Source organism: Ptychodera flava, chromosome 6, assembly GCF_041260155.1.
Source record: "Ptychodera flava strain L36383 chromosome 6, AS_Pfla_20210202, whole genome shotgun sequence".
NCBI lineage: Eukaryota > Metazoa > Hemichordata > Enteropneusta > Ptychoderidae > Ptychodera > Ptychodera flava.
Genome location: NC_091933.1, coordinates 5,366,926 through 5,615,000, shown reverse-complemented (window position 1 = coordinate 5,615,000; position 248,075 = coordinate 5,366,926). Strand labels below are relative to the sequence as shown.

Here is a 248,075-nt window from a genome sequence, read left to right as displayed (position 1 = left end):
GAACACTGAAGTCATTTGTCGAATGGGAATGGCGCGCTAATTTTTATGCGTTGATTATCACGAAAATTGTTCAACACACGTCATGCACTTGTCATGTAGAGTGCATCTGCAGGAAACTAGCTGAGAGAGAAAGAGAGAGAGAAAGAGACAGACAGATAGACAGACGGACGGACAGAGACAGAGATAGACAGAGACAGAGAGGGGAAGAGAGACAAAATGAAACATGCATCGGGAGAGAGAGAGCGACACTGCAGCAACCCAAACAGACACAAACAGAGCCTGTAAGTCAATCAAATTAGAGATGTCCTTTTCTCTATCGCCTGCCTTCAAACATCGCTATCCTGTTTGGTATACTGTTTCTGTTTTATGGCACAAACTTGGTCCACAGGAGATGACGTCAGCTCATCAATATTTCACACAGAGGTCGCGAATTCTTTATCAAACATACCAACACTTCTTACAGTCACTCTGATCCAGGCTTTCACGCAGCGATTTCACAACGAAAACATTTCAGTGACTTTGTGATGTACATAGGAATTTATATCAATCTGTACGTATTTGGCGACGATGGCCAACACTTGATTAAAAATTGTTTCGCTTCTAATCTACATATTTTTATGACTGTAATCTTCAAAATCCCTGTCAATCTTATAATTCTGTATCATGAATGCATCGACATTATCATGATGTTATTTTATCGATCAATATTAATTCGGTTCTTTCAGAAAAATCGCCGCTCTAACAGACTTCACACATATTTTGTCAGTGGCTTTAATGTGCATTTCAAAGCGGGATATCCGTCAATGAGAATGTCATGAGACAATAATCGCCACAACACTATTGTTTAAACGTCTAATCTTTTTTATTGCCCTCCCTCGACATTAGCAGTCGCACATCAACATTATGATTTTCTTCAAAAGTGTTAAAGTGCCCGTGTAACCTGGGGTAGCGTAACTGGATACACACTACAATCTCTTAAAGTTTTACGATGCGTAATGTCATCATCTATTGTGCATACCAAGTAACCGTTATGGTTACTGCTGCGGCCAGTAGTCAAGAGCAGCGTATCCGTGAACGCTAATCGAGCGGTGACGTCATAAAATAGATTGGATTCGTTTTGAGATGATACCATGTACTTTTAATCTAAGATTACAATCGATATGTTTACTCTATCGTCCGATTAAACGGGGAGGGGGAGGGGAGGCACAGTACTGCATCTCCATGAAGCACCGAGACTTCAACAATAGACAGTAGTTCCCCACTCTATTGTCTATGCTTCAACGAAATCACATCTTTCCTGAAAGTTTAAGTTTATGTCCATGCGTGGATGGGCTATTAATATGCTGCTTATTCCTTATCACTTTTTTCCAGGGTCGGCTTTTACGTAGTTTCATATAACACATACTGGAGCCATATTGCCTCGAAGTGTAAAAGTGTAATGCCGTCTGACATCATCGTCGTTTTCACCTACACTGATTTATTGTGAAATAAGAAGACGACAGAATCTACAAGTTTTGAAGATACTTGCACTGAACGAGGTCCTTGAAGAAAGGTTAACTTGTTCTACCAACGACGCTGTGACGGCCAGTTTGTAGGCAACGGCTCTGAAAGGTATTGAGGTACGTATCACATACTAAGGGTTTTACAGGAATTCCTAATGTAGGAAAATATCATAAAATAAGTCACTTTATCATAAGGGGGACACAGGCGTTCTTGCCTACAAGGCAACGCCTCATATGATCAGTGACTGCGTGTCTCATAAAAAAACAAAGCCTCAGACAACTTACGTTTAAAAGCTTGAGAGCACTTACGTTCGTTTAATATTGTTGCAAAAGTTATCAGTGTAGTGTAAAATGTTCAGTGTCGTTTAAAACTTTTAGTCATCATTTTCGCGTGATCACGGACTAAGCTCTTTCATTGATTCTGTTAGGAAAACCAAATTTTTCATCGTGAGCGATATTGACGAGATGATGACTCTGCGTATCATATGACATGATAAGAAATTATAAATCATCATGGACAATGCACGGCCGCACGTCAAATCGTCAACATGCCCTAAAATCGAAACGTGTAAATGCCGTCAGATCATAACATGAATAAGAGTCTCAAAGATGTCGAAGCAGAACATATCAATCATGGAATGTTAAATAGTACAAGATCTAGGATGAAAAGTCTTAAGCTTTCACCGAATCAGCATCCCTGTTATGATGTAAATAATGAGCTACACTGTGACACCCCCGTGTGACGACTCGGCAATTAAAGCAGATTCAGCTTAACACCGTTGACAGACTCAGATGCTCCGCCAGACTATATCGGCTCCAGACTATCGGCAAAGATGAGGCAGCACGCGATCATTGCACAAATCATCGGTTGCGTTCTAGCTTTCAGTGTTGCGGTGGTCGCCCAAAGAAATAGAATTTCCTTGTTGAACAACGAGTATAGCGGGATTCTTGTAGCAATCCATGAGAGCATACCAGAAGATGCCTATCTTATAGAGAGGATTCAGGTAAGTCTGAGGATACTTATCCTTCATTACCTTTCGCATTTTCCACTCTTAAGAAGCATGGTGCAACCTCCATCTATAGTCAAGAATAATTGGAACGCAATGTAACATATCTTCAGTTAACACTGTATCAAAATCTTCAATAATGCAGTATGTCTGGAGAGCGAAGGAAGAGTTCGAAATCAAACGATTTGGGCGAGAGAAGTACGACGTTTGTTGCCTATATATAGGGGTAATCTTATTTTTTTCACTTGTAATGAAAGTTTTCAAATGATTACGATGGTAAACCTAGGTAACAGACTTACAGGAAATCGCAACCTTGGTTCTATACAGACACCCGGACCATTGCATTTTACACACCTGTGGGCTGTCACTATCTGACGTGGTTCACCTTTAAATTTGATAGTCGACTGATAGTTACCTTGATTAAAAAGGCTCGATAACATCAGTGATCCACTTAGCGTGATTATCAATCGATATTTGAATCCTTGAGATGGATTATCACGCTAAGTTTTTTAAAAAAATGTCATTTGTTCATAATCGTTGCATTTTGTAAGTAGCAGTGAGTAGACAAAAAGTACGAAAAGAACAACTGTTAGTCCCATTTTACATTTTGAGATACAATTTCGTGCCCTTTATGTAGCGTGCATAATCTTGCGACAAAGTACAGCACACAAACGTGCAGTGATCTGATCGAAGCTGAAGTCAGCATGTTTTCGCAGTTTATTTGTAAAGAAGGAGAAAGAAATTGCCATATACTGGTGTCTTGAAAACTAGGATGATGGCATTATTCTTTTAATACACTTTTCCAGAGTGGCTACTCATTCTGCGTCTTTGAGAAGATTTGAAGAAAATCGTGATTATATTTCAATGACAAATTCTTGCGTTTCCATATGCAAGTCATTGGAATTCGCTAACACTGTATTACCACTGGGTAGTCCCCCGGACTATATAAGTGAGAAATTGTTCCTGGGAGAACGTGCCGAACTCAAGTTTTGATCTGTCGACCCTTGTGTTTTTATCATCGGCGATAGAACAACGAGAGAACAACGATTTCAATTTCGCAACGGACAGCTTAAATACACCCTAGATTGAGCCAAAGTATTCATGTGCAGATTTTTGTACACAATTATGCGGCATCATTTTTTTATTCCCTTGAAATTATTTGTCCGGGTTTTTTTCTTCATCGACGACAAAAATGACATCCAATGCAGTCTCCATTGAACTGCAACACTAACCATAGTGAAAATATTGTGGAGTCGCTTTTTTGAAATTCTTTGAACTCTCGAGACAACGACATCAAAGCTTGCAATGATTCGCGGATTATCTACGAGTGCCTGCCTTTAAGAAAGACTGATCGCTAATTTCTGACTTTGAGAGCTTTAACTTAGAATTTTTGTCTGAAAATTCGAAAAGATACGTACCTATATCGGTGCTTTGCGTTATATCAGACTGATCTATTAAAATTTCAAGAGGTATATCATAGCACTCGTATCTTGTAGTAGAAACACAGTAAAGTTTACTGTTGTGGTAGTCTAAAGTTTACTTAATGATAGCGGAATATATTTGCCGCATGATTGATATCATGTACTTACGCAATGAGATCAAACTAGATTCGAATCGGCTGACTCTTCGAAGCAGCCCGGGGACGAGACATTATCAATGGTAAGAACGGTATTTCACATATCTGGTAATAGTGGAGCAATGTCAGATAACTAGAGCTCTAACAATGTCGTGTTAGCAATATTCCCGATTCCCCACGTGTAGCGGATATAGCCCCTACAGGCAGAGATACAGATATATGTATGCGTACGTCAACTCTCGGATGCTCGGATGAACGCCACCAAGCTACCAATCCGTGGCGCCTCTGGGACGCTGACGAGCTTAACAAGTTGACAACGGTGGTCGTATTTTTCAAGTGTTGATCTCGTAAATAAGTATGATTTGAGGGTTTTATTTGAGAGGTTTAATTGATTTGGCCAAGTGAAGTAGAACTGCAAAGAGATGACAGGGTTGGCAAAAGGTGACAAATTAGCAGTCACATCGACATTTTCATCCAATGTTTTGCCATTTGTTCCGGGTACGATAGCTTCATAGAAATCAGAGAAATTACGTCTCATGACTTTGTTATACTGCTAATACCATACATTCTCACTCTAAGATAGGGAATTTTCGCGACAAAAATCACGAAACTACAAAAGTAAATTCCGGTTCCGCAATGCTCTCGGCCATTAAAAAATAGAACTGAACCATAGACAGCAGAAACACGACTACTGTCAATGTCTGCACTGTCACTTCTTAAACTTCTCGATCACAACTCAAGCAGTGTTTCACTTTTAGAAGTTTTTTCTTCGTCATTTAATTCAGTGAATCTTACGATCCCCTTCCCCACACCATCTGATAAACAACTGCGAGCATATGCTAGAAGACCCGATTCGGCTTCAACCGTCGCCCACGAACAGGTTCTTTGGACTCGTTGCACATCACCATATTGTCATAGACTGAATCTCATGACGTTGCGAAATGTTTGACGCAGCAATGAGCGACCTATACCTACGTTGGTGATTATCTATCATGGGTTTTAATGAAGGTAGTTTACAATAGCCAATCGAAAACAACCACACAGTTTGAGTGGATGCACCATAAACTCGCTCCTACAGTTCAATCATATTACTATTTTTCCCTTTCTTTCACATTTTCTGTTTCAGATTATCCATTTATACATTTTTCACTCACTTTGCTTATTTACAGTTTACACATGGCATTTCACGTTCATGCTTGATATATTTGGTATTAAATTTTGTTTCGTGAATAAATTTCACCTTTCCTCTACGTCACCAAGTTTTAGGTGCTTCTACCCCCCCCCCCCCCCCCCTTGCAGGTGTAGTCGTAACGTAGAGGTTTTGTTCTTGAAGTGTAGTTTACCATTATTGGCCGGTTTCCCGTCATTGTGACAGTCGTAGAGATGGCGCTATAACGCATGTGTCGGGGACTAAACACAAGAACGGAAAGATCTGTTCATCGCGGTCTAAAACGGTCAACCTGAAATGTCGGGACACCTCTGTATTTGCTTATTCGGTCTTACGAGCTGAGCACACAAAGTGACGTGCACCATGACGTCATCAAAGAGCCGTTACATTTTGTGACTATTTGTTTCGACGCCAACTGTTGACGACACTGTAATTTACAACTGCGCTCTTGAACAATCAAGCGGCTCTGATATTGCAGCCTTTACATGCATGCCAACCATGGCTGAATGAGATGCTTACAGAATTGTTGCATGAGACTGATGCAGCAGTGGAAACCTGAGTACCAAGTGATTCAGTTAAAGTGAAGAAGTCGTCCATTTGTCATGAATTTTGTTTGATTTCGTTTATCGTGTCTAAAACCGCAGTGCGAATATATGCATGGTCACCCATTCATTCAGTATCATTCAACATGTCAAACAACATAAGTAGTATCTCGTATAAAAAAATTCATGAAAATGGACGGCTTTGTCCCTTTAAGACAGAAATTATCAACATGATATATAAGAGTTTCTCTAACGAGTATGTCTGTTTGTTTCTATCTATTCCCCCACCTCTCTTAATCGCTCTCCATCCTCCCACTCACACAAATGTCTTGTGTATTTCGACTAGAAAGTTTTTGAAATATATCTGTTAACTCCCCTCTCTTAAACCTCCCTAACCTCCCCCTCTCTCACTCACACAAAAATTTTGTTTATTTCGTAGTTTTTTTTAAAAGTTTTTCTATTAACATAGATTTATAAATGCATGAATTTGTATTTACATAGAATATCTATCTGTGAGAAATTACCCATCATCTGTTGTCTCAATTTGGAGAATTCGAAGCAAGAGTAACACGTTAATAATTGTTCTGTGTTTGATAATGATGATACTTCATCCTTTCTAAAATACAAACACGTAATTCTCATAAAGTGGTTCAAAACAATTTGATACATAATGCAAAAACACAAGGTCAGCATCTATAAGTCCCGGAATCTGTTATTATAAATAATATATAGATTCGCTTTGAATTCTGCAACAAATGATGGTAGCATGCGTACCACAAATAAAAACTGGAAACTATATATCTTATCTCATCATTGGCAGGAAGTGTTCTCAAGCGCATCGTCATACCTGTACGAGGCGTCAGAGAAACGTGTGTACTTCAAAGATGTGACAATTCTTATTCCGCGGACATGGAGCGACAGCTTGGCCGACGAAGCTGCCACTTACGAAAAGTTCTGCATCGCCAACGTCGTGGTTGACCAACCCAACCCTGAATACGGTGACAATCCGTACGTCAAGCAGATCCAGCCCTGTGGTCAACCTGGCGAGTACATGCATCTGACGTCACAGTGGCTGACTGACGTAGCCTACTCCGAATACTACTGGGGAGAATCAGGTACGATGGTAAAAAAGAATGTCTTGCAAATACAGTGTTTATATGTTTAGTGCAGTAACTGTCGGTCGAACATTTCTGTATTGTATCACAGGGCATGAGTGTACGCTTTACCCGCAAAAATATGCGAAAACAACACGAAAAACTCACCCACTTTTCTTCACTCATCTGTTTATGTTCTTAAGCGTTTCTTGGGAATAGTTTACTACATACAGAAATGTTTTCCACAATTTTGATTAAGAAACGCTATTCGTCAAGAGCAAATTTGTATACGTACTATACCATTGAATAATACTTATAGACAAGACCATCAAATTACTCATATTTTATATGTACACATTACAGTGAGTACGGCTGACTCCTCACCACTTCCCTCCATTTTGCTCATACTTTAGGTAAAGTAGTGGTCCATGAGTGGGGCCACTTGCGTTGGGGTCTCTTCGATGAGTACGCAATCGACGACAACGAACACTTTTACTTCGACGAAATCGGTCGAGTGGAGCCGACCAGGTGTTCGGCAGACATCAGTGGCCAATCGTATGATATCTACAAAAACTACAGAAGGTGCAACACAGATCCAGAGTCGGGTGTAATGCCCGGAACGGGTTGTAGATTCTTCCCAGATCTCTATGGCAACGATGGAACATCATCCTTCTTGTATGCAAACTACTTGGACTCGGTGAGTGCTTTCATTAAATCTAGCAAATAACGCAAATACCGTTATATGTATTATTTTCTTATTACAACGAAAAGCATGGGGACTTTTTCCTTAGATGTCTGATCTTTCCATTCTCGCATCCCATAATGCACGGCTGGTTTCAGAAATAACATAAAATGACTAAATATTTCAGACGCATTTATTTTCGAGTCGTTCATAGATGCATCAATTTTCCACACCACACTCTTTCAAAAACTGTATGACAACATCGCCAAAAATGAAAATGTTTCTCATCCTCGTGTGTGTCGTCATGTACGAAACGTGTGACTTTCTTTGCATGATCACTTGAAAAATTTGTGCATGAGACAATGACGGTGTGTTACGCTCTTCAGAAAATCTTTTATTTGTTACAAATATCATATGCACACATTACCATTCTGAATAGTGAAGTCATCGCTGTCATAATGCCGGATGTCAGAATTATCATCGCAGGTTAAAATATCAATTTTTCCAGCAGTTTGGTCATTCGGCCTTAAACAAGACAAAAAATGAAAACGACATAAAAACGGCTTCGCCATGTCGTTTTTTTAAACAGTCCGCCCACCTTGTAGTTCTTTCCCATGTCTTCCGACGAGCTCCCTAATCCATCACTCAGAAAGAGATCAACATCTGTTACATCATAAACAAGAAATTAGAAGATTGCAACAATCTGCTTATCACACGGTAGATATCGATTTGATATAAAGGCGGTTCCTAATTAATCGTCGTGTAATATTGCATAGAGGAAATACAACGGAAATTAAAACCATTGTTCTGGTTCTGTGGCACGGCCGCAAGGGCTTATGGGTGTCCATCTTGTTTTAAAGTATTCTGCACGGATTTTGGATATTAGTTTTAGTATCTCTCATGCTCTTTGTTATAGTCACTGATTAAATTTAAATTATTTATGTTTTTAAATGTATTTTTACATCGTACTTCTATGGAACCGATGTATACGAAATACCAATGCACTTGAAGGCGTTGGTGAAATCGTTCTAATCAGCGAACGTACCGATTAAGCTTATGCACTGTTCTTAAAGAAAGGAATTTTAGAATTTGAATGTACAACAGACGATTTTCAGCCTCATCAAATGTCAAATCTATCACAAGGTAAATCGATCGTCCCATCTGAAAGGTAACAGTGGTAATTGTTTGTTCCGCCGATAGGTTGTTCATTTTTGTCACAGCGATCCTGAAAAAGACCAGCTTTCAAAGCACAACAGGATTGCCACAAACAGGCAGAACAAGCTGTGCGAACACAGGAGTTCCTGGGATGTCATGCTGACCACGCCGGATTTCCTCAACGGCAACAACTCTGCCCGGGAGGTCGGCAGTACAGTGCCCTCTTTCCGCGTCGTTCAGGACGTCGATGAGAGGATTGTGTTGGTGCTTGACGTGTCAGGCAGCATGGAACAAGTGAGTTAAATCCTAATTATTAGCAGGATACCATTGAGAGACAAATTGACAAGGCATGCATATATTAATTTTACATACACAACTTGATAAATTTGCAAACTCAAAGAGATGTGATCGCTATCATCCCTTTGACTGTCATCATTAAAACGGGTTGGTAACATAGTTAGAATCTTGTTCTACTGTCAAAGGAAATCTGAAAATGGGTTAATTTAGCTTCATTCGCACCTGAAAATTTTCTAATTTTGTACATGCCTGTAGTCTTTCTAATTGTATCGATGGATGACCTAAGCCTATAGTAAGCATAAATTTTCCCTACTACTTCAAGCATAAACGCGGGATTGGGCAACAAACGGACGAAGACAAGGCGACTGTGAGATCCACATGTAAATTTTTAGAGATGAGCCTACTTATTTATCGACTATCCATAAAATTAAAGAAGGAAATGAAGGGAGTTCTATAGCAATAGTCTTGCAAAACTATCTGTTTTCAACTTTTCCACTTTCTCGATGGACAAAACTCGATGTTCTTTCCAAAATAATTAACATTTGGTGTGCTCATCGGACATAAATTTGCAGACTAACCAAATAATGCACTAGGTGATATGGAAAATCGATCTTTCAGAACAATCGATTCAATCTGATGATCCAAGCAAGCACGAAATATCTACGTTACACAGTACCCAACAACACATACGTCGGAATAGTGGAGTTTTCCACAAGCGCCTACAAGTTATCAAGTCTTGTTTTCATCGACGGGCCTGCAGCCAGAGAGCTTCTCGTCAGTTCTCTGCCAACAGTCGCAGTGGGTGCAACGTGTATTGGATGCGGCCTACAGAAAGGTATTGAGGTATGGTGTCCTGATCAAAGATTATCCATTGCTCGATGCAGGTTTGTGCACAGGGACTTGAGTAATCAAGATTACTCAATTCCTGTGGTTTGTGCAGGTTTCTGAAACACAGATAACAAAACCAGGGACTGACAAAGTATCTTCAACCTCGCGTTCTCGCACTTGACACGAAAATGATGTACATCGTATATAGTATCTAATACCTATTCCAACAAACTGTAAGCCTTATGCGGTATATGAGGTTTAATTTTACAAACATGGTATCTATGATCAAATAAGCTAAGTTCTCGCACGTGGGTAGAAGGACTGTGGTTCACGGCTACTTTGTGCAGGCATTTCACTAATACACAGAAACACAGAATATCTACTCTGATCTTATCGTTGACGGTATGTTGTCAAACAAAGTTCCCACACGCCTCTCATTTTGCCCTAAAAACCAATTTGGACACATGCAGGACGAACAAATACGATGAATGCCTATTGTTATGAAGTAATTCTAAAATTCAGCCTTTCTTTTCTGTTATGGTGTACGACAAGGTCCTTGAGGCAGGACCAGGCCTGACAGCTTCAGGCGGTATACTATTTCTAATCAGTGACGGCGAAGAAAACCAGATTCCTAATATTGCTGACGTCAAGGATGAACTGATATCTAAAGGAGTGATCGTCGATACCTTGGCATTCAGTGAAGCAGCTGACGATCAGTTGACCAAGTTATCCGAGGACACCAACGGTTTATCTTTTTATTACTCGGAGAGCAGCGAATCTACCGCCTTGCACGATGCCTTCGCCGCAACCGTCACAACCAGGACCTGCGGTGATAATATAGCAGCAGTACAGGTAACAATTACGGATTTTACTTCTGATCCTTTATGTTTGGTGAAAGTTATGCGAATTTCGTTTTCAACTTTTTTACCATTCTAGTTTGGTGTTAGTTTAAGACAATTATTTGTTGTTCTTTTTCAGAATGCAAAACACACAGACTCTTCAGTTTATGGAATTTAATTGGTATGAATGGAACATAGATACATAGATAGATACATACATAGGCATAGATATATACATACATACATACATACATACATACATGCATACAGTTTGTTTTATTTTACTTTTACGATATTGCGAATCCTTTTGGTTGTATGTTAGCTGTATGCTTCGCAAAACTGTTGTTAGGGTTTTTTGACCGCACAAAAGGAATTTTAAAACATATTTTTCGAAGCGATGCGAACGATTATAAGAAACAAGTCTAAGTTTGTTTTGGCCAATGAGGATCGATCATGGTACAGATCATTCATATGTTCACCAAATCACTGACAATTCTCGATTTCTGGACCACAGTATTCCGAATGGCTGAGGGGGCGCTCTACGAAACTCGTTGAGTGTATTTTGCATCTGAATTAATTTGTAATCAGGGCTCGAAATTAGCGGTAGTCCCACGTCAACAGACTACCAACTTTTCCCTGGGGCTACTAAAGTCAATGAAATGGTAGCCCAGACGGACTACCAAAGCCTGGCACATGAAACTCAGTCAGTACTAGGCATGCCATGACTGGACCATCTCTTTGGGATGAGCTAAATGCGGTCACACGGAAACTATGCCTCCTCCCAACTACAGAAAGCCCATGGTCTGTTTTTAGCCCTGCTACAGTCGTGCTTAGAGAATCGTGGTCGTTATGACGGCTATCAAAATTTGTATACAACTCTGAGAATGAAACGGGTTGTCAATACAATGATAATTCACCAAACTTTTGAGTGTCACTGTTGTCAATTATACCAGTTTCCTTTTGGGTATTAAAGGTGTGTATTTACATCAGATGACTAACACATTCTCTTCATGGGCAGAATCTTGAAAAATAGCTTTCTCTTGTCTGGTTAATGAAAAAAATCCCAAACTAAAATATGCGTGGGCTACCAGCCATTGTCACTGGGCTACCAACTTCAGAAAATGGTAGCCCAAGTGGACTACCAGGGAAAAAGTTACTTTCGAGCCCTGTGTAATGAATATGCGAAATTGAAAAGCCGACATGTTTTTTCTTAAAACAATAATAATTAGGCTACTTCACGTGTTGGTCCCTTTTCGAGTTGTAAAACAACCTCTTTATTCTTCTTTTTGCACCATCATACAATGTTTCCAAAATAATTCAAATCGTGTTCCATGATTGCATTACTCCACCGGGACACACTTGGCCTGAACTTTCAAATTGCACTCAGTGTATGATATAATACTCGGCGGTAATAAGCAAATACAGTAAGCAAAAGGTACCCGTAACAGACATTTTCTAACCCATCAGCAAGAATGCACTGTTGGATTTTTTCTCATGTTCCTCTTTGTCATCTGTTCATTTTCACAGCTTGTCAGTTACAAAGCTAATGTCACTGCCAATGGAGAGATCACAGGTCAAGTTCCCATCGACTCTTCCATCGGAAAGAACACAGCCTTCTTTTTCTTCTGGCAGACAAGTGAAGTGGACGTACAATTGACCTCCCCTTCTGGTCTGGTCATCTCTAAGGGAATGGAGGGATACATTGTGGACAACTTCACCAACACAGTTGTCGTTGAAGTGCCGGGACAAGCAGAGGTTTGTAGAATTCGAGCGTACTATATAGATTTACGACATCACGCTTATATACCCATGATTAGGAAAGGTTAAGTTATGTATGTGTACGTAACTTCATGCATAAATGTATGGTATTACATACGTACAAACATGCATGCATACACACATTCATACACACACACACACACACACACACACACACACACACACACATACATACATACATACATACATGCATGCATGCATGCATACATACATACATACATACATACATACATACATACATACATACATACATACATACATACATACATACATACATACATACATACATACATACATACATACATATGTATGTACAGGATTTGCATGCGTGCATGAAAGTCGATTAATGAGATGAAACAACATCACCGTTGTGGTTTCTTCCGGCTCTAGATTGGGACTTGGAGTTACATTGTTAACAATTCTGACGCAGTCCATCAAATCATTGAAGTTTCAGTGGAGTCAAAACCATCTGACGAGAGTGCGTCTCCGATTCGTCTGACGTCAACACTGAGTGGTTATACAATAACACAATCTCCACCAACAGCGATCGTCTACGCTGAATTGAGTCGTGGCTTCGTTCCCGTGACTGGAGCTACTGTCTTCGCGGTTGTTGATCGTCCAGAACCGCAAACAAATCCGCCGGTGGAGTTGCAGCTCTTCGACAATGGTGTAGGTAAGTATAGTGTCTCCGAAAACGTCGAATAATTCAACTTTTTCATCGTACCCGACAACAATCTGTGACTTCATAGATGAAATCATAGAAATCAGCGCAACGTAATTTTTCTGTCATCTCATTGAATGGATGAGATTCTATAAGGAGATTCGACGCTTGATCCATCTTTTTATACGGCAGTAGTATGGTAGTTAAAATTAAAACCATTAAATCGAAGAACTCTCACTCAACTCATTCAATCTCGACTCAAATCTACCGATATATTGGAAAGAAAGTAAACTATATCTGGAAAACATTTAAATTCTGATATCGCACACAGAGACAAAGACACAACAAGTACAAACAAACAAACAACAAACGAGCAAACAAGCAAACACGTCACAAAATACCCACGGACCCTTAAGATACCCTAAACGCAACACGCCAAAAACAACTCTGAGATACCGCTATGACATTTTAGGCCCAATCAATGTCCATATAAGCTATTTGGATCTTTTAAAGCACTCTGTTAAACCTGTTCCCACAAAAAAGGCTCGTTTGGCGATTTAAATTTCAGGTCGGTCGGGCAGGCAACTCTTTTCCGCATCAGCGAGCAAGGCAATTTTATTCTGCAGCTCAGAGGGTAACTTGAAAAAAGGCTCAATCGGCGGACAGTGAGTCTTTATACTGTGACGTGGCAAAGGCATGTCAGTTCGAACATTAGTCGGGGGAGAAGACAGCGGGGGCTTTTAGGAGGAGGGGAAGCGGGGAGATTTCCTTCACCGGGCATTGGGGAGAAGGTAAAACTCAAATGCGGGAGGGGAACTTTTTCCAGTCGTAACTAAGTGCAGTATTATGTCCCTTCAAAATTTTAATTTTGTTCAACATACGTTAGAATATAGTCCATTTACATGTGAAAACACCTATGGTTACAATTTCTCAGATCTGGCTGCTGTGGCTGTCATAAGCAACGTTCACCTGGCGAAATTATGATTTTTGCATCATGTAAAATGTAACAGGGAAGACTGACCTTTGACTCATTTGCGAAACGTGGGAATGCTGTCACTACTCTCGAATGTTTGACGCTCGCCCAACCACCGTTAGCCACCAGTTTGATGGTAGCGCGGACATTCGTAACGTTTCAAATCTAGTACCCGTAAGTCGTTTTGGTAACATAACCAGCGTCCCAGTGTGAAAACAGTCAAAACATGACTTTGACGGTATAAACGCGAGGGGGTAGGTCAACTGAAAAAGGTAATATCACCAGTAATATTTCAGAAATTTGTACCGAACAAAACACATTACTAAAACAATATGTTATGATTTTTCTTCAGGGGCAGATATTACTAAAGACGATGGCGTGTACTCCGCTTATTTCGTTGACTTTATCGAGGCCACCTGTCCCACGTCTTGCCGTTACAGCGTCCAGGTAACAGCAAGCGATCAAGACGGCAATGCAGTTGTCAGCGCCAACGGGCGAATGGGGGCGTTGCCTAAAGATCTCTGTGAGTAGCTTTCAAAAAAGAAAACAACTTTCCGTAATTTATTCGTCATCGATTTGAGAAATACTCGGTGTTTTAATGAATAATCACGTAGTTTTACCGCTTAATCCATATACTTTCAACTTCCACTTTGACATGATTGGGTTTCTTTTCCATATTTTAACTTTAACTCCATATGCAGGCTTATTAAGGGTTATTCCTCAGACTTGCTCCGGGTCTTTGGGTATACATATATCTAAACAGAGCAAACTGAAGGAATAAATCCAAGCAGACTGTTACATATGGTGATATTATCGTGAAGCAATACACTTTGGCAGATTGTCGCGTTGATGCCAGGGCGAACACGAAATACACAGCAAGAAACTATACCGCGTGCGACCGAGAAAAGCCGAGTGACTCACAGGCTTGTCTGGTAATTTCTTTCCACTGCATTGCATTCTACACTAATGCATGGCATGTATTTCCATATTATGGTATGGGTTGATCTCCACTGTTGATTTGGCTAACAGCTCAGCTATTAGTTACCTATTCGCATTGGTCTTAAAACGATTATCCTATTTTCAGCCATTATTCCTGAGCCGGGTGAACCGAGTCCTGTTGGCGACTTCAGCAGAATTGCTTCAGGCGGCGTCATACAGGTTGCAGACGGTGTCACGTATGTTCAACCGGGCACAGATCTCCTCCCACCGGCAAGAATTAACGATCTCAGTGTTTTGTCCACTTCGTATGACGATCAGACGATTGTGCTTCAGTGGACAGCCACTGGAAACGATATGGATCAAGGCACAGGTGAGGAAAATGTGCATTTATTTTGGTTAAAGCCCCAGTAGCTGTAACTCTTGAAATTTGTTGACCTGAAAATATCTTCCCATTCTCTCCTGGTTTTCTCCGAATTCTACCCTCTGAAGGGATAAAGGCTTTTACCGCATTAGAAAACCATTCCTTTGTGAAACATTTGTCAAGTAAATTCAAATTTTAACAGTCATTTTGATTTCCCGTCATTTTCAAAAATTGGTAATATTACAAAAGAAACAGAACATACAATGTCACAGTTGAAAACATTCACCCCATGCATTACATAGGACTACTCTGTGCAGTTTTTCACATGGGCAAACATTTAATCACAGTGTAATTTTTGTCTTGTTCAAAATTGCACACACCTAAATTGGTACATTCTCACAAACTTACTTTAGTTTGAAAGATCATAAAAATGATGCTAAAGGATACAACTAGTCGGGCTTTAAGGCTTTGAAAATTGAGTGCTGAATCTACCGGTCAGTTAACATGTGTGTCGGTACATGCATGTGTCTATGTATGTATGTATGTATGTATGTATGTATGTATGTATGTATGTATGTATGTATGTATGTATGTATGTATGTATGTATGTATGTATGTATGTATGTATGTATGTATGTATGTATGTATGTATGTATGTATGTATGTATGTATGTATGTATGTATGTATCTATCTATCTATCTATCTATCTATCTATCTATCTATCTATCTATCTATCTATCTATCTATCTGTATGTAGGTAGGTACGTAAGTTGTTTGTTTGTATCAATCAATTAGGATACTAGTAGTTGATGTAGTGTCAATATAGTTCGAAAAAGGTACACTTCACTGTAAGCTTTGGTAAACATGATTTTCTTTTGAAAGCTTCCAAGCTTGTATACTCGGTAATGTGTCTTTAACATATGTATCGAATGAAAGAGACGCATATCACCAAGATCGCTGTTGCAATCAAAAACCTTTCTGTCTTTTTGTTCACACAGCCGACCATTATGACATGCGAATTGCTTCAAATTTTTCCTCCCTTGTCGATGATTTTCTATCAGCAACGCCCATTGAGGAGGAGTACGTCCTGGTTGGCAATCTGACGAGTCCTCTTCCATCCGGGTCCCTGGAAATGCTCACAATCGCCATGCCGTCAAGAGGTGCTGGTTCCTCTTTCTATTTCGCTCTCCGGGCTGTTGATGCGGCCGGAAACGAGGGCGCTGTTTCCAACATCGCTCAGTCAACCCTCGTCGTGCAACCGCAGCCTGAACAGGGCCTTGAAGCATGGGAAATCGCTCTGATTGCTGTTGGTTGTTTCACTGGAGTGGCACTGGTCGTTGCCGTCTCTGCCGCCCTGGTGGTGAGCTGCAAGAAAGGAAAACGTAAAAACAAGATCGTAGATATCGATGGCGAAAAACAAACAGAAGAATACGTTAATGAAGTTGTTCAGGAAATCTAAATATCCCAATCTAACATTAGAATCTATCCACATGGGTATCGTGGCGGGAATGGTATATTTAGACTATCATATGGCATGTAATACAAATGTATATTGGTACCTATGTATATATGCGGAATTTCTGTAATTCATGACGATATATTTTGTATTGACATTGTATCATTACTAATTTGACTGAGGTTCGAACATTGGAATGAATGACACATGGAACATCGTTGAATTAGTTCTCCGGTTCATACAAATACAATCAGTGGATGCGTAGGTATGGTTGCGTTTCGGTCTAAAGCAGAGCTTATGTTTGCTCGAACATTTTGCAAAATTTATAGTAAAAAAATCACTAAAATGACAATCTCCCTGATCAATAAAGATCATTCTGCTTAAAATCTACTAAAAAAAGATTTAGGCTCGAGCCTGAGGGCATCGATCGCTGAACACTGTAGAAATGAACGCCATCAATCGGCATGACAGTGCTTATGCTACCCTCCCCACCTCCATTGTTGTGTAGAAAGAAACAATAATTTCATGGCGACACCAAATAGATAATTTTACACACAATGTATTGTCACAGGAAAATTAACCGACGCATGTCCGCAACGCTCACCCTTGAATTTCTTTTGAATCGGAAACAGCATTTTAACCAGCATAATCTTTCAAGATTTGAATAATTGAGAATTTCGATGAATTAAATTGTCCTGAATTTGTTTTACGTTTTTGTTTTGATTTCTGATGAAGCACAGTATTTCATCTCAGTCTGGAGAGCATGATATATGATAACTTTTGCAAGAAAATTGTAAGTCCCGTATCGTCCAATCCGTCCCATGCTAGGATGTCTGTAGCATTATATTTCACTGTACATAATATTTCAGACGTGATCGTTTGAGCAAATGGGAAGAAGACAAAATGGTAGAAATTGATTCTTCTGTAAATCGTTCGGTTTTTTACTGCAGCGTTGTTACATGTATAGTAAACTGTTAAAACATCTTGTATAGAAAGCTGTATATGATTATTCTTTAAATTGCTCATGTAAATATTAAGAGTGAAAACGTGGTGTAACGTTACACACAAATTTTGTACAAAAGTGCCGATTAAATATTCAATGTATTTTAATCAACTTCATTCCTCAAGAATTTTTGCCTAGTTACTCTTTTATTTAAGCATATTCCCTCTTAAGAGAGTTTATGTTACCTTAACGGTGATGACAAATATATGTCCGATTTTAGACTGGATTTTCCGCTGAGTACCACATACACTTCCCAAGCTCGAGTTATGAAAACATGAACTTTGGGGGCAATCACTTCTCTGCAGCACAGTTTATGTTAAAAATCAACCGGAGCTGGGGGTGTCGATGAGCTAGAGAATAGGTTAACACTCGATGTAAATCTTTCTTTCTCATTACTCCCTCCTAATAAAGATGATCGCCGGTATTGACGCTGACTGCTTACCATACACAAAGGTTTTGTCTTCAAGCAAGAAAAAACATAGCTGCTTCTATATTGTCTTCATAAAATTTAAATTTTATGCTTTGTGTGTGTTAAGTACTCGGAGTGATTTCAAAGGCGTGGCAAGGACGGTGATTATAGGTTCATGGTTTGTCGCAACCTCTGCTAGCTGTCCCTGCCTCAAAACTCGTTCGCCTAGAAAAGTGGCGCCTAATTTGGAGCTATAGATGATAAAAACTTGTAGTATGCGTGGTTCGCTTACATGGGATCAATTAATTGTTCATCATAGCATAGCACTTCGTGTGTTTCATGAAGCAACTGACATATAAACGCGACGATGCGAGGAAAGAGATTCAATATTGCGCCATCAGTTCCAATGTTCACACGTTTGCTGTGGGTACTTTCCGTCGCACGGGACATTTGTACAGCATTGCACAGAATTGACCAGAGGAGGCGCGATATCACATCAACTCGCTTGTAGACAATTTAAGGTGCAATTACTGAAAAGACCGCAGTAGACACCCAACATCGCTGAGGATCATGGCCATTTCGAATGTCATTCATTCCTGAAATTTGGTATATCTTGCTCCTTCAATGCCTCAATTTGCACGGTAACCTCTTTCCTGGATTATGAAAGTCTTAGAGAATAAAGTTGTCTTGAGCGCTGAGTACTAAGGTAGCATGCGCCTCGAAATTGAAAGACTTAAATTTATACCCAAACATTTCTCAAGAAATTCCATGGAGAACACAAAATTTTCGATTTCACATAAGTCGGTGAAAACTTAATTTACTCAAAACAGTTTCAAAATGAGTGGTTACAAAGGATAGACTTAAAAGGTATTGTGCATGTTTATTGGTAAGAATATTTGTCCACGAGTTTCATTTTTTCTTTAAAAAGTACAAATCGAGACGCATACCACCCTAATTTCAATCGGTCTTCTCACTAGGGATGCGTCGTTTGTTACTTGGAGTGGGGTAGTCAGAATTCCGACATGCTTTTTTTGCGTTCAAAGATTTGGTGAAATTCCTAATCCCCCCCCCCCCCCCCTTTTTATTTAGTCAGCATTCATGTGAATATTTTTTTAAAGAAGGAAGGTTGCAAAATATTTTGAGGAAGTTTTACTCTGTGGATATTTATTTCCATTTTGATACCCACCTCCCCGCGATGCAGTGGCAGATACCGATATAAATGTCACAGTTGCCGGCAGCTGTCAATCATATAATCAGAAAACTCTGTTATATCTGTTATATGTCAACATATCAACAAATACTTCAGTCTTGATAAGCAACTTTGCTGCGTGACTCCTGAATCAGATAACACTAGATGGGTGTTGGCCTTCGACCCTGGCACAACACTCGATGTTTATTGAAGTATTGTCAGCTGTCATCGAGAACTGGTGTGGTAGCGGTGGGTGTATGTATATTTCTGAAAGTGTTTGCCGCCAAAGTAAAGGGTGATGTGACAATATTTCACAAAATATGGGAATATCTCTCAGGTGTCATTTTTGAAAATCTAACCGTTGTCGAGAGGAGAATTATTCAAAAACTGTATAACTTGCAAGAACTTGTACCTCAAAGTCGCTGGCGTGATCCCATGGGACAATATCTCGTGACTTTATGGTGGTATAAGAATGTCAAGCATTTCGTGTATGAAAAGAACTTTACGCCAGCTAGGGATAACTACTGATCAGAAGTTGCGCCAAAAGCTTTGCTATTTTCATTTTCTTTATTGTAAGAATGATATAAATCAACTCGAATTTGTACTAATCTCCTACTGGAGAGAACTTCTGAACAGAGAGTATTGAGTGTTTAATTAGAAATAATTTCCTGATTGCCGTAAATCACACGGTTTCAGTAATGCGAACACAGAGCTGTTATTTTGATAAACCAAGGGGCAACACTTCAAGAAAGCACATAAGGCATGTTACAAGAACCACGCCTGAAATGCAAACAGAGATAGAAGTATGAACTCTGTATAATATCGGTGATGTCCCCGGTGCTTATGAACCGTCGGCAGAGACATACTATCGTTGTGACAAAAGTCAAGCCCCACAAAACGCCGCAACGGATGTAAATTTATCCACAATGAGCGGACTTTCAAAAATGCCCTTCACTTCTTACGACTCCGCATGTATTCTTTGACCCGGCCCGACATCTACTTTAAAAAGTGTACTCCATACCTTGGTACCAGTGGCGGCTACCATGACACGGCACGCTATCTAGTTCTGTTTTGAGTCGCTTCCAAAATTCCCTGGAGCTCTAGAAAGAAGTTTTTGTTCAGAAAATATATCAGCAGCGTCTGACGTCACACACGTACCTGCAAACTGTAACTTTGCCGTAGGAATATTCTTCATTTGATGCATTTGATAAATTGCACAAAACTTCTCTCGTACTCTTTCTTGAGACAAATATATTTGTGTATGTTCGTTATTCTTTTACTAATTTTCGTGACAATAGCCAGCAAATAAGAAGGCTGGGTGAGCCTTTTAATAAAACTGCCATCTTTTGCAAGATATTGAAAAACGGGATATCAATTGCGAAAGTTTTTGTCTCTAATTACCGATAACGCATGACTGATGACAAACAAAGCTTAAAGAGAACCAAGTCGAGTCCTTCTGGTTTGCAGGATGGAGTGTCCCAAAACATAATGGCGATGCTATGAATTTCGCCATTCCGCAGGCGTTGTCAAAAACAACATCTCAACGAGAACAAGGAACTAAAAGGGATTAAGGCTAAAGTATGCTAAATCAAGCCTGACCGACTTACTCTCAATTAGCTCTCGAAAAGTTGACTCCACCCTTATGAATTATGTTGTCAAGGACCGTCCCCAAACGACCTTTTTTCACTGAGAAGAAAGAGCTGTTCACATTTTGTCGTTTGTATATTTCCATTATACTCCATCGTGCGATATAATCGTGCTGTTCATACGTTCATACGTGTCCGTGACTTGGTTTTACTATACGTCCTAAGGATACATTTGAACCCGCCTTCACACATTCACTGATTAGCTAGTGACGTCATTCTACCTAACGGATCAAAAGTTCAAAACTTTATACTGCAATTTACAATCTTAACCATTCCAATAGCTCGCAAGGCCTTCCGCCTTACAGAGTGCACTCACAGATTGGCGCTAAAATATCAACTTTGGTCAATACTTAGAAAGGAATTCGATAGAAAGGAAAAGGTACTCTTCTGCGTTTGGATTAAAATTTATTGAAATGATTTTTGTCACGACCAGTATGCTCCAATTGAACCGGCAGAGCTCTAGACCTTACAGAACTTTCGAAGGTTAGACATAGACAGTGCCTTCGCGCCACTGAAAAGCAATTAATCGAGCGTGCGTATCAATGGAAGTGGCTTGCGAGTTGTTTTCGTGTTGCCACATACCGGACTCGATAAGTAGAGTAAGTAGGACTTTATCGATGGGTTGTAAGAGATAGTTTAGGAAATAGCTGTAAACCACGGCATTTTTACATGACATTTCTTACCAACATATATGTTTTACATGGCATTTTTTACCAACACATATGAACATCATTGTCACTTATTTAATGCAGAACAGTATTTGTTCAACACCGTATGTAAATGTAGGAAAGCATTTCGTCATACACCTTCACCTCACGTACGACCGACCTCATACCAGCCACCTGTATCCTGTGAGCCACCATTTACAGGGCAGGCAGAGGCTTTGCTTCGCCAAGATTCGGAAAACCTTAAAGTCTACCAAGCCTGTTATGAAACTGAATGTCACGGAAAAGCTTTGCACTGAAGCAGATGTATTTCAGATTCTAACGGTAGGAAGTAATTTGAACTTGGCAACAGAAATAAGGTTGCGGAATTCTGAAGGCTAACCCCGCGGAACAATGGTACGTTCTATTTGTATTGTGGCGTTTACTTTGGTTTACCATGGTAAGGTGACAGTCCAATAAATTCTACGATGTGGACATTAATAGTAACCAAATGACGGCTTCGAACGGCTCCTGATTGAAGAGCGAGTAATATAATTGTGCCACACATCTAGAAACGGGGACTGATTCAATGTATAACACATCTTAAGTCTACGCAATGCTAGGACAATTCAGTCATAAAATGTTGAACTTCCTGGTGTAGTAACGTCATCTGACCTACCTCAAAAGGAGATCGGCACACTGCGTGAGACCATATTAGCTTTCCAGTTGGGTGGAATTGTTCACACAGCGACCGACGCCAAGCCTATACCGTACTGATATTTCTGAATTCTGCTGTTCCGAACAATGGCGCTATGGCAGTGCCTGCTCGTGTTACTGGCCATAGCACGGTATTCTGGTCAACAAACTGAACCAACCGTTGGCATTACACTACGGGACAACGGCTACGAGGGAATCGTGGTCGCTATACACAGGGACATTGAAGAAAACGCAGCGCTTCTTGAAAGGATAAAGGTAACACACCGTACCCCACTGTCCGTGTTTGCAATGACGAACGTATGCTTCGTTAACTGTTGAGTTTTCAACGACGATATCGAGGGACATGTCAATCTGTGGTCTCAGAGGAATAGGCGGTTTTAAACACTTGACTTGCATGTACCGTTTTAAGGACACGAGTTTCTTGGCAGAGTTCAATCAAGATTGGGAATGTTAGGTGAATGTAACAGATGTTAAGTCGCAAAGGAAATAAAGGAAATGGGGTAATATCTTGACATGAAATTCCTTACCACAGGAATTTGAAAAAAAAATAAACAAAATTATTAATCTTGCGTGTTTTTTACGGTTTTTTTTTTTACAGCAGTCGCCATTAAATTTATGAAAAACACGGTTAGGACTGATTTGGGATAATTGGATCTTTTAATTTTTCAAATCTATCAAAAGTAATAGGTACTATACAGCTGAAAGTAGAGATATTAGAAATTACTCATCAAAACAAGTAAACTGCAAAAAAAGAAAATTATTTGAGCTCAACTTTGCCGATCGTGTTAAAAGTTTTAATTCAGCGTCAGTGGGTACACGTTGACTTTGAAGAACGTACTATCCATTATTTAAGACATGGTACTTCGGACAATGTCATAATGTTCCATACGTAGAAAAAGTACACTTAGTGGCAATCGCGAAGGCTGCGTTTTATTCACTAAATATATACTATTTCGAAGAGATCATTGCTTTCATTTTTAATCTAAACAAATAAAATATACCAGAGAAATGGTCACGGTTTAACTATGCAACCGTGTCAAAAATGTCATATCCATTATTACCTAAGTAAATTTCAAATTTGTGACTAAATAGAAAAATAAGTAACCACAAACATTAGTTATTTTATGTAAATCAACACACTTTAAAGGGCATGTAATGCTAACTTTTGTTAATTTTTTGATGATGTAAATTGCAGGCTCTTACTCTACTCCTAAAAGAATGTTGAAATACCTACTATCTAGCTTTTCAACGAAGCGTCTGTAGGTGTAAGATGCATTTTTATTGTTAAAATTTGAATTCCAGTCCAGACCATAATTCACTTGTCAACAATGCAGTCTGTACATATACGGGCTGAGTTGACAAGCTGAATATTGTGTATTTCAACATATTTTGGCAGGTAGAAAAAGAAATTATGGTTGACATTAGAAAGCAAAAATGTGAAAAAAAATCATCAAAAATTTGCATTACTGGCCAACCTAATCGAATGGCAGTGTTACCAAGCACAATGAGTGAAAAACATCAGCTGCTGCTAAACACTTTTCACCGAAGTACTTTAATTCATTCCATTGAAGTTATAGTTGCCACAGTTTCCATTTTCAGTCAGTTTAAGCTTATATGATACCACGATTTATTCCGATGTGAAGTACTTGGCAAAATAAAAAACCAACAAAAACCAGATTCCACAATAATGTTACTATAATCAACAATAAAAGATGGGATGTTATTTTCTAGTTTTGCACTGAAATGCTACTCAGGATGATATTCACCCAATTCAAGGATGAGTTTCGAAAAAATTAAACATTTCACGGACTCTGACACGATATACTCAAAACGTTTCCAGGAGAGATACCCCTGGATATTTATCCACAGAACTCTTACCCTTGTCCCTAACCCTAGTCCAAAGCCAAGGACCAGGAACGTCTGAGTATGAGACGTCAAAGAGGCAGTCGTCCTAATGCCGCATAAAAAGTGTACATTTATTTCGATTTTATTATTCCATCGAAGACATAAACATGTCTATAGTTCACTCCAGTAGCAGGAAATTAACACTGTACTTGTGTCCATTTGAAGAGTCGATTATTTATTGGATTTTCACAACTCCGTACGGCATTTTATAACACAAAACATGTTTCATATATTCAGGTATTAACTAATGATTTATACCGGGTATTTATATTTTATTATTTATTCACTGCTTGTATCTTGGGATTTTACAGCATGTGATATATTTTGCAATGTTAAAACTCTGCAGGATCTTATTTGTACATTTTAACTGGCGTTGTCGCAACTTAACCCGTTTCACCGACCACCTGTTGATCTTGCAGGCTGTGTTCACAGAAGCGTCGGAAACCTTGTACAGGGCGACAAACAACCGCGCGTTTTACCGTAACATAACAATACTGGTGCCGTCAAGTTGGAGTGACGACGATTCCAAGTATGAGGTAGCGACTACAGAGATGTTCGATTCTGCTAAAGTCCAAATCGCACCGCCCCACCCACTACACGGTGACGTACCGTACGTACAGCAGGTTGCGACATGCGGGGAACCTGGTAACAGCATTCATCTGACGGACAAATTCTTCCTTGATCCAAACATAGAGACCGTCCAGGGACCTAGACGTAAGACGCATTTTCATTTAACTAAAATCTAAGGGGTAACTAAATATAGCTGTCAGCCTGTCTGCACATTGCATCCTGTATACTTTGCAACGTTATTGTCGAAGAACAAGATGCTATTCCTGGCTGTAATTCAGTTGTGAGCGGTAAAATAGGACATAAAACACACAGTCTGTGTTAGCAATTCGAAAACTAGACACTCGACATGATTTAGGAGTAGATGAAGAAACTTCGTTTTACAAACAGAAAAAATACAATGAAAAATTTACTTTTAGCAGATTTTAAAGTGTCACGATCTGCATGCATGTATTATAGATTGATATAAGATTCAAGTTGTCATATTGGAATAACTTTGTATGATTCTGAATAATTAGCCTGAAAGTAGACCCGATGGTATGTTTTATCATCAACTATAGAAAACGTAGTTTCCTTTCGGCCTATGACATTTTTGTGTATCCATGATAGTTGGTGACACGAATAAATTAACGTAATGCTTTTGACATATACAACAACTACCACAGACAAGGAACACCATTTATATCGATCCTGAACCGAGCTCCTCGAAGAACGGTAATTTTGTCTCGAGTGCAATTCCAATATGTTATCACGCTTCAAGCTTTTAGATTTACGCCTGCAACTTTGAACCGGGATGGAAACGCGTCGCCATTGAAAGTCAGCGTGTTATCAAAGTTCATCTAAGGTGACTTGTTATGATGTTTTTGTTCTCCCAGTTACAATTTTAATTGCTTCTCTGTCGCAGGAAAGGTCATCGTGCACGAATGGGGTCATCTAAGATGGGGATTGTTCGATGAATACGTCGTTGATGACGGCGAGTATCAATTCTACCGGGACGGGGGAGTCATTCGGCCGGTAGGATGCGTCAAATCGATATCGTCAGGAGAAGTGTATGGCGTCGACGCAGATTATTGCAAGTTTTTGATTGAGAATCGTAAGCCACCACCTCCTTCTCTAGACTGTACATTCATACCAGCACAGATACAGGACGAAAATGTGCATGCTTCCTTTATGTACGCCCAGTGGATTGAATCGGTGAGTAGGGATGGGGGTCGAACAACACAAACGCAATGCATTCATATGAAAGAATGGAGCTACATAGTTTCGCGTGCATATCTAGTTGCGCTGCCCTGGTCGGGGGCAGTTTACCGTCGGTATTGATATCAAGGCGGTATATGTACTTATGTAAACTTTTAAAGTGTTTTTGCGGTGCTGTAAATTTATATCTTGCCTTTGACAGTACAACAGGCTACCTATAGGTATTTCTACAAGATTACTCAATTTGGACCCGAATATCAACCCATCAACCAGACTATCTCGTTTAGTATGGTGGTATCCGTAACCTCCGACTGGTCAAACCGAACAGATTATACATAATGTGAATTTCGTTACTAATGCTGTAACATTTTGTCAGACTGTACAGTACGTTGATACATTTGAATGGGATGTCCTGCTATGGTTCGTTGTTTGAAGCGTTCGAAGTAGAATGCTCCTTGGGGACAGAAATTCGGGCTTTCAAAATTTTATCAATTCTCTACTGAACGACCACTTGTTGAGGCTCATTTTAAAGCTCTTGGTGAAAGAAAATTCAACCGTCTTAGTTTTTCGAAAATCGAAAATTTTATTTTTCCCCATAGTGTTAACACAAGGATGACGGCCATTTTGAATTTCAAATATCGGGAAATCTCAAGTAATTGGTCTCTCTAGTACCAAAGTTTGCACGGTGACCCCTTGATTTTATTCTTGCTTTGGTAAGAGAATGCATGGTCGAAAGTTTAATTGAGAAAAGTTTGAGCAAAAGTTTAAGTCTTTCACTTTCGAGGCGCATACTACCTTAAATGTATTTTATATCATTTCAGGTTGACAGTTTCTGTAACAGCGACAGAAAAGACACAGCCCATTTCCACGCCCGCAAAGCACCGAATCGACAAAATCGCTTCTGTAACGGAAAGAGTGCATGGGAAGTCATGAAGGATCATACGGATTTCAAAGATGATGTGAACTCCCCAGCTGACATCCCGAATACCGAACCGACGTTCAAGGTGGTCAGGAGTTTTGGCGCAAGGAGAGTTGTCCTTATACTAGATACATCGGGTAGCATGAGAGTAAGTGAACGTATTAGGCCTACTATTATCAAAAGGAACAACGCGTACTTTTAAGGTTTTTAAGACAGAAGATTGACATTTATACAGAGAGCAAATGAAAAACTATGAGTACAGTCGTGAAAAACTATCTCCCCTTGAAGTGAAACATTTTGAAACCCCAACCGTAACTCATGCATGAGTCAGGTCAACCTTTCAAGAAAACAGTTTGTCGTTTTTTACGCTTTTATATTACCGAAATGTCTACAAGCCAAGACATTTTCACGTTTCCACAGAGCGTATAATGGAAAAAGTCTACATGTGTTTTGTAATCTTGTCAAGTATAAGACTGTTTGTACATGTAAAGCATGAGTTGGAAAGTCTTATTTAATATTCAAGAGACTTAAAGTTGATTGTGCATCTGGTGAATTGTATGTCCGAAATTCCCAACATACCGTTGACTATTTTCCTAAACAGGGCACCCGCATACTTATTCAGCATCAAGTAGCCGTCTATTTTATCGAGAATACAATAGAAGATGGAAGTTTTGTAGGTATTGTACGATTTTCTGACAGTGCGACCGTACTCGCTGAATTAACCGAAATAAAGAGCAACGCAGAGCGGCAAGAGCTTGTAGCCAAGGTACCAAAGTCAGCAAACGGCGCGACAAGCATCGGTGCTGGACTCGAGAAAGGCCTGGAGGTAGGCAGATACTTTTAAATTATATTCAATTTTACTAAAATACTGTTGATATGGCTCTGAAGTCTCATACCCGACATCAGTCACACAAATAAGACTTTATCATTGCTGTTTGTCTGTCTCTTTCAATAAATTTTTGAGAGTATTCGTGTTTGGAATCTTCCTGTCTTTTTTCTGCCAGTCAATGGTCTCTTTGGCAGGATTCCGAATAAACTTAAACTGCAATGAAAATCAGGCATTTTCAGAAAGATCCATCGCGATATCAGAGGACCAGTTGCTAAAATATATGTACTTGGGCAATTATATTTTAGGTTTTTCAAAATGCAAATGTGTCATCGAGGGGTTCCTCTTTTCTGTTGGTGACTGACGGCCAGGAAAACCATAACCCTTACATAGCTGACGTTATCGACAAAATCGACGAGGCAGGTGTCCTTGTCGACACCGTTTCGTACACGTCTGAGGCCAAAGCACCGCTTAGAGAATTGTCTGACCGAACTGGTGGGCGCTACTTCTACGTTTCGCAAGAAAATGATGTAACGGGATTTCTTGACAGTTTCGCTGCGACAATTACCGAGAGACCACTCGATAATTATGAAAACATTCCAATCACGGTGAGTAAAGGTATGAGAGAGAGAGAGAGAGAGAGAGAGAGAGAGAGAGAGAGAGAGAGAGAGAGAGAGAGAGAGAGAGAGAGAGAGAGAGAGACAGACAGACAGACAGACAGAGAGAGAGAGAGAGAGACAGACAGACAGACAGACAGACAGACAGACAGGCAGAGTCAGAGAGCAGGGCATTGCCTGTTGTCATTTCAGCTCATTCCCGTAAGCCTTCTGGCCGTTGACTTATACAGAATAATAGAACCCTGGGATCGACAGCATGCATTAAAATTGCACGGAAAAAATAATCTTTTCAGAACTAAGTCGAATCACATCCGTAAATATATATATATATATATATATATATATATATATATACACACACACATACATACACACATACATACATACATACATACATACATACATACATACATACATACATACATACATACATACATACATACATACATACATACATACATACAACAAGTGCGTGCGCGCGCACGCACACACACACACACACACACACACACACACACACACACACACACACATATGAATCTATTGAGATAAATGGCTAACTTTCTGGATACCATGATACCGAAACTTAAAAAAATATGGACCAAAATAGCATGGTCATAATCCCCATACAGGGAGATGCGAAACTTTCCTCTGATAATATGAATGAGATTGTAAAAGCTCATAGGCTTTTAATGTGTATTTGGTTTATTTCTCCATAACTATGGTGACCAGTCGGCCAAATTACAAAGAGGTACATTTCTGAAAGGTCTTATAAATATAAAGATAATGTAATTTGAAGAGTTTGGCGAAAAAGGTTAAATGCAACAGACAAGATGACTCATTGGGACAGACGAAAGATTGTGATACAAATACATAACAACAACAGCACCAATAAGTACGCATAAAAATCCCATTCAACCGCTCTCAAATTGCAGCAAACATGCTGAATTATTAGTAGATGCTTCTTTCATTACAGCTTGAAAGTAACCTTGTGTCGCTACAAAGCGGGATGGAATTCAGAGATGTGATATACGTAGATTCTGCTGTTGGCAACAATACAGTGTTTACATTTTTGTTTTCGGAGTCACCAGTCGACGTGTCTGTCGCCTCACCGAGTGGCGTGGTGTACAACGACTCATATCCCGGGTATAAGAAGGACATTGACTTGAAACGTGTCGAGATTAAGGTCAAGGGCGTCGCCGAGGTAGGTAAACTTGGTCCTCCAAATACTTGGCTCCGTACGAAACATGTGATCAAAAGTCAGGACCAGTTTGAGGTCGATACATTTTTGGTAATGAATGATTTAATGTTTTTGATGCCGCCTGCAGGGCCCCTATGCCACCAAACGCCAAGTGCTGTAAGTCCATAGGGCACGTGAAAGATCTACAGGTGTGTTTGCGGGAGTACCTTACGCTTGTGCACACCCTTGAGAGTACCTTCTCGAACAAGTATAGGAGCCAAGGCGACACTACATTTAAAAAATGTCGATAATTGACGTCGGAAAAAAAACGAAAGAGAATTCCGAAATACATGGAATAGATGTTAAAACTTGGTGGTTGTATTTCTAGGATTTCATTGAACAACGATAATGGAGATTGAGTGACTGACTCCCTTTATGATTTATCTATAACTACTCTTTTATATTAAAAAAACAAATGATGTATTTCAAAGCAGGCTACTTCACACCTTAAATGTTCAGAGTGTAGTTTCAAGGGTATACTTGCATGGAACTGATGAAACAACCTATATATATTATATAGACATCACCTATTTCACCACTCTGTGTCATTCGCGTGTCAACAAGTTGAAAACGATCTCTGTAAGCCTATAGGCATGACATCAGTAAAATGAGCCGAATGACTTGTTCACTTATGAACAAGAGTTTTCCTGGTTTTGCTATGGAAAGGGTACTTGTGATAAAAAGATTCCATGCAAAACTTTGAAACGTGTTCCCTTAACAATTTAAGGCAGTCAGGTTGAAAAGCTCTCTCTCTCTCTCTCTCTCTCTCTCTCTCTCTCTCTCTCTCTCTCTCTCTCTCTCTCTCTCTCTCTCTCTCTCTCTCTCTCTCTCTCTCTCTCTCTCGCCTTGAAGTTAATCCTCGAATATATAGCATGGAATGTAATTTGTTCCTTTCTATTTTGAACACTGTCTCTTATATGAACAACGTCGAGTTATTTTTGATCGAATATGGGGGCAATGCAAATGACTCTGACATTTTCTTTTGAATTACAGGCTGGCGAATGGACGTACACAATCAACACTGATGCCACATCTCAGGACGTAACTGTTGTGTTGGAGTCTAAGATGAAGACACCTGGCGATGAACCAATCAGAAGCAAGGGTTATCTCGGAAAGAATAACGTTAATTTCACTGATAACCCGACATTGGTTATCATCGCTGAAGTTCGTAAAGGGTATCTACCGGTCCTCAAAGCCAATGTCGCGGCCATTGTAGACAGACCGAGGGGCGAGACAGTCACGGTTGTGTTACGAGATAACGGCGCAGGTGAATAAAACGCTAACGAGCTGTCAGTGAAATTCTTGGGAAATGACAGCGAGACATACGAGCAAGTACATTCAGACGTTGCCTGCCCGGTGAAAAATCAACTATATTAACGGCAAATTAAAGGGACAAAGTCGGTCATTTTTTCATGAATTTTATTTGATACGAGATACTACTTATATTGTTTGACATGTTGAAAGATAATGAATATGACCATGCATATATTCGACCCCGGTTTTAGACAAATTAAAGGAAACCATGGCGAAAATGAATTAATGGTCATGACTATAAATTCATTTTCGCGATGGTTTCATGTATCGTGTCTAAAACCTGGGTCAAATACACACAGGGTCACCCATTCATTCAGTATCTTCCAACATGTCAAACAATATAAGTAGTATCTCGTATCAAACAAAATTCATGAGAAATGACCCACTTTATCCCCTTAACGTTTTTGGAAACTGTTGAGAAACCTCATGCTCAGTCATTGAGCACAATAACCTCCTATACCAACATTATCATTTTAGCACCGATTCATATATGTTAGGATAGGTACAACTAAATTCTAAAGTCATGGAACTGTTTATAATAGGTGCCGATATATCAAAGGATGATGGCATCTACTCTGCGTACTTTTTGGATTACATTGACTGTCGTGCTGATGTATGTAAGTATGGAGTGAAGATTAAAGTTACAAATACCGATGGAAGTGCAACAGTGAAGTCATACACTCCAAGCTCAAGCCCAGCGTTGGTCATCAATCCAGGTTAGGACACATGCCCCGTCCCTCCGCTCTCTGTCTGTCTGTCTGTTTGTCTGTCTGTCAGTATGTCCGTCTGTGCCTGTCTCTGTCTTTCTCTCTCATTCTCTCTCTCTCTCTCTCTCTCTCTCTCTCTCTCTCTCTCTCTCTCTCTCTCTCTCTCTCTCTCTCTCTCTCTCTCTTTTAACTTCAGAGTTCGGCCCATTGTATTAAGAATTACGTCACCCTAAAACATAGCTGTATGTATAAAACAAGCAGCTAAACAATTCTTGTACGGTTTTTTAAATTGTTGAATAAAAATCTACACAAAACATTATTACCGCCCCGTAATGATTGGTATTGCATTTTATGGTAGAGAAAATATAATTTTTGCATTCAAAGTAACGCTTTTACTATACCTTGTTTTCTTGCAGGATACACCCAGCCAGTCAACGTCACAGAAATTGAAGCCGACCTTTTTTCCCGCTCCGCATCGGCCGGAGCATTTGATGTTGTAGGCGTAACTTCTGAGACCGAACAAGATGACGTGTTTCCACCTTCACGTATACATGACCTGAACGTAGAGCAAACGTCATATGAGAACAACACTGTTATTTTGGCTTGGACTGCACCGGGAAATAATTACGACAGTGGGACAGGTGAGGCTGGTCAAGACAGTTTTATGTGTCTGCTTCTTTTTGAGTGTTAAGGGAGCGTTCAATTATTATAGCCAGCAAATTCTTCTTTTAGTGTCGTATGCCTCCCCTTGAAAGATTATATTAAATTCATGACCCGCCCCTTTCCCCGTTATTTGAAGAGCAATTTTGATTTTCAATATGTATGCTCTGTGTATAATCCTGAGTAAATCTAACTTTTGACTATTTTCTGCGGTTTTTCGATTCGTGTATCAACCACAGTTTCTTTAGCTACTGCCTACAGCATTTCGAAACACAGTATTCGGTCTGTCAACACTGCGTGTCAGTGAGTTGCGTGCACTGCCACTGTTGACAGTTGAATTCAAGTCCGGACCTGAATTCGATCGTCAACTCTATAACAATGCTGGACAAGCACATACGGCCAATATTGACATGCTGATTACGGGTATTTCAACACGCTACTAGAAAACCTGTCAAGTATTATAATCACCTGACGTATTTTACTCCTATGTTGCAGTAGGCAGTATATGATTTATAATCAGTCTGCACACAACCATATTCATACAATATTTTTGTCCACTGAAACAAAGGTTTTGACTGATTGGACATTTCTGAAAGTGAAGTTACACCTTCCGTGCTGTGCTGCAAAAAGCGTAACCTCCCCGGGATTTGCCGGCACAGCACTATGTCATATACAAACGAACGCTCGGCCCTGAAACCACCGCATTTGGCGTTTAATGTTGCCACTTTTCTTTTTTTCTTTTTTTCCCGCCGATTTTTACTCTTACGTGCCGTTCTTATTCGTCTACTAAATACTAGTGTACCTCTCTTCTCAGTATATTTATAGTAGGCACGTTTGTTGGTAGATAGGTCTGTTGGTTGGCTGTATAGAGGTAGATAAATACCTACCTATACCTATCTGTACCTACACACATACATTCATAGATATATATATACATAGATACATACATAGATACATACATAGATACATAGAGATAGATAGATAGATAGATAGATATATAGATAGATAGATAGATACATACATACATACATACATACATACATACATACATACATACATACATACATACATACATACATAGATAGATAGATACATACATACATACATACATACATACATACATACATACATACATACATACATACATACATACATACATACATACATACATACATACATACATACATACATACATACATACATACATACATACATACATACATACATACATACATACATACATAAAAACAGCATTCCCAAACGCTCACTGGATATACTTTTCACATTTCAGCTCGTGAATATGACCTTCGTGTGTCAGATAACATAGATGAGTTGTACGACAATATTGACAATGCTACGCAGCTCACTAATGACGACCTTTTGTGGGGCAACCTCTCGTCCCCGCAAATTGCTGGTTCTCGCGAGAGAGTAGCGGTTACCTTCGATGATACAAACAGCAACAAGACTTACGCCTTCTCCGTTCGTGCCAGAGATGAGTCTGACAACCAAGGGGACAAATCGAACGTTGTATTTACGACTTTCATTTACATTCCTCCTCGGCCATCTAGCACCACTCCGGCGACAACTAAAGCCGTCACGACGACGTCGAGTAGCCTCGACGAAGACGAAAACGAGAAGTTCACGACGGCGATAATCATCTTTCTCGGTGGCCTCTGCGGGGCCGCTTTCCTTACAATTGTCATTATCGTAATCGTTGGCATGGCAAAGTGTCTAGCGCACGGTAAGAGGAAAAAGGAATACCGTGAAAGTGATCTGAGAATGGATGATATATACGATAGACGTCTTCCGCACATTAGTTACGACCGAAGAAATACTTACGCCAACAGAGTCGACGGCGCGACGACCGATCTGACGGATGTCTACGTACCCGACGACCGCACAGAGTCTGACGGGACACATACACACTCTGATAGTTCCTCGTATGAAGACCCCATCACAGCGATGATTTTAGAATACCCGGATTATGACTTACCGCCAGATGAACCTACCGAGCCAGCTCAGATACCGAATAGATTGAGCTACATTTCAAACTACTATTCGCACATAGATGGCAGTTCAAACGGGACGTACGTGAACAGTGCGTACATCGGCGATGACGGGTATTTTTAGTCTCCGTGATTTCCCGAAATGTTTTCACATTTCCCGAGTAACTTCACACTGTGCCGCTACAAAGTTGTATCTACCTTTCAAATTGAAAGAAGGCAGCTTTTCGGGGATTGGAGGAACCATACGAAATTTTCCCCGTATTTGATAGAAGTGGTCTCAGGGACCTCGTATGCAGAAAAGTAGATACTTCGATAGCAAACTGTATGTGGCACGATTGTGGAAAATCTCTTTCATTTAACTTTTAGTCGATGTCCAAGTGGACGCTAATCTCCTCTTATTTATCCTTTATTTCCATGAAATATTTGTATAACAATAAATTTATCCATTTTCATGGTTACTTCCAAGGGCAAACAAAAACCAAATGTTGCGGACGCTGCAGTTGCGAACGTTCAGCTCTGTAGTCAACAGTGAATGCTCATTACTGTGGACAGCAATATTCGTGTAAACACATTTTGTAAGCTTTAGGAGGTAAAATGAGTAAGATACAAGAGTGAAACACGACATATATTTACATTGATATGTGATTGTTTGTAAACTTTGTTCATAACATTATTTTGTACTGTGTCGTTACCTTCAAAGTCCATACCCAGATTGACTATAAAAATGACGTAAACCTAATTTTTGAGATCATCAATTATGCAGCTGACCGAAGAGTTGCGATATTGTTTAAATGTTTGAAAAAAGTCAGAGGCTTTACACGTGTTTTGTGATGTTGTTAAACATAAAATTAATTTATTTGTAAACAGAAATGAGAGTACTTTTCATGACTTGTATATTTGTAAATATTTGTAAATAAAATCAACATGAAAGTTAGATTAAAATATAAAGAAGTAATTGTTAGTTAATTCAAATACAAACTAGAGAAATATGGCAGAACGTAGAAGTACTGTTACTTTCTTATGGAAATGTCAGACTGGTGACAAAACATTCTGTGTTATTTATAGATTGAAAACATGTTTATCGGTGGATCCTTGAAGCGTGCTGAAAGACGGTTGAAAACACACACAGGTTTTTCAAGACATGCACGACCGGCCCTGCCCTGCAAGCTTTTGGCCTCTGTTGCACTCGGAATGTATAATTATATTTTCTTTGGGGCAGGGGGAAACTTAGGGATAAGTTTTCTACATTGAACTTTTGACGTGCCCCCTAACTTCATTGAGACACAGTCCCTCCACCCACGTGGGTGGAGGGACTGTGATTGAGATCTCTATCGACAGAAAAAAAAAGTGTATTATATATTCATGCTACCATGCGCCATTCTGATTGGACGAGAGCTCATTCCACGATGCTAAAATACTGTTTTAGCACTGCTAACAGTGCTAAAACGGGCCCCTAAACCAGCATTTTCGAAAAACTGCCCGGTCGGTGCATTTGAACGTACGTACCTATCTAAACCATAGACCCTCGAGAAAGACCGAAACAGTCCACTTTGTTTCAAAGACCGAAGACCGAATTTTGATACACAGATAAAGTTTGGGTCTGTAACTCACCTCTTGGTGTAAATAAGTTGGGATCGATGATGAAAGACATCTCTGAAGCAGCACGTTTGGGGTATGATGCACACAAATATTAGGGCGACAGCGCACCGTGCACTTTGCTTGATATTGCGGGAGTCGAGACGCGATATATCCCAGTACCGCTCTTTAAAATGAAGATAGTATTCGTTCATACACAAATAAATTGACACTTCCTCACAGTAACGGTATGTCAGATATTATTTACCAAAGTTTGGGCTAAAACAGATCGGGATGTCCTAACGATGTAGACCAAGAAGTTCAAAATAACAATGGGATGACTCCTGGCGACTGCGACGATATTTGACATCAAATGCAACGAGCAGCGTCAGCGTCCAGCTCTCCCTGCATCGGGCAACACACTCAGAATCTGCACAACTGTTCATCACAGTTGCAGTCATCGCAAGTCTGGATTATTTTAAAACTGCTTGTTTTCTGGTACAATTAACGTTCAAATTATCCATCAAATATAGATCCTGTAACTTCACTGTGTCACCACTGAATGTCGCGACGGTATGCGGTACAGAATGAGACAAATCTATTTTAGTATGCCAAAAAATAGTTACTTTTTACTTTTGATTTGAACTCTTGACCCATTTTCTGTGTGAGTGCAGCAGGTATTTTGACAAGTATAGTGTTCGTGTTGCATGCGAATAAAATGCAATGTCGATATGGACGTAATGCGTATTTATCGTAGGATACTGTGTGCCTGTACGGAATCCCAACTTATAAAAATGCTCGGTCTCGGGCGCAGAATTTCCGACGTTCGATCTCTCAGACGTTCGTTTTCTGCATTTGGCGCTTTGAGTGATGAAAATACCCAAGTAAGACAACAAATACACGGAAGTTGATATAATATAATAGCAATAACCCCTTCGCAGTCGGATATACACTCGATTTTGGTACAATTCGCTCCATATAGCACTCGCCTATCGGCTCGTGCTATATGTCGCGCATTGTACCAAATCTCGTGTATACCCTCCTGCGACGGGGTTATTGCTTAATTCGCTGTTCTTTCAACCATTACCATCGACAATCTGCCCTTGTATGAAGCAGCATCACAATCTACAACCTGTATCTTAAAGTTTACAAACTGGCAGTTTGTGTGTTGATTTAGTTTCCTGAGAGGAAAGAAAACAAATCATACGAAGGGTGTTGTTCAACACGTTGGATGCAAAAATTCCTTACTGGGAACGAGAGTAATAAATATTTTTGAAGGTGTTATGTAAAACACATTTCCTGATAATATAGACCGACTCTCTCACTGTATATTGAGATATATGAACAAACCGCACGTGCTCTGGAACTGTGTACAGACTCGAGCCATACGGGTATTAACTTGGCAGTTATGGCAAAGCAAATGTATGTGCCTACAGTACTGAATAAATATGATGAACCATGAACTCAAGAAGCAGTTGCCGAAATTTTACTCGAAGTTTGTTAAGGTTATCAACTATATAAAATTTATAAAAAAAACTCCTACGTCCAATATTGATGATCAAAATGAATTTACTTGGATGTCTTCCGATGGTGACTTAGAAATGAAATTTCAAACATTTGATAAACTGATAGTAACTTTTCAGCTATAGACTGCTTTAAATTTCTGACAGCGACGTTTAGTTGTACTCACTACTGTGTTAAATTAGCCATAATTGATCAGCAAAACAATTTAGAATTCAGTTCATTGATATTCTTGATATGATGTCGTAGTGGCATCTGCATAATCCGTTTCACCGTGAAACAAGTCTTGGTTTTGAAGATCGGGAAGATGGCGATCATAAATGGCATCACTTGTCATTGTCGGATTGTCAATGCCCATCTGCGTGCTCTGCTGTGGGTTCAAGTGAGCGACATCATCCTCGCTCTGCTGCCACGCCTCTGACAAGGTCTGCTGCGGAATAATATCCCTGTACGGGTTTGAAACCCTAGGAACGAAGCCGTCGATGCTTTCGTGCCTGGTGTCGTCGACTTGTGTTTCCGACCCAGACTCTTTCGGTCGGCGTCTTTTAACGCATGATACGTATATGGAGAGGAAGACAATGATGGTGGTGATGACTGCTCCCCATACTGCCATAGTTATGATTATCTTGGTGGAGAGAGCAGGCTCCGTTGTCGTGGTGTCCTCATCCTCGTCATTGTCTGTTGTCAACGATATCGTGAATACCTGTTTTAATAAAATAAACAGTTGATGCATCAACAGACAGACGGAGGAACGATTTTTAAGATTTTACGCGCCAAGGATTTGAAGTGTTATCGTTCCCTCGGCTTGAAATTGCTAGACTTAAAGAATTGCCTTTCCAAATCAAGAATAAAGACAAGACAAAATTTGGTAATAGAGATTCAAATAAACTAATATTTACCAACACTTTAAATGAAATGGCCGCAAGCCCCGGGCACGTAAAGTCTTTTTAAGAAAATGAAATTTCGGTTTGCACAAAACAGTGACTGTGAAAACTTTTTTTACTCTTTAACCTTTAAAATGAATCCATACATTAGGTAGAACAGAAAGGCATTGTCAAAATATCAGAGTCCAAATGACCTCGAGTTGCAATCTACCTTTCAAATAAAATGAGAATTCGAATACTATATTTTACTATTATTGTTGAAAAGAAGCTTTATACGAGTCAGACTTTGTCGGTTGGTATCGGTCACTCTGGACTTCGATTTTTCTTACACGATGACAGGAAATATGTAAAATTTTGAAATCACGGTTGCACAGTTTATTATGTTTTGAACAATATCTGGGAATTCGAACTAGGAATCATTTAACCAAGTTAGACTATAGACCACTTTCCATGATTAAACCACAAAACTGACACGTTGCTTCGATGCATACGAATGTTTTGGTATTTCTGACCTTGTTAATAGCAATACTATAGCAGAGGTAATATTTTACCAAATTTATTGTTTGAGTGAACTTTAAATGTACAAAAATTTGCGAGTTCAGATTTCACAATTTTGCGAATGCACTGGGTATCTCATAAAAGGAATGTCACCTGGAGGTAACAACTGTAAATGATAAATTTAAACGTTAGTTTTGTCACGATTGATTTCAATGCTGCCACCACTAGGATCAGAGATCTCCACTCTAATTTTGTTACTCTTTTTTCCACCAAAGCGTTTACTGCGCGAAATGAAATACGGCCTAAAACCCAGCCGTTGCAACAGAGTATGTGCAGTGAACATCTGTCCGAGAAGGAACGCGGAAATTTCTGACAGGGTGAAATTACAGAATGATTGGTCTACGCGGGAGGTGATGTATTCTTACATTCTGCCCTGCCTTAGGGTAGACCTCTTGACCGCTTGAATGATTTCAAATCGACGTAAACAAGCTTTCTACTTCTTCCGTAACTTTATCCGTGAGCGTAAAAATGTTGATTCCCCCACCGTTCAACAAATTGTTCTAGGGATAAACGGCACAGAGACGGCATATTTTAGCTTTCGTCGATAGATTTTAAAGTTAATGACTCATGGGTGAATCGGCGATATTTCATTGGCATTGCTTTGGACCGCATATTTCGATGTGGACAGAGAGTAAGGCATGTATAAAATAAACTCCACAGCTGTACGTGTTGAAATTCTTTTCGACTTGCACTCGTCAAGAAAACATGGCCTGTCTGTGTGTAATATTGTCTGAATACGGACGAGAATTCTTTTCGTAAACAGTAACATAGCATCTTGTACATCATGCGTTATGTAATACAATGCTGGTAATTTATATTTGGAGAAGAATATAAAAATTTAAAGTTTAACATGGTTTCAAAGTTATAGTTACCATTCCTTGAGCCGATCTGCTGTCCAAACGTAACCTTCCAATAACAAAGTCATCTATATTATCTATATTATCCTCGCAAGCGATGGTAAGTTTTAACATAAGGATTACATGACTTCCCCTGGTCACTCGCGAATTTTGATCCGGATGAAAGAAGTGACGAATCGTTGTCTTATCTTCTTGTGACAATCTAGGCTGGTCTTATACTTTTAACAATTTTGTGAATAAATAAATACCGACCCGAAAGACCCGGCAGAGCATCAGCCCCCAACAATGTCGAATAAACACATATACATATCCCTGGTGGGTGGCTAGCGTCAAGGTAAGGGAATTAGGGGGCACACATATCTTTGTCATCTCTCGGAATTCTGTGATCTCTCAGTTTAAATGGACATTTGAACTCATGTCTTGTTTCGTCTCTGCAGGACTCTTAATGCAATACATCAAGTAAAAGGGGTTCGTGAATTCATTTCCGTTTCCGTATCGTCCACAAACTCTAGAGGGTTTTACAAAGGAATTTGCTATGACACCACATCATTTAAATTAATTACGTTGGAGTTACCATCTGTGGCATGGGAAATACTAAAAAAGCTACTTGTGCAGAATTTAAAACATCCATAGATATGCCATAAAGGAAAATTGTATCTTGTAGACTTCAACTTCACGAAGTCAAATTTTCAAGTGTTTTTTTCTGTGTTTATTTGCAAGTTTGCTTCGATTTTCTTTGCCCGTGAACTTTGAAAGTTACTACAGTTTTGCACTTTTTCGAAAATCGATGCATTTTCGTGTCTGAAATAGTTGTTTACACCTGTTTACAGTTATTAAAGTATTGCTTCAACAGATCAGACACTGTTGTGTTGTTTCAGTAAATATCGACAGAACGATGTCCATACCTGTGTATCCATGTCATCGGTGTTCGTCATCAATGTCGTACCGGTCGCGACGTCTGACTGTTCTGTCACATTGTTTGTTGTAGCGTTCATAGCGTCTGTAATGTTCACAGTGTCGTGATTACTTCTTGGTACGCGCCTTTTGAAGTAACCCACCATGTCGTCTTCACATACGACAGTCGTCGCACAGGCAATCAGGATGCACTGGAGCCACCCCATTGCCGACATCGCAGAAGGCGAAAAGGGAGTTTGCGCTAGTAGTCAAGACTCTGCAACGAATACTGGAACGGCGATGTATATATCGCGTATCCAAAAATGACCCAAGATTTTGCAACTCGACTCGAAAACAATTAAGTCGTCTCGGCTATACGACCATTTCTTTGGAAAACTTTACATCCGGGTCAATTTTAATCTGAGGTCACAAAAGTTCATGTAATGTGTACGTCTTCACTGCGTGTACTCAATGCATGGGCGATGACTACTGACATTTTTGGTCAGGAATGGGGATAAATTTTCCGGCGGGATTTTCCCTTTTTGTTTCCCTCTTCCGAGTAACATATTCGCTTGACAATATGTTTTGATCTAATGTGTACAAGTTATATTTAGACTCACAAACTTCTAAACCAGATTTTTGGTGAGCTTTGTTCATTTTCTTTGTTCGCTGGTACAATTGACTCTTCTCAACCCCCAACCAATCGTGACGATAGTATTGGCTAGCTACACCTTAACGAGCCTTTCAAGTTAGACTTCAAACGAATTTTTTTCCGCTGCCGATAGGTCGCGCGCTTTAGTCTCGCGAAATTGCTCAAACTCAACTGAATTTGACAATAAATGTTTCAAGAACAAGAGTCAGTGATCGTAATTCACTTGAAAGAAATCAGAAACAGCAAACAGCAGGGTAAATGGATACCGACAGAATAACTCTTGCCCGATGAAAGAGGAGTCATACAGCAGGGGTTGATGATCAAATTCGCTTGGCGGTCAGTGCACATCGAGCATAAGTCAAGTGGGGACTTTGAAGAGATGTATTGACTGTCACTGCAACGCTTGCATTGACGAAGAGTCTTGAACCTTAAAAGACACAAGAACAAAGAGTAGGATAAATCTACCGTCTACCGTATTTCTTGTTTCTAGGCTACCCCAGTCATTTATTTTGTACATGCATCGTGTTCGTCTCATACACTGGGTCGTCGTAACAAATTGAAACACACTGTAAGTTCCCCTTCAACGTCGTAAAAACTTTTACCTAAAGATAGATTTGAGTCTCTCTATGTTCGGTAGAATTCATTTATCCCTCGTTAATATGATACTATACCTGTCGTATACCTGTATTTTTTTGCCAATGACGACACGTTAACATTTGGCAACGACGCGCATGCATGCCAATGACTAGCAACTATTCGATGCAAAGATACTGTTTTGTTGTCCCGCGACCTAAATCTAATTATAGCAACAATGCACACAATGGCTTTAATGGATGACTGTTATTATAACTGACCAGTCTCATAAAGCGATGTTACCCCACACGACGAAGCAGCTAATGGACAACGAAACTGTTACAGGGGTGTCTTGTCTTATTTATAGAGAGTCGCGCGCATTTCAATCCATTGTGCAAGTCCACACGTACTTTTAAACAAATGGCTAATGTTAGCATTGCAGATAATAATAGGCAAGCAAGACTTTACATTCATCGAACCTTGCAGGGTACCTTGTTGCTGCGGATCCGTAGCCCTACCCCTCCCTATGCTGGTTGTGTCCACTCCCCCAACACAACCAGCAAAGGGAGTGGTAGGGCTATGGATCCGCAGCAAGGTACCTTACAAAAATCATATCTGCGCCACTTTGTAAGTGATCTGTGAAAGGGAAATCTACAGAATAAAATGTGAAGAAACATTACTGATAAGTAGGTGAAGGGGTCGATGTCACACAAAAAAACGCTTTTGTGATTATAGTAAAACAACTTACTGGTCTACTGTTGACGTTTGTTTATTCCACGTTAAAGTTTAATGATAAATCACGCCATACCTTTGTGAGTGAAACTTTCTTATTCTACTCCAAATATCACAAGGAATCTCCTAGTGTTTAACTTTTCAACGTTACCCTCATGTGCTTTATGTCCCGTGTTATTAATGACACTGGGTATTGTATTGCACACAATGCGTTGTGATGCGCTAAGACTGATAGGATGAAGACGAAAAAGTACATGATTTCTAGAACAAAAACAGTGGAAATATAAAATTTTCAACTGTCTCCTACAAAGACGATTGGAACTAATTTGGGCTAATTGGATAGTGAAGTAATGTCGGTTTAATCAGCAAATGTAAGCTCATCTGCTTTTGATTTATAAGTTACACACTTTTTTCATGAGTAATTTGTAATATTGCAACATTCAGCTATAGGCACCTTTAGTTCCAATCGTATTTACACTGTTTTAAACACGCTATAAACAACAACAATACAACCTTATTGCGCGATAACATACTTCGGTAAGCCCAGTCGAGTAATTTCTAAAAAATATAGAAATATTACGTAACCATACTTCTTTAGAGGGTTCCTTTGCATTGCCACGATTCTTGTCTCGAAGTTGTTTCACTGGAAGATTTCTTTGTCAAGGTCACTCATATGTATTAAGTTTCGAATAGTAATACAATACAATACTGCTTTAAGATCTGAGCACAAAAGAAGCCCTGTTAGCAAATAACACACAATCGATACAAAGGAATGAAATTGCGTGCTTCGAACATCATTTAACTATAAACTTGGTCTTCATTTACAAAATTATCGGTTTGGCGGTCGATTTTTCCATATTTTTCATTGAATTGGAAAAATTACCATAAATTCCAGAACATTTTAATTTCCTTTGGAATCCGAAACCCCGGAAATATACAACAAGTTCAATCTAGGTGATAAAAGAGCATTAAACCTAAATATTCTTTTGTTCAAAGTTACAGTTTTCTTTTAACGATGCTTGGTAATAGCAGATTGCAAATATGTGATAATCAGTGGTCCTTCACTTAAGGTAGAACGCACCTCGGGGACAGACATTCGGACTCTCAAACTTTTACAGTTCTCTTCTAATATACCACATGTTGGGGTTCATTTTAAAGCTCTTGGTGAAAGAAAACTTTTCACCGGCTCAGGTTTTTGAAATTCGAAAATTTTTATTTTTCTCCATAGAGTTTACACAGGGATAGCGGCCATTTTGAATTTCTAATATCGGTAAATCTTTGGTAATTTGTTTCTCTAGTACCAAAATTTGCACGGTGACCCCTTATTTTTATTCTTGATTTTGAAAGAGAATGATTGAAAGATTCCTTGAGGAAAGTTAGAGCAAAAGTTTAAGTCTTTCACTTTCGAGGTGCATATTACCTTAAGGCAGTACACGCCTCAAAATTGTCAATAAACCTGAATCGCTACCTGAACAAACTTTCCTCGAGGTAACTTTTGACCAATGTCTTTCAAAATCAAGAATTTCAATCGAGTCACCCTGCAAATGTTGGTAACTATGGAAACAAATTACTTTATATCAACCGATATTTGAAATTCAAAATGGCCTCTTTTCCTGTGTTACCTCCCAGGCGGAAAATTAAAATTTTCGATTTTCACAAAAATAAGCCTGTAAAAACTATTTACTCCTTGAGCTTCAAAACGAGTTCGAAAAGTTGTTGACCAAAACGGTATTGTATAAGTTTGGAGGTCCGAGGCGCATTCTTGATACCTTAACTCTAAAACCAGAACAAACCGTTGGCTATAGGCCTACTCCTATTAGTCTTCCCATTTCAAATGTACAAGTTAAAGGTCATACAAAAGATAATTTTCTGTAGAAGTGCTGTTTGTCATTTAATACATGTCAACAACATCAACAACTTCAACTTTGATTAGAAAATCTTCTGTCTTTAAAATGCAATTCATCTAGAGGAGTTGCGGCTATTTTCGAAAAACTGAGGACCACGACTCATAAACAGCAATTGTATTCGATTAAAATTGTTTGAAACAACCATTTTTCCTAAATTTACCATCCAACCAACCGCTACTGGTGATGAAATTCTGGGAAAAATTCTGACATCATTGCATGGACTTCGTTCCACTGACACGGGGACTCTTGTCTGTCGCCACCAACGACCGTATTATACTATTTCTTGCTGGCCTCCGCATCGGCCTCAGCATCAGGAGCGGTACCCTCACACCACATACAGTAGGCCTGTACTACCATGACTACTGAATGTTACTGATATTTGAATGAATCGCATCTCGGGTTTTCTTTGTAAATGTCTTTGGGGAAGTGGTGAGCATTCCAGGGCAGATTAAACTATCATGTAGCTTTTTTCCCAATATCAGGGGCAGTACGTCCCACAGGTGCCTGCAATTGCCAGTGTGGTATACGCAGTGAATGTCTTTGTATATACCTCACTGGCAACTCACCTGTGTATCAAATCAACGCTGCCAGCACCTGTGATCTGTTAAAGTGCGCCGCTGGCGGTAGAGATAGACATACGGCCCTGGAGGAGCAAAGCTACAAGGTCTGGAGAGCGAGACTCGACTATCGACTTGGGCGGTCCCACACAAAAGAATCGCGAAGGGTCGTGTCGTAACGGTGCCACCAGGTGACCTCGATTACCCCTACCCTACTCCAACTGTTAAAAATAGAGTGACCACCCCCAACAAGTCACAGGCACTGCCGTAGTTGACAGCGCTCCGCCGGGCATGCCGGGGATACTGGAACACACATCATCGTACGCGCAGGGCTACGCGGTTCCTGCGCACCAAGAGGTGACAAACGGCGAAAAATTTACATAGACTGTATTGTACATCAATCAGTATATAAGTATGACTTATAGTGGTTGATGTACAATACAGTCTGTGTAAAAACCATATACTTGTTGTTGGAGATAGAGGGATACTACATGACGTTACACATAAACATATGCACAGGACGCAACTTGCAAGGACGCTGTACGCTGGCACTTTCATCCGGGCCACCTGAGCGCGGCGGCGAATCATATACTAAAGCAATACAGGAAGGTCATATGCAAATCACTCAGAACCAGAGGGGCACATTTCCGTTGCATTCCGGAGATGTTTAAAATTGTTTGTTTCTTGTTGAATAGATTGGACACACCCACGCCCATGGCGGAATACCATGAATACGTTGATGATTAAAGGTTAATGGCGAATGATGACTTTACTTGGATCTCAGTGCACAGGGTCAGAACGCACTATTAGTCAAAATGAACGTGTAGAATTGTTTATTAATAAATTTTATAATTTAATACGAGCATCGTTGATAGAAAGTATTTTTGTAATTATATTCTATATGTACGTATCCGACTGCACTGTATTCCTGCGTGATGTTCAGAGTTTGTGCCAACCACATGTGCTAACTTCACATGGTTGTCGCAAAGACCCTTGGCATTGCACAGTAATAATGTACAGAGTATTGTCTTTGCAGTCTTTCAAATAGTAAATGAAAGGCCTATTCTTCACCATTGAGCAGCAGTTAGGTACTTATGTAAGAGTAGAATAATGAAACTTTTGGTGGAACCAACTGAACCAGAGCAGGAATTCAGTGACCCATGGATGTGACCCAAGTCCAAACTTCTGGAGTCACAAAGACTATACATTGTATTAACAACTTAATCTGATTGAAATTGGGTGAAAATGGCGACATTTCCACATGAAATCTGGTACTGTTTTTCATCATCCCTGAAGCCAAACTTTGATCATATTGTGATTGACAGCATTAAATGAGAAAACCATCCTTAGTATTTCTTGTGTTGGTTGCGAGATTGTGAGCCCACATATGCGTAGCCTAAGATCCTATTTCTTTGCGTTGGCTCCCATGGTCTGAGGTACAAGCAAGGAAATAGGGTCTAGGCTAACATAGGCCATAATCTCAAATAAAAAAGTGGACAACACTGACAGATGTTCATGTACTCATTTTTATTCAGAGATGACAAATTGTGTTGTCTGGATACAAAATGACATTGCAAGCTGATCTTTTGACAGAAGTGAATTTCAAGTATGACAAAACTGACAATGTCTTGACAATGTGGTACTAGCTAGTGTATACCAAAATCATCCTAGACTGATAGTCATTATTCTAGTTGCATTGATTGCTCATTATCATCATAATGCGTCAACAAATTTCAAATATGTGCAAAATAACTACCTTGAACATGTCAAACAAAAATAACACTTCAACAGTTCTGGCACTGTGGCCAAATTACAAACAAGAAAAATGAAAAAATAGCTTGGGGGAGTATCGATTGCAGAAAACCTGTTTAAGACTATGTTTCTTTAATATAATATAAATACAACCCATTATAAATATGGGTACATTTTTCAATATATGTCAAAGTATACACTTGAGAAAGATCTTTGGAAACAGATTAAATATTCTTAGCATCACGAAAACGAAGAGTAGGAACTCCTTAATATGTACACGTTTGCTTCATTTCACCACCAAAATGACAAAACTTGTCAAAGCTGGCCGTGCAAATCACAAAACTTGTAATTTTGAACATCCAACATTGACAAATTTTCTTATTTTGGTTGTAATATATAAATATTGATCAGATAAATTTGCACTATAGCAATGCCATCTTACTAGTAACATCAAAGGAAAGACAACCTAATTTTGAAATATTTGTTGTACAGAAAGAGCTTTGGAAGTTTTTTATTCTGGTCCTTACAGGGGAATGTTTTGCTACCATTATTTCTGGATGTCATTTGGTTCTGGTAAACAGAGTCATGCAATCAACTGAATGCCGAAGTTTGTGATACCATCAATTTCCCTTTCTTTGAAATTAGCTTAATTAGGGAAACTGTTTAATCTTGCTTTTTTGACCTGCTGAAGTTGAGATTGGCTCATTCTGCGAGAATGTTAATGTCCTGAAATTTACTTCAACAGGGTTTTGAAACACCAGTTGTATGGTGCCTATGATTGCAAATAACACAGTTGATTGCATACACTGATTGCATATACATCTGTAATATCTTGTTCCTAAAATCACATCCTGAAATGTTTTAGCTTCAACTTAAATACAATCATCAGTATTTCTGGCCTAAACAAGTAAACAAGTGTTGAAAATGTGGTGTTTTTTTGCCTAAACTATGCTCCATCTTACGTACTGCGTGGCAACTGACCCTCAGTTGCGGTTGTTAAACCGACGTTCAACCGAGTATCGCCACCTCATTTTTCAGCCATTGTCTGTTGATGTAAAAGACGCTGCCAGTAAAGCAGAGTCTGAATGAATTCCAAGGAGGAAAATACCTGGCAAATAATATCCCATCCTCTGCACCTCCTCATACCAGCACTTGCACGCCTATGTCCCCTTACAGACTGACAGTCTAAAATGACAATTTTCTTTAGCTACAAGTAAGGACAGGGGCATATATTTCTTAGTAATAATGGGAAAAATATACAGAATAAGAGCTTTGCCTTACATGGGAGGATCAAAATGTATCTTGATACACCACCTATGGAATTTTACATCTCATTTTACTATTTAACATGTGAACAGTTGTTACTTTGTCACCTTGCCAATATAATAGCCAAAATAATGGCCTGCAGTACTTCAAGTATCATAAAAACTAATACCTGTAAAAATATTACGTACTATACGAATGTATAACAAAATAAATTGATCTAGCTGTACCTAAAAACCCTGGTATCAATCTGACCACAGGATTGCGATCCGATAAGTTTTAATTTTTCAGAGAGTGCTGAAAGACTAAAATATTGTGTTGAACTTGCAGATTCATGGGTAGGGTAGGGGTGTTGTTATTTTGAACCTCTTGAATAAAGGTCTATTTGCCCTGCATTGATTGGGTGTAGCTAAGTGAAATTGCTCTTCCAAATACCTCCCTGGGTCCATTCTGTTGCAAGATAATGTCCTTAATCATGGCTGTCCGATATCCTTAATGCCAACGTCTGAATTTTGGAACACAGAAATTATGCAATTCAGTTATGAACCAGATATTTTGTAGTTACAACTGGGTGAAATGATGTTATTGAAAAGTGTTTGGCGTCATTTAAATTCTCAAGAACTGCAGTCCATTACCAGTGAGAAGTTGAATAGCGTATCACATGTGGAGTCTATAATATTATGCCCAGAGACTGGCCACGATGTCATTCTCTGTACAGTTCCACTGGTATGAACAAGTTCCAGCTGGGTAAATTTGAGATATGTTGAGAGCCTGTTAGTAAGCTTTCATACCTCTCCCTCCAAATTCCTCTGCAAGTTACAACACTTTGTTCCAATTAACTCAACGTCTTCAAGCAACTCACAAGTACAATCTAGAAAATCTTGATACATAACATTCAATAGTGAACATCTGAAAAAAATATCTTTTAATCAACAAAAATCAAGTTCAGAATTGTAAATGGTAATTTTTCAGAGTAACCAACTGAAATTCATGATATTATCGATATTAAAATAAAGGGTTTTCTTATAAATTTCAATTTTTTTATCACATCTCTATTTAATGGGCCTGTGAGATTTTTGGACTTCAAAATGCAACTATAAATGGGTGGATGGCAATTTCTCAGCTTTGTAGATACTGAAAAGGTTTACTTCAGTATAAGTTAATCATTAATTACTTCCTCTCAAGAACAAAAAATGCCTATGTTTCAGTTTGATTGCATTGTAATATTACTATGCTATGCTGTTGACTTGGTGCAATGCAAATTAATTCGTATGCAAGTCAGTAACCCCAACTACAGTGATAATTTTCCTTTTCAAAAGTTAACAATGTTAAACACTACAAGACTACGGACTACCTCGACACACTCAATGCAGTATCTACCTCCTTTTACCTAGGAACAAACCCACCCAAACAAAAACAAAAGCTCAAACAAGAGTACATAACTGCTATTCATGTTCTTGATATATACTGCTAAAACTCGTGGGAAATTGGAAATTCACATGATGGCCCATAATATTCCATGACAGAATTAAACCCTACAGCATCTGGAACATGTTCAAATCATTTGAAATCTAGGGTATTTCATGCAAAACAAGGGGTTTGCTGGAAGACAAGTCCACGCAAAATTACACAGTTGTCACCAGCTGACTGGACTTGAGTTTGCCCTATACGATTTCAGAGAAACCATGGCAACATGGTCTCCTGCTTCTGATCATTGGTTATAAAAGAAAACACATCATTGTAAAGAGATAAATAACATGATAGTATAACTTGTTGCAGCTACCTGTAAGGAGCAATTAGTAATGAACACAAAGAAAACTTTTGCCACCTATAAGATGTCTATTATTATAAACAGTTTCTCTCAAAAAGAGAAGTTAATTCCACCACTCTGACCACACACCCTGACAAAAATCCGTGAGAAAAAGGCTGCAGAATTATTCTGTCAACTTTGTGCCAACGATATTTAGTGCAGGTCAAATGTAGTGCTCAGAGTGTTATGTAGTATGTATGTACGTAGAGTATTTGTAATGATGTTATCGGCCTAAGTTACCATTTTGTTAATCGTGCATGTTTGAAAGCCATGTGACCAAATTAATTCTCATTCTAATGACTTCAGATATGGATAGTATTATATTTCATGACTGAACAGGTCTGGAACTTGTAAATTTTTGTAAGCCAGGCAATAATTGCAATATCAATCTATGATGAAGGGTTTTATGGCTTTATATGTGAGCAAGCAAGGACTTGTTCACTGCAGAGACAGACAATACCAAATTTTTTCATGTACTCATTGATGGCATGTCAATAAAATGTAATCTCAACAGACTAAACATTTTGTAATAAATTTGGGGGATGTATGCATACTCTTTACTTTTCAAGTACTGAGGTTTAGTATGCACATTTGACAAAGAACTTTAATTCCATAACAAACGGCCAATTTTTTTATATTTTCAATATTTTGATTGAACATTAAAAACAAATTTTTGTTTCTGTCAAAAAGTCTAAGATTTATGTGCCTCAAAAAACGTTATCCCTTCTATGGAATGACTCAACTAAGTTATGAAACATTTTCCAACAATATTCCTTCATGAGCTACACCAACTGGGGCAGTGAGGGTGCTCATCTTCAATGAAATCACTTTGGAGGAGGAACCCTCTTGGCTCCCCGCAGACATCAGAAATAATATTTTTTTTTTATCTCAACCCATGGGGGGAAAAGAACCAAGATCATCACCATAAGTGAAAAGCAGACGGGAAGAGCGATGGAATTACACTACATAGCAGAAGCACTGCCTTGATCAGAAAATCTTGGAAAACTACACATGTACGCGTTCTTCATACTTTGGCATCTACGTAAGCAGCACCATTTGAATGTACATGATAACCATTACTTTCTGCCTTGCTCTCCATGGGAATCGGGGAGAATTTAGGTTCGTTGAGTGGCCTGTATCTACCAGTACGGTACTGATCCAACGCTGGGCCCCAGTCTTCAGTTGGTCTCATGATCGACTTGACACGCTGAAATGAAAAGTTGAGAGAGTGTTGTCTAACTATCGGAGATCTCTTCCATAATTGTAACAATCAGGCAAATCTATCAACCGGATATATGTTCTCATGTTACTCTTTCATAAAATTGGTCAAAAGGCATTGAAGTGAGAATTTCTTTTCAAGACAAAAGATGAGATGAAAAGTACGGCTCCATATCATATGAGGACACTGAGGTATCAATCTCTGCACCAAAGACAAATATGAACCTCACAATCCGTCATGGCCGAGTGAAGGCCACTTCACAAAAAAAAATTCAAAGTAAAAAAAATTCTTTACAGAAATTAGAAGGTTTGCAAATTAAGAATTTTTTTGCTTCTGAAGTCTTCCACAGAAATAATAAACAGTGAGCAATTTATGACTTACTTCTACGAATCCATCGCCTGTACTGTGTGTCAGGAATTCTAAGATCATCCAGAGTGGGATCATCACTAGTGAGGCAGATGCAGACAGCCAACCGATGATCTCACCAGCTGGAGGATACACGTAGTCACCGTAGTACACTGGGACGTAGTCAATGTATGTCATCAAGATAATGAACTGTTTTGTTGGATAGGAGAAAAACACAAAAATTAAAGGTTAGATTCTTGACAAGTTTCCATGCACACAATACACTGTATAGGCTAGCTGGGGTGTTCACTTCCAATATTGCCTGCTCCCTTGCTGGCACTTTCACAAAATGCAGCAATGAGGCTCCCCAGCTCAATGTTATAAACTATCAGAAACCAAAACATTACTTGGTACAAAAATGTATATTTAACTGGCCAGGACCAGGCATTTTCAGTGAGAAATTACTACAAAAAGCAGCATCCTTTAAATTCCTTTTCAATGAGATGACTGTATGTGGATGAGATAAAACCAGTCCAATTAACTGCATCAACAACATGTCCAGTGTCAATTGCACTGATGTCTGATAAACTGCTACAAACATCAAATCTGATCAGAGAATTAAGCAGTTGAAGGTTACACAATTGACTGAATGCATTAATTTACGGCAACTTTTAAAGTACTGCTTGTAAAACTTACGAATATTGAGAATGGAGTGATGAATAACCAACAGATCTTCCAGTACAGACTTGGCGTCTTTTTCAGCATCATCTCAATATCGTCGTAGAAGTTTCCAACACCTGGCAGCACAAGCAGATTGGTATAAGCCATTTTGTTTGAAATTGCAGCGATTTTCCCAGAGAGTGAAAATTCCAATCAAGAAAAACAAATCATTTTTTCTCCCATTGATAACATTTATACTCTATTTCTACAGGGTCGATATACACTCAAACTCTCTTCAAATTCAATAACTGTAACGGGAATTTTTTCTACATTCAATGACTTTTCAATGTTTAAAAAGCAACATTTTCCAGGTTTTTTTAACATATTTTACATATTATTTAACATATCACTTTCACAATATCATGACTTATTATTTCCTCATGTGCTGCATTTCATTCAACACTCCCCTTAATTCAAGAGTAAAATGCACTTAAAATGCTCTTCAAAGATGAAGTTTCTTGAAACATCTAAAGACGTACCGTAAATCCAGGAGATTACAACACACTCACACAGAGCGACCACGAACAGAGAAATAGTACCAGTATACCAGTCCAGCACTGTGAATAAGTAAATTCCACCCTGCAATCAATTGAAAACCGTGTACCATAAACGATTAAAACCCGAAAACAGATGTAACTTCTAGTTTGATCTTTGAGGTTGAGATACACACAAATGAAATTGATGCAATATGGCACTCCCTCATCAGTTTTATCAAGAAATGATATTGATGCAATTGAACTCCCTCAAGATCAACATTGAAATTAACATTTGATTTACAAAATGCTCTCCTTTCTCACATTCACATGTAAAATGTTCCTCTGTTGAATGAAATAACGGTCGTTCTATACAATACACTTTCTACCAGAAGACGAAATCCTGACAGATGACTTATTCCTACAAGGTTTACTGATTTTGACATTCCATCACTCTTCAATGGGTACTCACATTTGTAATCATGGGCAATCCAAGAAGGAATTCAGCGATGCTGAGTCCCAGGATGAACCAAGTCTTTCTCTTTCTCAGCAGACCAGGGAAGGTATCGATGAATGCACTGCACACACCCTCGACCATACCGAACTAAATAGGAAATACGGAGGGACAAGGCAGTTGGAAATTTGCACACAGCTTGTCAATGGAATCTAAACAAAGGAAATCTTCCCCTCTGAATACATACCCTCTGGGATATCTGCGCTGGATAGTCCTCCTCTCCTTAGCATTGACCTCCCCCTAGTTCCCCCCCGCCCCCTCTTCCCAAATATGCTGCCTGCCCACCTGTCACAAAAACCCCAAAAACTACCCATCCCCCCAACCCACATCGACGATGATTAACCGCGTCACGACGAGCCGTCACCTGGGAATACCACTGCTCTGCTGCTTCACCAAACCTAGTCACGACAGTTGGGGGTTGGAAATTTATGACTAACATCATTCAGGTTAAGTCTACTCATGTAATTTCACAAACTACTCCACAAACATACGTCTCATGACATGGATATAAAATGATAAGGAAAAATCTTCTTGCGACTGCGCCCGACTGAAAATGCAACGTTATGACGATGAATTAGTCAAATACTGGCAAACGTCTCCCACTTCAATCTTTCACACGTACAGCACAAGATATTGACACCCTGACTGTCTTAAAGTAGTAAAATTCCTCTACTACACCTTACACAACTTGATTCCTCGTTTGCGACTCAATGGTCCAGATTTTCATTACTTGTTTTTTCATATCATGGTTACACATAGTGTCACGAAGCGAAAGCGCTGTGTCTATAGGCTTCATTTATCAGCTGGTCACGAGTTGCTTTATTTAAGAATGAAAACTATGTGACTTTACAGGCTTACAGCTCCTGCAAAGTGATTACTTTGATATGGTGTTAGGAAAGGAAAGTGGACGCCAGGACCTGAAAACCCAAGGTTAGGAAAGTAAAAAGAGAAAAAAATACAGTGCAACCAGTATAATTTACTGACAACCCTGATTACCTGGCTATCAAGTCCTAACGTAAATAACATAAAGAAGAAAAGAATTGACCAGAATGGCGCTAAGGGTATGCGAGCCAATGCCTCTGGGTATGCAACGAATGCAAGTCCGGGTCCTGTAGAGAAAAAGAGTGTAATTAATGAAACAAATATCGTGCAACTGCAACAAAACTACTGCAGTTACCGAGAGAAAAAAAAATCGACTTCAAAAACAGTGGTTTCATGATGTTGGTAACACATTCAAACAAAGCATGACATGTAAAAAGTTCTGATGTGTAAAAAACCTCGCGACGCGTCTTCTTGATTCCTGTAAGCTGCGCTCAGAAATGAAACACATGAACACTTTCACTTGAAAGGGCAATTTAAACATGAAAAAACTTCACTGGCAATGGACAGAAATTCCAAAACTAAATAAAATCAAAAGCACAAGAAACATTGGTCTTACCTGATTTGACAACGTCTGAAATCGGCACACCAAGATCCTCCGACATGAAGCCCACCACAGAGAAGATAGCTAAGCCACCAAAGATGCTGGTTCCAGAGTTCACCAGTGGAACGATGATGGAATCACTGCCAGGATGCCAGGTAAAAAAAATTCACGTATCAATATTATGCAGTCAGTGATGATGATTTAGTATTGAATTGATGACAAAATCACAAAGAATAGTATAATCCTGTACTCAGATTGAATACAAAGAAACATTTCAGATCTGATCTCCACTGAAGTGTTGCTCAAATTTATCATGGACACCGCAGCTACATGTAAGCTGCAAGAAGTGGCTGCTGCAACCGATTTCCTTTCAGATGATCTACAGAAATGAGAATTCAATATATACTCACAGCAAAGCATTGTGGTGGAAGCGGTTGTAGCTGGCCATTGTCAGCAGTCCACCCCAGGCCGGTCCCAAGGAATAGAAGATCTGACTGAATGCATCACCCCAGACCTTAGAGATGAAAAACAGATGTGGCATCATGTTACACACAGCGATTCTTTAAGAGCATGGGGATGAGGTCAGTTTTGCAAAACATGGACAGTATACAAGTAGAGACCCTTTGTGATCATAACACTGCCAATGACAATTCACAAGCTGTTAGTTCACTCTGCACTTTCACAAACATCAGTACAATGAGGTGAAAACTGACCTTCATATTTCCTGTGTTTAATTTTACATTCATATTGCTGTCAAACTCCAAATATTGTGAAATGGTGAAAAACTCTGTATAACTGTATTTCCGCCATCAATTTTTAATGGCCTATAATAATACTGAACTCTTGACAGGCATGTCTCATGCCCTTGAGATGAAAATGAATAGCTATTACTCTCATTATATAATCATATCATCGTGATGCTGCTGTTTGGATAATGGATGAATTTGCAACAAGAACAGGCAAATGCGAGCATGGCTGAAAAAGCGGCTTAATATTTTTGTTTGCTCCTTTCATATTTTGGGTTATTTACGGTGCATCAGGTATAAAAGGCCCATTGCAGGCCGATGTTATTCACAACACAACACACAATAGTTCCCTGGAAGTAGTGGCTGGTTGCGCCTCTATCGAGTAATGTGAAATTCACTAATTTGAAAGGAGTATAATATCAGTGAAGTTTGACATGAAGCACAGAACACATTTTGGTACATATTTACATACTATGAATGATAATGATCCTTTGCCTCCAAAATTATTGAATATTAAAAACCGTGAGAATAGCAGTTTCAGTGCACATGAGAGAACCCTGCATGTGTTATGTAAGAGCCATCATATACACCAGGGTGAATAAATCACACTTCAATACAGGTTGGTTCAATAAATCAGCTCTTATATAACCTGAGAATAGTCTGTTGTGAAACACTTGCAGAAAACGCTGTGAAAAAATAAGATTGCTTTTGTCATGATTCAATGATAAAAATAATTGCAATAAGTCTGATTGTATATAGTTACAATGGGAACAACTAACCTTTGGCTTCAATAAGAGATCCCATTGGGGAATCAGGAAAAACTTTAATCCTTTCCCAGCACCGGGAAGAGTGACACCACGAATCATGAGGATGAACAGGATCACATATGGGAAAGTGGCGGTGAAGTAAACGACCTGAAAGACAATAAAAGAAAAGAATTTAAGTTAGATATGATGGTTGATGTGAGAAATTAGGTTTATTGTTAAGGTATAGTATGCGCCTCGAAAGTGAAAGACTTCAACTTTTGCTCAAACTTTCCGCAAGAAATATTTCAACCATTGTCTTTCAAAATCAAGAATAAAAATTATGAGTCAGCTGCAAATTTTTGTACAAGAGAAACAAATAACCCAAAAATAATTGATTATTTGAATTTCAAAATGGCTGTCATCCTTGTGTTAACTCGACGGAGAAAAATAAAATTTTCAATTTTCAAAAAACTAAGATGGTGAAAAGTTTTCTTACATCAAGAGCTTTAAAATAAACCCAAACAAGTGGTAGATCAGAAAAGAATTGTAAAAGTTTTAGCGTCAGAATATCTGTCCCTGAGGCGCATTCTACCTTTAAGCCATTATTTTGTATCTGTTGTGATATCTTTCACCGCTATAGTTCAGCCTAAACCCATTGTTATCGACGGGAATTTTGGATCTTTCCAGAGGGAATCATGGATGAAAAGGTTGAAGCTCATTATTAAACTCTGGCAAAATTAAATTTAATACAGTTAGAATTTGAGGTTCAATACTATACTTGGTCACACTGCAGTGCAAAGACTCATTCTATCCATATGTGATTCATTCCATGTGAATTACAGGAATTTACGGAACATGAGTTGCTCCGTTCACCTTTCAGGAATCCAGGTCATAGTAAGATGTTCAATGAACTTGGACTTTGAAAAGCAAAAATAAAATGCAGGGACATCCTTATTCAAAAGACTTGTGCTAGCAGCTGGCAACTCACCCTTCCGGATGACTTCACTCCTTTCATAAGACATAAAAATACCACAACCCAGGAAAACAGAAGACACAGGGCCAACTTCCATTGAATTGTTCCCATATTTTCCATACCATCACTCATATTCAGTACATAGTTCCTGAAACAAAAGCACACACAAAATCAAACAAAGAGTAGACACTAAAATCAAGAGTAAAAATCTGATCATATTTTGATCTCAAATACTGTCCACATGTTTCTGTGTTTATTCAATTTGATGGTTTATCAGTGTCTCTGACAAATACACTTATGAAACATATGGAACAGATCAAGCAAAGTAACACAGAACACAAGCAACTGAGAAAATTTTGCTGACTCTGGTAAAATTACATTTTGATGCGGATATTTCTGCTGAAATATCGTTATCAGTCAAAATACAAAATTGGCATAACTTTTCCTGATTAACCGTATGTTTGAAAGTTTTCCTTTGTTGAGCAACTGCTTCGCATTCTTGCAATGGAGAATTTAAACTCACTTACGTGAAGTATTCTTCGGCAGGACTGACCCTGGCTGGTTCAGTAATATTCAAATCATACATCATTGTCCTGTTGATCCATGTACCATTGATGACAGTGCCGTTATAATTGCTGCTGCACAACGGCGTATTCCATGGATTGTTGCAGTCTGCCCAAGGAACAGTTGAACCAAACGACGCAAAGAAATAGAACGCTGTGTAGGCGATGATGATGTTGTAGTAGATGGTTGTGATGAAGGAAATTACAACCATGGCATATCCAGCACCTTGACATCAGAATGACACCATATTTTAATATTTCCATGCTTTTGTAATTTTTGAAATAATGACTGTTAATGGTACATGATTCTAATCTAACCATTGTAAAATCATTCCATGAATTATGTCCAATAATAAAATAGTAAGTAGTATTATTACACAGGGCAGAGCATATCAATGCTCCACCTTTATGATGCATCTTTTCGGTTTTTTTATTTCAACTCTCATCAATATAAGTATCAGTACCATTTGTGACAGTGAAAAAAAACCCATTTAAATTCATTTTACATCAAACCATATGTCACATCACTGGCAAAATTTTCACAATGTGGTAAAATGAAATTGCTTCAAGGATTAATACTCTGTTATATTTTACATTCACATAGTAGGTATGGTGACTGCCATCTTCTGATAAAAAGCAACACCTAGTACTTAACTACATGGTTTCTAATTTTACACAATTTGACAGAGACTTAATGAATTTGACAATGCTCACCAAAAAGAAACTGTAAATGTGCTTTTTTGGGGGGTTTGCAAAAATACGGAAGTTGTACCAGAGTTCCTGTTACCTTTAAAAGCTGGACACAGTTTCCATGCTGTGATCGGTCCTTGACTGCAGAACTGGCCCCATGCTACTTCCATGAAGAAAAGGGTCATTCCACAGATAATCATGGCTAACAGATACGGAATGAGGAAGGCCCCTGTAAACAACATAACAACAGTAAACTGTCAGAATCTTCATATTTTGATAAAATAAAATGAATAATAGGATCAAATGCTTCTCTTCCTTAGTCTTTTGAAGTCCATGTACATGGCAACAACCCAGTTTTTGCTATGTAGGGACCAAAGTCAACTGGACTTGGGCCCCTTTCGTTTTCTCTGTTCTGTTTTTTTTGCTAACCAGATTCAACAATGGAGGAGGGAAATACTTCTTACATCACAAACAAGGAGAAATTCCTTGTCTATGCTTACACAGGGTTTGAAATTTATTTTTTTATTTGGTGGTCAAGTTTGACCACCAGATTCGAATTTTGGTGGTCAAAAAAAATTGTCATTATCAGAGTGTAATTCTTGTGGAGGTCTGGGTCCATAGGGTGAAATAGTGGGCTGACATCTTGTTCTGGAACCATTCCACTATGCTGCTACTCATGTTACGTTGGTTTATGTTGGATGCCCAGTAAAATCCACTAGAAAATTTTCAGTATTTTCACAACTTGACTGCTGCATGAGTGACTGACTGACTGTAAGTTTTGACAGAATTACAAACTGAGTAATCAAGAAATGACAATTACTGCTGATAACATGGCAATTATTGCATTTTTTGGACTTATAAAGTTTTGTCACAGTTTTGTACCTTGATCTGTGTCACTTTAATGACTAGACGAAATTTGCAATAAGATGTTCTGCAACATTTGCAGACTTAATCACAATAATCATAGCAGTAAAAAGTAAAACAAAGAGAGACATTGTCTATCCAAAGGAACGCCTCACTTGGGTAGATTGGAGTGGGGTTCAGGACTGACATTGAACCACAGTAGAGGGACAGTGATTGAACAGACACGACGTGTACTACATAACTGCTAAAATATCTATCTCTGAGGATAATATATTGTTTCTGGATACTCCTAGCGATAAACTGTGAGAGGCATGTAAGACTTACAGCTCTGCAGTGCACTAGTGTGACCTCCGAAAATTTGGTGGTCAACAATGACCACCCACAACAGAATCTGGTGGTCCAAATGAGATAATTGGTGGTCTTTTGACGCATGACCACTGGGTATTTCAAACCCTGTTACATCATAAACACATTTACATAAGCACTTCCTAAACACACTGTTGGTGTTGGGAAGTAGTACCTCTACAATGACAACCTTACAGGATGACACACCCACTCAGTTAATGCTAATTAACATGTTCAGCAGCATGAGGCATCAAGACTTGAATGAACATAAACTATAATTCACTGTTGATACTCCCACACACACAGTGACAGTCAGCGTGTTCATTTTTAGCCGGATGCCGGCCAAATTGACCGGCTACTTTCGTATTTTGGCCGGCTACTTTTCAGCACTGTTTCGCTCTCTGGCCCGGAAATTCTAGTTTTGATAACAATATTTTGATTTTTTTGGTGGTCTTGCAAGCCGGAGATAATATTTCAGAAGTGCCGATGTGGCTATATCATGTAGTCTAGCAATTTACGCGGTGAACTTGTTGCTATCACTGTAATACCGCGATCAGCGAACGTGTTGTACTCATACTGGGCTGCTTTCGAGGTCAACCTTGCTTGCCCGATCGCAGGCCGAATTATTCGACGTTCACATCGGGTATAGCCGAAAATTGGACTAACATACAATTACGTTATGCCCGCGAATAGCCGACCATTTCCGAATGAAGCCGACTTTTGTTTCTCAAACGCGGAAGAGAAAGTCGACGCTTGAGAGCTTGGGGTTTCTGCGTAAGAGTAGGGCCTTGTCTGATGGGCTTGGTAGGTTTTTGATCAAATCTAAAGCGACCAAAAGTTGCTGAGTCTCATTTTTCATACTTGAAACGCCATGTCAATCCATCCATGGTCAATCACGATGCCAATATTCAAGTCGATCGCGTTTTGTGGAGGGGCCGTGGTGGTGTGCATCGCGGAAGAGAAAGTCGACGCTTGAAAACTTTGATAATCTGCGTAAGAGTAGGACTTTGTCTGTTGGTTTTGGGAGGTTTAGATCAAATCTAAATAAACAAAAAATTACTTGGTCTCACTTTTCGTACTTTTGAAACGCTATGTAGATCACAGTGTCAAATTTCAGGTCGACCGATATCGAGTTGTGTGTAGTGTGTTACAATTGACTGCCGGTGCTTTGTACACACACGGTGTTGTACAGGCTGGCGTTCGGTGTCGTTAGTTTGAGGTTTTATCAAACATGAACACTGAAATTTAGCTCTCTTTTTCGATTATATTGAACATCACCAAAAAATCAATAATCAGCTCGCAGATTCGTTTTATTAGAAATTAGTACAGTGAATTAAAATCACTGAAAATTGTGTTCCTATAATTCATTGAATTGAATAAACTGTTTGATTTTACTGTATAATCAAGTTTATTTAAGTCAGTAAAAAGCTTTGTACAGCCAGGCTGGTCAGGATTCTAGCGGATCGTTTTCTGGGTTGTGAAAACCTCTATTCTATGATGTATTTCAAAATGTTTGTTGAAGTCATGAGCTAAACATAATTCTACACAACAGTGTGGTGAAATTTTGCTATTTTCCTTGTCAACTGAATGCAGTTGACAAGCCCGAGTGATCAAATTAATTTTTCTGACGTATGTTCAAAACTTTATCCCTTGAAAACATGTAATTGACAATGGTAATGATTATTCTGTATGCTGAAATGGTCTTTAATACAGTACAAGAATGCATAAAATTACTCCAAAATGTCTTCAAAATTTAAAAATTTCTTGCCTACAGAGACGGGGACCCCGTCCCTGAAACCCTCTCCTGTGAATGCATGAAATTGCTCAGAAATGTCTCCAATTTAAAAAAAATACTTAACCCCCCCCCCCCCCCCCCCCCCCCCCCCCCCCCCCCCCCCCCCCCCCCCCCCCCCCCCCCCCCCCCCCCCCCCACCCCCCCCCCCCCCCCCCCCCCGCCCAGGGAACCTGGTTGCATACAGAAGCTAACCGCCTACTTTTCTGAATTTTCCGCCTACTTCAAAAATTTTTGAGAACCCTGGACAGTTATATTAATTATCCGCCAGCAGTTTTGTATCTCAGATGTATCAACCAAAGAACATTACCAATCACTGCAATTGGGATAAGATTATGAAACCAACAAACTGCTGTTTACCGTAGCTTGTTTATCATATTCAAAAACCTGGAGTCACCCATATATGCATGTTTAGTTCCGACTATCATCATGCACACAAACTCTTTCCCCCATAATTTGTGTGATCATTCATTCAAAATCTACCACGATAGCTTGCAGTGTGTTATGATTCTATTTATTTTGTGAGGGGGAATCATAACCACAAACACTGAATTCAATCTTTGACCTACAATTCCTTGAAATCATAATTGACATCCCCTAACGAAATAATGCTTCTAAGGCCTGATCTACACACTATCGTCTGGCAGCAAATTTGGAGGATATGAATATCAAGAACATCAACAACACTTTGAGAAAAGATGACATGATGATAATTGTTGGTCGTCTGTGTAAAAGCTCTGCAGATTGTATTCGAAATTTGATGAGCATTATATCTGTATATCAGTGAAACAATTCCTAGTCATGAAAGCTCTATTCATTTCTCGAGGTGCTGAGATATAAAGTAATAGACCATTTATATTCAGTACTTTGTGGTACAGAACTGATTGGGAAATGTATTTTGCGGATCAGTCATCTTCTTGAGATCAGGCACATTATAATCCCCCTTCCTAAATAAGCTAGAGATAAGCAACATTCCAGGTAGCGGAAACAGATGCTCCCACATGATAACCAGAGATAACACAGCACAGGACTGTCAGGAGCAACTCAGCAAATGACAAGCAAGGTAATAAACAAACAGGATACTGTCCATTTTGTTTTTCCATTACATTATTAAAAGAGGTCACGTAAATTAATGCTGGCCACACAGTTGAAAGATAGTCATAATCGAACTTCAATTACTGTCGAAATTCCAAATTTGCTAGGCACACAGCTGAAAACGAGCATATTCTAACTCTAGTGAAGTCACAAATTCCAACGCCTTGCGCCCTCTATCAAAGAACGCACCATTTAGCCAGTGAAGATATTCCCGCCGTCCAACATGCACATGCGTGTATCGACTTTTATAATACTATGGTTCTCATTGTTTCCCACCGTATGCTAACTTCTCGAAACCACATTCCCTACGCCTAAACTCATAGAAATATATGTACAGTACACGTGTTCAGAGTCGCTTGCCTGTGAAGCTCTGTTTCTGTGAACAAACAATCTGAAAATATGAATATGTGCATTCTCTCGGCCATGCGGCATTTTCAGAGATCGAAACCGGCCTCTCACGCTGCCCGTTTCCGATCTCCAGCTTGCGAAATGACACATTTTTTTGCATATTACCTCCATGCGTGTAACCTTCCTTCTGTACTCTCAGAAATAAATTTTCATACGATAGATATATTACCGCATATCTCATTAATCAAGGCAATTCGATTTTTTTCCTGAAAAGGATATGTCGCTGAATGCTGGGGGTCACTCAACTCTATGGGCTGAGCACGTGTTATGAGTTTGTACTAACCTCCGCCATTCCTGTAGCACAGCGACGGAAATCTCCATATATTTCCAATACCGACAGCATAACCGATCAGAGAAAGCATAAAATCGAGTTTCCCAGTCCAGTTTCCGCGCTCTTTGTTCTCATCGCCTTCAGAGTTGACGCCATCGACCTTCTTGAAGTCACCTTTCATCTCGCCTGCCGGTTCCTGCTCAGTGTTGACAAACAAAAATGTAGGTGAAAGTGGGTTGTAAACGTTCCGCGCTGTGGATTGTGGAAAATGTCCACTCGGTTAAGCAATCATCCACACTCCTGCTATGAAGAAATACGTGCGGCACAAATTTTTCGTCTCTGAAAATATTACAGCACGCCAGGATGTGCGCCTCTGACTAAGCACGGATACCACGCTCTGCGTTCTGTGCAGTGTATGGAATGTACTACTAGGAAAATTTGCTCACTATACTTTCACGAGCAATGGAAAATTCCGATGTCTTTCAAACGTAATATGTAGCGCCCTCATCAAAATCATGACTATTTCTGCATGCATTATGCGTAATGAAACGGTGACAATGTCTTGATAGAAATTATACACTACGACACTATGAATCATAATTGCGTTTTTATTTACGTAGTAATAGAATTTTAAATTGATAAATACACTGGAGGCTAAGCCCATCCCCACCTTCTCTCTCTCTCTCTCTCTCTCTCTCTCTCTCTCTCTCTCTCTCTCTCTCACACACACACACACATTTCCAAAGACAACAATGGGACAGGCCGAGAAACACATGATTATGCAGCTCAAGGATAAAGCCTGTTGTCAACTCTTTTGTTTCTATGCCGATCACTATATTTAGCGCGATCTCGTGGTTTAAAATATTGTGCGTAGGGAGCAAATTGTTCACACTCTACTTCAAAGGCGCCTTTTTGCAGTCTACCTGTCGCCAATCAGCACAGTGCGGGAAACTACAGATCACGACCGTTCCACGTCTGGTTACCGCCCGGCTATGTTCCGACATCCCTATTAAAGTACCAACACCCCTATGGAAGGCTTCTGCAGGAACTAGTTTTCTGGTATTTGCAATGTAATAAATACATATAGAGTTTTACATGTCACTGTAGACGCCGGACTTCGATACTTGCCGCTGTTCTCCAACTATTCTAGAGAGTCGCGCGGCAGGCCTACATAGACGAAAAATCGTATACGTACAAGTTTGTACCGGAATAAAGATTTGATACATTCCTGATGATCTGTATTTTATTATCTACTCTTTCATAAAATAATGGGGGTTTGACCTTGACAAAGTGATTATTGTGTACTATTTATTTGCAAGATGAAGACCACAAAGCATTTGCTTGTATTGTAATATAGTAGAATCCACATCATCTCAACATATGCGTAGGGACACCCTTTTCATATATCCAGATGAGAGTTATGATGAGAAAGCGATAAGGGCCTACTCTATCTTTTATTTTATTTTACGGCCAGTTGGAGTTTCACCAGCTGTAAGCTACAAACAAACAAACCAGTACTGTTACATGTAAGTATCAAGGAAATATTCGTCCAGTTAAAATATTTTACCATAAGTATACTACGTTATATTTTTTAAGTTGATTCGTTGATAGTTACTGATAAAACTTATGTTTTGTTTGTTTTGTTTTGTTTTCCCTTTCGATTGCGATATGTTATTTTTCGCAGAGCGTAATATTAATCGCGAAAACAATCGTTTTTTAATATCAAATCAACATGGCCGAACATGCAGTCACTGACTGTTTCTTCAAGTTGCAAGTTTTAGGCCTACGTATTTTTTGCTGTGTTAATCGGTCTGTATGTTCCGTTTTGAGCATTGCCATACACACAGCTGTACGAGGTTTTAAGCCCAAATCAAATCAACATCAAAAACCCGCAATAATTTCTACATTTGGAGAAAACAGTCACGAGAAATGGCAATTTCCACACAGAAATTGTAATGCGGTGTGGATAATTAACCTAGCTGGGAAGTCTCACCAGCAGCCATCGGTCAACGACTCGGAGACCCTCTAGCTTGGTAATATGACATCAAATCGATTCCTAGGCAAATAAATTACCAGGTCCAATAAACAGTAAAAACAAACACACAAAGAAACATAAGATCACTGACAAAATCGGTAGTACAATCTTGAACCACTATATAAGTGGTGGTACCAGGTAAGAATTATCCATACCGCACCGTTGCCAAACCGCGTTCAATCTCTGTGTGGAGATTGGAGAAATGGGTGTCCTTAAAAACGTTCAGAAATTCACCAAAAAATTTTTAAAAGTAACTGCTGACAATAAATCATGTGAGGAATCAATTTCAGCCTAATTCTGCGTCTCATTTTCACAACGGGCACAATTGGATGCAGTGGATGCGCGTTCGGTCTTGAAATTGGTAAATTCTGCAATGTTTACATCTTGAAATTGAATACTGTGATTCAGTATAATCACCTCTTTTAGATGTAATATCATTTTTGCATGATATTTTTCAAATGGATAAATTATGGTTTATATTTCAATTACTAAAGTTCGATTTTTTCTTCAGAAAAGGTCTTGCTCCAAATCACATTACAGTTTGAATTCCTAAACACTATGTTTTGGGTACAATTTTGAAAACACGGCTTTGTTTGAGCATAGACCCTCGAGGGTCTATGGTTTGAGCATTTTCCTATACATTTATGTTGTGAATAAGACCGAAAATACTTAAATTGTGTAGAAATGTACATCTGCCCTGTAAACATGGTCTTCCAATAGGATTCTACACATTTAAATATTTTTGACACTATCCTGTTTGAAAATGGTGTGAGGAATCCTGTCATATGTTTTAAGTTTTCACTATACTGAGCGAGTCCATCAAAAAATCTCTAGGCCCTGAACAAGACAATGTTTTGATTGCAACATAAATCTTGAAATGTGTTTGTAGCATACAACAAAAGCTTTTGTAGAACGAGTGTTGACCACATACATACATACATACATACATACATACATACATACATACATACATACATACATACATACATACATACATACATACATACATACATACATACATACATACATACATACATACATACATACATACACTGTTAGACCGTGACAAATCCCCTCGATTTGGAATAAAAAATCAACAGTGGACGTGGTTTTTCCCTTGCACTCAGAAACTCCCAAAAAGGCAACAAATTAGTCTCCGTCCGCCAGCTAGCACCGTGGACAGTTTTTTCAACTTGCGCTGCATGCTGATACGATAAGTAACTTTTTAACGAAATCGAGAATTGGGCTAGCTATCATATACTGGCGCTTTTCGCACGGCACGAAAACAAAGACTATCTAGAGTGCGTACGGCCAAGTCTTGCGTTTATCTCGCGTGATATCGCGTGATATGCCATTACAGTTCACATGCGCCCCATAGACGTGTGTACATATGTACACACGTCTATACGTCTATGGGGCGCAAATAGAGAAGCAGAGCGGAATAGACCACAGGTGACTGTGCTATTGCCTTTCATCGGGTTACGCGCACTTGAGATGTTGCATGATTTGACGTCTGTTAGCGACATATGATATGGCTCTAAAACAATGGCTCTGCAATTTCGCAAGGAACACCATTGCTATTGGAAAAGAGTCGAGTTTTAATCGTTTCATCGCTTCGAATTTTGCTGCATCATGATAATATATAATATAATAATAATATTTTTATTGCGTGCTTGTAAATATAGGATTTACATCACATTTGTGGCAATAAAAGCAGATAGCACCCTCACGTGTGACCACGTACGAATTAAGTCCAAGCATCACAGCACGCTTTTACTGCCCCATTTTCGTTTGCACATCAGTTTAATTTATGACCCCTATATTATGACCTCTGATAACCCATCCCCGCGCATGGAATTATATGTGTCGACCTATTTATGGTGCGAGGTACTTGTTCTTACGAGAACCGTGAACGAGGTTGAGCTGTGTCGCATCCATTGGCCGCGACCAACCTCCAATCTCCGAGAAAGAGCGAATATTAACGAGGGCTTTTGTCTGATCCAGGGTCGTTTGTTGCTCTTTACTGTTTAAGAAGGACAAATGACTTTAGGATTTTAATTTTAGTGCCAACTATAAGAAAAAGTTTGAAAGGAAAGACACTGCTTTTTACTGTATGCAGTCACGCGGTCGGAAGAACGAAATTTGGGGTGGTACCACATTTGTCTAATGATCAAGTTTTTGATAAAATGTCAAGCGACGGTGTATTGGAAAAGTTGGAAAAGGAAGGAGAATTTTTGCCTTGAATATGTTAAGCACGCTGAGATCGAACGCCAACAAAGCGTTACTTTTTGAGAATACTTCTGAGCTATTACTTCTCAAATCAAGTATTTGAAAAGTTATAAACGCAGTTTTTACCACGGTCGCCGTGGACGTTACACATAAAACACAGTCTTACCTTACTTGGGTCTCCGGCTGGCTTGCTTTCGGGGGTACTTTGATTCGGTTTTTGCTCCGTTTTTTCCATTTTCGTCACGTCGTTTGCCTCTCTTTTCCAGTCACTCAAAAGCGATGTTAGTTGTCACGTATAGACACTCAATACGCGAAAGAGATGTGTTTAGAACGTTCCGTGTCTGCAGAGTGGACCACCTCCTCCGTTCTTACCTGGGTAGTGATAATAAAACACCAGTGCCAAGGGTTTTGTTGGAGGCGACCTGGGCTGTCACTCTGGCGTCTTTATGTATTTATGCAAAATGCTTTATTGTGGCGCAACGTTCTTGAACCATGCCGGCAAACAAGGTGTTCCATTCCCGCGCTTGTCAAGAATGTAGCGTTAAAGACCGAATGAGGAGGAGGATTCAATGGAATGTCCTCGCTGACTGTATACGTTGACGGAATAGATGCGTTTAATTTGTATTGAAAAATCGAGGCACGGTCATCTTCTTCAAAATTGGCCATCCTTGATGATGCATATTCATATCCATCATGTTTTATAGTGCCTTCAGTTATCAGTACATATACTTCATTTTGAAGAAAATATATGATTGCAATAACTTTGAGTGTGAAGTGCTGACGAAACGTTAATTTCTCACATATTTGAAATTATTTGACACCTTTGTGTTTGCAGCGATAATGCTGGTCTACCTAGGACCAGTAGAAAGTGTGAGTGACATGCTGTCGGCTTCGTTTACAGGGCGAAAAGAAAGCTGATAGTGATCGATACGCCCATTTACCGTGCACCGCTCTTTTATTTATTGGTGCACATGTGGTGCCTTCAAAAGTTCTCAAGGTGCTTCTTTGGCGTCAACAGGTGGTGACCCTGATTTCGTCCAACCCAGTTTCTTCACCTCGACTGATCTTTTCTCTGAAGCGTTAAAGGAAAGAACGGACATTTGACTTCCACTTCTAAGAGTTGCCAGGTTTTTCGGCTGGAAGAATATCCCTAATTGTGATTTAATAGTTATGTGTTTTATCTAGATGTAAATTCTTTGTGGGAATTTTCCCTTTCGCGTGTTGTTTACCGACGAACCTCTTGACCCCATGAACAGTGAGTAATATGACTCCTGTGCTATCGGCAGTTGTCGAGTGGAAAAATACAGGTCTTGGCCCTGGATACATTTACAAGCTAGGTGGTTCGAGGTGCCTTATATTAATATTCAAAATAGCCAAAGGGAAGAGGCATACATACATACAACATACATACATACATACATACATACATACATACATACATACGTACGTACTAGTATACATACGTACATACATACATACATACATACATACATACATACATACAACTATACAGGAGATGACACCAGGAGGACTGAACATTGACTGACTTATTTATTCCCATGCACTATTTAATAGGCAATATACAGGTGCAGTGCCATTGTCACATGCAACGGTATGACCATGTAAACATTAAATTAGGCGCTTTAAATAAAATTCTTTGTTTGCCGTTCGCGTGCTGGTAGGTTTTCAGAGAAAAGTAAGAAAACAAACACAATATTAACACTATTACAATTAAAAATAGTATTTTTCCAGAGGAAATCGAATAAAAATTGAGCTTATGTTAATACACTTGTGTTTTTTTCAGTGTTCGTTTTTCCCTGGCTGGCTGGTAGGTTTTTTTGCATTCCAAGGATGGCAAACAAAGAATTATCTTTAAATGGCCTTAGCTCATATGTACAGTGTACATATGGACTGATTGAAGAACAATTTTTCGGGTGTTCGAATCAAGAGTGCGTTTGCCGCCTTGTTTCTACCGTGTATAGAAACTAAAAACACGACTACCCCTGTAAAGTTAGCACTGGCAAGTTGAGTGTCACAAAGCATGACATACAACACTTTCCGTTGACAAACTTGAAATGATCGACGTACCAGGTGGTAAGGCCGCGTTCAAAAAAAGTGGTGAGGGGGGGGGGCTGGAGGAATTCAGGGGGGATTCGAAAATTTTTGGGGTAGTCGAGGGGGGACTTGAAAGTTTTGCTCTGCCTATAGGGTGGGGACCTGAAAATATTTTGACTCCGCACATTTTGATGTCGTCCAATGGTTCTAATGTTAGTAATAATTAAACAAAATCTAGAACTGTTTTGTCATATTTTATGTCTTTAATCTCGAAAAAGTCTAAAAATGTATGAATGCCATTATTTTCACAGAACAAGTTGGCCTTGTAATGGGGTAGGAGCTACAACTGTTGATAATTTGTTCAATATTTCTATGCAATGTATCAAACACAGTTTCTTGGTGTCTTTCTACAGCATGCTGCTGAAAAACACAATATTCAGTTGGTCAACAAAGCCCGTTCGTCTAAATATTGGTGATAATTGAATGATGCAAATGCACGGTACACGTAGGCTGTGTTGGCAAGCTGAATACTGGATAGCTCAACATTCTGTAGGGAGTAGAACAAGAACACAATTGTATAAACTGAACAAAAATATTGTCAAAATGAAAAGTTAATACAACTACTGCCCTGCTACTACATACTGGCAGTGACAGTGATACATGTAGCTCTGACTCTGATGTAGTTTAAGAAGAGTTTCGGTCATAGGACACTCAATTGACAGTGAAACATACATCTTATACTTGTACACAAGATCCAGCCAGAGAGCAACACATGGAAGACTAGGGGACTAACAGTTACCATGAATTTTTGAATTCTGGCATATGAGAACAATCAAATATTAGAAAAAAAAGATGGGGTCACCATACTTGATCTTATACAAATGTACGATGAAAAGCCAGTTTTTCTAAAATCACTTAAAATCAATATATAAAACCATTCATTTCAAGTTCATGCAGTGAATGAAATTTTCACATCTCATTGTACCAATAACACAAAAGTAAAACTCTGAACAGTAAAGACTGTAATTTAAATGGAAAAATGTGTGATTAAATGGAATGTTTTATTTATTATCAAATTTGCCATTATTACACCTAAAATTTCTGAGATAAAAACATTAATTTCATGGAATATTTTAACCTTCCAGTATTGTCAATTTTGTAAAACATTTTATAAGTGGCATCTAAGTTGTATATGTCTTGTACTTTTGAAAAAAAAAATCGGTAGGTCACTGTGCTCATTTTTTCACAATTTGGTTAAACGTAGCCAGGAATACACAATTTTCGTACTCTCTCATGATTGTCATTTTGTGTGCTTTTCAGCTGGTGCCATTGAACTGGCCAGAGTTGGATAAACTCAAATCGGCTTAGACTGAGAAATCAAAAAAGTTCACTGATGCATTTAAAAATGAATCAATTTAAGAACTTGCCCTAGGTATATGGCTCTACAACCTGCTGATAAGAGATAGTGTTGAACATTTGCGTGCAGAACGACACATTACACGTTTTTTTTTACTCTGCGTGCATTCCTAATAAATATGCGGCTATATGGTAATTAGGGGGGGGACTTGAAAATTTTTGAGGGTATTGAGGGGGGGACTTGAAAATTTTTGAGGGTATTGAGGGGGGATCTGAAAAAAAAAGATTTCAATCGCGATTCCTCCAGCCCCCCCCCACCATTTTTTTTGAACGCGGCCTAATGCTCACTTTCTGTCTCAAGCCATTCTAGTGATAAGAAACACTGTACGAACGAGCTCTGGATGTTGTTTGCAAATATTACAGTTTCGGTCAATTTTTTGAAATTAAAAACCTATGTGTCTTCGATGTACTGTCTCAGAATCCAAATAATAAAAACTAGCTCATACGCTATTTTTACCGACATACTAGGGAAACGGAAGCATAATTAATCGATTCTACACTTCACCTAAGACATTCATTCACTTCTAATATGAATGAACTTTGTCAGTTCGACATCAGCCATCTTCCTGAGTATAATTATAGTCGATAGTTACCTGGACCGTCAAGAATGTGACAGGCAAGGTGTTTTCCCCGTAGCAGTTAAATATGATGCCGTTGTGCGCACATACTGTACCGATAATTGGGCAAACTTTCTTCTCGTAGTGGACCGAAAGAAAGGACGACAGGGCAATTGAGACGAACAGACATAGGCTAAAATCGCAAACGTTTAATCTGTGTATGTTTCGATAGACTATAGTGATAGACATTAATAACTCGTAACTTCACTCATCAAATGCAGAGTCACGGCATATAAACGATCCAATGACATGTAAAAGCCATATTGGTATTATTTGACTATAAGCTTATACTCGACGTTTCAAGACATTTTGTATGAATGATGTAGTATCAATAACGTCTCATCTATATTATCCAATGCAGTAAAAATATATACGTATAACGTATACCAGCATATTAGTAACCTGTAATTCGGTGTCAGTGTTATTACATGTAGCAGTGACTTTCGATGTATTTTGACTTTTGTATTTGTTCAGGCTGTAAAGTACCGTTTTAATAAATATGTCCTTCTGATACTGAAGTCGCATCTTGAATCTTGAATATGTTGGATCTATTGGTCAGTCGATTTTTTTAATTCTTACTCAATTTATTGTTGTCTCTAATGTATTTGCTGCTTTGTTTAGGGGTTGTTTGGTTTTGTTATTTATTTGTTGCTATTTATTTTTGTTTGGTTGTTGGCGGTTTGTTTTTTTTTAATTTGGTTGTTTGCGTATTTGTCTGTTTTCTTTTTGGTTGGTGTTGTGTTTGTCAGTTTCCTTTTTTAGCTACCAGACGTGGATTACAGCTTCATTACAGGATCTTGGATGTCAATTTTGATGTGTTTCATGGACATACGCATGCGCACCATTTTCGCGGGAATAAGAGATCATTTCCGGTTTACCTTACGACAAGTCAGCTGTGTGATGTGATGTTGTGTGCATTGGAAGGCATTATCACCAAACGAAGAAGCTAGAATCTGAAGCAAGGCATCCAACTATTGTCTAATTGTTGCGAAAAGATAGGGACATGCCAAAAGCAACCCAGAAAAGACCATCTTTAGAAGTGGTAAGTCTGAATGTCTCGTTGATACACAGCCATCAAGGCACAGGCATTTCGACTCACATTATCACCTGTGGTCTATTCCGCTCAGCGTCCATAGACGTGTGTACATATGCTCTTCTTCTCTGGCATATGTACACACGTCTATGGGGCGCATATATAGACGCAGAGCGGAATAGACCACAGGTGACTGTGCAAGAAACCGTCACTGACGCAACCAGTACTCAATACTGGTTGCAACAGTGACGGTCTGCCTCCTGTTGATTGAGTCGAATGCCTGTGCATCAAGGCATCGATAAATGACATCATGCATCAACATCAGTTCCATTTTCCTGATGAAATTTTAATAATAGTTTTAGGTAAAAGATCTTTTTTCATCACGATATGTAATTTATGCAATTCGTAGGTGAAAGTGTTCAGTCATGTACATGTAACTGTACAAAGACCAAATGTAATATGCAACTTGAAGCTCTGCATGGCACGGCTTTACCAACTACGCCTCCCACTGCCGCACTGGTAATGGTATGGTTACACACAACACTGACATGCAGAGCTACGTACATGGTAGCCATTGATACCCCCCCCCCCCCCCCCCCCCCCCCGTCTTAAAACTTCAAGCACAGGGACGTAGTCGGCAGCTTTGTCAGGCTATTTTCCTTTCCGCTCACACACGAGTGGAACAGCCCTGGCAGAGCTACATCATTGTGCCCCATCTTTGATTGTTTAAAAGCCCCATGCAGTACATCTCCACATGCACAGAGTTATGTTTTTATAGCCAAACAATTTCATTTATCCGATAGGGTATGGTACAGAACACTGGGGGTCCATAGCTGTGGTGTTTTCAGACGGGATTCCTGCCTTTTACGGGCTGGTTTTGACTTTTACGATTTTAACCCCGCCACCACAGCTATGGGAAACTGCATAGAATAGCATCCACGTTACGCCCTACAGCACCCTTGTCGCAACTTTGTTTGGCGATATTTCGAAAAGTTTCCATCCAAATTACAAATTGCCAACACCCATCGACAACTTGGTTATTAGGGACTCACCAACACCAGAAATCCGCTTAAAATTGACGGAAATATCACCCTTTTTCCAGCTTGAACCGACATGACTACCCAGAGACCGCCAATTTGCTAGCGTAAAACTGTTGGTCAAGCTCTCTGCAGAACGTCACTACAGTGACGTAGCTGTGACCTCTCAACTTATAAAAACAAACTGAGTAATTCATCTTTTTTCATCGATGACCATCATTCGTCCAACAGACATTGCCAGTCTCACATAACTGAAATTAAACTTAACTTGGGGAAAAAAAGTTCAGTGCTGACCAACAGTTTTACGCTAGCAAATTGGCGGTCTCCGGGTAGTCATGTCGGTTAAAGCTGGAAAAAGGGTGATATTTCAGTGAATTTTAAGCGGATTTCTGGTGGTGGTGAGTCCCTAATAACCAAGTTGTTGATGGGTGTTGGCAATTTGTAATTTGGATGGAAACTTTTCGAAATATGGCCAAACAAAGTTGCAACAAGGGTGCTGTCGGGCGTAACGTGGACGCTTAACTCTACGCAGTTTCCAATAGCTGTGGTGGCGGGGTTAAAATTGTAAAAGTCAAAACCAGCCCGTAAAAGGCAGGAATCCCATCTGAAAACACCACAGCTATGGACCCACAGCTAATATGTATCTTGCCTCTGTTATAAAATAATACTCCTTTACAGTAATAAAAGCTGCGTAGTCCGACATTTTCATCAAAGTGTGGTACATGTAGCTTCAGTTTTTTGACTTCAAACTTTCAATCATGTTGACACTGGGTAGACGACACAGATGCCCTGTGCCCCATGGGAAGGATATGTTTTTAAACAAAAATTAGGATGTGGGTAAGTGACAACCTACACACATTTACTACCAACCTGTTCACTGAACTGTCCTTTACACAGGTTCATACTCACTGTCGATTACAATATGATTTTAGTCGAAACCACAGGCACGGCCATAGTTGACAGCGCTTTTAGTGTAGTAGTTAGGGAAGGCAAGACAGGCTGGCCTCTCCAGTGAACGTTGTTTGCCGTGAAAAACAATCAAACTCTTTATATGTGACCACATAAATGACATCGATCGATGGCTATTTCCCCCAACAATTAATGAATGACTTTTGGTACCTGAAAAACTGGAATTAATACCATATCTGGGCCCCCAAATATCTTTTCTCTTCATCTGGACAGCTGCTATATACGCTGGCCATTTTGAAATTGTACTTTCAAACCACAGTTCGGTGCGCGCCCCTTACTGTCCCACTTTAACTTGTGACCTTTGAGTGGATCCTCAGACATTCGCAATGTTTCGGCACCAATTTTATAGCAAGGTTCGGATGCAAATTTTATACTGTACTCGTCCGAGTATAAGCCCCTGCTCGTGTATAAGCCCCCCCTACTGATTTCAGAGGATTTTAGAAAATGTATTACATCCGTGTATAAGCCCCTACCCTAGTGTAACTCAAATACAGAAAGGTTAGGAGAGTATATTTGGTCATTTGACTTGGTAAAATTACTTTTAGATAATAAAGAAACTATTAACAGATGTTAAAACAATGGGAAACTAGAGTTTCCGTGACAGCATCGTAAGGAAAATGACACGTTTTGCCAGTACTATCTTGATTCTTTGACCCTGCTCACCCCCGTCGCCTAAATAGAATAGTCTCACTCACGTCCGCCATTGTTTATTTTCATTCAAGGCCACGATGTTTTCATGCTCGAAACATGCAGTTTCTTTTGTTTGAAGCAATTATCCTTTCATTTGTGAAGACTTCTCCTGGTGACTATTACAATTTTCACTGCTATGTTGTTGTTTTCACAAAATGTAGACAGTTTGATACTAGAATATTGAGTTGCCTTTCCTTGTAGGCAATGCATGCCTGTTCACATCAGCAGCATACATCCTAGCTGCAAAATTGTAGCTCTACGGTGAGGCGGTCGGTGTGTTTTGGCTTTTGCGACCTCGCTCACCAGTAGAGCTACAATGCCGAAGGCCCTGTAGCATACAAAATAAGCGCGCCACACATGGCGCGGCATTTTCATGTAAAATCCCACATATTTACTGCATTTGGTCGTACCGATTTATCACTACTGAAGACTAAACACTATACTACACTGACCTTGTCGTTAATGGGGTTTGGTATTAGCACAGACACGTCGATCGCGTTCCACAAACGTTGAGCGTGTTTCTGGGAGCCGCCGGCCATTACCGGAAGTTGGTAATGACGCTTCAAGAATTGTTTTTGGAACGTGATCGACGTATTTGAACAAATACCAAACCCCATACACGACAAGGTTAGTGTAGTATAGTGTTTAATATTCAGTAGTGATAAATCAGTATGACCAAATGCAGTAAATATATGGGATTTTACATCAAAATGCCCTGCCATGTGCAGCGTGCTTATTTTGTATGCTACAGGGCCTTCGGCATTGTAGCTCTACTGGTGAGTGATGTCGCAAAAACCAAAACTCACCGACCGCCTCACCGTGGAGCTACAATTTTGCAGCTACATACATCCATGACGTCTGTGTTTCAAGTTCGAGGTTTTTTCGACTCTGAAATTTCACCAAAATGTCACTTCTGTATTCAGAGATTGTACAATCAATTTCTTTGGATGTGTAAGTCGATTTTGAGGGCGATAGAAAGATCGAGTGGTGTTGAAAAAAATCGTGCATAAAATTAGCATAAATTAAGCGTCCATGGCAGATAACATGGGGTTGCTCGAGTATAAGCCCCTCCCCTAGTTTTACTGCTGTTTAGTGTTGCCCAACTGGGGGCTTATACTCGGACGAGTACGGTAAGAATTGGTGCCTGTGCTGAAACAAAATTTGCAAGTTTTTAAATTAAAGTTGACCTTCGCAACCGCTCATATTCAAAAACTTGCAGTATCCTGCGTGATTTTGTATGAACGTCCTCTTGGCATCTTTTAGACAAACACATCGCAAGATAGTGCAGGGCTGATTCCGCGCTTATCTTACTAGTGTCGACAGTAATTCAGACATCTTTTCCGGCAGCATGACTGAATAACTTGTCTCTAAGAGTCTTTGCAGTGCGAATATCTGAGTTCCTCCAAGGCTTTGCTGTAGTAAAGCTCCTTGCTGTCGCCATGTTGCAGTGATACTGTTTCCAGCTGGCCATGCCGTGACTGACCCACTTCACCTGGCAATCATTTCCTCTGGGTTAGTTTACAAAATGGTTTTCCCTGTTATTGTTGTTGAATGCACAGCAGAAGAGGACAGTCCCTTGTGCCTTTGGCACTCAGCTGCTGGTTTTAATATGTCCAGCTACTTTCCAAATGCCCAGCTAACGCCTTCGGTGCTACACTTGCGATTCTCCACACTGTTTTATGTGCTAGAGACTACACTTATAAGAAACAGAAAAGGCAAAGGGACTGTTGACAATCTAATATATCTATATTTATCTATCTATTTTATATATATATATATATATATATAATATATATATATATATATATATATATATAGAATATATATACACACACACATATATATATATATACACAATACACACACACACACACATATATATATATATATATATATATATATATATATATATATATATATATATATATATATATATATATATATATATATTATATATATATATATATATATATTATATATATATATATATATATATACATACAGTGTGTATATATTTGTAATTATTTATAACGCTCTGCTTTTAGCATGGGGCATTGTAATTTCCCATGAGGACATCTGTATACTTGTGCATACACCCACACATACACACTCACACACATACTCATACCTACACTGTCAACTTTGCTTACAGATTCAAATGAGGTAAAGACAATAGTATCTATGTGTATCTGATATCTCTGAAAATACACGTTAATGAAGCAACAGCTATGCTCGCTTAATGTTCACTTTGGAACAGAGTACATTCACCCTATCTTTCAGTGTGTACATAAACATGCAGAGTACAGGGTGATTTCTGGAAGGTATCTACTGTAATTTTATATGAAATAATCATTTTGAAAAATTCACCTTTGTTGTTACAATGGGCTAGCCAGTCTCAAATCATTCACAGTAGTATGATTAATATTAATAAAGAGGCACTTTTCAATAATAAGGTCACATGTTAATTTTGATCCCTGTAATTTCATGGCCATTCCATGCAACATATGGCCAGACAAATGAATTTTGATATATCTAGTATGTGCAGCACTGTATCAGTCCAGACTGCCAGTAAATTAATTTATGGCACAATTCTTTTCCCTGATATGTCAAATTCTTGATAATTTTATGAACTCTATATACATCATTTTGATAATTAGCTTCCTGTCAGATATGTACACTCCTCCAGTACATTATCTAGGTCCCAAATTATTGAGATATGCTTATCTGTGATTTCAACTTAAAAGGAATGCAAGCTGTCCCCTTTTAGACTCCATTTAGAGTAGGAATTTTAGTTTTTTTGGCGTGCATGGATGCGCAAATATAATTTATTCAATGTAAGTGTAGATAAAATCCGAGATATGTAATGTACATAATGGATAACACGAATTATGACTGTTAATGATCACAGGTAATGACAGAATTTTCGTTTTATGCAGGATGATGGTGATGATGATGACATGGAGATGGTGTTGGCCAGTCAGTCACAAACGATGACCCAGGCAGAGAAAGCAGCAGCCCAGCTCTCTCCAGACACATTAGAGGCCAAGGTTAGCGATGGCATATTTACTCCATCATGATCAGAAAGTGAAACAGCTATGCCTTGCTAGAGTTTGTCGGTCAAGTGTTTCCTCACCCCCAGTTAATTGGAGATCCCACTGACTAGGGAGTGATTTCTTTGAAGAAGAATATATCACATATCATGAGCATAAATTTGTATATTGCAGAACACAAGAAAATTTTAAGAAATTCCTAAGTTGTCTCAAAGAGTTCAGTGATCTTGCAAATTAGAGACCATACCAACAAACAGACGTCACCCTAATTAGTCCCTGACTAATCCACTAGAATTTTGCTTTTACAAAAACTTCCATATGTGTAAACAGTGTAATACATATATTTGGCGAACCTTTTCCTGAATAAAATGTACAGTAAATCTATCGTGTTACCATGTATGTCATGGCATGGTCCAAAGTGGCCAGAATAGCTCTCTCATTAACCCTTTTCCTGCCGAGCGCCCTTGTCCGTTATTCTCCCAAGTCAGTAGAAAACCGCCCCATAATATGTGCCTGCAAAAGATTGGCTCTCCTGCATGTTATCCTGCCAGGCATTTTGGCAGAAATCGCCCATTTTCAGGGTAGTTTTAGCCGTACTTATACGTGTTAGACTTCGATAATTTCTACATGCCCGTAGACAGGGGAAGGAGCTCAAGGGTTGCTGCAGAAAAAAATTGAGGTCACCGGCTTTGTTTGCCCCTGGGAGTGCGTCATTTTATTGCCGTTTCATGTTTCTTTTTTTGGAAATAAACTCCTTCAGTATTACGTACGTCCGCTAGGCACAACATCACCTCACTCGTCTGTTAGTCAGAGACCCTGAGGGTCGTGCTAGGGGTGCAGCAGCACCGTCAAACCTGTCCTGTTTCCCCAGGGTAGGGTCAATTGAATACGTACCTCCAACGACTTGGCAGTGTAGCACAAAACTACGTTTTTGCCGTTGTATTAACGACATGGCTGAGCCATTGAAGCACAGCTTTACGTAGTTTTGCCAGCTCAGTTGGGAGTTGGCTTACGAGTGTTACCGTTCATTACTGACTTAATCGAGTGGTCCTCAGTCAGGTACGGGTTTGTACCGACATGGCTTGGGCTGCAGCTAACCAGTGATAACCAGTCACTACCCCCAAGTCTTCAGTTCACTTTTGCGATGCACGGGTGCAACGCAATATGCTTCCATTGTTCTAGCCATCGACGTGTCCACATGCTGGCAGCCATATTGTACTGCTAGCTGGTTTGCATAACAAAAGCAGTCCCTGCTAAATGCAGACGGTATCCCCGTACATGTAGCATATTGACCTCATGTCACCTTTTGAATTCTCTGTACGCAAACAGCGTACGTAGTTACCAATGCGTCGGCAAGAGGATACGTTTGCCTGCAAACCAGAGCCAATACTTCGGACGATGGAATAAATAAAAATCCAAAGCTACGTCCATTGAATGGCATGGCCAAGGCGGTGAAGGACGTTGCCTGGCTTGAACTTGCAGAGCTGAAGCCCAGCTTAGTACGTCGGACACCAGTTTGTAATGGTATTTCCGAGTCGTTCATATCCGTTCCATCGGAGGAACAAGTCGAGCCGTCCCGTCAAAAATACGTTCTCATTTTCAGTCACGCACAACTGAATAAGTGACTTTCGTCTCGCACCATCGGCATATCTGCCAAGTCGTTTGCAAGAGGTAGCCTTCTAGATTAGCATTGCCGAGTTGGTCAAGTTCGGCAGCAATCTCTATAGTGCCAGGCAACCAAGTACGTCCAACTCCGCCAGAAAATGTCACCATGCTATCCTGCCAAGTCCGCTAAAAAGCGGTTAAAAAAAAACCAGCCCCCCTCGGGTGTGGGGACTGGCGGACAGGTTTCTGCACCTTTCCTGTCTATCAACTCCCTGCGAACCCATTTCGAGGGGAAAAGGCGTTCCTTGTCAGAAAACCTCTCCTCGGATGACCCCTAAACGCACAGGGGATAGCAAAACGTAGTGCCGTCGACTTAGCAGGAAAGGGGGTACCCAAAAAGGGCCCGATTTCCACCGCGTTGGGAGAATAACGGTCACCAGTGCTTAGATTCTAGCTACACCGAATTTCAAGCGGATTTTCACCGACTTGGCAGGAAAAGGGTTAACGTTGAATACACCTCAAGGACAAATGTTCAGACTTTCACCTTTTCATTGGTCTACTGCATTTGGAGCTCTTAGCAATTAATGAAATTTTCACCATATTGTGTTTGTGAAAATCAAAAATTTAATCTTTGCCCATAGAGTTAGCATGTGGATGGAGGCCATCTTCACTTTCAAAGATTGGTAAATTCAAGGCAATTTGTTTCTCTGGTACCAAAATTTGCAACTTGACCCCAGATTTTTATCCTTGACTTTGAATGGTTGAAAGTTTTCTTGTGGAAAGTTTGAGTAAAAGTTCAAGTCTTTTACTTTTGAGGCACATACGAAAAGGACAATCATGCCTGCTTATTATTCATCCATAGCCTCGCGTGCCTGCACAAAGATATGTCAATGACCACCTCTTTTTAAAAGTCATCCTCAACGAATTATTCATGCATGGATGGAAGGATGGTCAAAACACCCATATGAGTCAAGGTTAACGTCTATTTTCCTTTGTTGTCAGGTAAATGAGATAGTGCAATATATGCTAATAATGGAACAGAAGAAGATACCAGTGAAAAAGCTTGGTCAGTTATTTTTATCATGAATTTTCATTTGTATGCGTTGTGATGGTAATTAGTAATGTTTGTTCAATTAAGTATAAATAAGTATTTTTGTCACAAGTACACAATTTCATGTTTATGTGCATTTTTTAATCACGCAGCAAAAACATGTTTATTCAGAACTTTAATTTTTAATGCTAGGCCATTCAAAGAAAAGTTCTTGTTTGCTGTCCTTTGATTGTTGAAAAACCTACCAGCCAGCCAGAGAAAAAAGCAAACACAGCCAAATAACACAAGTGTATAAATACAAGCTCAATTTTTATTTGGTTTCCTTTGGAAAAATAATATTTTTATTTGTAAGTAATGCTGGTAGTGTTAACATTCTGTATGTTTTCTTAATTTTCTCTGAAAACTTACCGGCATGCAGACGGCAAACAAAGAATTTTATTTAAAGTGCCTTAGTCCTTTCCTCACAAAATTTAATTCAGTCAAACACCTTGTTTGTTCCCATAACATACCCAAAAATATCCAAAAATATAAAAACTGGTAACAGTATATCATGTAATATATGAACATCAGTGTTCAGACTTTTGCCAGGCAACAAATGGCTAAGTTATCCAATCAAAGAGAGCTTGTGAGAAATAGTTGGCACACTGTCAACCAAATTCAGTCTCAGAGTAGTGGTAGATGTTAAACTCATTGCCCCTTTTGAGATTCCTAAAGGTGTAGATGTGAGGTTTATACCCTGTCAATGGTGAGTGTGTATGAGCACATTTGCGTCTACCAATTCCTTTGTTAGCATGTATTGTTACTTGTGCTGGCGAGTTCAATTGGATTTTTACACTGAGATCCCTGAACTGTGTCACTGTGACAGAGTGTACAAATCAAAACACAGCCCTGTTTGCTGTACACAATGGTCAAAATAAAGGAAGGGAAAATGTATTCATGCCCTCCTAATGCATGGCTTCTCCAAAAAAAAAAGACATCACCATAAAAAAGAAGATTGTATGTTTTTGTGTGCATGTGTTTTTGCTAATTAGGAGTTTCCGATGTCAAAGTTCTGTGGTAGTTATTTTGAAATTTCTTAAATTGTGGAATTTGTCTCGGCATTTGTTCTACAGTGAGTTACTGTTTTCATGACATACATCTTATTTAAGATAGTCTATGCCTTGAAAGTGAAAGACTTAAAGCCTTTGCTTTAACTTTTCTCAATTAAACCTTCAACCATTCTGTTACCGAATGAAGAATAAAAATCAGGGGTCACAGTACAGAGTTTGTCACTATATAGATATTCGAAATTCAAAATGGCTGCCACCTCTATCTTAACTCTATAGAGAAAAAACATGATTTTTTATTTTAAAAAAATTAGACACTGAAAATTTCTCTTACCCGAAGAGCATTAAAATGAGCCCCCACAAGTGGTAGATCAGAAAATTGTTAAGATTTGAGAGTCTGAATATCTGTCCCCGAGGAGCATTATACCCTTCCGTGGTATCACACTTATCCAACACACTTTTTTCAAAGCAATATTTCGTATCATGATGACATGACAACCCTGTCAAGACATTACATATTTTCAAAGAGCAGAGAATCTAAAGTTCAGTATAGTTTTAGCAATAGTTTTCTCTAAGGATACATGGGGTACATACCGTATTTATGGTAGGAAACCTCAAGTTTTGAATTAATGATGAAAATTCTAAGTCAATAACTTGATACAACATTATGAAATGTAATATCTCATTTGAAACTAGTGAATATGTAGAGAAAACTGCAAATTTGTTTTGCGTAATCTATTCTCATTTGAAGCTGGAGTATATGTAGGAAAAGCAGCAAATTTGTTTTGCATTATCTATTAGTTAAATGATAGGGATTGAATTATTCAAAAAAGTAATCATTAAATCATGATAAGCAAAATTGAAATTACTCTTATTCAAAATGTATGGAACTTCATTTTCAAACGAAATTGTTGTTTGTTATACTTGAAGAACATAAGGTAAAAATTTCACATTGACTGAGCCAAAGTTGGAAAAGAAAGAAGCTAGGAAATTGGGTGATTTGTATAAATTTGCATAAATTACACTTCTTTCTCACCCTACTTTTTAGCGACGAAGTTACGTAACTGAGGAAGCTTATAGAGTTGGGAGAGGCGAAATTGACGTCATTTCCGTCAACAACTTCCGTAAAACTATTTTGTCACACCACGTGATCAGTGTTATTTAACGACTATAGCATACTTCCATGGCATATACCATTCACGTTGCACACTCACTAGGCCTATCAGCGAAAATACCAGATCGTGTTGAATTGACATTATAGTTGAACTTAGAGCGTACGTGTAAGTGTATTGGCTTACATGAAAATGCGATAGACAATGATGCATTTACGTTAGAACGTCCATGCTCGATCATATTGTTTTTGTTCTGTCAGTGTAAATTACGAGATTGATGGATGTTGACGGACATCATGCGTGCGTCTGGTCCTGACATGCATGTCGTTTCGATCTCCTTTTTACTGTGCAGGGGAGAATGAATTACGTTCCTCATGGGTTTCAAATATGTCAAAAAAATACGAAGTTTTGAGTGGATTTACGATTTCATTTGTAAAATTACGAGCGAAAATTTCAGCTTTCCATTTCATCGGCGCAACCGTGCAAGAAACCTCAGTGTCCTACTACCTCCATGATCACATGTTGTACCACACGAACATGAAAGGCGTGTGGAAATTTGGGTAGTGTTTTTTCTCATTTAATTTGGCAAATTATCAGCAAAAAACTCAATAATTCAAGGTAACCCTTTCTTCTCAATCGCTTCCTGGAGTTTCAAAGTCATACCAACGATAATGAGTGAAAAATTTCGATGCAAGAATCGTGCATCGACGAGAGTAATATGCGTAAGCTTAAAGAGACTGAGAGTATTCATAGAAAAATAGCCCATGATTCGAGCTTGGTTTTCCTGTTTTTCGTTTGAATTTTGGCCAAATAGTCGCTTTGTAGCGGGTTTTGAAATTTTTAAAGCATCTTAAAATATTAAATGACTTTTTATTAACAAATGAAATAAAAAAGTAAGAAATTCGATTATTTATCTACAAAATAAAAATATTTTGGCAGGCTGAATCATATAGCTAAAAAGTGAACAATCAATGTTTTGGACGAGTACATATGTGTGAGTGATTTTTCGTGGGGATTCCCCGACCGTTCATTGCTGTGGCGCTCGAATACGCAGTCAGTTTCCGTGAAACGGCATGAAATTTTCTTTCAGGCGAGGCGTTTTAAGTTACTCTTGAGAAAAGTTACTTATTTATCAGTTGTTGTTTTACTGTTTCATGACACATGTTTCTGATTCAATCACTTGTTGACCTGAAAAACGACGATATTTAGTACTCTTTTTCAACAGACTTTTAGTAAGTACCCGCGGTACAGCTGCAGTGTTCGAAATAATCGGTGGCAATGGTGGCATTTGCCACCAAAAACTGTCAATCTGCCACCAAATTTTTTTCTGCCACTAAATTTTGGATCATCAACATCATGTATCAAATCAAACGGCTTGAATGAAGGAACATTGAAGGAACACGCGTTGTCTGACGGCGGAAAAACTCATTAGCAAAAAAAACAAACAAACAAACTAATTGCGACATTTTGGCATGAATGAAAACATAGCGTGAATCCAAACTTGTGATTGGCTAATCTCCATATCGATGACAGCAGCTTTTGTACACTTAACATGTTGTTGCCCTATGTGATAGCCGCATATGCAGTCATACGGCACAAGATAAAAGCATGTTGTGACATTTTGAAAACAAAGCCAAACTGCAGCCATCATTAAATAATAATAAATAATTGCAATTCATTAGCCAGTACAGGGCTCAAAAATTCCTATCGCCCGACGATCGTGGCTAGTGAACTTTGCGTTCGGGCAAGTAAAATCAATATGCTTCCCGTCCGACGGGCAAGTGCACCAGCGGTTGAATCAACTAAGCTCTGGACAATTCAAGCTTGAAAACGTATTTCATTAGGTCTGTACACACCTACAATCATTGTAAGTCCTTCAACTCTCTGAAGTTTTTTTCTGAAAACCCTTGAAAATCCGCCCGACATCGCAAAATAATCGTTCTTGATTTTGTAAAACACAAAAAGTCGTAACAATAGAGTTTTGCGACATGTTCTCTCCGACGACACGGAGTGAACTCACTGTTTTGTATGTGTGCCGTAAAGTGGTATGCTCTTGACAGTGGTTGCCATTCTCTTTGTGCAAGTGTATGACTCGTATGACAATCGATCGGCTTCACGGGATAGTGTCGTTGCACCATGTGCTTGGTTAAAATGGATGTAAACTTATTCGAAGCCATGGATCTCGGCAATGCTTACTGTTCAACGTAATTAAATCAACACCCAGTTGAAAAGTACAAGTTTACATCGTAGTCGAAACGGGCTCAGTCGACCAAGGAGGCCACATATTGCAGCTACGTAGTGTGTGAGATGCAGACAGTTTCAAATTACGTGACCTTGGTTGTTAGGGATCGGCTCTCACTTACAGAAAACAAATCTGCACTGAAGAGTAACGAAAATGAAAATTGAATCTGCTCTCTTGACGAATACATTTATCAAAATAAAACAGCTGTGCTCAGTGAGCAAACATGTAAACAGGTAAAAGGGTTGAAGATGTACATGTGCGTATGCATTGGCAGATAAACACTAGCAGAGCAGTTGTTTGTGATCTCAGCTTGATAATAAAGAGCAGCAGCCAGCCATGCACATTGTAAATCACACAATCTTATTACTCTTATGCAAAGATTTTAATTTGATTAGGTTGTGGAAAAATTCCAAATTCAAAGATGTTTTCTGGATGACCAAATCTACAGAAAAGACTTAAGTATTCTCACATTTCTTCTGCGACATTTCAGATTTGGTAATGGTCCTTCATTTTAACAAGATGTAGTTCATGTTTGAATCTGTTTTTTCCCTCTTTGAATTCACTTCATATGGCCAAACTCTTGCTCTCTGTTACAAATTACTGGTATAGCTATTAGAAATTTAGGGCAAGTAATTTTTCCTCTCGGGCAAGTAAAATTGAAATTCACGTGTCCCATGGTTAGTAAGTTTGAAAAAAATTTTCGAGGCCTGCAGTATGGGTTGACTTTTTGTGACGTGTACTCACCATATTTTCTAGAATTTATAAATTACAATGAGTATGTGGCAATGACAAAATGTTTTATTATACCGATCACATGATGTGTTAAACTGCCACCAGATTTTTCATAATTGCCACCTAATTTTATATCCGGTGGCAAACTTTTGCCACAAGAAATAAAAAAGTATTTCTATCCCTGAGCTGTCAAATTTTGACACTCAAAATACTATCGTTTTCAAAGTACATTTTGAGTGAACTTTGTAAATGAACATTCTGAACCATCGTCTAATCTATGCTTGGAATTTTGTTGCTTTTGAGGTTTATTCGTGGTTTTTTGTTTCTTTTCATCATCAAACATTGACAAGTAAGCTTGTAAAACTAGCCTTAAAGAATTATGTGTTACTTTCTGGTTTTGTAACATGTAAAGAAATAAATAAGTTGATTTCTTTTGATCCTTTCCACTTATTGGTATTTTTTCCTGGTTTAAAGTTACTAATATCCTTAACCTTTAGTCTCTACAATCTTAGAAAAAATGAAACAATTGATTTAATAAAAGAAACTTATTGTGACACATCAATTCAGTCATTTTCATAACTCTGGTTCAAAATTCAGTGTGCTATACTCACATCTTGGCAGTGCTGAACTCTTCTATCATAGTGTCTGCAATTGAAGAATTACTTCACGTAGAATAATTGTAAATGTAAAGCAGTGCTGTTTCCGACGTATTAGAACTTATTTTGTAATTACTACATGGCAGAACAATGTCTTCTTCATTTACATAGAAGAAGAACAGTTTATTTCGCTAAAATGTGGTGAAATATGGCGAAAAAAGTCCCGCGTGTCAATAGCCAATTTTTGTCTATTGACAGGCGCCTGTCAATAGCCGGATTCTGTCTATTGACAGGCGCCTGTCAATAGACACTCTGTTATTTTTAATTGTCAGGGTGTTTGCCAAATCTTGTGTTTATATAAGTATGTCCGATTCTGAGATGAGCTATATTGGCATACAAAAGGAATTTGTTGATAACTGACAATTTAATTAATACAGTCAATTTTGAAATTTACTCAAAACTTTTGAGACTAAATTTGAAATTTTACGAAGAACTTTCGGTAGCTAGAGGGGAAACAGACATACCAGTGTGATGGGCGGACCAGAAAGTCCATGGAAATCAAGCAGGTTGTTCTTACATGAACATTGCTGTTTGGTGTGTTGTTTTGTAATACACTATGCTAACATGTTTTAACACCCAAGGAAACATTTGTAACTTTATAGTCAATGCCTATTAATAAAATTATTTTAATTTTATATCGGAATATCACAAAACAATTTTGTGATCATCGCAGTCCAGCTAGCTGTTATGAGTAAGCATGTGTACTTGGCTGGACAAATTTCTGCAAAAAATCGTTTCACCATCAATGACAAGCTAAAGTGACGTCTTTAATAAATGTGTCCATTCAATATCCAAAGAAAATCAAGGCTATCAATGACACGAAGAAAGTTTGTTTAGAATTATATTTTCGTTTTAAACTACAGTTCTTTGATGCAGTGTGGTTGTCTGGCAATCCACCATCACGGCAGATGTAGTGCATGCAATACACAGTCCACACTGTCCAATCATGCGTGCTTATTTTCCTGTTATAATTCAATTGGGTCAGAATTTTGTAGCAAGGAACATACAAAATCTTGCAGATAAATCAATTTGGATGATCTATGTTGATCTATGCAAATTCCAAGTTTGGTGGACATGTGAAAATTATGTTTTTTGCCTTCATGTACAAGATGGCATGTTTACCAAGCTGGATGCTCACTGCTAAAAAAACAATAGGTTTTATTACAGTTTCACATTTCAACCCTTTCTTTGCATCTTTCTCAGCAACATTCCCCATACCTCTCTCCTTGCATCCCTACCGCTAAATGCACTGAGGAGCACAGTGTCATATCATTGACGCTATTTTTTAACTGCTTGTCATGCTAAAAGGTGAACCAAGCCAATGTTTTAATCCTGGGTTGAAAAGTTTTGAAAATTAAATCAATCTTTGCAAAACAGTGATTTTGAGTAAAATATTCTGTTTCATGTGCAACACTACCGTAAGAGTGAAACATAGGTGTACAGTATAATTCTATGCTTGCTGTATCTCATTTCAGTGATTTGTGGGAAAATTGAATCAGAACATTCAGGGAGTTAGGAATTCATAAGTTGACAAAATCTGCAGGAAGCATGATTCAATTTCCTACATTGCCAATTTGCTAGCTTTATTACACACCTAAGGAAATTACATTCAAAGCCCCTGGGAAAATATACATGTACATCTAGTCGTCAACTTTTATTTCCACGGGAGTTTATGATTTTCTTTCGTATTTTCAGATATAACTAAACACATACTTAAGGACCACAGGGGTATATTTTTGAAAGCAATGGAATATGCCAAAACGAAATTGCTACGGGTAAGTACATACTCTGTTTGCATATATCATATTATTTGCTAGTATATTTGATAGAGTTAACTCTCAGTGTTCTCCCCAGGAATTTCTGAAACAGGATCGACTAATTTTGCATAACCATAATTATGTAAATTTTATGCTAATTGTGCAATACACACATCACTCTGCAGCGTCAGCAAAAATCCCACAATCAAAGGATAACGTGAAAACTTTTATACATTTTTTTATTTGAACCTGACTTAAAACACTTCATGTATTACCCCCGGTACATCTACACATTTGTTTGAATTCCTCCAGTTCTCTTTCGAGTAACATTCGAAGTCAACCATTTTTCTGTGATCCACTAATACTACATGTTTGTCCGTAGTCAGCTTGGTAATACAGGTACACGGTACTTGAATCCAAACTCACAAGTTGTTACTGGGCTGAATATTCAATCAATCAATCAATCAATCAATCAATCAATCAATTTTTACTATATTGAATATTGAGTGAATATTGTATTTACAATGCGGATTCGGCAGAGCATGCCTGCAAAGAAACATAAATTTTGACTTCATAACTCAATTCATAATAAAGAGAAGCCTGAAAAATGATACCAGACTGAAATCATTTTTCCTGACCTCGGATCCTTACCAGTACCTGACATAGGTGACAACAGCAGTTGTCTATACTTTGACTGAGCGCCCACTTGCAAAGGCGCAAAACGAGCCTTTCACAGAGTAGACTTTGTGTAAAATGGCTGTTGTGTGAACATGCAGCCTAACAAACTCCACACTTTTTGAATTGAAGTTGCATCCGTCTATTATATTTCACATATCATTCAACCACTCAGTCTTTCGTTCACATTAAAATCAGTTTACACTAGCCGGCAGTAAACCTGGGCCAGTGTGACAGCCAAGACTTTCAAGCATTGTGGAATGGAAATAACAAATCAAGATCGCTAACCTAAAGTTGTCTCTCGTAAACTTTAAGTCAGAGAGATACTACTCGCAGAACTTTATTTTTCTCCATTAAACACTCACTTTTGTCAAGCCTACTTTGAAAGTACTTTGTAAAAACTCATTGAAACTGGCTGATGTCCATTGGCACTACGGCTGGCCCATTTATTCTCCTTGGCAAAGACAATTAAGCACAACTTTGTGTGCTTTGCACCCGATGCCCCAGCCTTGTCGTGTGTTAAACACCTAAAGCATCAACATGAAAGGAGAATAGTCTACCATTTCCCACATTTTGGCGATGGAATAAACGTTTTATCATCGCCTAGGTTGACTTACTGCAACATTAATAGTAAGAACCACTTTACTCTTTATAAGCTCACTTTTTTATAACCTTTGTGTTGTATTGTGTGTTGTGTTTAGAACCACATGTCAATTTCTCTGTAGGAGATAATAAAGTTTTCTGAATCTGAATCTGAATCTGAAATAAAAGTGACAAAGTCCCCATTGAGAAACAGTAGGCATCCAGCCATATCTAAAGAATTAGCGGATATAAAACAGGATCGGCATAAAAAAAAAGGATCCGGTGAAAATAATAAAGGATCAGGGCCGATCCTCTTAAACGGCCTTGGGAGAACACTTATACTTTAAACTGTTTATTCTTAAGATACTAGATAGAGATACTAGAACTCTGATATCAGTATTCCAACAGACAATAATATGCAAATTACACAGAAGGAGCGATGGAAGTAATTCACACTAGAATTTTACCTTTACCTGTGGGATGATAGATAGATTATACGAATAATTCTAAATAGATAATGAATTATTGAATAAATAAATAAATAAACAATTAGTTGATTAATTAAGTGTAAATTGTATGTACCAGAGTTTTCTGGTAATGGGTAAAGCATTTATTCAAAACATGGACAAATTGTCAGGGGCACCCCTCGAGCTTAATAAACGTGCAGAGCGTTAATTTGGTAGGATAACCAATACCTACTATGGTAAGTACTTACAAAACCTTAAATTTGAGTTGAAGCTCATAGAAACAGTAACAAATAAAGAGTAAGATGTGGCAGAATACCTTTTCATGAAAGTTCTTTTTCTTTTTCTATCATTGATATCCTCAGCAAGTTCTGACAAATTCACCTGTACCTCAGAAGGAAACAATGTTACATTTTCTCTGATCTGTGAATGACTTGGGCAACACATAGACCTACTCTTACACACGCATGCATGCATAAAACTACAACTGAACTCTTGGTACAATACAAAAAGATATCTACGGTAGTTATAAACTGCTACAATGTATCAATGTCTGTCTCAGGATCATTCCATTTGCAATTATTTTTAGTACAGTAGGGGTGTCTGATGTAAATGGCTGCTGGAACTAGAAGCGTCAATATATTTATTTTGTTCACCATTCAACAGTCATTACAGCTCATTGGTAATTTTTAGTGTAAGGGCAAGGCAAATTGAGATGTCACCGGTAAAGATCAAACAAAGCTAAAATCCAAAATAAGTGCCCACTTCTAAAATAATCGCCCCATGGGTGGATGGGCCTATTATCAGAATACTCCAGTTGTATCCTAACATTGCCCCTACTTGGATAAGTCCTTCCTGTGTATTGTTAAACCCTGGTCCTTCCTGAGTATTGTTAAATCCTGGTCCTTCCTGAGTATTGTTAAACCCTGGTCCTTCCTGAGTATTGTTAAATCCTGGTCCTTCCGGAGTATTGTTAAACTCTTTTACCACCATGCTTTGGCCTAAACCCATTGTTATCATTTGTGATTATTCAGCTGCTTACAGAGAATCTGGGGTGAACCCAGGTTGTGCGAATTCCAAAATTATCTTCTGATATGCATGTCAACCTGGTTTTCCAAGGGATGGCAGTGAGATCTCACTGTAAATGTGTCGCAGGAAAACAGAATTACACATCTAGTTTTGCAATTTTGGCTTAATCATATCAGTGATCATTGTTGATATGGTTGAGATAATTCAGGCAAAAGGGAATAATAATGAGAATGACTCAGAAAGGAAATAGTGCGTGTTATTTTATCTTATGAAACAATCAGTAATTACTAGTTGCAGAGAAACTTGTCTGTGTACAGGAAATGGAGAGGCATTCACAAATAATGTAGATTTGTAAATCATAATTTGTGTCATGATGACTGGTCCCACATTGTACTGTACACCAAGGTTATTCTAATATGACAATGAAATGTAAAATGCTGTACAATATGTTACGACATATGTAGCGTCTGTGTAAAAAACTGTACAAATTTTAATGCACAAGTGGTATTTATAAACCAATAGCGACAACCTTGAAACTTGTCCATGTAGTTGTGAATAGTATATCAGGCCCATTCAAGGTCTACTGCTCAATCATTATTGTGTGTTAAACTTTATAATTTAAATTTGATCAGATGCTTTTCTTCCAGCTTGACAGAATACATGCTATGTTTAACTTTCCTTCAAGTGTATTTTCTTTTGTTAGATTTTTATATTTTAAATTTATGGTATGACTCAGTTGTAGAAAATTCAACAACTTCTCTTGGTCAGTCAACATGATGCATAATGTCCTTGTATTAATAGGATTGTTATGCATCTATGATTTGCTTAGCTTTGTTTGCAGAGGTTGGGCTTTATGGTGCTGAGCTCCATATTGGCATGCCATATTGAGCATTGGTCTCTGTGCATTTTCCCAAACTTTTTATATCTCTGTTTTGAATCTGCAATTATTGAGTTTCACTGTTCTGTGTCTTTCACCAGGTGTACGGCTTTGAGTTGACAGAGCTGGGGCAGGGACCTGGAAACAAGAAACAATGTTACATCTTGCTGAACACCATGGATGTCAATGATTCAGATCACATTGACTAGTAAGACAAAATATCTTCTTCAAAACTCTCGCTCATCAATTTTACCATTTCCACAGTAACTAGATTCTTTACAAGCACATGTTCCCTGTTATCACTTCAGTTTTCAAGCCTTTCTACATGAATTGAAGATTACTTCTGTCTACCGACTTTCATTATCAGATCAGGGATATTGAGAAGATATGTTCTCTATACTGCAAAACTTAAGGAGAATAGTCTTAAAAACTAATGATGTGTACAGTTAGTGTTTTTAATCTTAATGCTGCTGTATAATGTAAACTACCAGTTACCGTGTCAATAGATCACCGTCATTTTGTACTCTGTAGCTGGCCAGCCGTATTGAAATACAGATCATTAATAAGTTTCTGTGCTATTGGTACCACTGGTACGTAGAAAATGTCATACCATATCACTCAAATTTAACAAAATAGCCATGATTTTGGAAGAGATGAATGAGTATCATGCAAAAGTAGAAACATGAATTTGAAAGGATGATAAATACATGGAGGATTTATGACTGTACTATCTTAAAAGCAAGTCAAAGTCCACAGTACATATACACTTTAGTTTCTTGTCAGCTGTCAAAGTGAAAAGAGAAATGAATGTGACAGAATGATAAGACAAAGTCAGAGTTTGTAGAGCTAAAAATACTTTTGAAATCTCTGTAGTGTCATTGATGAAGCAGTGATGTTAATGAAGTGATGACATCACAAATTCAGATGGAGCACTTCCATGAAATCGACATAAAGGTTTCTTGTAGAGTGTTGAATTGTTATCATCACTTGCTCCAACCCTGAGTCCAATGGAACTTTATTTCAATCAATCAAATCCGGTATATTGGTGTTTGAAGCTGATGTATATGGTTCTTAAGTGTCAGGTCACGCATGCACACCATGAGGTAACTAGGTACAAGGTTGAGGGTCAGGAATAGGGCATCATAATTTTTGACAGCTTCCTCCCATATCAAATATTGTGGGAACAGGCATGTGGAGTAGACATCAACTATTTATGAGACTGCAGTATTTTTGTTTTAATGAAGAATTTATCATGGTACAATGTGCGGCAAAGGGAAAATTCCATTGCCCTATAATCATGCAAACCTTAGCAGATTATCCAAGGCTTGAAATACCTTGGTACATGTTGCACTATGTATGTCCATGTTTTGTTGATTCAGGTAGATTGCCAGATCAATAAGCATACTGTTCTTGTTGAAAATCTAGCTGTAAGGACGACAATTCAAATAGACTTTGGCATAAAGACGGTAAAACACAGCCAGATAGGTCAAGAATGCAAGGTACAGCCAGATAGACCATGAATGCAAAGTACAGCCAGATAGACCATGAATGCAAAGTCGAGCAAGATTGACCATGAATGCAAAGTACAGCCAGATAGACCATGAATGTCAAGTAGAGCCAGAGAGACCATAAATGCAAAGTAGAGCAAGATTGACCCTGAATGCAATGGATGAATCAGTGTCACATCCACAGTGTCAGGTTCACATCCGTTGCAGTAGAGATGCAGTGAAAAATCATCATGAATGCAAAAGTCTGTACCAAAATTGACAGATACATGTACCTCTGTGCTGTAAATGGCACAGTTACTTGTCAATATTGTGTTTGCCATTCTAAAAGTGTTGGGTTTGTTTCACAGTGTCTCCTTTTTTTCTCCCTCTCCTTTAAAAACATGTTAGCTCTTCTGAAGAACCAAAGGTGGGGCTTCTAATGATTGTGCTGAGTATTGTGTTCATGAGCGGCGGCGTAGTGGCAGAATGTAAGTATGAAGATCTTTCCTCCACGTCCCTCACTAATGCTTTGAAATGACATATGTGAATAAAGTTGTAATGTCAAGTCTAACTTCATGAATGCCAAGATGTTACCTTTACCTTGCATTCTCTTAACCCTTTGAGCACTGCAATTTTCTCACATTAAAATTTTAATGCAAAATTTTACCAATTTTTATGAATTTTTCTGTAACTATTTTATAATTTTGGACGAAATGGACATCGCATTTCATTGGCTACAGTTTTTTCTCAAAATTTTGGCAAAAATCCTAGAAAAAATTGATTGGGGTTTATTTTATAAAGGGGACAAAAATAGACTTTGGCACTCAAAGGGTAACAGACTGTCTTTTATGTTGTGTTGCATATGTTTTCCAATTATTGATTTGGTAATTCTGGCAGGATGAATGGTACAATACATGTAACTTGCCTACAAATGTATTTGTATGATTGCTTATCATCCATAATTTGTTCCTTCCAAGTTCAACAGGTATAAACATGCGTGAAGGTGAAGTTTTATCTTGCCATTTGCATGCCACATAAACAATTTCCTTTCATATAACTTCATTCTCAGCTATTCATCAGATATGTATAAGGAAATGTCTTTCATAAATTCTCTAGGACAACACATTATGATGTTCCTAAATAGGCATCTCCTTGATTCACTTGTTCTATGATGAAGTGATCCCTACTGGTTGTTAAGCAGCCATTTTGTTTTCATTTTGGGCAGTCAGACCCAGGGGATAACGCTTTATTTTGTTTCTGCGTTCTGATTTCATTAATGCAAATTTGAATTGTAGCACATGATGGTTAGAGATCTACATACTAGCAGTACTTGCAATTACATCTTATGTGCTTTGCTCTGTTTAGATAGTGAGTTGAATACTCGTCTCTGTTTGCCATCACTTGGCAACAACTGCACTGATCAATCCATAGTTGCAACTCCGTTTGCTCAGTAATGAATCTAACAGGTGTCAAAGGAAGTGTGGATCTGCTGTAGATATTTTATGATTAATAAGTAGTTCACTTTATGGCCAGCACTTTGTTAATGTTTAACCCTGAAACAGTAATTGCTCTTTCAGTTCCATCTGTCAGCCTTTCAGATTGACATTTATGGCAGATTATGACAAGAGCATGTGTGTGTGTCAGTTTGACGTAGATGTTTGTTTTAGAGACAACATTAAAAGAGGCAAAAATTTAGTTTAATCACATTTTTGTATTTTTTGGTAGGTTCAGTAACTGAAAAATATTATCTGTAAGCTTCTTTTTTAGTTGCCATGGACACCATCCTGGGGGACTTATAGGTTTGGTCATGTCCGTGCGTCTGTGCATCCGTCCATCCGTCCGTCCGTTCACGCAGATATCTCAGACATGCCCTGGTCAATTTCTTTCAAACTTTGCACAAGAATAGTACCCTACCCCATACAGATGCACGTCGATTTGTTTCACAATGCGATCAAATTTGGCTGTGTTAGAGGACTTTTTAGTTTACACGTCCATAGACTCCCATGTATAAGGCGGTCCATAGACTCCCATGTATAAGGCCAAGAAAACTAAAAATTTAGTTTCTCATTGTATTCATATTGCAAAAGGATGCAGTGGCACAGTTTTTAGTCCCCACAGATGAAGTCCAGGGGGCTTATAGATTGGGTCATGTCTGTCCTTGAGTCCATCCATGAGTCCATCCGTTCACGCAGGTATCTTAGATATTTTGACAAAAAGTCACGTGACCTCAGTGACCTTTGACCTCAAATATACATATTTGTCCATAACTCAGTAACCACAAGTGCTACACCCTTGCTATATGGTATGATGGGACACCTTATGATGCCACATATAGTACCTCATTAATTATGTGCATATCTAATTTTGAGCAAGCCAATAGAGCTAGAGGTCTGATTTTTGGTATATAGGGATAACTAAGCAATACAATTTTTTTGACAAAATGTCACGTGACCTCGGTGACCTTTGACCTCAAATATACATATTTGTCCATAACTCAGTAACCACAAGTGCTACACCCTTCATGTATGGTATGATGGGACACCTTATGACGCCACATATTGTACCTCATTAATTATGCACATATCTAATTTTGAGCGAGCCAATAGAGCTAGAGGTCTGATTTTTGGTATATAGGGATAACTAAGCAATACAATTTTTTTGACAAAATGTCACGTGACCGCGGTGACTTTTGACTTCAAATATACATATTTGTCCATAACTCAGTGCTACATCCTTAATGTATGGTATGATGGGACTCCTTGTGACGCCACATATTGTACCTCATTAATTATGTGCATATCTAATTTTGAGCGAGCCAATAGAGCTAGAGGTCTGATTTTTGGTATATAGGGATAACTATAGGATAGAAATTTTTTGACAAAATGTCACGTGACCTCAATGACCTTTGACCTCAAATATACATATTTGTCCATAACTCAGTAACCACAAGTGCTACACCCTTCATATTTGTTTTGATGGGAGACCTTATGACGCCACATACTGTACCTCATTAATTATGCACATATCTAATTCTGAGCAAGCCAATAGAGCTGGATGTCTGATTTTTGGTATATAGGGATAACTATAGGATAGAAATTTTTTGACCAAATGTCATGTGACCTCGATGACCTTTTACCTAAAATATACGTTTATGTCAATAAATAAGTAACCACAAGTGCTACGTCCTTTATATTTAGTAGGATGGGAGACCTTATGACAACACACGCTTTACCTCATTAATTATGCACACATCTAATTCTGGGCAAGCGAAAAGAGCTAGAGGTCTGATTTTTGGCATAGGGATTAATTAGCAATACAATTTTTTTTTTCAAAATGTCACGTTACCTCGATGACCTTTGACCCTGATTATACATATATATGCATAACTCAGTAACCACAAGTTCTATACCCTCCAATTTTGATAGGATATTAGACCTTAAGATGTCACATCTTGTCATTTATTATGCGCATATGTATTTCTTGGCTGGCCAATACAGTTAGAGGTCTGATCTTTTTTCCCGATTTAGAACCATAACTTAGACATGCCTCATGTGTTTCAAATTGGGAACAACGACATAGACCTATGTGCCCATAGATCTCAACATATACACTCCAGTGATACTTCTTAATGACCACATTTCCCTGCCCCATCAAGACTAATACTCCTATTACAAGTGGGGACTATTTCATTGTCAATGACTTGTTTCACTAGGATTAAATGAATCCAGACATTGAGGGGAGTTAGTACGGTAATCTTGTCATGTTGTGAATGATTTAGAGTGATCATGCCGTATTCCGCAGCTGGATGTATCTTAAACAGTGATTGCTACCAGCACTAATGAAATACATATGTTTAATAGTTCTATTTTTGTTTTGTTTTTTAGAAAATATACTATAAAAAGTCAGATGTTTTGTCATAACTGTATAGATGCATAGAAGCTCATTTCCTGTCATGAATAGGTTAATATTGCCCTGGCAGCCCATGTTTATTCATCTGAAATGATGTACCTAATAACCACACACAGCATTTGATGTATCTTTTGGTCTTGCTTTCTAAATTTAGCATGGCAAGTTTTGACTCTCCGTGGAAAAAGACTTTGACAAGCTGTCAGATCTAGCAATAAACAGGATTGTAGGATTGTAGAGCACTTTACGGTAGCTGAAGCTGTCAAAAAATATGTCTACAGGCTCACCAGAACAGCACTCTTTCAAACTTCCATCAGAACAAGGCACATGTGTACGCTGATCCATTTTTAGCTCACATTTGGTATACCAATGTGAGGTTATCGTATAAGCTGAATCAGTTCATTTGCATACCATTTGCATGTCTGTATGTATGTATGTATGTAAGTATGTATGTATGTATGTCTGTTAGTCCGTCCAGATCAAAGACTCCTAAACCGCAGCAGCTACCAGCTTAGTATTTGATGTAGGTGCACCTATGGGTGGAGATATGAATTTGTTCAAATGAAATTGTCAGTGTCAAAAATATGCAAATGAGGTAAAAAAAGGAAAAATCCTGCAAACTGCTAAAACTCAGTAACCGTTGGTCAGATTTGGTTGAAACTTGGTATGTAGGTTCCTTTAGGTATTCTAAATTAGATGTGTACAACTGAGGATGATATTTGCGTGTTTGTATTTTTGGGTAATTTTTTTCAGATTTTAGTAAAAAAAACTTTCTTCTGAGACAGCTTGTCCAATTGCTTTGAAAGTTGGTGTCCATGTTCCTCGGGAATACCTCAGTCAAGTTTGTAAAAATTGTAGTGAATTTTTAGTATTTGTAATTTTGGGGCAATTTTCCCCATTTTGGTCAAAAAATGTTTTCCTTCAAAAACTACTCATCTCATGGCTTTGAAATTTAGTATACAGGTTAATAAGGTTTATTAAAATGTGACTTATTCAAATTCTTATGGAATTTGCAATTTTGTATTTTTTGGGCAATTTTTGTCATTTTTGGTCAAAAAATGTATTTCTCAAAAACTGCTCATTTGATATCTTTGATGTTTGGTATACAGGTTCCTAGGGTTTATCTTAATATGATATATTGAAATCAAGATGAAATCTGCAATTTTGTATTTTTGGGGCAATTTTTGCTATTTTGGTCAAAAAATTTGTTTCACAAAATCTTTTTTAATAGCTTTGATATTGAGTAGAAATTTTCCTATGTATGATCTTAATTTAATATGTTCGAATTATATGATAACTTCTTCAATTACCTATTTTTGCAGTTAAATTTGCCATTTTGGTCTGGCTGACCTGAAGTGGGCTGTCAAAGATGTCCTCCTTCATCAACACATGTGTCACAAAAAGTTATTCTCTACATAACACAAAGGAGCTCTATCAGCTGCTAGGTCGCTTGTTTCAAATTTTTAGAGAACATCTTCAAGTTCCTATTTTTATGAAGCTTCCTAATTTTTTGATGGAAAAAACTTACTTTGAAGTTTTTACCGACTTTATGTCAAAAGTCTTGTTTTCGAGGGTCACATATCAGGTACCAGGTATCAAATTGGATTTAAGTTCTAAGGATCATTTGATTACCATGTATCAAAATATTGATGAAATTTGTATAAGTAAATATGAGCAAAATGGAAGACAGAAATTTGCAGTGCAGCTGACACACTGTTTTACAAAAAAATTGGCATGGAGCTATCTATATGTTGTGTTTAAAAGAAGTTTTTGGGTACCATGTTTTGCATGTTTTATTTTTTTTATTGCCAAATATGATATTCTTGAAGTCGTCCCTAGTCTAATTGCAAAAGATTGAGAATTGTTTTACATTTACCTGTGTATTTGTGGTAGATACATGTACATGCTCAACTGTAAATTAGTATTTGTTCAACTGAAGTCAGGGTTACTAAAATGCTACTGAGCAACAAAAGTGAAAACTTTGTGAATAAACATTGGTCAGGTTATCTTGGCAAGACAGCTAACATACCACATTGTACAAAAAGTTGCATGGAAGTTGCTATTAGTGAATCTAAAAGAAGTTCTGGTGTACAGATCTTGTATACAACTAGTCTTTCATTTTCAAGATGCAGGACAATATAAGTGTCATCTGTATTGTCAGTAAACTTTGGTGCTTAATCCAACAAGGTCAGGTTATTAGTTACAAACTCTTACAACTGTGGATGTAATGACAATTTTGTGTGAAAAATGTTCCAACTTTGATTTCAAAGGATTTTGTTTTTTTACATTGTCAGATATATTGTATATTTATGGAATTGCTTGTCTGTATAATAATGGCTTCCACACAAATCCCTTGTTTGATGCTTTGAAAGTCGGTAAGAATAGTTTATTCAAAAAAATAAACAGATGTACATATCTGATGCTTCAGGCGTCTTGCTATATGTTTGTGTTTGGAAATTTCCCTATTTGTCGATAGAGGGACTGTGGTCCATTGTCACTGCAATGTTTGTTGAACTTGGTGGCAGTTTGGGACATACCATTATCATGCAGGTGTGGCAGCTTCATTAACAGTGGAAGGTGAGGAATGCCCATTATTACATCTTACCTTAGTCTTCGATTGTGCAACTATAGACCATAGAGAGACCAAATATTGTCTACATTAATTTTATGCATTTTATATTACAAGGGACACGTTTAGTTTGGTATGGCTGATTTTATCACAAGTTATGATGAACTACATGTAGGTTGCATGGTATTGTGTAAGTGTATGTGATCAACAGTTGCAAGTTGCCAACCATTCAATACTTCAATGGATGGTGTATTAAAATTTGTTCAAATGCACTTGACTATGAATATCACAAGCTAAGGTACATAGAAGAGTGTTAAATATCGTGTGTAAATCATTCTGCCTTGCCACATGTGAGCAAAGTGTCATTGACGCTATTTTTCAAAGATGAAATAACATCAATTGTTGCTGATTTTTTATCTCAGTATATAATAAATAACCTGAGGTACAGGTCTCTGACAGCAAAGATGTCGCCTGCAGAATGCATGCAGTAACGCTATGTGCACAGGGTTGTGACTGCCTTAATTCTGTGCTGTAATGAGTACATAATTATACCTACAGGTGTATGACTTTATACAGTTCCCGGCCCAGTGAAGACACAAATGTGATAGAGTATTGAAATACATGTGTATTATCAGAGAACAGATCTGTAGCTTCGTACTAATCATAGAGAGTTGTGTTTAATTTTTCTGCAATGAAAAGGACCAGTGCTATGTATAATGACAATGTACCATGTACTGTGCTAACATGGTTACACACAGATAGGGTGATTACATTGACATGCCATGCGTGGTACATCAGCTCTGTCTGGCATACATGTATACTCCAGAGACATGCGGCCACAGCAGTTAGACAACCAGAAATTATGTGACTGACTATGATATTGTACTAACAGACCTGATACAGGCCTTCGCTGATACAACTGTGAATTTTATTGACATGATAGGCCCTGTAACATATGTGATCCATTGCATACATGTACCGGTATATATACCCTGCAACAGGGACTGATCAGATCCTGTTACAGGCATGCCTCATAACCTGCCTGTCGAAATCTTGTTTTGTGCTGTAGATATTACAGTGTCTTACTGCTTTTCTTTTCATCCTGTATTTAGCCATAGTATGGCATGCCCTCAAGAAACTTGGAATCTATCCAGAGTAAGTATTAAGTAGCTGTTTGATGTTTTATGGCTCTGCATTCATGTATTAATTGTGCTAGGTACAATGAAGCTGTGTCCTAACATGGTAACGGGATGATCCATCGGTAATCCTGAGTCAGACAGAGGTCTTTTTCTATCTGTGATGTGTTTTGCCTTTTTTTTTTGATGATACATTGACATAATCCAAGGTGTGGTTGGAAATTTGGGGTTAGAGGTCAAAGTTGTGGGTCATAAACCTCCATTGTCAAAATAAAGCGCAATGACACGGAGCCAACATTTGTGCGTTCAGCTGTAGTGGATATAGAAAGGCAGGCACACCTGAATGCAGAATTTGTCAATGAACTGTGAAAAATGTGCCCAATATAGGTATCTATAATCTAGTTACTTGTATGTACACTTCTCTGTCAGTGTAATGGGTACCTTGAAGGAATTTCAGGTAATGATGTACAGTATTATAAACAAATAATTAACAAAGCAACAGAAGGTATGCATATATTTATCATTTCAAATGGGGATTAATTTCGCAAGGATAATCAACTTCTGTGTGATATGGCAATTGTTACCATTTTCCCATCTGTGAAAACAACAGCTGCATGGTTAAAATTAGGTTGAATATCTGGGGCACTCTAAAAACTTCATAAATTAATTTTGTGTAAATTTTTTAAGTGGGGCACAATGTTGAAAAGAACTGTAAGGATCAGTAGCCATGTATCGTCAAGTCAAGGTACTGTTTTAGAAAGAATGAAAACACATCGGGTAAATTAATAGTGCTGTTTGTAAATGATATCATCATTCTACAAAAGTCATTTTTGTGCAAATTTAGTTTTTTTTTGGAAATGACATATGCCAGGATGATGAAAATACAGCTTAATAGGTACACGTAACTTGCCAGTGTTACAATGAACAGTAGAAAAGACCTGACAACTCAAACCACAAACTTTAACAACAGCCATGCTCACAACACTGACAAAATTTGTCAGAGTTTGTGTTGCAGCAGTGTCCGATATCATGTGTGCAGTAACTTTTAGTAACAAACCTGTAACCATAAAAATCCTTATTTCAATTAGAGACAAAAAATTATAAATATTAGTGAATATGAATGCTTATTTGACTTGAGCTAAAAACCCTTGAGATTTTCTTGAGGTCTATTCATCACATTGTCTTTCCTTTGGCAAGTATTGGTTCCTTTGTGAATGCTGATATACAGTTTCTGTATTGTGTCTTCATTACAGCAAGAGCCATGAAGTGTTTGGAGATGTGAAGAAGTTGCTAACCCAGGAGTTTGTAAGGCAGATGTAAGTCATAGAAAGTTGCTTAACCGGTGCTTGGCTTGAATTGTGTTTCAAAGTTTGTATCTATTTCAGAAAGTTAAGAACAATTTTAAAAGTGGGACACATACCTTAATGTTTCATGATTTCTTCATAGAATGGTAAGTGGTTAATTTTGAAATTGTGAAAACACAACAGTTTTAGACTACAGGGCCACTTTTTACCACTGATTGTAACTGCTATGTTGTTACTAAATGTGTCTGAGGTTGTCAACAGGACAGGAAGTTTCTTGGGCAGGTTTTGGCCATTCAGTGTGACTGTTAATTCTAAAGTCACAGTGTAAGTCAAAGGCATTAAAACTGTCCTTGTGCAGTCAGATTTGTTACCAAATACCACTCATGGTTTCGATGCAAGTGTACGTGTTTCATTTTTAATATTTTTCTACTTCACTTCTTCCCTGCATCCTTAAAATTTTCATGAATTTTAGCAGCGGTGTTGTTGTTATATGATTGGTATTGTCCACAACAAAGTCAACTTTTTGTAAACATATCTCTTAAACAATCAGTATTTTGTTTACTTGGATACAAGCCACATGTAAATAAGTATCATGATGTATACGACAAGGTCACAATTGTTCCAACAGGCATCAAAAGTAGATCATACCAGACGAAATTATGAACATCGTAAACTTGAGTTCATGCTCAAAGAAACTTTATTCATTCATAGTCAATAACCAAATTCAAGGTGACCATTCAGAGTCTGAGATTGAAGTTCCTTATAATGTCCAGGGACCAATATTTGACATTTAGAGTGGCTGCCATTCTCTGTGTTAACTCTCAATAAAAATAAAACTGTCGATTTTCACTGATGCAAGACTGGGAAATGTTAATTTGCGTTGAAATTGCAAACTGAGTCCTCAAAAGCTGCTGAGAGCAAGTCAGCTTCCAGGCACAGTATGGTTTTTAGAGTGTGAAAATCTGTCTGCAAGCATACTCTGCCATGAATGACAGATTTGTTATTTTGAACATATTTTTGTCCAGTAAACCGCCATGCCCAGTGAAGGCACTTGATGAAGGTTTGTGAATGTTTCACAAGTTTCATGTAACCTCTGAAAAGTAGACGGAATAAAAAATTGTGACCGTTTCACCTCCACGTACATGTGCACTGAGGAAAGGTCATTCAGGCCAACATTTATTACTAGCTGTAGAACATGGAAGAATTTTGATAGGAACTAAATGTTCATTAATCTTCATTGATAAATTACTCACATGCACACTTTCTAGATATCAGCCATTGAATAGTAATGTAGATCAAAAGGATAGGTAGGGCAGGAAACTGAATACAGTAGTACCCGCATTCTCAGCAGTCAGGAAACCACAAAGTCAATAATTTACATATTAACTCCCAAGGACATATTTTGCACATTTCTGAGTCTTCGGAGACTGCTTGATGCTGACTATCTTAGAGTGTCATTATTAACAGATCAAATGAACGATCCGTGTACATTTACTATCCTCAAAACAGTAAAGGAAAACCCAAAGCAGAGAGACTTCAAGTCAAGGTCTTGTCTTCATGACACTAAGTGGCATCAAAACTTTTGAGATATATTAAAATATTGCTGAGTTAATCAGTATTTGATGATATTAATTATTATTTGCCATTAATATTTTTTTTCTCCCATTGTTTGTTTTATGGCTGTAAGTAGTCCCTCACTTCTATGTGTCGTTGTCAAGGAAATGGTACTTTGTTAGTTTGTACCAAGCTCTTAAAATTCCAAGGTAACTAATGAAAATGGATTTGTTTGCTGTGACTAGCATGAGAAATTGACCACCATAATGTTCTTGTTGGATACTAGGTGAAATGCAAGGATGCAAAATAATAGAGACTGTTTGTATAAAACCAAAAGTTTCTTCTTGTGCCATCAAGAATCAATAAACCCATTTACTTTGCCACAAGTAGTACAGGTACGTGTACTAGGCTTTGGGTAATTCAGATTTGAAAATGGTGTGGTGAACACCACCTGTGCTGAGAAAGGACCATAGTATAGTTTGGCGTGGAATTTTTGTAGCTCTCATTTGTGGACCATAGGAGCATATGGCATGAATGTTATTTCAGTAGTCTATCAGTAAATGGCGCCTGCTTGTCCTGAGTTGCTCTCTCAGCTGCTATCCATGTCGGTGCTTGCACTCAGAAATCATCACATGAACATTCAATCGAAACGATTCAGACACTTGGATTCTGCTTTTTGAGCCAAAAAACACTGATTACAATGTACTTGCTAAGATGTTATTGCTGACAGCAAGATTGTAAGCAACACCCTGAGGATTACACAATTGAATTTGTTGATCATACCACAATGAAAGAGATTTGAAAATTATTTATCAATCTTTCACATGTTCCTTCACACACTTGATCAAAAAGAAGTCATTATCAAAAACAGATTGCCAGCTTTCACTTGTATTGGTACTTTCAGTTCTTTTCAATGAATTCAAAGAGACCTGATAAATAGCTGGTCCTGAGTACAGGTCAACATGGCAAGTGCTGAAGAGTGAGTGTTCTTCCAGTCCAGTCATTTTATTAAATTTCAAAATTGTAGGTGCTTATGTAACTCAGCAGGATTGGTATCATCAGAATACATGCAGTGTGTTATATTGAAGCCCTGTATTTGCAGACATTGTAATACTTTCCCAAGGACTGTCAGGTATCAAAGATTAACTTGACAGGGAAGGTCAAATTAGAAAGCTTGGAAGCTTGATTCAAAATAGAGTCAACAGAGGGCGATACATTGGAGAAATGTTCTATGAAAATTCCTGTATAGTACTCTAATTTTGATATAAATAGTGACAGTCACTTTTATTTTTGGTGTCTTTACTGACAAAAGCCTGATGATTGATGACAAGACATGTAATGTACGTGTACTGACCAGTTTTATAGCCACAATTATTCAGTATACAAAGCTATTTTGTATCCAAGCGCATGAATAATAACTGTAAACATTCAGCACACAGTGAATACCTTGTTATCTATTCTTTAAGTACCTAGGTATATTGACTAGCTGAGTCATAGGCTGTGTCGTCATAACAACGCTGGCCTGGCTGTGAGGCCCCCATTCACCTCAATTTGTAAGAATTTTGACCACCTTTCATATGACCCCTGACCTTTTAACTTTCAAAAGGAGTCCTATGTGAAAAGTCTGATGACGCTTTCAGAGAAGTACAGAATATGGTAAAAAAAATGAAACAAAAGCTCATGTAACAACATGATTCATAATATATTCAAAGGATTTCAATACATGCCAAAGACAGAAACTGCCATGAATTGATTCAGTAATGGTATTCTGGTGTTAAAATTTTTTTTGAAGACGTCATGGAAAATTTTCGTGCAGCAGTGGAATGTTCTATTCACAGTCATTGTTCTGTCTGATATAGCATTAAAGAAAGGGGTATTCAGTACTGCAGTCAGCAATTTAGAGAATACTTCTTATTTTTCAATTGTAGTACTTCATGTATGGGTTTTGAACATTTGACAGTTCATGTACTTGTGTACATCCCCATTTCCATGTACACTGTAGACCTTTTTTTGACTTCGGATTGATAATTTAATCGCAAGATTGTTTACTTCTTAATCAGCGTCAGATATTGCTGGTATTGTTGCCTATGACCCTGCTACCCCCATTTTCCAGTGTACGAGTCCATTCACACTTTCTGGACCAGCAGTTCTGAAGGGGTTGGGGAGTGTGATCTGAGGATGATGTACTCAAGGCTTGTAAACTTTTTCTGGCAAACATCTTTTTGAAGTTGAAAATTTTCAAAACTAGAAAATAAACAAGACATACATATAATGTTGTTAAGGTTTACCACATTCTCCTACTTTACTGGTGACTGATGTACAAATCCAAGCCATTGAATACACTTTACAGAAAACGAGTTTTTAATCAAACATTAAATCAGTTACTGCAATGTATATTTAGAGATGCTGCCAGAAAGTCATCTCACAAGGCAAAGAAATCAGGCAAAGAAACTTGTTTTTAGTTTTTGTTTATTCTTTGCAAGGAAACACTTAGAAAATAGAAAAGTAAGTTTCATAGTACAAATTTCTGTGGTGGCACCAAATTTATAACTTTTATCATTAATATTTGACAACAGGGACAGCATTTTCCTGTTGAAACTTGCAGTAAATTACTGCTAATAAACTTTCAGGATGCTTGACATAAAACTGTGTTTTCACATTCATTTGAAAATCATTCTGTCAAAGTTTTAAGAACGTACCAGGATATAGATGTAAGTACTATCACGTCAGTAAACTCCCATAGGAATATATTAAGTGCCAGAACCTAATATTTGTGATGGTACTTCCATGAAACTTTACACATTACCCAATCAAATCAAAGCCGTGTACATGAACAGAGCTTTCCAGTCTTGGCTTTCAATTTTCAAGCAATCATTGCAGAAAATCCTTGCTAAAAATATGTTAACTAAACCCTCTCTTTATCAAACAACCAAATTCTCTGCATATTATTTAATCGACTTTCATGATGACCCTACATTCCATTTAGTTTGTTGGTCAAAAAGTGAAACATCCATAATAGTGAAGCATAGAAAGAGACTGAAGTCCTTTAACTACATTTTTAAAATCTGTTTGTGATACCTACTCCTCAGTATACCCACTGGCAGTGAGACTTTAGTACAATCAATAATCAACTCATGTGTTGTGTGGCTGGTCTGTGTGATTGTTATTTCCCTATAATGCCCTGTGCACTCTACATCATTTCAGGAATGCATTGACAGTGTGCATGTACATCTATGGTTCACTACATCTAATGGCTGTAAGTCTTGTGACCACCAAGGGTTGACATAATTAACTCTCACCAATGTGACTGTTTATTATGACTAATTAATGTTTACTAACACCCCCTCCCAATTAATTAATCATCAATAGAAACAGCAAAGCCATCTTTTAAACATTATTTTCGTCAGTCCGACATATATACGATGTACTATTTTGGAAGTCACTGCCTTTGAACAGTCTTGAAAATTTGAAAGAGAGAGAAATCAACAAAACATGCGTCTTCTATCCCACTTATAAAGCAATGCAATCGAGACTATTAATGCTGGTGTAATTTCTTGTATTAATCAGCAAATAAGCTAATGATTAATGGCAAATAATAAACCATGGCACAGTGGACAAGGTGTATCCTTGCCATGTCGTACAGTATATACCGGTACATTATTTGAGTGCAATTTTTATTTTGATATTTGATGTTTCATTTTTTCCAGCAATGTTAAAAACCCCAAGAATGGTGGCCACCCTGTGATGCAAACGTGATCATGCAAATGAATAAATGAGTCATGCCCATCACAAGAAGCTGCTTATGTATCTAATAGAATTCATTGAGAACCTTTATTAATACCATGTATGGGTTAATGCATTGTCCTGTTATTTTTGCCTAGCACTACATTTTCAGCTTTTAATGGCTGCATAGGCCGTGCTTGTACAATCAATTCTTCTTTTTAATGTTCCATTTTGACCTGTGTGTTATCTTTATGGGAGTGTAAGATGTGCATTTTTGTGTACGTGTGAAAGGATTCCTTTGTTGCAGTGAATTCCCATAGCTGTGTTACCCCCGTGACTCATATTTTCCTCAAGTACAGAGCCAGTGAGTTCTACATCAACTCTAGTGTATGTAATGTACACGGTCATGAAAGGCTCTTTCTATTCATTCATTGCTGTATTCATGTCCTTAAAAATGCCTTTTGTGTATGCATACAATCTTAGGTTTTTCACACTGCATTTCTCTGAAAGAATGCAGTCTTTCCACCCTATACAAAAACAAAGTCTGTTTTTTTCTCCTCTGACGTTACAGGTATTTAGAGTATAACCGGGTCGTGAACTCCGATCCTCCTGCCTATCAGTTTCAGTGGGGTCAAAGGGCACTGAAGGAGACAACTAAGAGAAAGGTGTTGGAGTTCGTGACAAAGGTAGGGGATAATCTCACAGAGATGCCAACCTTGAGCTGTTCTCCCCGATGCCCAGTAAACAGGTCTAAAATCGCCCTTGATAACAATGAGTTTGGGCCAAACCATGGTTCAAGCATGGAGTAGTACTCCATGGTTCAAGGGAGTGAACCTTGTGATTGTGTAGCAGAGCACATCGTATTATTCAGTCTACATATTGCACAGTCAACCATGGAAGTGCATAATGCATCCTATTGTGTGTTCCTAAGCTATAATGGCTTTGTTTACCTCATGTTTTGAATTGAAATGGACCAGAATTGGGTCAGGTCCAGGTGAACCCTACCCAACCCATCCTTGTTGCCGAAGTAAGATAAAAAAAAATCGACATCAGAGAAGGCAAACAAACAGGAGCTTGAAAATCACCATTGCTAGCCATAAACTTTACAATCTGTGTTACTTTGACAGATCAACATTCTGTGAAAAGTAGTCAAAATTGTGTGTCATTTTCTCTGAAAAAAGTTAAGATGTTAAAATATGCTGACTCACTGTTTGAGAGACAGCCATGTATCATACTGTTTTGACAACATATAGATAACACTGATACAGCATCTGGCATATGTATTATGTATCCTTCCTGTGTGAAATGATGGTTTCATTTCATTTTAAAACAGATGTATGGTAAGGACTTGCAGATCGATTCATGGAAGTCGCAGTACAAAGAAGTGCTGAGATCAGAGGGCAGACCAGTGGACACCATGGAGGATGACTAAAATAACTTACATTTAGTTCATGTCCAAAAAGTCAACTACAAATTTAACAACACCCAACCTCCCTTCACACTGTCGCTGTGTATGAAACTGCCAGCATCTTTTACAGTGCCCTGCATGCTCTTTGAAATTACTGCACACAACAGTCATCTCATCGCCAATTTTATGCAAGTGTACATGTCCAGAGACAATCTGTTGAAGACACTGGACAGCTTTCTCCGGATGTTTCTTTAAGACATGTGAATGAAATGAGCAATGTTATCAGTGAGAATCTCTAATGACTTGTTTGCAGGGCCACTGATGCATGTTTAATCCAATAGAACTCAAAAAACTTCAGACCATCATCAGAGAGGAGAGAAGTGACTGATTTTAGATGAGGTGTATACAAAGATGCTTCATGTTGAAGTCAAACAAACCAGAGAAACATGGAGCTACATGAATGTTTGGCAGATCGTCCATGTAGCCGACACGAACACGAAGTGTCTGTTACCGGCTACCAAAAACTCTGAAATATAGTAAAGAATGAGCTACAAAATCACTATCAGTTTTAAGTTGCAGGTAGAATAAGTCTGTGCCTTTGTAAAAAATAATATAAAAATAGTAGAAAGTGAAGAACCAGCTGAAAGTTAGTTGAGGAGACCTTGACCGCATATCATTTGCATCTCATTGTCGGCTACATGGACTGTGTGCCGAATGTTTGCAAACTAAACAAGACGTGACCAGTGGTTGATGGAAATAATTTGTGATTAAAACATTGTGAATGAACGATGAATATAGAGAAACAACATCTTTGTCTGCAGCTGCAAACCAAAGTCATATAAAACCATTTTTTAGAAAACCTTAAAGATAGAATACTGATATGGCAGTCCCTAAGTATCATGAATATACATTTGTGTTGAATATCTTTCAATATATATTTTGAAAAGTTCAAAGGATTCCACTGTGAAGTACTGGGATATTTTTGGTTCGTGTAGCTGTGAGAGAAACAGCGACATCACAATAAGGGCAAGATATTGTGAAATTTACCTTCAAATGGTGCTATTTTTCCAGACAATTTCAATGTCCCAGTGCAAGCAAGACATCTCTCCTATGCTTTAACACAGCTGATACGTCCCTCTTGCTCAGGGCCATCAATTTTTATAATTTCATGTACCTTAACATTCTCTGTACTTAAAAGTATTGTGTAAACATGTTTTGCTATTTTTTACCAACTTGAAATGAGACTTTGTTTTTTCCTTAAGAAAATCCTGTCAACCATATTTCAGTCAAGTACTGAAGATAGGTAATTATTCATCTTTTTGGGGGAAGGGGAAGACTGGTGATACGACTGTTTTGTCTTAATCCAGTCAATATCCACCAGCTGGCATTACATTTGCAATGATTTAATCAATGATTTTCTTTCTAATCATATTCAGTGTTTTGCCTGTCAAGTTTTGAAGTCTTTATTAAAGAATGTGATCTTGTATTTTGTTCTATAAACATATTCTGAATTAAAAAGTAAACTCATCCCCAATACAATTGTCCCATTGCATTTTAATAGTTGTAAGGCTATAAATACAAGTGTTGGCTTAGGGTGCTTGTAGCTAGGGGAAACATTGAGATGGAGATCTGTGGTTTGAGAAGAGTAAGAACGTGGGAAAGGAAGGTTGAGGGTAGACTACGGGGAGGCTATCAATACATATGGATAGAAGGAGGGAATGTAGGAGGAGAGTGGGTGGGGAGTAGAAATAAAGGTGTATGGATAGGATGATGTTGAGTGGAGGGTTAGTGTTTTATGTTGGGAAGCAGCATGGAGAGCTTGATGATCAGGGGGTAGATGCTGGGGAAACGGAATGGAGGTGAGACCTAGGGTTAAAAGGGGTGATAAACTATATAGGGGAGAAGAACAATAAAGAAGTAGGGGTGAAAAATTGATAGGGGGGAAGGCAAAAAGGGGAGTTTTGGATGGTGGTTGGATATAAAGGAAGGAAGTAGGGAAGAGGATAGGTGGATTAGAATTTAATGTAGACAAGGGGGGACAAAAATAAGAGGACTCATTTGAATGATGTACAGTGTCCTTCAGAAGTTGACATGCTGCTCAGAACAGTCTCCTATGATTCACATTGCCTTGTGAGGACATTAATGATGAGAGCAGCAAAAATGAAAACCATACTTCTACAAGATGTGGTCAGTGTGCAGGACACTGAAAATATCTTGTTAGTGGTAAGTCTGATTGAGTGTAGGTTTGTATATAGCTAACTGTGCCCAGAATAGCTATCCTATTTGACCAATTGGCGTGCTATATGGTTTAGATGCATGAATAGGGAATGGTTGGTCATCTTGAGAAATATTTCAAGGCAAGGGGTCACTTTTGCATGATAAAAATGGGTAATTTTGAGAAATGTGGTTAAAGATGAACAATCACTGCTACCCCCTCCTCCCCATCCCCCAGTTATTCAAAACTAATGGGTCCCTAAGTGTAACAAAACTTTGCAAGGTCGGTTTATTCCAGAACCTACAGTCAAGCAATACAATAGTAATTCCAAAATGAACGTTTTTTCCAGACTCTGCTGTGCCGTGGAACAATATACAATAACATTCTACATTCGGACATAACTTAAAAGTGTCAACAAATGATTGTCCTCTTGTTCCACACGTCAAGTTTTGCAGCCAGTAAGGAGATGGCAGGGGTGGAGGCCATATTGTAGCTTCCTGCACACTTCCGTGTAATATCAGATGCGGAAGTGTTTGTTCCACATTTTGCAAATATGCACATACTTTACTAGCTCACTGGGTGAAATAGCAGCTCTGTGATGCTGAGGATTGTAAAGAACTATTTCTGGTGTCGTTATCTATGGGGATCCACATATTTGAATAATTTGATAATTCTCTCTATGAAATAGGAATGGGCTCAGGAGATTAGCATTGCTAGCATTGAGATAAAAATTAGCACACATGCCCTAGCATGACTTTCTGTACACATCTCTGAGAAATCAGCGATCTTAAAAAGAATGGTTAAATTTGAATAATTTGATAATTCTTTTAATGATAAATTGGAATTGGGTAGAGAATAGCATTGCCAGTATTCATAAAAAATACGCACACATGCCTTGGCATGACTTTCCCCAACATGTCTCAGAAATTACGATTCATAAAATTAATTTGCATCTCTGCATACCACATCCATTAGAGTAGGATTTTCATCGCAGACACACTGCTACAATGTTATGGTGCATGGGGGTTTTAAATTCTTGACCCGTCTACAGTCTAGCTTTACACATAGTTCACATTACTGAAGCCTGTCTGTGAAAGCTAACTTGGCCCGGTTCCAAGTTGCACCAAGATAACAGGGTTGAAACAAATCTGTGCATACAGTCCCACTCCCGACAGTTACAAAGAAATGGCAGTAGTGAAAATGAGTCGTCTGGAAAATGATAGGGAATAATGAGCTGTCTGGCTGTGCTGTGCAAAGAATCCAATGCTATAGAAATGTCTACATCATAATTATTTACTGTAAAGATTTCAACAGAGGGAGAAAACACAACTGTTAACTTTTATTTTCCAACTATTTATTGCCTTGTCCAAAGGACCATAAAATTACAAAGAAATTTAATATCTTTGAAAACGAAAAGTGCATTCATGATTCTCACTCAATGTCTATTGCAGTCATAAACTTGACACTGTTTTTGGCAACTGAACTGGTTACTGGCCGGCAGTACAATTAATGTGGAAACGTCTGCCCACTTCAAGTTGGAAATTTATATAACCAGTAATCCATATGAGAAGCAGATGTTCTCGGCTTATAATTGTGTAATTTTGCACTGAGAGAGATCCCCACTACCTGATCGATGCCTGAATTTTTATAAAAATGATCAGAACTGAACTATGTTCATAGTCGTTTACAATCACCATTCCCCTATAAAAGCTTACATTAGATTAGATTAAGTTACGATAGAAAATTAACATCTCTTGATTCAAAATCACAGAAAAATTCTACTCAACCTCAGCCTCTCACCTTTCAAAGGAGTATCATTGCACATAAACGTATTCCAAGATCTAAGATCAGATGACGGCCTATTCATGATAATCATAAATTATGAAAATTGGCATTGTCTCTACTTACAGACAGTCCCTTTATGTATATCAAACACTAGATAAATGCTGGTTGTTTTCAACCCTATCAAACACTATACATCAAACTATTTACTTTGAAATCTGATAAAAATGCAACTTTGTAATGCATTCTCGACCATAATTGAATATTCTTCATAGATTTCAGAAGCATGCATGTTTAAACTGCATGTATGACATCCAAGGTAATAATAATAATAATTGAAATAATCATTTTTACCTAAGAATTTACACTCCATAAAAAGTGATCATATTCCAAAAACAATGATGGATCGAGGGCATTACAATGGACCATCCTTTATACTCATAATGTTGAGTCAAAGTCAACGATTTAATGTCAATCACCATAAAGCAAAACATTACACTTTAACTGTCTAAATATATAATTAGCTGATTCTTCTGCAGATTTCATGGTTAAATTTCTATTTACAATATGACACAGTCTGTAAAGAAGAAGAAGTCCAATCATGAAATTTTATGCAAGGACCAAGTTCTCATACTGCAGATTGTACAGCGAGACAAAAAGTTTTCAGATCTAAAATTTGTCTGATATCATCATGGAAAACTGATTATAATGGAAATGACAACTTAAACAAATTAGATCCACATCAAAAATTAAAAGGTGATAAAATGTAATACTTCAATGTTTAAATGATCAAAGACCATATTCATTGTTTTCAACCCTATAAAGGATTAAATATGATCATTAGTTTGGCCAATAACAAGTATTTCTCTGTCCAATATTTTATAATTAACACATTTATTGCAGAATGACTATTTTGCTTTGATGTCGACCTGAATGCTGTGAAATTTCTCCTGTAAAATTCGGATGACATCATGAGTAAAGGGAAAATGTACAATAACACAACTTGTAGTACACATACTTCCTACTTGGAATGTACATGTAGTGTCATACTGCTTCGTTTTGAACACACACACTTCCGTACTCGATGCCTACTGAATCTTACACAGATCCAATACTGTGAATATGAGGACCCTTATCACACTGCTGAGATGGACGGAGTTTATCAATCACATTCTTTCACTTAATATTTGCATATGATCATTTCAGTAGGTAATCCCATGCTAGAACAACAATCCGTCTCAAAATTTACAAGATTTGTCAGGGCTAAAGTGGCTGAATATGTTAATGTTTGGTGATATTGAATGCCTAGCCAGTCTGAAGGACCCAATGGAGCTATACACCTTCCATATGGTATTGCATACAAATACTTTGAGCATGAGGTATTCAAACATTTTCTGCTCTATATTGGAGTTGGTGGGGGTATGGCAATAAGTCATGACCATGTTTTTGCAAGTGTCCTATGCCACACACATGAGTCCATATCTGTACTACTTTTGAATTCCTATTAAAAGTAATTTTCCTTCAGAAATGTCCATGTTGAATAATCATTCTGATGGAAAAGCATTTTCCTGCACTGAGTCCTGCCAAGGGTTAAAATGAGTTTCAACAATGTGTGTGTCATGTTGCTGGTTTGAAATCAGTCTTAGGTTGATGTAAACAAATAATTCACGATTCAGTCCCCAAATACTACAAAGAAAGATACAAATCTGTCATCACTTTCAGCTTTTAAAAGCAGTCAACAATTGAGTTTACATTCACTGTATATAAGGCCACATCTTAGACTTTCAATGCCATCAATTCACTACTCAAAGATTGGAAGTGCCAATAGTGCATCTCTAACAGATAATTTAAGAGTTCAAGGTCAATGATAAGGTCTCTGCTTCAAATCATGACATTGACTGCCACCAGACATACCAATGGGCCTGACCTCTGTTGATCATTATACCTCGATAGAAGTCACAGTTCAGTTGTCACTTTGTGGTGATCCTTGCAAACACCAATGACAAGTCTAAACATTCCTATGGGACAGATCATTTATTGGGAGAGGAAAAGCGTGGCAGAGTTGACATGTAAATTACTAAATGTCATAAGATTTGTCTTTTTTTTATTTTGCATGGCATGCGTCTTTTTAGAATTCTACATTTTCCCAAACGACAGTCACAAAAATTTTTCCTTTGTATCAACAGCGATGTTGCTCATTATTTTTTGGCCTTTCCAGTTCCCTTGCAGATTTTTTCTCCGTTTTTGACCACCCCTGATCTAATAGTCAATCCCTACAGATTTCAATATAGTTAAGCACATCTGACACCTATGGAGCAACCAGCCTTCAGTTTTCATAATTATTATACTCATGTAACAGTACTGTTCTCTGTTTCAATGTTCTGGGTTTGGAGTTTCACATGCAGACACTGAGGTGTTGCGGTACGTGTTTAAAACACTGAATGTACTCATTCTATACATGTATTCTCTATTGATACACCTATCACGTACACATGATTCCTTTGGCCTGATAAAAATGTCGCAAATTTAGAAAAGTCAGCTGCTAATTATGGAATTATTGGTGTTTCATTTAAAGTCGTGTACTGATACACAAATGGCACATAAGATGTTCTATACACTGTAACATGGAAATAACAATAACATTGATACTGAATATCAAAAGGTAAAATGCTGAAATTTAAATATGAAATTAACTATCAACTTTGAAATACTCCCTCTCAAATCATAACACATCAGGTCTTTCAAAATAAGTTATAAAGTTCTCACCAACTATTCAGCCAGGTCCTTTCAAGAAATTATTAACATTAATGAAAGACAGAATACAAACATCGTGCTGTACGAGTCAAAAGTCAGTGTTTGAAACACCCTGGTACATACTAAACTGTGCATGTCAATTGTAACTCTGTACAGCAAGATTTCTCAACTGACAAGCACATCACACATGTAGAACATGCCGAGCAAAACTACCATAGACTTACATGTATCTGCATGAACTTGAATAATCATAGAATTTGTCAATTGAAACTACAGTAAATTATAACCTAACCCCAACATTTGCAATACTGTGTGTACATTTGTGACATCATATAATATTAATATTAAAGGCAGAACAACGTAGCTTTGAGTTGAAATGTATCACAGTGGCAATTACATTCACCTAGTTTACACTCCCCTTGTGTATTATAATGTACTCAACAATGTTTATTATCTTAAACTGGAGTAAATGTTACATGAAAGTGACGTCAAAATGCATGCCTCTTAAATAAATAATTCAAACTTCTGTGAAATCCCTGTACAATACTTACTGAGTGACTGATGTGCATCAACTATCTAAGACAAATATCTATCTACCAACTCCAGTATAAGGCCTTAGTCAAGTTGGAATGAAATTTAAATTTTACAGCTACAGCTGTATGTGTATCATGTACATAGTGGGTATGGTAATGATACTGACCATGGTTTTATATAGCACAGGAAAAGCAGGGGAAAAAACTAGCAAAACTTTGATGTAACTCTTCCTGTGAAACCAAATGAAAATTTTCAAGGAAATGACGTAATTTCGCAGTTTGGCACAATAAAGACAGGACCTGTGCAGGAAGATTTAGAATCCATACTGCATAGAGTGCAACAAGGAAGAATAATCTATTTGAACTTGATCCCTGAAAGTCATTCTGACACCAACTGCTCAACTAGGTATCTGTATGGCCTTGATGTCCTTGCCTTTCTTGGTGTAATATGGTGACCTTGAACTTATCAACATGACTTGATTTCCTTGGTAATGGAATCTGGCAGAAAAAAATAAACAAATTGGCATGATTTATATGTGGCACTAGGGGAAAAATGCTTTTCTGCACTGTCAGATATTAAAGAAGGAAACCTTCTAGAAGTGTTATACCTCATCATGTGTGCATGTTGACAAATGAGACAATGAAAAGTAAGATTGGGTTAGGTGTTCTTCTGGAAAAGGCATACAGAGGGCGCTCTAATAATAGCCTGGACCCAGTGTTGGTCATGTGACATACAAATACCAGCATGCATTTCAATGGGTTGCTGGCAAATGGAATTGGAAGTCAGTCTATAGTAGTAAAAATTTGAATGTGTTTTGTTAAATATGAATTGAATTTTATTTTGGCTTTAGAGTTGCAACATACTTGAAACAATTGATGTAAATCTACAAAAAAACTTATTAATAAATACAATACCCTCTTCACATCTTGTTTAAGATGTGGTAACGTCTACCTTTGTTAGCTGTGAAGGAATGATACATTGTCTTGGTATGTGCTGATCATGATAAAGTATCATTTATTCATGTTTCTGTGGGACTGCCATATCTTTACCATCACAGCCTTGCATGCATGTTGTTACAATTTTACACTGAGGGATGCTTTGAGCAGACTAAATATATAGCTTTCAAATAATACAGTACCAGCTTTGATGGTTCACATTAAGAAAGTTGGCATACATGGCACGATAGTGTGGCTTGCAATGAAGGGTTAATGCTACAGAAGTTTATAACGTAGCAACAGTGACTCCTTTTCTGTTGTTGAAAATCAGATGAAAACAGGTAGATCTATAGCATGGCTTTACAAGATGACAAAGTCATGTCCCTAGTACATCATATCAATGTTGTCCTACCTGAGCATTCCTTTATGCATGCCTTTAACACCATAGTTTTCCATGGAAAATAAGCCAAAGCACTTGCAAAGCCTCTTCAACAAATGTTGATCGTTTGCATCTTTTTCCTCGTAAAATATTGCATACACTTCCCTGAAAAAGACGCAGTAAAATGACAGGCTCAATTCGTCTTCGATTTTAGTTGACAGGAAATTCAAATTCTCACAGTCAAAGATGGTGAACTTCAAAAATATGTTTCTGAAGAACAGTACAATCCATAGATATTGACTACTGATAGTTACTCATTGTCACTGCATATCTAGAGGCACAACAGAAGTAACTTTTGATAGTATTTGCTTAATATTTTTGAAAACGACATATCTTCTTCTTTCTTACCTATAAACGTAAATTGAAATACAAAAGTTGTATTATCCTTTAAACAAAGTGCACGGTGACAGTATACAATGTTATGACAAGTGAATTCTAGTTTAGTTTCCAGACAACAATTGTCAACAACAACACAGAACATTATTTATACCAAGACTATTGGCCTACTTATGGAATAAATATCTCTCTCTGGCTAATTGTGGGATTCTAGAGAAAAAATGCTGAAGATGCAATGTTTACGCACTGCAAACAAATGTACCGGTATATGGATAGATACATGCACTGGAATACAAATGGTTCTATTCATGTTCATACACATGGATTTTGCTTTTACCACTACTCATTCATATTCCAGGTTCTATCCATTTGAAAACTGGGATTTCAACATGATTTTGAATGGAGAACATAAAAACTGTATACCTTACAACCGGATTAATAGGAAAATATTAAATTATGTAAAATGCAAAAATAGTAACAGCTTATGGAGTATTCGGGATCCAGGGCAAGAAACAAGCCAATTCTTGGTCAATTTTGCAAAATTCTCTGATCAGAAATGCTGCCTTGAATAGGATTATGAATTTATGAAAATTGAGTTTTACAATTAAAAAGTAAAAGAAATGCACATTGCAAGCTCACGGCAAACCTGCATGATTATAAACAAAATGCATGTCATTTGCATGACTATTTACATAATCTAATGTGATTGACAGAACTAAAGACACTACAGGATAATTCACATGATGACTTCTTGTTTGATCTGCTAGCAACAGCTCCAGCACTGCCTTTTGTAATGTGACTTCCTTGAAATACAAACATGGTTTATGAAAACTGACATTTGTCACTCAAATCTTATCACAAACACTCCATGCTGATGACATAGAGATGAACTATCTTTCTACTATGAACAGACCGTCATGCAGAAGAAGCGAAAAGTACATTTTCATAATAAATAAATGTAGTACAAACAGCTTGTACCAAAGGGAACTTGATCAATGCACAGTCACTCCACATGTAGTAACACATGATTATACTTTGATGGTATCTGAGTAATCAAAGAGACATACAAGGACAATAGGATGTTTGAACACCCTTTCATACTCCCACCTTCCACCCCCATTTGACTGTGTAAAGGTCCATCAATCCTGTTGACAACAACGGGCCTCTATAAAAGGCCGCTGGTGAGAGGGTATAACATTTTTTCTTGAAATTCCTCACCCTTCACTGTCAAGTTTTGCCACCTGGTTTGTCTCTCCTTGCAAGCACGATTCAGTGTAGGATGAATCCAGTGTGACACTGTCCTCTACAAGCAAACTGATCTCTTTCTCATATTCATCCTTCACCAAGTGACCGACATCACGCAGCTTTAACTTACTGTCACTGTCAAGAAGAACAAGAGAAAATATAAATACATTATATGGCATAAAAATAGCTTTGTTTCTGGTCAGCGCTCGCGTCATTTCAGGGCCTGTGCTTCATGCCTTTTTTACGTAAAAATTCTGGGTGAGTCAGAATTTCTTGTAGTGGCTGGCTTCAATTCAAAGTTGTAATGATGCATGTCCCAAAATGCTAAAAGACAATGGAAGTGTTTTGCAGCTAGTGAGAAAAGACAATAACTATTGCATCAATAATGGCAAACAAGCATTTTTAGGACTAAAAAAAGAAAGAAAAACACATCATCGCATCACTTTTGCTGGACGGCTAGGACCAGAAACAAATCTTTTCTTTTTTCCCTTAATCAGTTACAACTTAGATACTCATCACTTAAAAGTCTTCAAATATTCACATGCGCTATGATGTATGAGGCAATCTGATTCAATAATTGAAGAGTTCTTGATACGGGAGAGCTGTTTTTCCTATAGTTTTGTTTGCATCATTTTGCCATCTCAATTCTCTGAATGAAATATTTTTCACAACAAGATTCATAAATTTTACTGAGAAGGTGAATGTTTTGTGTATATCCTTTTATGATTTCTTTTGACTGTTACAGTTTGAGTCTCTAGAAGTGGGAGGGCTTTAGTTACAGGAACTGGTAGTATGTAAATTATTTAGCCTTTTTATATTAGTTATATAGCACTCTATGGTTGTAAGATTGGAGAAATATAGTCCGAAAATTCTCTTCTACATAGGGGTGAAAAGGTACAAATTGATATACTTAATTCTGTCAAAGGTTGATGGTGGTGGGCAGAAAATTGTTAATGCTATTGTTACCATGACAATGGGCTCAGACCTAAGGGTGCTAGGAACACCTGAAGTATTGAAAACAGAAACACTTTCTAGGACTGATTTATTTTTTATTAAATTAATACTATTACCCTGTTGCATAACATATTTCATGTGGCCATGAAATGCTTATATAACAATCACAGTCTGTGTTGAATTGCCACTTGACTCAACACGCAGCAGAAAAATGAGATACAATGTACGTTATATCTGCTGCATGGCAAAGTATGCACTGTACATTTGCCGGTCAATGAACTACAAAAGCAATTTATAAGCAAGACATCAATTTGTTTTGAACTGTATCATGAACGGTGGAGAAGCAAAATTTGTACATATGGAGACTTGCATAATTTGACTTCTGTAAACCATTAACTTTGGTTAAATCCCCAAGAGATTTGCCAGTTAGACATTATCTGACAGACAGCAACAAGCTATGGAGGTTTGGCATTCTATTTAAGTTAAGATGTAACCTTGGCAACATCTGTCCACATAAATTAAGAGAATTATTGCACGTATTTCTTTCCACAATTTAGTCAATGCAAGCAAAGAGACACATCTCTGGGTTGTTTTGGTCAGAAGTAGTGGAGAGATCATAGATTACACGCACACACAGATATAAGGATAAAGACACTACCACAAACATCACTGAAAAGTATCATACAAAGGAAAGGATTACGAATCGTGGGGACTAAGGCAAAGAGTCAGTTGATTCTGACGGCACAAAAAATGACTGATTTGCATGAAAACGATGCTTTCAACAAGTTGCTATGGAAACAGCCAATGCAAAATATGATATGATTAAAAGTTACTCTTCCTTGAAGAAGAAATGATCATATTTGAACCAGTTGAGTTTCATGTTTTGAATCCGATACTTCAAAATGCTATTGCCACTAACAGAAGAAAGAAAACTTCACTCATGACCATCTTTTACCATTATTTGTGTTATCTATGTTTCATGTAATACAGTAGTACACAAAGAGCAAAGACATCCATCAAAACTGTTCTCCCAGTCTGTTTACTCCTATGATATAGATTTCATATCAATGACATCATCAGTATTTCTTCTCTGTTTACTCGATACTATGTTGCAGTTATTCAATCAGATTTTATTTACATGTTATATCTACACATCTAGTGTGAATGACTTTCAGGAACTGATGCACTGAGTAGATGTTCATGTGAGTGAGTCAGTGAGAAAAATATGACAAATAATTCTTTCAATGGCAAAACACAAATCGTAATAGAAAATATCATCACATACTGGGAAGTTAGTACTTTTAAATTTATGGATACAGAATTAGCCATGAAAGTGTGCAGCAATCTGATTGTGTTCACATACACGTTCATGTTCACATGTAATTCTAGATTGACTATTACCTCACACTGCGTCTGTTTGCAAAATAAACATCAATGAAATCTTGATCGGGACTTAGCGTGTCCTTGCTGAACCAAGTCAGCCTTGAGACATCTGGCACTATCATTTCACGTCCTTTCCGCGACTCTCCCGTCAGCCATTCATGCCACACCCTGGCATCACAGCACTGTCCAAGCTGACGTAACATTTCATTCCATACTGAGCGACGAAGGACCCATCTATTGTATGGACAAAAAGACAATATCATCTTAGGAAACCAAATAGAATTTATCTCACTGATAGCTTGGACTATAGTCACTAGTACTGGCGATGTTATTAATGCATACCTTATATGAACATTCCAATCACTTTGGTTTGTTTCCATGTTTTTCAAAGCTGACCTTGGACTGGATCAATTGTTATTTTACAAATGCTTGACAAAACTGAATATACAAATTGAAAGATTTTGTTTGTAAGATTCAAAATGACTGCAGAAAATTATCAAAAATAATATCTGGTGATGAGTCAGGGGAGTGTAGAAGAGTACCGGTATGTACTAGACTAAAGTGAAGTTTCATATATCACACATGTGGGAAAAAATTCCCTTTAGAAAAACATGATCTGTACATAGAATATACAGAACAATTATTCACTTTTCTGTATTTGTAAATTGTTACATCACATTTTATGTGCTACAGCAGGTCTCACTGACTGGGTGCCTCCAAATACTGACGTACACCTTACTTACCCAAGGCCTGGAAAATTCTCTGTACGATACAATGCCCCAGTGTCACCTGAAGTGGTTAGATAACCTAGGTAGAGAGGTAAAGAAATGAGAATGTGATCATAGATAAAAAAAATGTTCTCTTTGGTCATGACGATGCACTATGATATTATAAATTATGGTTTTGAAACAGGTACTGAGTGGGTATCAGTATAGTTCTGAATAAGAACCAGATGATTGATATCAGAACTAGAGAAAGTAGCGAACAAATGTAATACACTAAAAGTACTTTGCACGATACATCATTTTAATTTAATAGGTTACACACTTCACAGTTTCATAGAATTTATCTGATTCAACAAATCTGTGAGAGCTGCTGTCAAATCCTGCGCAATCCGAAGGATGTTGTGATGTGGAACACGCTAGTTCTAATAGGGTGCCGGAAAAGTTAAGATAAATTCACTCATTGCCATAACTTTGCATATGCCCATATATGGTAAAAGAGGGGTGTCAACCATGTTTCCTGTTGAACATCAGGTGCACTACACAGTTTTGGTAGTGCATGTCTAAGCCAGGCCAATAAGAGAAAATGAAGCATTATATTGGAGCTCTAAGTACAGGGATAAAAATCTTTTAACATGTTCACTCTTCAATTCACAACAAACTGGTACACACTCATCATTGATAACAATTGGTTTGAGTTAAACCAAGGCTCAGGGAGGAAAGGCCAAGAAGGGTACCCTATATATGTATATAAATATATACCCTCAACATATCATGATCCTTCCTGAAACAAATTGGACAAATGTTGCTGAAATGGAACCAAAAATGACTGCTCACCATTACTGTTCCATGCTGAGATGGAAATAATGCTGTCATCTTTGTCCATGAGGGGCAGAGTCTGTGCAAAATAGTTGAGGAAGTCGGGACTCACTTCCAGCTGTTCTTCCAGGACAATCACATACTGATTGCGTGGAAACCTCACAAAGGCTGCAGCAATGGCTTTGTGCATGTGATCTGAAGAAAACAAGGATTACAATTTGTGAGATGGGTGAGACTGGTGATTTGATCTTCCAAAATCTGGGATGGTTATCCTGTGAAAGAGAGACACACAATACTGACGACATACTGGTAATTTCAAAGTTCAACTGTTGTATCATTGCATTTCATTTGCATAAATATAGTTATAAGAACGCATTTTTTGTTATCATGAAAAATATGGAATGTGACTGGTATGTAGGTTTAACATTGAACTAGCTGATCTCTGCCTGTCCTGTTGCTTTATATGAAGGAAAGTGGACTGATGAAAACAGCAAGGGACAAAACAAACATGTCTCTTTGAAGAAAGCAATATATCACAAGGTGCTATATGAAATAAAATGCTACTTGTGATTTTATCCAGGTTTAGCTGGGATGTAATAAAATTTACTGGAAATTGCTGAAAATTGATTTGAAATTGCAACAACTATCGACGACTTCCAGTTTGGCAGAGACTGGCAGCTGCTGTGTACATAACCTTCACAAAGGGGCTGATATATACTGTACATCAATTTTGATTGAGCAGTGGTTTTTTTTTGAATATGCACGTGATCCAATACATTTATACTGATCTGTGAGTGTTATGGTGTTTGATATGCAGTGAACATGAAACCTGTATTGATAAGGAAGTGTTTTTTATGATGACTGCCAGTCTTGGACGTGCTGAAAGTATAGACTGTAAAACAGTGTAAACACTTACAATTTTAGCACTGTCAACTACATGTTAAGACTTTCAAACTCTCTATATGGTGAATGGCAATAATTTCTATAGAAAATGACAAACAACATCTAGTATTCGCTGAGTACATCGTGGAGTGCAGAGTTCGCTTGAATCCATTATGGGCCTGGATGGGGTACATTATTGCTATTATAGGGTTGGCAATGACAGGGAATTTGCAGATGTAGGAAATATTTATGGCCACAAGACTGGATTATCAGATACATTATCAGAGATAATCTGGAGGAATGACGTCAGAAAATTCACTGGTATTGACAAGACTGTAATATACTAGATAATAATCTCATAAGAGTTCAACACTGGAAAATGAAAGTACATTTATTTCAATATTATTTTATTATTTCCGCCAGTTGCTTTTTATTCTTCTCATAAATATTACATATACTGTGAAATTGCTGTGACGCATTTTAGGTGTGATATGATGAAATTATGGTTTTCAGGACTTTTCTGTCACTGCTTTTATCTTGTTTAAGAAAATTCCTCTCCTTATTAGGGGTAATCTATTGTTCCGTAAGTTTTTTTTTAACTCTGAGGTAAATTTCACCTTTTCAGGAATTTTAACGAGTGCCTGGGTGATATCTTTTTGTGAACATACATGTATGCACAAAACACTTCCGAATTGAAGTGGACAGCACTTTCTAGAAATAAATGGTAATAATGGCTAGTAGCCATAAATCATTTCACATTGAGAGAGGATTGAAACTGTTATTTTCAACACTGTATTGCAATTAGGTAAAGCTCTAATGGAAAACACTGAAACAAGATTTGTGATTTATGCTACATGTACAAAGGGGTGTGCTGGCCACGTTATACATACTTTTAACTATCTAACATGTGGAAGTATAGGCACTTTGTACATGATGGTATGCAAGTGTGAAATAAAACGTCAACAGACTGTGTTGATACACGCTTTCAATAATTGACAGATCAAGTGTATGTGGACACTGTGTAGATGCTGAAATACTTCACATACTCAAAATATCAAGAAAATACTCTTTCCGTATTGTCGTAAAAAGGCCTTGTTGCTTGATGCAGTTGTGTGTTGTTATTGATGAAAAAAGTATGCCAAAGCGACCTTACATACATGTACTGTCAGTAGTAAAAGTTGTACATATTTGTAAACCTACGTAGTCCTTTGGGCTACTAATAGGCCCACTCAGCTCCTCATGTCAGACAGCAATTATACATGTCTGCTAAACTTTCCTAATGAGGACAAGAATTTGAACGTTTGCTAATTTAAATTCATCAAGCGATCTAGTCCAGTACTACTTACATTGATACTTTGTGGTGACTTGTAGCTTTTCTGATCTGAATCCATAGAGCTGAGTCAGAGAAATAGGCTCCGCAAAGTCTCCATCATTGCCAACCTTTCCAAAAAAGACAAAACACAAAAAAACAAAAAAGTGGTAATTCTTCAGTGAGGAATGAGACTACAACCCATAATAACAGTTTTCTCGGTTTAACCCTTAATACTACTGGTATACTGCATTTGTAGGGTGACCTACTTTAAAAATTGTGACATGTGAACATCAAGGCCAAGTGATACAGAATGTATATCTGTAACCTTTGAACTCTCCATGGATACACTCTGTACCTGATACCATTTGTCAGCAAAGATTTTCTTGTGTGTTTATTTAAAGTCACTTCAACCAAAGGTCATCCAGAGGGCAGTAGCAGCAGATGTCGTGTGCATGCACTGACCGGTTTTATTTATCCACAGGTCAGGTTCCATGTTTTGATCCTGGCAGATGAACTCTCCCTCCCTTGATATAATCTGAGCCCCCCCTTTCACCTGATGGTTTTCAAGCCCCTCAAAATATAAGACAGGCCTTGCTATGAGGAAGTTCTAGTGGACGCTTCTGAGTTCCTGGTCATTGACCACAGAATGACCCCATGCTTTAACTACTATGTGATGCAAGGGTCAGGAGATCATAGGTCACACAGATGTCACAAAGAAAAATACATATTATTCTATTTATACTCTAAGCAGAAGTTATATCCGCAGTAACTTGTCAAAATGTAAATCATCCAAAGGGGGAATTCGCCTGACTCTGTCTGTGTTGAACAAGAATCTGCCGTTTCAACAAATTGGTAAAACATATTATACTGATGATATTTATCACGGCCTATACAGATGTGATATTTTCATCCTGAATAAAAGTACAGCCTTAAAAGCCTACATACCAGTCGTTGGCATGTCTAATTTTCACTGAGGGATTAATATGCATTCTCATTGAGCTGTCTCTGGGAAATTTGTTGCAGGCAGGTGGCACATACCAGTATCAATTTAAACCATGAAATGTTTAATCGCTTTGCTTCCAGGGGGGTTACAGCTTTCACAAGTACTGGTGTGAATTTTGTTAGATGTGCATGTATCTGCTAAATTTTTGATGAACTTGCAAACGAAACTGTCTTCAACAAGTTCAATTTGATTTAACATGTCATCTGCCTTATGCCCATCAACCTTCTGATTATGAATGTTTATTTGTAAAAAAATGTCAAAATTACACAGTTATTGTAGCAGTTTTGAACTTGAATTTCTCTTTTTTTTTTGACATCAAAAACTTTCAGAAACTTTTCAAAAAAAGTTAAACTGAGTTTGAAAAAGGATCAAAGTCAGATCCTGAAATAGGGATAACAGGAATAAATCCATACATCTCATGTACATACCGTACAATTTTTCTCTCTCTCTTAAGACATCATAAAATGATTTCTTCTGAAAATATACAGTGTTAAATATTTTTGTGACACATATTTTCAGCTATTTCACTCAAAAAAGTTTTGATGATAAATCTACATAAAAATTTATTTGCAATTACTTCCTGCAAGGTTCAACTCTTTACGGTTTATTCAGAACCTGATGATAATTTCCCAAATCTGAACAAACAAATGAAAATGAAAATGTGTTCAAAAAATTCAAAAAGGGTTGCAACCCATGATTTACTTTGACTTCAGGCCAACTTTGGATGTTGTGATAATAGATCACATTTATCATGTGAAAAACATGTTATTTACATTTCAAAGTAAATATTTGTATAGTTATTAATAAATAGCACTAAGTAAAATATTTAATGGCTAATTTTTTATCATGGGTCTCCAGCTATAACTAGATTTCCCAAAACTGGTATTTTAACCATAACTTGCAAAATTACATGAAATCTTACACATAAAACCATGGAGGTTGTAAAATGACATGAAATCTTACACGTAAAACCACGAGGTTGTAAAATGACATGCTACTGAAGTTGAACACACAGTATTCACTGAGCAGCAGACACATATACATTACTGTTTAATAATTCAACTCACCATAACCATTTGTGGGTTCAGGCCAGGAACTTTCAACAGGGAATCAAAGGTTCTACGCAATGCATTCAAATCCACACCTATACAGACCAAAAGAGAGAAAACACTTATATGCATGCTTGAATCAGATAATATATATATATATATATATATATATATATATATATCACATGTATTTATCTCGGAGTATGGGTATCCAGCCTGATAGGGATGAGCAAGACATGACTAAATGTTGCTCACAACTAACTTGGGATTTCAAGTAATGTAGATCTTATAACCTTCAGTTCTTTCAATCATTTCATTTACACATGTGAGTTTTCATGTATAAAGATGTCTTCATAATTCAGTCACTGAGTGGAAGACAGGGCTTCTAAAGGTGGGAACGGCCTGATACAGAAGCAGGATTATATACATTATACTTGGACAATTAACATATATGCATAAATACATGTCTAAATTTCAGCTATTTGCCTATATTTCTGTGTGACTGTACCGAGGGTACCATAGCTTCTTTACTGACTCAATTTGTTTAAATTCAAAAACATGATATTCATTCATGTACAATAGACAAATACAGATTGAGGGTTGAATTACACTTGATCCATGATCTTATCATATGACCATGAACCTTCACCTGGTATGTTATGGCATTTCAAGGTCTAGTGTAATAGAGTCAAGTTTCATCAGTCCTTATAAGTCAATCATTAACTCAGTCACTGTGATGGCCATGTTGAAGGTCAGTTAAACTATGGCATACTTGAAGAGGAAATTTAATATGATCGTTTGGTGTAAGCTAACCATGTGTTCAGTAAAGCAGTCTATGGCATTAAAAAGAGAAAAGTAAAGAGTTTATTTTACAAAAAAAATTCTCAGTTGTGGGACAGTTAAATAGGATTTGAAGATAAACGGGGACAGCTAAACATTTGTTGTTTACATAGTTAAAAGGTTATATTTGGGGTTCTACCACACTTCCTGCCTTTACAGAGCAAAGATACCATGGCCCATATAAACAAACGAGGAAACTAGTTTTCTTCTTGAGGGCGCCCCACAATACCACTGGCGAACTGAACCTCTCTGTTATTGATACACAAATGAATTAAAATTGTTGTTCTTTTTTTTCTAAGACCATTTCAACTTCCTTTTAATTGTTTTTCATTTCACTAAGGCAAAGATATGTTGAAATTAAAGTGGTATAATCTGACAATAAGCTTTCTTGTTATAACTTGTCAATATTGTCTTTTTATGTAGCGTGCATCTTGTTTTAGCCAATACCTTTCAAAGGCCATCACTAGTGACATGCATGAACACGTTATTTTAGTAGATGTTTAGCACTCAAAGAGGAGATTCACTGAGGTCGCTTTGGTATTGCAGATCTGTAATGGCAGAGCACAATGAACATTTCAAGTAATGGTATGGTGAAAATCAATAAATAGAATTGTAACTCAATCACATGGCATTAAAAGATCACTTCAAGCATGCCACAGATGAAACAATGAAATGTTCTTGGTTTCACTTGATGTTGCAAATTATGTTCATTTGCTGCTCTCTACTATAATCCATCTTCATAACACTCTTTGTCTTAATATTTCTTTGCCATCCTCACAAAAGAAACCATGGCATTCCACTACTTGATGCTAAAATTTCACTTCCAATGGTAACAATTAAGAACTACTTCCAGCTTGTTGGACAGTCGTCATACAAAACACTGCTTTAAAGCAGACCTTACATAAGCTTCTATTTCATATCAATTGTACTCTCACAATCACAGATTGGAATAAATGCATCAAATCAGGCGTACGGTCAAAAAGGACTGTCACACATAAACCACAATTGACACACAGTGTGTGTGTATACTCTGCTGTGAATGGTCTTTTCTTAAATGTAGCCAGTCTCAGGCAAGCTGGAAAGCACTGATCATTGCTGCAATTTCAAGTAAACTTTTAGCAATTTGAAGTTAATTTTCAAACATTCTTGCAGTCTGAACGGCAAATTATGATAATTTTTGTAGTAGCTGGGCTCTCTCTTACTCACACAAATACACACACACATATTTACATTAAATGATATAACCCTTTTCCTGCCAAGTTCATATTTCACCATCAGGTCAAGTTTGTTAAAACTAATGAAGCACAATCTGTCCCATTTGGTACATTTCAACAAAAATTAAACATTTGAAGGCCCCTGAAATCATAGATACTGTAAACATGATTTTTATGGACTAAAGCTGTTGGAACAGACCAAGCCAATTGGGTGGGAATACCCATACATATGGTTTTGGCTCAATACCGCTTTTCACTGAGTTGGCTGATGGGGAAGTGATATTGTCTGGCAGGAAAAGGGATAATGATGACAAGAAAAGTACGGCAATAAAGACATTCTCTCTAACAATTTCATGAGTCTTGGAAAAAAAAAAAATTGGTCATGACATTTCAACAGAAAATATGCGAGCATCTGCACATACATGTTCAATGACAGAGAATGACATTTCCAATCAGTGAGATGGAGTGATGTAAGCGGTATGAACGAGGAAATCAGTGACATCAAAATACAGAAATGTGAAGACAAGTCAAACATCAGTAAATGCTTACCTGGGACAACCACAATTGGAGTAGAAAATACAGGGTTATTCTTCAGTGACTCATCATCCAAAGGGGTTGGCCGAAGTAATTTCTTGACATTTTCCTCTGCAGAAAGAAGTTTCATCGCACAAATAAGAACTTTATTACCTATATTCTGAGCTGAATCAAAAGTCTGCTCTGAGTAACACAGATGTGTCTTTGCGGTGGGATCCATAGAAGGCATATTGAATGACATGTAACTTACTGTATTTTCATTTGCTGGCTTAGCTGCAACCACTCTTATAATCAGTTGCATATATCTTTGCTAATACAAGTTAACAACCAATGTTTTTAGGATCTTGTTTGCCAGACAACAACGGTCTCTGCTGTTTTTCGAACTCTTGAAATCTTGACCAAATATAAACTGTTTACAAGTAAACATTGCCCCAGCTAGTGTTGGGAACTGTTTTCATGAGAATGCAGCACTTTTTGAAGCCCAGTGTACTTACATGTAGGGACTGTCTCAGATTGTCGCATAAGTTCAAAAAGCAAAATTCTTTCATTTACAGAGGAGGGGGTTTGACCTCCTTTCAATTAGTAAACTTCACTTTCGCACTTTTATTTTGTGATCACAATTTCTCTTTACTTTGTGTGTAAAAATAATCAAAAAACTGCACACTCATAACAAATTTTGCTGTATCTGTTTCAAACTTCTTCGTGTCATGCTATGGTAGATCAAATTTGATCGATTATTTGACGGTGTAATGTTCCAAGGGAAAATACATATTCTTCAGTAGCTATAGCAAAATATATTGTACACTCAGGCAGACATCATTATTCCACACTTTTGAACTTTCGTTTAGGCGGAGGAGGGAGGGGGTTTTGATTGAAACGAAGGAAATCAAATTTCGTTTCTTGAACTTATGCGACAATCTGAGACGGTCCCTTATGGTTTATCATTATCACAGTTATTTGGACTGTCAAAGTTTTGCTTGCGATGAAGTTTACACTTACCAGAACAAATCTTTCAGACTGACATTGGCAATGGAAATTAGACAGATAACCAAACTGTCATGCATTGGATTGAATTTTGTCACAAAGCAATGACAGCGATGATGTATTACCAAACATGAAAGTGGCTTGCAGTCCAAAAAAGGGGACGGATAGATATTACCATGGAGGTAGTAGAGAAGGAGTCACAACTGAGATAATTACGTTTATTACTATTGTGCATCATTGGTTTAATCCATTTATGTCCATTGTTTAAAACCCCTTTCCCGCCATCTGCGTTGCCGACGGTACCTTCGCAACTGAACCGAGTGAAATTAACTTGGGTTTGCTAATGCGACTCAGTTTCTCCACAGTGTCATAACGCATGCGCAAAGACTGTATTTGCGTAGCTTGGGTCAAGTGCGTCATGATAGTGTAAGAACCAACACGTTCCGTCCACGAAAAGTAAAGTTACAAGGAATTTAAGTTGTTCATTCTCAAAATCTTGGTAATTTTAACGTCGTTTTTTATATACATTACATTCGATCGCAGGAACCTTTCCTTGTTAGAATGAAAGTTCTGATCGCGAACTTTTCAATCATGTACTGAGTATGGTGCAGCGGACTGCAGCACTGCCGTGAGCGAGGGTTAAACTTGTAGCGTTTCCCGGGTGTTTATGACGTGACGCCAGCGACGCCATAGGCGACGCTTTGTTTCAATGCATCGTACGTGTTTTTTTTATATCGCGTGTACATCAAAATCAGTGGAACGACTCGAACTTCCCGACGCGACGCTTGGACACGTGACGCCACGTTTGAAGAGCTGTCAACTGCCGAGGGACGGCCGAAACACCTGAACGACCCCTAACGAACTTAATCTTGTTTCCTAAATCCGAGAAAACGCGTACGCAAGTCCCGTTGGTGCTAATGGAGTAGTTTGTAAGGCAAACAGCGGCAAAACACATGGTCCCTTTGATCTCCCCCTAGTTGTGACTCCTTCTTTACTACCTCCATGATATTACCAATTGAAGGCTTATGACATTGAGTATAAATAAATGTAATCGCTGGATTGTAAATACAGCGTTTATCAACATACAGAAATACCATGCTGTTTTTGGCATTTCCATTATGTTGCATATAGTAAGAGTATGTGCATGCTTCAGTGGTACATACGTCATAGTAAAACAATTTTATACTAAAATCTTGCTTTTTAGTTAAACTCATTTAACATTTCCTTATTCAACATAAGAATTATCTAATACTGGATGGGATATGGCCTTAAAAAAGAGTAATATCTACCTGAACAAAAATCTCCATAGCCCTCATATTGCTTGCAAAATACTTCCCTTCTCTTGTTGTTTGGTAAGACTTGCGTCCCTTCAGCTGGTTTGACTGAAAACAAAACAAAAGATTAGTAAGTATCAATGCAAAATGTTTGCTTAGATGCTTGATGTGTCAGCCATAATCAGTTGGGATATAGCACAAAGCCTTGCCTAATACATCCCTGTAGGTCATCATTTTATCTGAACAAACATTTACAATGTAGACTAACGCATTTCCAGCTCTGTGCAAGATCTACTGGTGGAGGGACTCTGATGGACATTGTTGGTAGCTACATGGAGCTAGGAAGGTAGCTACTATACCAAAACATGCTGAACTTTGTGTGGCAAAGAGATACCCCTGTCAATCTCTGCTTCTCGCATTAATGGATGTGTGAAGTGCCTGTTAACATTTTCTTAATCTTTTGTTCTCTATTGAAACTTTGTCAACTTGATAAACTTCCTGTTAGATAAATGTGATGATGATCAAGTTTGTTTCACTGAAAAACTTCTGCTTCTACTTCATCATATTCATTTGTGTAAAACATGAAAGGTAAATTTTATGAAGTTGGTTAAGGTGTCTATGCCATGCCCCGCAGCCACTTCTCATAGCATCACTTTGAATAATCATGATGGGCACTTTTGCAACATATGAAAGAGGGGTCAAATGGTCGTATAGGGAACACATTTTGAAACATATGCGTTCTTCGACAAGAAAAGTGGAACATTTTTTCAGTTTATTTTTGACTCAAGTTTAGTCGCTATATATTCACAGACATCATATGCAAGATTCAATGACAATTAACACCTGAAACATGGCAAAATTATGGATTCTGGGACCAAACACGGCACGTACGTTCGATCAGTAGCGTGGCTGTTTTACATTTGCATAGATTTACGGTAATCTTACTTTTATATGGGAACTTCCTATTTAAAAACTTTCCTCCAGGGATGTTTGTCACTCTATGCACTGTATCAATGTGAAATGTAAACAATACATGAAATTTTCTACTTCTGCAGGTCACCTGAAGGCACCTGGCTAGGCTGGGCCGGCTGAGCCTCTGAAGCCAGCTGAGGTCTTTGCGTACTGTTGTTCAGGTACAAATGGTGTCAAATGTCCTAATTGATATGTATGATATGTAAATCAAACACAGCAATACTTCTGAAATCTAATTCACAAAGAAGGCCAGAATCAAAACAGTCTGGTGGATGCAACACTCAGAACAAACAACGAAGTACCAGCAACTAGCATCATACTAAAGTGTACGCAGTCATCGCCATTGATATGAGCAACAGTAAATCTTGAAACTCATATGACAGAAAGTTTTCCCAGGAATATTGTGTTGCTGGCAGTTTTATACAATAGCATGCATTGAACGTTAGTTGAAGTTAAGTGCTGAGAAAAAAGACACACTGTTACAAAGAAAAAATAAATCAATGTATAATTTATTCACTTTCATCAACAGAAAATAACCTTCATCAGAGTACCTGTTCTGAAGTTTTTTCGCACTGACGACGTGACAGGGGTTGCTATGATGAGCTACTTCCATGTTCTGACCCTACGTATTAAAACCTTGATTTGAGTGTTTGATTTTATAATTTGATGATGTTGCCTATTTTGTGCAGGAAAAGTTGCCTATCTGACCGTTCACGACTGATAAAATCTCACATCGAAGAGACTAGTACTCTTGTACATACATCCATGGGAGAGGTAACATGGCACATGTGACGACGTGATTGTGGCACAACTGAGCGATGACAAGATCGTGTTGAAAATTTGTAATATTGGCGATGCTGTGCTTTAAATAATGAGATAATGTAAATCCCTTTGCTCAAAACTCTATCGCTTGCCTACTAACTGGACATAGTTCAAAAAAGATGCACAATGTTTTTAACAGCAGATTTCCTTTTCTGTGTTCACACAGCCTGGAAATGTTACTCGGTTGATCTTCAACATTGTTCGGCACTGGTCGGTTACATATAGGCTCAAGGTATTCATGCTCGTATAGCTATGTTTCATACGTTGGGGAAACCGGTGGCTCAGTTACAATGTCGCTTAATACAACGTTTAGTTTCCACTGGTTGCTTGTTCATCATGCATCTGTTAATACTGGTGAAATTGTCACTAAGGAAGATATATAAATTCATAAAAGGTGAAACAGCTGTGAATGAGTAGCCATACCAATCGATTTTACTGGGGATCAGCTAAAATTAAACAACATTGGATAGCATTGACAGTACCACGCCGCCAATCCCTCTAAAAGAGGAACCATGCTTTGCCCAAAGTCTGTTTTGCTTCAGCCATGATCTCATTCACACTTCTACCTTGGCAATGGCATTGTCTCAAGCTTTGAAAGAGTTTTGAAAGTGTGAATCGACTACTCAATGCAATACGGTGTTACATTGTTCAGTACAAAGACACTGACTTTACAAAAAAGAAAAAAATTGCCGACGTGAAAAAACTGAAGTTGAAAGGAAGGTACAGTTTCATAAGATACCGGTATATAGGTTATCGGTCTGGTTGATAAGATATCGATAAAAATTAATGGATATCGGGCCCAATAGTCTAAAACCCTCTGGGGAGAACACTTATTGGTATTTCATCCCAGGAACAAAGTGAGTTTCAGTTGACTATTTTTTTACATCCATGACTAGATAGATGTCGATGATAGTTTCAGCAATTTGACACAAACTAGTTGAAATCATGCAAAGTCACAAACATCGTTAATGTACAATCACACTATGATCTTCCCACATTTCCCATATTCATTTGACAAAAGTGTAAATTAATATTCGTTCCAAGTTGTTGCATCTAGCTGACCAGAAACTAAACAAGAGGGACTGGTTGGAAGTTTATGAGCTGACAATGTGTATTACTCCGACTCGACAAACAGATTTGTATTCATAGACGAACGATGACAGACTTTGCTCTCCCTGTCAAGTTGACTATGAGTTAGTGCCATAGTGGCAATTCACAAAATTTCAAAAGTAAGATACGTCTATTTGCCTACTACGGAGTTGCATGGTGGCAATAGACTAATTTTACCTCCCTGCTCCTAGATGGATATTCAAGTACTATTGCCATTGAAATAAACCACTGTACTAGATTAATCTGCCTGGTTTGCTGTTACCTACCTGCGAGGAATTCAAGACACACAGAGGATGACTTTGAAGAACGCCTAGATCAAATGGCAGAAATAATCCAGAAATACAAAGACTCACACACGGTTATCTTAACTGGTGACTTCAAGGCATCACTACTAACTCGTGACAAAAAATTTGGAAAGATCATCTTGGATCTGAATCTACATTCTTTAATTCCTACAGATAAATACACCTTTCTTCATGTCAATGGAAGAGATTAGGCACAACTGAATTACTTTCTTCTACATTCCACCAGTTTACTGTCTGGGCTTACCTGCAAGGTGACCAATTTTGACTTGGATAATATGTCTGACCGTGCTCCTATCAGTCTACATATCTTTTCCAATCTACCTCGTTTGAAGACCCGCACTGACAACAAAAAAGGTTACCTTTATTGACAGGCGGCCACAGTGGTGGAAAATTAAGGATTCATACTATACTAAGATTCATGATACTCTTCGACCTTGCAACACTAACACCAACTCGCTCGATAGTCAACTTGAACTTGATTACTTTATCAATACCCTACATAATGCAGCTGGTTCCTTGTCCAACCATTCAAGTAAAAATAATCATTTAAAGAAACCTGTTCACTGTCAGATGCCTCACACTCCTCAACTCTCCCAAGCAATTAGAGAAAATAAGATGGCTTACTTCAACTGGAAAGCAGCTGATAGACCTGCAAATAAAGACAACCCTTGTAACATACAACGCACAAAAAGTAAACATCTTTTGAGATGTCTTCAATGGCAACTTTTAGCCCAGAATGGCGACCAGTTATACAACCGTATTATGTCAGCCCATAAAGACGATCATACCCTTTTCAACAAGCTTATCAATCGACAACACGCAACAAATGCTGTTTTGACTAATGAATTAAAACTTGACGATATTGTTTACAAAGAGCAGGAAACCATACATGCCTGGGAATGCCATTTCCAACAATTAACAGAACCATTGGACAACGACTACTTCGACCCCACAGAACTTCAGAATACGGATCTTAACAGGCTGCTGATTGAAAACATTTGCAGTTATGATCAAAACCTGACTGATTTTTCCACAGCCGAAGTTAGAAAAGCAATTTCCTCCTTCAACAGTAATAAATCCCCTGATATGACAAGTCTCTCTGCTGAGCACCTCAAGTAAGGTGGAGACAAGATTATCAACCTTCTTCATGTCCTATTAAACGCCATAAAGAACCATGGTTGCATTTCTGAGGGTCTAAAAGGTGGTATTTTAACTCCAATACTCAAGAAAGGCAAAGATCCCTCCAGACCAGAAAATTTATAAAGGTATCACCAACCTATCCACTATTAATAAAGTGCTTGAAAAGCTTGTATTGGTCCGTCTACAAAATATAGTATCTCACAAACAACACCCAATGCAAAGAAGGTTCACAGCGAAGTGCTCATCTATGATGGCAGCTATGATTATCTCAGAAGCCAACCTAGCAGCAGATAACAACAAATTGTCTCTTCATCAAGTCTCTCTAGATGCACACAAAGCATTCAATGTGGTCTGGCACAACAAGCTTTTGGTAGAGTTGTTCCACCAAGGGATCAATTAGGTCAACTCTGGAACCTCATCTCTGATATGTATTCAAAGCAATTTTCTCGCGTTAAATGGAATGGTCTCATGTCACAAGATATCATACTCAAGCAAGGCACATAACAAGGCAGTACTCTCTCCGCCAAACTTTTCAAAATCTTTATACATAGTATCTTACAGGCACTGGAAAACTCTCAGCTGGGTTTGCACATTTGACATGTCTATATTGGTAGTCCAAAATGCGCAGATGATATCGCTTTACTGTCCTGTAATGATCACAATATCAATGCCATGGTACAAATTGTTGAAGACAACACTATAGTAAAAGACAACTGATTAACGCATCTGAGAGTATCTGTATCTCCAAAAACCCCAAGTCTACAGACTTCTCCATCTCCCAACCAAAGATTAACAATGATGTTATTCCCAATGGTGACATCATCTCACATTTAGACATTACAAGAAGAAAAGACGGAAAATTTTATATCTCAGAAAATATTCAAATTGCTAGAAGAACATTGTATCAATTGTTTGGCGCTGGACTTCATGGACGTAACAGCCTAAACCCAATAAACTCTTCCCATATTTGGAAAACTTACGTTATCCCAAGACTCCTATTTGGTCTTGAAATCATCGACATAGAGAAGAAGGACTTATCTACTATTGAGAGTTTTCAAATGAAAACTCTAAAACAATTTCAACACCTCCCTAATAGATGTAACAATTCTCTTGTTCTGCTGCTACTCGGTGCACAGACCTTAGAAGCCCTCCGTGACACACGATCATTACTCTGTTTGTAAACATTTGCTATCTTAGAAACTCTGCAGAATACAACCTTGCCCTTTGTCAATATAGTATGAGCAACTTCAAGAGTAAGTCCTGGTTTAATACAGTCGAAGATATCCTGCAAAAATATGACCTTCCAAATTATTATAAGCTGCTTCAAGAACCCCCGTCGAAGAACCAATGGAAAGCTATGTTAAGGACCCATATCCATACATACTACTGGCATTCAAAACTCAAGAACGATGTTGCCTCGAAACAGTCAAGTAGATTCGTTAATCTTCAAGCCTGTTCTCTGAACAAACCACACCATGTTTGGTCTTCAACTAACACTAACATTCGTGACATTGAAAGAGCTTGTATCAAAGCAAGATTTCTTACTGGAACCTATACCTTACAAGCAAACAGAGCTAAATTTAACCAAAACCAAGTTGATCCAACCTGCAAACTATGCAGAGATGGAGCAGAAGATAGACTACATTTAGTGTGCCATTGTATCTGTATGAACCACTTAAGAGATAAATATTTTCCGCTATTTTGGGATATCCTTGCTGCTAACAATTATTCAACACTCATTGGTTCCTTCAAATCATCTGACAATGATATGCTCCTTTTCATGATGGATGCTTCACATTTCATCTCACCAAACCACTTAGATGTTATTTGTAAAGTCGAAGATATCTCAAGGCGCTTCTTATTTGCATGTCACGTCCTACGCATGCGCACTTTGAGCAATGCTGATAACCTTTATTTTACCTCATCAGAGGGTGCTCCTACATAACAGGAGGGATTTATATTAACCAACCAACCAATGGCATAAATCTGACTATGAAAAAATTACATCAAATACTCTGACTTGAACTTTCTTGCCAGGACAGACATCAATTTATGTAACAATGAAGGGCTTGAGTGAAATTCAACCCTGAACTGTCTTTCTTCCCATTGCAATAAAACGAACAGCCTGTAACCATGGTCAGTGGAGAAATGGTACTGACTGAGTTACTTCAGCAGTATGGGAGGTACTGGGTATGGCCATTATGTAAACACAATCCCTCGCAATTGAAATATTTTCAAGGAGAGCTTTAGGGCAGATCGTCCATGTAGCCGACACGAACACGAAGTGTCTGTTACCGGCTACCAGAAACTATGAAAAATAGTCAAGAATGAGCTACAAAATCACTATCAGTTTTAAGTTGCAGGCAGAATAAGTCTGTGCCTCTGTATAAAATACTATAAAAATAGTAGAAAGTGAACAACCAGCTGAAAATTAGTTGAGGAGACCTTAACCGCATATCATTTGCATCTCATTTTCGGCTACATGGACTGTGTGCCAGCTTTAGAGGTGTGAAAGACTTAGATAAACCTTCATGTGAAAAAAGTCGACCGACTGCGCTTTGGGGGACAAACCCACCTGCAACTTTTACTTGCTACCTCCATGCTTATGGCTAACTATCTACAGCACACAACTCTCAGTGTGAGATAAGGGTAGAACTTAACTACAAGGAACAGAGATTGGTTTTAATATTGTTGTTTTGGGCATAGAAATACATCTACCCGTACCAAACCATCATGAATATGATTATACTGGACATGCCAGAAACACAAAGTTGTACATGTAACCTGTAACTGTGGCTTTACACGTTGGAGTAGAGTAACTGTTCTGGTAGCATGATATGTACATCAGATACAGTAAATGTGTCTTGTTTTGACTAAATACCTAAAGGCTCTTCAACCTGCATAAGGGATACCAAACACCTCTGTACCTACAAAACCTGACATAGCTAGCTTTTATATGGAACTAGATTCACTCACTGACTTGAGGAATACAGGCCATAACTTCAACTTTAGGTGCCCAACCCAGGTCTTCTCTGTCAGCAATCTTTTCATAGGGCGTGGCACCTAGTAGACCTTTCTGTCCAATGAATGCCCAGCTACTTCTGTAGTCCAGGTTATGTATTTCACCGCTACCTGCACTGATCAGGGCATTTTTGGCTTCATAGGTTAACCTGCAAAAAACAAATTTTGGTTTGTTGAGCCATAGTATGCTACACTTTTCAAATATTGCCCTTCTACAGCAGAACAAAAACTATTAACAGACCCTGGTGAAGTGATATAGATCATAATAAGAAAAGCTGTTCAGTTGTCCAAAGATCCTTGGGTAAAATGGCCCATGATTGGATATGGCCGATCATTCATCCATACCCTCTACTCAAAATGGCCCATACTTGGTTAGGGCTGTTTATTAGCCAAAAGACCCTACATGTATTACTGGTAGTCAATCAAAGACCAAAGGCTGACAGAAGTAAATATGTTCAAATGACATTTTTCTACAGAAAGAAATTAACTGCATACAGTTTACTTAAATATTGTTCTGAAACTTGGAATGTTATTTTGTGTCCTGTTACATGTAAGTTTCGGTGAAGTACATGGAGGGATATCTTATCACTGACCCTTGTACTCCATTTCCCTACGTATAAGCCAAACTGAGCCACAAAAACAGAGAGACTTGGCCAAACCATGGTGGTGAAATGGTTATGGTGAAAAATTTCAGGCAAAAAAAAATATTCCAGGAGATATTATGTCAGTTAAATAATCTTACTGGTGTGAGGCTTCATCATAAGTTGTTCCAATGACAATGCTGCCATCAGACGCTGACTCTATCATCTTGGCAAGTTTGGAACTCTCCAACTCTGAAGGAAAAAAACCAGACATTTTGAAGACTGTCACATCTTGTTTCCAGATTGTTTAACTGTCCATCCAAGTGCATTTTTAGAAATAATTCACTTAAGCAAAGCTTAGGCACTGGAAATCCTCAAGCTAAATGAACAACTTCCTTTACATTATTTATCAATCAAAGCTGAAGAAAGTTTAGAGAATACAGAAATAATAGTGGCAAAAATCTGTACCACAAATTCACCACAAGACATATACCAGTATGTATGACTGCAAAGTTTAGCAAAAAGGAAGTGAAGTTTTTGCAGATTTATTTAACAAACCTAATATATATACTACCAGCACTGGCTTATCATTTCATGAGGGCCTGTTTTATTCAACAAAATTGACCCAAGTTCATATGTCATCATCAGGTCAAGTTAGTTGTGTGCCACAACACATCCCATATATATGTTGCATTTAAACACAGACTTGAGCATTTAAAGGCCCCTGAAAACAGACATGCTGTAAACATGATTTTTACTGACTAAACCTGCTTTGACATACCCTATCATTCCAAGTAGGTCAATACTGCTTTTTACTGACTTGGCAAATGGGCCAGTGTGTGGATTAAACGTTTGCAAATACACGTAAACAGTAGTAGTACTGTAAGTTGAATGCCAATACGTAAGAAAAGTCTGGAATGCAAGCCGTTGCAGTTAACCCCTTGACTACCAAGGCCAATGTATTCCTATATACCAGGGCCCTTATGGAAATATTGATAAAATCTTAGGTGTGGTCATTGCGTGAACACTGCTTAAAGTAAAAATTAAGTTCGTACTAATAAACCATATATTTTCTGAATCAGCACGAAATTTCCCACCTTTTTATACATAAGTTTTGTATTTCCAGGTCACGTGACTGATCACATGACACATCATGTGACCAGAGTTGGCAAAGAATATGAATATTTAAAGCATCAGGACGTGTTTTGAATCCATAAAATGACGCAAATTTGAATACAGTTGCAATTTTCATGGTATTGTCTTTACATATATGTAATAATAACTACCCTTTACTTTATTTATAGATGTTATCATGTACTTATTTGAGATTTTTCTCACAAAAGGCAGAGTAAATGACCACAAAAATCAGAATCTGACATGATTCTTAATTTGAAAATCAACACAGTTTATACTTGTAAACACCTGCTTTATGTCTTCCTTGCAGAAACATGCATCTAAAATGGTTATGATTTATCCAAAAATATATTCACAATATTTAAAAATACATTTTAGGGAACAAAATCTCACATGACCAAACACATGACCAGTCATGTGACCAGTCATATTGATAATATGGCTGCTATAAAATTTCACTGGCGTATAGTAAAAAATTGTATTTCCTCTAGTTTCAATCGCAAATATTGCTGTTAATAGAACATATTTACATATAAATCATTTGTTTTCAATAAATAAACATTTCATTTCATTAAAAAAAACAACCATAAACATCTTCACGATCGTCCGTACTTCTGAAACTGTAAACAATCAGCGCGAAGCTTCTGAGATCAGCATGACCTTTCAGGGTCGAGGTAGTGGGTCACGACATTTGCTTCCGGATTTTGGCCATACTCGGACGTACGGGGGCGCAATCACATTCTGGCCAGATCGGAATACATCAGTCTTAGTCGCGCTGCGTGCCGACGCCGAAATTACGGGATTTTTAGCGACAAAAACGAAGCAAATACGCCTATTTAACTGTGCCGGATATTTCCGGCACTCAAGGTATATGGTAATTCAATATGGCGCCGGATATATCCGGCGCCATAGGTAGTCAAGGGGTTAAAGAAGACATGAAAGTAAATCTTGGCATAAAAGATAACTGTACAGGTACCATTCTGTAGAAATGGAAAGACAAACATACCTGATTCATAGGTATCAAATGTTGCTATCTTCTCAATGGCCTTAGTGGTTGGATTGACGATGACAAGACTGATTCCTCTGCCTGGTGTGTGAACATTGGTACCAAGGACACTGTAAGGCACAGAACACACAGTATAATGAGCAACTTATGTTGATCAACTTTGATGTCCAAACAAAGATAGGAATTTTGGTCCCGCACCCAAAAGTAATTCTTTCAGTTACACCTTTACCACTTGGACTGAGATATTTTGTTTTTCATATCCATCAGTTTGGCTTTTGTCATAAATTCTATTTTAATTCTATAGTCGATATTTTTGATCCTACCAACATTGGCAAGATAGCAACAAATTGAGAAGAAAGACTGAGTCTAAGATTGTGATCCTATGGATCAACATTTCATGACAGTTTCCAAATTTGAGAGGTCACCGTCCAGACTCATGTTGTCATTTTAATATACACTATTCTATGCTGGGCTACCTCTGTACTCCCTAGCTAAGTTAATAAAAGTGTCAGTGGCATGTTTGCTCTTCAAAACTTGAAAATTCACTTGACAATTGCGATGCAAACTTCTACACTATCCATCAATTGTAAAGGAAAGATCAATGCACAATTGTAATGTTGAATATTGACTGTTGTTATTGAAATGATATTTTAAAAAGATGTTTCAAACATACGATACTACTTCAATTTAACTTAGGAGAGAGACAAAACATTATAGCGTAAATTTTGGTCACGTAACATTTACAACACAAAAGCACATCTTGTTGAGAATTCTCTTTGCCAAACAGAGTATGCCAATGGATTCAGTGTCCTTGCTGTGAAATACAGGTCTCTAACTTCAATCCTAGAACCCAAAGCCTATCCTTACATTGTAAATCTCACTGCTGTTGTGCTTAAGGCTGTTGTATCTCTGTTTGATGTTTCCGAAGATCAAAAAACATGAAAAAGCAAACACTTACACGTCACCGTTGACACAGATGCTTGGTAGAATCTTATTCTTTTTTTCAAAGTATCCTGAGTGAACTCTGACAGCAATGCTGGACACTGAACACACCTTGGTCAGGCCACACTGCAGTGTAGATTGCATCTCAACCACATCGTTGTCCTTAGGGTTCTGTTCAACTGTTGATTTAAATCAAAGAGATGTATGAAATGAAGACTGTGCATTGTCTGAGTCCAAACTGCTCATTCTGCAGTCTGCAAGCAGACCTGACATTCTTGAGTAATAAATTACCTAGTACTCTAGAAAAGTGGTTTGATAGTCAAGCCAATGTCAAATGTCTGGGGAATGACATTTTGAAATGGGATCACACATCACACATTTGTGCAAAAACTCAGCCTTGATCAATAAGATATTAGAGTGTGCTGACATAGTGTCTATGATACAGAGTACACAGCTGGTCGATTAAGGGTAGAAATAGGTGAGGGGAGAGGGACATACTCAAGTGACACTGCATTAGTGAAAAAGACACATAAGGAGATCGACCCTTCCATGTTCAGATGTAAACACATACATACCTGATATTGGAGGTGTACATCCTTCTATCTCAATCTGTTTTGCCCACTCCCCTTCTTCCTTGTTGAATGGATAAACCTGACAAAAGACAGCGAGTGATACATCATATCATAGATAATATCATATTACACTGTATCATGTCATATCATGTTGTACATGTATCACATCATATCATATCATATCATATCACATCACATCACAATCATATAATATCATATTATACACATGTACAATATCATGTAACATAATATTACTGATTATCACTCACTTGGATGGTTTAATCCATGCACAGTAACGCAGATTGAAGGTAAAAAGTTTTTGTTTTCAAGCATGTACATGTATCTAATGTCGAGTCTCTGTCCAAGTAGACAAAATGATCTGATGCTAGAATATACCACACACATACATGAAACACTACTGCTGGAATTTAAAATACAATACATAATTCACAAAAGTGAAGACTTTGTCCTCTATGACATACATCTATTGCTGCACAGTTGGACACTTGCAAACAACAGGTTGGAAGATAGAGTAACACACAATGTGCACTTGATTTAGCAAAATATATGAGCATTAAACTTTGTATAACCTCAATGAGAATCAGATATACCGGTACTGATGATGAAAAGATAGACTTTGAAAATGCTAATGCAGGATTTTCATACAATTCTATCAAGTCTGCCATGATAAAAATTACAGTACTGTCACCAACGACCACTTAACTGACAGATTCAGGCAGGGTCGAATGTAAATATTTTTGATGAAATCGACTTCTTTCATAGATTAACTGACCTCTTCATAATGGTAAGGTGACTCTGGTACTCCTTTCTGTCCAATGAAAATCCAATTCCCCCTGTAGTTTAGTTTACTGATTAGAGTGCTGCCAAAATCATCCATGAAAATCTTCCTAGCTTCATTCGACAGCTGATTGGCTGCATCATCATAGGTGACAACCACAAGGATCTGTCTGTCTTTCACAGACTTCAGAAACAAAATCATTTGTTGACTGTCTGTAAGAGCTAAAAGAAAGATTGTCACTGACAAGAAGACAGTTTCCTTTTTTAGGTCAGTTGAATTTAACTCACTTTAAACAAAGCATGAAATGCTTTTCATTTGTTCATTTCACACTTGTAAACCAAAACCAACAGACAAGTTCCAACAAGTTTAAAGACCACTTTAATGTAAAGTGATCCACATTATATTAGCTTTTATCATCTATCCATGCCTACATTATTCTCTATCCTGGTGAAGTTTACGGTCAAATATCAGCCTTTGCATTTTACTGTAAGTGACAAGCTGTGCATGATAAGTGTCATCAGTTTTTGAGTGTTCCAAAACTACATTTTCAAATTGATAGTGAACAAGAAAACAAACAAAGTGGCTGCCACTACGATGTGACATTGCTGACATTTAAATTTGAAGGGCTTTGAGGAACAAGGATATTTCAGCTTGCTAAATATGGGAATAATATGTTGAATCTTGTAAGGTTTTCCCATGGTTATTCCGTTAAAGTTCTTGTAATTTTTAGACAAGCTCTAGTGAACATTCTACTGTTGACACGGCACGGTCTATCTCTGAACAGGTAATGAGTGCATGGCATGACAGTAATGCTGCATGCATGACACCTGTTGATATGGTGACTCAAACGAAACAAAACTCAAACAAAATGGCCGCCTCACTCTGCTCCGAAAGAAGATTTACTACAATCAAAATCGAAAGAGAGTTAAAGGAGAGGAAAGTTTTTAATTCAATATTTGGTTGAAATTGTAACAACATACTGCACCATGAAAAGTTCTGTCCCTGCCACTAGTTTGAGTTTCGGTATCTTTCCTTATGGCGTGTATATGCGTGTTGCTGACATCTGCGTACAGTTTATGAATGCAGCCTGTTTACAAAAATATTTCCATATTTTATGAGCATGACAGAATAAAACCTCAAAATTTAAATTGTTTTGCACCATTTGTAAATTCTGGGCATAAGTACATGCTACTGTAACATTGGTTATTATCTATTATATCATACCAGTATATTGATGGCGGATATGCTGCGATCTGATTGGTCGAGACGCGATAACAACCATTGTATATTGGCGATATACCATGGCAGGCATGCGCACAAGCTCTCAGCTTGAGTAAAAGTCCGTTTTTTACATTCCACGCCAGAATTTCAATAAACTGTTATGATATAATAGCAATAAATCACACCCAGCGACGGTATACCACTCAATTTTGACCAATTCACTTCATTTATGCACTCGCTATCGCTCGTGCATATATGTTGTGAACTGGTCAAAATCTCATGGTATACCATCGCTGGGTGAGCTTTATTGCTTAAATATAACCTGTTCCTTGCGTCGTATCACTGAGCATTTGTGTCATTTAATGCAACGTCAGACACTCGACTTTGTCATGTGTCTGACGCAGTACAAATCATGCTGATTACAACACTAGGAAAAGGCCGATATCGGGTAATCACCTCTAAAGTGTCATAATTATCAAGTTTGTCAAAGAGTTTATGGGACCACAGTTGTAACTAGAAAGTAGCCCCTACAGATATTATTGTTGCATGTCAGATACAAGTAAGCTTATTTTGGTATTTCCTAACTGAAAGATGCCCCTTCCTCACATCTGATGCTGTCATGCATGAAGCTGCATGCATCATTTCCACTGTTGATTAGAACATATTAAAACAAGGATAAATACCCTCAATAAAGATAAATGATCAGCATTGCAATGTAATTATCATATGTCATGTTGATTTGTCTGGCACTGACAGGTATAAATGTTCACAAGACATTTGTACTCTAATTAATTAATAAGAGATCACTTCAACGTTACGATGTATCGGCCTGTTGTGTTTTCTTGCAAAATATACATACCGTACTCATACAAATCAAACGTTGCCATGGTTACATCACCTTGGCCCGATTCTGCAAAAGACACACAAAAGTGTAAAATTTTTAGAAAACTTGTCCCTTCTGCAAAACCTAGCCCCAAACTTGATGCCAAATGCCCTAGATGAAGAATACTTCGAACTTAACTTTGTGCAATAATTTTTTTCCAATTTTTTTCTTAACGTCAAGTTGTCACATAGCATCTACCTGATCTGGATCTGAACTTTTCATATCTGATCTCAGCTTTTCCAAAGAGATACGTGGGAATTCCTCAGTTATACCACATTGATAATGATTACTGTATGTATGCTCTGAGTACTTTCTTTACATGTTCAGAGTCCACAGTGATATTTTGTCAATGGGTTTTACAATGATATGGAATGGTATGTACTGTAGGTTTGGAACCGTAGTTTTATGGTTAAGCAACTTCAGCACATTACATCAACAACTGTCCCCAAGTATGACTGCATTATTTAATATACATGTATATACGGCAGCTTTGCCATGTGACTGAGAGGAACCAAAGTAAAATCTAGTCAGTCGCGACGCAGCTCCGCGAGAACAATAGAATCCATTTGCCGTTCGTGGGGGGTCTGCATACATTAAATTCAAATATATGGCGGCCATTTTCGCACTCAACATGTCCTCGTTTGTCGTGGAATTTTCACCTTAAATGATTTCATTTCGTGTTCTAAATCAACACAGTCCGAAGACAGAACATTATAAATAACTACATTGGTCAAATCAATGATTACCTCATCAAGAACCCCCCAAAATCGGCAGGCATGGGAGACAACTCGCGATCGTATCGATGCGATATAATCTATTCATCGACCGTAAAAAGCAGTAAAACGTTTGTGTCCAGAGTCGAAAATGCACTGAACCCATGACAGATTATGTTTTGACCAAATAATCCACTTCCTTGCCGCATTCTTTTTCTAGGACGGCTATGCCAATTCGTCAAAACAGTTCCCGCACTCAGTTCACCTACCGATGCAGCCTAGAAGCGCCCTCAATGATCACAAGATCAAATCTTACCTTACTTCGGATTTGTGCTGAACAAACTCAGATGAAGGTCGCACACTATTTTTGAAATCGTGCTGCTTTATGATCTGCTTTATGATCTGAATCTAACAATTACAAGATTTTTTCACCTTTGTGGCTCATAAAAAAGACAATATTAAGCATGGACGTGGCAACACAGCTGAACACGGCGGGTGTACCACATGTCAATCGAAATACGAGTTTTATCAGCGAAAATAACAAACATCGGGACATCCTTTGGCGAGTAGGTGCGAAATAAGGTCCGAACCCGGTCTGGCAAGAAAATTTTGGAATTTAGGGGCCTAAAGAGGAACAATCGCCAAAATGGAAAACGGAGCGCTGGCTGCTAAATCAACTGTCGCCAACATCTCCGTCCACACGCCCTGCAGCTCTATGGGTGAAACCAGTCACCGTACAGGCAGAGTTTTACTGCAAAATTTTACAAGTCTTAATGGATGTACCGGTTCCATATTCCACAATTTCGTAGAACAAGGATGATAAAAGACATTTCTGTTAATGGTTAGGTAAATCGCTGTCTAGGACGGTTTTGCCAATTTCGAAAAGAATCGGTACGTAACGAGTAGCTGGAAACATCGTATTACATTCGTAGACATATAAAATAGGTCGATGTCGTATGTACATATATCATGCAATCGTCCACACAAAGGCAACGTCTTCCTTTAATACATACTGCCTGAATTAGACAGACAGATTAACAGATGTTCGAGAATTCCAACGATTCCTAACTCATACCACTTATATGATCGTACAGCTCAATCCGCCATGAGCAATCCTGGCAACCTGCGCAGAAAAAGTGCGCAGTTCAAATTAACCGCCAAATCGCGGAGCTGCGTCGCGACTGTAGTTGCTAATCATCATAATGTTTTATCCTTTCCACACCAAGACACAAATGCATATATACAGCAAAACCGTAACCCATCAGCAATAACTGGGTTGAAATCAAAAAGTTAGGAAGCGATTGTTTTACAGGCTCCTTTATAACATACTGGTTGTCTTCATTCAACAGTGATGAGACTGTGCAGTCTGAGGTGTCAAATGACAACATACATTTATAACATGCTTTATTTCACATGATCTGTAGCATGATCTTGCAACTAGTTCCTACCTTCAAAAGCAGCAATATTCATACCCCTGCTTGGATGATAGCTGCCATCTTCTGCAATTATGCTGATGGAACAAAAAGGAAAGGCACGGAAAATCAAACTTGGAGTTTCTGTTCTCTGTCTTATTGTAAGTCTCTCCACAGTTTGTTTTTCAACCTTTTTTGTGATGTACATCACCATTGTGACTGACACTGGCAGTCTTGCAGCCAGGAATTTTAAAGCAGGGGACACTGTGTCCCATTGCTGTTTAATTTTTGGGGACATTTTGCACATTTTGGGGGATAACATCTGTCAGTTGTCAATCAAGTTTTGTATTATTTTACCAAATTAGTTTTACAAAACAAAATTCAAGCTAACGAGACCACGTCACTTTGCTTGAATTTCAGGCAAGTAATTGTTGCTGTATACTGTATCTGTCGCCAATAAGAGCTCAATCGAACTAGAAGCAAGTTATAATATCAAATGCAGTGTGTAATTACTTCTATTCACAGCTCCGAAAGTATTAGATAAGCCTCAAAATAATCATGCAAAACAAAGGCCATCGTCAGTAAAGAACATTACTGTTAGTCTATCACCTACATCCAAAACAGTCGACCCATAAGTGCATCTGAGGTGACTGGGAGTACATGAGAATGAGGGACTACAGGTTCCGTCTTGGGGACATTGTCGCAAGGGTGCGTCCTGGCTGTAACACTGTTACTGGTTGAAATGCAAGCATGTCATTCCCATGCACACTGTGGAGCTCAAATTAAAGAGTAAATACAGGGTATGCCCTGTGGAAGTTCATTGCAACTTACTATTTATCATCTATGCAAACACTTGGAGATAATTTATTGGAATATCCACTCTTCAAATGAATACTTGTCTCCTTTGCCTTGCAAGCGTTCTGGTTCCCGCATTTTGGAACAACCTCTTCATCTTTTTTATCCGTCTCCACTGCATCACCTCCATCAAATTTCAACACTGTCATACCAACGAGAAGAAAATACTGATTAGTAGATAAGAGTACATTTATGATCATAAGATTATGCATGACATACGTTTGTAATAGATTGCCATTCCTGTATTGATTAAAAACAAAAAGTTACAGTAGTTCTAAAGTATGTCAAGTGTTTCTGTTCATAGTGAAATTTCTTTTGCCTTTATAAATTCAAATATTTTCCATATTATTATATCCTATTATCCACTGGCATGATCATGAGCTAACCAAACTCTCAATTATAGGTTAGTTTGAGAGTTTCATCTCATGTAAGGCTGTTGCGTGGCAACAAAAAAATCAACAATATTTAATTTTTCTGAAAATAATGATCCTGTATGTTCTGTCGCTGTAGTTTATTATGCAATATTATAGGAAAACCACTTTACAATTTATGATCATGAATGTTGTAATCCATAGTTTTGCTGTGTTACTGTGATCTGCACTTCAAACTAACTTTTATCATCATTATCACCATCACTAATGTTGCAATCATCATCTTATCACTGCTATCATCATCATTATCATCATAATCATTAACTTAGTCACGGTTTACTTCATGTCTGATGACAGTGATATGTCTTTCATTACCTTAATGTCAATTTTACATAGTAGGTAATGCTGCTCCAGATTGTCAAGGTATACCAAGATCAGACATACAACACTTCCTAATCTGATCAACATGTCTGCTGAATTTCACATGTAATCTACATGTACTGCCCTCGTTCTATTCTAGTGGCCGAGGATGACAAACAGATGCTAGACACAGACTGAAACAGAATCAAATGGCAGACTATGACAATGATTCACAGTGGTGAATTGTGGGTTATTGACAAAGACAGATACATGCATTCTGACACACCATTTGTCATTAATTCTGACGGATGAGTCACAATGTATCAAACCATGAAATGGCAGACAGCAAGAGGACAGGTAGCTTACCGTTATCGGTTTTGTCAGGTAACTCTTGATGAGTGGTTGTAGCATCTCTGGTAAAAGTGTACCACTGATAGACAAGCAGCAAGATGAGGCTTATCAGGATAATTTTGACCACCGCTGTCAAGTTCAAGGAAATTTCAGTCAGATATGCAGAGTGAGAGCAGTAGATTAAAATACACACATACACAATCATTTGATTTCAACGCAATTGGAGTATTGTACATCTCTATGTACAATATAGTCACTTATGTGTAATGAATAAAAAGAAATTTAAAAATATCAAACATTCTGAATACCTTAAAACATCTTGAGAAGACATTTCCTTTGAAAAACTGTTAGTGTTACTACGTTCCATCTCTAGGTAGTGTTCACAGATTTTGCAAGCAGCATGTTGATTGATCAAGTAAAAATTAAAGGACTTGTCCTTTCGGTTCCCAGACACATCACAGCATATCATCTCATCCCATACCATGTCGCACCAAAACCACTCACACCAAGCAATCTTGTACCAAAACTACTTCGGCCCAGGAGTCATGTCGCCCCAAAACCACTTCACCCCCAAAACAACATCACTTCACCCAAAACTATCGCCAACTGGTAAAATTGAAAATAACCAACCACTGCCATCGAAGTTTTCATCAACTATCTATCATCCAAGGACTAAGTCTTGAAAGTGTACACATTTCCAGAAAACGACGTTGTTCATTTCCTGAGTTGTAGCTTTCAGTAGTTGGCATTTTTCTTTTTTCTCATTCAACCTGAACCGTTTATGGTTTTATGCAAGAATAAATGGTTCATGGTAGCAGGTAAAAAAAAAACAAAGCTGTGATACATGGTGGCATTGTTGTTTTAGAATGAGTCGGTAGTATTACATTGGTACATGGTCACTACAGTTGAGGAGTGACCATGGATGGTATTATACTTTAGGCAAAGTGGTTTTAGTACAAGATGGTACCTGGGGTTAAGTGGTGCACGATGAGGTAGTACTTGGAATGAGGTGGTTTTGGTACAAAATGGTTTTGAGACAGAGCTGTATGGAGCGATGTGGTTTTGGTGTGAAGTGTCTTGACCCCAGTCTCTCTGTACATTTACTTGTTGAGTTAAATTCTGTAGCATATGTGAATATAAAGGTAACTGGTTCCTGATTTGGCTTTTTCATGCTGGGAGTTGGTTTTTAGGAGCTCAAAAAAATACCTCATCATTTTTTAAAGAGACTGAAGTTGAGAAACAAACCTATTATTTTTGTGGCCTAACGAATGTACCATTAATTTCATTGGTTCAGCCTACATGTATATAGTCTCTGTGTTTAATAATCATCTAATTTGACTAAACTCTAATTGAAAACAGACAGTTCAATAACTCTAAAATTTTACTTACATATCCCCTTCCGCCGTCCACAGGCAATTAGTTTAAGACGCATTCTCCTCTTTTCACGACTGGTTCATTGTCATGTTAACATTCATCTCAACAGCCAAGCTCTGTCTGTTTTGTGTCCTGTCAACACCTTCATATGTGTAGCTCATCTGCATTTACAGAAGACAAAAGAGTGATTTCACAAAAGAAGAGAGCTGATTATTAAATGCAATGAATAAAGTTTAAAAAACCTAAAACTTAAAACTTGCTATCAGTCAATCAATCAATATATCAATATATATATATATATATATATATATATATATATATATTTATTTTTTCTTTGTACACGAAGTAATTTGTGTTAGTATATATAACGCATTGTTTTTAGCATCGAGCACTGTCATTTCCCATGAGGAAACTGTCTTGCATAGATACAGTAGGACTTCTTGTAGTGGCCCTAGGAGGTGATATGATCATTTCCATGGTCATTTGTTATGCACGTTTGCTGGATAGTAATAGACAAATAAAAGTGTGAAATTGGCCCTTCCTCAAACTTTGACAGGTTTTTAAATATGTTTCTATGAAAAGCATTTTACATCCCCCATGATATTGACGATGAGATTAGGTGTCCGTGAACTTGTTACGAGGAAGACCAATTTAGGGTCGCTATCCCTACATTGACTGGCTCACAGGTGCCTGGGGTTGCCGGTCTCTATGCATGTACACCGGTAACCCCAGGCACCTGTGGACTGGCTTGCCTTCTGCAATACATGTCTTACTTGGCACAAGATCATTTGACATCAAAAACAGTCTTGGGTGTCCTAAATAAACACTGATTTGGAGGCAGGCGAACTTTTTGTCAAAACACGATAGTGAACATCTCCCATAAATTTATTGTCGAGAATGAACGTCGATGTGGCACCAGGTTGATCAGTTGATAGTTTCTGGTTAAATTCTACGCATCAAAATACAAATGTGTCGGCAGCTTTGTCACAAACATCATGCAATACTTGTAAGACAGCGGGTACAACACTTCAAACCATTATAAGGATCCTGCACTGATAGATGAGTGGTTTTACCTGTACGGAATTGTCTTGCAACAACAACAACAGTAGGACGCCATGTTAGATTTCGAGGCAATGCAAATTACGCCACCACGGTCAGAAGAGAAGTAATCGTTTGTTTACGTAGTACGTCCAAAAATAGTAGTCGGTCATTGATATCACGCAATTATTTTCAACAAACGGGGGGGGGGGGGAGAGAGAGAGAGAGAGAGAGAGAGAGAGAGAGAGAGAGAGAGAGAGCTGGGGAGAACCGAGGGAGAGGGAGCAGTGCCTCTATAATATTGTTAAAACTTACATGAGTGAGGGCGCACGTCCAATCATCCTCTTCTCCTAAAAAGACTGCTCAACTTTTAAAACCTTTAAAATTACACAAGCTGTATTTCTAATACAGCTAGAACACTTCATATCCGTTTGCTAAGGTAAAAAAAGCGTATGGGAGTTTGAGATGCAAATGGCATCCTTATGATCTATTACCTGGCCTATTACCTAAATAAAAATGGGGGTTCAATTCCAGGTGGAGACAATGAAAAAAAGGTTTACAAATTATCCTCAAATTTTAGCTGTTACCACAGCTTTAGGTAAAAATGTTTTTCTAGAAAATCGTGTTTCTAGTTAAGAAAAAAAAGAAAATGAAAATGTGGATGTATTATCAGAAAACTGAACTGAAAGTATTGCCAAATTTTTTCAATTATGGTTTTAATTTAACTTGAACATATCACAATAATGAAAAAAAAAGATGGTGCCATCATGCTTGTCAGCTTGATCTTTAACAAAACTATGATTAAAATTCATTGTTTTTCACGAAATTCACTGAAAATAAAAAAGCCATCCCAAGTTCATACAGTCGACACAATAAAATGTTTCCATAGTCATTGTATAACACCACAAAATCAACACAGCAGAGCTCTGTAATTTATAGAGGACAATCTGTGAACCAAATATATAATTCAATTATTACAAAATAATTACACCGAGAAATTAAAGGATTTAAAGTTTTACTTGATTAAGTAACACAATCTTCTAGTTTTGTAAAACTTTTCGGAATTTTAGGTTTTATCTCATACTTTTTAAAAATTTTTTTAGTAAGTCACATGGCTCATTTTGGCAAAATTCAGCCAGTTCATATTTTATATTTTCTCTCTCTCTTTCTCTCTCAACTTGGACTTGAGATTCCATGGTCCATCTTAATTTTCAGTTTGCATGAAGTCAGAATGTATATAGTCCATAAAATATCAACAGTAAAAAATAACACATTTTCACAAGATGAAACCTTTTGTGGATCAAGACCAAACATTCTACCAAAGTTCTTTAATCAATTTAAAAGAATACCCGATATTGACTTGACTTCACATGTGACATGTCATACTTCAGATACTTAGAGGGATTTATATTATGGTGTGCTGTTTATGTGCTTGAGGCATGGGTTAATTCCTCTCTCAGAGTGGTTTGATGAGGTAAATCTCAAAAGCTGGACGTTTCATGATCTAAATTTATCCACAACTTGACATCAAAAACGGGAGAAAATCTGGTAGTTCTTGAAAAACAATTTTATTAACAAAGAAATTATACAATATACTCTTTGTCTACAATAGAAAACTGTTCCAATCTTTGACATGATCATGAGTTCTCCAGAACCGTGAATTTTTCAATATGGTGTCTCCTAAATTTCCATTCCTTTCAAACCTACATCATAGCCTGGGTTGGCCACTTCAAGGTTCTGCCATCGTCCGCTCGCACGGCATGTTAGCCAGACAGGAGTCTTCCATTAACTACGCCGTGCGTGATCACACTGATATACTGTGCGAAGCTAGGAAGTCTGATAGAACTTGAAAATCAGGCGGATCAATCACAGCACGCGTTACTTAAACAGAGAAATCCGAGATGGCGCCGGCAAAGCGCAGAGTGTGCAACTGTGACATAGAGATCAACGAACAATCTTCACAGTCACTTACATGGCATTCTAAACAAGGTTTGCGTTTGCGGAGGACTTGATGATCGTCTTGGATCGAGGTACATGATTTTGTAAACCATGTTTCGCCAAAGTAAATACTTTAGCTAAGTTGCAAGACATTGTTACAAATTTACACTCTCGCTTTGAACGCGATACGGGAAGAATTAGATATGAAATGTAAACAACAACAGCGATCGCGGATTGGCTAGTTACAGGTCTCGTACTGTCGTGTGGTGGCGCTTTAAAAACCATGATCTGTGAGCTCGATCTGCCAAGGCCTGATTTCGGGAAGCATCCAGCTGCCCGAACAGCAGGCCTTGGCAAGCGAAGATGAGGTTCTGCTTGTTTACTGGACTCCAAGAACAAGTGTAACTTTGTCAGAATGCTGGTGAGAATGCACTCTGTCACATGAAAATGTTCAATTTTTGTACAAAATCACCGTTCCTGACCCATCCACTTTGTTTCCATGACAACAGGCCTCTTTCCCCGATTCTGAGTCAATTTTACAGATAAATACAGGAATGGCTCCTTTAGGGACGGACCATTAGATCTTGGGGGGGTGGTCAAAAACAGAAAAAAAAAATTTTCAGAGCAGAAAGTTAGGAAAAAAACAATCTTCAAACTAGTTTGCAAAATAAAAAAAAATAAATAAGAAGACAAAGGCGTAAAAAAAAAATCTGCAAAAGTCTTTAAAATTTTGAATTTTTTTTAGATTTTACCGACAGTAAGCAACTTTCTGTATTTTTAATACATCCTCCCGGCACATTTTTAATTTAAATTATACATTTAGAGTGACTGTATCCCTTATACTGGAAGTTGTGATTATCTTCTCTTTTCAGGACTTTTATATTCTGATCACTGAAAATTATGAAATTATAGAGCCTGTTTTCTACTTGTTTCCTGCATACAAACCAAGCAGGTACACTAGGTAAAACATTGAAACTATGGTATGGTTGTCAAGACAGAAAGTTGTATTTGCCTTTTAAGATCAAGGTAAACAGATGCAGGCCACATCAGTTTCATTTTTTTCACAGCATTTTATTACAATGATGAATGCAAGAATGGGTGAACAAGTAGAAACACGTCAATAATGATAAAACAACATATCAAGTCATTATGTATTATTTTGCTTTTAAAAAGGCATTTTCAATTCTTTTTTCTCATAAAAACAGCCTCACATAACAACAGCAACACATGTTTAATATTCAACAATACACTACGTAGAATGCCATCTATCCAACAAATCCCAACACAAAAACACATAAAAGGGTTGAACTTTGAAAGTTTCTCGATAGCAAATACTGAATAAATCTGCATGGTAATCGTTTTTGTGTAGCAAATTTCAAAGAAATTGGACAAGCCCTTTCAGAGACTACAGATTTTTTGACCATGAATGGCATAAATTGCCCAAAAAGACAAATATTGAAATTTCAACACATCTATACACATCCAATCAATTTGGACATGCTGCTACAGAGAAACAGATGTTTTGATCAAAAAAGGGCAACAATTGCTCTAAAAACACAAATATGCAAATTTCACTATATTATTTAGCTTATTTAGCTTCTCAGCTTGTCAAATCAATTGTAAATCATGAGATATGCATGATGTTTGGTGGGGTGAATGTAGGCATTTCACCACGCAGTAGAAAGGGAAGCCAGGAAACCAAAATAGTCAATTTTCAAAACTTACGAAGCTACTGAGGAGCAAGAAGACCATGTTTCAGAGGAAGATGTGTAATCTGAAAACAATGCTCCCAAAGTGCCACCAAATAACACCACTTTAATCTCTATTTTTCAAAAGCTCCGGCGGCAGGAGGGGGGACACCCCCCTCCTGACCTCCCCGGCAAAAATACTCCCCAAGTGCCACCAAATAACACCATTTTAATCTCTATTTTTCAAAAGCTCCAACGGCAGGAGGGGGACACCCCTCCTGACCATCCCCGCAAAAATACTCCCCAAGTGCCACCAAATAACACCATTTTAATCTCTATTTTTCAAAAGCTCCAACGGCAGGAGGGGACACCCATACTCCCCAAGTGCCACCAAATAACACCATTTTAATCTCTATTTTTCAAAAGCTCCAACAGCAGCAGGGGGACACCCCTCTCCTGACCCCATTTCCAGTGACCGCTTGCGTGGCCGCTTGTGGTGCTTGGCACCACATGTTTGCCCTCTTTATCTTCAGACAGCGACGAACGAAAAAAAAAATTATAAATCTGAAAATTTACTCTGAAAAAAAAAAAATTGCACAGCTAATCTCAATTGGAAAAAAAAAATTCGAAATTTACAATAGTAAAAAAAAATTTTCACAATTTCATTGTGACCACCCCCCCTCCCAAGGTCTAATGGTCCATCCCTTACTTCTGCTCACTATAGAAATTGCTGTTTTCAGTTTGAAAGCAATCCCTCCGGTCACATCGTGTTGCAGAGAGGATGTCGCTATGGGAACAGTTATTCCTCCATGTTGGTCAACATGTAAACACTGCAACAATGTAGCACCTTTCTCATCAGGGGGCTTGTCGTAGATTCCCTCCACGTCAGTCAAGAAAACTACCCTCTTTGGTTGTAACTGCTCACACAGAGTCTAAGCAAGGAATAAGAAACATGATCAACCTCTTGAATGTGTTGTACATCACATGAGATCAGTGAAAATGCTAAAAGTACTTGCTCTTATACATGATCATGATATTAGCAATAATGAGTGAAGTGCGAGTCAAAATGGCTGACTGGCAGCGTTAATGCATAGAATTGCCTGACGCGTCAGTCAAATGCAGCTACCAGAATAAAGATTTGAACATTTGAAGGTATATCCAACCAGCAAACGTAAATTCTGGTTGTGGATAATGTTATTTCATTGGTTTTGGATTTCTCACAGATTTTCAATGTCACGTAAAGGAGATAGCAGCGGCTTTTTTTAACCTCCATACTTATAGCTACTGCTAAGCTACTATCTGTTCTTTGAAGTACCAAGCAGTAGCACATTTTCAGAAATCTTATGATATAATTCAAGATATTAAGCTGCTAGTACTGCATAAGAGATAGCACATTTTCAGAAATCTTATGATATAATTCAAGATATTAAGCTGCTAGTACTGCATAAGAGATAGTACGGCCTAACAATCTTGCAATTCTGACTTTTGATTACAAGACATTCTACATACATGCTTACTTCTTGGAGCTAATCTCTGAGACCATCTGCATCTCACTGATAACACTATCAATTAATTCATGATAGTGTTTCTCACCTCTATAATGGTATCGCCACTTAAAATGGTGCATCCAAGCTGGCTGTCTATGACACAGTCGCCATGCATTATTGGTACAAAGCCACTGTCTAACAGACTGTGAATTTGGTGAATATGTAATCTTCCACATTTTTGTTGGCGGTTCTCCAACTGCCACATGCCTAGATGCAATATATTGAATAAAAGTTCCATGTATGATTCTCATTTCGCTGTGCACAAAGTTTCCCTCTGTGTTTAAGAATTTAAACATTACAGGTTAGATACTAGACTTGGTTCAAGTCTGTGATTTGTGAATGTTTGAGTGGAGTGAACGCAATGATTTGTATTTTGCTCTCATGTGAAACGCGCGCGTGAGTGGACGCGATGAGTAGGGTGAACGCGATGAGTGGAGTGAACGCTATACAGCGGAGTTTCACCCGGAATCACAGACTTGGCTTTCTTGCAGGGTTTGCGTTGCTATAAATTATTCATGAGATGACGTTTCTTTACTCATATATTATTCATAAGATGACATCACTAAATTTTACACATTGGGAGGAGTTACCAATTGACCTAAACGAGACGTGCATAAAACTCACACGGCGTTGTTGACAAAATGTCGAGTGCGGGTACGACCTCTGTTCTATCACCGAAAACGCGTGAAAATATCTGTGTTGTTTGTTGGGCCCATGTTACAAAATGCGAAAATCGTGGCCGGTTATTCAAGGATGGAAAAAGACACCGTCCTTACAGTTGTAGCCTGTTCTCTTACGTGCCCAAAGCGATGGAAATCAAAACAATGTGGAGCGACTTCGTATGTCAGTGATTTTCCGCTGCCGGTTGGTGCGCAGACGAACACATCTTTTCCTTCAATGTAACTCTCACCAAGCCTTCTTTGGTAATCTCGCATGATTAGCGGTGGTCGACCGATCAGTTGTAAAACGCGGTTGATGTACGAACTTGATGCCATTATTCGCCCAGATATAAAACGTACTCGATGTCTAGCTTTGCACGGAGATGACAACAAACTTTTTAATGCATGCAGAGGTTATTAGCAAGCGTTCTTCTTATTGGCCAGAATAACGGCGGGGGCTGTCAATCATTTTGTATTTGCTTACGTCACTGTGTACACAGTCCGTCTCACCGCCTGTACTTTGCAAGAAGTCCAAGTGGTGAATCCGGCAGAAATTAACTCACTACTGCGCAGACTCAAACGTGACGCATTCAATCGCTGGTAAAACCTGGCGCAAATTCCGGATAGGTTTGTACGAAAAAGGAGAGACACAAGAGAAACTATTATAAATGATTTTATTTTTTTAAAATTCACCGACTTGAACCAAGTCTAGTTAGATACTTGTTTGTAGAACTAACTCTCTGTCGGAGAACTGTAACTTCTGTCCTCTAATCCTTCCTTTACAAGGAAGAGATCATGTAGGGAAAGTGATGCACTCAGGCAGCCCTATTTAAGTACCAGTGACTCATTACTCAGTTGTGGTTTCACTTGAATTACTTTTGATGTATTGTCAAGGATCAAACTTCATGTAACAGTATGTATGTATTTAGTAATATGAAACTGTGTCTCGCTAATAAAATACTAACTAATGCACATCTGATAATACTGGCTGGAAATTTATTGCTATTTTCTAATTGGTGTCCATTAAACTACCTTTTACACTGCTTGTAATACTACAGTACATTTCACATCGGTGCCACAACTCAGTGTACGAGACGGTCACATTGCACCGACAACACAAACAATTAACTTGGGTATCAGGACACAGTAAACCAGCATGGGGCACAGTATGTGGTTTATCCCATGATGCAACTCGATTCGTACACACAGAGATCACCATTCTACCACCGAGGGCGCCATTACAAATATGACTAAAGCTGTCCAAAAATAGCCCCCAAGCTTGAAATTGAGGTCGAATGCGTACGCATGACTTTTATCCTCGTTCGCAGTTACGTCAATGTGATAGCCCGAAAGACGTACATTTTTCAGTTTTTTTCCGGATCTTTATAGCATTTTTCTATCCAAAGATCCATATCATTGAAAATTGTCGTTAAGTTTTCATTTTTTTGCCCTTTTGGGGATATTTTTAGCTATCTCTTCTCTGGTTTTTTATCAATGATGCCTGAAAGAGTGCATACACCATTGCCATGCTTGCTCCGAGTAAAATTATGTTCCCAGATTTTTATTTGACCGATATTTGGAAATTTCAGCGCAATTATTTAGTAAAAAATGAGATTTTTAACGGAATTTTGGCTATTTTTCGATTACAAACGTGGATTTTGAGAAATGATCAACATTAGATTGTCGTGCAACTAAATACGATTCCAACGATATACTGCTTGCCTATGTTGACCCCAAAATCGAGGGAGGAGATAGAGTTTGAAAACAGACAGTCACATCGGAATGAAAAATGTACTTTGCCATGTTATAATTTTGCTTTTGTATGCACATGCACTGTACTCAGGCTTACGCTCGCTTGTGCCGGGATTAAAATCGTACGAGACACGGCGTTGAAACAAATACAAATGACATGGCTCATTGGCTGTATCTGTGTATTGTGTAAGGCTTACCGGTATTAATCATGTAATTTCTCGATCGCACGAAATATGAATCAGTGTTCATTTTTGCACGGTCCTTGAATCGTAAAGACTAGAACAGATAGGAACGTGGCTTTGCATTGCCAACTGTTGACAAAACCTTTTGTTACGGCGCGTTTATAGGGTTGCGTTGCCGGTCTTCTGCCGGGGACCGGCTGATGTAAACAACACTGGCCGTACGTAAAACTACAAAGGCGCTAGGCAGTATGTTACTGCACGCTCACAGGATACTGAAGTGTTTACAAAACTCTCACGATCGCTTGTTGAAAATTGCGGTCTATTAAACGTTCACAACCGGCGTCAACAGCTTTGCTGGTCTGGAAGGGGTGTCGATTCAGTGCAGCTTGCGTTCGCCGAAATGTGTTTCTGTCAGTGTCACCGCGTAGCCGCAGAGCTGACATTCAGTAACTCGCTAATGCATGCTATCAATGTATCAGACATCGCCGCATTTGTGCTAAAAGTTCCATCCTTATATCTACTGAAACCACAAAAACCGTGTCATACATGTCTCTGGCCGATGATAAATACATATACGTGCGTACAAGAAAAACTTTCCACTGTCAGTCTAAATATTTTCGAGGCGATCGCAACGCGCTGATGACTGTATCTGCATGTACTCAACTATTGTATCGTGTTTCTATGGGTGCATACGCGCAATGGGGATAACGGGCAGGCCGATCTCCGTGTGTACAAATCGCATTGCATCATGGGTACTTTCACGTACCGTGTGGGGCAGCTCCGTCTAGACTCATTCCTGATCAGTTGATCCTCTTTTTTAGAGTTTCAGTTAAAAGCTAAAGAAAAAAAAAATAATTTTATTTGCAGCTGTAGTTAAAGCTGAGAAACCTCTTCAGCTCTTCAACTCTCAGCTGAAATTGTAAAAATAGTTACATTGTAGATCAAGTGTAATCACCTATTTTTTTTCTCAGTCCAGACCGAGTTGCCCTATGCTGGTTTACTGTAATTAATCAATGAGTCACGGTTATTTTGAAATTTGTGTCCTCACACCTAATGTGTGTTTTGTACATACCATGTGTCTGTCTCATACGCTGAGTAGTGCCACCAATGTGAAATGTGAAATGCACTGTATATGGGGAAACATTAGAGGCAACAACTGATTGCATGCTTTACGTCTGTTTTTCTGGATGAGCTGAGAAATTAGTGGTAATAAAAGTATAGTATGTGTGTGATGAACATGAAAGTTGACATATATGACTGACTGATGTATTACTACGGTGACATTTATACTAAGAACAAAATATACAGTTACCGGTAATGACACGGCTGGTATTTGCAAGTCCACAAACTCCTTGGTGATCATGTGGTTCAGCTGAAACAGTAATACAAGAGAATATTACCAGTAAAAATTGATCCCTCTTTTCTAGTTTGTTAAAACTTAAAATAAATTTCAAACGAAACACAAATAATACTGCCAGTATATCTATCTGTAGATCAGAACACTTCTTTAAATGAACAAACTAGCTTCCAAGCTTGTTTTTCACTCTTTTTACCATATATACCCTGAACATTGGCTTTAAATTTCTCACTGTATACTACAATCCAAACAGTGGTAGCGCTTTTCAAGTGTTTCCACTTTTACCACTACCACAGGCGGTAAGAATATACCTCATTTCTTGATAAAATTGAGAGGACTAACAGTACCGTTAGTTTCCTGAGTGAAAAACTGTAGTTTCCAAACAAAAGAATTAGCTAAATGATATAAATTTTTGATGGTTTTTTTCTTGAGTGAATGTCATGGTTTTGTTACACTACGTCACCTGTGGCATTAATGAAAATGGGAATGATAGTAAGAGTGCCTCTACTGTTGTAAATATTAATGAAATATCATAGATTAAGGGCCGGCATTGGTGAAATTTTCATACACTACCCATTCAAACCTACACACACACATGCTTTTTGGAATTTTGGAAAGAGTGTTTTCCGTAAGTCAATCATGTATTAACTAAAGTAATGGTTCGTCGCCATATTGGCACTGTGGCATTCAGAAGTTTTAGGTAGTTTCGTAGTCTCTCAAACATGGATGGACTTATGACTGTTTCAATAGAACACCTGTGTTACATGTAGAAAACTCAACACATATCTGTCTCCACACAGGCAAATTTGCCTTGTGAAATACCTTGTGAAATTTCCTCTCACCAGTGAGAACTTAATTTACTTGAGTCAGTGGCACATCAGTTTTGCTGAACCTACCCAAATTACCTGTAAACTAGTCCACAGTCACTGTTGATAACACTGGGTGTGGGCCAAACCACGTGGAGAAAGGGTTAAAAAGGCACACAGTGAATTAAAAACGCCTTTTTCTTGACTGGAAAATCTGGCAGCAATTTTTTAAGTAAAAGATATGCTCACACACGTAAGTACAAATACAGCAAATTTTCAAATCACCATTTACACAGTCCCATGTACATAACACTCATTTTCTTCTCAATTAGTACAAAGTGTGCTGAGAGTTAACCCTGTGGCCGACTTGTTTAATTGTTTATCAGAAAAAAAACAACAACAGAAGCACTGGTCTAGAAAAGATCACCAGTAATTTAGGTAAACAACAAACAGAGACTAAGGTCTTGACAGAGACACATCACAAATACCAGTCACTGGCCAGAACACTGTTGGTACCAGTTCATAACACCTCCCTTGACAACTTTAACAGACGGGTCATTTTAATACTTAAAATGCAAAGGCAGTGACTAAATGAGTAATCAGTGTTTTTGCTAAGGTTTGGGAACATCGGTAAATGATTTGGAACCCCGGTAACATTGCTGCTGTCCCCTAATCTGATTGCATTGATATAGACTATACCAAGGGGAACCCCGGTAAAATGACTGGGGAACCCGGTAACATTTACCGGGGTACCGGCCTTAACAAAAACAGTGACTAAATGAGTAATCAGTTTTTTTACGCCTGGTGATCAGACCCAGTGTTATCAACAGTGACTGTGGACTTGTACAGGTATGGGGTCAACAGGTTCAGCAAAACTGATGTACCAAATAAATTACAGTAATTTAGTTCTCACTGTTGAGAGGAAATTTCACATATTTCCTTTACTGGTATAGAACAAAGGCCAAGAAATTTTCAGACATTCCCACCTTGACTGAAAGATTTTAAGAGTGAGTGGAAGGGCATGTTCGTTCAATCCCAGCAGGTACTCCCAACTGCATACTTTAAAAGTCATAGACTGATTCACTTGGTGTCAATACATGACCATTGAACGTAGCACTAGCATACACTGGAGCCGAGGAGGGGTTCTACAATAATGTGACCACCAGGTTATTAAAATACTAATGGCATTTGAAACTCATGGGTACATTTAAAAAATTAATGGTGTTTACCAGAAATTCATTAAAGTGAGTTTCCTTGTATCATATTTTTCTCTATTTCTGTGATGTCCAGGCATGGCGTTTCCATGTCAATGACCTCTCTGAATGAACTCTTTGAATCGTTTTTATAATTTTTGGAAATTTCATTGCATCAGACCTATACCACTACACATGTAATACCTCAAATTTCCAGTTAGAATCAGTCAGAACACATGAGTCAGTGGCGTGTTGGCCTCTAGAGGGCGCACTGCTCATGGACATGAGTTTAAAGTACACTATGCCTGCTCATGGATATGGTTAAAGTATACATATGCCTAAGACTTTTTTGTGTGGGATACAAATCAGCAATTTTTTGTAAAAAAAAGGAGAGTATGGCAACAGTTATTTTCAAGAAGACTATAAGATGCAAACCATAGTCACAGATGTCCTTGTTTGACAAAATCCCATTTTTACTCTTGCTGCATCTGGGAATGTGTTGCCATGGAAGCCACTAGACACGCCATATTCCCGGGCTTGAAAATGACCAAACGACCTGCGAATAAACAAGTAATGTCAAGATATCATTCTTTATCAGCCTTGTCAGCAGTAGGCTTTCGTTTTACCATCAAAGATGACACTGCAGTTGGCCGACATGTAGCAGACACTAAAAATTGCAAAAATATGGAACGCTTCACGAATTTGCGTGTCATCCTTGCGCAGGGGCCATGCTAATCTTCTCTGTATCGTTCCAATTTTAGTATATGTGCCGCCGAAGCGCGCACATTTGTAGGGGGAAAGCGAGGTATTAATAAAGAATCATATGGGTACTATCACTGAACATGCAATTTTGGGATATATGCACGTTCCTGCTTTATGACAAAGGGCAGACAGGCAGACAGACGGACAGGCAGCCAGCCAGACAGACTTAACATATTTTTAAATTGTTTGACATGCTGACAAAGGTATTACTTCATTCAATCTCTCAGTATGTTAAGATTTGCTACAATTACCTGAAATACACTAACATAAGACCAAAATGACCACAATAACCTAAATAGCTGTTGAAAAGGAACATATTTACAGAACTTCCATTGCACTGCATTGTGGGGAAGACATGGCATTTGAATTGTAAATATATGTAAATTGTTGTTGTTTGTTAATGTTTACATAGATTCAAGTCGACTTACAAAGTGTGTGGTGGTTCAAATTGAGATGTGGTCTCATGACTGTGGGTTGGAAAGCAACTTACCCTGCCCCATGAACCACAACACATTTGCCATTAAGCTGTGTTAGGATCTGTGCAGCATGGCGTATGGCTTCCTTCTTGCATGACTCGAATGAATTTTTATTTGTTATGGCACTTCCGCCCAGTTTAACTATGCATTCGACAGGAGAAGGCATGATGTGGCTTTAGCATGCGATAAAAAGTCTATACCAATCACTCGATCTTTAGATTTCCCGTCGAATCCCGACGGCAGAGTATTCAACGCCAACAAGGAAGCCATACAAAAGACAGACGCTTTCAAAACGCCGGGTTTTTAAGGCCAAAGGTCATCGACATCAACCCCCTAAGTTGGAAGAAATAATTACCACTAGACACCTCCAGCTCGGTGATCTTGAATAGCGATCGCTTCCGCTTGTTCTTGTGTAAGCTGAAAATACATGTAAATGAGTACACAAGTTAAACATCTTCCCCATGAACGTTGTTGCTTTTTCTAAGCAGTATTTCTGAGACAAAGAAAAGCTTCTCAACTTTTGAGAAAACCTGTAAACCACAACAACATGCAAAAGGCGCGGCGTCGGGTTCACGCATGATCGAGAACGCGCGCGGCGTTGTGATCGTAGGCTGTACATAGTATAGGTATCACATGATTTTAGCCCGACCGCGCAACAAATTAACTTCAACATGTACGAAGTAATAAAACCATATCGATCTTTCGCTAGATACCTCCGATGTGTGTTGTCTGACTTTGGTATTCGCCAGCCGGGATTTACCGCCCCACCTGGACCAAAAAAACTCTCTCTGGATGGCCGACGGCGCGGTGGGGCTGTCGACATGTCAGATTTCCACTACGATGCTGAAGTTATTTTCGTATTCGTTTTCGTATTCGTTTTCGTATTCGTATTCGTATTCGTATTGGAGTCACTGACAAAATTTTTTATTTTTAGTCCAAATTTCGTACGTTTTATATAAAAGTTCTGTCTTTACAGAACTTTAAGTGCTTTTTATATGACAATATATCAATACTTCAATAATTGAGAATGTAAGTTGAAAAAGATCCAATCTTTTTAGGCCCTAGATTGAAAGATATCGTTGCTATCATTAGAGGAGAGATTTTAAAAACAAACGGCCAATACACAGGCGCTCCTTAGCTGGGTAGTCTGCTAAATAGGTCGATTTTCTGCTCGATCTATCGATCCCGTAGTCGATATGCCCGCCATTGTAACCTAAATACTCACTAGGTTACAGTGGCGGGCATATTGACCACGGGATCGATAGATCGAGCCGAAAATCGATCTATTTAGCAGACTACCAAGCTAAGGAGCGCCTGTGGGCCAGTAGTAGTCTTTGGAGGAAAGATTTTTTAAACAAACATCATTTTCGTATTCGTATTCGTATTCGTTTTCGTATTAACTTCTATCACAACAACCAACTTAAACATTCTGTTGACATCATTAGTATCGATAATGGAAATTTAGCTGACCCGCCTAATTTGACGAGTTGCAAAGGTATTCGTTTTCGTATTAACTTCTATCACAACAACCAACTTCAACATTCTGTTGACATCATTAGTATCGATAATGGAAATTTAGCTGACCCGCCCAATTTGACGAGTTGTAAAGGTAATTTTCTTGTTTTAAACTGATATCTCTGTGAAAGTGATCGTCATAACGACAGTGAATGCAGGGCTCAACGTTAACATTTTCATTTGATCGCATGCCCGTAAGTCGAAATTTTAGGGGCAAACCTTGGACCTTGAAAATATTAGAGGCTTTTGTAATGTCACGAAAACCTTAAAAATTATATATATGACGTGACAGCTGTCGCAAAGAAAATATCATCTCATATGATGTGGGAAAGCGTCATAAAAGAAAACGAGATGAATAAAATGGTATCATAGGCCTATGTCCCGATCGGTACATTTGTTTCCCTAATAAAGATTAAATTAATGTGTGAGCTGTTGTCAGAGTCTTTATTTGAGTACGGCCCATCTCTTTTTCTTTCCTTGCGTTTGCGTCAACTGTCATTGCCAGAACATGTTGATCAACTTGCGTTATGACAAGATACATTAGAGTGCATGGAAATTAATTTGTATCGCGAAATATCGAGAAATACCTGTATTCTATGATAAATAGACTTCAGCTAGTCTAGTAGCTGTCGCGACTGGCTCGATCGGTTTCTGTCATTTGTTACTGTGCGATCCAGTTTTAGTGTTATGTAGTTTGCCCCGCTCTACAACTCCGGTTCTGTAGGTCACTCCAAAAACTTTCAGCAGTACTATTTTGGGGGACCAATTAAGCCGCTAGCCGTAGATAGCTACTTTTTTCAACAAAAACTCTGAATAGAAATGCAGCAACTATCAACTTTCGATGGATATTTTGTAGGCAAGAGAACAAAACTCAAACGTATATGCGCATTTTTAAATCCCAGTGTTTGTCGATCGCCGGGGTCGAACGCTAAGATACGTCTGTTCTATTTTTGTACATCCATGGTCTGTTCTACATATTGCAGTCGCTACCCGGCAGATTTGCCATGATATTTCAACAAAGTTGCTTGCTATTTAGATCTAGCTGAAAACGAAAACCTTTATAAAACAGGCTAATCCAGTCCAAGCTTGATGAAATCGATGCTTTGATCTGCTTTCCAAAGGACGATTTCCGGAAATGGTCCAGCCGGTCACATGCCACCAACGCGAATATTTATTACGCACGTGAATGAACGCATGAAATATGTTGCAGTTGATGGACTTGATTTCCCTTGTCAGCTATATTTTGATGACATTTTATGCTGGATTATGATTGGTTCAATTGAAAGTATGTGACAGCACTAAAACTGCTTCTGATACTTGATTGGATTGTAGTAAAATTTATCATTAAATTCATGGGATATTTTGACAGATCATTCAAGATAACATCAGCAGACACATTGGCAGCGCTGTGCAGTGGAGAGAACGCGCTCAAACCTTTGAGTAACTCCGCTCAATGGCTATGCTTATTCAATGCGTATTTTGGGGTCGCGGCCTTTCGGGACAATGCTTCGTGAACACTGAGCGAATACATGTTGAATTTGATTACGTATGGAGAAATGTCTTGAAAAAATTTCAGTCGCAATCTCATAAAATTTGGTCGCCTATGCGACTGAAAATGGTCGCTACTTTGCCTACATGAATTATCGGTCGGTCCGGTTGTTAATCTTTACGGCCCGGATACGGTTTTGGGGCCCGGGGTCGTACGGGGGAAGGGCCCGAGCGGGCGGGGGCCCGTACGCCGTACGACCAAGGGCCGCAAAAGCCGTATCAGGGCCGTAAAGGTTTTATCATATACCTTATGAAATGGGTAAAATGTAGTTTATATAATATTCAACTTTGTTTAGGAGATAAAAATGCGTGCGATATCAAAGATTCATCGCCATTTGTGTAAGTTTTTCAGAAATAAGATGACCGCTTCCCGTCGCGGATTGACATACATAATGACGTCATTTGTTTACCTGCAGAATTCTAGAACGCGCAAAGCAACATCCGTACTGTACGTGACCAACAGAGATCAAGGCTGAATCGAGGTGTATGGAGGACAAAAGCGTGTTGTACAGTTTCTGGTAATTTTTACTGAACAGGCACGCACTTAGTATACACAGGATTTCACTAGAATTTAGAAATAAAAGCCGATGTCACCTGCACGGCCCCACTGTCGCCACGCGCAACTACGATCTGAGTGAGCAGACGTTTTCCTAATCTCGCGCTGGCTTTGTGTACGAATGGAACGTTTGCAGATAGCAACGCGCGTAGTAACCAGAATCGAAATAGTTCAGAAATGCACGCGATTGCCCATATTTGGGCACCGGGCCGGGGCGTGATACGTAAAAAAATGCACGGATCTGAGGGCGCTTTCTCCCATAGCTTTACACAGGCACGTGAATGTAGGTATATGATAAATGTTATTATTGCTCACATCTTTACTCTGAAAGATAAACTACCTATTGTGATTGATTTCTGTTACTTTCTCCCCTGTAGCAGCACGTACAACTTTGTCGTAACTTGCAATTTTGTAATTTTTGCCTTACCGCACTCCCTGAGTGTGTTGTTGAGCGATAGAGTTTTGTAAAGTATTGTATTGTATTGTTATTATAATTTATTTCAGGTCTACGTAGAGCCATATCAAAATCAAGTAAAATACTTGAAATACAAATTGTAAATGGATATGATTATTCTAAAGTGAGTCCAAAAGGATGACCGGATATAACAATTTTCACATTTTTTACTTAAGATGGTTGTCCTGGACAAGTCCCCCGTTCATCATAGCTTTCAACAGTCACCCGTTTTGCAGCGCCTCACAAAAAGCTGCCCTCCCCGCAAAATAGTGGTACAGTCCGGGGCAGCTCCTTTGCACAACAACTGCCTTACCATCGTTCGCTCTCACGAGTCCCATTACTTGGCACTAACTACCTGATTTCGGGGTGCATCCAGCTGCCCGGTCAAGAGATATTGGCAAGCGAAGATGCTGCCTTACCAGATCCCAACCGATTTTAAGTAATATTTTTCAAATAAAATGAGGTAAACAAAATTCTTTAAAATCTACAAATGCAAATTTATTTAAATTTAACAAAATTGGCAGATGAAATTACGAATCAAATTATCATAATATTTAAACCTCAGTAAATATCGTATATTGCACGTTTCATATCTGAAAGCTGGACTAAAAATAACACTTTCTGTCAGTGACTCCAATACGAATACGAATACGAATACGAAAACGAATACGAAAACGAATACGAAAATACTTCAGCATCGTATTTAACCCACAGTTCAGTGCGCTTATCAAAGTTCCACTTGGCACGTGACATCCCCCCTCCAATATCCTGTAATTAAAAACTCATAAAACTGACAATTGTAAACCTCCCACGACCAAGCTTCGTCTCAGTGATTACATTCGCTCTCTGAAAGGTAAAGCCAAGTTTACTCTATACTCGTTATCCTTACTGGAAACTCACGTACTTTCAGAAGTTGGGTAGAGAAGCGAATCTGACATGAATGGCAAACGACGGGTTGACGAAATCAGAACTGAAGAACTTTTCGCTCAGGTGATGATCTTACGGATTGAATTTTTAAAAGTCATGCAAATTTTTCTTTTGTAAATCGGCGTTTCACTTTTTTCATCTATCAAGATATAGTCAGTCTTTTTATGACAAATTGCTTCCGTCAAAAGTAGCGAATTCCTCCAACCTTTGTGGCTCGAGTACTGCTGTTCCACTGACCTAGCGACTCTTTGGAATATAAAGACAAAAAAAAGAATAATAGATTGTACTATTCCGATAACACGGTTTTCAAAAATAGGGTAGGTAGGTCGACAGGATTTTTTTATCTAAAATATTTGTATTTTTAATTATGCATTTTTCTTGCGGTCAAACACTGGCCACAACATTTCCAGAAAAACATACATACAGAAGGAAAAAAACATAAAAGACAAGTAACGAACGCGTGATTTTACGGTTTTTTTTTTTCTTTCTTTCTTTTACTTATACTACCGTGTTAACGTAGCTCTAAAAAGTTTAGGTGCGGCAGGTAAAAACTGGGGGAGATCGGATTATCGGAACAGCACATTTTTTTTTGTTCGTCCGGAACGCGATGCATTTAGCAGGAGTACACGTGTGTATGTGAGAGCACAAGAGCGGCTGATGATGTCCATGCACCTTAGTAATTCACGACTTTTTTTTTCATCAGAAACAACCTGACGCTTTGGTCGGAATCGTTTTTTTTTTCTCTTTATATGATCTAGAACTTGCATGAGTAATGTTAGTCCTGGGTTGTAATCTGGACAACTGCCTCGCCGAACGCCATTGGAATTCGGTGGGTCCCTGTCTGGATGACGGCTGCAACTAGAACTTGCCACAATTTAGCATTGTCAACAAGAAATTTGGAATGAAAGTGCAGAGCCTGGACGGTATACTTTATTTAATTGTTATTTCGGCAAAGTAATTAAATGTTGGGAAGAATATGTTTTCGATCTTTATAGCCCCTTGGCTGACTAGTCTGCATTCCAAAAACCTCGACCCCCTTTACGTGTACGTATGAAAGTGTACGCAAAATCATGGCGCCGAGGCACGCAGAACGCCATGTTTGTAACCGAAAGGATAATATCAAAACCAATAAAGGGAACCAAAGTAGGGATCATTTTACAATGGGTAGGCATTACCTTGACATACATTGGTACACATTGCCACTCATTACCGCCTTACCCCACCAGCCCGCTCTGCTCTCAACGTCGCTAGTCATGGCAAAGAATTTTCCCACCCAATCCTCGAGAAAATCATATTGTTTGATGACAAATTGTATTGTCGACATGGTATCACTAACAATATTCCCGGGTTTTCTAAGATATTATCACAGACTGGGTATGGATTTTTCAGTGATCTTAATGCAACAGTCCATTCTAAGCATAGTTCCATTGATGGTTTTAGATTTTTACACGAGGAAGGTCGTTAAATTTGGCGCACCATTAGCCTGCCGGGGCGGGGGTCATGTTCAGACATTACTGCCGTGGACATCACGAACCGCCAAAATAGCTCGGCCGGGGCTTTCTGTGTTCCTCAGACATGACCCGTGTTTCGACCTTCACAAAATAGAAGTATCCAGACACCCCTCCTACTAAATCCCTGGCGTAACAGAGGTCAAGACCGAGCAAATCTCTGTATCCAAAAACTGAACAATTACATCACAAACAATACAGTCAGGGACCGCTGTACATACCTCATGGAGGTAACACACATAAACATAACATAACATGCATAACAAACAGACAGCTAGAGCAGCTTGATCATATATGTTTTGGATATCTCAGTTCACTGTTGCAGTCGCGAGTCGTAAGAACAAAATACGCCTGCTCCAAAATCAAAGTGAAAACCAACTCCACCTAAAATTTTCGCCTCTCTGGCCGGGTGAGTGTAGCCCGGGTGACTCTGAATGAGAGCATAAGGACCGAAACCCAAAGTTACAGTCATAGTCACGGTGATTTAGGCTCGCGTCTGACACTTTGACTATCAACTATTTGCGCCATACTCACCCAAGTTAAAGCTCGAAACTCGACCATGAATTTGCTGATGTCAGGTCTTGATTTTCGTTGTTTCAGTGAACGGGTGTGAAGTCCGAAATTATGAAAAGATGCGGATAGGTGGAACCGAACAAGAACAGTATGGTCAGCGCCAGCGACGCTTACATCTGCTGTCATCATCCGCTCGCACGGGTCCGTTACTTCCCACTAAACCTAAACTACCTGGTTTTTGATTTGGGGAGCATCTAGCTGCCCGGACATGAGACCTTTGCAAGCGAAGATGGTCTGCTCATGGATGTACAAAAATATATTTTTGTACATCCATGGTCTGCTATGGGCAAGTTGTAAGGTCCTAACTCCAAAGTGTTGGTGAGTAGTCAGTGTGCAGGACACGACGACACTCCTTCTCGCGTGAAAGGCAGTCTGGGGAATGAACCATTATATTCGGGGGTGAAAGAAAGTGAAATAATTGCATTTACTCGAGGAAAACGGTCAGCAGATATATTTCCTCTTCTACAGAAGACAAATTTGCTCTCATTCGTAAAATTTTGGAACAACAATGGGAAATTCACATGAAAAAGTTCTGACAATACCAGGAAGAGTATTTTTTTACATTCGGTACACTGAATAGAACATTTTCTACGAATTATTATTCAGATATTAAATATCAAAGATGTGAAACCTGAAAGTATTCCTTCCTTATAATTTCGTTGTAAGCTGTAATGTTCGTCACATTTCTTTTAAAAATATAGTTTGTTTGTTTGTTTGTTTGTTACATTGCCACAGTCGTGAAACCGTCCTATAGTATATACCATGCAGTATAGCTGCTAGCTCAGTTGTATGTCAAGCTTGAATGTTACAGTTAACGGACATGATTTTGTGGGTAGGAATAGAACTTTCAATTGACATACATTTAAAACGTTGGGTTTTTTTTTAAAAAATTAAAAATACAGCTACTGACCCTTCAAAATCTAGTGGAAATGTCTCTAGCATAAAACGAAATCCCGTGAAAAATTGTGATTTTTCGATAATTATTAGCATAATGATTTATACTTTCAGTGAGTCTATTGGGAAAGTTTACGTTCTTCCGGGCTCTCTCCCCAGGTACCAGCTGATCCATCCCCAAGTTAGGTTTATTCTCTCCGGTGGGTGATAATGTTACATTTTGTCCAATCCGATTTTGCATATTAAACCATTCATTCAACGCTGTCTCCAGACTTGGTTGAAGTCTGTGAATTTTCAAAATATAAAATAAGTTGCAACCTTTTTTCTTGTATTTCTTCTTTTTCAGATCTTTTTTATTTTGACGGTCCAGGTCTGGCGAGCGAACCGTCCGCGTTACCCTTGAGTCTGTACAGCTTGCCGACAAACGTGACATAATAGCGACTTTGCAATTTGTGCGCCTGCGTCCCTATGACGTAATTTCTATTCAATCTACGTTGCCGAACATCTGAATGTAGATCGATCACACTGAGATTTCGTCAAATATTTTACTTTGTGCTATGAAAAGTGTGTGTTTACGCAAAGTAGTACGTAAGGGGCACCGTTTTCAATAGAAAAATCACAAGAAACGAGATGTAACACTCTATATTTTTTGGAAATCTGGACCAGCTTCGCTATTTCTGTGACGATCTGGCACTGCCAGTGCCAGTCAGACGATGGACGTACGTAGACCTCCCGGGTAGACCTATAGCTATAAGCATGGAGGTAGCAGGACTACCTCCATGCTATAAGCTTATTGCAAATGTCAGACGGTCGGTATACAAGCTGGGCATCTAGCTGAGGGGTCCTTCGTCAATAATTTGGATTGTTGTCTTGTTAGCTTGTTGTATGAAAGTCTTGTTAGGGGAGAACCATTTGATTTCTGGGGGGGGGAGGGTATGGAGGAAGTGGGTATGGGAGCAAATTTTTTTTCCTGTCAGAGTGACAGCAATTTTTTTCAAATGGAGTAGCAGTGCATATTTTTTTTTATTGGTCATCAAGTTTGTAATGCGTTGTATATAAGAGAGTCATCATTCTTTACGGCCTGAAACTCCGAAATTTCGAGTGACCCCCCTCGCCAACCATGATGAATTTGAGTAACCTCCCTCTCTAACTCTGAAATTTTGACTGATCCCCCCACTTAGAAAAGTTAAATACCAATACATGTAATTGTAAAATTTACAAAATACAGCAACAGTAAAGACCTTTCAAATCCTGATGTACCCTGCTAGACTATCATCAGTTATCTCATGGTGGTTCAAAAAAGGTGAACCCCAAATAAAGATATAAAAGCTCACGCAGTATCTAACCATATAGTATTTGCTTAATTTGGATGGGTATTGTGACAGGGATTTCACTAGGATATCTGACCGGGCAGAATTTGTAAGTACAGGGGGAGAACACGCGAGAGGCTTAGGGGGAAAGTGTCACAGGGGCTTTCCCCTATCTTGCATGGAAATTTTTAAGATTTTGCTGTGTGCAATGGTGCAGTCTGGTGCAATCTGAGAGGTGTTTTTTAATTTTTAAACTAAGTTAAACTGTTAGAATACCCCAAGGGGGAGAGCACGAGAGGGGGGTTCCCCCTCTGGTATTGGAATTTTTGAGAAATTGATGTGTTTAATGGTGCAATCTGAGAGGAGTTTCAGTTTATTTTGCACTCGGTAAAACTGTTTGAAAATGACATTGAACACTATAATTTTTACATTTTTTGCATGATCAGTGTTTGAGTCACAATATTCAACAACCAAACAATGACAATACAATTTGTGAAAAACAGTTCTCAGTTTGCTAGACACTGAAGACAAATAGATACGCAGGAATGGAAAATCTGTGACCTTCTTGTGTCATTTCTCCAGCTGCCAGCTTCTAATGAAAAGCCTGAATATGGTATGTTTAACTGTCAAAATGGTCATTGAACTGAGGTAAATTAAAAGTCGAAAAGTGGATGGGTAGTTTCGAAAACTGGTTGAGTAGTGTCAAAATCTGAATGAGTGGTATCGAAAAGTGGATGGGTAGTTTCGAAAACTGGTTGAGTAGTGTCAAAATCTGAATGAGTGGTATCGAAAAGTGGATGGGTAGTTTCGAAAACTGGTTGAGTAGTGTCAAAATCTGAATGAGTGGTATCGAAAAGTGAATGAGTGGTATCGAAAAGTGGGGTGCTAATTTTGGCATGAATTACACTCCATAATAAGAGAGTCCGATCCCACAACCAGCTGCACAACGTACCGGCCCCGCGACGACTTGGCCCACGACCCACTGTTGATCACCATTTCTTACTTCTTGTAGTAATACGTGGCAAGAAATAGTCAGATGACAGGACACAATAGACAAAACGAGCGGGTTTTCGCGGCATTTGGCAGGAAAATTGCACGGCTACACATAGGGACGTATTGAGATATCCTGTGCACGGTCATGGCAGAGATCCAACGGCTAGCTAGTGTAGGCCTACCGGTGCTACGCAAACTTCGTTGTTGTACCTCCTGATTGCCGGGTAGGCCTGAATCCTCTTTCAAATGAGATAACTATGGAAAGCCGTTGGGGACCCCTCGGCGAAAACTCTTTCCCCATTGAAAATGCATAGGTAGAAAACAAAAAAAGTTTTCCGTCGAAAATGATTATCCGATGTGATATATTCAAAGTATGATGAAATCTTCAATTGTGTATTTTTGCAGCTATTTCCCACTTTTTTCTGGCCACTGCATTGAGCTATCAAAGATTTCCACCTTCATCAACATGTGTCAAAAATAGTTATTCCATAACATAACACAGTGGAGCTATATCGGCCGCTAGGTCGCTTGTGTAATATAAGGATCACTCGAACGCATGTACACTTAGTGTACATGCGTACATGGACGACGCAACTATATTTCGACGTGTATGGTGCTTACATCGGATATGGGCTGTCTCTGTGTGTTGCTTTAGATCGTACGGTGTGTTAACTTCGCGAAGTTTTATAGCGCCCGAAATAGCTTCTACCGAAAAAAACTAACTATTCAAAACGGGACAGCAGCGTCACCTGACTTAATATGCGGTATCCGGAATTGTAAAACGCTATCAATACGGAGCAAAGTGAGTACAACGAACAGCATGTCTTTGAATGTCCGAACTGAGATCGTCCGAAAATAGTCACACTGAGTGTACGGGGACGACCTTGCAGTGGGACCGGGTAGGGTTCGTTGATGGCCGTAGTCTGTGTACCTATCGAAGCCATAGTATTCACATGGTGTCGCCGTTGCTCTCGATCATGACAGAAAAACAGTCAAAATTTTGAAAGCTGTCGGATTTAATGCATATATATCGGAAGAGGTGCAACAGAACCAGAGGATCTCAGGCCTTGAAAGCTCGATTGTGTACACACAGACAATGAGGAGCTTACGACCCGACATGACTTTGTAAAACGTATTCGTGATTGGCTAATTCTGATGATATGTTTCTCATGAATAATTAATTAACCCCCATTCATACTTCCGCAGTTTCCCGGCGTAATCTGCCAGAGCTTGATTTTTGCGTAGTCAGCGGAGCGGAAAATATTGCTCTGGCCTGCGAGAATGTATAATATCTAGAAGTTATTTTCACATGAGGTTGTTTCTACTGAAATGACACATGTATAGCAGGTGATTAGAGCCATTCTTCTCTGACCCTAGGATTCATTATGCACTGCCTATTCAGTACATTAAACCTTTAATTTCGAATCCCATGCACAGTTTTTGGTCACATGGTCTACATATGTCTATTGCCAAAGGTTTGATTAATTTTGTCCGTATACTACAACTGAATTTGCATGTATGTTACTGAAACAGCATTCGACTGATATTCATGGGTTCATAACACATGGAAACTTGTCGTACATATTTCTTTTTCAGTGCTGCTGGTGCAGTTTTCAAAAGCTCTTCCAGGATGTTAACCTTTTCTATCTAAATAAGATATCAGCTGTGTCCACCTTTTATAATCAAGGCCCAGGTTTTGACAAAGAAATGATCAAAAACAAATTGAGTTTTCTGCCACGGTCAGTGCTCTCACTGTCACTCACATGGTCAATTCTGTTGTTTCTTACAAACAATAGCATTATCTTATTTGTTTCAGATCATGTTGTTGTTTTGGTTTCCTGGGTATCTTTTGCCATCCATTGAATCTATATAAACTGGAAGTCAGATATTACTCTTAGAAATACAGATACATATAGATACATATACATTTTTAAGATTGTTTGTGTCTCATTTTCTTAACTTACAGCTTCAAAGACTTTGTGGAAGTCTGTGAAGGGTCTGGTTGTAGGCTACTGGTCTGAGACAGGTGCGGTCAATGCAGTCCAAGTGAATTTTGGAAATGACCCCCATCACAATCTGTGGATTGGGAAGAGTAGAACAGATGAGTGATTTTTTGTCGAAAATCATAACCATGTTCTGTGCTGAGGGAAGATGGATACTAGATGCAACAAGGAAGCAAGGTAACTTTTTAGCTCACATTTGGTTATGCATTTGTGAGTTTATTTAAATATTGTTTTTTGTAATGTTTTTTTTAATTTTTTTGTAGAGCTTCAAAATTGATTGCAAGGAAATATATCTTGTTATAGCATAATTGTCTTGCCATGTATGTGTATTATGTCTCTGAAGGGTTTTAACAAAAAAGGTCTGAAAAAACCACTTATAAAGAGACATTTTTCTCTGTGATTAAATTGCATAGAAAATCTTTTAACACAGGAAATGCTCTGATTGTTCACTAGCAACATTGTAAAGCTAGAAACGCTTTTTAATTCAAAACTTATATGAGCAATGACTAAAAGTCATGTAATGTCAGGTAAAGATTAACATCCTCTTTAATTTAAAGAGAATATACTTTTCTATGTGTAGTGTGTTCTATATAGTTCACAGCATTGTTCACTCAGTATTTTCATTTGTGTTTGCAGGTAGCGTTTTCACCACAGCTCTGCAGTTGGGACGACCCTGTGTTTGCCTGGAGGCAGAAGCGGACCAACTGGAATGCATATATTCATCAGCAACACAAAAATTAAGTTGGAGTGGGGCTTCTGAAATGGAAGAGTTATCAGTTCCCGCCCAGGACTAAGTTAGGTGGGGACTTATAGATTAGGTCCCATCCATCCAACCATGCATCCATCACCAGCCTTTTCTAAGACACCTGCCAAGCAGCTTTAAAAACTTTGTATAGGTATAGTGACCTATAGTCCCTTGATACACAACAATATCTTTCACAAAGCAATCAAAATTGGCCCCCAAGGATTCACCTTTTTTTGATATCAGAGCTGCTTCCCCCGAATCTGAATCCAAAATTATCCCTGGTGTCTGGTATTCAGACTCGTATTGTCTGAATCTGAACCTTAATTCGTGTCCATCCATGCATCTGTCACACCAATTTCTCAGTCATTTTAGGCAATTTGTAAAAAACTTTGCTTAAGTACAGTATCCTATGGCCTCCTGATGTATGCCATTTGATTTCACAAAACAATCAAAGTTGGCCCCCACAGATTCTCTTTATTTTGGATATTAAGTGGTACATGCCATGAAGCTTAATCCAAAATTACCTTGGGTGTCTGGTATCCAGACTCTTATTTTCTGAATCTGAATCCTATATTATCTTTGTATTTTCCCAGTGTAAATGTTTGGGACAATTGAATCATTTGTGATTTCTCGTCGAGTACTCACTCAAATCTCATGATACTTGGTAGAATGTTGATATATCAGAGCTGTAATAGTGTGCAGAGACATTTAGCTGTATCATTTCAATTATTGGTGATTTGCATTTTTTAATGAGATTTTATAATTAAGGTGATATGTCTAAAAATGATACAGCAAAGTCAACAAAATTTGGTACAAATTTTAAACTCTTAGTACCATAATAGTGTGCAAATCCATTTAGTAGTAGAGCCATGTCAATCAAATGATAATTTGAATGTTTATATGTCTAGAAAAACTGCATCAACTTTTATAAAACATGGTATAAATGTTGATTTCACAGTATAGTAACTGCATGCAAAGACATTTAGCAATTTGAAGTCAATTGACTGCTGATTTACATGTTTTATGAACTTTCTCCTTTAGTGATCTATCCAGAATTATATAATACCAGAATATTGATGGCGCAAATCAGCAATCTGATTGGTAAAAATGTGAAAAGAATCTTGGTATATTGGCAATATGGCTGGCATACGCATAAGTTCTCAGCTAGGGCAAAAATCCGTTTTTGACGTTTCACGCCAGAATTTCAATATACTGTTATGATATAATAGCAATAACTCACACCCAGCAAACAGCATACCACTCAATTTTGATCAGTTCACTTCATATATACACTCGCTATCGCTCGTGCATATAAGTCATGAACTGGTCAAAATCTCATGGTGTACTGTGGTTGAGTCTGCCCTATTGCTTAAATAGTGCCTCAAATTTGATGAAAATTGGTAAATATGTTAATCTGACAGTGTTGTAATTGAATGCAATAATAGAACTCTATGAAATAACCTAATGCCATTCATACCAATGTCTGATTGTTTACAGTTCAATCCAATATGTGCATCAGTCGCAGATAGGTCAACTGTACTCTCATTCATGTTCGGATCATATTAATTTCAATGTAATTTTTTCCACTGACTAATTTCCAATTACAAGTGGGGATTATGTCATTGTCAGTAACTTGTTTCAGTATTGTCTTTTGCAGATAATGATGGACAGTGAAATTGATCTAAATATTATCACACTTGTGCCATTGTTTTGGAAAGTTGCTTCAAAATTTGGCTTCCACTGTAATTTAGTTTTGTGTGTGTAGGGTAAAGATTTCCTGAATTTCCGTCCCAGTACATTTCGACAACTTTCTAACGTAAAGTTCTGGTGTATGTACACCTCTTTTCCAATGCATCATGATATTTTTGCCAAAGAACTTCATACAATGCAAAGGCAACACTAGGCTAATGACAACTGGACTCTGATTTGGCTGTGATACAATGTAACTCAAAGCAGCGGTATATAAGGAATGTAATATGAGTCTGTGTCTGTGAAGTGCAGTTCAAAGTTTACTCCCAGGTGTGTGTTTATTACGGGTCCATAAAAGCACTTGGTTTTCACCACAGTTACAAGTCAGTGCAATTTTTAGAACATGCATCACAGTGACCCTTCTATTTTTTAACCAAGTGTAACTCTCATCTGTTAAGTTTGTACGACAGCAATTTTGTAGTTTCTGTTTTGCAATTTCAAAATAAAGTCTTTTTGAAAAGGAGAATTTAGTGTTCATTTTTATTTCTACAACATTTCCCAGGTTGGCTTGAATTTCACTTTGCATTTTAATCCTTGTAGATGCAAAATTGCATATTGCAGGATATAGATTTCCTAGCTGCATTTGATATATAACCATAAAGGAATAAAGAAACATTTTCCCACACTTCTTGCCTCCTTTTTTTTTCCCTTCCTAAGAATGCTGGCAACAAATTCTGTGCTCCAATTTTCTCCCCTCCTAAGAATGCAGGTAAAACATTTTTTGCCCTCATTTATCCCATCCGATAAATGACGGCAACAAATTCTTTGCCCCCATTTTTCTTTTCAAAAGAATGCAGGCAACAAATTCTTTGCCCTCATTTCTCCCCTTCAACAAATGACGGCAACAAATTCTTTGCCCCCATTTCTCTTTTCAAAAGAATTTAGGCAACAAATTCTTTGCCCTCATTTCTCCCCTTCAACAAATGACGGCAACAAATTCTTTGCCCCCATTTCTCTTTTCAAAAGAATGCAGGCAACAAATTCTTTGCCCCATTTCTCTTTTCAAAAAAATTTAGGCAACAAATTCTTTGTCTTCATTTCTCGCCTTCAACAAATGACGGCAACAAATTCTTTGCCCCCATTTCTCTTTTCAAAAAAATTTAGGCAACAAAATTGTCTTCATTTCTCCCCTTCAACAAATGACGGCAACAAATTCTTTGCCCCCATTTCTCTTTTCAAAAAAATTTAGGCAACAAATTCTTTGTCTTCATTTCTTCCCTTCTAAAGATGGTGGTAATAAAGTCTTTCCCCTTGTTTCTCCCAAATTCAGTATGCTGGTATTTCAAAACTTTGGGCAAAGAAAAGCTGAATGTACGAGACCGTATAGGAATATGCTAAATTCAAGAATAAAAATTGTAGCATTTTGATTTCTATGACTAGTTGGTGGAGACAACAGATATTTTGTGGAATAAAATTGGCAAATTAAAATATCACATTGATTTTTGCTCTTTCCTATGGACATAATTCAAAATCAGTAAATCTCATTTTACAAAAATACATCTCACGGTGTTACTATTAATACAAATATGTATGTGAAAAAATCACGGATTCTGAGTGATTACATAAATGGTTTTGGGTAACATGAAATTTTAGATACTGTGAACGATACCCAAGGTATAAAAATTTCCAGAGCACGGCCCAAATTTGAAGAAAAGCCCGAATTAAATCATTTGGACTATTCTCAGTGGTTAGTTGACCCCGTAAACAAGTGTGCGTCACGCGAATTGGAGAAGTGACTATATACCATAATCGCACTTGCCGTTCAAAGGTCAACTTTAGAGGTGAAACTAATTATGTTCTACAAAATTAATATAATTCCACGAAATTATGAAACTGTGTCATCTTACTTATTCAATAGCAGTTATTAACGAGAGGTAAATTACATGTTAAAGATAGTTTTATAGACAGTGAGTTAAGTTCAATGTGGATGAACCAAGCAATTTCAAATCTATTAAGGTAAAATGCGCCTCGGGGACAGCGAGTGGGACTCACAATTCTTTTCTGATCTACCACTTCTGATCTACCACTTGTGGGGGGTTTATTTTAAAGCTGTTGGTGTAGGAAAAACTTTTCACGGGCTTAGTTTTTCGAAAATCAAACATTTTTTTTTACTCCATAGAGTTAACACAGGGATGGCGGCCATTTTGAATTTCGAATATCGGTAACTTTTGGGTAATTTGTTTCTCTGCTACCAAAATTAGCACGGGACCCCCCATTTTATTCTTGATTTTGAAAGAGTATGGTTGAAAGATTCATTGAGGAAGTTTGAGCGAAAGTTTCAGTCTATCACTTTCGAAGTGCATACTACCTTAAGATCAATATATTGCGTAATCCATTCAGAAAGGTTCCCCCTCCAAAGTTTGACCTTTGAACAGCAAGGGCCGCGATATCATGGTCCCTTCTCTAATTCGCATGACACACACTCAAAGTTCACGGAGTCAACTTTAAATCACTGAGAATAGCCCAAATGATTGAATTGGTGTTTTCTTCAAATTTATGCCGTGCTCTGGAAATTGTTTTAACTTGGGTATCATTCACAAAATCTTAAGTTTCATATAACCCAAAACAGTTCGTGTAATCACTCAATAATAATCCGTGTTTTTCACACATGTATTTGTAATAGTGGATATGCGTTCAAGTGATCCCTATATTACATAATTGTGAGACAGTGTTTACAGATTCTAATCATCCACAAATGTCAGTGGGCGTCGATGTGCAGCTGAAAATTATCTGTCATGTCACCCTGCCCTGGCTGTTTGATGCTTATAAACTGCAGAGGCTTCATAAAATTAATTCGGTTTGACAAACTTGACCACATACATCAAATAGGGACTCTCCTCGGTCACACTTAGCATAGCATACACCTAACGGGACACAAGCGCGAGGAGTACGTGTTCAGTGTAAAGTAATATAGATACCCTTTTTACTGGGCTTGCTCCAAATCTCTGGTCATGTAAATATCAAAAACACTAGTAAATTGAAGGGGAAAAAGGTAACTGCTGCATAGAAAAGCCCAGCGACGGGGGCAGTCATCTTCTCCTACACAAACTTTACAGCAACTCCAAGCGACTGGGACCATAGACCCTAAAAAGAGGGTCTACGCTGTGAAATAAGAAAGGCCCGGTTCGGTCCTACACACTATTTATAAAAGAAGAGCGTACTAACTTACTTTGTCGTCGCACCGAACGTACTCCTCATTTCCATATTCTTTTTTTCCCGCACCAAAAAATACACCTCATTTGCATCTTAGTTTTTTTCCGCACAAAGTTCTGGTTTTGTCGCGCCAGAACGAACTAGTTTTTTCCGCACTGCACATAGTGCTCATTTGCATATCGTTTTTTTCCGCACCAGAACTGACTCCTCGTTTGCATATCGTTTTTTTCCGCACCAGGACTGACTCCTCATTTGCATGTTACTTTTTTTCCGCACACGATCGCTGGCAAGCTTACTGTTATGTCGCACCAGAACGAACTAGTTTGTCGCACAGCAGGTACTCCGTAATTGCGTATCGCCTTTCATCACCAAACATGCTCATTGCATATGGTATTTTTCCGCATTGTCCGTTTTTGCAACAGACTGTGTGCAACCAGAGTAGAGTTTGTCTCAGCTTCAAGGTGTAGTTTTTAACGCAACGTCTGTACGTTGTAAGTTTTGCCGCACCGCAACGCGAATATATGAAGTTTCCGCACCGGTTTCATATTAACAGCGTCCACGTTTGGATAATGAGCTAGTAGAGATTTTGCGGCCGCAAAAGATGATAAGATTTCGGGATGGCAGTTCAGTGCGGGATCGTTTATCATAGAGTTTCTGCGGCCGTATGTTGATTATAAGCAGCTAGAGATTTCGCGTCCGCACGAGCTTTTGTTTTTTCCGCACTCACAGTTAGTAAAAGTTACTAATGAACATGCAGAGAAAACACTGTTGGATATGTGATTATCGGGGTACAAGTCAGCCTTGGTTGCAGGGCCGTCAGTCAGGCTGGCTCAGTTAGGGGAGAGGGGAGTTGAAAAGGTTTTTTTTGCATTTAACTTCAGAGAACATAATCTCAAGATATGAGAACATTTGAATCGCAAGGAAACAAGAAGAATTTGAATATTTTCCCCGTAAATAACTGGAAATGTCTCATATTTCGTTAAGATACATCAGATACACTATGGATTTGAAAGAGCGATACTGATCTGACTAGCCCGAACAAACAAAAGAAAGAACAAATTCTCGCAGTCACCAATCCTGCTCTCTAATTTCATCAGTAAAACTATATATATATTCCGCCAACTGAATACGATAAAATGCGTTGACGCCCATCACTGATATCCATTATATCAAAGGTTTCTTCTTCGACTTAAAAGCTAACAGCAGAATTGAAGATCGATCAAAGGACTGTCTGTACCCGCCGGAGGTTTTAAGTCGGCCACCGCCTTAATTGGGACGGGTTGGCCCGGCCAGGAGTCGCGCCACCAGCGCCAGTAAATTTGGTCCGATTTTTAGTAGAAATTCAACTTTTTCGTTGACATAACGATAGACAATATTCCTATATCATAGATCTAGTGTTGGAGATGATGATGGCAGTAAGCCAAATTTTGTGCGTTGTCTGACAGGCTTGAAACCCGACGTTTCGTAATGGCAAGTAAAGATTTTGCTGATCGTTTGTTTTCATCTCAAAATTCACCCCGTTTAGGCCCTTGAGAGCGATTCTTGAGAGAAGTGCTCTTGAGACCCTTTCAAGGGATAACCATTACTTTTACATGAGGGTGGGATGATCGGCTTGGTTCAATACTTCAAGCAACGATGCTAATACTTCGAGTTTACACAAATGCCTTGCGGGTGACAAAACTAATAAGCTTTCTGACATAGCGTCCTTCTTTATTGAAACGATTAATATAATATCATAAATTATATTGAGCGAAATTGATAACGTCTTCAAAGGCCAGTGAAACAATAGCAAAACCTAATTACCGAATTAAAATTCTTGTTCAATCTTGTTGTAACCTTTAACCTCAGCAGTTCTTAAATATTACGATAATTTCAAAATAACTATGTCATTTAATTCATTCCCACAACATAAATGGACTGTTCCATTTCCGAGATACAGCCACTCACTTCACCCACACCGTTTATGGCTGCATAGAAAGATTATATAGGCGATACTGCAAATAGCGGAGAATAAGATTATTGTTTATAAGGAAATGACGGTGTCAAAACAAAGAAGATACATTTTATTTTAGGTCAGATATTGTTTCCATTAAGGTGAAATCAAGTAGAGTTGTAAAACAATGCATATGCAAATTTCATGAACAGATGTTCTACCCTACCTATCAGTTGGCGTAAAACAAGTTCAACCAAGTGTCATTCTTTGTTAGACTTACGTAGGCAATAGTGTAGCGTGCCATCTCTTTACTTACCGTATGTATTGACGATAGTTGATGTCATTGCAGCATGGTTAGATTCACTTTGATTGACCATATTCAGTGGTGTTCGATATTTTTAGGAAGAGCATTTTTAATTCTTTGGTTCTAGGCCTGCTTCTTACGGCGCCAACTGCTCGAAATAGTCGTTGCGTATTTGATCATACTAGTCATTTTGTTTTTGTTGGTACTTGCCTGTATCTTTTAGAAATAATGATGCGATCTGTTCATTTTACGGATTGGAAAACATCTGATATGATTCTTATTGGATCAGGGTTTTTTCTCGACTGCCCGATTTCGCCATTGTCTGCCCTGGAAAAGTTACTGATAGCGCGGAAATCGCGCACAAAACAAAGCAAGCAAAGACGTCCCCATTTATGAAGGTGACGCAAGCGCATAGTGTAATGAACGACCTGTGAATTTGCTGTTCTTTTTCAGTTATACTGCCTTGGAAAAGACAAACTATCCCCTGTCATTCAGCTTCGGTGACATGTATGACGTGGAGTGTACACATCGAAAAGAACACCAAACGACCCTAGTTGCGGTTCAGTCCCAATGGATACCAGAGCAATATTATTTTATGTTCATGTTTTGATAACCTTAAAGATTGAAAGCATAACTTGAAACACTGTATCAGGGACAGAATTCTGGAAAATTTCAGCTTAAGCATTGTGTATAGGCAGGCTGTAGTGACGATTGATCTCGATCGCAATAATGAAACATAATCGTTCGATCGGCGCACGGGGATCGGCGCATATTTTCATGGATTTAAACCCCCAAAGTCGGACCAGGGAACAAATACGTCAAATTCTGAGTCTGAGAAACTTTCGGGTGGCAAATCAACAGAAGATAGAGAGTAGCCGAGCATACCACAAGCTGACAAACATCACAATGTCGATGTTTGCACTGGTCCTGCAAGAACTGGGTGACGATCGCAATGATATCGAGGAAGCGCTTCCAAGGAAGGCAAAATCAACATCAAAAGTGACTGCCCCCTAAATTGTCAAGTCTGCCCCCCGCCCCAATTTTAATGAATGGGGCAGTAAGTGCCCCGTTTAATGTATATGCAGAGAAATCACTGGGTAGAGTATGGATGTAAAAAAAGAGACCATGGGTCACAGGCGCACGTGTATCGGTAGGTATGCTGGATCGATCGATTGCGTACTCGATCTGCCCTCCACGTTACCAGCAACTAGCCTAGCCCACATACGTCCCATATGGGCGAAGGCCAAAAATTTCCGAAGGTAAAAATTTTCGCCTAGGGACTAGGCTAACTTGCAAAATGAAAGAGACATTTTTTATTTTTGTTCAATATATTAATCAACCCCTCGACTGCCAGTGTTTGCCGGTGTCAAAGCCAAACCTGTCCCCGGGGGCACATTGATAGAGTGTGCAATGTACAGTGATGCAACTTTATATATTATTGCCTGAATACATGGGTTTATGTGCCCTAGAGCAGGTGACAATTTGCCCGACGCAAGGAGGGCAACTTGTCTCCTGCTGCGAGTCCGGGGGACTTATAGGTTAGGTCATGTCCGTACGTCTGTCTGTCCTTGCGTGCGTCCGTTCGTTGAGAGATGCCTTTGAGTGATTTCATTTAAGTATGTTTATTTGCCATAGAAATACGACGTACTATGTACAGAATGTCAAGAGTGGTGTAATATTAAAAAATATATAAAAAAATGTAATAGTGACATTTCTGCAGAAAAAGTTAATGCTATATAATCATTGGAATGTGATCAATGGCTGGAAAACAGGAAAAGATTAAGTGAAGCTTGCATCATCTGTTTCCCATTTAACTGTACAGGAAGTAACCAACGTAAATACATTCAAACATGGCAAAAGGATTTCTCTTTATATCATACGTATGCAAGTCGATTTGTTTTTTGATACGATCCAATATGGCCGCCGTACGGCCATTTTGTTACGATCTTTTCATGTACGGAGCAATAACTCAGGTACATCTCAACTGATTTTATTGTAAGTTGGTCCAAGGACATCGACCTATATCATGCATATGCACGTCAATTTGTTTCACGATACGATTCAATATGGCTGCGTGCCGGCCCTTTTGTTACGATTTTTTCATGAGCCATAACTCAGGCACATCTCAACTGATTTTATTGTAAGTTGGTTCAAGGACATCGACCTATATCATGCATATGCACGTCAATTTGTTTCACGATACGATTCAATATGGCTGCGTGCCGGCCCTTTTGTTACGATTTTTTCATGTCTTGAACCATAACTCAGGCACATCTCGACCGATTTTATTGTAAGTTGGTACAAAGACATTAACCTATGCCATACATATGCACGTGGATTTGTTTCACAATATGATCCAATATGGCCGCATGGCAGCCATTTTTTACATTTTTTTATGTCCAGAGCCATACCTCAGGCACGTCTCAACTTATTTTATTCAAAGTTGGTACAATGACTTTGACCTATGTCATACATATGCACGTGGATATGTTTCACGATACGATTCAATGTGGCCATTTGGCGGCCTTTTGTTTCGATTTTTTCATGTTCAGAGCCATGACTCAGTCACTTCTCAACCTATTTTATTCAAAGTTGGTAGAGAAACATTGACCAATGTAATACTTGTGCTTGTCGATTGGTTTCACAATCCGATGCAATATGGCTACGTGGTGGTCATTTTGTTATGATTTTTTCATGTCCGGAGCCATAACTCAGACATGTATGTTTTATAGTTTATTTATTTTTTATCAGTTTTAGTGAAATTTTTTAAAGTACGTTTTTGCTGTTTGTAGGTGGATCCTTCAGTCTAGTTTTTAGCTTGCTTGATTTTATCGATTGTTTTTAATTACACTCTTTCCTCTGTGAGTTATTTTGTATTTTCTGCGTTTATTTTAGTTCTTCCAGTAATTTTCTGTAATGTACAGACCACTGAGACAAGGTGTGTAGTGGTCTTTAAACAGTAATTATTATTATTATTATTATATTATTATATATTATTATTATTATTATTATTATTATGTATCAACCGATTTTATTCAAAGTTGGTACAAGGACATTGATCTATTGTGTGTCATAAGTATGCATGTCTATTGGTTTCACAATCTAAATGCAAAATGGCTGCCTGGTGGCCATTTTGTTACATTTTTTCATGTACAAAGCTATAACTCAGACATATTTCCACCAATATCATTCAAAGTTGGTACAAGGACATTGACCTATGTCATACATATGCACATCAATATGTTTCACGACATGTAGCAGTATCATGTCAATTATTGAATTTTCGTAATTAGGCTGATATGTCCAGAAAAAACTGCATCAAATTTTATGAAAAGTGGTAAAGATGTTAAGCTCACGTTGCTGTAACAGTGAATAAAGACATTTATCAGTGTAATGTTAATTAATTTGTAATTGCATATGTTATGAACTTCCTAACTAGAGTGATATGTCCACATATACTACATCAAATTTGATGAAACTTGGTACAAATGTTGATCTCATAGTGTTGTAATAGAATTTAATGACACTAAGTTATTGTTTAAATTAATTGCTAATTTTCATTTACATGATGAATTTTTTGTTTTTAGGGTGAATGTCCAGAAGCACTGCATCAAAATTTATGAAATATGGTACCGGTGAAAATCTGTGATTGTTATGGCAGGATGCAAAAATGTTTGGCAAGATCCTGTTGATTAATTACTAATTGACTCATTTAGTGACCTTTTGTAATTAGGATGGCGGCCTACGTTGGTTTTATGTTTTCACCACCATGGAACTCATTTTCGGCCATTCAGCCCTATCTGTATTGCAGTATTTTTAATCACAGACCTAATTAATGGAGAGGACTCTATCCTCTCCGAGGACTTGTAATCAAAGTACCCATTAACAAGTGGGGACTCTGTCATCAATGATGACTTGTTGAAGAAGATTCTGGGCAACACCATGACGCTGTGTAACAAGTATAGTAAATCGAAGCTCCAAAGAGGATTGAATAAGGCAAGGGAAGAGACACGAGGCCTTGACGACCTTTGAAAAACGCCCGTATTTCAATAAAGTTCCAAACTGCTCATAAATGGCCCTTTAAAGTCCGATCTCAGTCAGTACAGAACCTCTTAGCAGTTTTAGTATCGTATCGTTACAGAGAGGTTCTGGACAAAATTAGAGTTCTTCATTTTGAGTCAGTATTTGATCATGAAATTTAAAAGAATACCTTTCTTTTTGTATCTTTGATTCGATGAAGTTTTGATCGAAAAGTAAATTGCCGTCGTCCAACCTATTTACTATTTCAAGGGTTGTTGCACGCAGAGGTCTCAAAACGGAACTGAGTTCATGTTGCAAGTTCATGGTTGAGAAATACTGGCAGATTTACAGAAATTCAGAAAAAAACCCGATTATAATAGATATGGACTGTTATCTTTGAAATACAGAGAAAGTGAGGGTAAAGTAATAGGCACACAAAACACACAGGTTAGGCTTTTATAATAAAATAAGTACATTGCCTTTATTGATCATAACTCTTTGACGAATATTGCTTGCAATACCTCGTGGGTTAAATGATTAAATTTTCGTTAAGAGACTTTAGCCAACACATTCTCTTCCTAGATAAAACATAGAAATTAGAAGTTACTGTGCAAAATATACCAAAAAAGTTTCAGTATGATCTGAATTCACACTAAATCAGATCTCACAGCAAAATCTTTATAAAGATTTGAGAGTTAATATCTCTTCCCATGGAGCGTTCTACCTTAACGGAAAAAATAGAAATGCAAGTATAATGTTGTGACTCATTTGTTTGAATCAATTCAATTGAGCTTTATTTACATGGAACTTCCTATAAATATAGCATGCAATTGCTTTCGTCATCTACAATTTTTTCACAGATCCTTCCTCGAAAGTGAAGCACTTAAACTTTGCTGAAACGTTCCCCAATGATATTTTGAGCCATGCTCTTACCAAATCAATAACTTAAGTCAGGGGTCTCGGCGCAAATTTTTGTACTAGAGAAACAAATTATCTGACATTTACCGATATTTGAAATTCAAAATGGCCGCCATCCGTGTGTTAACTCTATTGGGGAAAACAGAATTCTCGATGTTCGAAAAACTAAGACGGTGAAAATTTTTCTTACTCCAAGAGCTTCAAAATTAACCCAAAAAGTGGTAGATCAGAATAGAATTGTAAAAGTTTGGGAGTCCGAATATCTGTCCCCGAGGCACATTCTACGTTAAGGACGGCCCTGGAATACTCATGGCGCAGTCTTCTGAGAATAAGTTCAGCTACCACGCTCATAATGGTTATTTATGTGTAAGAGTATTCACCAATAACTCAAATTTTATCGAATGATCATTTCCTGAAATTCATGAGGGCAGCGAATAATCCATGAATGAAATTCCATATTAAAGAGATAAGCTTATGAGTGTTTTTAATTAAATGTGACATAATTTTTTCTTAATACAGACAGATTCATATAGAGCATAGACCCTCGAGAAACTCGAGGGCCTATGTATAGAGTCACCAAAAGTGTTGCTAATTTTGGTTACTGGATAAAATACCCGGATGATAACGGCAGCCTATTTGAAATACATTTTTATACAAAACAGTTGTCAATTGAAAATTGTTCCGAACAATCCTTCATTATAAAATGTTCAATTATACCTTACTGTGCATTGATAATCGAAATCGTTGTTTATTCAGACCCTACTGCCCTTGCTGCTGGTTACGCAGGTTCACCAGATTTTCGATTTCTTTCATGATTCTGAGGCACATCTCTTCTTGCCAAGGTAGTGCTACACATTGAACACCTACAGGCAGTCCAGCAGAGTTCTTGCAAGCCTGTCAAAGTAATTAAATAAAAAAAAATTAAAAAATGGATGGCTCTTGCGAGTTGCTAACGAGTTATTCGGTCAGGGCGATGAGCCCCCTCGTTAGTGATCGGTGGAACATAAGGGGATTAGGGAGGGTAATTAACATAATATAGAAAAGTTTAATACATGACATAACTCCTAGACTATTATTGCTTGCAGTACCCCGTGGAACAGACTTGGTTGATGTGCTGAATACCACGTTTCTAATTACGGATGTTATCGGTGGGTCATCTCATTTGTCAAAACGCAACAGAAGCGAACATTGTACTCCACCGTGGCGTAAATCCTCTTTCCATATGCAGTCCACTGTAGACAAGTTACATGCGAGGAGAGTTTCTCAAGGAGGCCTCATTCAAGACTGAAGTCACATCAACGCTTTGTCATCGTGTAAATTACCTTTTTGATGAGTTTATACCACATATCATTCTCTTGGTAACTATTCTCGAGTTCTCCGTCATCTTCTTCTGTTACATTTGTGATTGGTAAAGTGCCTGCTGGGTAATCCAGTGCATTAAAAACAGCACTCCATCCTTGCAACATAGCTGAATTAAAGAAAATAAAATTCATTGTCAGTCAAAATTACCTAATCTAAACGCCTTTTTATTTTCCTTACTACTATTCCTCTTCGAAATTAGACGAAGTAACATATGGGTTATTGATAGTGTAGGTACACACAATCTATTTCGATAATGTTCATTTATTAATATTTTTATAATTGTTGTTGTTGATGATGGTGATTACGATGATGATGATGATGATGATGATGATGATGATGATGATGATGATGATGATGATGATCTCAAACAATTGAGTTAAGAACGGGGAAATTGCAAGCGAAAGAGTATACATCCAAAGTTGAGTTAAAATTTATGAAAAAAAGATTTCTCAAATATTTTCATGTAATCAGTGCAACCCTGAAATATAAAGGTTAAGATAACGTTTTTGTATGTTTGTCGGTACGTGTTCAGACACAGTAACTGTAGACATGATGATCCAAATGAAAATTTGCGCGGTGGTACTCATAGTGGTATAAAACTATAGGATGATAGATTACTCAGAAGAAACAAAGAAGGTCAAGTGGCGTTAATTGTTGAATCGTCCATTTTTACTGCCTCTCCCTAACCCAAAAGAGATCGAAATAGAAATGGAAACATTCACATGTCATTTTCATACTAATTCATTTCGATTTGCATATAACAAACATTACTGTCAGGCGTTCACTCGGAATTCAGAGAGGATTTCTCTCCCCTCCCTCTCCCTCCCCTCTCCTTTCGACCTCTCGAATCCACCTCTCTGTCAACCTCTTCTCAACATCTCTCTAACCCCTTGTCTCGACCACTCTCGAATCTTATCCTCTCTCTCGACATCTACTTACCACTGAATTTGGCAGCCATGGTGGAACTCACTGCTGTACTGACTGCTACAGGTGTAATCAACAAATCCAGGGCCTCTTTCTTCCAATGTGCCATGAATAGTTGATTATAATTCTGCGCAAAAAGCGTAGAAGAATATTTGAAGAAATTGCCCTTGAAATCAATATACCGGTATTTTAACTGAGATAGGGAAGGTCCAGGTTACAATGTATGTAAGGGTTCATTAAAACGCCGTAGCATATGCTGTGGTCGATAATTTCAAGCAAGGATACGCAAGCAGAGGACAAGCATGGAAATGAAACGTACCAATAACGTGTTTTATTGCAATCGTTTTTGGTAAACGTTAGACAAAACACTCTTATTTCAACTTACTTCAATGGTTGCGTACAGACAGTTCAACTCTTCAATGCCCTCCAAACCAGTATTGTACAGGTCCGATAAAATTCTTTCGCGTTGTGACTGTAACGCAATGAAGGGCTTAAATGTTCAGACATGATTGTGCTTTTACAAAAGTCTTGCGTTTGTATTTTAAGATTCGGCAATAAAAGAAGCCAGGGTGCAAGAATGATATGGTTGTCAGATGTCGGGTACCCACAAGGCATTGAACGTTGTGATTTATATATATATATATATATATATATATATATATATATATATATATATATATATATATATATATATATATTGTAATCAATAGTAAACCAGTTTACCCCTTCGAATCTGTTTTCGTATAATCAGCGGTGCTTGCAAGACTCGTGAAGTTTAAAGTGTGAGTTTGCATATATTATCTTTGGAAATGGATTGTTAACAACAGCTGTTTATCAGTTCTACTCCGTTATCGAGCATTCACACACATATGGAGTACCATGCAGTATACTGTTCAACCATCTAAAACACAGTGCACAACTTTTTTACCTGAAAGGGTCTCATTAAGATTCTTTGAAGTCTTGATCGATTTGGCGTTTTTGACTGTAGTTGTCGAAACCCATCAACAACTTCCCCTTCCCTGGAACAATGTTGAACAAGAAAAATATAATAGTTCGACTAACCAGTATCAGACAAAATTTTCCGTTTGAGCCGAAAGCAGTTTGGCAGCGTAAGATTTTCAGACATTGCAGACATCTCGTTTAAATTTGATTATTGATGCGCACGATTGGCGATAACTCTGTCGTTTTGAGCCATTCTTAATGAATAAAATTCTTAATTCTGTTTCCACTCGGTGTAAGCAGTGTGCAGTATTCTAACTCTTCTTTCAAATTCTAAAATTAAAATCAAATTGGAATAGAATATAATTTATTCTGTATAAAGTATGGGTTCAATATAAATAGGATTCTATCAGCTGGTAACAAAAAACAAACTTCATAGTTTTCGGCTTTTAGCATGATAGGGATATGAAATACTGGCTACTTGTGTCATTGTGATGCCCCGTTTCCCAATATAATGAAGCCTCCCAAAGGAGAAACAAACATACATTAGACTTTTCTTGGGCCGCTTTACAGCATTTAGTACCCTCAATAGATACAGCATGGGCGATTCGGTGCCATCTTCTTCGGGAAACTGAAATGGCACAAGCTGCGAAGATAATAGTGAAATGATAATAGCGAAGTTTGATATGATAAAGGTTGCTTCAGGACAGACAACAGAATAGTCTAAAATGCCAGCGAACTGAATTCTGTAACAAGGCTGAAAAATTGTGAGACATCACAGAACTATTAAAGCATCAACTTTTTAAGGTTGAGGTGTTTTACATGTAGTATATAGGTAAGCTGTTAGGGATCGGCTCGACGAAAACCCGTGATCCGTGATCGTTCTCTCAAGATTGGATGGAACGTTCTTCGGCTAAGACGAAATATCTTCAGATACCTTAATTATCCATCGACGCCATATGGAAATCAATCAAAAAATTATGTTCAGACATAAAACTGCGAAAGTCGTTTTCAAGCTAACAGTGCGTATTCTAGGTGTAAAGGACCTTCATTTTGACCAAGCATGGCCAACAATCAAAATACTCACAATGTGACCAGACTCTTCTAAAAGCTGTTTGGTCAGTAACACAGCCCTCCTGCAGGACGGCACTGGAGGAAAGAGTTTGCTGTCACAACAGTAACCGATTCGTAGACGTTTGTGGGAGTTATAAACCTGCGATTACAGAAAATAATAACGGCAAGTTCAAAGTTAATCACGAACTGTGATATGTGTTACAATCTCAGTGGAAGATAATTGCACGTTACAAAAATATAAATTTTGTATCTCTAAAATTATCCGTACATGAAAATATTATTTCCGTACAAAAATGTTCTTACCTTTTCATTAAATACCAAAGGTGGAACGCTGCTGTCTAGTTCAAACATTTCTGGTACTAGTAAAGCTCTCATGAAGAGTACAAGACTGTCCACATCTCGTGCCATTGGGCCTGGTGTTGAAGACACTGCCATGTGTGAAAGAATAAACTTCTGTGAAATACTGTATCGATGAGTTGAAATAATAATGTCACAAACGTATTTGAAACTTCTACCCATCCATTCTGTTAAAAGATTTTTAGAAACTGCATTTGTTACTTCAAAGACACCGAACGTTTGGATTTCAGGACTGCATATTAACTTTAATGGATACGAATTAAAATCTAGAAAAGGTTTGCATCATAAAGCCAACAGGAAGTATCCGACAGTGATGTGCGCGAGGAAAATAACATTGACAACTAACATTTTCAAGAATATAATATAAAAGAAGTTATTGATACCAACCTCCTTTTATGCCAGGTCGACCAACACGTACGCCCTTTGTACTGAAAACAAAGCATGGACCCTTTATCATTGAATGTATCATTCCGGCACATCCCGGCATATCGTGGGTCACAAAGCACAATAAAGAGTGTTTTCGTTTTTGTGGAGGAAGTCATGAACAGGTTGTACACGAATTGGCTCATGATTTTTGCAATAACACCCGAATGAAAATATCTCCATGTGAGTCTATAATTATGAAGAGTATTTCAGATAAACGAAATATTAAATGAATCAAATTAGCCCGGCATTCTGTTGTAATATGATATGACAATATTGTCCATCAGTGTAACAATAGCGATGAAAGGAAACTAAAAGGAATAGTAACTGAAATTCTGATAAATGCTTGTGCTTTTTTGTTCTATGAACAATTATATTGTTCTTATTCTTCTGAAGTGTATTTACATGCAAAGTAGTCAGCATGCAAACACAACACGCTGTTCACAACATGTGATGTAAACAATTATATTCGATATTCCACACATATACAGACTGTGTTCAGAAGTCGTTGAGAAGTAATTTGGACAATATTTCGGGAGCAGGATAAGATACTGAATATCACAAACAGACTAGGTAAACTCACTCTGAAAGTCGATTTGGAATGCCAGAGTCGATTAGTCATGGGGACAAACTATGTTTACCTTATTCTATGCTTTGTTGGCTTCAATCCACATATGCCGCAGAAATGTGCCGGGATGCGTACGCTGCCACCTATGTCTGTACCAATGCCGAGAGGTGAAGCGTTGCAGCAGATGAGGGCACCCTCACCACCGCTGGAACCACCTGGGCATCGCGTCCGGTCAGTTGGGTGTATTGTTTCTCCGTATATTGGATTGCTGCACGAAAAGCTGTATGTTGAACAAAAAGTTTCTTGAATGAAAATTACTTCATTTGCTTTTTGTCGTCTTTTGTGACCATCTTTGTGGATATCTTTGTGGGAGTTTAATCTCCTTAATTCCACAATCGTAGCTTTTACAAATAGAAAACAAACGAATCATTGTACGATTTGAGACCGATCGGGTGATTTACAGGATGAAGGAAGGGTCAAACATATCCTTGATTAAGAGGGAATTGTCACATATGAATTTCCCTCCAGGCAGGAATATCATTATAATATGAATATCATTATACTATAAAAACGTTGACATCATCGCTTGTTTCGCTTAGTATTTGTTGGACCGTAAAAACGAAATGAGACCGAGAAAAACAGTATTTAATTGCACGTGTCTTATCGTTTCTCCACACATATTCTAGAGCATGTAACCAAGCAATAGCTATACCTTCCAACTATCTGTGGTATATTGGTCTTTGCAAAAGGTATTGCACCCTGGAGCCTTAATATTTTAACGACAACACTATCCTCATCCAGCGGACTGTTTATGAATTTCGTCAATCCAAGACTCGAATCATAACCCTGAAATGAAATGCAGCAAGAATGGGAGTATCACAACACAAGAAACGATAAAGACTGATTCTTAATGATTTCTTTGCTCCATCAACAATGTTTAGAAATAGATATTTTACCAGTTTTGATATTTTACGATTCATTCAGGGATGAAAACTACCCTTGTGCGTATCGTAATTGGAGCTGCCACTGATGAGCCCTCGCGATTTTGGCGATTTCAATAAGAAGCCACGACGAGAATTTGTATCAGAAGACAACTCCAAGAACAACGCAAAAGCCTTGACTATTAACGGTATTGAAATCATGATAGGGACATGCAATTTCTTATTAAGTAGACCAGAATTCTGTTGCACATCATATGTAGATCAAATGGCGCGGTCACCATTAAGATTTGTTACAAATGTGATAAATGTTCTATACTTACCTTTACATCGATATTATCCTTGATGCTGAAAGGAATACCGTGAAGTAATCCATGGGATTCGTCTTGGCTGTCCAATAGTTGTGCAATATCCTGTAAAAGTAGGAAGGGTTAGTTCCATTAGATGTCTGAAAGGATTACATTTTACTGAAAGAGTTGCCACGATTAAGAGTTACATACGTCGGCACATGTGTTCAAATCTGTATAGACTTAAACATCTGATAACCATACAGAGTGTTATTAATCGCGGTTGAAAATTGACGTTTCCTACTCGTCGTGGCCACCTTGAATTAGCTGTACAGTTTCTAACTCATACATTTGACAGCTATCTTTATGGCCGTGCAAAATTCTGATGACTTCCGCGGCTAATACAGAATCCGACTCAGAGGGTAAGCCAAGAGTCCACATCCCATATATCTACATTATTCTTTTGATGCCGATATTGTCGTTTATTTACAGTGACATCTATCATTTAGTGTGTCTCCTATGTCTTCACATGTATTCTGTAAATGGGCAAAGCATTTTGGCTTGAGTCGCACCCCTCCTATGTTGATTCTTTTGTTTTGATGTATGGAAGCATAGAGCCAAGAGATTGACTAGTGGCAGTAACTCACAATATGACGTTTAAACACACATATTTTTCAGATAGGTGAGTCAGTTTACAAATATTTGAAATGTTAATGAGAGCCTCGGCTTCGAAAAGAGTGATCGTCTCGACGACTCTGAGAAACATGATTGTCCCCCTCGCATACAACATCGGTGAGATCCTGGGCCGACATTATGCACAGCCCTATTGCGTACGTACCTTTGCCTCCTCTATCATTTCAGTAACACAGTTTACTTCTTCTGTTGCTTCGAGTGCCTTTACAATATAATAAAGATCGTCACATATTAATATAATTCATTGCCAAAATGCAAACAAAGGAGGTTTGATTCGCCATCACCTTACCGGTTAATTAACTTAAATCATTATAAACACAGTACATGTAACTTTTTGGACCCGATAATTTTGTAAATTAGGCATGTTTTCTTTTGTCGATGTCTTCATATTGTTACTTTCCATTATTTTTTTGAAATTGTGTCATTTGTAACTCACATATTTGTCATTATCGTAGTATAAAAATAACTTAAAGGGGTAGTCGTAGGAACTGCTCTCAAAACAACCATACGACCAATGTGAAGACTTTATCTTTTATGTAGTGACGTTCGTTCGCGATTAATGGAAGTTAAAACATGTTTGTCATCATGTGCATCTAAATGTTGCAGCTATGTTGACATAAGAGATCTTGTGCATGAAATACATTGTTTGTAAACACGAAAGTCGCACCGGCGCAGTTCCGACAATCCCAAGATGCAGATTAAGTACCGCACTATTCGCGACAGCAGGGAAAGTTACAAGTGCGACAACGGCATTCCGTTGACACGACGACATTTACCTTAGCTTGGAATGCTTGCAACACTTCTTGAGCGGAGAATTTGCCAGATTTGATTTCATCCACCAACTTCGTAAGTGGCATGTCAACGATATCTCGTCTTCTTTTCAGAACATCCTGCAAAACAAATCATCTCAGCAGCTATATGATTTACGCTACAATGATTGAGCTTCGTCGATTTTTTACTTTACACAAACATTCGGTTCCAACGAGACCACTAAGTGGTGCTGGACTTTCCTGAATTTCTTCAATGTAACGTGTACAATACAACATAGCGTCTTCATTAATTATCCATAACCTCACAATAAGCCTTCTTTTATTTTTATATACTAGTATATATGAGTGAAATCAATTTGTTAGCATTATTTCTCTTTTGTCTCAAAGCAAATATATGATGCTTATCACTCGGTTTATAACCGTTAATTATTGTACCCTATAATTATCTCGCGTGCAATATGGTTAATACTGGTAGTCGTGTTTACAGAATTTTTGAGTTGCAGTCCGTCAATAAGCATAACTATGGTTAAGTTCAAATAGTGTCCATCACAGCCGTACATATGAAGTACTGTGACTAATTCCTGTAGGTTACTGTAGTCTATCCGGTTCACGAATATGTGGAATACTGCCCCGTACGTGTACTGCAGCCACGGCTCTGGTTTATTGAGATAATTCGTGTCATGCTATTCGAACTGTCACCAAGGGTTATCTTTAGCGTGTATAGCTGTTAATAGCCGTCTTTAATAGTCCCGTTGTCTCAACCTGTATTTTACTGTAACAGATATTATTTTTGGATGGATTACTTTCAAAAACCGTATTTATATAATAGCAGAATATTTCGAAAGCAAGGTGCCTTTGAGATTTACTTAATTTATGTAGTTAGTGATATTACTCCAAAATTACAGCATTAAATTTGATGCTAAATAAAATGATCCGACAGATATCTGACTGTTCTGTGAAGCGTACTACTATGTTATGAACCTGTTTTTAACCACGTGAGCACATCCAGTTCACATCTGGTTTTGTGATTGATTATGATCTGTGTACAAATCAAAATTTACGTTTTAGCTGTTAAGTTACGATATTTACGATATCATTCATATTCACAGGCATTTAACAAACCATTAATGTGTATTTGTGGGCAGTCACTTGGTTCAGCTCGACCAATTAAAATGCGACGCACAAGGCATGGTAACATGATAAATAATATAGAAACCCTATTGTATGGTTAAAGATACTTGAAAGGAGTACCAGTAAAGTCTCAATCCATAATGACGTGATTGTGCAAGGGAGCATTCAGTCATTATGGCCGGGGGTAGGCCGGCAAATTCTTCCTGCACATCAGTCAAAATAAGTGAACCCCCCTACCCATTGGACCAAAAATTGATGATTCTCATTTTAAGATGACAAAAATTTTATGACCCCCATTGCTTGAGTAAACCTTCACACAAAAATACCTCGGGGGGGGGGGGATGACGATGGAATCAAAAAAGGATTCTCAGATTTTTGCAAATGACCCCCTCACGAACGCACAAGGTCTTAATTATCAAATTTCCCCTTCTGACTTGCTATAATTTAGAAATCACCCCTCAAAGGGATTGGACAGAAATTACACGTGAATCGCAGTATTTTTACGCAAGCATATGTGTACAAAATGTTGATATTTGGATGTAATTGATAATCAGCTGTCGATAATGTTGATTCACTATACATGTTAGTCTATGAGGAAACTATGTAATACTTTTTCAATACAAAACTAGAAGTATCTATGCATTCATAGACATTTGATAATTGACATGAATGTATTTAATCGGAATAGGGTTGTTACAACTAGTATGTGTACAAAAAATTTGACTTTGGAATTCAACCAAAAATGTTCATCCACTATACATCGGAGTCGATGTTCAAATTGTGAATATTTTTTTCCAATGAAAAACTTGCTATACTTGTGCATATACAGCTATCTGATAATTAACATACTTGAAATTGATTAGAAAATGATGGTTAAAGGTGTATATTATGTGTACAAGAAATCTGACTTTGAAATTTCACTGAAAATGTTTATCCACTGTACATGGGAGTCTATGAGGAAACGATGAATTAACTTTTTTCCAATACAAAAGTAGTTAAATCTGCTTATTTATGTACTCTCGATTATTCATATTAATGTACTTGATTAGACTAGAATGGTTACAAAGGATATGTGTGCCAGAAATTGGATTTTGGAATTTCACTGAAATAAAGATTCACTGTACATGGGAGTCTGTGAGGAAACTAAGAATAATTGTTTTCCAATACAAAAGTAGTTATTTGAATCTGTGTATTTATGTACTCTCAATTATTCATATTAATGTACTTGATTAGACTAGGGTGTTTACAAATGGATGTGTGTGCAAGAAATTGGATTTTGGATAGTCTACCGGTATGAGGAAACTATTAAAAAAATATTTTCAATACAAAACAAGCTAAATCTGTATATTTATAGACGTTTGATAATTCATTTTAAAGTACTTAGTTAGACTAGGATGGTTAAAAGTTGATATATGTGCAAGAAGTTGGATTTTGGAATTTCACCGAAATGTTGATTCACTATACATTAGAGTCTATGAGAAAACTATGAATACTTTTTTTCAATGCCAAAGTAACTTAATCTTTGCTTTTATAGGTTTTGACAATTGATACAAATGTACTTGATTCAAATAGGGTATTTGAAATTTCAGATATGGACAACAATTATGATATTGGAATTTCATCTAAAAGTATAATTTCACTTTTCATGGTATTAGTAGTATACAAGTAACTGTTAAATATTTTCCCTGGCAAAACTTGCAATATCTCTGATATGTAAGTAATCCGAATTGTTCATTGCCCTCAAGTGAGCTTGATTTAAAATAAGACAAGCCTCAGAGTTGCAAAGGAACAGATGTTCATGTTACAGATAATTATACTTTGATCAGATTTACAGTTGAATGACTTCAGAGAATGAAATCATGCAGCGAATCATTTTTATCTCCAAGAATATTTCTAAACACTGAAACTGCGTTTTGACGGGACGGATACTTATGAAATTAAGTGACCCCTCCTCTTAGCTGTTTGAAACATACATTACTTCCTTTGCAGTTTTCAAATTTAAGGTGACCCCCATTGATTTTGACGGCCCACCCCCGACCATAATAACTCAACGCTCCCTAATGTAAACGACTTTGTCCTGATCGAACCTTAGGTCGAATTGTCACGCGATGCAGTCGTAGTAGAATTGCCAAACCCATAGGGCAGAATGATCGTCACAAACCCCTAGCAATGTTTCACCTCATCTGTAGTCTGCAACTCTTCTTTCATCCTAGCTTTTCGTCTGTCTGCACTCCGCTTCTTTTCACTGTTCAATTTTCGCAGGGTCAGTAGCTGGTTGCGTGACTTAACTTTCTTTGCGAGCCACCAGATGCCGTAGGCCGCCACAAAGGATGCCAATAATTTCCTTGGCTCTGTAAAATAGACTATGTATGATCTACAGTCCTCAAGCGTCATGGCTTAGAGTCTTCTTCAACTACTTTATACCACGCCTCACTCAAAATGTCACAATAGTGCGACGAGTATCTTGTTCGGTGTTTGCGTCTTCGCAGTGTAAGGTCACGCTCTCGCTGACAGGAAAAGAGGTCATCTGACATGGTTCACCGTACACAGTGAGCTCCGTCAGATGGCGATAGACAACGTTTTTGCCTTCCTTTCCTAAAATGTTTGTAAAATTTACACAAAAGTGATTGAAATATTATAAACGCCGTTCCATAGTAGAAGAGATTATTGCGCGTCTACATTCCCGTTGGTTAGCGAGCCTGTTACGTGCACCCAACAATGACACCGAATAACCAAATCATATTGGATGTTAATGCGGCTGTGAGTTCTTTGTCTACTATTCTTGAAGAAGCAGCTCACAGCGCACAAATGTTTATCCCACACAAGAATGGAAATAATAATATCAAGAATACTGGTGCAAAGTGGTTCGTTCGTGAATGTAATGACAAGAGGAAAGTTAAATTTCATTTGCTGAATATCTTCAGACAATCTGGTAATCAAGGGGATTTTTATGAATATGCAAAGACCAGAAATTAGTAGACAAAGATTTGCAGAGAAAAATACGCGCAGAACCAAAACATACGACCTGGGGGGGTTTGGGGTTGGATTTTTTTTGCCAACACGTCAAACCGTGGCTGACCCCATTCCAACTGCCGAAAACAGAGTGAGCCCCCTATTCCAAATGTCGAAAAAACCCCGCGTGGCAAAGGTAAAACAAAAGTAGGATATCCAATGTGTATGTATGTATGTATGTATGTATGTATGTATGTATGTATGTATGTATGTATGTATGTATGTATGTATGTATGTATGTATGTATGTATATATATATATATATATATATATATAATAATAATAATAATAATAATAATAATAATAATAATCACAATCATACCGATCCATGATCCAATGACAGTAGGTCAGAATTCGTAGGACAATAGTTGTAAACATAGACATAAAACAGCACAGAACAGACAGTAAATAAACGGTACACAAACAAAGTCATATTCATGAAAGAAAGATATATGGACCTCTGGCCAGAAGACCAAGAAGTGATGTCAGGTGTTTCGAAAATAGTAAGCGCATCCTGCCCCACATGTGGCCCCGCCATATATCAATCTATAAGTCAGACAGGTAGTGGTCACTAACTAAGGCCCAATGTCACCGATGCCATCAGTGACCATTTGTCGAAGAGAGATATTGTATTTATCTACCAGCTTGCGATACCTGCCAAAACAGCGAAGTATACAGATGTCCTCGTAGGAAATTACAGTGCTCAATGCTAAAGCAGAGCGTTATAAGTAACGAAAGTAATGAAATCTACTCTAACATGAACAATCGATGTAATCTTTGTGCATAAGAAAAGCTGCACATTATCAATGCTGACAAATCTACACTGTTAAACAAACGCTCTGAGTTGGTTTCAAAATGTCGCCACCAAAACAAATATTATTTATTGAATTTTAACACCACCAACAAATAGAATGGTTCTTCCCAATCATATGTGTAAGAGTGTCGAGCTAGTAGTCCTTTCACTCTATCTGAGGATTGCAAGATGCATGAAACTTAAGTAATAGATGTCATTACTTTGAACTTGAAGTAATCTGTTTATATATATATATATATATATATATATATATATATATATATATATATATATATATATATATATATATATATATATATATATATATATATATATATATATATATATCGCGTGATGCATTTTAGGCAAGTATGAGCCACTGTCGAAATTCAAAAACACACTGACCCCACCCTCCATATGGGTATTTCATAAAACATGGTCGCTCGGTACCCTCCATCAACAAATTGACCCCCATGAATCCATCGCCCCCCTCGGCCGAAGAAACTGACCTCTCTTGAGTTCTAAGGTCTTTTTTACAGATGAGGTTTAGATGGTACGAAGACAATCATGCGTTGCTGACCAAGCAATGAGGACGCACTATGATGTATGTATTCGTCAAATCGAAACTGCCGGGTCAGCAATGCCCACATGTTCTTTGTGGATAAAGGAATAATTTTGCCATTCTACCCAGAAATATAGCTGTGTAACGCCGCTTTTTGAACACATACTTCAAAGTGTCTTATAATCCAAATTCCTTTTTAGAAGTTTCGAGAAAATGACCATATTACAATGCTGCTTCGTTAATTTCTTTTTTCAGCTCAATAGCATTGTCTATGGCGGTACGAACCATAGGTAGTCTCCTGCTAGTTGGTGAACTGATCGGTGTCTCAAGGTGAATATTGGTGATCCGGAGTAAAAATCTAACTAATTCACTTGGTCTGGTTTGCGGTCATGACTAAACATAATGTAAATGAACAACATCAGTGTTAGAAATACGGCTAGTTTTCAATCGGGTTCGAACCCACAATATGCGGCATCAGTCGCCTAGCGGAGAGGCAGCAGACAGAACCACAATTGCCCCAATTGCTTGAGCCGAAGATTATTAGATTGCATTTAAGCTAAGTTACATAAAAAGATTAAACGGATGTCATCCTCAATGACTTTGTGTAATGTCGGTACACAATGTAAGGTAGGAAGAGAATCGACTCACAACATAATATTTTCATTTCATAGTTTGTAGACGAAGGGGGCGCGTTCAATTATTATGGAAGGCCATGGGCTTGAATAATCAAGTGGGTCATCTGACATTGGAAACACTGCAAAGGGGAGGGGTCATTGTTCTTTTCACAGAGCTCAGAGGGAGTCACTTGCTAAAAGTGTACATCAAGTAAAACATTCTTGTTTCAGTCGTACAAAATATGCCTGGGCATGAAGTTTTAGTCTCTGAATGAAGTAAAACAAATAATAGCCTGATAGCAAAACTTGTCTTTGTGTCTTATTAACGTCTTGTCTTGGCAAGTCTTTTAGTACTTGTATTCCCACAATTTTTCCCAGCAAAGTGGCAATAACAGGTTCTAGGCCTGCTTTGGCGGAATCTTGCCGAACCAAAAGAAAACGTCTTGTATTATATAAATCTTTTAAAGGGTGTCATCAAATTTTTGAGTGATGTGTTTTACAGAGACTTACAAAGAATTTTCAAGCCCATCTCGCCATCGTAACTGAACGCTCCATCGTGAATCTAACCATTGTCAAAAGTATGTCGAATTTTGCAATTAAGATACCCGTGGTCACTTTAGTGTTGATCAAAGCTACTTGATACAGACAGAAACTCTGCTTGTATGAAGACAAAACAGGCCCTGCCAAGGGTGTAAATGAGAGATAAAAATGCTCCGTGCTAAAAATTGAGATACAAGATACCACTTCCATTCATGAAAGCCTCTATACGATAATTAGTTTATTGAGGCAACACACTTTGTATGTCCCATGCAGACAGTGTGTCTGGGGAAATTGAAAACAAGACTTCTACATGGACCAGTGCATGGTAATGTTACATTGTATCTGAATCTTGAACGCAGGGTGCCAATCGTAAACTTTCATTTACAACCCCAGACAGAGCTAGTTTTGCCTCTGTACAAGCAGAATTTCTGTCTGTATCAAGTAGCCTTGATCAACACTAAAGTGGCCACTGGTGTATTAATTACTGTGAATTGCTTTGGAGCATTGGCATTAGACGAACTAGACACATAGTCTAAATTGAGGTGTTGCCAACGCTGTCAGGTGTAATTATCAGCTGAGCAGTAATTCCAGTCGACCACAGAGAAATCAACTCTGCCAAAGTTGAAACATTGTCTCGCAGCAGGTCAGATGTAGTCAAAACAACTACACCTGAAAGCAAGTGATAAGACTTGGACAGTGCTTAGACATATGTGGTGGTTTTGTTTAGACTACGTCTGACCTCCTGCTAAACAATGTTTCAACTTTTGCAGAGTTGATTTTTTTATGATCGACTCATGTTACCGCTTAGCTTTTAATTGCACCTGACAGTGTTGGCAACACCTCGATTTAGACAATATGTCTAGTTCGTCTAATGCCAATGCTTCAAAGCAATTCACAGTATACAAAGTTATTGAGTGTCATTTATATTTGGGGTAATTCGATGGTGAAGTAATGTCGATTTAATCTACAAATGTTACCTCATCTGCTTTTCTTTTCATATTACACACTTGTTTTTATGAGTAGTTTGCAATATTGCAACATTCAGCTATATGGCACCTACCACTTTTGAAAAATTTGCCAAATATAAAAATCCATTTATCCCGAACTAGTTCCAATCGTGTTATATGCGACTTTTTCTAAATACGGCGTAAAAGGATCCCTATAACGGTACACTTTTCAAGGTGTTGATGTTTTTGTTGTACTTGATGTTCTGCACGCTGATACGCTGATGTTCTGCATACCGTTCTGCATCATCAATTTGGCAGTGAACATATCTGCTTCGAGTTCTTTTTATGACATACCATTTCTTTCTCTCTCTTCCTGACCTCTTCCCGAATCCACTGTGAAAATTGTCGAGCCCCAGTCTCTTCTTCTTTATGAAACTGGTTTATCTTATCTGGTAAGTTCGAGTCTATATATCATCATTTCCATGTTTCGTTTGTTTACTTTTTCAGATATACCACTCAGTATTGTCAAAGGGTTAAGCTTTCTTTAAGCTCATCCTGCCATCGTAACTAAACGTTCCACCGGGAAACCATTCAAGATAATGTCGAAGTTTGCAACTATTATTGATTATACACGATGATTGAGTGTCATGTGAATAAGCGATTGTTTTTCTCAATACCACGTAATAAGGATTCCTTTAACGGCACACTCTCTCATATCAAATGAAAGTTTCCGCACTCTTTGGAGAAAGGTTTTTAGCGCCGCATGTGATATTGTTCGACAGTCAATGTGTCCGACTGTTGATGTCCCCATGTCAAGCTCTCTAAGGATTAAAGATGAATAACTAAGTGGTACGTGGTTGGATTACACAAACATATAACACAGGAAGACCGACAGACAAAAGAATGGGAGGCTTATATCACTAGAGCTGTCGAAATACAACTTGAAAACAAAGTCTGATTCAAAGACAGATCAGCTCGTATACAGATCAACAGCTCGACTGGCTTAGTGGACGAATATACATGCAGGGGCCTACAGTCATACAGTACGGCTCGGCTGATAAAATTTAAGAATTCGAGAAAGACTCAACAATAGACAGTTGTAAACGATGCAAAAACCTTTCTGACAGAGAGAAACGCCAATTAAACATTTCAATACAACTATACACCATCACCAATTGTCAAATTTGAAGAGCCTTGTAAATTTTGCGGACACTCTGACTATGAATAGATTTGTCGCAATTTCAGAACCAATCGTTTCCAAATACGTTAACTGTGGTGGGTTCTTTACATGTGTAGTAGGGATGGCTAGTATCAAGTACTGTTACTCAGTGTTAAGAATTGGGTAGGCCTATCGGAATTAACAAGCTTACATAAAAAAGTTTTGTCTTAAAAACAATCATAATAGAGTCACCTTTCACCATTGCTTCATACCATGCAGACTTGCTCTCAGTAGTTGCAATGTGAAGTATTGTAGAAGGTACATTTTATATATTGTCCATAAGTTATTATTTTATTTGATATGAGAAGTAGTCTATGAACAATATCCAAAAGATACGCATTGGTAATGTTAAAAACACGTATTTGTAAGTAGGACATTACACTTAGCCAAGGCTACACTACTTTTTGATCGATATTGCGAGGCGTTATATACGAAACAGAACTTTTCTAATCAACGAAAGAATACAGCACTAGAGTTCAAGCATGTCTGCATCGCCTCCCTTTCCCATGGTACTAATTCAAGCAACTATAGGCTTTAGGACCTCACTGCCTCGGGATAGATAAGGATCCATATGTAAATGTAAATGCCTAAAAGTATTTGCGCATTGTTTGATCTCAGGGAAGCTATGCTTGTTGAGTGTGTCGATGTTATAGAACCACATTAAGTATTTAAAGGAAAACAGATACACTGCCTGCATGCCACTTCGATGAATTTTCAGTCTTGTGAGTAGCGCGTCAAACTCGAATGATGTAGAGAAATTTCGATCTAAAATAATAAGGTAAAAAATAATTAAGTCTGACTTTCATTTTGTTATGCCTCCATGTAATTACTCATATCATTAGGGTTTATTTTAATATGATATATTGAAATTAGGATAAAATCTGCAATTTTGTATTTTTGGGGCAATTTTTCTCATTTTGAGTCAAAAATTTTGTTATAAAAATGACTCGTCTGATTGCTTTGATATTTAGTCAACAGATTCCTAGGGTTTATCTTAATATCATAATTTGAAATTAGGTTGAAATTGGCAATTTTGTATTTTGGGGCTATTTTTGCCATTTTTGGTAAACAAATTTGTTTCTCAAAAACTACTTGTCTGATAGGTTTGACATTTGATAGACATGTTCTTGCTGATGATTTTAATTAAATGTATGTTCAAATTATGATAAAGTCTTTATTTACCATACATATTTTTGCAGCTATTTTTGCCATTTTGGTCAGGCCAACCTGAAGTAGGCTATCAAAGATTTCCTCCTTCATCAACACATGTGTCGCAAAAGTATTCTCTACGTAACACAAAGGCGCTCTATCAGCTGCTAGGTCGCTTATTTTAAATTTTCAGAGAAATATCTTCAATTTTTTATTTTGGTAAAATTGTTCCTAATTGTTGATGGAAAACAAATTACAGAAATTCATTTGAAATTTGGTTTGTAAATCCCTACAAATGTTCTCATACATCTATTGCCCTGTCAACATGAGATGAACAATTGCAATATTTTTTAATTTTTTTCTTTGCTGTTGTTGGTAAAAATACCTTTACAACAACCACTTCCAATGCTTGTTTAAAATTTAGCATGAAGGTTCCATTGAGTGGTTGTACCATAACTGATTCAGATTGTGTTGGTATGAACAAAATCAATAACTATCGAGAAGAGATTTTCTTATTTTAGGCGATTTTATACCTACAGGAACTTAGAGTACATAATATGGTGATTAGTAAGTATTTGATAAGGTAAACTCTAGTTGGAGTTGAAATGCAGTAAAAAACTCATTAGAAAGCAAAGTTTAAGGTGATTTTAGCAGGTTTGGCCTTCAGCTGATTTTTTCTGCCTCTGTGTTCACTGAAAACAATGATCCTAATCTGCCCGAGCTTAATTATCCATGTTTTGGACAATTATCACACGTTAATATATGTCCGGACAGTATTAAGAAAGTCATCGCTTCTCTAGACTTGAACAAAGCAAGTGGCCCGGACGGTATCTCCGCCTGCATCATTAAACACTGTACCCATGTTCTTGTTGTTCCCCTCCAAATTTTATTCCAAAAATCCATTTGTCTTGGTCAGTTTCCTTCTCAGTTTAAACAGGCCAATGTTATCCCCGTGTTTAAATCTAGTCGTCAATCAGCAATTGAAAATTACCGCCCAATCTCCTTGTTGCCTCTTTTTGCTAAGATCTTCGAGGCAGTTATTGTTCCTCATATCTATCAACATATTAAACCAAATATTTCCATCGACCAGCACGGATTTGTTAAAAACAGATCCACTACAACTAACTTAGTGGATTATACAGATTTCATCTCTGTTTCACTGAACAATAAACAACAGGTAGATTCAATTTACACGGACTTTAGCAAGGCTTTTGACAGTGTCTGTCACACACTTCTCCTGTACAAAGCCGCCAAATTCGGTATATGTGGTAATCTGCACAGTTGGTTGGCTTCTTATCTTCATCTTAGACGACAGAGGGTAGTGTTTGGGAGTTGCTCGTCAAAATGGTACACTGCTTCGTCAGGGTTCACTCTTGGGGCCAATACATTTTGTTATGTTTATTAACGATATTTCACTGTTAGACATTTCTGCAAAGCTCAGCTTGTATGCCGACGATCCCAAGATCTATCGCACCATCACATCCCTCGCTGACTGTGTCATGTTACAGCAAGATCTTGACAAATTTGCACAATGGTGTAACAACTGGAAACTGTCACCTAATATCAGTAAATGTAAATTTATCAGTTTTACACTTAAGAAAAGAATCATTTCCTCTCTTGATTACTCCATCAATGGTACCCCTCTTCAACGGGTCTCTGTTGTCAAGGATTTGGGCATTTACCTTACTTCCAACCTTAATTATTCTTTTCACATCAATAACATTATTTCTAGAGCCTTCAAATCTCTTGGTTTTATTAAGCGTCTCTGCCAGCCATTCAATGACATTTCAGCAATTATTTCTCTGTATTTCGTTTATGTAAGATCTATTCTAGAGTATGGCTCTGTTGTGTGGTCACCCCACCAGCAGGGCCGGTCAGAAAAAATCGAGAGAGTACAAATTCAGTTTGTGAAATACATTTGTCGCAAACTCAATGTTCACTGCAGTAAATCCAGCTACCCATTTTATTGCAGAATTCTGAACATTCCTAAGTTACACAATAGAAGACTAACCCTTGACATGTGCTTTTTGTACAAAATAATTCATTCACATTATGATGCTCCAGATATTCTAAATCAAATCTGCTTTTATGCCCCCAGTAGAAATTTACGCAGGAAACCCCTTTTTAAACCAGACTTGTGTTCTGTTAATTGCAGAAAATTCTCGACAGTGCCCAGATGCATGTCTGTTTTTAATGATATCTCTTTTAAATGTGATATAGATATTTTTCTACGCAGTGTAGTTTTAAAACTATTTTATCCTTTTTGATTCGTGTATGTTTTTTCAATTTAATGTATTGTGCTACTTTTATGGTTGTCTTGTACATTTGTCTTGTGATATGTGACTTTTTTGTTTCGTAGATCTGTTAGTGGGTTTGCCCGTTAATCTGTGTATCAAATAAAATAAAATAAAATAAAAAAATAAAATAAAATAACAAATATACTCAACAATTTTTTTCAATTTTGAAGAGTATGAAGGTTGAAAATATTTTACATTTCCCGCCATCTGGCCATTGTATCTTTTTATGTAAACATGGTCAATACCGAGGGAATGACCATTTGATATCCTTTGGGGGGGGGGGTCTGGAAAAATAATCCCAGCAAGCCAAATATCAATTAAAAATAGCTAGAGAAGGCTTGACAAAAAAAAGGTGGAAGAGTGGGAAAAATAATGTAGTATGGATCAGGTAACAAAAAACGATGCTACCTCATCAATCTTCCACCCCAGGATATCAAATGGTCCACTTCTGATGCCTTTGTGCACTCAACTACCAGTTGAGTGTATCTCAGTTGAAGATGTGAAATCAGGTAAAGATTTGAAAGGAGTAGTCAAGTTTACTACAGTTAAAATTCTTCAGTTGGTCTGAATGTCATCATCCTTTTGTAAGTAAGTTTTGTAAGTTGTTACAAAAGTGGATGCCCCAGTTATACTGGAAGAAAACAATGTTCACTTTACCCTGTAGGGTTTCTGAATAAATGATTGTTTGTTGAAATGTCTCAATGTATCTTATGTATGGGCAAAATGTAAACATTGGTTGCTTGTTATGTATTTCAGTCTATGTCAAATATTGTTCATGAAAAATCAAAAAACGTTTGCTATGAGCCTGTAAAAGATAACATATTCGTCAACGCATAAAAACTGCCTTACGGGTTGATTGTCTTTAAAATTATTACGTAAGTACAAAGAGGACAAGAAACCTATCAAATTGATGTAATATATTCATCCTGAGTGCCTGTATATTGAACTATTTTATCATTACATGCAGTGGTTTGTTATATCCTTATCACTCTATATTGGCCAAGGCACACTAGAAGGCCAAGACCAAGTGTGTGGAGCTCATAACTTAATAATTTCCGCATTAAATGTGGCCAGCTTCAAAATGTGAAATGCTTAGATGGTGGTCTATAACAAAATGGAATCTTGTAGATGTTGATAAAAGTATAAGAAAAACAATTAAATTTTCCATAATCTGCAACAATATTTCTATTGTTAAGAGAGTTATTACTTTGTTATTCGGTTCATATATATGGAGGGACAATGTTTGCCAATTTTTTGTTGAAAAGAAAATTGGTATACATGTACTTTTGAGTTTTTTCGATTTTTGGTCTAGAGTCTTGTGTTCAGGAATTGACATATCATGTAGCAGGTATCATCATTGGATTTTTGAGTTCAAAATATTGATGAAATTTGGACAAGTAAATATGAACGAATTAGGAAAGAGAAGTTTGTTATCGTTACATGTAATATTGACCAGTGCATCTTACACAGTGTTTTACAAATAATTATCATGGAAATATCTACATATTTTGTTTAAAAGAGGTTTTGGCGTACAAATGTTGTAAAGTTTTGCCTGTTGTATTAAAAAGTGCCAAAGAGAAGGGACTTGAAAATTTCGTTTTACATTTTCCAATTCCAAGGTTTGGTAAGTAATTCAGTGAAAAATGAATATCATTTTAATGTCATCTCATTGTTCCAATGTTATTAATAATTAAACAAAATCTAGAACCAGTTTGTCGCATTTCAAGACATTAATCTATACAAAATCTAAACATGATTTTTCACAAAAACAACACAAAGAAAACAAACAAACAAGGCGTTGGCCTAGTAACGAGGCAGAAGCTGCAATTGTCGATATACTTTTCAATATCTCTATGCAATGTATCAAATACAGTTTCTTATTGTCTCCCTGTAGCATGCTGAAACACACAATATTCACTATGTCGACAAAGCCTGTATTTATAAATATGTTTTGATATATATGTATTGAATTAGAGTCCGGATTCTTGTCAATGATACAAATGTAAAGTACACCATGACATACGCAGGCTGTGTTGGCAAGCTGAATACTGGACAGTTCAACATGCTGTAGAGAGTAGAACAAGAACGCAGCTGTATTAACTGAACAAAAATGCTGTCAAAATTATAAAAGTTAATACAGCTACTCCCCTTCTATTGCAGTGTCTGCATACCGGCAGTGACAAAGATATAGGTCTGACTCTGATGTACACTAGCTAAGGAAGAGTTTTGGTCAAGTGACCCTCTAGAGTGAAACCTACTTGTACACAAGATCAGGCCAGAGAGCAACACATTGAAGACCAGGAGACTTGAAAGTTATCAAGGATTTTGAAATTTTGGCATATGAGAATAAATGAAATATGAATGAAAAAAGATATTATCACTGTGCTTATTTTCTGAACTTTCACATTCTCATCGTAAAATAACACAAAAGTAAAACTTTAAAAAGTAAAGACTAATTTAAATGAAGAAAATGTGACTAAATGGAATTACTTTTTACTAAATTTGCCAGTTTTACACTCAAAATGTCAGAGATCATAACATTCATTTGATGGGATATTTTAACCTTCCAGTATTGTCAATTTCATGTAGCATCTAAGTCATATATGTCTTGTACTTTTGAAAAAAATATTTTTTCGGTAAGTCTGTGCGCTCAAGTTTTCGCAACTTGGCAAAGTGTAGCCAGAAATTCACAATTTGCATTTACTCTCTCATGATCGTCACCTCGTGTGCTCTGAAGCAGGCGCCATTGACCTGGCCAGAGTTAGATTAACTCAAGTTAGTTTAGACTGATAAATCCAAAAAGTCCACTTTGAAAATGAATCAATTTAAAGGGGAAGTTCACCAAGGATGATTTTTACATATGTGGTAGCTCCGTGGTCATTTACCCAGGAAAAACTATTTTCATCATTTATAACTCGCAGGATTTTTTACAAAAACGATAAAATAGTACAGGAAGTTGCCCATTTAATTTGAATCATGGGAAAAAAGCTCCAAGCTTGGAGCTTGCATAATATGATATGGAAGGGACCATCTCTGGACGGGTATGGCCCCACACATAGTCCACTCACAGTAACACGGTAATAGACAGCAACACAAAATCTGACAGGGGACAGTTTATTATAAGTGAATCATCGTTTATGCAAGGATACTCAGTATAAACAAAAGTTATGTAAATACACACAGCCTGGTTTAAGCATGGGTGAGTGGACAATGCCATACCCATGGGAAAATGGTCCCTTCCATAACACATTATGCAAGCTCCAAGCTTGGCGCTTTTTCCCATGATTCAAATTACATGGGCAACTTCCTGTACTATTTCTATCGGTTTTTGTAAAAAATCTTGCGAGTTATAAATGGCGAAAATAGCTTTTAAGGGGTAAGTGACCACAAAGCTAGCACATATGTTAAAATCATCCTTGGTGAACTTCCCCTTTGAGGACTTAACTTAGGAATGTGACTCTACAACCTGCTAATAACAGGCAGTGTCAAATATCTGCGAACAGAAATGCCCAATACATGTTTATTTTTTCTTTGGAAGCATCCCTAATAAATATGCGACTATATGATAATTCGTGGGGGGGGGGGGGAGTATGAACATTTTTTGAGAGTATTGAGGGGGATCTATAAAAAAGGAGATTTCAATCGCGATTCCTCCAGCTTCACCCCGTCTCCAACCGTTCCTTATGTGTAAAAAGCTTTGTCGAAGGTAATCTTTACGCATTCGGTGACTTCCCAGGTACCGTGACTGCAAGAGCGAAAATAAAAATGAAAACTTCAACCGTACTGAACCCTTTGATTACTTTTCAAGTATCGCTGAACGGAAAAGAAGCTCAACATTGACCATAAATCAAACCGATTTTTTAATAATATTCCAATTTTATGATTATCATTTTTTCCTGACATAACGCCTTGATGAACTGTGGAAAACACTGGAATTTCAATGAAGTTCTACACTGCACACAAATGGATCATTAAAAGTCCGATCTCAATTTGTCAAGAACATCGTTGCAGTTTTACTATCGTATCGTTACAGAGAGGTTCTTGACAAAATCAGAGTTCTTCATTCCGTGTCAGTATTTAATCGTGAAATTTAAAGGGAATTTGTCGTCAAAACTGCGCAGGTGCAAGTTTCTTGTTTACAAACAATGTATTTCGTGCAATATAACTAGATGCACCGCTTCATCATAGCTGCAACATTTAAATTGTAAGATGTAGATTATGACAGACATGTTTTAACTTTCATAAATCACCATCGTACTTTGAATACAGTGTTTACTTTGGTCGTATGGGTCCGATACGACCTTTAAGCGAAAAGAAAATTACGGTCATCCCACCTATTTACTCTTTCAGGGTTGCTTCACGCGGAGGCGTCAAAACGGAACTCAATTCATGTTGCAAGTTCATGGTTTAGAAATACTGGCAGATTTACAGAAGTTCAGAAAAAACGACTTTAACATATGTGGACTGTTTTCTTTGTAATATTTTATGGAAAAATTGAGGGTACAGTAATAGACACGCTCACGACACAACTATGGCTTTTACAATAAAATAAGTACATTACATTTATTGATTATAACTCTCAGAATATTATTGCTTGCAACAACGTGTTAGTAGATAAGTTGAATTTTCATCGACAGACTTAGCCAATACCTTCTCTTTCTAAATAAAATATAAAAATCAGAAGTCACTATGCAAAATATACTCCGCGAGTTTCAGTATGATCTGAGTCCACTCAAAAGCAGATCTCACAGCAAAATATTTATAAAACTTTGAGAGTTCATATCTGTTAACGAAAAAAAGAGAAATGCAAGTATAATATTGTCACTCAATTTGTTCGAATCAATCCCATTGAGCTTTATTTCTTTTACAAAACTTGCAATTTCTTTCGTTATCTACAATTGTTTCACAGATCCTTCCCCGAAATTGAAAGACTTAAACTTTTGCTCAAACATTCCCCCAGGAAATTTCAGCCGTGCTCTTACTAAATCAATTAGTCGGGGGGTCACCGTGCAAGTTTGCGTACAAGATAACAAATTATCTGACATTTACCGATATTTGAAATTTAAAGTGGCCGCCATTCCTGTGTTTACTCTATAGGTGAAAATAAAATTATCTATTTAAAAAAAAACAACAAAGAGGATGAAATTTTTCCTTACTCCACGAGCTTTAAAATGAGCCCAAACAAGTGGCAGATCAGAAAAGAATTGTAAAAGTTTCGGAGTCTGAATATTTGTCCCCGAGGTGCATTCTAAGTAAAGGATGACCCTGGAGTACTCAAGGCACCTGTCACCTGAGAGTAAGTTCATCTACCATGCATGTACATAATAGTTGTTTATATGTAAGAGTATTTATTTACCAATAACTCCAATTTTATCGAATGGTCATTTCAAACTGTTACTTGAAATCCACGAGCTACGCGAATAAATCTCTGAATGAAATTTCATATGAAAGAGATAAGCTTATGAGTGTTTTAAAACTAAATGCGACACAATTTTTCTGAATACAGACACATTCATATAGAGTCCCCAAAAGTATTGCTAATCTTGGTTACTGGATAAAATACCCGGATGATAACATTCAAGATCCAGCTACGGCCCCTATTTGAAATTGAATTACATTTTTATATAAAACAGTTGTCAATTGAAAATTGTTTCTCTTAATTATATAACGTGCAATTATACCTCCTGTGCATTGATAATCTAAATCATTTACGTTCAGGCCCTACTGCCCTTGCTGCTGGTTACGCTGGTTCACCAGAATTTCGATTTCTTTCATGATTCTGAGGCACATTTCTTCTTGCCAAGGTAGTGCTACACATTGAACGCCTACAGGCAGTCCAGCAGAGTTCTTGCTTGCCTGTCAACGATAAATAAATATATAAAAATTTTAAAAATGGATGGATCTTATGAGCTGCTTACGAGTTATTCGGTCAGGGCTATGAATCCCCTCGTTAGTGGCGGTGGAACAAAAGGGGATTAGGGAGGGTGAGTAACATATACTAGTATGGGACTGTTTTCTTCGAAATACAATACAAAGATAGCGAGGGTAAAGTAAAATGCATACACACGACACAGGTAAGGCTTGCATAATAAAGGAAAGTTTAATACATGACATAATTCCTAGACTATTATTGCTTGCAGTACCACGTGGAATAGGCTTTGTTGACGTGCTGATGAATACCGTATATCTAATTACGTGCTTTTGAATGTAGAATAAGAAACTTTAATTGACATTTCAAAAAATGAAAAAAAAAATATCAAAAGTTACAGATGCTGGCCCTTTTACCCAATCTTCATGTGTGTGGGTATGCTTACGCCTCTTTTGTGGGGTGACCGTGATGGTGGTAGTGTGGGGGTGCTGAGAGTGGTTATTTAGCAAGGTTATAATCGATTGGACTGTTTTGAATACATTATTGAACATGCCTACCTAATTACAATCTGCTTTCAAGTGTTCACCTCAGAGAGCTTTCTGATCTTGCATTTTACATCCTATAATTTCAGATGTTATCTGTGGACCAATTCATTTGTCAATGAATGCAACAGAAGGGAACATTCTACTCCACCGTAAGGTAAATCCTCCTTCCACGTGCAGTCCAATATAGACAACTTCCACGCAAAGAGAGGCCTCATAAAAGACTGAAATCTTTTCAACTTTGTCATCGTTTAAATTACCTCTTTGACGAGTTTATACCACATATCATTCTCTGGGTAACTATTCTCAAGTTCTCGGTCATCTTCTTCTGTCACCTTTGTGATTGGTAAAGTGCCAGTTGGGTAATCTAGTACATTAAAAATAGCGCTCCATCCTTGCAACATAGCTGTATTAAAGAAAATAGACTCCTTATAAGTCAAAATTACGTAACATGAACGCCTTTTACATTTTTCTTGCTAATATTGCTCTTTGAATTCCAAAAAAAATAATTTATTGATTATTGACAGTGTAGTTGCACATGATCTATTTTAATAATGTTCGTTTATTATCATATGTTATTATTGTTGTTGTTGTTGTTGTTGTTGATGATGGTGATTATGATTATGATGATGATGATGATGATGATGATGATGATGATGATGATTATGATCACCTCACTGCTCTTTATCCCAAAAGAGTTGCATTAAGAACTAGGGAAATTCAAGTGAAAGAGTATACATCTGTAGTTGAGTTAAAATTCATGAAAAAAACGTCTCAAATATTTTCATAGAATTAATGCAACCCTGAAATATAAAGGTTATGATAACGAGTTTGTATGTTTGTCGCCCCGTTTTCAGACACAGTAACTGTAGACATGACGATCCAAATGAAAATTTACACGGTTGTACTCATAGTTATCAGTGCAAGATACGGGGCGGATTAATATTAAGTTATGCAAATTATATCAATGAGCATTGTTTCGGTACTTAAATTTATCCTAATGATCTTTATTAATGTGGAATATTCGTACGCCCCGAACTATGCATTATATAACTCATGGTGGTATAAAACTGAGTGTAGAATGAGAGACTACTAAGAGGAAACAAAGAGGGTCAATCGATGTTAATGTTTGAATTGTCCATTTTTGAATATCTCTCCCTGAACTCAACAGAGATCGAAATAAAAATGGAAATATTGAAATGTCACTTTTCATACTAATTCATTTTAATTTGCATATAACAAACATTACTGTCTAGCGTTCACTCGAATTCAGAGAAAATGTCTCTCCCCTTCCTTCTCTCTCCTTTTGACCTCTCGAATCTACCTCTTTCTCAACCTCTTCTCACCATCGCTCTACCCCCTCTCTCTAGAAGCTTGACCTTTTAATTCTACATCCTCGATCGACCCTTTCTTAACATCTTTCTAAGCCCTTTTCTTGACAACTTTCGAATCTTATCCTCTGTCTCGACCTGTACTTACAATGGAATTTGGCAGCCATGATGGAACTCACTGCTGTACTGACTGCTACAGGTGTTATCAACAAATCCAGGTCCTCTTTCTTCCAATGTGCCATGAATAGTTGATTATAATTCTACACAGAGAGCATGGAAGAATATAAGAAGATGATGCTCTTAAAATGAATATATAAACTGAGATAAGCAAGGTCCAGGTTTGTTACCTTTGTATGTCGTTACAATGTATGTAAGGTTTCATTAAAACGCCTTGGCATATGCCATAGTCGATAACTTCGAGTAAGGATCCGCAAGGCAGGGACAACCATGGAAATGGTTGTCCCTGCCTTGCGGATCCTAACATTTCATCGCAATCGTTTTTGATAAACTGAAGACAAAACACTCTTATTTCAACTTACTTCAATGGTTGCGTACAGACAGTTCAACTCTTCAATGCCCTCCAAACCAGTATTGTAAAGGTCCGACAAAATTCTTTCTCGTTGTGACTGTAACGCAATGAAGATCTTCAATGATCAGACATGATTGTGCTTTTACTAAAGTCTTGCATTTACATTTTAAGATTTGACAATGGAGGAAGCCGGGGTGCATAAGAATAATATCATTAATGTCGGGTACCTACAACGTATTGAATGTTATATATATATATATATATATATATATATATATATATATATATATATATATATATATATATATATATATATATATATATATATATATATATATATATATATATATATATATATATATATCGAAGTACACATATGTCCTCATGGGAAATTACAGTGCTCGATTGTAAGCAGAGCGCTATAAATAATAACACAAAGGACAAAGTACTGGAATCTGTTACTTAAGTTTTATGCATCCTTCAATCGTCAGAGAGGAGTGAAATGATTCCTAGCTCGACACTCTTATATACATGATTAGGACGTACCGTTCTTTTTATAGGTGGTGTTAAAATTTGAAAATAATATTTGTTTTGGTGGCGACATTTTGAGACCAACTCAGAGCGTCTGTTTAATAAAGTTGACTTGTCAGTATTGATAATGTGCACCTTTTCTGATATACAAAGATTACATCGCTAGCTTATGTTAGAGTAGCTCGATCCTCTGTCAATTATTACACACACACACAAAATTATATATATATATATATATATATATATATATATATATATATATATATATATCACTTATCCTGCTGATGTCATATCTTCGTCATTCATGTGACACCATCTTATTTAGAGAATACATAATGAACCACTCTTAGCATTTGCTTGACGTTACTATACACCATTACTGTACTTATTCCGTTGGAGTGGATTTAAACTGTATGACCACTACTTTTGAATATATATATATATATATATATATATATATATATATATATATATATATATATATATATATATATATATATATATATACACACAACAATAGCTATTCATCCGGTATCTAGCATTCACACACCTACAGTATACTGTTTATCCATGTACGACAGTCAACAACTTTTTACCTGAAAGGGTCTCATTAAGATTCTTTGGAGTCTCGATCGCTTCGTGGTTTTGGACTGTATTTGTCGAAACCCATCAACAATTTCCCCTTCCCTGGAACAATGTTTAACAAGAAAAGTATTTGACTAACTAATATAAGAACAAAAGTTTCCGTTCGTGTTGAAAGCAGTTTTGCAGCCTTAAGGTTTTATAATACTGACATTTCAGTTAAATGAAAATTTAATAATCGATGTGTAACATTGTCGAAAAGTCTGTCGCTTTTGTGCCGTTTCTCATTAAAAAATCTTGATTTCTGTTTTTACTCGGTGTGAGCAGTGTGCAATATTCTAACCATTGTATGGAATATATGAAGTAGGAAATCGGTTTTGACATTAGATTTTTTGCTAGGTTTTTATTAGGGTGTGGCGCCCGATGTGGCAATACAGTCGTCTTCTACTCGAAATTCGCTTATCGTTTGACGTACAAATTTCTCCCATAAGAGAGCCTTTATAGGGGAGGGATCGGTGGAAATCAGGGGATGGTGGAGGGTCAAATTTTCAATGGACTGTGATCTACATAAACCATATCAATAGCAGGGTCATATTTTACAATTGGTGAATTGAGAGGGATCATATTTTAGAATGAACTCTTTGAGGGGGGTCAACTGTTGTATTTCTTGCGTTTCTTAAAGTTTGCCGACCCCCGTTTCCGAAAATAAATGAAGGCTCCAAAATCATAGTCCGCCTTGAGACAAACATACATGAGACTTTTCTTGGGCCGCTTTACAGCAGTTAGTACTCTCAATAGATGCAGCAGGGGTGATTTGGCGCCATCTTCTTCGGGAAACTGAAATGGCACAAGCTGCGAAGATAAAAGTTTGATATGATAAACGTTGCTTCTTGCAGACAACAGAATAGTCTAAAATGCCAGCGAACTGAATTCTGTTGCAAGGCTGAAGGATTGTGAGACCTCACTGAACAATTAACAAATCAACTTTTGAAGGTTTTGCTGTTTTACATGTAGTATACACGTAAGTTGTGGTAAATCCGCTCGAAGAAAACCTGATTGTTTTTTCAAGATTTGGTGGAGCGTTCTTTGGGTAAGACAAAATATTTTCAGAGACCTTAATTATCGAAGGACACCGTACGGAAATCAATCAAGTTTTCACAGTGCGTATTCTAGGTGTAAGCAACCTTCATTTTAACCAAACATGGCAAACAATAAGTTTTTGATGCCGGTCAAAATACTCACAATGTGACCAGACTCTTCCAAGAGCTGTTTGGTCAGTAACACCGCCCTCCGGCAGGACGGCACTGGAGGAAAGAGTTTGCTGTCACAGCAGTAACCGATTCGTAGACGTTTGTGGGAGTTATACACCTGAGATTACAGAAAATGATAACGGCAAGTTCAAAGTTAATCTCGAACGTGATGTGTGTTACAATCTCAGTGGAAGGGTTTGTGATTTGATAATTACACGTTACAAAAACATAAATTTTGCATTACTAAAATTATCCGTAAATGAAAATATGTTCTTACCTGGTCATTAAATACCAATGGTGGAACGCTGCTGTCTAGTTCAAACATTTCTGGTACTAGTAAAGCTCTCATGAAGAGCACAAGACTGTCCACATCTCGTGCCATTGGGCCTGGTGTTGAAGACACTGCCATGTGTGAAAGAATAAACTTCTGTGAAATACTGTATCGAGGAGTTGAAATAACACTGTCACAAACTTATTTGAAACTTCTACCCATCCATTCTGTTAGATAATTTTTAGAAACTGCATTTGTTTCTTCAAAGTCACCGAACGTTTGGAATTCAGGACTGCATATTAACTTTAATGGATACGAATTAAAATCTAGAAAAGGTTTGCATCATAAAGCCAACAGGAAGTATCCGACAGTGATGTGCGCGAGGAAAACAACATTGACAACCAACATTCAAGAATGTATGTAAGAAGTCATTGATACTAACCTCCTTTGATGCCAGGTCGACCAACACGTACGCCCTTTGTACTGAAAACAAAGCATGGACCGTTTATCTTTGAATGTATCATTCCGGCACATCCCGGGATATCTGTTTTCGTTTTTGTCGAGGAAGTCATGGACATGATGTACATAATATTGGCTTATGATTTTTGCAATATAACACCCGAATGAAAATATCTCCATGTGAGTCTATGATTATGAAGAGTATTTCAGATAAACGAAATATTAAATGAACGAAATCAGCCCGGCATTCTGTTGTTATGATATGACAATATTGTCCATCAGTGTAAAAATACTAATTAAAGGAAACTTAAAGCAATAGTACCTGAAAGTTTGATAAATACGTGCGCTTTTTTGTTCTATGAACAAATACATGCTCTTATTCTTCTCTCCATGGTCTATTTACATGCAAAGTAGTCGGTATGATAACACAATACGCTGTTCACAACATGTTATGTGAACAATAACATTCGATATTCCACACATATACAGACTGAGTTCACAAGTCGTAGAGAAGTAATTTTGACAATATTTCGGGAGCAGGATAAGATACTGAATATCACAAACGAACAGATTAGGTAAAGTCACTTTGAAACTCGATTTGGGATGCCCGAGTCGATTAGTCATGGGGACAAACTATGTTTACCTTATTCTATGCTTTGTTGGCTTCAAACCACATATGCCGCAGAAATGTGCCGGGACGCGCACACTGCCACCTATGTCTGTGCCAATGCCGAGAGGCGAAGCGTTGCAGCAGATGAGGGCACCCTCACCACCGCTGGAACCACCAGGACATCGCGTTCGGTCAGTTGGGTGTATTGTTTCTCCGTATATTGGATTGCTGCATGCAAAGCTGGATGTTGAACAAAAAGTTTCTTGAATGAAAATGATTTCATTTGCTTTTCGTCGTCTTTTGTAATTATCTTTGTGGAAGTTTAATCTCCTTAAGGTAGAACGCACCTCGGGGACAGACATTCGGACTCTCAAACTTTTACAATTCTCTTCTGATATACCACATGTGGGTGTTCATTTTAAAGCTCTTGGTGAAAGAAAACTTTTCACCGGCTTAGTTTTTTGAAGTTCGAAAATTTTTATTTTTCGCCATAGAGTTAACTCAGGGATGGCGGCCATTTTGAATTTGTAATATCGGTAAATCTTGGGTTATTTGTTTCTCTAGTACCAAAATTTGCACGGTGACCCCCTATTTTTATTCTTGATTTGAAAAGAGAATGATTGACAGATTCCTTGAGGAAAGTTAGAGCAAAAGTTTAAGTCTTTCACTTTCGAGGTGCATATTACCTTAATTCCACAACCATAGCTTTTACAAATAGAAAACAAACGAATCAGTGTACGCTTTGAGACCAATCGGGTGATTTACAGGATGAAGGAAGGGTAAAACATATCTATGATTAAGAGGGAATTGTCACACATGAATTTCCACCCATGCAGAATATCATTATACTATGAATATCATTATACTATAAAAAAGTTGACCTCATCACTTGTTTCGCTTGAGTATTTGTAGGACTCTAAAACGGAATTCGACCGAGAAAACAGTATTGCGCATGTCTTATCGTTTTGCCGCACATATTCTAGAGCAAACGTTACCAAGAAATAGCTATACCTTCCAACTATCTGTGGTATATTGGTCTTTGCAAAAGGTATTGCACCCTGGAGCCTTAAGATTTTAACGATAACACTATCCTCATCCAGCGGACTGTTTATGAATTTCGTCAATCCAAGACTCGAATCATAACCCTGAAATGAAATGCAACAAGAATAGGAGTATCACAACACAAGAAACGATAAAGGCTGATTCTTTAATGACTTCGTTGCTCCATCAAAATATTTGGAAATAGATATTTCTCCCGTTTGATATTTGATGATTCATTTTTGGATAACTAAATTTGTTCCTGGCTACCAAATTCGGGGATGAAAACTACGCTAGTGCATGTCACCATTGGAGCTGCCACTGATGAGCCATCGCGGTGTTGGCGATTTCAATGAAAAGCCATGGCGACAATTTGTATCAGAAGACAACGCCAAGAACAAAGCAAAAGCCTTGACTAATTAACGGTATTTGAATCATGACATGCAATTTTTTATTAAGTAGACCAGAATTCTGTTGCACATCACATGTAGATCAAATGGCGCGGTCACCATGAAGATCTGTTACAAGTGTGATAAATGTTCTATACTTGCCTTTACATTGATATTATCCTTGATGCTGAAAGGAATACCGTGAAGTAATCCATGGGATTCGTCTTGGCTGTCCAATAGTTGTGCAATATCCTGTAAAAGTAGGAAGGGTTAGTTCCAATAGATGTCTGAAAGGATTACATTTTACTGAAAGAGTTGCCACGATTAAGAGTGACATACGTCGGCACATGTGTTCAAATCTCTATAGACTTAAACATATGATACCATACAGAGTGTTATTAATCCCGGTTGAATTGACGTTTCCTACACATCTTGGTCACCTTGAATTAACTGTACAGTTTCTAACTCATACATTTGACACCAATCTTCATGACCGTGCAAAATTCTGATGACTTCCGCGGCGATTACAGAATTCGACTCAGAGGGTAAGCCAAGAGTCCACATCCCATGTTTATTTATTCTTTTGATGTCGATATTGTTATTTATTTACAGTCACATCTATCATTTAGTCTGTCCCCTAAGTCTTCACATGTATTCTGCAAAATTGGCAAAGCATTTTTGCTTGAGTCGCACCCTTTCTATGTTGATTCTTTTGTTTTGATGTATGGAAGCATAGAGCTAAGGGATTGACTGGTGGCAGTGACTCACAGTATGACGTATAAGTCCACATATTCTTCAGATAGGTGAGTCAGTTTGCAAATATTTGAAATGGTAGTGAGAGCTTTGGCTTCAAAAAGAGTGATCGTTTCGACGACTCTGAGAAACATGATTGTCCCCCTTGCATACAACATCGGTGAGATCATGGGCCGACATTATGCACAGCCCTATTGCGTACGTACCTTTGCCTCCTCTATCATTTCAGTAACACAGTTTACCTCTTCTGTTGCTTCGAGTGCCTTTTAAAATATAATAAAGATCATCACATATTAATATAATACATTGTAAAAATGCACACAAAAAAGGTTTGATTCGCCATCACCTTACCGGTAAATTAAGTCAAATCATTATTAACACAGTAATTTTTTTGGACCCGATAATTTTGTAAATTAGGCATGTTTCCTTTTGTCGATGTCTTCATATTGTTACTTTCCATTTATTATTTTAAAATTGTGTAATTTGTCACTCACATCTTTGTCATTATCGTAGTATAGAAAGAAGTTAAAGGGGTAGTCGTAGGAACTGCTCTCAAACAACCATACGACCAATGTGAAGACTGTATCTATTATATAATGATATTCGTTCGCTGTTTGTCATCATGTACATCTAAATGTTGCAGCTATGTTGACATACAGATATTGTGCATTGTATACATTGTTTGTAAACACGAAAGTCACACAGGCGCAGTTCCGACGCTCCCCTCCCTGTAAGAAAGATTCATATTAAGTGCTGCACTATTTGTGATAGCGGGAAAGGTAACATGTGCGACAACGGTTTTCCATCGACACGACGACATTTACCTTGGCTTGGAATGCTTGCAACACTTCTTGAACGGAGAATACCCCAGATTTTATTTCATCCACCAACTTCGTAAGTGGTATGTCAACGATATCTTTTCTTCTTTTCAGAACATCCTGCAAAACAAATCATCTCAGCACCTATATGATTTACGCTACAATGATAGAGCTTTGTCGATTTTTGACTTTACAGAAACGTTGGGTTCCAACGAGACACTTATTATAGTGGTGCTGGACTTTCCTGCATTTCTTCAACGTAACGTGTACAATACAACATAGCGTCTTCATTAATGATCCATAACCTCACCATGCGCATTATTGTATTTTCACATACTAGTATATAATAGTGAAATCAATTTGTTGGCATTATTTCTAGTTTGTCTCAAAGCAATTATATGATGCTTATTACTCGGTTTATAACCGTAAATTATTGTACCCTATAATTATCTCGCGTGCAATACGGTTAATACTGGTAGTCGTGTTTACATAATTTTATATTCAAATAGTGTCCATCACCGCCGTAAATGACGTTTTAACCTATGAATAACTGTGACTAACTGTTCCATATCGTGCAACAATTCCTGTAGGTTACTGTAGGTTACTGTAGTCTATCCGGTTCACGAATATGTGGAATACTGCCCCATACGTGTACTGCAGCCACGGTTCTGGCTAAGTGAGATAATTCGTGTAATAGTTTTATGTAATCTTTTTCTTTTCTTGACGTATTTATGAGCCCCAATGAATATTACTTTACAAGTAATTCGGCCGCTCTATAAAAGTGTAAATAGTAAATAAATAAATAAATAAATAAATAAATAAATAAATAAATAAATAAATAAATAAATAAATAAATCTTTTCCGTACCGCTTGGCCCAAAACTATAACTTACGGCAATGTGTAATTATCTTGTATCCGATACACTCAATCCTGATATAATTCCTTTTAGAATGCCAATTACAATTGTTGCTATTATTATAGAGACAAACCATCAATTGCCGTTTTTAAGGATTTTGTCATTGTGCATATCATTCACTGAAATTAATGACATAGACCCCACTTGTCGTGACGCATAACGACTAGTCACATGATTCTCGTTTGAGTGGAAAACCTGGCTTGTGCATGTGACAACTGCAGTTTGTCTGTGCAACGTGCAACTCGAGTTTAACCCATCACGTAACCTCCGATCATCAAGTGTAAACTTCAATAGTCGCAAGTTTCGCTGCTTTAATTCGCCTCATTCTGTTTCAGTCTGTAAATAACGTAAATGTTATCCAAAATAAATCAAGTTCACTGAGTGTATTCAGTGACGTCATGTAACGATGTAGTCCCATTGGGCTACCATTTTCTGAAGTTGGTAGCCCAGTAACAAGGTCTGGTAGCCCATGTATGAATGAAGAGTTTTTTGTAAAGGATATTTATTTATATCTAGACAATGAAAGATTTATTTTTCATGATTCTATCCAAGAAATGAATATTCTAGTCATTTGACATCAATACCTGCAGATCATAATTTAAGGAGAACGGTATAGCATGTGTAGTGGAGAACAGTGACGCCCCAAAGTGTGACGTCCTATTCACACATACGCAGAGCTTATATGTAAATTTTGATGTTCACCATGATGACGACTGTTCACTAAGCACGTGTAAACATAACATTGCTAAAATTGGATTGCTATGAATTTCAGGATGTCAACTTGGTACAGTCATGTTCCTAATACTTTCGTTGCAAGTTTGACTATATTTCTCCACCATAGTACACTATCATGGGATGATCTCGTACACTTCGGAAAGCGTAATTTGTGGATGACCCGACAGTTTTTTTCTTTGCAGTTTTAATAATTTTGTGTTTAACTGTGATTGATACATTGTGATTAAATAAATAACTATGTACATTAATGTTCATTAGCCATCATTTCCCGAGCCTGTCATCCAAGTACATCAGCTCAGATAATGATATTTTATTGAAAGTCGCCTTTAAATTTACAGAACAAAGTCATAGTCTGGCCTTTTTGTGTCTAGCTGAGTTGACTGTATGAGCGTCGGTCATCTTGCCCATTAAGTAATTTCATGTCCCAGGTTTTGGTAGCTCGTGTAGGCTACCATTTCATGGTTTTGGTAGCCCTAGAGAAGAGTCGGTAGTCTGTGGGTGCTTGACTACCGCTATTTTCGAGCCTTGACAGCTTAACTTGTGCAACTACTGTCAATAGTTGTGTTACTGACATCTTGCATACCAATCGATCTGTTCAAAGGTCAATGACTAAAAGCTACTCTTCAAGAAACACCATGTCATTCTGTTTAAATATGTCAATCGACCATATATACCGTTATAAGGTGTATACTATTGCCAATGGCTGTGTTCGAATGATACAATGTGTTTCATAGTATTTGATCTGTCAAATCATGCAACTAATTAACTGTCTGGAGTGCATTACAGTCAATAACTGCATTTTATATCACATAATGCATACCGCTACACTTAAACTTCAGCGAAATTTTCATCTTTACAACTTACGACCCATCACGGAAAACTATCTTCAAATTACATATGAAGTATATTCTCATCTATTAGACCGACTAGAGTTTGCACAACACCAATTCACACCTGACAACATTTAGTAACAGTAATTGACAAGTTGAAGCAGATTGACCCATATTAATCACTAAAATGGCTATGACAAACAGTTAGCACACCACTGGGATGGTAGATTGTTACAGGAATTGGCAGGTTGTTACAAACTGACAGGGATTTATATCGAAAACAGGATAATTGACTTTTGTGCGCACCAGGTCTCCACGGGCACTGCGATTGACAGACTAAACCCATATGGTATACACGTTATATCACTAAAATGTAGTTCTCGACACGCAATATTTCAGCTCAGCTACATTCACAAATACGTAGTGAGGGAAGCTGGAGGAATTCAGTGAGGGATTTGAAAGTTCTTGGGAGAGTAGAGGGGAATTTGAACGGTTTTCACTGTGCATAGGGATAGGATCTTAAAATCGATGAATGACATTGTTATATCATCCAATGGCTCTAATATTAATAAAAAAAATAAACAATTTTGAAATCACTTTACAGAATTTGATGACTTTATCAATTGTGTAATTCAACAATACAGAAATAAAGGACGACGCGCTGACCATTAACGTTTATTTACGGGCCCATAAATAAACGTTAATGGTCAGCGCTGAGTCTGTTATTTCCATTATATTATCAACGATCCCAAGAAAACATACAAACTTTACGAAATTTTTAATGCCAAAGACAACGGGCCCACAACTTGTCAGTGAGTGGTGCGCGTGCTGTAAAATATTTTCAAATCCGGAGATATTTTTGAAAAAATGTCTAAACTTCGCACACAAGAGCTCCATTTTATGATCTTTGTACAAATCACAATGTACGTTTTAGCTGTAAAGTTATGATATTTACGATATTATTCATATTCACGGGTGTGTAAACAAACCATTACTGTGTTTTTGTGGGCAGTCACTTGGTTCAGCTCGACCAATGCGACGGACAGGGTATGGTAATATAATAACTAATAAAGACACCTTATTGTATGGTGCACGGTACTTGAAAGAAGTACCAGTAAAGCCCCAATCCATAATGACCTGATCGTGTAATGTAAACGACCTTTGTCCTGATCGAACGTACCTCAGCCTGAGGTCGAATCGTCGCATAATGCAGTCGTAGTAGAACTGCCATACACATTGGGCAGAATTATCATCACAAGCCCCTGGCAATAAGTCTCACCTCATCTGTAGTCTGCAACTCTTCTTTCATCCTAGCTTTTCGTCTGTCTACGCTCTGCTTCTTTTCACTGTTCAATTTTCGCAGGGTCAGTAGCCGGTTGCGTGACTGAACTTTCTTTGCGAGCCACCAGATGCCGTAGGCCGCCACAAAGGATGCAAATAATTTCCTTGGGTCTGTAAAATAGACTATGTATGATCTACAATCCTCAAGAGTCATGGCTTTGTATCTTCTACAGCTACTTTATACCACGCCTCACTCGAAATGTCACAATAGTGCGAAGTGTATCTTGTTGTTCGGTGTTTGTGTCCTCGCACTGTAAGGTCACGCTCTGGGTGAAAGGATTGAAGGTCATCTGACAGGGTTCACCGTCCATAGTGAGCGCCCTCAGACGGCATAGACAACATACACTGTTCTTTCCTAAAATTTTTGTAAGATACACAAAGTGATTAAATTTTATAATTGCCCTTTCATAGTAGAAGAGACCATTGCGCATCTACATGCTCGTTAGTGAGCGAGTCTAATACGTGGACCCAATAGTGACACCAAATCACCAAAATCATTGGATGTTAATGCAGCTGTGAGTTATTGTCTACTAATAATGTTAAAAAGACTGGTGCAAAATGGTTCGATCATGAATCTAATGAGAAGAAATGAGAAAGTTAAATTTCATTGGTTGAATATCTTTAGACAATCTGGTAATCAAGTGGATTTTGATGAATATGTACAGGCCAGATATGAGTTCACAAAGATTTGCAGGGAAAAATCTGCACAGCACTAAAACATAAAAAATAACAGGTTGAAAGAAAGGTTACAAGTACAAACAAAATCTTGCACATGTTATAGAAAACAAACAACAGAACGTGATTTTAGTCTGACTGGGTACATGTATAATGGGGTTAAGAAGAGGCAAATTGCAGATTGACTCCGTCCAACCTCTTTTGTGTTCGCTACATTGGTTACCAATTACATCTCGCATACAATACAAGCTTTCAGTAATCTGTTTCGATTCATTTATTGGATCAGGGCCGCAATTCCTTACAGACCTTCTTCAACAGTACTGTCCCTCAAGACAGTTGCGTTCTTCCTTTGATACTCGTGTACTCAAAGTACCTCGTGCTGTCACGAAAAGCTTCGGCGAAAGATCATTTTCCTATACTGGTCCTACGACTTGGAATAGTTTACCTGCAAATCTCCGTCATACTCAATCTTTATCATCATTTCGTTCTACTCTTAAAACACACCTTTTTAAATCTCACACCTGATGAGAGTTCATTTGTAGCCAGGCGCCTAGAGCTCTGCGAGATTAGGCGCACAATAAATATCCTTTATTATTATTATTATTATTATTATTATTATTATTATTATTATAATGTGAGTCAGGCTATATGTTTACTGGTCCTTTTGAGATATGACCTTTGATCTTGAATGACATTTTGTGGTTTGTAACATGTAAAGAAAGGTCAGTAACCTAATCTATTGAAATAAAGTATTCTTCTTCTTATTGTTAGATTGCATTTAAGCTAAGTTACATAGAAATAAAACAGAGGTCATCCTCGTTGCAGTTGTGTAATGTCGGCACACAATATTATATGTTGTAAGGTAGGAACTGAATCCACTAACATAAATAACATAATGTTGTTTGTAGACTAAAGGGGCGCGTTCAGTTACTATGGAAGACCATGTGTTAGAATAATCCACTGGGTCATCTGACATTGAAAACACTGCAAAGGACAAAGGGGAGGGGTCATTCCTTTTTTCTCAGAGCGCCGGAGTCACTTGTTAAAAGTGATAAAAAGTAAATATCCTTGTTTCAGTTGTACAAAATATGCCGGGACATCAATTGTTATTATCTGAATTAAGTAAAGAAATAATAGTCTGATATCAAACTTGTGTTTCTGTCTTATTAACGTCTTGTCTTGGCACGTCTTTCTGTTAGTACTTTTCTTCCCACAATTTTTACCAGCGAAGTGGAAATAACAGATGCCAGGCCTCCTTTGGCTGAATCGTGCCAAACCAAAAGGAAATAAATAGTCGTGTATCATAAAAGTCTTTTGAAGGCAACTTGTTTGAGTAATGGCTTTTATGGAGACCTACGAAGAATTTTCAAGCCCATCCCACCATCGTAACGGAACGCTCCATCGGGAAACTAAATATTGTCAAGATAATGTCGAATTTTGCAACTATTATTAATTGTACAGTTAATTGAGTATCATGTGAATATGCGAATTTTTTCGAATACCACGTAATAAGGATCCCTTTAACGGAACAATTTTCAAGCTGTTGATGTTTTCGTCCTGCTTGATGTTCTGCAGCTCTGATACTCTGACGTTTTGCATGCAGTTCTCCATCATATTTTTGGCAGTGAACATCTCTGCTTCGAGTTCCTTTAAGATATACAATGTTCTCTCTCTTTTCCTGATATCTTACCAAATGCACTATGCAAATTGTCGAGCCCCAGTCTCCTCTCATTGAAACTGGTTTATCTTTTCTGGTAAGTTCGAGTCTATATACATCATCATTTCCTTGTTTCATTTGTTTACTTTCTCAGATATACCACTCAGTATTGTCAAAGGGTTAAGCTTTCCCACCATCGTAACTCAACGCTCCACCAGGAACCCATTGTCAAGATAATGTGGAATTTGGCAACTATCATTAATTATACACGGTGATTGAGTGTCACGTGAATATACTATTTTTTTCCTGAATACCACGTAATAGGAATTCCTAAAACGGTATTCTCACTCATATCAAATGAAAGTTTCCGCACTGTATGGAGAAGTTTTCAGCCAAGTATGTGATACTATTCGTCGGTCAATGTGTCCGACTGTTGACGTTGTGTGTCAAGCTCTTTAAGGATTAAAGATGAATAACTGAGTGGTAAGTGATTGCATTACACAAACATATAACACAGGAAGACCGACAAAACAAAAGAATGAGAGACTAAGATGGTTAGAGCTGTTGTGTACAATTAGAAGACAAAGTCTGACTCAAAATCGGACAAGCTCATATGAAGATCAACTGCTCGACTGTCGAACGAAAATATACGGTCATACAGTATGATTTGGTCGATAAAATTTAAGAATTCTAGAAAGATTCAACAATAGACAAATGTAGAGGATGGCAAGTTGAAAGTTTCCTTATCTCTAATGCTGTTCAATTTGAAGTAGAAACTTCCGTCATATTTTACGGTAACATGGATTTTTCAAAACTTCGAATGTCTTCCTACAAACATGCATATGTCCAAATAAATACAAGAACTTAATTGTAGCATCTGATGCCGGTAAAGTTCTGTCTTTAAAATAAAAATAACAATAGAGTCACCTTTCATCATTGCTTCATACCATGCAGGCTTGCTGTTTGTCATTAGTTGCGACGTAAAATATCATAGAATGTGCATTTTATATATTTTAAATTACTTTTATTTTAGTTGATATGAGAAGTGGTCTTCGAACAGAATGTAAAGGATACGCATAGATAATGTTATAATATAAAGGCACGTATATTGCACGTAGCTATGACTTCACTTTTTTTAGATCGATATTGTGAGGCGTTACGCACGGGGCAGGACGACCCTAATCAACGAAAGAATACAGCACTAGAGTTAAAGCATGTTTGCATCGCCTGCTTTACCCTTGTACTAGTTCACGCAACTAGGCTATGGGACCTGACTCGCTCGCGATGGATTAAGCGGAAAACATAAATTTAGGATCCATATATAAATGCAACTGCCTAAAAGTATTGGCGCTTTGTTTGATCTCAGGGGAGCTATGCTCGTTGAGTGTATTGATGTTTTAGAACCACATTTATTATTTCAAAGAAAACAGTTACACCGCCGACATGCTACTTCGATGAATTTTCAGACTTGTGAGAAGCACAGCAAACCCGATGTATAGAAATTTTGTTCGAAAAAAATAATTAGTCTGATTTTCATTTTGATATGCCTCCATGTAATTACAACTATCATTTTCGGCAAATGAAAGGCAAAATGAAGTCTTTAAAACTTGAGACAATCCAATTGGAATGATAAATGCCTTCATAATCACTGACAGTTTAGAGAGCTCAGGTAATGAAAAAAATAGCTAATTTTTCGTAACTATCAAATTGAGAGTATCGGAATGGTGCAATGTTTTCCCAAGAGCCTTTATAACTTTGACAGTATACGGACCTTATTCAGAGACCAATGCTTTTATCCAGAAAGTCGTATGAAAGAACCAGGTTGATGAAAATAGTAGTACGTCAATAGTATTCAATCATTCATGAGATATATAAGCTGAATTTCACTTGATTAATATATGCATGAACGATCAAGCAAGATTAAAAAAAAAGAAGAATTTCTTTTAATGACAAACCGCTAATATTCAGATTCTTCAGGAAACAAGAAGGTTTGACCGTCAGCATTGTCGCTTTACCTTTAGGCAAAAATATACCCTTTTAACTTAACCGTCTTTTTAGCTCTTACAAAATTGAATTGTAACCTGTTTTATCATCATGGGAAATGACGATTTTCAGAACATTTAGCCGATGCCGAGCAACTGATAGTCACATTTTAATGTGCATATAGACTCGTAATTACTGGGATGTCTACATGCCTGTAAAGGAATCGATGTTTGTGAAGCCAGAAAATAGCTCCATATAACCATATATCCACATATTATTCAACCACTTCTCCATTATCTGCAACATGGTTTCATTAAAAGGCGTTCCACGACTACACAACTTTCACAAATTTTCATCATGGAGGGAAAATCCTCGACCGGTCAGGGCAAGTCGATATATCTCGACTTTTCCAAGGCCTCCGATTCCGTTCCACAGCTACTCATCAACAAAATCAAATCTTTCGGCTTTCATGACACTCTACTGTGGTGGTTCACTGCATATTTCTCAGATAGAAAACAAAGATCACTGCGACTATGAACGCCGTACATAGTACACGTGGTTTGCATACCTCATCGGGTAAAATCGAGCGAAACAGCCGTGATCCGTCCTAGTTCGAAATCTATTTCACTTTCAAGCTGTTGATGTTTTCCTGTACTTAATTTTCTGCAGCTCTGGTACCCTGATATTTTGTGTACAGTTCTCCATCATATTTTTTGGCAGTGAACATATCTGCTTCGAGTTCCTTTTATGACATATGATTTCTTTCTCTCTTTTCCTGACATCTTCCTTAATGCACTGTGAAAATAGTCGAGATCCGGCTTCTTCTATATGAATCTGGTTTATCTTGGTTGGTAAGTTCGAGTCTATACAGCATCATTTCCTAGTATCGTTTGCCTACTTTTTCAGGAATATCACTCAGCATTGTAAACGGGTTAAACTTTCTTAACACCAAGATAGACCTGAACTACGTTCTGACCATCAACACATTGGTCTTCCAGTATAATATATTCCTCGGCCTATGTCTTGTCCATTATCCCTATCTTTTCTTTTTCAGGCACAATATTGATATTCTGTTGAACATGTCTTATAGGGCGAGGTTATTCTTCTTCTAACAACTGTAACAACTAGTGTCTGCTTCTGGTGAAAGCCGGCTTTGCCTTGTTACAGCATTTCGAGCTATTCTGCATTTGTCTTCTGTCGCCCGATCCATTTCTTGTATAGCAGTCAGCTGATCGTCTTCATTTGTGCAAACCTTTGCCATCTTTGACCCGGCAGACCTGTTTCAGCCAATTCCACTTGTACAGACCAGTAGTGGCTTCTCTCCTGAATAAATCCTCTCAACAATTTCCAACCACACTCTACTATCAAACAATGGGGAAGGTAATCTGCAAGATGATTGACTTCATCTGTGCCTGCTGGACAAAGTTGAAAGGAGACTCTTAGAATTGGTGCAGTCCATCCATGCATCCGTGCATCCGTACATCCGTATGTCCGTCTAGGCCTATTTCTCAAAAAGTGCCTTGTGTTGGTGACTTGTAACAACTTCAATTGCCCTCACAACGACAAGGATCATAACAGAGGACTACAGAGTGAAAACTCTGTACAGAGTTTGACATGAAATATATAAAAGTTACGTGCACGTTTATATTACTTGTCCATTTATATCTCAAACTAGGCTTATCATTTGAGGCAATACTGTTATGTCAAAAGCAAGATATTGAGTCTGCTTCCTTTTACTTTTTTGAAATTCGAAAAGCAAACATTATATTCTATCATTTCTTTGGGTTATATTTAACTTCAATGCTTCTTATCTCTTCCTATCATCGTAAAAATAAATGTCAGAGAGATACAGAAACTTAATTCTAACATTTCTAAAACTTTCCTTTCGAAAAGCCCAGTGTCATATATCATTATTATTATTATTATTATCCTTTATTAATCCAATAAAAAATGGAAATGGGTTGTGGTGTACACAGTTTAAAAGCAAATATTCCACAATGGATAAAATATAAAAAGATCACACAGATTAAAAAGCACAGTTCCAGATAACAGACAAAGCACTTGTCGATCGACAACAGTACAATTAAAAATAATCCTAACGGTAGCCATCGATCGATGAGTTTTTTCTCCTGTTAGAAAATTGGTTTAGAATCCTCACTGCTGAGGGTACAAAAGTATTTCTAAACCTGTTTGTGCGGCACCTGATCGAATAGTATATAGTACCAGACCTCATTTTAATGAAATTACTATTCAGTGGATGCGTTTTGTCAGACAATACAGTTGTAGATTTGTTTTTCACTGATATACAAGTCATCAAAACTATACAATGGTACGCCTATAACATTCCCAGCAGCTTTATCTGAACTTCATTAAAAGAGGAAATACTACCGCCCCAGCAAGAAATACAATAACAAATGATTGACTCAACCGTTCATTTGTAAAACATATGCAAAATTTGTCCGGATACACCAAATCTATGCAACTTACGCAGAAAATACAATCTTTGCTGACATTTACGGTTTGAGATATTCACATGGTCATCCCAAGAAACCATGTTTGTAAGAAGGATCCCAAGATATTTATAATTGTTTAGCCTTTCAACCTCCTCACCTTTGATTTTTAACGGAGGTGGACTGATTTTGTTTTTCCTGAAATCAATTATCATTGCTTTTGTTTTCTTTACATTCAAAAACAAGTTATTATCATCACACTATGTAACCAATCTGTTCACTTCTTGCTTATAGATTGTGTCCTGATCTGCTGTAATGAGGCCAATTAAAGCCTTGTCGTCAGCGAATTTGTAAAGCTTATCATTACTGTCTGCATGTATGGGGGTACAATCAGATGTAAATATGGTAAATAATGACGGTGATAAACCCAGCCTTGAGGCGAGCCGGTATTTGTCAATCGCACATGCGATCGTATCGAATTTACCTTGACAAACTGTGGTCTCCTAACCAAAAAGTCTGCAACCCAATGAATTAACTGCCTGTTTACTGACATATTTTTCAATTTTCTGATTAATAAGTTTGGTGAAATAGTATTAAATGCACTTGAGAAGTCCACAAATAATATTCGAACAGACGCATTGGAAGTATCAAGGTGTTGTGTGAGGGTATGTAGAAGACAGAGAATTGCATCTTCCGTACTCCTGTGCTGGCGGTAAGCAAATTGTAGTGGGTCTTGGTGCGGTAATGTTTGAGAAACCAAGTATTTTAAGAGGATTCTTTCCAGACATTTCATTGGGATTGACGTGAGTGTGACAGGTCGGAAGTCATTATGTTTCTCTGGCCTTGATACTTTTGGAACGGGAATGATACAGCTTGTTTTCCAGTAGCGAGGGACCATATGGGTGTCAAGAGACAATTGGTAAAAATTGGCGCCAAGTGGCTACAACATTCTATAAGAAGTTTCCCTGTGATATTGTCGGGACCGGCGGCTTTACGAACTTTAACATTTCTGAACTGTCTACATACCTCCTCTAAACTTATCACAATATTTGCATTGTTATCCCTACCTTAGTCACCTAAGGTAATGAGTTCATCAGTTAACTTGTGTTCATCGTCATCCTTATCAAATCGCGCATAAAATTAATTAAGTTCGTCCGCGAAATCTCTTTCCTTTGAAACTCTCAACTTATTCGTCAATGGTTTATATCCTGTTATTGTTTGTACTCCACGCCAGCTGTCATGCGCATTATTTGTATGGAAGTTATTTTCTATTCTGCATTTATATTCATATTTTTTCTCCTCATTTCTTTTTTCAGCAATTTTTGAACTTCTCTTTGACGTTGTTTATCTCCGTTCCTGAATGCCTCCTGTTTAAGCTGTATTATATGTTTTAGACTACTTGTAAACCATGGTTTATTGTTTAAGTAACGTTTCACAGTCCCTATCCGGTATGCATAAATCAACGCAAACATTTATGTAATCAGTTATCACCTCCGTTGAACTGTTGCAATCTCCATCATAAAGCTTATCCCAATTGGTGCAATCCAAACAAGCACGTAGCCTTTCAATTGAATCGGGTGTCCATTCATTTGTAACATCGAAACTTTCGTTGGTTTTTCTCGTTTCAGTTTTTGTCGATATGATGGCATCATGTGTAGCATACAGTGGTCAGATTTTCCAAGCCCAGAAAGTCTTCGAGCATAGTAGGCATTAGCAATGTTAGAAAAGCAGAAATCAAGAGTCTTATTGTTCCGAGTTGGGCGGTTTACATACTGACGATAGTCAGGAAGAACCCTGTTCAACCGGCATTCATTGAAATCGCCGACGATAATTATTGCTGCACCTAGAGAATCAGTTTCTATTTGTCGAATATGGTCTGCTAAACTTCCACCAGCTGTTCTTACATTAATTTGCTTTCGGCTGACAATACGCTAGACGCAAATAACAATCTTTGAAAATTCCCGAGGTAAAAAGTACGGTTGGATACTGATGGTCAGAAATTAAATATCTGGAGTGCACAGTTTGGCTCGTACAGTACCGTTGTTACACCATATATCGTTCAAATACAGGCAAACCCCGTTCCCTCTTTCTTTGCCGGATTCGATCGACCTATCGCCTCGAAAGCAGGTAAATCCAAATAAATTAATATCACTATCAGGGGTATTGTCATCAAGCCATGTTTCACACAATGCAATGGCAGAAATGTTTCTATATGTTGATGAATATCGAACATTTGCGTGGAGTTCATCCATCTTGTTACGTTGCGACTGGACTGAACATTTCCGAAAAAAATACCTGGCAGACGAACTTTATTACCACGTCGTTTGAATCTTTCACGAATTCCTCCCTTCTTTCCTCTCCTCCTACGACGTGAAATTTCCGTAGCAATACTTGGTGGTGATGGTAGTGTGGAGTTAGTTCCAATGGCCAGCAGCTGTTCTCTACTGTAATACACTGTTTGTGTTGCAAATGGCGTCTTCGGAGCCAACGTGGGTCCATGTGGCACACTAGAACTTCGTCTACAAAGCAAAATAAGACTGAGGGACACGGCAAGAACTGCATGAATTAACCACATTTTGTTCGTCAGACTGCACTTGACGAAAAACTGGAAAACAAACACACACCCATAAAAACGTAACGAAAATCACGACAAACTGAGTACACCTGGTCGCCACAAGCGCAGCGCCATATGCTTGCTCTTTGTCATTACTTGCAATGTGCAGTATCACAACACGTACACTCTCCTATTCTCCCCAATGTACAGTATTATTTTTATGATAGGTAGGGTTTTAAATGATAACAGTTGTAGATTCTGCAGAACAAACATGATCTTTGCTATGTAATATTACATATTTACATAATTTGAATATGTTAAGTATTACATTTAGCTGTAACTTTACTGCTTTCGGATCCATTTTGGTAAGAGTTCTGTCCGGGACAGGAGTTCCATAAAGGTAAAGAATGCAACATGCTCAAGTTCAAGGAAGTATGTGTTACCAATCGTTTCTTTTTGAAGTTCATGCTGTTAGACCTTACTCATTAAACTTGAAAAATATTGGGAAACATAAAATTGGGACTACATGAAAGCGTAACTACCGGTTACGTAAATGATTGCACTGTAAAACATTCCAGCATTTTGTGTGATGTCAGGATAGCTATGCTGATCTTCTAATTGAGTGTTTAATTTTCTAAAATATTTTGTGGCTAATAGAAGACAACGTCTTAAAAAATTGAATGATCTTAGAGTTAACGAGCTCAAGGAATGAAAGGAAGGGAGTTAATTATTTCGAAAAAGAAATTATCATTACTCTGGCACTGTTTGTGCGGACGAAATTAAGTGATACGCTCTTTTATCCAGAAAGCCTATGAAAGAACTAGGGTTAATGAAAATAGCAGCGTGTCAATAATACTCATTAACGCTTGAGATATGAAAAGTGAATTTCATTTGATTAATACATGCCTGAGCGATCAAGAGAGAACAAAGTGTTATAATATCTATTGGTTATGTAGAGGGGATATCAAAACACTCTTAACAAGAGGAAGATAGTTTACGAACATTTCTGTGTGATTTGTATAGCAAATGTGTGATAAGTCGTTACATACCTTCCCCGAGGCTGTCTTTCGCCCAGTTCAGCTGTGTATTCATTGCTTTGAAAATTTTGTGAGCGGTATGTAACACCCGTGAGTAATGTGAATGCGAGTTCATTAACTCTACAGCATGTGGAGGGTCGCAGTGAGAATAATTGTAAGAATTTAAGGTTGTGGATACCACCCAGTTGTTTTGACTATGTCTTCGCCAGGTGACTGGGTGCCGTACGTAGTGAGGTTGGATCTGATCGAAAATCTACTTGATTACCCGGGCAAACATGGCATCTGAACAGAGGAAGACAAAGTTTGTGTGTATACTGCACCGTTGTTTTTCCCTCAGTTTGCAGGTCTTTACCCTCTAGATTGTCTGTCAGTTTGCGTTCGATGTCTTTGGTTAAATAGCGTATTCCTGATGACTTCACATGATCTCATCTTTTGTAAAGCAATCTGAAAAATGTGAGTGTCAGAGACATAAAATTTGAAAAATTGGATGTTGATGATCTAACTTTGCCTTTCTCCTATTATATCGCTTGTCATGATTAGATTAGATTAGATTAGATTATTTTATCGCTTTTACGTATATTGGACATTGAAAGTTATAACAAATGGTCACCTTCTTATCGCATCTCGAACTTAATTTGTGTGTACATGAATGGCTTCTGATGTGAAAATTGTACAGAACGGTCGTCAAACTGACCAAATATTAGAGGCGATGTGTGATACTGACTCAACCTTCAGAAGTTGTCTTACACGCGAACGTTACAATAAAGCACAACATACAGTTAAACAACGGTGTGTACTATATAAACTGCCTTGAAATATTCAAACAGGTACTGCAAAATTTCACTTGGTTACCAGGCCATGTTAGTTCTAACACTATGATTGCACTTCTTGCAGATACTCTAAAAGTATCAATGAAATCAACGACATTTCTGACTGTCTAAAACTGCAAAGTGACATCGACAATTTAGTATCATGAAGTAAGAAATGGAGCATGCTTTTCAATGCTGAAAAATGCAAACTCCACACGATAAGTAGAAAACGCAACCCAATTACCTACATATATTCAATGCGTGGTGTTTCCCTAAAAGTTGACAGCATCCGTGATCTTGGAGTTGAAGTTTTTTCCAGTATGTCATGGGATAAGCATTTTAATACATCTGTTACAAAAGCAAACCGCATGCTGGGACTGATTAAACGTACATGTTCCACTAAAATGAAACGCCAACTTTATTTATCCCTTGTCCGCAGTATTCTCGATTATTCATCCCAGTCATGGGCTGTCACGACAACGTCATCATTGCTACATCTTGAAGGTGTCCAAGAGAAAGCCACCAAATATATTCTTGGATATCCCGAGGAGATGAATTATAAAGAGCGTACGATTAAACTGAAAAATTTGCGGTCTTTGTTAAGTCCTCTGTATTTTTAATTTTTTTGTACAGGTTTTATAGTTACAATGGCATATATTTTAATGTATCGTTATTCAACTGTCTTTTCTGTTCTTTATTTGTATGTGTAATTTGTTTTTGTTCTTTTGGGAAAGGTCGCTTTCTATGGGTGCTAGTCAACTGTGCGACTCATCCTGACATCATCATGTCATGTAAAATAACAAATGATATTATTTATCAAATTTCAACACCACTTAAAATACAATGTAATGGTACGTCCAAACCATATAAAATATGAATGTATAGCTGAGGATACTTTTAGTTCTGACTGTCTGTCTGAAGATTGCAGGATACATGAAGCTGAAGTAACAGATAATATTACTTTGTACTTGAAGTAATGTGTGTTATCATTTATAACGCTCTGCTTTTAGCATCATGCACTGTAATTTCCCCCGAGGACATCTGTATACTTCGATATGCAATGTTGTGCGTAGGGTGGTTATGAATTTTTTATCATCTTATAAAACGATGTCGTCAACAGTTGTGTCAAGTATTAGTAATTAAGGGGTCATCCATCCATGATAAATGAACATTACCTTAGTAGAAAATATTAAAATGTGTCACAATTAATCATAAGTTCTACGACCTATTACGTGCAGAGAAAACGAACAAAAGGGTGAACTCAGCAGTTAACGTTTAAACAAAATTTATTACAAAAATAAAACTAATTGCTAAGTTAGGGATAGAGTACAAGCTTTAAAAGTGTACAGACTACTTATCTCAGCTGGGACGGCAAAGCTCCAGTCTCAGAGTTGTAACAGTCAGTTGGATGAATGAACAGTCCTTGCAGGCTTGAAGCTGCACAAAGTCCACAGTATAAATCCAGCGTTGGCAGTGAAGGTCTTGAAAAGTCTAGAGAATGACTACTGCTGGAGTTTAGTAACACACAAGAGACACGATCCCAAAAGTCTGACTGGAAACTGAGCACGTCCCTTTTATAAAGGCATATAAGAACAATCTAGAACTTTTATTGACATGCTAATTACTGTTCTAAAATTATCTCCCTTACACAACTAATCAACTTTCCAGAACATTCCAAACATGACTAATTGAATTCAAGGTTGTGAGGTCATTGAGGGTAGTGACCTTGAGAATGTTCTAGACTAATTGAACTCAGGTCATGATGAGTGTGGGGGAAATGACCTACATAACACACCCCCTCTTCAAAAAAGAAAATTTTTCAAAGAAAAATCTTTCTTTTACAAATGTAATCTTGAAAAGGATTTAAGTACTCAAATTTTGTTGTACTCTAAAGTAAAATTTCTTGAAAGTGAACAACAATAAACTCTAAATACGAGAGAGACAGTCTGCAATTAAATTGTCTCTGCCTTTGATATGTCTAATGTCAAGATTAAACTCCTGTAACATTAAACTCCATCTTAGCAATCTCTGATTTTTGCCTTTGAATTTCTGCAGAAAAAACAAGAGGGTTGTGATCAATATAAACCACTATTGGCTGATTTGAAGAAGTAACATAAACTTCAAAATGCTGTAAAGCTAATATCAAAGATAAACACTCTTTTTCAATTGTAGAGTACTTTCTCTGGGATTTGTTAAATTTGCGTGAAAAATAGCAAACAGGATGATCTACACCATGACTATCCTCTTGCAATAAAACAGCACCAGCAGCCGTATCACTAGCATCCACAGCTAATTGAATGGCAAAGTGAAATCTGGTGCAGACAACACTGGAGCACTTTGAAGTATGGCTTTAAGTGTATCAATGCCTGTTGGCATTGCTCTGACCAAACAAACTTTACTTTCTTTTTAAGTAAGTTAGTCAAAGGCTCAGTAATTGTGGAGAAATTTGGACAGAATTTTCTGTAGTAACCAGCCATACCGAGAAAGCGCATCAGTTGTCGTTTGCAGTTTGGTATGGGAAAACTTGAAATGGCACTGATTTTAGCATCAACAGGTTTTACCTCACCCTGTCCTACAGTATTTCCGAGGTAAGTTACCCTTGCCCAACCAAACTCAGATTTGGCAAGGTTGACAGTCAACATTGCTTTGCTCAGTCTCTCAAAGAACTTCCGCATGAGCTTGATGTGTTCCTCCCAGGTGTCACTATACAGGACGACGTCGTCAACGTAGGCTGCACACCCGTCTAGCCCGGATATGACGTCGTTGATCATCCGTTGGAACGTTGCCGGAGAGTTCTTCATTCCGAATGGCATCACCTTGTACTGGAACAATCCGTCTGGTGTAACAAAGGCGGATATTTCACGAGCACGATCCGTCAGAGGGACTTGCCAAAATCCCTTCAGTAGGTCAAATTTCGTCACATACTTGGCTTTTCCCACTCGGTCGATGCAGTCATCAATCCTCGGGATTGGGAAAGTGTCTGTCTTTGTTAAAGTGTGACCTTCCTAAAGTCCGTGCACATACGATAACTGTGATCTGATTTGGGAACAAGTATACACGGCGAACTCCAGTTACTTTTACTGGGTCAATAAAGTCATTGTCCAGCAGGTATTTGACTTCTTCCTGGAGATATTTTGCTTTTGTTGGATTCAGTCTGTATGGATGTTGTTTTACAGGCTTACTGTCCCCAACATCAACGTCGTGATAGATGACGTTTGTCCTCGTTGGAACATCTTGAAACAGGTGTTTATATTCGTGGAGCAGTTCTTTCACCTGTTGTTGTTGTTCTGGCTGGAGGTGTGCCAACTTTGTAGACTCCAGCTTCTCCAGGATTTCTGAGTTCTGAAGCTTGACCGAGCCCAGCTTTGAGTTTAGAGTATTTTCACTCAAGTCAGTTTCAGTATCACTATCTTCATAATGGCCAGAACTGACTGTACTGACAGGCTTTGTTTTAGTAGGATTATCCCTATCCAAATATGGCTTAAGCATATTTATGTGACATAGCTGTTTTTGTTTTCGCCTGTCAGGTGTTATTATGATGTAATTTAATCACTCAATTTCTTATCAATTAGGTATGGCCCAAAGTAACGAGCATGGAGTGGTTTGCCAGGAATTGGAAGTAGAACAAGAACTTTTTGACCTGGTTCAAACTTCCGTTTTGAGGTGTTTTTATCATATTTGGTTTTCATTGACTGCTGAGATGACTCAAGATTTTCTCTGGCTAATTCACATGCTTTAGAGAGTTTTGTACGAAAATCTGACACATATTGCAAAATATTCAGACAATCATCATCGTCTGATAGGAATTTCTCTTTAACGAGCTTAAGTGGCCACGGACTGTATGTCCAAATACAAGCTCAAATGGGCTAAAACCAAGAGACTCTTGAATTGACTCTCTAACAGCAAAGAGCAGAAAATGAATTCCTTCATCCCACTGCTTCTCTGTGTCAAAACAGTAGGTCCTAATCATGTTTTTCAAAGTTTGATGAAATCGCTCAAGAGCACCCTGACTTTCTGGATGATAGGCGGATGACCTATACTGTTTAATGCCTAGCTGATCCATTACTTGTTGGAAAATTCCGGACATAAAGTTGGAGCCTTGATCGGACTGGACACATTTAGGGAGGCCAAATAAAGTGAAAAATTTGACTAAAGCTCTCACTATAGTCTTTGTCTTTATGTTTCTCAGTGGTATGGCTTCTGGGAACCGAGTTGATGTACACATTATTGTCAACATGTACTCATTTCCTGATCTTGTTTTTGGTAGGGGCCCAACACAGTCTATTAGTATCCTACTAAATGGTTCTTGAAATGCAGGAATTGGCTGTAAAGGGGCCTTTGGAATGGTCTGATTGGCTTTCCTACCATTTGACATGTGTGACAAGTTTTACAGAAATGTGCTACATCCTGCCTGAGATTAGGCCAATAAAAGTGACTGAGAATTTTATGATAAGTTTTCCTGACTCCTAAGTGACCAGCCCAGGGCGTTTCATGGGCCAGGCGCAATATTTCAGCACGATAGGGCTTTGGAACCACAATTTGATGTTTTATAGCCCAATCGTCATCAACCAAAACATCTGGAGGTCTCCATTTACGCATGAGAATACCAGATTTTGTATAATAGGAAACAGAGCTATCTGAAGTTTTACCTTCATCATCTACCCTGTCAAACAAAGACAAAATATCTGGGTCTTTGTGTTGTTCTGCAATGAGATTTGATCTAGAAAATGTCTGACTTGGTCAGCAGAAGTTTTACTGGAAGTTTCAAATCCACGAGGGATAACGGAATGATCCGTGTCAAACACCTGACTGAGAAAGGTGTCATTTAAGTCAACATCTGTGACATTATTTTTGAGAGTATTTTGATTCTCGGAAGTTTTCTTTGACATGGCTCGAGTAATGGCACATGATGGGAAAAGGCCGGGAATGTCTTCCTCTATTGGCTCTGGATTTTGATCTAAACTAGGATTATCAGTCACAAGTGGATTAGTAATGACCTTGTCCCCAGCAAGGTCGTTTCCAAGAAGAAGGTGAATCCCTTCAAAAGGCAAAAAAGGCCTAATACCTAAAGTCACAGGTCCAGAAACAAAGTCCGAAGACAAATAGACATTATGGAGAGGAACAGGAATAAAGTCATTGCAATCTACCCCCTTAATAAGAACTTTAGAACCTGAAAATGACTTTTCAGAAAACGGCAGGGTATCTGCCAACAAAAGAGACTGGGAAGCCCCGGTATCTCTTAAAATTTTGACAGGGGTAGCGGAAGAGAAATCACTAGAAAGTGATATAAAACCATCATGAATAAATGGTTCGAAAATACCCATAATGCTATCTTTAGAAGAATTGACCTTAACCTCATTAATTTGGGATAAGAGGAGTTTAACCTTAGGACATGTGTTACACACATTATTAGACTCTAATTGAGTTGATGAAGAAATAAAGCTGGTGGGCTTAGATCCACTTTGACCACTTTGACCTTCACGTTTTCTTTTCAATTTGAAACACTCTGACATTAAATGGCCGTCTTTCTTGCAATAATTACAAGAAAGTGTACCGAACTGTTTGTCAGAAGGAGATTGAGACTTGGGATCTGATGATGTGGAAGTGTTACTTGAATTTTGTGAACTGTTGTCATTTGATTTTCTACTGTCCTTTGAGAAATTCTTGGATGAAAAGGAGGAGTTAAATTTACCTGCATTGTTTCTGTAGAAAAAGGACTGGGATGGTTTGCTGAGAAATGAAGATTTGTGGGTCAATGAATAATCATCGGCCAAACGTGCAGCAACCTCCAATGTATCTGCCTTTTGTTCATTGATAAACGTCTTGATGTCACTCCGGATGCACCTTTTAAATTCCTCAATCAAAACAAGTTGTCGTAATTTGTCATAATTCTGACTGACCTTTTCAGAAGAACACCAACGATCAAACAGTTGTTCTTTTGTTCGAGCAAATTCAACATAAGTTTGATCCTTCACCTTCTCACAATCCCTAAATTTCTGACGGTAAGCTTCAGGCACCAACTCATAGCCCTTGAGAATTAATTCCTTCACAGAATCATAATTTGAAGCCTGCTCTACTGACAACTGAATGTAAATTTCTCTGGCTTTACCCACCAAAGCACTCTGCAAAAGCATAGACCAGGACTCCTTAGGCCAATTCAGACTCTGAGCAATTTTCTCAAAATGGAGAAAATATTTGTCAACATCCTTTTCTTGGAAAGGGGGAACTAACCTGAAATGCTTAGTGATGTCAAACTTGTCTGAAGGGAAGAATTTTCCTGACTGTCCAAGCTCTAAACGTTTTATTTCTACCTGTAATCGCTGTTCTTCTAATCGCAATTCTTTTTCTCTCTGTCTTTCTTCCATTTCTAATCTTTCCTGCCTTTCTTTTTCTTTCATTTGCAATTCTTTTTCTTTCATTTGTAATTCTTTTTCTTTCTGTCTTTCTTCCATTGCTAACTTTTCACGTGCCAAATCTGCCTGTATTTCTAACTCTAATTTTCTGAGTTCAAAGGAAGACTCAGGTTCATAATCTTTTAGGGCAGACTCCTCAAAATGGCCTGAATCAACTAAATGTTTTGCAATCTTGAACTGTATCTCTCGCTTGCGCATAGATCTTTTGACATCTACTTTAAGGAAATTGCCAGTGCTATGAGGTTGTCTTTTCTG

General features: G+C 37.9%; 9 protein-coding genes, 1 long non-coding RNA gene and 1 other non-coding gene across 15 annotated transcripts; 4 read left to right on the top strand and 7 right to left on the bottom strand.

The window, feature by feature from the left end:
* Positions 1–1,253: 1,253 nt before the first annotated feature.
* Positions 1,254–17,974, top strand: LOC139136022 (calcium-activated chloride channel regulator 1-like). The gene is made up of 12 exons (XM_070703842.1): positions 1,254–1,619; positions 2,289–2,506; positions 6,616–6,910; positions 7,303–7,586; positions 8,772–9,020; positions 9,642–9,866; positions 10,404–10,703; positions 12,218–12,445; positions 12,860–13,142; positions 14,456–14,626; positions 15,188–15,412; positions 16,403–17,974. The coding sequence occupies exons 2-12, from the start codon at positions 2,336–2,338 to the stop codon at positions 16,861–16,863; spliced, it is 2,892 nt and encodes a 963-aa protein (XP_070559943.1). The 5' UTR covers positions 1,254–1,619; positions 2,289–2,335; the 3' UTR covers positions 16,864–17,974.
* A 3,973-nt stretch (positions 17,975–21,947) lies between these two features.
* LOC139134675 (calcium-activated chloride channel regulator 1-like) lies at positions 21,948–34,902 on the top strand. The gene is made up of 11 exons (XM_070701644.1): positions 21,948–22,723; positions 24,793–25,087; positions 25,845–26,134; positions 26,959–27,204; positions 27,658–27,882; positions 28,191–28,490; positions 29,476–29,703; positions 30,733–31,006; positions 31,596–31,769; positions 32,177–32,401; positions 33,712–34,902. The coding sequence occupies exons 1-11, from the start codon at positions 22,556–22,558 to the stop codon at positions 34,548–34,550; spliced, it is 3,264 nt and encodes a 1,087-aa protein (XP_070557745.1). The 5' UTR covers positions 21,948–22,555; the 3' UTR covers positions 34,551–34,902.
* Positions 34,903–35,212: 310 nt separating this feature from the next.
* Positions 35,213–41,125, bottom strand: LOC139134676 (uncharacterized). Of its 3 annotated transcripts, XR_011552831.1 has the most exons (3): positions 40,727–41,115; positions 37,040–38,225; positions 35,254–35,716 (listed from the first exon to the last, which is right to left on the bottom strand). XR_011552831.1 is itself a non-coding variant. In XM_070701645.1 (2 exons), the coding sequence occupies exons 1-2, from the start codon at positions 40,949–40,951 to the stop codon at positions 37,743–37,745; spliced, it is 708 nt and encodes a 235-aa protein (XP_070557746.1). In that variant the 5' UTR covers positions 40,952–41,125; the 3' UTR covers positions 35,213–37,742. The 3 variants fall into 3 exon arrangements, 2 of the variants coding, with proteins under 2 accessions (XP_070557746.1, XP_070557747.1); XM_070701645.1 differs by having other exon boundaries at positions 35,213–38,225; positions 40,727–41,125; XM_070701646.1 differs by lacking the exons at positions 35,254–35,716; positions 40,727–41,115 and adding an exon at positions 39,837–40,005 and having other exon boundaries at positions 37,645–38,225.
* Positions 41,126–46,648: 5,523 nt separating this feature from the next.
* On the bottom strand, positions 46,649–67,831 carry LOC139134673 (sodium- and chloride-dependent glycine transporter 1-like). The gene is made up of 14 exons (XM_070701641.1): positions 67,579–67,831; positions 63,161–63,344; positions 58,471–58,602; positions 57,648–57,909; positions 57,136–57,268; positions 56,181–56,315; positions 55,066–55,169; positions 54,671–54,795; positions 54,229–54,341; positions 53,191–53,322; positions 52,725–52,824; positions 52,222–52,322; positions 51,562–51,735; positions 46,649–51,168 (listed from the first exon to the last, which is right to left on the bottom strand). The coding sequence occupies exons 1-14, from the start codon at positions 67,645–67,647 to the stop codon at positions 50,986–50,988; spliced, it is 1,947 nt and encodes a 648-aa protein (XP_070557742.1). The 5' UTR covers positions 67,648–67,831; the 3' UTR covers positions 46,649–50,985.
* A 4,509-nt stretch (positions 67,832–72,340) lies between these two features.
* Positions 72,341–110,733, top strand: LOC139134674 (non-structural maintenance of chromosomes element 3 homolog). The gene is made up of 10 exons (XM_070701642.1): positions 72,341–72,542; positions 78,166–78,276; positions 80,887–80,950; positions 88,419–88,498; positions 92,209–92,315; positions 94,003–94,082; positions 101,182–101,224; positions 102,459–102,521; positions 108,358–108,472; positions 109,120–110,733. The coding sequence occupies exons 1-10, from the start codon at positions 72,504–72,506 to the stop codon at positions 109,216–109,218; spliced, it is 801 nt and encodes a 266-aa protein (XP_070557743.1). The 5' UTR covers positions 72,341–72,503; the 3' UTR covers positions 109,219–110,733.
* Positions 110,734–112,741: 2,008 nt separating this feature from the next.
* On the bottom strand, positions 112,742–153,553 carry LOC139134672 (protein O-linked-mannose beta-1,2-N-acetylglucosaminyltransferase 1-like). The gene is made up of 22 exons (XM_070701640.1): positions 153,422–153,553; positions 152,364–152,509; positions 150,990–151,103; positions 149,869–150,034; positions 149,074–149,135; positions 146,889–146,939; positions 144,803–145,020; positions 144,013–144,088; positions 143,454–143,616; positions 142,496–142,605; positions 140,517–140,607; positions 139,730–139,923; positions 132,420–132,512; positions 130,162–130,257; positions 127,577–127,653; positions 125,541–125,634; positions 123,331–123,507; positions 122,515–122,578; positions 121,790–122,005; positions 119,408–119,569; positions 117,827–117,958; positions 112,742–116,976 (listed from the first exon to the last, which is right to left on the bottom strand). The coding sequence occupies exons 2-22, from the start codon at positions 152,404–152,406 to the stop codon at positions 116,877–116,879; spliced, it is 2,499 nt and encodes an 832-aa protein (XP_070557741.1). The 5' UTR covers positions 152,407–152,509; positions 153,422–153,553; the 3' UTR covers positions 112,742–116,876.
* A 1,382-nt stretch (positions 153,554–154,935) lies between these two features.
* LOC139134671 (uncharacterized) lies at positions 154,936–183,822 on the bottom strand. 3 transcript variants are annotated; one of them, XR_011552830.1, is made up of 6 exons: positions 166,460–166,592; positions 166,102–166,163; positions 164,944–165,064; positions 162,465–162,524; positions 158,606–158,766; positions 154,936–157,944 (listed from the first exon to the last, which is right to left on the bottom strand). XR_011552830.1 is itself a non-coding variant. In XM_070701639.1 (5 exons), exons 1-4 carry the CDS (start codon positions 183,723–183,725, stop codon positions 158,695–158,697), a joined length of 288 nt encoding a protein of 95 aa, XP_070557740.1. In that variant the 5' UTR covers positions 183,726–183,822; the 3' UTR covers positions 154,936–157,944; positions 158,606–158,694. The 3 variants fall into 3 exon arrangements, 2 of the variants coding, with proteins under 2 accessions (XP_070557740.1, XP_070557739.1); XM_070701639.1 differs by lacking the exons at positions 166,102–166,163; positions 166,460–166,592 and adding an exon at positions 183,691–183,822; XM_070701638.1 differs by lacking the exons at positions 166,102–166,163; positions 166,460–166,592 and adding an exon at positions 165,761–166,066.
* On the bottom strand, positions 165,187–165,293 carry LOC139136037 (U6 spliceosomal RNA). Its single transcript, XR_011553077.1, has one exon. It is a non-coding gene; the product is annotated as a U6 spliceosomal RNA (small nuclear RNA).
* Positions 177,914–180,987, top strand: LOC139134670 (uncharacterized). Its single transcript, XR_011552829.1, has 2 exons — positions 177,914–178,204; positions 178,664–180,987. It is a non-coding gene; the product is annotated as an uncharacterized lncRNA (long non-coding RNA).
* A 6,559-nt stretch (positions 183,823–190,381) lies between the features above and the next one.
* Positions 190,382–202,816, bottom strand: LOC139134669 (vitamin D3 hydroxylase-associated protein-like). The gene is made up of 15 exons (XM_070701637.1): positions 202,494–202,816; positions 199,191–199,304; positions 198,560–198,616; positions 197,758–197,847; positions 197,209–197,342; positions 196,570–196,776; positions 195,893–195,933; positions 195,452–195,576; positions 195,162–195,287; positions 194,620–194,720; positions 194,064–194,154; positions 193,521–193,607; positions 193,151–193,262; positions 192,172–192,317; positions 190,382–191,743 (listed from the first exon to the last, which is right to left on the bottom strand). Exons 1-15 carry the CDS (start codon positions 202,707–202,709, stop codon positions 191,609–191,611), a joined length of 1,782 nt encoding a protein of 593 aa, XP_070557738.1. The 5' UTR covers positions 202,710–202,816; the 3' UTR covers positions 190,382–191,608.
* Positions 202,817–215,913: 13,097 nt separating this feature from the next.
* LOC139134668 (vitamin D3 hydroxylase-associated protein-like) lies at positions 215,914–230,510 on the bottom strand. The gene is made up of 15 exons (XM_070701635.1): positions 230,181–230,510; positions 226,427–226,540; positions 225,809–225,865; positions 225,012–225,101; positions 224,434–224,567; positions 223,456–223,662; positions 222,796–222,836; positions 222,360–222,484; positions 222,075–222,200; positions 221,584–221,684; positions 220,847–220,937; positions 219,730–219,816; positions 219,339–219,450; positions 218,120–218,265; positions 215,914–217,304 (listed from the first exon to the last, which is right to left on the bottom strand). The coding sequence occupies exons 1-15, from the start codon at positions 230,394–230,396 to the stop codon at positions 217,170–217,172; spliced, it is 1,782 nt and encodes a 593-aa protein (XP_070557736.1). The 5' UTR covers positions 230,397–230,510; the 3' UTR covers positions 215,914–217,169.
* Positions 230,511–248,075: the final 17,565 nt, after the last annotated feature.

Bases quoted from the DNA above. Each gene is read 5' to 3' on its own strand.
- LOC139136022 (XM_070703842.1), top strand. From the start codon at position 2,336: ATGAGGCAGCACGCGATCATTGCACAAATCATCGGTTGCGTTCTAGCT. The intron at 2,507-6,615 runs GTAAGTCTGAGG...CATCATTGGCAG, and splicing joins ATCTTATAGAGAGGATTCAG to GAAGTGTTCTCAAGCGCATC. The intron at 9,021-9,641 runs GTGAGTTAAATC...TCGATCTTTCAG, and splicing joins TGTCAGGCAGCATGGAACAA to AACAATCGATTCAATCTGAT.
- LOC139134675 (XM_070701644.1), top strand. From the start codon at position 22,556: ATGGCGCTATGGCAGTGCCTGCTCGTGTTACTGGCCATAGCACGGTAT. The intron at 27,883-28,190 runs GTAGGCAGATAC...ATTATATTTTAG, and splicing joins GACTCGAGAAAGGCCTGGAG to GTTTTTCAAAATGCAAATGT. The intron at 31,770-32,176 runs GTTAGGACACAT...GTTTTCTTGCAG, and splicing joins AGCGTTGGTCATCAATCCAG to GATACACCCAGCCAGTCAAC.
- LOC139134676 (XM_070701645.1), bottom strand. From the start codon at position 40,951: ATGTCGGCAATGGGGTGGCTCCAGTGCATCCTGATTGCCTGTGCGACG. The intron at 38,226-40,726 runs GTATGGACATCG...TTATTAAAACAG, and splicing joins CCGATGACATGGATACACAG to GTATTCACGATATCGTTGAC.
- LOC139134673 (XM_070701641.1), bottom strand. From the start codon at position 67,647: ATGGAAAAAACGGAGCAAAAACCGAATCAAAGTACCCCCGAAAGCAAG. The intron at 53,323-54,228 runs GTAATCAGGGTT...TTTCCTATTTAG, and splicing joins CGTTAGGACTTGATAGCCAG to TTCGGTATGGTCGAGGGTGT. The intron at 51,736-52,221 runs GTAAGTTTTACA...CCAACAAAACAG, and splicing joins TCACTCCATTCTCAATATTC to TTCATTATCTTGATGACATA.
- LOC139134674 (XM_070701642.1), top strand. From the start codon at position 72,504: ATGCCAAAAGCAACCCAGAAAAGACCATCTTTAGAAGTG. The intron at 80,951-88,418 runs GTCAGTTATTTT...TCGTATTTTCAG, and splicing joins GATACCAGTGAAAAAGCTTG to ATATAACTAAACACATACTT. The intron at 92,316-94,002 runs GTAAGACAAAAT...AAAACATGTTAG, and splicing joins GATTCAGATCACATTGACTA to CTCTTCTGAAGAACCAAAGG.
- LOC139134672 (XM_070701640.1), bottom strand. From the start codon at position 152,406: ATGCGTCTTAAACTAATTGCCTGTGGACGGCGGAAGGGGATAT. The intron at 144,089-144,802 runs GTCAGTTAATCT...GTCTTTTGTCAG, and splicing joins CACCTTACCATTATGAAGAG to GTTTATCCATTCAACAAGGA. The intron at 132,513-139,729 runs GTGAGTGAATCT...TTTTGTTTTCAG, and splicing joins GGCCTGTATTCCTCAAGTCA to TCAAACCAGCTGAAGGGACG.
- LOC139134671 (XM_070701638.1), bottom strand. From the start codon at position 165,912: ATGCCTTCTCCTGTCGAATGCATAGTTAAACTGGGCGGAAGTGCCATA. The intron at 165,065-165,760 runs GTAAGTTGCTTT...GTTTATTCGCAG, and splicing joins GTTGTGGTTCATGGGGCAGG to GTCGTTTGGTCATTTTCAAG. The intron at 162,525-164,943 runs GTTTGCATCTTA...TTACTGTTTCAG, and splicing joins CAAGGACATCTGTGACTATG to CTGAACCACATGATCACCAA.
- LOC139134669 (XM_070701637.1), bottom strand. From the start codon at position 202,709: ATGACGCTTGAGGACTGTAGATCATACATAGTCTATTTTACAGAGCCA. The intron at 198,617-199,190 runs GTAAATGTCGTC...TATATTGTAAAG, and splicing joins TGCAAGCATTCCAAGCTAAG to GCACTCGAAGCAACAGAAGA. The intron at 193,263-193,520 runs GTAAGTTGAAAT...CTTTTTGCGCAG, and splicing joins GTCTGTACGCAACCATTGAA to AATTATAATCAACTATTCAT.
- LOC139134668 (XM_070701635.1), bottom strand. From the start codon at position 230,396: ATGACTCTTGAGGATTGTAGATCATACATAGTCTATTTTACAGACCCA. The intron at 225,866-226,426 runs GTAAATGTCGTC...ATATTTTAAAAG, and splicing joins TGCAAGCATTCCAAGCCAAG to GCACTCGAAGCAACAGAAGA. The intron at 217,305-218,119 runs GTAATTTAAACG...TATCGTTGACAG, and splicing joins GGTATAAACTCGTCAAAGAG to GCAAGCAAGAACTCTGCTGG.